This window comes from Muntiacus reevesi, chromosome 1 (assembly GCF_963930625.1).
Source record: "Muntiacus reevesi chromosome 1, mMunRee1.1, whole genome shotgun sequence".
In the NCBI taxonomy this organism is placed as follows: domain Eukaryota; kingdom Metazoa; phylum Chordata; class Mammalia; order Artiodactyla; family Cervidae; genus Muntiacus; species Muntiacus reevesi.
In genome coordinates, this window is record NC_089249.1 from 180,283,766 (window position 1) to 180,492,483 (window position 208,718).

Below are 208,718 nucleotides of genomic sequence, written 5' to 3' on the forward strand. Positions count from 1 at the left end.
AGCAGATTTTTTACCATCAAACCACCAGAAAAGCCCCATTTCATTGTGTGTATAGATAGATAGATAGATACTGCATTTTGTTCATCCATCCATTGATGGATATTGTGAGTTGTTTCCACATTTTGTCTTTTATGAATGGTTCTATGAATATGTGTACTCAAATTTTCATGTGAATGTATCTTTAATTCTCTTGGATATATCCCTAGGAGTAGAATTGCTGTAGTATATGTTAACTCTAAGTTTAACTTGTTGAAAAACAACCAGACGGATCTCCAGGCAGCTGCACAATTTCACTTTCCTGCCAGCGATGTACAGGTGTTGAGGTTTCTCTGCATCCTCACCAATGCATATTTTTTGTTTTTGTAAAAAATTTTGCCATGTCTAGTGGGTTTGAAGTGGCACCTCATTGTGACTTTGATTTGCATTTTTCTCCCTGGCAAGAATACTGGAGAGTCCCATGGACAGAGGAGCCTAGCGGGCTGCAGCCCGTAGGGTCTCAAAGAGTCGGAGACTGCTGAGCATGCACACATGAAAAATTCTAAGGACATTGAACATCTCTCATGTGCCTGTTGTCTACTTGAATACCTTCTTTGGAGAAATGTCTATTCAAGTCCTTTGCCCATTTTTAATTGAATTATTTGTCTTTTTGTCATCGTGTTCTCTGAGTTCTTTATAAAATCCAGATCGTAGGCCCTTATCAGGCTTCCCTTGTGGCTGAGATGGTAAAGAATCCACCTGCCATGTGGGAGACCTGGGTTCAATCCCTGGTTTGGTAAGATCCGCTGGAGGAGGGCATGGCAACCCACTCCAGTATTCTTACCTGGAGAAGCCCCATGGACAGAGGAGCCTGGTGGGCTATAGTCCACGGTGTTGCAAAGAGTCGGACACAACTGGCTGACTAAGCACAGGCCCTTATCAAATATATGATTTGCAGATAGTTTTCTCCTGTAAGTTCTCTATTCACTTTCTTGATAGTATCTTTTGAAGTACAAGTTTTTTTGTTTTGGGGGCTTCTGTGGGGGACTCCAATCAGTCTATTTTTTGTTTGGTTTGTGTTTTTGGGAGTCACATCTAAGAAACTATTGCCTAATTCAAGGTCACAGAGACTTCCAAAAGTGTTAGAGTTTTAGCTCTTATATTTAGTTCTCTCATCCTTTTTGAGTTAATATATATATATGATGTGAGGTAGAGGTCCAACTTCTTTTTTTTTTTTTTTTTTTTGCATGTTGGATATTTATTGTCCCAGTACCATTTGTTGAAGAGATTATTCTTTTTTCCCAGGTGAATGGTCTAGGCACTCTTGTCAGAAGTCAGTTAAGCATAATATATGAATTTATTTCTGGACTCTGAGTCCTATTTTATTGGTCCCTGTGTCTGTCCTTGTGCCAGGATCACATGGTATTGATTATTGTTACTTTGTAGTAAGTTAGAAATTGGGAAGTGTGAGTCCTCCAACTTGGTTTTCTTTTTTTTTTTTCCCCCCAAGATTGTTTTTGCTGGTCAGAACATTGCATTTCCTTGAATTTTCATATGAATTTACAACAGTTTTTAATATCTGCCAAAAAAAAAGAAACTACCTGGGATGTTGATAGGGATTACCTTGAATCTGCAAGTCATTTTCAGGTAGTAGAGTCATCTTAGCAACCTTTATCCTTGCAACCTTGCTAAACTCATTTTACCAGCACTAATAGTTTTTCAGTGGATGCCTTAGAATTTTCTAAGATGATACAAGATTGTATCATCTGCAAAGAGAGATCGTTTTACTTCTTCATTTCCAATCAGACTGCCTTTTATTTCATTTTCTTGTTTAATTGCTCCTGGCTAGAGCCTTCATTAGTGGAATGTTGAGGAGAAGTAGTACAAGCAGACATCCATGTTTTGTTCCTGATCTTAAGGGAATAGCTTTCACCCTGTCACCATTGAGTATGATGTAAGCTGTGGGATTTTTGTTGATGTCCCTTTATCAGGTTGAAAAGTTCCCTGTTGCTTCTAGCTTGTTGAATGTTTTTATCATAAACAAGTTTACTTTTTCTATGCCTGTTATGATGATTGTGTGGTTTTTGTCTTTTATTCTATTAATATGGCATATTATATTAATTGAGTTTCATATGTTGAGCCAACCTTACATTCCTGAGATAAATCCCAGTTGGTCGTAATGGGATTATGTTTTTATAGGTTTCAGGATTCAAGTTGCTAGTATTTTGCTGAGCATTTTGTGTCTACATTCAATGAGGGATATTGGTCTGTAATTGTCTCGTGATGTCTTTCTCTGACTTGGTATCAGTGTGATGCTAGCCTTAATTATGAAGTGTTTCTTCTCTCTTGTTTTTTGAAAGCGTTTGAAAAGAATTGGTGTTAATTCTTAACTGGTAGAATTCACTGGTAAAGCCATCTGGTCATGGTCTTCCCTTTGTGGGAAGTTTTTTTGTTACTGATATACTCTCTGCTTTTAGGCCTATTCAGGTGTTCTGTTTCTCATTAAGTCAGTTTCATAATTTGTGTGAAATGGAATTTGTCCATTTCATCTAGGTTATCTGATTACCTGGCATATAGTTGTCCATAAGATTCCCTTATAATCATTTTTATTTCTTCAGTGTTGATAGTAATGTTTCCTGTTTCATTTCTGATTTTAGTAACTCAGGTTCTTTTTTGCCTGGTCAAAAGCATACGCAATTAACATTTATGCATGGTTTAGCTAGTTATGCCTAGCTAAAGGTTTGTAAATTTTGATTTTTTCAAGGAACCAACTTTTGGTTTTATTGCTTTGTCTATTTTTCTTCTCTATTTTATTAATTTTCATTCACATATTTATTATTTTCTCCTTTCTGCTTACTTTGGGTTTAATTTTTTCTTCTCTTAAAGTGAAGATTATGTTATTGATTTAAGATCTTTCTTTTTTAATATAAAAACTTTAGCTGTAAATTTCTCTGAAGCACAGTTTCACCCATCCATAAGTTTTGGTATGTTTTGGTTTGTATATCGTTCATCTTAAGAAAATTTTCTGGTTTCCATTATGATTTTTCTTTTGACCCATTGGCTATCTAGGAGTATGTTGTTTAAATCCCACATATTTAGTAATTTCCCAAATTTCCTTCTGTTGTAGAGTTCTAACTTTTTTCCATTGTGGTTGGAGAACATATTTTGTATGATTTCAATCATTTTAAGTATATTGAGGCTTGTTTTATAACCTAACATATGATCTGTTCATATGCATATGTTCCATATGCACTTGAGAAGAATGTGTATTTTGCTGTTCCTGGGTGGAAGGCTCTAGGTCTAGTTGGTAAATGCTGCTGCTAAGTCGCTTCAGTCGTGTCCGACTCTGTGCAACCCCATAGATGGCAGCCCACCAGGCTCCCCGGTCCCTGGGATTCTCCAGGCAAGAACACTGGAGTGGGTTGCCATTTCCTTCTCCAATGCGTGAAAGTGAAAAGTGAAAGTGAAGTCGCTCAGTCGTGTCCGACTCTTAGTGACCCCATGGACTGCCGCCTACCAGGCTCCTCCGTCCATGTGATTTTCCAGGCAAGAGTACTGGAATGGGTGCCATTGCCTTCTCCCAGTTGGTAAACAGTTTTATTCAGATCTTCTGTTTCCTTCTTCATCTTCTGCCTAGTTGTTCTGTCAGTTATTGAAAGTAAGGTATTAAAGTCCCCAGTGACTACTGTTGAATTATTTATTTCTCCCTTTGATCATGTCTGGTTTTGCTTCACGTGTTTGAGGGCTCTGATGTTAATTGCATGTGGAGTTAAAAGATTTTTAAAAGCTGCATGGATTATTCAGTACATCTTTTTTGTTCACTGAGATTCACTGGTTCAGTGGTCCTCCTGATATTTCTAGCTAACTCTAAATACTAGAGTGTGTTTGTTGAGTGTGTTTCACCTTACCCTCTAGAATGGCCTCTGTTGCCTTGACGTTTTCCTCAATACCTACAAAATGGTTTTCACTTAGTAGTATTTTCATAAATCAATAGTATAGCTTATCCCCACCTGCCTTTATCTAGTGGACATCAAATGAATTGTTCCCTCTCCTCTATTTCCCAGTTATGGTGAACTATTTTCCTTCATCAACAGTTGGAAGATGTAGAACTGTTTAATGCCAGTGTTACTGTTTTATTACTGTACTTTTACCCTTTTCACATTATTTCAATCTCTAGCAGAGAGTAGGACTAAAAAAAGTAGTGCTAGCTCAGCCAAATATAAAATTTTTACAAAAGCTAAGAAATAAAATGAGTGAATTACTAGGATGTGGCTGTCCATTAATCTTAGAGAAGATTTGTCATCATCCATTGAAATTTAAACCTGTATTGTGGCTTTGAGATTTAACTGACATCATCAAGTTTTTACGTCTCAATTATTCATGGTCTCAGTGCCTTTTTTTTAAAGCATGGGATCTATTCCTTAGAACCAGGGTTAAAATTAGCATCAAAATACAATTCTTCATGGGCATGGTGCTATCAACTAAGAAATCAACTTTTTGAATTAAAACAGTGTATGAAATTGAATCATTTCTTGTTTACTGTTTTAAAAATTATTGAGTGATAGGAGATTCAGTTCAGTTCAGTTCAGTTGCTCAGTCGTGTCAAACTCTTCGTGACCCCATGAATCGTAGCACGCCAGGCCTCCCAGTCCATCACCAACTCCTGGAGTTTACTCAAGCTCATGCCCATTGAGTCGGTGATGCCATCCAGTCATCTCATCCTCTGTCATCCCCTTCTCCTCCTGCCCCCAATCCCTCCCAGTGTCAGGGTCTTCTCCAATGAGTCAACTCTTCGCATGAGGTGGCCAAAGTACTGGAGTTTCAGCTTCAGCATCAGTCCTTCCGATGAACACCCAGGACTGATCTCCTTGCAGTCCAAGGGACTCTCAAGAGTCTTCTCCAACACCACAGTTTAGAAGCATCAATTTTTCGGCGTTCAGCTTTCCTCAGCATTAGTCTGGAATAAATCTGGCATTTCAGAGTTTCTAAACTGTTCTTGGACAAACTTTTGTAATGTGTGAGGCATGGGTGGTTTTTTTTTATACACACACATAGTATTTTTCAGGAGTATTTTATTTCAAGGAAGCCTCAGTGTTTACAATAGATCCAAAGTTGGTAAGAATTTAGTCCAAAGAGCCTCCAACAGGAATGCAGCTCACTTGATCCTACCCAACAACTTCAGTCCTAAAGAAATTAAATCTGATTTCTCTTTGGCCAGACTGGGTTGTAACTTTAAACTTTTTTAGTAGTTGAGAGAAAAAATCCTGAGGGTTCCTTGACTTTTTATCTACCAAATTATTTGGTTATTCTAAATTCCTTATCAAGACAGTTTAAGAATAAAACTTAATGGCAACAAATCATACAGAGGATCCAGTTGAAATAGAAACTGTCATTCTAGATCTCTGCTGTGAACCCGGACAGGAGAAAACTTAACAATAGCTAGCAGTTCAGATCACAGGACGTGCCGAATACCATGCTGAATGGTTTAGATGTATTATAATTTTCATCTTGGCAGCATCCCAATGAAAGAATTTGTAGCTCTTTTTTCTCTTAGAAATTTTTCTCTTTAAGAAACTGCAGCATAGAGGTCAAGTGGCCAAGATCGCTCACCTACCTAGTGGCAAAGTCAGAAATGCGACCCTGGCAACCCCGGTCATTGTTCCTAGCTGCTGACCGCCCCCCCCCCCCCCAATCCATAATAACAGTATCAATGGCCAACCTATAGTGCTCACTATGTGACAGGCACTCGTCTAAATATTTTGCTTATGTTAACTTATTTAACCCTTACAACAATCCTATTGTTAACCCCATTTTACAGGTGAGGAAACAAGCTTAGAGAAATCCAATAACTTGCCAAGGTTAAAATGTTAGCATGCAGTTGCAGCTAGACCAGTGCAGACAGCCTGACTCTGGCATCTGTGGGCTAACCCCTTCTCTGTTTTCGTCGCTTAGAGAAGCTTGCCAAGTGGAAGGCAGACTACAGGGCATGCTGACCACTGGACCCATGTGTGCAAAGTAGGGAAGGCTGGAAAGTGTGATGGGCTTGGATTTGAGACACAAGCAGAATTGGTGAGAGAGGCTTCCTCAACCTAGATGGTGATGCTCTGCACGGAGTGTGGGCTTTTCAATGGGGAGAGCATGAAAAGTTTTGTGCATTTTATAAGCTGTGAATTAGATGCAACCTGGCTCCTGAAATTAAAATAATAAGGTCACTAAAGAAAGTAGCTGAAGTTGCCGATTTAGAACATTACCAGCTTAGAAATAGCTAGCCAATAAGAAATGGGATGAAAACCGTTGAACCAGTGATGTGGGGAAGATTCTAGAAGCCCCATAAGTAAGGAGACCTTTAGGAAGAATTCACTCAGTACAGCAGAGCTTTATCAGTGTATTTATGCCCCCTTTATCAGTGTATCCAGCCTCTCTTGCCTAGAGAATCCCATGGACGGAGGAGCCTGTTGGGCTGCCGTCCATGGATTCGCACAGAGTCAGACACAACTGACCCAACTTAGCAGCAGCAGCAGCAAGAGTACTGCTCAAAGAGAAGTTTTGAAATTGTCTTGGGGAAGTACTTTCTTTACTGAGGAGTCTAAAAGCAGGTAGGACTTACCTGTACCTCAAACGGTAAAGAATCTGCCTGCAATGAGGAGACCAAGGTTCGATCCCTGGGTCGGGAAGATCCTCTGGAGAAGGGAATGGCAGTCCACTCCAGTATTCTTGCCTGGAGACTTCCACGGACAGGGAAGCCCGGCAGGCTACAGTCCATGGGGTCGCAAAGAGTCAGACACGACTGAGCGACTAACACACACACACACTATAAGCAGATGTAAGTGTCAGGAGCCAGGGCAGCAGCCGAACCTGAGTTTGGCCTGAGTGTAGGTAGGGTAGAGCAAACCCACGTGAGGAAAAGATGCCCAGGACAGTGTGCTGCATTGGCGGCAACAGCCTGGCCATTCTTTAATGAGGCTTCAGAAGACGGAAGAAATCTAGTAAATCTGTTAAAATTATTCAACTCCTTTACTCTTGTTTTCACTTTTTTAAAATAACACTTAAAAGTTGTTCATGAAGTTCCTTTTGGGGAAAATGTCAGGTGGAGGGGAAGCTAAGGCACCACTGCCCTCTGCCTCCAGGGGGCGCCTGCCCCTTCAGGCTGCCGCCAGCGCTCAGGGGGCAGTTGGGTGCTTGGCCAGAGGGGGCCCACCCTGACCCTTCCTCCAGAAGGCTTCTCTCCTCGTGACCTGCACGCGAGCACACTGCCACACGCGACTGAAACAAGAGCAGCTTACACACGGACAGTGAAGGATCATTCAGAGATCAGGCGCAGGTGATTTCATCTTTTTAACCTTCTATTTTGTACTGAGGTATAGCTGGTTAACAAACAGTGTTGTGGTAGCTTCAGGTAACAGCAGAGGGACTCAGCCGTACATACACCTGTGTCCATTCTCCCCCAGACTCCCCGCCCCACCCAGCCTGGCATGTAGCATTGTCCTATGCAGTAGGTCCTTTCTGGTCATCCATTTTAAATATAGCAGTGTGCACATTTCCATCTGAAACTCTGTAACTGTCCCTTCCCCCCACCCTTCCCCCAGCAACCATAAACTCCCCAAAGTCTGTGAGTCTGTTTTGTAAGTTCATTTGTATCATGTCTTTTTAGATTCCACATAAAACAGATATGATGTTTCTCCTTCTCTGACTTCTTCACTCAGTGTGACACTCTTGGCCCATCCATGTTGCTGCAAATGGCATTATTTAATGTCCAAGTGATACTCCATTGTATGTATGTACCACATCTCTTTATCCATTCTTCTATTGATGGACATCTGGTTGCTTCCATGTCTTGGCCACTTTAAACAGTGCTGCAGTGAACAGTGGGGTGCCTCTATCTTTTTGGATCATGTTTTTCTCTGGATGTGTGCCCAGGAGGGCCATATGGTAGCTCTATTTTTAGTTTTTTAAGGAACCTCTATACTGTTCTCCATAGAGACTGTACCAATTTACATTCCCACCACCAGTGTAGGCGGGTTCCCTTCTTTCAACACCCTCTCCAGCATTTATTATTTGTGGATTTACAAATGATTTCATTTTTCTTATGTCCCAGAAAAGAGAGTTTTCTAGGATTTTGCTTCTGGTCACACACATATCATAACTATAATATAGGGAAGTTGTGTCTTAGAGGGTAGGGGTAGTTTATAAAGGCAAAAAAAGTGTCGCTCAAATTAAATTTGGAAAAACCTCTCAAACCCCAGTGACATGCTGAAAAGGGATACAGAAGATTGCAGCTTACTGAAGAAGCATCAGAGTCCTAGACTCTGTCACTCTCCCAGCAGGCAGACACTCCTGGTGTGGGGTGACAGGCTGACTCATCGCCACTATTTAAGGGTTCTCTCTTTCCCCCTCCTCTTCCCCCTTTCTCTTCTGGCATTTTTTTGTTGAGTGAGTATAAATGCAAGTTGAAACTCAGGCTCCCACTCTCTAAGCCAGGCTGGAATACTCTTCAACAGAAGTATTCAGGTGCATTCTAGGACAGACCAAAAAGGTCACAGCAGCAGAAAATAGTATTTAGGTTCCTGTCCAAGAACACTGATAAGCTTTGGTTGAAACAGCTTGAATTTTATTGACCTTCTGAGTACTTGCCCTTCACAACCAGCTAAGTTAACTGAACACCCAGAGTGCATCTCCTCGGTGCTGTGGACTGGTGGAACCCACACGTTCGAATATGTAGTCAGTCAACTGAGGTGTGAATCCCAGGCCAGCCCCTTCCTGCCTGGGTCAGGCACTTAGCCTCTCACAGCCTCAGTTTCTCAGCAGGGGAATGGAGGTTACAGAAGCCACACAGGGATGTGAGAAATAAATTTGTGAAGGAGCCTGGCATATAGTATCACCCAATAATGTGTGTTTCTTCCTTGTATGGAAAGATGGACTGATCCATGAAAGTCCTTCCTAGTATTGATGATAGGAAGGCCTTGCTCAGGCATCCTTCAGACCAGGAAAGGCCCCACACTCCCGCGGCTTTAGGACTGGTCTTCTGTTCCATGCTTGGGTCCATCAGGTGCCACTGTTTCTGCCTCATGTCCACCCATGGTCATCTTCATCAAGGAACAGGGGTCCCAGGTCCAGGTAGTAACTCATGCAGCCCTCAGAAAGGTCTCTGGGAAAAGCTGTCTCACTTCCAGCAGTGATCCCTGTTTTACACGAGGAAAGCTTTATGTGAAAATTCTGATCATTTGTCATTTTTCAACAGGTACAGCCACCATTAAACCTGGGGCTTTGCTGCTTATGAGCAAATGTTTGCATCTGATCTAGAAATGGGGCCCACTGTTAGGCTGGAAATGATACAGATAAGATAGGAGAGAAGGGAACTGGGAAGGCGATTGTAGGAGCCCTCATCCACAGAGCACTGTGGATGTACTATAAGCAATTGCACTGTAAGCAATTAACCTCGCTGGGAGTGAGCTCTTGATGCCTCTCAGCGAGGAAGACTTGAACACTGACTAATTTCTTTAAGAAGACACAAGATGAAGTTCGTAGATTACATTGTTCCATTATAGGAATAGAGGTTTCCACAGTGAAAGGGATTCTTTAAACTTGCCAGGCCCTCTAGTTACTTTGTGGTCTGACTGTTACAGCACTGAGTGCTGAAAACTTGTACCTTCACTATGTTCTTGTTTTAATTTCTTGAAAGAGAAGTAGTAGGAATGTTGTATTTTTTAAATCCAAGTTGTTACCCGGACCTTTGTAAGGGCCTTGGGAAGTTTTTGAAGTTTAATTTCAAAATTTTTATAGCCTCAGAAAAACTATACCTTCTCATTTTCTATTGCCATTTCTTATGCAGCATAAGAAACAAATCAGTTGATGGTGTTACAACTAGGGATCTTTAAATTTCTGTTAAATATTTTTTGCAGTTTGATCATAATTATATTCTAAGTTATGTTTTAAGAGTACAAAACTGAAAGAAATTTCATTTTGGATTCAGATTTACCTGTATTCAACTTCTAGCTTTATGATTCTGAACAGGTTTTTTAATCTCTCTGAGCCGTAGTTTCCCTCTCTATGAAATAAGAATAACTTATCTATCTTGTTGGCTTGTTATGAAATTGTATATAAATGTTATTTTTCCTTTTACCCCCTTTCTCTTGTACTTAGAAATCGTCTTAAATTATTTTTCTAAGTAAATATGTACTTGGCTTTTAAAAAGCCGAAATAGTACAGAAGGGTATAAGGTGAAAAGTGCATCTCCCTGCCACCTTGACCCAGTGCCCTGGCCTCATCCAGAGGTTTCTGTTGCCTCCATGTATAGTTCCAGAGAGGCTTCATGCATGTAGAAGCATATTCCTTCACATGTACCTTTTTGATACAGTTATTAGCATCATATTTGCATTGTCCATCCCCCGAAAAATCTCTCCTACACATAGTTTTAAATATATTATCTATTGGTCACTGGTCTGTTAATTTACGTTTAGCCCTGTGCTAGGTCACTTCAGTCATGTCTGACTCTTTGCAACCCTATGGACTGTAGCTCCTCTGTTCATGGGATTATCCAGCCAAGGATACTGGAGTGGGTTGCCATGCCTTCCCCAGGGGATCTTCCCACCTTTAGCCCTAAAGCGGGAAAAAAATACATTTCTAGGGCTTTCTGTCAAACAAAAGAATTCCTACCTTACTTATATCCACAAAAGAGAGTTACATAACAAATTAGCATAGGATGTTTCAAAAATTAAATGTTAACATCCCCAAAGAAAACTTTGTACCTTTGAAGTCCAGAAGTCTCAGAAAGGGACTCGCAAATACTTTCCCAAGACGCTCTCCTGGTTTCATTTGTAAGCAAGTAGGACTTACACTTTTGTGAATGTTTCCTGTCTTCATTTTAACACTTGTAGTGACCCCTAAATGACTCTTCAGGATACTGTTTTATTTTTGCATCTGCATCAACTATTCCTTAACTATCCAAATTCATTTTTACGAAAGCTGGCAATGTCAAGGCTGTTTGCTAGAACTGAATCAGAAAACTTATACTTAAAATTTGAGACCAAGAATATAGGAAACAATAGATTATCCAGAAAAGATACACAGACCATAATACTCTTCTCCCCCAATATTTGGAGATTATCCCACATCAGTGCAAATAAATCTGACTGCTTTATTTTCTTTAATATGAAAAAGTGCATTGTGTATTGAATCAGTTCTCAATTGATGAATATTTCAGTTACTTAAAATCTTCATAATCTTTATGAGTGTCATACAACTCCCCAAAATCAATGATAAACAGAAACAGCAAGTGGTTTAATTTCTGACTTTTTCATTATTTATTAGTGTGAAGGCCCTCTTTATTTCATGCTGAAATAGTTCCAAGTTAAAATTAGTTAAACACTAGTCTGAAGCACAATCTCAAAAATGACAGAATGATCTCTGTTCATTTCCAAGGCAAACCATTCAATGTCACAGTAATCCAAATCTATGCCCCACACTAATGCCGAAGAAGCTGAACAATTCTATGAAGACTTACAAGACCTTCTAGAACTTAACACCAAAAGAAGATGTCCTTAAAAAAAAAATGTCCTTTTTAGAATAGGGGACTGGAATACATAGTAGGAAGTAAGGAGATACCTGGAGTAACAGGCAAGTTTGGCCTTGGAGTACAAAATGAAGCAGGGCAAAGGCTAACAGAGTTTTGCCAAGAGAAGACACTGGTCATAGCAAACACCCTCTTCCAACAACACAAGAGATGACTTTACACATGGTCTATAATGAAATCAGATGGATTATGTTCTTTGCAGCCAAAGATGGAGAAGCTTTATACAGTTGATAAAAACTAGAAAGGAGCTGGTTGTGGCTCAGATCATGAACTCCTTATTGCAAAAATAAGACTTACAATGAATAAAATAGGGGAAACCACTAGGCCCTTCAGGCATGACCTAAATCAGATCTCTTAAGATTATACAGTGGAAGTGACAAATAGATTCAAGGGATTAGATCTGATGGACAGAGTGCCAAAAGAACTATGGATGGAGGTTCGTGACATCATACAATGTATGGCATTGACAATGGCAATGATCAAAAGCACCCCCAAGAAAAAGAAATACAAAAGGGCAAAATGGTTGTCTGAGGCCTTACAAATAACTGAGAAAAAAAAAAGAGAAGCTAAAAGCAAAGGAGAAAATAAAAGATACACCCATCTGAATGCAGAATTCCAAAGAAGAGCAAAGAGATAAGACAACCTTCCTAAGTGATCAGTGCAAAGCTATAGAGGAAAACAATAGAAAGACTAGAGATCTCTTCAAGAAAATTAGAGATACCAAGGGAACGTTTCATGGAAAGATGGGCACAATAAATGATAGAAACAATATGGACCTAACAGACCCAGAAGATACTAAGAGGTGGCAAGAATACACAGAAGAACTATACAAAAGAGATCTTAATGACCCAGATAACTACAATGGTGTGACTCACCTAGAGCCAGACATCCTTGAATGTGAAGTCAAGTGGATCTCGGAAGCATCCTAAGAACAAAGCTAGTGGAGGTGATGGAATTCCAGCTGAGCTATTTCACATCCTAAAAGATGATGCTGTTTAAGTGCTGAACTCAATATGCCAGCAAATTTGGAAAACTCAGCAGTGGCCACAGGACTGGAAAAGGTCAGTTTTCACTACAATCCCAAAGGCAATGCTGAAGAATGTTCAAACTACCGCACAATTGCATTCATCTCACATGCTAGCAAAGTAATGTTCAAAATTCCCCAAACGAGGCTTCAACAGTACGTGAATGGAGAACTCCCAGATGTTCAAGCTGGATTTAGAAAAGGCAGAGGAACCAGAGATTAAATTGCCAACATCCATTGGATCATTGAAAAAGCAAGAGAATTCCAGAAAAAATCTACTTCTGCTTCATTGACTGTGCTAAAGCCTTTGTGTGGATCGCAACAAACTGTGGACAATTCTTAAAGAGGTGGGAATACCAGACCGCTGACCTACCTCCTGAGAAATCTGTATGCAGGTCAGGAAGCAACAGTTAGAAATGGACATGGAACAACGGACTGGTTCCAAAGGGGGAAAGGAGTATGCCAAGGCTATATATTGTTACCCTGCTTATTTAACTTATATGCATAGTACATCATGAGAAATGCTGGACTGGATGAAGCACAAGCTGGAATCAAGATTGCCAGGAGAGATATCAATAACCTCAGATATGCAGATGACCCCATTCTAACAGCAGAAAGCAAAGAGAAACTAAAGAAACTCTTGATGAGGGTGAAAGAGGAGAATGAAAAAGCTGGCTTCAAACTCAACATTGAAAAAACTAATATCATGGCATCCCGTCCCATCACTTCATGGCAAAGAGATGGGGAAACAATGGAAACAATGGCTGATTTTATTTTGGGGGGCTCCAAAATCACTGCAGATGGTGACTGCAGCCATGAAATTAAAAGACACTTGCTCCTTGGAAGAAAAGCTATGACAAACCTAGACAGTGTGTTAAAAAGCAGAGACAATACTTTGCCAACAAAGGTTCATATAGTCAAAGCTATGGTTTTTCCAGTAGTCATGGACGGATGTGAGAGTTGGACCATAAAGAAAGCTGAGTGCCAAAGACTTGATGCTTTTGAACTGTGGTGTTGGAGAAGACTCTTGAGAGTCCCTTGGACTGCAAGGAGATCCAACCAGTCCATCCTAAAGGAGATCAGTCCTGGGTGTTCATTGGAAGGACTGATGCTGAGGCTGAAACTCCAATACTCTGGCCACCTGAGGCGAAGAACTGACTCATTAGAAAAGACCCTGATGCTGGGAAAGATTGAAGGCGGGAGGAGAAGGGGATGACAGAGGATGAGATGGTTGGCCAGCATCACCGACTCAATGGACATGAGTTTGAGCAAGCTCCAGGAGTTGGTGATGGACAGGGAAGCCTGGCATGCTACAGTCTGTGCAGTTGCAAAGAATCAGACACGACTGAGCGACTTAACTGAACTGAAACCCCTGCAGGCCATGCCTCAGCGACTCAGGCCTATGCCCCTGTACTAGCCCCTACTTTTCCCTGAAGAACATCCTGGAAACTGAGCTCGCCAGCTGGAAATGGAAAGGCCAGCCAAACCACTCTGTTGAAAAGAAACCACAGCCTCAGTACCATAGACAAGCATAAGCAGTGCACAGCTCAGACCCCAAGCTTAAGTTTAAAAAAAAAATTTATTTTGAAATTATTTTTCTTACCAAAACAGTTGCAAAAATAGCACACATTTCCTATCACCCAGCTTCCTCTAATGTTAAAATCTTATATAATTATAATTCAATTATGTAAACTCAGAAATTAACATTGATACAATACTATCAGCCATTTACAAATCTTATTCAAGTTTCACCCAGTGTCCCACTAAAATATTAATAGTACAAAGACCTCTAAAACGTTATGCAAAATTGTGGCAGACTCAAAACACACATTTGATTCTCTTTATATGAAATGTCTAGAAAAGGGAAACCCATGGAAACAGAAAGCAGATCACTGAGGACCTAGGGCTGGGAGCATTACTGGGATGGTGGTGTCCAGTCTCTAAGCTCTGACTCTTGGCGACCCCATGGGCTGCAGCATGTCAGGCTTCCCTGTCCTTCACTATCTCCTGGATAGTCCACTGAGTCAGTGATGCTATGTAACCATATCATCCTCTGCCGCCCTCTTCAGCTTTTGTCCTCAATCTTTCCCAGCATCAGGGTCTTTTCCAGTAAGTCAGCTCTTTGCATCAGATGGGCAAAGTATTGGAGCTTCAGCATCAGTCCTTTAGGATAGACTGGTTTGAATTCCGTGGAGTCCAAGAGACTCTCAAGAGTCTTCTCCAGCACTACAGTTCAAAAGCATCAGTTCATCAGTGCTCAACCTTCTTTATAGTCCAACACTTACATTTGTACATGACTACTGGCAAAACCATAGCTTTGACTAGACAGACCTTTGTCAGCAAAGTGATGCCTCTGTTTTTGAATCCGCTGTCTAGGTTTATCATAGCTCTTTTTCAAGGAGCGAGTCTCTTTTAACTTCATGGCTGCAGTCACCATCTACAGAGATTTTGGAGCCCTCAAAAAGAAAATCTGTCACTGCATCTATTTTTTCCCTTTCTAATTTCCATGAAGTTATAGGACCAGATGCTATGATCTTAGTTTTTTGTTTTTTGGGTGTTTGGGTTTTTTTTTTGAATGTTGAGCTTAAGCCAGCTTTTTCTCTCTCCTCTTTTACCCTCATCAAGAGCTCTTGAGTTCCTCTTTGCTTTCTGCCATTAGAGTGGTATCACCTACATATATGAAGTTGTTGATTATTTTCCTAACAATCTTAATTCCAGCTTGTGATTCATTCAGTCCGGCATTTTGCACAATGTAATCTGGATAGAAGTTACATAAGCAGGTTAACAATATACACCTGTGTCGTACTCCTTTCCCACTCTTGAACCAGTCAATTGTTCCATGTAAGGCTCTAACAGCTGCTTCTTGACCCACAGGAGACAGCTAAGGTGGTCTGGTATTCTCATCTCTTTAAGAGTTTTCCACAGTTTGTTGTGATCCATACAGATGATGAAAATGTTCTAAAACTGAATTGTGGTGAAGTTTGAACAAGTCAGTAAATTTACCAAAAATCATTGAATTTCACACTTAAGATAGGTGAATGTTATAGTATGTAAATTATACCTCAATAAAATTGCTTTTAAAAAACAGTGCAAAGAGAGGAGCTTCCCAGGTGGGCCAGTGGCTTAGACGCCACTCTTCCACCACAGGGGGTGCAGGTTCCATCCCTGGTGAGGGAACTTATACCCCACATGGTGTGCAGCTTGGCCAAAGCATCAAAAAAAAAAAATAGTACAAAGAATACTTCTATACCCTTCCCCTCACTTCTTCAAAAGTTAGCACGTTACATAACAACATAGACTAACATTGATCCAAGACTGACATCATCCAAATTTCAGCATGTCGTTCCATAACATCCTTCTTCTGGACCAGGATCTTGTGTCCTCCAGTCCGAGCCATCAGGATGGGTCTCAGATCTTTCATCAGGTCAGCACTGTTGTAGAATGTGAGTTCTTTTGTAGATGACCCTCAGTTTGGATTTTCTGATGTCTTTACATGATTACACTGAGGTTATTCATTTGGGCAAGAATGCCACAGAAGTGATGTGTGTCCACAATTCTCAGCAGAACCCTAAGCTTTACACACAAAGAAATAACATTCAGGATGATGTCACATCTTGCTCTTGACTTAACCCACTTGTTCCCAGCTCGTGCTCTACACTTAGATTCACGGCTCACAGTTCATGGCTCTGAACTTGGCCCTCCTCAGCGTGATTCTGTTTGGGCACCTGGGGTCCCTTACGCACCCGCAGGGTCTCTGAGCACCCTCCCCTGGCAACTTTGTCCCTCTCTGTTTTCCTTGTTGGATTTCTGTCTCCCTGCCCTTCCAGGAGAACCTGGGAGGAGATGACTGTCCTCTGCCTGGTCCCCAAGCCCTGCCCACGTGTTGTAGATGCTCAAAGAAACACAACTAACTATGAATGAGCAAGTGAGTGACTACCCAGTTGGCCTGGCTGCCTTCCCTCTATTCTCCCCCTGGAAGCCATGAAACTTTCCACCATCTCTACAGTTTTATCTTTTCCACGCCATGTGATTGGAATCATACTGTATGTAGCCTTTTCAGAGGGGCTTCTCTCACTTAGTAATATGCATTGAAAGCTCCTCCATGTCTTTTCATGACTTAATAGCTCACTTATTTTCAGTGCTGAATTATATTCCACTGTCTGGGTGTACCACAGTTTATTTATCCATTCACTACTGAAGGACATCTTGGTCATGTTCAAGTTTCAGCAATTATGAATAAAACTGCTGTAAACATCTATTCTATGTGCAGGTTTTTGCATAGATGTAAGTTCTCAGCTCATGCTGGTAAATACCAAAGACTGTGATTGCTGGATTGTATTTATTTAGTCTGTTTAGTTTAACAAATAGTCTATTTATTTATTTATTAGTTTAGTAAATAAATTAGTCTGTTTAGTTTAATAAGAAACGAGCCAGCTGTTTTCCAAAGCGGCTGTACCATTCTGCATACCCACCAGCAATGGATGAGAGTTCCTGTTGTTCCACATTTTTGCCAGCATTTAGTGGTGTCAGCATTCTGGATTTTGGTCATTCCAGAGGATGTGCAGTGGTATCTTGTCATTTTAATTTGCATTTCCTTGATGACATATGATGTGGAACATCTTTTCATATGCTTATTTGCCATCTGTATGTCCTCTGGTGAGGTGTGTGTTAAGGTCTTTTGACTTTTTTTTTAATTGAAGTGTTTTCTTATTGTTGCATTTTAAGTTCTTGGTATACTTTGGGTAATACTCCTTTATCAGATGTATCAGATGACTAGCCTTTTCTACAAATGCTGCTGGCACACAAGGACATACAGGGGTGCAGAAACAAACTTGCATTCATATCTCACACATATCTGAGAAGCTGATCAAAATGGATCATATTCTTAATTGTAAAGCTTAAAGCAATAAAAGTTTCTTGAAGAAAACACAGGAGAAAGACTTTGAGACCTTGGCTTAGGCGAATATCTCTTAGAATAAACACCAGTGATCCATAAGGGGAAAAGAATGAATTAAACTTCATCAAAATTTAAATTTTTTGCTCAAACATACTACTAGAATTAAAAGGCAATCCATAGACTCAGGGAAAATTTGCAAACATATGTTTGATGAAGGACCTGTAACCAGAATATATAAAGAACTCTCGTGGGATCACATGTAATGTTTAAAGATACTGAATCACTATGTTAGACTGCCAAAACTAATATAATATTTTGAGTCAATTATATTAGAAAAAAAAACTTTCCTATCTTGATAGCAAGAACATTTACCTGGGTAAATTGGGCAGATACCTTTCGGGCTTCCCTCATAGCTAAGTTGGTAGAGAATATGCCTGCAATGTGGGAGACCCCAGTTCGATTCCTGGGTTGGGAAGACCCCCTGGAGAAGGGATAGGCTACTCACTCCAGTATTCTTGGGCTTCCCTTGTGGCTCAGCTGGTAAAGAATCTACCTGCAATGTGGGAAATCTGGCTTCGATCCCTGGGTTGGGAAGATCCCTGGAGAAGGCAAAGGTTACCCAATCCAGTATATGGCCTGGAGAATTTCATGGAGTGTATAGTCCATGGGGTTGCAAAGAATCAGACACGACTGAGTGACTTTCACTTTCAGGAAGGCTGGAGGAAACCCTGGCCATGCATTGCAGCTTTCACGAGGGGACTGGCCTTGACTTCAGTCAGTAGGTCCTGGGTCTGAGAACTAACTAAGGTCTGGAAATGGGATAAGGGATTATGAATTGTCCTGGGGCAGCTAACCTGGCTTTCTGCTTGTCCATCTTTCTTGGCTGCAGCTGTCAAGCGGCCCATCTCTCCTGTCACATTGTTCTGTGAGCTGCTCCTCCAGATCCCAGCATCCTGATCTTGCTGAGCATCATGGTCATCAGTGACACTTGGTTTCTGACAGTTCTGTGCTGCCATCTAACCTCTTCATTTCTTTTTTTCAATTAAGATTTTATTTTAAAATTTCTGAATTTCTAGCCTCTGTTATTTCTGACTCTTACCGTTTCCTTCTTTCCCATGAAGTAAAGTGAAGTCGCTCAGTCGTGTCTGACTCTTTGCAACCCCATGGACTGTAGCCTGTCAGGTTCCTCCATCCGTGGGATTTTTCCAGACAAGAATACTGGAGTGGATTGCCATTCCTTCTCCAGGGGATCTTGACCCAGGGATCAAACCTGGGTCTCCATCGCTGCAGGCAGACTCTTTACCGTCTGAGCTAACACCCAGTTCTATAATGCCACTTCCTGTCCCCCATCGCAGACTGCAGAAGATGGCCACTATGGGCTTTTGAGCAATGCTTGTGCCCCCATCACTAGTGCATCCATTGTTGCCTTAGTAGATGGCATGCTCTAAGGAAAGAGGGGTACATAGTCTTGGGTCTTTGAGAACAGTGGGATACAGAACTGATTTAACACTGACATCCAGGGACCTGAAGCACCATCACTGACTTCCTTCTTGGAGCAGGGGGGCAGCCTAGGAGTCAGGTGACAATCCAAGCATACTCTGACTTCCCAAATAGAGTCCCAGCCCGGGTCTATTTCACATGAACCACTGGGTCCAAGACTCCTGAGTCATTTCCCTGGTTCCTGCATGCTTCATTAGCGTGGTCACATGAGGTGGTTGGCAGTGAATGAGACACAGCTAACAGTCCTGAGACTGATGTCCTTGCAACCTGCTTACAAAGCTGGCCCTTGATTGGCATCTGGGAACTTGGATTTGGGGAGGGTTCCCACCACTAACTAATAAAAATGGCTCACAGTGTCAAAATTGTTTGGGTTTATGCTGAACCCCTGCTCTCTTTTTGGGAGCCTGAGATTATGGTACATGCCTGCGTGACCTGCCGCCAACAAAAACTTTGTGCTGAGTCTCTTATGAGTTTCCCCAGCTGGCAACTTTCCACATGCATTTATCATCATTGCTGGGAAAATTAAGCAAATCCTGTGTGTCTCCACTGACAAGAGACTTGGCAGCTTGAGTCGTGAGTCCTGTTGATGACATGGTGTGACTTGACCTGGTGAGCAGGAGGCGTTGAGCACATCAAGGCTCTGGTCAGACGCAGGCACTCCGGAGGTGGGGGCTTGTCCCCTTGGCGAGGTCGCCAGGCGGTGGGCTCTCAGACATCCCCTCAGAGCTAAGACAGGCTAGTGCACTGTGCGCCTGTATCATGATGAAAGGAGGAGAAAACCTGGGTTGTGGAGGCGGCGTGTTCCGTACTTGGGAACCCTGCAGACACACACACACACACCAGGTGACACAGAGGCTCAGCCGTGAGCGGGGCCCAGGGAGGAGACGCCTTGGCAGCAGGGCAAGGAGACCGCTGCTTGGTCCACAAGATTAGGCAGGTCCCCGGGACTACAGGACCTGAATGAAGCAGACACAGAGATGTGAAGTGTTTCTGGGAGTCCCAGAAGGAGTCCTAGTGCACACCCTCAGGCTGTTTACTCACTAAGCCATGTCCGACTCATTTGTGTCTCCATGGACTGGGGCCTGCCATGTTCCCCTATCCGTGGGATTTTCCAGGCAAGAATACTGGAGTGGGTTGCCATTTCTTTCTCCAGGGTATCTTCCCAGCCCAGGGATTGAACCCATGTCTCCTGCATCGGCAGGAGGATTCTTGACCACTAAGCCACCAGGGAAGCCCATTCTCCTACCTTACCTTATTGTCCAAGTTTGACAACTTTCACACTGACATCTTTAATCCACTTGGAATTACTTTGCTTTTTATGTCAGATGGGGGTTGCATTGTTGCCCCAAGACTTTTTTTAACATAATTTTATACTTAAAGCTTGCAAAGAAGAATATAAAGAATTTCAATATAGTCTTAACCCAGGTTTCTATTGTTTTACTATATTTATCTGTCTCTGATCTCTCTCTCTCCATATCCACAGGCACACGCAGAGACATACACACACTCACATATTATCTTTCTGAGCCATTTGAGGATAATTTGCATACAAAATAGCCGTTTATTCATCAATACTTCTGTGTGTATCAATATTCTCTTATATGGCTAGAGTACAATGAACAATCTGTATGTAGGTCAAGAAGCAACAGTTAGAACCAGACATGAAACAATGGACTGGTTCTAAATTGGGAAAGGAGTACGTAAAGGCTATATATTGTCACCCTGCTTATTTAATGAGCCTGGCATGAGAAATGCCAGGCTGGATGAAGCACAAGCTGGAATCAAGATTGCCAGGAGAAATATCGATAACTTCAGATATGCAGATGACCACCCTATGGCAGAAAGCAAAGAGGAACTAAAGAGCCTCTAGATGAGAGTGAAAGAGGAGAGTGAAAAAGCTGGCATAAAGCTCAACATTGAAAAAACTAAGATCATGGCATCCAGTCCATCACTTTGTGGCAAAGAGATGGGGAAACAATGGAAACAGTGAGAGACTTTACTTTCTTGGGCTGCAAAATCACTGCAGATGGTGACTGCAACCATGAAATTAAAAGACACTTGCTCCTTGGAAGAAAAGCTATGACAAACCTAGACAGTGTATTAAAAAGTAGAGATGTTACTTTGTCAAAAAAGGTTCATATAGTCAAAGCTATGGTTTTTCTAGTAGTCATGTATATATATGAGGGTTGGACCATAAAGAAAGCTGAGCGCCAAAGACTTGGTGCTTTTGAACTGTGGTGTTGGAGAAGACTCTTGAGAGTCCCTTGGACTGCAAGGAGATCCAACCAGTCCATCCTAAAGGAAATCAGTCCTGAATATTCATTGGAAGGACTGAGGCTGAGGCTGAAGCTCCAATACTCAGGCCACTTGATGTGAAGAGCCAACTCATTAGAAAAGACTCTGATGCTGGGAAAGATTGAAGTCAGGAGGAGAAGGGTACGACAGAGGATGAGATGGTTGGATGGCATCACCGACTCAATGGACACAAGTTTGAGCAAGCTCTGGGAGATGGTGATGGACAGGGAAGCCTGGCGTGCTGCAGTCCCTGGGGTCGCAAAGAGTTGGATATGACCGAGCAACTGAAAAACAACAACAATTAGTGGTTGCTCATTGGAATGGTATACCTCCCTATCAACTCAATTTTATAGAGTATTTAGTGACACAATTTGGAGAAGGCAGTGGCAATCCACTGCAGTACTCTTGCCTGGAAAATCCCAAGGATGGAGGCGCCTGGTAGGCTGCAGTCCATGGGGTCGCAAAGCATTGGACACGACTGAGCAACTTCACTTTCTCTTTTCACTTTCATGCATTGGAGAAGGAAATGGCAGCCCACTCCAGTGCTTCTCAAAAATTGGAGCCCAGCTCTGGATTTGCTTATTTTCTATTTGGATAGAAGTGATATACCGTTACCCTAAAAGTGATGTTCCCGCTTCCAAGGCAATAGGAAATACTCTGGATCAAGGTACTGTCAGCAGCAGCAGCAGAGTATTGCAATACTTTTCATATATGATCTCTAGCAATCCATCAGAAATAGCAGGTATACCAGAAGACCAAATGACCAAAAAAAGAGAGAGAGAAAAATCCCAGGGATGGGGTCACACAGAGTCGGACATGACTGAAGTGACTTAGCAGTGGCAGCAGCAGCAGTGACACAATTTGAAGAAACTGAAATAAGATATATCTAATTTATATCCATAAGTAGTTTTATGGTCTAATTGGGGAAGAAAGACAAAAAACAGCAAGTAGGATAACACACATAATCAGGCACTTATATTTTACAGAGAACTGCAAAACCTTCTCTTGTTTTAAATTGCATTCATCAATGTCAGGACTCAAAGGTCTAGAAAGGACTTTAACCCACACTAAGAAAACTTTAGGCCATTGACAATAAATTGATCAGGTTTCCACCTCTGGTAATGTCATACTAGCTTTTTGCATCCCAACCATCGAACCAAGCACAACCAGAAAATATGGAAAAAACATTTTTAAAACATTTCCTTTTAAGACACTGAGGAGCCACCAGTGCAGTGAGGACTTTGGGAACCACAAGCCCAGAGAAAAGGAAGGCTCAGTGCTGGGCATTTGAGACATTTGCTAATTCACAAACAATAGCTGTGAACTGGCCCAAGTGTGGTGACTGATAGACTGAGATGAGGACTCAAGCAGTCCTACTGAGTCTGTAGACAAAACTTGGAGTTCAAGACCCACCAAGGAGAATGAGCCATGATAAACACCCTCGGCTTTTCATTTGAATCCCTAAAGCGCTACACCATACAACTAGAGGATGAACCAGAATTTGACTAGCCTTCTCAAAAATTGGAGCTCTGAATTTGCTTATTTTCTATTTGGATAGAAGTGATATACCATTACCCTAAAAGTGATGTTCCCCGCTTCCAGGCAATAGGAAATACTCTGGATCAAGGTACTGTCAGCAGCAGCAGCAGAGTATCGCAATACTTTTCATATATGATCTCTAGCAATCCATCAGAAATAGCAGGTATACCAGAAGACCAAATGACCAAAAAGAGAAAGAGAGGAAAAAAAGAAAGAAATAGATCAATAAGGTATATAATTATTGGAAATATAATACATAGATTTTAAAATAACTTTAAGTATTTTTAAGAAACCAATGAAAAGATGGATAATTTCAGTAACTAAATTGAAACAACATAGCATTACATGGAATGTGAAGACTGAAAACTATAATAGTTGAAAGTAATAACTCAATAGAAGGTTTAATTGAGCTTCAGTTCATTCACTCAGTCATGTCCAACTCTGTAACCCCATAGACTGCAGCACGCCAGGCTTCCCTGTCCCATCACCAACTCCCAGAGTTTACTCAAACTCATGTCCATTGAGTTGGTGATGCCATCCAACCATCTCATCCTCTGTCGTTCCCTTCTCCTCCCGCCTTCAATCTTTCTCAGCATCAGGGTCTTTTCAAATGAGTCAGTTCTTCACATCAGGTGACCTAAGTATTGGAGTTTCAGCATCAGCATCAGTCCTTCCAATGAATATTCAGGACTGATTTCCTTTAGGATGGACTGGTTGGAAATCCTTGCAGTCCAAGGAATTCTCAAGTCTTCTCCAATACTACAGTTCAAAAGCATTAATTCTTCAGTGCTCAGCTTTCTTTATAGTCCAACTCTCACATCTGTACATGACTACTGGAAAAACCATGGCCTTGAAAAGACAGACCTTTGTTGGCAAAGTAATGCTTTTTAATGTGCTGTCTAGGTTGGTCATAGCTTTTCTTCCAAGGAGCAAGTGTCTTTTAATTTCATGGCTGCAGTCACCATCTGCAATGATTTTGGAGCCCCAAAAAATAAAGCCTGCCACTGTTTCCACTGTTTTCCCATCTATTTCCCATGAAGTGATGGGACTGAATGCCATCTTAGTTTTCTGAATGTTGAGCTTTAAGCCAACTTTTTCACTCTCCTTTTTCCCTTTCATCAAGAGTCTCTTTAGTTCTTCACTTTCTTCCATAAGGGTGGTATCATCTGTGTATCTGAGGTTATTGATATTTCTCCTGGCAGTCTTGATTCCAGCTTGTGCTTCATCCAGTCCAGCATTTCTCATGATCTACTCTGCATATAAGTTAAATAAGCAGGGTGACAATATACAGCCTTGACGTACTCCTTTCCCTGTTTGGAACCAATCTGTTGTTCCATGTTCAGTTCTAACTGTTGCTTCCCGACCTGCATACAGATTTCTCAAGAGGCAGGTCAGGTGGTCTGGAACTCTCTTGCTTTTTCAATGATCCAGTGGATGTTGGCAATTTGATCTCTGGTTCCTCTGCCTTTTCTAAATTCAGCTTGAACATCTGGAAGTTCACGGTTCACGTATTGCTGAAGCCTGGCTTGGAGAATTTTGAGCATTACTTTACTAGCATGTGAGATGAGTGCAATTGTGCGGTAGTTTGAGCATTCTTTGGCATTGCCTTTCTTTGGGATCAGAATGAAAACTGACCTTTTCCAGTCCCATGGCCACTACTGAGTTTTCTAAATTTGCTGGCATATTGAGTGCATCATCTTTCAGGATTAGAATAGCTCAACTGGAATTCCATCATCACATCCACTAGCTTTGTTCATAGTGATGCTTCCTAAGGCCCACTTGACTTCACATTCCAGGATGTCTGGTTCTAGGTGAGTGATCATACCATCATGACTAACTTAGACATCACTGAAGAAAGTTCAGTTCACTGTATTTATGAACTGAAATACAGGTCAGGATAAAATATTTCAGGCTGCTGCTAACCTGAAACACAAAAAGGCAAAAGAAAAATACAGAAAAAGGCATAAAAGAGTTTAGATCATGATGAAAAAGTCTAATTTACATGTAATTCAAGTCATAGAAGGAAAGGATCTAGACTGAGGCAGAGCACTATTTAGGGAGATAATGACTGGGAATTTTCCAAAACTAATCAAAGACACCAAACCGCTGATTCAAGAAAACCACACTAACAGTAAAAGTGAGGGGGGTAAGGCAAAAAGAAAATTTAAAAGCAGTTAGAGGAATAAAAGTTATCAATACTTCCTTATTGAGCAGAAATTCACGTAACATAAAATTAACGATTTTAAAGTGGACAGTGGCATTTAGAATATTCACAGTGTTGTGTAACCTCCATTTCTATCTAGTTTTTCAAAGTTTTAACCATCCCAAAAGGAAACCCCCTACCCATTAAGTTCTTGCTCCCTATTCCACTCTCCCTTCAGCCCCTGGTAACCACCTCATCTGTGTTCTATCTCCATGGGTATACCTGTTCTGCACATTCATATAAATTGAATCATATGGAACATGTGGCCTTTTGTGTCTAGTTTCTTTTCCTTAGCATGTTTCAAGGTCATCCACACCACAGTATGCATGTATCAATACTTCATGCCCTTTTATGGTTGAATAATAGTATAATAGTCTGTTATATGTATGTATATGTATATATATATATATATATATATATATATATATATATATATCTCACAATTTGTTCATCCATTCATCTGTTGTTGAACATTTGGGCTACTTCTACCTTTTGGCTGTTGTAAATAATACTGCTGTGAATTGGTATACAAGAATCTGTTTGCAGACTCCCCTGACTGCACAGTGGATAAGAATCTGCCTGCCAATGCAGGGGACACGGTTTCAATCCCTAGTCCTGGAAGACTCCACGTGTCACGAAGCAACCAAGCCCATGCGCCAGTCACTGAGCCCAGGCTCTAGAGCCTGCCAGCCGCAGCTACCGAAACTGCGCGGTGCCAGGACTGAAGCCCGCACGCCCTAGCACTCGCATGCTGCGATACGGAGCCTGCGTGCTGCAGCTACTGAAGCGCATGCCCCTGAGCCTGTATGCAGAACCTGTTTGCAACAAGAGGAGTTACCGCAATGAGAAGCCAGTGCACTTCAAGGAGGAGTAACCCCCACTCAGTGCAACTAGTGAAAGCTCAAGCGAAGTAACGAAGACCCAGCACAGCCAAAAATAATAAAGAAAAAAGACCCTGTTTGCATCCCTCTTTTTTAGCGTATTTTAAAAACTGTATTTATTTTTGGCTGTGCTGGTTCTTTGTTGTTGCAGGGGCTTTCCTCCAGTTGCAGAAGGCAAGGGCTCCTCTCCTTGTGGTGCCCCAGGTTTTCACTGCAGTGGCTCCTCTCGAGGAGTGCAGGCTCTCTGGCACGCAGGCTTCCACAGTTGTGGCACATGGGCTCAGTAGTTGCTACACCCCAGCTGTTAGCACAGGCTCAATAGCTGTGGCATACAGACATAGTTGCTCGGAGGCATGTGGGATCTTCCTAGATCAGGGAAGCCCTGCACCCCTCCTTTTAATTATTTTAGGTATATACCTAGGAGTGGAATAGATGAGTCATATGGTAATTCTATGTTTAATTTTTTGTGGTGAAGCTGCTCAGTCATGTCCCACTCTTTGTGACCCCGTAGACTGTGGCCCACCAGGCTCCTCTGTCCATGGAATTTACCGAGCAAGAATACTGGAGTGGGTTGCCAAAACTTTTTGAGGAAACTCCAAACTGTTTTATACAGTGGCTGAAGCATTTTATATTCCCACCAGTTTCTCCACACCTTGATCAGGACTTGTTATTTTCCTTTTTAAAAAAAGTATAGCCAGTTCTGGTGTTGTGTGAAGTAGCACCTGATTGTGGTTTTGATTTGTATTTCCCTAGTGACGAATGACCGGAGAAGGCAATGGCACCCACTCCAGTACTCTCACCTGGAGAATCCCAGGGACGGGGGAGCCTGGTGGGCTGCAGTCCATGAGGTCACTAGGAGTCGGACACGACTGAACGACGTCACTTTCACTTTTCACTTTCACGCATTGGAGAAGGAAATGGCAACCCACTCCAGTGTTCTTGCCTGGAGAATCCCAGGGACGGGGGAGCCTGGTGGGCTGCCGTCCATGGGGTCACTAAGAGTCGGACACAACTGAGCGACGTCACTTTCACTTTTCACCTTCATGCATTGGAGAAGGAAATGGCAACCCACTCCAGTGTTCTTGCCTGGAGAATCCCAGGGACGGGGGAGCCTGGTGGGCTGCCGTCTATGGGGTCGCACAGAGTCGGCCACGACTGAAGCGACTTAGCCACAGCAGCAGCAGCAGTGACTAATGACATTGAGCATCTTTTCATGTGCTTGCAGGCCACTTGTATATGTTTTTTAGAGAAATGTCTCTGAGTCCTTTGCCCATTTTTTAAATTGGATTGTCTTTTTGTTGAGTTGTTAGAGTTCTTTATATCTTTCAGATGCCACAACCTTATCAGATATGTTATCTGCAAAGGTTTTCTTTTTTTTCTTACCCTTTTTTAAATTGGAGGATAATTTCTTTACAATGTAGCATTGGCTTCTGCTATTCAGCATCATAAATCAATTCTGAGTATACATGTATCCCCCCATCTCGAGCCTCCCTCCCACTGCCCCCACCTCGTCCCTCTAGGTCATCAAACAGCACCACGCCGAGCCCCATGTGCTATGCAGCAGCCTCTCACTAGTTATCTGTGTTACACGTGGTGGTGCGTGCATGTCAGTGCCACTCTCAATTCACTCCACCCTCCCCTTCCTCCCACTGCGTCCACAAGTCCGTTCTCTACATCAAGATTTTCTTTCAGCCTTTCAAGCACAAGTTTTTATCTTGATGGAGTCCAATTTGTCTTTTTTTTTATTTCAGTGTGTTTTTATATGTCATATCTAAGAGACCATTGTCTAATTCAAAGTCACAAAACTTCCAAGAGTTTTACAGTTTTAGCTCTTATATTTAGATCTTCATCCATTTTGAGTTAACATATGCATATCATGTGAGAGTTGGACTATAAAGAAAGCTGAGCACCAAAGAATTGATGCTTTTGAACTACGATATTGGAGAAGACTCTTGAGATTCCCTTGGACTGCAAGGAGATCCAACCAGTCCATCTTAAAGGAAAAGAAAGTTTAGTCGCTCAGTTGTGTCAGACTCTTTGCTACCCCAAGGACTGTAGCCTACCAGGCTCCTCCGTCCATGTGATTTTCCAGCCAAGAGTACTGGAGTGGGTTGCCATTTCCTTCTCCAGATAGGAAATCAGTCCTGAATATTCATTGGAAGGACTGATGCTGAAGCTGAAACTCCAATACTTCAGCTACCTGATGCGAAGAACTGACTCATTTGAAAAGACCCTGACACTGGGAAAGATTGAGGGCAGGAGGAGAAGGGGACGACAGAGGATAAGATGGTTGGCTGGCACCACCAACTCAATGGACATGAGTTTGAGTAGACTCCAGGAGTTGGTGATGGACAGGGAGGCCTGGCGTGCTGCAGTTCATGGGGTCACAAAGAGTCGGACATGACTGAGCAACTGAAGTAAACTGAACTTCTTTAAAAATGCAAAGAAGAAATTGCAGTTGTAATTATGAAATATTGAATAAAATAATAACATTCCAAAACTTGTGTAATGCAGCTAAAGCCATTTTAGAGAGAAATCTGTGGCTTTCAGTGCAAATATTAGAACAGAAGAAAGGTTAGAAATCAGTGTTGTAAACATTCCTCTCAAAGAATAAAAACAATCAAATAAAGGGAATACTAAAGATCATAAATCAACAGAAAACAAATATGCAAGAGGAAAAAAAAAATCAACCAAGTAAAAGTTGTTTCTTTGAAAAGACTGATGAAATTGACAACATCTAATGATCAAGAAAAGGACCCAAATGACCCATAATAAGAGGGGCAAAAAAAGAGGACATCACTATGGAGCTTACATATTAATACATTAAAAATACAAGTAATAAATTTCATAAAGACAGAAAGTAAAATGAGGGTTATTAGGGGTTAGAGGGAGGGGGGAAAGGGAAGTTGTTGTTTAATGGATATATATTTCAGATTTGCAATATGAAAAAGTTCTACATATGCTTCTCAACAATGAACATAGTTAACAGTACTCAACCATACACTTGAAAAGAAAGGGCTTGCCTGGTGGCGCTATTGGTGAAGAATCTGCCTGCCAGTGCAGGTAGACATGAGAGACACAGGTTTGATCCCTGGGTTGGGAAGATCCCCTGGAGGAGGGCATAGCAACCCACTTTAGTATTCTTGCCTGGAGAATCCCCATGGACAGAGGAGCCTGGTGGGCCACAGTCCAGGGGGCCACAAAGAGTCGGACACAACGGAAGCGACTTAGCACAAGCACAACACACTTAAAAATGGCCAAGATGGTAAATTTTATGTTATGTTTTTTACTATAATTAAAAAAATTAGTAATAAAAGAGTATCATGGCAACTTTGTGGTACTAATCTCTGAAATTTAAATGAAATGAACAAGTTCCTTGAAAAATACTAAGTACCAAAGCTGACACAGAAGAAACAGGAAATCTGAAATCTGAAACAGGAAATCTAAATTCTCGGAATTTATTACTGCTGCTGCTGCTAAGTCGCTTCAGTCGTGTCCGACTCTGTGCGACCCCATAGACGGCAGCCCACCAGGCTCCTCTGTCCACAGGATTCTCCAGGCAAGAATACTGGAGTGGGTTGCCATTTGCTTCTCCAGAATTTATTACTAAACCTAAGTAATAAATAAAAGTCATATTTTAAACTCTTCCCTCAGAGAAACACTCCAGGGGTAAGAGATTAAGAGATACAAACTACTATGTATAAAATAAGATACAAGGATATATAGTATGTAACACAAGGAATATAGCCAGCATTTTATAATAACCTTAAATGGAGTATAATCTATAAAAATATTGAATCACCATGTAGTATACCTGAAACTAATATATTATTATATATATATTATATTATGAACGTTATAATATCAAACTATACTTTAATTTTTTTAATAATTTTTTTAAATTTGAACTCTAGACCTAGATGGTTTCACTGGTGAATTGCTTATAATAAATATCTCAGGAAGAAGTAAAACAATCTTACACAAATTTGTCCAGAGAATAGGAAAAGAGGAACAAACCAAGTTCCTCATTGCAGGGCTCAAGTCCTGCAATGGGACCAGCATAACATCAACACCAGATCATGACAAAGACATTACAAAAAGGAAAACTACAAGTTAATTTATTTTATTAATATAGATACAAATATTCCAAATAAAATATTAGCTAAATGAATTGACAATATACAAGTAGGAAAAATTACAGTCAAGTTAAATTCATTAAAAAATGCAAGATTGAAAATCAGTGGGATTCAACACATTTACAGAATGAAAGTGAAAAGACATATTTTTATCTTAATAAATATAAAAAAGACATTTGCTGAAATTCGATACCCATTCTTCCTTATCTAATAGAGTATTCTTCACTGATACAAAACTAGATGGTAAGACTTTTTATAAAGGTACGGTAATTAAGATTGTGAGGTACTGATGCAAGGATGGACATATAGCTTAATAGTGCAGAATATGGTCCCCAAACAACCATATATTTATGGACACTTGATCATATGAAGGTAGCACGGTACAGTAGTGAGCATGAGAATGGTCTTTTCAATCAGTGGTTGTATATCAGCTGAATATAAAGAAAAGTAAAGTCACTCAGTCATGTCTGACTCTTTGAGACCCCATGGACGGTATAGTCCATGGCCAGAATTCTCCAGGTCAGAATACTGGAGTGGGTAGCCATTCCCTTTTCCAGGGGCTTTTCCCAACCCAGGTCTTCCACATTGCAGACAGATTCTTTACCAGCTGAGCCATGGGGAAGCCCAGGAATACTGGAGTGGGTAGCCTATCCTTTTTCCAGCAGATCTTCCTGACCCAGGAATTGAACCAGGGTCTCATGCATTGCAGGTGGATTCTTTACCAGCTGAGCTACCAGGGAAGCCCTATAATGAGAAAGTGAATCTTAATTCCTACTTTACACCATACTCAAAAATGAATTGGAAGTGCAACATAGATCTAAATGTGAAATGTAAAACAATGAAGCTTCTGAAAGATAAAACAGAATATCTTCAAAACCTTGGGATAGGCTGTTTCTTACATGGGAATCAAAAGAGCACTAATCATAAAATAAAAGACAGATAAATGGGTTCACACTAAAATTAAGACATTCTGTATGCCATAATACACTATTTTAGAAGAAAACCTATAACATTTATAGCAAAGTAATAAGTAATAACTACATCAGTTCAGTTCAGTCCCTCAGTTGTGTCCGACTCTTTGCGACCCCATGAATCGAATTGCAGCACTCCAGGCCTCCCTGTCCATCACAAACTCCCAGTTTACTCAAACTCATGCCCATCGAGTTGGTGATGCCATCCAGCCATCTCATCCTCTATCATCCCCCTCTCCTCGTGCCCCCAATCCCTCCCAGCATCATTTCCAATGAGTCAACTCTTCGCATGAGGTGGCCAAAGTACTGGAGTTTCAGCTTCAGCATCAGTCCTTCCAATGAACACCCAGGACTGATCTCCTTGAGGATGGACTGGTGGATCTCCTTGCAGTCCAAGGGACCCTCAAGAGTCTTCTCCAACACCACAGTTCAAAAGCATCAATTTTTCAGTGCTCAGCTTTCTTCACAGTCCAACTCTCACATCCATACATGACCTCTGGAAAAACCATAGCCTTGACTAGATGGACCTTTGTTGGCAAAGCAATGTCTCTGCTTTTTAATATGCTATCTAGGTTGGTCATAACTTTCCTTCCAAGAAGTAAGCATCTTTTAATTTCATGGCTGCAGTCACCATCTGCAATGATTTTGGAGCCCAAAAAATAAAGTCTGACACTGTTTCCACTGTCTCCCCATCTATTTCTCATGAAGTGATGGGACCAGATGCCATGATCTTAGTTTTCTGAAGGTTAAGCTTTAAGCCAATTTTTTCACTCTCCTCTTTCACTTTCATCAAGAGCTTTTTTAGTTCTTCTTCACTTTCTGCCGTAAGGGTGGTGTCATCTGTGTATCTGAGGTTATTGATATTTCTCCCGGCAATCTTAATTCCAGCTTGTGCTTCTTCCAGCCCAGCGCTTCTCATGATGTACTCTACATATAAGTTAAATAAGCAGGGTGACAATATACAACCTTGACATACTCCTTTTCCTATTTGGAACCAGTCTGTTGTTCCATGTCCAGTTCTAACTGTTGCTTCCTGACCTGCATATAGGTTTCTCAAGAGGCAGGTCAGGTGGTCTGGTATTTCCATCTCTTTCAGAATTTTCCACAATTTATTGTGATCCACACAGTCGAAGGCTTTGGCATAGTCAATAAAGCAGAAATAGATGTTTTTCTGGAACTCTTTTGCTTTTTTGATGATCCAGTGGATGTTGGCAATTTGATCTCTGGTTCCTCTGCCTTTTCTAAAACCAGCCTGAACATCTGGAAGTTCTCGGTTCACGTATTGCTGAAGCCTGGCTTGGAGAATTTTGAGCATTACTTTACTAGCGTGTGAGATGAGTGCAATTGTGTGGTTAGCTTGAGCATTCTTTGGGATTGCCTTTCTTAGGAATTGGAATGAAAACTGACCTTTTCCCGTCCTGTGGCCACTGCTGAGTTTTCTAAATTTGCTGGCATATTGAGTGCAGCACTTTCACAGCATCATCTTTCAGGATTTGAAATAACTCAACTGGAATTCCATCACATCCACTAGCTTTGTTCATAGTGATGCTTTCTAAGGCTCACTTGACTTCACATTCCAAAATGTCTGGCTCTAGGTGAGGGATCACACCATTATGATTATCTGGGTTGTAAAGATCTTTTTTGTACAGTTCTTCTGTGTATTCTTGCCACCTCTTCTTAATATCTTCTGCTTCTGTTATGTCCATACCATTTCTGTCCTTTATTGAACCTATCTTTGCCTGAAATTAGTGTAGATATAGAACAACTGGAATTCTTAGCCACCGCTGGGGGTAAAAATTGGTGCAGCCACTTTGGAAAACTGTCAGTATATACATCTACCTAAGACCCAGCAATTTCACCCCTGGGTTAAACTGAAGAGAACTGGATGCACAGGTGTGCAAGAGATACATAAAAATATGTGTGTATGTGTGCTGGGTCACTCCAGTCATGTCCAGCTCTTTGCAAGCGTATGGACTGTAGCCCATCAGGCTTCTCTGTTCATAGGATTCTCCAGGCAAGAATACTGGAACGGGTTGCCATGCCCTTCTCCAGGGGATCTTCCTAACCCATGAAAGTCTTTTACATCTCCTGCATTGGCAGGCAGGTTCTTTACCACTAGTGTCACCTGGGAAGCCCCCACACAAAAATATTCCTAACAGCAATATTCATAATAGCTCCCAATGGAAACAAAGCTAATGTCCATTAATAGAAGATGGGGGACTGCCCTAGTGATCTAATGCCTAAGACTCCAAGTCACCAGTGCAGGGGCCCAGGTTCAATCCCTGATCAGAGAACTGGATCCCACATGTCACAAATAAAAGATCTCCCGCCACAGCTAAAATCCCACATGCCACAATTCAGACGCAGTGCAGATTAAAAAATAAAAATCTTCTATTTTTATTTTTTAAAAATAGAAAATTGGATAATTAAATTGTGGGGCAGTCATACCGTGGAGTATTACACAGCAATGAAAGTGAACAAACTACTGCTGTATTCAATGACATAGATGAATATCACAACATAATATTGTCTGAAAGAATCCAGGCATAAAAGAATATATGCTCTGTTTCCATTGATGTAAAATTAAAAACAGGAAAAACTAAACCACGGCCTAAAAGCCTGAATTGTGGTTTCTTTCGAAGGAAGAGAGAAGGCCTGGTGACTGGGATCAATAGAGGTCCGTGTAGAGTGCTGGTAGGGTTCTAGTTCTCAACCCAGTGATTTCACAAGTATCTCCTCTGTAAAAACTCCCCTAGCTGTAAACTTCTACATTGTGCATGTCTGTATACAGGTTATACCTCCATTAACAGTTTACTTAATGACATTATGTAGCCAATAAGAATCAGTTAATCAGTAAACAGGTCATTTCCAGGTGTTGAAAACTTAACCATGCTTTCTTGGCAAAGCCAGCATCATGCCTTTCTTTGAAACTCAGCTGCTTGTGTGTTCCACTCTCGATATTTTACTTTTTCTCAAGCAAACTGGCTAATAGCTGGGTAAATTACTAAGTAAATTCTGACCCATGGTTTATACCAAAGATTTGGTGTCAGCTGATCAACACACTAACACAAAAAACTCGGGTCATTTCCACTTCTGGAGGCTTTAGTTCTTCCTGTAGAGCAGAAAACCTCCTCTCTTCTTGGTTTCTTTTGTTTTTTAAATCTTTAAGCTTTAAGCCCCGTTGGACTGTGCAGATTCTTCTGAGCGCTGAGACTCTGATCAGAGATCAAACATCCCGTCTCTTAATTGGGACTCCTCTACGCTGTCTGCTTATACAGAGGGCAAGCATCTTTTAATTCATTCCGGTTTTTTAAATGCAGAAGTTTTTAATAAGGAAAGTTAAACAAGAAGTGATCATGAAATGGTTTCATTTAAAACTTGTCTATACTCTATATAATATCTTTCTTCTCCTCCCTGTCCATCATATCATTTGAAAAATAAGAACAAAGTTTCAGAAATTATAATACCTTATTTCAAGACTCAAAAAGCTGTAGTAATCAGGACAGTGTTGTATTAGTGTGAAGATAGCCAAATGAAGACTTCCCTGGTGGTCCAGTGGTTAAGAATCCACCTTCCAATGCAGGGCGCATGGGTTCAATCCCTAGTCAGGGAACTAAGATCCCACATGCTGCAGAGCAACTAAGTCTGTGTGCCACAGCTAGAGAGCCCACACACCCCGAGGCTGGGCTCGGGAGCCATGGAGCCACGTGCAGCCAGTGGAGAAAGCCTGTGTGGCAGCGAGAGCTTGTGTTGCCAAGCGGGGGCTGCAGCAAACCCCCACCACCGAGGCCCGCCACAACCAACCAAACAATAAACTGCCCGGAAAAGACCACACCAACTGATTGGTGGATTTTCTTTCTTTTTTTCTCACCTTTTAAACAAAATCGGAATATAGTTGCTTTACAAAGTTGTGTTAGTTTCTGCTCTACAATATTATGAATCAGCTGTATGTATACATATTATTTAGAGACATGGATCAGCTCACAGTGGCTGTCTGAGAAAGGACTGGAAATTACTGGTCTTAACGTGTGTAGAGTTAATCATGTAAAGGAACTCTGATGTAGATGGAAATTTTTAATATGCATTCTGACCTATCAGTCTGCCCAACTGATGAAAAGACTGTGCCCACTCTTACCTCCACCATCCTGCTTGGCTCAGAACAGAAGTCTTCAAATGTATGAGTGGAGTCGTTTTAAGAGCAGCAGGCAGCTTTTGCTTGAAGAGCTCCAGTGGTTAATCTCTTGGGGATCCAAGCATTGACATTTATATATTTAAAGCGTCCTTACACTGAGGAACACCTGTATTCTTTTCATGAGAGCCCAAAATGGACATATTTGAGAAAATGTGATGCTTTGAAGATAACCCACATTTTTTTCCTTCGAGCCAGGGGGGGAGTGTAGACCTGACGACCTATTAAGTCCATCTTTCTTGCTCCTTTTGCAGGTGGTCACTTCTTTCATCGGAACTCTCTGTCCCCTCGAAGCCTGGTGTACGAAAGTGAATTCTCCACACTCGAACCATCTTTGGACATGTATGATGAGAACAAAACCTGATTTTTTAAGTGGACTGCCACTTCCTTTTGATTTATGATCACTTTTCTTGTTTTGTATTCTTCTGTCAGTGTCCATTTTGGGAGAATGGCAGTGCTTTCCAGGCACAGGTTGGGGCTCAGGGTCACAAAGTCCCCCAGGGTGAGGCTTTGAGGGCAGCTTCATTGCCTGGGCGGCCTCACGGCACGGAAAACCTCCCCAAAGCTGGCCATTGAACGTGGCCCCAAGAAGCCTGGCTGTTTCCAGAGAAGAGGCAGGGCCCAGGGGTTAGGATTGCTTTGCCGATGGGCTCTGAATAATCACATGCTGTTCTGTGTTGGGGTGATGCTGGGGTTTTTTAAGTAACTTTTGTGCTCCCCACTTATAAAGCATACTAAAGCCTACAGGCGCTGCTTCTTACTAAGCTGCAGGGCGCAAGTTGCTGCTTCATGGACTGCTCTGCATTTTCCTGTCTCTGACTTTGCTTCCTGTTAAAGGACCTCCTCCTAAAGTTTCCTAATAGAAAGCCTTGTCTTTTGTTCCTCCTCTGAAACTGACCCTGAGCGCTGCAGTGGAGTGGCAGGCTGAGCTGGGTGGGGAGCTGTTCGTGTTGTTGCTGGCCTCCCGAGTAGAGCATGGCGTGAGGTGGCCAGTGCTTCTGTGACCGCTGAGACATGGAAGGCCCTGTCCCTGAGGCCGGTGGACCTGTCTTCTTGGCAACTGCTGAGGTGTATGGGGAGGTGGTGCTCAGGAGGCCAGCTGGGCATGGTGCCCTCTGGGTGATGGCCAGTGGTTGTCAAAATCAAAAAGCTCAGAGTGCTTTCTTGAGAAAAATCAACCACCTCCTTGTTGTCAGATACCACATAAGCACGCCTCTTAAGTCTCTACCCACCAGCCCAGTCCCCTCCCGTCAGCCTCAGCTGAAGCACGAAGCAAGCCCAGGAGCTCACGGCATTGCGGACATCAGAGACACGTGTTCCTCCCACGTTCAAGTTAACATCTCAAGAAACACGTATCTCCAGAGTGCTCCCAACTCAGAACCACAGTGAGCTAACTGATAAAACTGACTGCACATGCTTTTTGCTCAAGAACACACCATAGTTCAGCCTGTTTCTCCTATGGATGTGAGCTACATAGAGATGGACATGTAAACCCTCAGCTCCTTGTGTGAGACTGGTAACTTCAGCTCCATGTGCCTGGGATTTGATCTGGCAGCACGCCACGCAGACCTGCCCTGTTATTCGTATTGACTCTGTAGGACAGAGTTTGAGGGGAACACTTGCCATCTCTCCTGTGAAGCTGGCTTCTCCTGCTGTGATGTGTTGCTCCGATGCCTCAGACACAGTGGTGTCTGGGACGAAACCCCTCAGAGAACCAGGGTGTGATGTCACCTCCAAGTGACCAGCAGCATTTGAGGATGGAGCAGTGCAGAGTTAACAGCTTTTTCTTTTTACCTTTAACCAAGGGCTTTTATTTGGTTTTACTTTGTACTCTAGTCTTTGCACTATAAAAATATTTTTGATAAACAGCTCCAAGAGAGCACTGTTTAGCAAGACAGGCTTGCCTCACTGGCTTTATAGTGAGAGAATGTATCTCAAGGACAGTAGAACTTGGTCTATCAGAGGTTCCAGACATGCACCGGCGTTAGTGTTTGGTTTGGCCATCTTCCAGAGAAGGTGACTCAGTTCGGACCGTGCTGTCATTACCATTGCCTTGTTTTCCTGAACCAAAACTTAGATCCCAGTGGAGCGTCTGCTTCTGATTTGTGCATTATGAAAGCATATATGTTAAATTTCACTCCAGCATTCCTTTACTGAAAAGAAATGAAATTACTTGAGAAGAAACTAAAAATTTAGACACCTAAAAGTCTGCCTATTCATATAACATTTGAATTTCTGGTAAATCTAGGGCACACATTCACTGTCAAATAACCAAAGAGGCACTTCTTACAAGGAAATTCTCTCAGAATAGTGCTTCAGATCCCAACTCAACATCCTTTCCCAAAACCCGGGGCCACTTTTACTAAGCTACAGAATGCCCTGCTTTTGTCCGGAGAGACAGTAACTTCTCCGGGAAGGTCACATCTTCCAGGAATAGTGAGGGTGGCCCTTTTAGTCCCAAACAACACGGTGCCTCCTTGCTGGCAGCTGTGCCAAGGGGAAATCCTCTGCCCAGCCCCCACCCCCCCACCAGGGATCCTGGCAGAGGGACCCCTGGCTGCTTACAGAGAATGCACTTCTCACTGTAGGCAGTCCTGCCGCTGAGAAGCTTGAGGTTCAGGGAGCAGAGTGTCCTGGAAAGCTGGGGTGTAGAGAGGTGCTTCTGCCCATATGAGTACCTCAGTGGTTATTAGCCAGGAATGATATGACAGTCTGATTGTTTTTCGTGGGTTTGGGGGGAAGGGGGCGGAGAGTGCTATTTGAAGAGTGGCAGGGGTAGAGGAGTGAGCTTCTTACACCAGAAAGCCTCTGACCCTTCAGCAGACTGCTCGGAGCTGAGCCTGGCTCCCCGGCTCCCCCTGGGCACGGCCTCCACCCTGTCTCCAGGTCCAGCTGGGTGAAGCAGCAGCAGGCTCCAAGGACAAGTGTGGAGCTGGCCCTGGAGCAGCCAGCTCCGCTAGCTGATCTGTGAGGAACTGGGTTGCAAACGCTTACAGTTTGGTGGTTTTTAACTCCCCAAGGCGAGAACTGCCCATTGCCCTGCTTTCTTTTCAGGAAGGGGGCGGGAGAGAGCTGAGGCGGCTGGCCCAGTGGCAGCCAAGCTGCCCACAGTACAGGGCTGCCTGCCTCTGCCCCTCAGGCGGAGACAGGCTTTACCGCCCGGAGCTCGTCTTCACAAAGTCTGCTGAGTCCCACTTTTGAAGAAAGGCCTGGCCCAGGGGACTGTCATGGCACACTTCCCGGAACACCCTGATGTAGACTGATGCACCAATCGGAAGCTGACAGCCCAACTTCTGAAAGGTGGGGCTGCAAAGAGTTTAAGCAAAATAGAATAACTAAATTTGACTAACTTGATATTTACTGTGGACTTTATAAGCTCTTCTCATATTTTAATACCCCTCACATCCAGTTCTTTTCTTGACTTACGTGTTATATGAAACTGGTTTTAATTGAAAAAAATCAAAATGTTATCTTACTCACTGTTCACCTTTATCATCTGAGCAGTGATTCTGCGGCAGGAAAACAAGGAGATGGTTTGACAATGGTTGGCGCTCATAAACTTCATGAAACAAAAGCACCATTTCCAGGAAGCGGCATTGACAGGGAAAAGGTAGGAAGTTCTCACTAGGTGCCAAACACATATATAGGGAGTTAAGGTGAATCCAGTGATCATTAGGCTGTTAAGAAAACTGGCACATTATCAGCCAGCTGAGATGTGAGCCCAAATGAAATGGTGGTGAATGATGAAGAGGTTTCAGGGCGTAGATGGAAGGGTGTGGTGCAGCTCAGGAACCCCACCAGCAGCAGTGTGGTTGCTGAGGATGCCATGCAGGCCCAGAGGCGCTGAGACCAGCAAGGCCTTGGGGTTCACCTCCTGGGAAGCGAGAGCTTTGCTGTGGGGAGGGCCCACACCTCAGCTTTGCAAAGAGGAGGAGCTGGGGTGGGGGTGAGCTGGGTAGGCCTGGAGTGCCTGGGTGCTGGGGTCTTGCTGAGAGTGGAGACGAGGGAGTCCTCAGATTGAAGCGGAAGCCTAGCGCTGGTCTCAGTGACCCAGTGGGGTTGGTGGGACACAGCGGGGAGATGCATGGGGACAGCTTAGATCTGAGGGCTGACAGGACCTTTAGGGGAGGCACAAATACAGCCCTGGACCTCAGACAGAGGTGTGGGGAGGCAAGGGTGGTCAGTGTGTGGCTCCACTGCACATCAGAATACTGGAAAGCTGTGTTAAGTGGACACATTACCGAGAGCTACCAAAGTAGTCATCATGTCATCCAGTCCTCGGGTGCCCCAAACCTCCCCCTCCCCTCATTCCCACACACACTCACTGGGGTTAGAGTCTCCGAAAGTGAGTATAGACAGGCCTGAGGGCCCTAAGCTAAGCTCAGATGATGATGGAAGCCAGTATCGGGCGAAAATTGCCCACTGACTTGAGAAGCAAGACAATGACATTTGAGGACAGAAGGGGCTGCAGACAGCAACTGCCTTCGGAAAACCACTGAGCATAACTTCCCTATTCAAGAAAAGTGGAATTCACTTACCTGCCGTGCCAGAAGCCTCACTAATGCCCAGAGATGGGGTTTGGGGTTATTAAACTCAGAATTCACTCCCAACTCCATATATGGGGCACCTGCTATGACATCCACAGCTTAAAATAAGTGTCTTCCCTGTTAAAGGCAGTTGTTAAAAGTGAGATGCGTCGACTTTTGCCTTTTCTTTTGGCCTTGTTGGTAAATCACTCCAAAGTCCATTTGGAAAAGGATGAAATGTATGTCATGTTCATGGAACATCCATGGATGTGGTTAAGATTCTTTCAGCAGGACTGGAGCACGCCTTAAACATTTTAAGGTTTGTTACAGAGAAAATTCAGAAAAAAAGGCTACAGAGGTAAGGTGCCTGTGTTTCCTTCATGAAATTGTGCTTTTTTTTTTTTTTTTTTTTTTTTACTGTCCTACAAAGCAGCAGGAAAAACAAAGCATGCCAGTTCCCACAGCCAGAGGAGAAGGGTTTCTCCCACAAGAGGCCACGTCCGCAGCTGGCCAGCCCCATCACTCCTCCGGGGGTCGTCAGGAGGTGTGCCCTCTTTCTTAGGGGTGCCCTGAAATATCCCCAAAGGTTGAACCTTGAAGAAGAGTCTAGTGGGTCTCCAGTGAACATGGGGTAAAAGCAGTCACCTGAATTCTCCTGAGCTGCATCCCACCAGCCTTCAGTGATCACGGAGGAGAGGCGATGCCATCAGTCTCGAGTGCTAAAAGAACAATATATTTGCCCAAGACTTGACTCTCATGGTCCCACAGGGCACTGGGAGGCTCCCAGTTTATAACTGGGGGCTTAACTGGGGTTTTGCCCCTTGCAGTTCATAATAGCTCAAGCCATTTTTTTCTTCACTTTGACTTGTGGGAGAGAAGGATACTTTATGACAAACAGAAAACAAAGAAACCGAACTTCGTGCAGACTTGAGTATTAATGTTTCAGAAGGATTCGGTGCTGTTGGACTCACTCAGACCTCTGTCCCAGGTTTCCTAGTTCCTCCCACTGAATCACCCACATGCATGTCCACAAAAAGACAGAGGTTTGAGGTGACACAGACCCGGTTCAGCAGCCTGAGAAAAATAACTTTCTCAGAAACAGCAGGCCTGGGGAAGCACTGCCGGTGGCTCAGAGGCAGCAGCCAGAGCATGCCTACTCAGGCCGAGGGTGGTGTCCAGCTCAGCTATAAGCACCTTTACAAACCACACACATTCTTCTTCTGTGGAAGGGCCAAGAGCTGGAGGATGTCATCAGCATCCTTTTATCAGCTGAAGTGGGGTCTTGATCCGCCGGGACACAGCTCCTAGGATCACCCAATCATTTAATGCTGGCCTGAAATGACTTCTCACCAGTCTGCTATAGTCCACTTGGGCAGGACTGTGTGCAGGCAAGGGGCGTGCTGGTCATCTGAGAAGTCTGACTAGCTTTCATGAGCTCCTTACCCCTCAGGTGATTATCACTCTCTCCAGCTCCTAGCAACTTAGAGCTATTAGCATCTGTGGAGAGTTACAGATGATTGTTTTGAGCTATTTTTACAAATTTAACCCAACACAAAGTGAATTCTAATTTGCTATAGGAATTATCCTTCATCCATAATTATGTCCAGGTATATTTATACTTGGAGAAGCAACCCATTCTAGTAGTCTTGCCTGCAGAATTCAATGAACAGAGAGGCCTGGCAGGCTACAGCCCATGGGGTAGCAAAGAATTGGATATGACTGAGCATGCACACACATACACACATTTACACTATTTACACTATGTGATATTAAAGGATTTTTCTAGTGACTGGGCAGTACTGAGCCACGATGTCTATGGAAACAGAAGCGGTGGAGTAGGTAGACTGTCACATCTCAGGCCATTTCTTTCCCAGAGGAGTAAGCTGTTCCTAAGCAGAAAGACTCACTGCCTACTGCCTACCAGCTGCCACGGGACCAGGCCAGTGGGGGTGACCAGGGCCAGAGTCCCAACTCCTCTGCCAGGTACCCAGCCTGAGATGACACATGCCATCCTAGAGAGAAGTGGAGGGTATCATGTCCATTCATTCCCTGGCAGCCCAGGCCTGTCTTGCTGAGCCAGTTGGAAGAAGGGTACCCGTGGCCCAATCTCAGGGCCAGAAGCTGGTGTCTTAGGCTGAGAATGGTCTACTTCTGAGGGGCCGTGACTCTAGCTAAGGAAACTTGACCCAGTGATTATAAAAACAGGAAAAGACTCCAGGCTAGAAGACGCTATTTGGAATATGGGGAACCCCATCATCAAATAGAGCAATCCTGTTCCTAAACAAGAAAAGACGTTAGTCCAAGTCCTAGACCACATACGTCACAATTGTTTTTTTACCTTCAGTAGCTTTTATACTCATATTAAAGTTAGCGCTTTCATATTTCGGCCATTCAAAGAGCTCAGCATCTTTTCCTCTGAGTTTCTGCAAACTATGCACAACATCTCAGAGGGTGGCATGCAAAACTATTTTTCTAACTATAGCACAGGTAGTTTGGGGTGGGGGAGGCTGGGGATATACCTACATGTAGCCAATGACTTATTTTCCACCTCAAGGGATGAAAGGGAAACTGTACCTGAATTTAATTCACCACTGGATAGCTTGTACCAGAAAAAAACACATATCAAATATCCAAGAAGTAAAACTGATCATTAGCTTAATCTGGGGACTCCCTATAAGGAAGGGTCACTTTGTCTGGAACACAGATTCCTACAAATACAATGTGAGCTGATTTCTTGGCAACCTTTAAAATGTTCTGGGCAGCACAACTCCTAGGTCTGTATGGTTGATGTAAGTATAATTAAGTAGTGAAACTGTATGGTATATACCTATATGCCAATAGTGCATACCTGTATGTGCAGGATTTGCTAATATAACCATTTCAATAAAAACTTATTGAAAAAGATTCACTGGCCACATGGAGTACTACTGTTGGTGGAAACCTGTACCAGTGAGGACTCTTTTGGTTGCAAATGACTGAAACCCCAACCCAAACTGGCATAAGTAAAAAAATAAGTGTGGTGTTTCTCAAAAGCTAAGTCAAAAAAGTGTAGTGTTTCCCAAAAGCTAAAATGCCATGAGTATGCGTATATCACTTATGGAATGTTTTGGCCCTCAAATACTGACACCAGGACACATTTGCTAGTCATAGCCTCATTAGCAAAAGAGCTGGTCTGCCTCCACAGGAGACCAGAATGGTATCTCCTTGACCCTGACCGGTTTGGTTGGAAGCACATGGCCATCACCGAACTAGCCACTGTGGTCACAGAGGTAAAATGTGCCATTTTACAGAGCCAAGGGCTCTTCTTTTGCAGCCCACTAGTGCATTCAGCTTCACCCGAAAGATGGGAGCTGAGAGCTGAAAGACGTGGTTGCTATAGCAAAATCATGATGCTCTGCAGGAAGAAATGGATGTTGAGGCAAAAACAGCAAATGTCCAATACATGTAGAAAGAAGCTGGAACCAGGAAGGCATGGGCATTAATACTACTTCTGCACTTATTAGTATGAAATTGGCAAATCACCTGTCTGGATTTCAGTTTTATCTCTTTAATACCGACCTCAAAATACCTATCTTATAGGGTAAATGAGTAGGGGAATGGATTTAAAATAATGAAAGAAGTAGGCTTAAGATCATATATCCAGTTACAGCTCAACAATTAAAAAGACAACGTTATATTAAAACAGGCAAAGACTCTGAATAGGCATTTCTCTAAAGAAGACAGACAAGTGACCATCAAGTACATGAAAAGATGCTCTCTCACGGTATCTCACTGCACACTGCCGCTGAACCCATGGTAAGCAAGGCACGAACTAGGAGGCTGAAAGAAAATGCGGGGAGCTGTAGGATCTGCAGATGCATTTATTCTCTGCTGGCTGGCGCAGCAGCCGGAGCAGCAGACATGACGTGACACGACCGCACACAACCACAAGGGCTTTCCAGCTGGAGCTTACACGTCCCTACAGAACAGAAGTAGCCTGTGGCCAAGCGAGTACCGTGTGACACGCCAGAGCAGCGCCATAAGTGATCTCAGCGGTTACATAATAATCATTGTTACAAAACATGGGGCAAGAGTGATGGCGGGGCTGAGGGAACCTGACCACAGCCATCTTGGCTAATTTGCTCTTTCCCTACAGATGCTTGATATCAAAAATCACTAGGGAAATGCAAGTCCAAACCACATGAGATGCTACTTTTATCTACTTGCTGGCTATAATAAAAAACACAGTAACAAGTATTGACTAGATATGGAGAAACTCTAACCCTCACACATTACTGGTGGGAATGTGAAATGGTGCATCTGCTTTGGAGAACAGTTTACAGTTCCTCAAACGCATAGCTTCATCATATGGTCCAACAATTCCACTCTTATGGGTCCACCCAAGAGAACTGAAAGCATGGTCACCTGCACACAGATGTTCCTAACAGTGTTACCCATAACAGCCCCAAAGGAGAAATAACCCACATGTCCATCAACTGACAAGTGACTAAATAAAACATGGTATATATAAGCAGTGGGATATTATTCAGCCATAAAAAAGAATGCTAAAATACAGATGGACATTAAATACATTATGGTAAATGAAAGAGACAAAACACAAAAGGCCGTATGACTTCCTTTATATGTTTCTTGCCACTCACACGGGTCACTGAACCGAGGGTAGATAAGGTGCGACAGGGGAAGCTGGAAGAAGACTCGAGGAACTGTGGGGACTGCAGACAGGTTTATTCTTTCCGGGCAGCAGCAGCTGGGAGTCTTCAAAGACTACTGATATACTAAGACAGACAAAAGTGGCGCACGGCCAAGTGGGCCTGCAGGCCCAGAGCTACCAAGGTCAGCATCATCGTTGTTTACAGAACGTAAGGTATGAGGCTGTGACAGAGTGGGGCAGAAGAGCCTGGCTGACATCGTGTTGTCAGTCACCCTCTCCAAAATATGAAGTGTCCAGAATAAGAAAAATTATAAGGATACAGATAGACTGATTTCTGGGGTGATGGGGGTGGTGGTGGAAGGGGTTGGGGTATAAGAATGAGTGCGAAGAGCTAAGAGGTTTCTTTTCGAAATGATGAAAATATCCTGGAATTCTGCTGCTACCTCCCAGCTGAGTGTGCTATGCTCTCTGCCTGTCCCATCAGGGCTTTGTCTTCCTCCTGGTGTCGGATTCCCTCCTTCACAGACAGTGTTTACAGTCACACAACTTTGAGAATATACTAACCACTGTCTTGTGAATTTTACACCAGTGAGGTTTACAGAAATGCAAATTCCACCTCTGAAATTAAGGGAGGAAAATGAAGTAGGCTTAGCACATTCTAAGTGCTCAATAAAATTTGTTTTTCCTTCTCATAAAGAATAGTTCTCCAAAGGTGATCTCCAGATGAGCAGCATCAATATCACCTAGGAGCTTATTAGAAATGCAAATACTCTGAGGTGGGGCCCAGCAATCTGCTTTAATGACTCCTTGAGTGTGGTGCACACTCAAGCAGCTGCACCATTTCGCATTCCCACTGGTAATGTGTAAAGAATGAAGGCACAAAATAACCCTTTACCTCCCCTCAGGGGGTTAAAAAGTATAGCTGACCCTGGAACAACACGGGTTGGGCACCTACCCTTTGAGAAGCTGAAAAATCTGAGCCTAACTTAATGGCTCTCTGAATCCAAGGTTCCCCTCTATCTACAGTTTTGCATCTGAGGATTCAACCAACCACCAGTCATGCAGTACTGGTAGTGTTTAATATTATTTTGTTTTAATGAGAATACAAGTTCAAACCCTAGTTGTTCAAAGGTCAACTGTACTACCAAATTCTTAAGGGTAGAATACGTCCCAGAAAGTACACCACAGATCAACAGATCAGTTTAAGCTTCCAAGGTCTTAAAACCAGCCTCTGCATTCTGGAAGTTGGTTAAGAGTCTCAAGCAACATCTCAGAAGACTTAATCACTCTGGCTGTTAACCATAAAACTGCCTATTCATACCTATATCTATTCATATTAATATTAGATTCTTAAATGCCAGTGACAGAAACCCAATTCGAAACCACCTTAAGCCTCTATGAATGACTCTAAAGTGCCCCCTTCCCTCTGGCTTCCGGCAGGATTCTGGCGGCCTAGTCCAGGAGACAGATCCTGCATCCCATTTAGCTCTGGTGGCTCAGTGATAAAGATCCCCCTGCCAAAGAAGGAAAGGCAGGTTTGATCCCTGGGTCAGGAAGATCCCTGGAGAAGGGAATTGCTACCCACTCAAGTATTCTTTCCCAATCTTCCCAACCCAGGGATCGAACCCAGGTCTACTCGCATTGTGGGCGGATTCTTTACCAGCTGAGCCACGAGGGAAGCCCAAAACTACCTGAGTGGGTAGCCTATCCCTTCTCCAGCGGATCTTCCCGACCCGGGAATACAACCGGGGTCTTCCGCCTTGCAGGCAGATTCTCCTTCCTTAAAGGCAGGAGACCTACAGAATCCGCCTGCAAGGCAGGAGACCGCGGGACTGATCGCTCCTCGACTAGACGTCAGCGCGGAGGCCTGAGGCCAGAAGGCCAAGAGGGAAGCGGAGAAGGCCGGGCTCGGCCGTCCTGGGCCCGGAGGCCGGGGCAGGTGGGCGGGGAGAGCGGAACATGCAGCGAGTCCCGAGGCCCCGCTGTCCCGGCGGCCGCCAGGGGGCGCCGCCGGCCCGCGCGCCCCGCCCCGCCCGCTCGGCTCCGCGAGCCGGCGGCGGCGGCGCTTCCGCCAGGCCCGCCTCGGCCGGGTGAGCGCGGCGCCGCGATGTGGCTGGGCCCGGAGGAGGTGCTGGTGGCCAACGCGCTGTGGGTGACGGAGCGCGCCAACCCCTTCTTCGTGCTGCAGCGGCGCCGCGGCCACGGCAAGGGCGGCGGCCTCACGGGTGAGAGGTGCGCGGCGGCCGGGCCTGTGGGCGCCGCCGCGGGGCGGGCGAGGAAGGAGCGCCGGGAAGCGAGGGCCGGGCGGCCGGCGCCGGACAGGCCGGGCGGCGGAGCGTCGCTGCGGACGCGCACGTCGGCGCGCGGCGGGGCCGGGACGGGAGCGGGGTGGGAGCGGGGCGGGAGCGGGGCGGGAGGCAGGAAAGCCGGCCGCGGGCGGGCGGTGGGGGCCGGCCGGGGTGGCGCCAGATGAGAACCGGGCTGGGGCCTCGAGGAAGACATCTGCGCTGGCGTCAGGGGGCGGCCGGGGAGACTGCGGCCCCCGGGGAGACTGCGGCCCCCCGGGGAGGCCCGAAGAAGGCCGGCGGCGGCCCCTGCCGGATTCGGTGCCCGGGAGCTTCCCGGGGCTCCGCGGAGGCTTGTGCAACTTCCCGGAACGGATCTCACGGCTGAGAGTCCGCGGGATCTCCTGGGCCTCTGCTTCCCCCAGGGCCTCCCAGGAGGGGCCGAGGGACACAAGCATTCCTTTCCTTCTGCCTCCTTCATTCCCCGCTCACCGAAGAATTACGTTTTTAGTGAGATCAGAGTTCTCCCAGCTGCTGCCTGCCTCAGCTCCCATCCCTCCGGCTTCTCCTCATCCGTCTTTCCCTTTTCTTGGTGCACTGGAGCTGCAGTACGAGGCTTGGCCGGATCACCGATACATGTGTTCTGATGACCTAGGCAGGGTGCCTCTTTGCCCGTCTGGGCACTACACAGGACTGCATCTCCTGGGGTGTGTGGCATGTGGGTTCCCGGGGATGTCTCCTGGGCACTCCTCTACAGGTGTTGTCCAAAGTCCAGGCACTGCCCAAGTCGACCTGGATCAGTCTTAGGCCAGACCAGCGCCTGTGCTCCTCTGGCGGCCCGTCGTTGCCATTGAGGGCCTCGGGCCCAGTGTTGCCAGGTGTAATTATCAAGAGAATTTTCTGTGCACTGTCCTAATTTTAAACATTAGCAGCTAATATAGCCCTGTCAGGTGCCGACAGAGGCTTCCCATGGGAGAACTCTTCCTTCAGCCTCTCCTGGGCCACCTCCTGATGTGGAAGTGTGTAGGGTTACCGGGAAAACTGTTGTCTTCAGTGCCTTGAGCTCCCTCCCAAAGGCCTCTAGAATCGCAGGAGCCAGTGCCGGCCCTGCGTCCTGGGCTAGACTGTTCAGTGGAGGTTGGACAGCAGCCCCTCTGGAAAGACCGACCGGTGGTCCACCTGGAAGCCTATGTAGGAATTAAATGCGTGGGTGCGCGGTACCTTCAGGTAGGCCGCACACCCACATTTCCTTCTCAGTGCCTGTTCCCTGCTCTGCATTCCCACAGGTCATCTCAGTGGATGCCTGGGTCCCTCTGTGCTCTGCCTTCCTGTGCAGAGAAGGCCCTTTCTACCACACTCATCTCTCCAGTTCTCCCCCTGGGAGCCATGCCTTGAACTCTCTGCCTTAGCTAGCTTTAGTCAGTTCTGGCATGGCCTGTGCTGTGGCCTTCTCTGTGCAATGATGGACATTATGGTTTCCTGAACACTCTCTCCTTGCGGGAGGAACAGTTTGTAATGTGGTTTTATTTGATCTGTCTTTTAAAGACAGATGCCAACCTAGATCATCACACTGATGAGTGTGATGACATGGCCTGCCATTAAAAATCTTTCAAGTCTTGCAATATGGATATGCCAACGATATAGGAATTAAAATTTCTGAGACCAGAAGAGAAACCTCAACATGAACAGTTTAAAAAAGTTTATTCCAAACACTGAAAAGGCTTTAATATGCCACTTTAACTGCAATTTACAGAAGCATTTTAGAACATTTCAGTAAAACAAAGAAAGATTACAGACTCCTGACTTGGATGTATGTGAAAATTACCTTCTTTTGTAACTGATTATTTTATTTGTTAGACTGGAGGGTGAAAAAGCAGATTAAAATGGAATATGAAACAAGTGTTAAAGTCAAGCAATAAAATCAACAGTAATTATTCTGCTCTCAGTAGGAAAATGGTAACAAAATATTTTCAGATCATACCAAACGTAGCATTTTTTTAAAGGAAAAAGTAGGGACTTCCTTGGTAGTTCAGAGGTTAAGAATCCACCTGCTGGGGCTTCCCTGGTGACTCAATGGTAAAGAATCTGCCTGCCAATGCAGGAGACTCAGGTTTAATCCCTGATCCAGGAAGATCCTACATGCTACAGAGCAACTGTTGAGCCGGTGCCCTAGAGCCTGCAGCTAGCAGCTACTGAGCCTGTATGTCATAACTGCTGAAGCCCATGCGCCCTAGAGCCTGTGCTCTAAAAAGAGAGGCTACTGCTGCAAGAAGTTGTTGCCCCACCACTGGAGAGCAGCCCCCACTCAGCACAGCTAGAGAAAAACCCACCCAGCAACCAAGACCCAGCACAGCCAGAAATAAATAAAACTTGTTTTTAAAAAAGGAAAACTATAGGTTCAATATTCCTTATGAGCAACAAAAAAGAATCAGCCTGCAAATGCAGGGGACACATGTTCTGTCCCTCCCTGCTCCAGAAAGATTCCACGTGCCGTGGAGCAACTGAGCCCATATTCTAGCCCATGCTCTAGCCACGCTCTGCAACGGGAGAAATCACACTGAGATGCAGCTGGAGAGTAGCCCACACAGAGCAATGAAGACCCAGCGCAGTCAAAAATAAAAAATAATAAGCAAACCTCAAATATGAACAGTGGACAGGCTTTTATTTAGCTGAAACATTCTATTAATGAAGAGGAATAAATCAAATAGTTCCAAAATGTAAACATTTCCTCTGGTTTATTGGGGAAATAGTGATGTTGACAAATGTTGATGACATTGTGATGAGAAGGAAAACTTGAAATGTCCTGAAATGCTTCAGAGATTGGCGGGGGGAAATGGGACAGTTTGGATGATACTAAAAATTTGCCTGTTATTTTCCATCATGACTTTTAAGGCTACATTATCTTCCTGTTGTTGATGTGGAAAATGATGTTAAAAATCATTGTCTTATGAAAAAGGCATCAGAGTATACAGCCAGAAATGTCAGAGACATGTCATAAGAAATGTGTCTGGCAGTTAATAAAACAAATCACACTGTTTTTCTGGATTTTGTGATATTTGTGATATTGTTTTGTTTAATATTTATTTGTTTGGTTGTGCTGAGTCTTAGTTGCAACACGAGGGATCTTTAGTTGCAACATGTGGAGTCTGGTTTCCTGACCAGGCCTCAAACCCGGGCCCCTGCGTTGGGAACATAAAGTCTTAGCCACTGGACCACCAGGGAAGTCCTTGTTTTGTTTTGCTGTACTTCCTCATTCTGAACAAATGCTAGTTTTCAAATCTGATTTTGTGTTTTTCTTGAAGAGGGCCTAGCGGATCATGTGAGCTTTGAACCCTGTAAAACTTGAATCAGTCCCTGCCTGCAGGTGTTTCTGAGTCAGGAGGATAAACAGGAATAAGTAGGAGGGGATTTTTTTGATAGGGATCAGAAACTGGCTGAAGGCCTTTGAGGAAAAAGAAGTAATTTAATGGACTTGGATGACGCACAATGTTTCTCGCTCTGGGCTGGGGCTGTGGGGCGGTGTTCCCCTCGCAGCTGCCTCCAGCCGGGCTCAGCTTGCAGCGCAGCCCTCCCTCACCCTCCCTCTCTCTGCCCTGTTGCCAGGTCTTCTTGTGGGCACCCTGGATGTGGTGCTGGACTCCAGCGCCCGCGTGGCCCCGTACCGCATCCTGCACCAGACCCAGGATTCACAGGTCTATTGGACAGTGGCGTGCGGTAGGTGCCTTGAGTCACCAGGGGCGCTGGGGGCGGCCTGACCCGGAGGGGGCGGGACTCAGCCTGCATTCCTGCGCGGCCCGTGGCCTGCTGCGAGTCTGCTGCTGCCCTTTACTCGGCACAGGCCAGGCCAACATCCACCTCAGCAAGGCAGTGTATCCGTGCAGGGCAGGTGGGGCTGAGTGTCACGAAGCCCTGTGCCTTGCCAAGGGCTTGGCCTTGGGCAGTCTCCATGTTCTGCTAACTTTTTCTCAAGATGATGCCGTTGATCATTTTTCATGCACTACATAATTTTTTAATTCACCTGCTCACTAAAAGTCATCTGTAAACCCCCATATCAATACTTGTGGTGATTTTGGACATCTGTGAGCGTGTGTGTGTGCAGAGCAGTGAAGAATTTGTCACCAGACACACAGGTTCCCTGCTGAGGTGGAACAAGCCACCTTTCTGCCTTATTGTTTCAGCTGTCAGACCATGAAGACGTCTCCTTTTAAAAATCTAAGCGCCGTGCTTTTCATGTTTTTGTGTTACCTGTTGATGACTTTGCTGTTTAAAATGGCCCCAAGTATAATGCTAAAGCGCTGCATGGCATGTGGTGCTTTTAAAGGCAAGAAGCTGCGATGTGCCTTACAGAGAAAATATGAGTTAGAGGAGCTTCCTTCATGCGTTAGTTACAGTGCTCCTGGCTATGAGTTCCATGCTAGGGTGTTAAAATTATGTATTAAATAAGATGGCTCTAAGCAGAAAGACATAAGACAAAGTAGTATATGGATCAGTTGATGCAAATGGTGTGACTGGAGGCTCATAGGAACTTGGCCCTATAGCTCCCCTGGAAGCAGTATTGGCAAATTCAGTGTTCCAGGAAACTTTGTAGAACACAACCACCGTGAATAACGAGAATCAGCTACAGTTGTCCTAAGAGGAGACATCCACTCTCCTGAGAATCCAGGAGGAAGTCCCCTTTCAGCGGGACCAGACTGGCTGAGATGGAACAGCAGACAGCAGTCATAGCTGGCTCTCAGACAGCACTTCCTGCCTGCCAGGCATGTGAGCCTCCCAGCAACTCCAGAAGGGAGAACGTTGGTTTTCCCTGTTTTAAAGACGAGGAAACTGTGGCCCAGAGGGGTTAATAAACTTGCCCAAAGGCCCAAAGAACTCTAAATCAGACCCAGGGCACTCATGTCCACTGTGCTGAATTCCTCCCTGTGCGAGCAGCCACGGTGTCACTGTACCCCAAGCTAGTGTTTTTCCTTGGAGACCTGAGAAGAGATGATGAGAGTGGTCACAGCTGGACTCCAGCTACGGGGGCTGGGATAGGTGCCAGGGCCCCCTGAGGAGGGCACTTGCAGGAGCCAGAGGCTTCCTGTGTCGGGGGCAGTTGACGTGTGCCTGGGCCAAGATGAGCTGTTTCGTGCTGAAACGGGTCCTCGAGGTGTTGATTTGTGTCTTGGGGTCTTCCTTCTCAGAGAGTGGAAGGAGAGGGGGCAGTGGCAGTGTGAGCAGCCTCTCTGCAGGAAGAGAGGCGTGCAGTTGCTCGGGGGGCCTTGTGGGAGGCCCCCAGGGGAGGGGTGCGCTGTACTGGGGAGCCTCTGCCGGTCCGGCCCCTGCTCATCTGCCTGTGCCGCTCTGTTTTGCCCAAAATCAGACCCCTACTGACACCTGCCACTGAATCTTGACGCCTTAGCTTGCCATTGAAGGACTTTTCCCCTTTAAATTTTAAGTACTATTTCTGTTTTTCCAGAACTTTTTATGAATTATCTTTTTGATTCTTAGAGCACCTTGGAGACAGTTATTTTCATTTTACAGGATGAAGCTGAGGCACAGTTAGGTTGAGCATGTTGCCCAGGGTCACCTCACTGGAAAGTGACCAAACCATAATGCTAATCCAGGCTGCTCATACCCTCAAGGAGTTGCTGGTCTGGTGGGAGAGCTACAAGGGGATTCCCTGGAGAAGGAAATGGCACCCCAGTCCAGTATTCTTGCCTGTAGAATCCCATGGACAGAGGAGCCTGGCAGACTACAATGCATGGGGTTGCAAGAGTCGGACAGAACTTAGAAACTAAACTACCACCAAAGGACTTTCAGGGTCTGCCTGCCTCCATTTCTGTCTTCCTCCCCCAGCTCACACCTGGCCTTCAGCCAGACAAGACACTTGCAGGCCCTGAAGTCCTTCACTGCATCTGTCCTGGCTGATGTGCCTACAGTGTCCACCCGCATCCACATTACCTCCCCCTGCTCTGTCAAGTACCTGCCTAGATGTCACATTCTATGGAAACTTTCCCAGATTCCCCAGAACCACATCCCACATACCGCTCCTCCCTCCCTTGGACTTGCCATGTCCCCACCAGCACTTTTGCACTGAAGATTTGCTGCTCTCCCACCAGACTAGCAACTCCGTGAGAGTGCAGGCAGCCTGGATTAGCATTATGGTTTGGTCACTTGCCATCGAGGTGACTCTGGGCAACATCCTCAACCTAACTGTGCCTCAGCTTCATCCTATAAAATGAAAATAACTCTACCTGTTTCTGAGGTGCTCTAAGAATCAAATAAGATAATTTATAAAAAGTTCTGGAAAAATAGAAATAGCACTTAAAATTTAATTAGCTATTATATTTTTTATTACCAGTACCCGGCATAGAGATAGAGTAGTCTCAGTATTTACTTGGTACTAAATGATTTCCTAAAGAAAATCAGTCCTGAATATTCATTGGAAATACTTTGGCCACGTAATGCTAAGAACTGACTTGCTGGAAAAGACCCTGATGCTGAGAAAGATTGAAGGCAGGAAGAGAAGGGGACGACAGAGGTTGAGATGGTTGGATGGCAAAACCGACTCAATGGAATTGAGTTTGAGCAAACTTCAGGAGTTGGCAATGGAGAGGAAAGCCTGGTGTGCTGCAGTCCATAGGGTCTCAGTCAGATACGACTGAGCGACTGAACTGAACTGAGATGAAGATCAAGTTGCTCTTAACTAATAATTCTTTTATGTGAATATATGTAAATATTTATAATTAAAGTGCAGACAGATCCACACAGGTATAGTGAACAAGATTCCTTTGTTTTAGGTTGCCAGCAATGTGTGTGAGAGTTACATCACATGTAAATTCAACTTTCACATTCAAATATGGGTTCTTAGCAAAAAAAAGCAAGAAAGAAAGAACTCCCTTCTCCTAACAACTAGGAGAAGTTGGCCTCTATGCACTAGGGAAAGGAGGCCATAATAGATAATGCAAAGAAAAATGAAAAAAATAATAATTCACGGATGATTTAGGAATTTCTGTTTATGGTTATCTCTTGTTATAATCATCTGTTGTTATGCTTATCATCATGATTATCACTGTTAGTGTGTGATTCTGGGTTTAATCGTCTTCACATGAACATTCTCCCACTGACCCGTGGGAAAGGATCTTTCTATGTAGTTGCTTGTTAGGGTGGTGAACTGCTTGGGTAAATGTAAAGAAACAAAAGAAATCAACCCTAACCAAGACAGGCTGGACTGTGACTCTGGAAGACAGACATTGAGCAGGTACCTGGGCCAGAGGAGGTGACAGGGACCAACTCGGCCTGGCAGGAATGGAGCCAGGACGGGGTCTTCAGCTGGTAGAAGAGCTGTAGCCAGGCAGGAAAGGATGGGGTGAGCAGGGATCAGGCACCCAGCGAAAAGTGTCTGTCGTGACAGTCACGCGGAACTCGCGTCTCTGCTACAGCCCCCTCCATCCGAGTGTGTGGGCCTCCCCGCAGCCACAGAGACAGCGGGGCCTTCCGGGTGCCTAGAGTCAGCAGACTGTCCCAGGACACTGAAAAGGAAGCAGAGCCTTCACTCCTTTCCTTATTCTTGTGTGAATTCATTTAGAAAAGAGTTCCTAAGTGCAAACCCCATGCCAGACACATGATAAACCCCAAAACTGGGGTACCAGAGGGGTGGGGAAGAGACTTGCCTCATCCTTTTACTTCTCCTCCTGAGGTCCCTTTTCCCAGTTCCCTGGTGGAGGCAGAGAAAGCAGCTGCCTGCCTTTAGGAACGGCACTGGGCCGCCTCTGAGTATTTCCATCTCCACGGGCCTGTGGTGCCCTCGAGGGGCCCTCTTCCTAAGGAGAACGAGGACCTCCCTCCTAGGTGAGGCAGACCCTGGGGGCCAGCTAGCATCTGAAAGAATCAAACGGGTGAAACAAAAAAAATAAAAATAAAAGGGTTCCTGGAAGAGACAGAATCCGGTTGGGGTGTGAACTCGGGGGAGGAGGAAGAGCAGTCAGAGGCCTGGATGGGGCATCTGGCCCCATCCTCCTGGCAGGAGACCAGCCAGCCAGGGACCTGGCCTCCTGCAGGAAGCTCCCGCTGCCATCTGTGGAGGCCTAAATTCTCAGGAGAACTGCAGTCACCTATACCAAGTCTGACTGTGTCTGGCTAATCACCTACACTTGGAAGACCACATTAAGTCCTTTTGTTTCAAGGAAAAGTAAGTAAGCAAATCTGCACATGTACAAACTATTTCTGGGAGGACACAAGAAACAAGCAGTCACTCTTGCTCGTGGTGTTAGAGGGAAATGGAGGCTTTACTTTTTCCGTGACTCTGTAATTCTATGTGATTTTTTTTATTTTGTGTTTTTATCAGGACCATTTATGACTTTTATTTTATACACACACACACACACACACACACACACACATATGGAAAGAGTAAACAGGTGAAAGATAGTAATCTTTTTTGTATAGCAAATTAGATCACCCATTTTAAACTCTCTCTCAGTTTATGTTTAAGGCCTGGTGATTTTGTGATTTTCCTTTTCTTTATTCCACCAAACCACCCCTAGGTTCTTCCCGAAAAGAGATCACAAAACACTGGGAATGGCTGGAAAATAACTTACTCCAGACGCTGTCCATCTTTGACAATGAGGAAGATATCACCACCTTCGTCAAGGGCAAGATACACGTAAGACTCACTCTCCATACTGGTTCTGACTCCCTTCTTTGGACTAGCAGTATTCACCTATGTCACCCTTTGAAACCTTCAGACAACATGATATAGTTCTTTCCTCCACTAAACAGAGGTGGAACGAACTGTCCGATCCTGTTCTCTTGGTACTGAAAGGGGCGGTTGAACTCATTGTATGCAGGCCTCATCTTCTGGCCAGCCGCCAGAGTCTGACTAAGTGTAGCTGGGAGTCCCTATTCCCTTAGAGAGTGTCAGAGCAAATATGCAGATATCCAACTCTGTGCCTAGTTCCTTGGCCAACAGAGGAAGAAGTTGGAAATGACAGGGTAATATGAAGTATATTTCTATCATAAAGCTAACATAGCTTCAAAAGGCACAGATATTTTGACCCAGCAATTCCGTTCCCTGGCATTTACCCTAGAGTGGATTCGTACGTGCAGACGGCATATGTATCAGGATGTTTCCTGCAGCGCTGTGCCTCCCGGTCCCATGGTAAGAGGGGAAGCAGCTGTTCTTTCCTTTGCTAATCAAGAGCGATCATACTTGGTAACATAGCACTTACTATTTTCTATATGAATACCGTGCTGAGCATCTTATATTCAGGGGACTTGATCAGTCATACGTGATAGTCTTAGTGGAATATTTTACAGGTAACAAAATAATTATGAATGTGTAAAAACTTATCACAGCGATGTTTAGATTGTTTCCCCTTTAGGGAGTAATTAGCATAATGAGCATTTATCTGAGAATGTGTGTGTGTGTGTCTGCCTTTTTTTTCTTTCTGGTGGTTTATTGCCTTGGGTTAGATTCCTCAGAGGGCCCTTACTAGGTCAGAGTTTATGATACAAACTTGCTTTGGGCAAGCCCTTGTGACTTCATAATGCCAGCACTTCCTAGATCTGGGCAGACCTCGGGGTGAGTTAGGATAGGACCTGTGTTGCCTTCTAGCTCCAGGAAACCAGGCAAAGAGAGCAGAGGCCAGTCTTCACTCTCCTAATGAACCAGCTGGGCAATAATAATAATAACAGCAACATTATGGAATGTCTCCCTTATGCCAAGCCCAAACAAACTAATCAACAAAATAGACCAAAGTTCTCGATGAGTCAAATTAAAACTGGAAATTAGAAAGTGTGGAGGTGAGGGGGCTTCCCTGGTGACTCAGTGGTGTGGGGTCCAATGCAGGAGACATGGGTTTGATCCCTGGGCCAGGAGGAGCCCGTGCGCCACAGCTACGAGTCTGTGCTCCAGAGCCCGCACGTGCACCGCGGAGCCTGCGAGCTGCAGCTGCTGAAGCCCGACCCCCCTAGAGTCTATGCTCCCCAACAAGAGGAGCCCCTGCAATGAGCAGTCCTCACAGCGTGACTGAGGAGCTGCCCCTACTCACTGCAACTAGGGAAAAGCCCACACAGCAACGAAAACCCAGGACAGCCAAAAATAAATTAATTAATTAAAATTATTTTTTAAAAGAGAAAAAATGTTGAGGGAATTCCCTGGCAAGCCAGTGGTTAGGACTCAGCACTTTTACTGCTGGGACCCTGGTTGATCCTCTGGTTGGAGAACTAAGATCCTGCAAGATGCACGATGCCACCAAAAGAAAGAGAGAACTGGACAGTTACAGAAACACTACTGAATATCAGAATTTGTGAGATGTAAAAGCAGCACACAGAAGGAAATGTAAAGTCTTAAGTTTTATGTTTTATAATGATGTGATAAAAAAGAAAGGTGGGAATTAGTGAGCCAAGTGCCCAATTCAGTAAATTAGAAGCATTCCAGAGAAACCAGGAAATTAGAAAGATGGAAATACAGTTATCACAGAAAGATTTACTATTCACCAAAGACTCTATTATTCACCAGATTATAGTTGTCATTTTTTAGCAGTAAAGTATTTTTTAATTAAGATAGGTACCTTGTTTTTCTAGACATAATACTATTACATATTTAATAGACATAACTTCTATATGCACTGTGAAACCAAAAAAATTGTATGACTTGCTTATGTGTGCTTTATTGCCATGGTTCAGACAGAACCACACCAGCAATATCTCCAGGGTATGCCTATAACAAACGGAAAAAGTTAATTTCTTGGAAAATAAAGAAATGATACAGAAGAAGAACAGATCAAAAAACAGATCTAAAATATAAACAAACCTGTGGCAAAAGTGATACAGGACGAGAGAGAAAAACCTCAAGCCATGTTGGGAATGAAATATTAAAAAAAAAAAAGAGTTTAAAAAAAAATGCCATGAACAGCTTTATACCCATAAATTATAAGAATTAAGACAAGATGGACACTATTAAAATAATGCTTTAGTTTCCAGTTGCTATTGTAATAAGTTACCATAAAGTTAAAAGTGAAAGTGAAGTTGCTCAGTCATGCCTGACTCTGCCATCCTGTGGGCTGTAGCCCACCAGGCTCCTCTGTCCATGGGATTTTCCAGGCAAGAGGGCTGGAGTGGGTTGCTATTTCCCTCTCCAGGGGATCATCCCGACCCAGGGATAGAACCCAGGTTTCCCCCATTGCAGGCAGACGCTTTACCACCTGGGCCACTGTGAGACAGCAGTTCTTACGGCTTCCCTGGAGGCTCAGTGGTAAAGAACCCACCTGCCGAAGGATGCACGGGTTGGGCCCCTGATCTGGGATTGAGTGCCGCAACTGTTGAGCCTGTACTCTCGACCTGGGAAGCCACAACTACTGACGCCCGTGCACTCTAGAGCCTGTGCTTGCAGCAAAAGGAGCCGCTGCAGTGGGAGGCTCGAGCAGCACCGCCAGAGAGTGGCTCCCACTCCCTGCAGCTCGAGGAGAGCCTGGCAGCAGGAAGACCCACGACAGCCAAACGTTTAAAACACTAATTTTAAGTAAGCACATGTTTTTCATCTTGCAGTTCTGCATGTCAGAAGTCTGAAATGAAATCTCACAGGCTAAAATCAAGGAATTGACAGGACTGATTCTTGGAAGCTCTGAGGGGAGAATCCACTTCCTTGCCTTTTCCAGCTTTTAGGAACCGTGTAGGGCTTCCCTTTACTGACTCAGCAGTAAAGAACCCACCTGCCAATGCAGGAGACACAGGTTCAACCCCTGGGTCAGGAAGATCCCCTGGAGAAGGAAATGGCAACCCACTCCCAGTATTCCCTGGGAAACCCCACGGACAGAGGAGCCTGGCAAGCTACAGTCCAAGGGGTTGCGAAGAGTCGAACACAACTGAGCGACTAAACAGGAGCCATGGATTTCGTAGCTCTGGGTCCTTACCTTTCTTTTAATGCCAGCAGCACTGACGTCTTGATTGACTTGTTTAATCTATTGGTACCTCTCCCTCAACTCTCCTGGGAAATGGATGTAGCATCTTCAGTGTGTTAGTCTCTCAGTCATGTCCGATTCTGCAACCGCATGGACTGTAGCCCCTAGGCTCCTCTGTCCATGGAGACTGTCCAGGCAAGAGTACTGGAGTGGGTTCCCACTCTCTTCTCCAGGGAACATCTTTAGGGGGGCTGTCATCTGATCTGCCACATAATAGAACTGAAACTGAGACAAAGAAACAGAACACTTGAATCTGCCTAAAACTGTTAAAGAAATTAAATTAGTCATTTAAAGTCTACCCAGTGGTTCTTTTTTTTTTTTTTTTTTTTTTTTTTCAGTGGGTTTTGTCATACATTGATATGAATCAGCCATAGAGTTACATGTATTTCCCATCCCGATCCCCCCTCCCACCTCCCTCTCCACCCGATTCCTCTGGGTCTTCCCAGTGCACCAGGCCTGAGCACTTGTCTCATGCATCCCACCTGGGCTGGTGATCTGTTTCACTATAGATAATATACATGCTATTCTTTCGAAACATCCCACCCTCACCTTCTCCCACAGAGTTCAAAAGTCTGTTCTGTACTTCTGTGTCTCTTTTTCTGTTTTGCATATAGGGTTATCATTACCATCTTTCTAAATTCCATATATATATGTGTTAGTATACTGTATTGGTCTTTATCTTTCTGGCTTACTTCACTCTGTATAATGGACTCCAGTTTCATCCATCTCATTAGAACTGATTCAAATGAATTCTTTTTAATGGCTGAGTAATATTCCATGGTGTATATGTACCACAGCTTCCTTATCCATTCGTCTGCTGATGGGCATCTAGGTTGCTTCCATGTCCTGGCTATTATAAACAGTGCTGCGATGAACATTGGGGTGCACATGTCTCTTTCAGATCTGGTTTCTTCAGTGTGTATGCCCAGAAGTGGTATTGTTGGGTCATATGGCAGTTCTATTTCCAGTTTTTTAAGAAATCTCCACACTGTTTTCCATAGTGGCTGTACTAGTTTGCATTCCCACCAACAGTGTAAGAGGGTTCCCTTTTCTCCACACCCTCTCCAGCATTTATTGCTTGTAGACTTTTGGATAGCAGCCATCCTGACTGGCGTGTAATGGTACCTCATTGTGGTTTTGATTTGCATTTCTCTGATAATGAGTGATGTTGAGCATCTTTTCATGTGTTTGTTAGCCATCTGTACGTCTTCTTTGGAGAAATGTCTATTTAGTTCTTTGGCCCATTTTTTGATTGGGTCATTTATTTTTCTGGAATTGAGCTTCAGGAGTTGCTTGTATATTTTTGAGATTAATCCTTTGTCTGTTTCCTCATTTGCTATTATTTTCTCCCAATCTGTGGACTCTCTTTTCACCTTACTTATAGTTTCCTTTGTTGTGCAAAAGCTTTTAAGTTTCATTAGGTCCCATTTGTTTATTTTTGCTTTTATTTCCAATATTCTGGGAGGTGGGTCATAGAAGATCTTGCTGTGATTTATGTCGGAGAGTGTTTTGCCTATGTTCTCCTCTAGGAGTTTTATAGTTCTGGTCTTACATTTAGATCTTTAATCCATTTTGAGTTTATTTTTGTGTATGTTGTTAGAAAGTGTTCTAGTTTCATTCTTTTACAAGTGGTTGACCAGTTTTCCTAGCACCACTTGTTAAAGAGGTTGTCTTTTTTCCATTGTATATCCTTGCCTCCTTTGTCGAAGATAAGGTGTCCATAGGTTTGTGGATTTATCTCTGGGCTTTCTATTCTGTTCCATTGATCTATATTTCTGTCTTTGTGCCAGTACCATACTGTCTTGATGACTGTGGCTTTGTAGTAGAGTCTGAAGTCAGGCAGGTTGATTCCTCCAGTTCCATTCTTCTTTCTCAAGATTACTTTGGCTATTCGAGGTTTTTTGTATTTCCATACAAATTGTGAAATGGGGTTAGCAGAAGGAAAGAAATCTTAAAAATTAGGACAGAAATAAATGCAAAAGAAACTAAAGAGACCATAGCAAAAATAAACAAAGCTAAGAGCTGGTTTTTTGAAAAAATAAACAAAATTGACAAAACCATTAGCAAGACTCATTAAGAAACAAATAGAGAAGAACCAAATTAACAAAATCAGAAGTGAAAATGGAGAGATCACAACAGACAACACTGAAATACAAAGGATCATAAGAGACTACTACCAGCAGCTCTATGCCAAAAAAATGGACAACTTAGATGAAATGGACAAATTCTTAGAAAAGTATAACTTTCCAAAACTGAACCAGGAAGAAATAGAAGCTCTTAACAGAACCATCACAAGCAAAGAAATTGAAACTGTAATCAAAAATCTTCCAGCAAACAAAAGCCCAGGACCAGATGGCTTCACAGCTGAATTCTACCAAAAATTTAGAGAAGAGCTAACACCTATCTTACTCAAACTCTTCCAGAAAATTGCAGATGAAGGTAAACTTCCAAACTCATTCTATGAGGCCACCATCACCCTAATTCCAAAACCAGACAAAGATGCCACAAAAAAGAAAACTACAGGCCAATATCACTGATGAACATAGATGCAAAAATCCTTAACAAAATTCTAGCAAACAGAATCCAACAACATATTAAAAAAAATCATACACCATGACCAAGTGGGCTTTATCCCAGAAATGCAAGGATGCTTTAATATCCGCAAATCAATCAATGTAATACACCACATTAACAAATTGGAAGATAAAAACCGTATGATTATCTCAATAGATTCAGAGAAAGCCTTTGACAAAATTCAACACTCATTTATGATTAAAACTCTCCAGAAAGCAGGAATAGAAGGAACATACCTCAACATAATAAAAGCTATATATGACAAACCCACAGCAAGCATCACCCTCAATGGTGAAAAATTGAAAGCATTTCCTCTGAAATCAGGAACAAGACAAGGATGCCCACTCTCACCACTGCTATTCAACATAGTGTTGGAAGTTTTGGCCACAGCAATCAGAGCAGAAAAAGAAGTAAAAGGAATCCAGATAGGAAAAGAAGAAGTGAAACTCCCTCTGTTTGCAGATGACATGATCCTCTACATAGAAAACCCTAAAGACTCTTCCAGAAAATTACTAGAGCTAATCAATGAATATAGTAAAGTTGCAGGATATAAAATTAACACACAGAAATCCCTTGCATTCCTATATAGTAACAATGAAAAAACAGAAAGAGAAATTAAGGAAACAATACCATTCACGATGGCAACAAAAAGAATAAAATACTTAGGAGTATATCTACCTAAAGAAACAAAAGACCTATACATGGAAAACTATAAAACACTGATGAAAGAAATCAAAGAGGACACAAACAGATGGAGAAACATACCGTGTTCATGGATTGGAAGAATCAATATTGTCAAAATGGCTATTCTACCCAAAGCAATCTATAGATTCAATGCAATCCCTATCAAGCTACCAACGGTATTTTTCACAGAACTACCCAGGGGTTCTTACAGTGCATTTCTATCAGCTAGCAAACAGAACCGTAGTCCTATAAGCCAGGTGGTTCGTGCCCATCTGTGGGGACCATTGCTCGAGCAGAGCCCAGTGGGAATGCAGAGAAAAGTGCAAAGCAGCATGTCAGCCCATCTGCTTCCTGTTTGGGGACCTCCCAGGTGCTGCTGAAGGAGTGGGAGCCACCCGCCGAGACCCAGGAAGGGGGCCTGAAGGCCAAGGGGCCAGTGGCGGTCCATAGGCTGTCTGGCGCTCACCATCCCGCCGGTGGGGCCCCTTCTCCAGCCTCCCAGTAGGCACACTGGAGGGCAGCAGAAGACAAAGGTGGGGCCTTAGTAGTGAGGAGGGTGCTCAGATGTAGAGCTCGCTTCTGCAGCAGTGCTGTGGGGAGGTGGAGAGGCAGCTTGAGAGAGAGAGAGATGTTGGGGTTGCAGTTAGAGTGGTGCTGTCTGTACGGAAATGGAGGTGCTCCTCTTGGGTCCTCACCCCAGCTCCTGGCTGTTTCTCCTACTTGTGGATGCAGGGACGTGAGGCTGCCAGGAGGCTCAGTGGAAGCGGCAGTCTGGGCCACACCACTTGCCTTGAATTCCTTTAGCTTATCTCGTAGTCACACCCCGTGGAAGATCTACGTGTACATTTTGAGCCAGATATACCCATATGTACCTGTTGTACCCCCAGGAGGTTTGGCTCTGTGGCCCAGGGTGATACTTCTGGGCACCCTGAGCCCAGGAAAGATGCTGGCGGGACACAGCACTGAGGCCCTGAGCTGGGTGGGCCCTGCAGCTGACCCTAGGGCCTTGAGCAAGGGCCAGAGGCCGTAGGCACCTGGTATGGGGAGAAGGGGGAGTGTCAGATACAGAGCAGCCTTCAGGACACTGGCGTGAGAAATGCCCTTCATAGAACAGTGCCACAGCAAGATCCCATCTGGGCAAAGAAAGAAGGGAAAGAGCAGGTTGTGTGTATTTGCTTAAAGGTGCATCAGTGCCAGCCTGTTTGGGAAAAAATCAGCAAAGTGGCTACAATAGCAGAGGAGATGGAGACTCCCTTCTCACTGAACTCCCTTTTCTACTATTTGCAATTTATTTTGCCATGTTTATGTATTATATTTTTCAGTCATTTACATTAAAATAACTAAAATGTAAATCTGAAAGTCTTTGCTCTGAGCTAGTAGAGAAAAACAGCTCGGGGAGTTAGGGCAAGTTGCCTGTTCTGTGTGGCCAGAGCAGCTGTCAGGTCTCCCTGCTTGTGGCCCTGGGTCAGTGTCCAGGAGCCCTGAGCGCCCCTGGCTGATTCCCCGTGTCCTCCTCCAGGGCATCATCGCAGAAGAGAACAAGAACGTGCAGCCCCAGGGAGATGAAGACCCTGGCAAGTTCAAGGAGGCCGAGCTGAAAATGAGGAAGCAGTTCGGGATGCCCGAGGGGGAGAAGCTGGTCAACTACTACTCCTGCAGCTACTGGAAGGGCCGAGTGCCGCGGCAGGGCTGGCTCTACCTGACCGTCAACCACCTTTGCTTCTACTCCTTTCTGCTGGGCAAGGAGGGTGAGTGCAAGCAGCGGGGCTCCCTGCATCACCCCAGCCCCTGCCCCAGCCTCCAGCTGTTGCGGGCATCCTCCTCTGCACTCATCCTCCACCTCGCCTCTACAAAGTGCACCCCCTCCCCAGTCCTCCAGACTTCCTGAGGGCTCGGCCTCCTCGGCCCCCCGATATTCTGTCCCCACACAACCACCAGAGTCTCCCCAGAACACAGTGACCCATGAGCAGAACACCCAGACTCGAGCCAAACATCACCTGGCTTTTGGGGGCTTCTGTCATGTCTGCGTCAACCAGCACAGCTCTTCAACATGGTGACTTTCTGCACAGGGCCTCCCCTCTTTCACGTAGAACATACCAGAGCCCCCTTCATCCCTGAGTGGCTCCAGGTTCCATGGGGCCTTGGGTGTGCGCCTCTGCACCCACCTACTGCAGGGCCTCCACCCAGGAAGCCCTGGCCTCAGGACAGAGGGCAGACACCCAGCCCACGCCCTCTGCTGACACGTCACCCCGGAAAGCAGCCCCAAGGCTTCAGCGGCTCTCAGTGTCCCCTTCCCGGGCCCAGCAAGGCCAGCGCCCAGCCTTGCAGACACGTGTCCCAACCTCACCCACCTCTGTCCCGCCTTCACATCTGCACACGAGGCAGGGCCAGTGTCCTGTCTGTGCCAGTCACACCATGTAGTGACCTGTTCCCATGCAGCACATTCCCCCCAGCTGGGGCTTTTCAGGTCCCGGGGCTCAGCTCGCTCGCCTCTGCTTGTTCATTCATGTCATCCTTCAGCCATTCTGTGGGCAAGCCCAGGAGGTTCTTGGGACTGGGAGCTGGGTGAGCCCTGCACAGCCGGGCTCCGGCCTGGGGGTCCTGCTCGCGGCAGCGGCTGCTGGGTACAGCGGGGATGCAGGAGCCGGCCCACCGGCCCTGCAGTGAGTTTGCCGTCATGCTGTGTCTGTCCCCCCCGGCGTCCAGTGAGCCTGGTGGTGCAGTGGGTGGACGTCACGCGGCTGGAGAAGAACGCCACACTGCTCTTCCCCGAGAGCATCCGCGTGGACACGCGGGACCAGGAGCTCTTCTTCTCCATGTTCCTCAACATCGGGGAGACCTTCAAGCTCATGGAGCAGCTGGCCAACCTGGCCGTGCGGCAGCTGCTGGACAGCGAGGGCTTCCTGGAAGAGAGGGCGCCGCCCAGGCCGCCGAGGCCGCACAGGAACATCTCTGCGCTGAAGCGGTGCGTCGGCCCGCCCGGGCGGGGACCCGCCCTCCTCACCCGGCCCAGGCACCATGTGTGGGAGGGGGCCGGTGAAGGGTGGTTTCCGTAGTGCACGAAGGGCAGGGGGTTCACAGAGGCATAATCCTAAACCCTGCTGCTGGCCCGGAGGGAGTGCCTCCGGTATCGCTTCTCCAGCGCCGGGGCGGGGCGCGCTCGCCATCTCCAGAGTCTGAAATAGGAAGCCGGGGCCCCTGTGGACAGAGTAACTCGCCCAGGCCCCGGCCCTTGGCCGTGAGCGAGCGCGCAGCGGAGCCCAGGACTGCCGCCCACCGCGGGAGCCGGGGCGCCCGGAGGCCGCGTCGGGAAGGCCTCAGTGCACAGGCCCCAGGAGCGCGCCCTGCGCGGGTTTGAGGCCCTGCCACTCTGTGTGGGAACCAGCAGACCGAGGAACACGTCGCGGGGCCGGCCCCTCCAGAGCAGCTCTGTCCTTGCTCCTCCGTGGCAGCGTCACGGGACGCTCGCAGGCCAGGGGGAGCGCAGAGATGGCCTGAGTGAGAATCTCGCCCCAGGGCTCAGAGACCACAGTCCAGGCCCAGACTCTGCACCGTCTGGCAGAGCTCTGTCCAAGGACAGCACTTGGCTCACGCGAGTGACCGAGTGGCTCTCAGAACCTATGGGAAGGAAAAACGGCAGCACTCGGCAGGCTCTGGCGCTGTCCGTCGAGGGTGTTTGTCGGGGGTGCCGCCAGGCCCCGCTCGGGGGAGATTGGCTGCTCCCCTGGGCCTGGGGAGGAGATATTCACAAGGATTGGTCCCTGCAGGGCCCTGACTCACACTGTCATAGGCCCAGCGAGGCTATGTTTCTCTTAAACAACAGCACCCTGTGTTATGTTTTTTGAGGTTTTTTTGGTCCAAGCCACTCAGCACTTGGGATCTTAGTTCCCCAACCAGGGGTGTAACTTGCCCCCGCTGCAGTGGAAGCTCAGAAGCATAACCACTGCACTTCTGGGGAAGTCCTAGCGCCCTGCGTTTTCGTCCTAACTCCACACCTGCCTGTCGGGAGGCCCTGTCTGGGTTCCCAGGTGGGGCCGGTCTTCCCAGGAAGAAGCAGCAGGGTGGGCACAGGCATCTTCTGGGCTCACGAGGCATGCTGTCTGTTCACCGCTCCTCTGCTGACCCGACGGATGTCCGCATTTCCCTACTGAATTGTTCAGTGTGCGTGTTTTATTGAACTCTGAGGTCCCTAGGCACCACTTGCTCACAGGAGGACCCCCACGAGCCTGAGTCCAGTGAGGAGGCCGAGGACATGAGGCCCCTTCGGGAGTGTATCAGCCCTAACGCTTATCCCCTTTCCCACCACCAGAGACCTGGATGCTCGAGCCAAGAACGAGTGCTACCGTGCCACGTTTCGGCTGCCCCGGGACGAGCGCCTGGACGGCCACACGAGCTGTACACTGTGGACCCCATTCAACAAGCTGCACATCCCCGGCCAGATGTTTATCTCCAGCAACTACATCTGCTTCGCCAGCAAGGAGGAGGATGCTTGCCACCTTATCATACCCCTGCGGGAGGTGAGCCCGACACCCTCGCCAGCTCTCCCCTCGCCTGCCAGGGCCCCCGGCCAGGTCCCCGGCCTGGGAAGCCCCTCAGGGTTTGGAGACCTGAGCGCTGAGGGCACACGGCTCAGCCCCTCCCTGAGCACCTGTCCTCCACCAGGCCCCGTGGGGTGTGGGGTGCCCCGGGTGCCCGCTCAAGGGTCAGCCTCACCCAGTGGGAAGAAGGGGCAGGCTTTGGCCTGCCAGCTGCGCTCACACTGGTACTGGGTCATAGCCCAGCGGCCTTCTGCAGGTGCGTGTCCCTTAGGCCTGCCTTCTCAGGTCTTCCAGTTGGACTTTGGCATATCCCTGCTTTGGCTGGGCCTGGAGGACACTGACCATGCCCACCTCCATCATGTCACTCAGAGGCCCCCTCACTGATACCTGCCTTGGCTGGGGCTCAGGCTCTGGCAGAGTCATCAGAAGTTAGCCACCTTTCAGGAGGAGGATCAACTCTCACCTGTAAGCTAGCTCTTATCTGTCACAGGGATTTTTTTCTCTAGTTTCTTGGGCTTCCACAGTGACTCTCGTGGAAACAAAGCCATTTGTCCTGTGCTGCAGTGAAGGATGTATAGTGAGGGGGAGCAGCCACCCCACCACCACCCAGACAGAAGGCCCAGACCCTGAGGTCAAGGATAGATCCCAACAAGGCATACTTGCTGTTTAATTACTGAAGCACAGTGAAGTTCTAAAGTTAGAACCTAAATCACAGTAGTCTGATTCTGTTTAAAACAGAACAAGGGGACCTCCCTGACCTTTGTACAAAGCCCTGAAGTTGTGGGTATAGTCATGAATAGGTGTGAGGGACTGTGCTGCCTCAGTTTCCCCAAGGGAAGTCAGAGCAAAGACTTAAAGGAGCCACAGCTCCAGGCCGAGGGGCCCCACACTCCATTTGGCACTAGCCCTGTGGGTTTGTCCTGGCTGCTATCCCAACCTGACCCTCAGGTCTGGGGGTTGGCTACAGACTCATCTTAAGCCCAACTCCGCTTCTCCTGAGGGGTCCTGACATCCTGACATCGGAGAGCTCTGGCTAACCCAGGAAGCTCTTGGAATGTGGCCACAGCTGATCAGGATGGAGGCCCCTACCTAGCCCTGACCTCAGCATCCCATCCAGGGGGCTTCCCAGGGGCTCCTCACTCAGAGCCAGTCACACTTATGTGTCCACTGTGCTAAGTCACTTCAGTCGTGTCCGACTCTGTGGGGCCCCATGGACTGTAGCCTCCCAGGCTCCTCTGTCCATGGCATTCTCCAGGCAAGAATTCTGGAGTGGGTTGCCATGCCCTCCTCCAGGGGATCTTCCCCACCCAGGAATCAAACCCAAATCTCCTAGTCTCCTGCAGTGGCAGGTGGGGTCTTTACCACTAGCGCCACCTAGGGCCGGTGATCCAAAACTACTGAGCCTGCGTGCGAGAGAAGCGACCACAGCGAAAAGCCCCCACTCTGCAGCAAGTAGCCCCTGCTCACCACAGCTAGAGGAAGTCTGGGCAACAGCAAAGACCCAGCACAGCCAAAGCTTAGCTAATTTTTTAAAAAAGAACTGGGCCCGTGACATGCATCAGGAGGTGTTGAGGGAGTGAGTGCTGAGGAGGGGAATGACTGCTCGTTTGGCTTTAGGATGGGGGCAGGACCGTCAGCCTTGAGGGAGCTGATCAGCGAGCAGCTGGGCTCAGACTCTGTGTTCCACCTCATCCCCCTCAGGACGGTTTTCCAAGGCTGATAGCCTCACACGTAGCAGCAGTGGTGGAAACAGGGCTCAGACGTGCACAGGACCCACGCAGCAGCGAGAGGCAGGGTCAGGATATGAAGCACCCAGGCCTGCAGAGCCCTGCCTCCCCGCCCCGCCCCGCGCCCAGAAGGCAGCCTGAGTCCACTGCGCTCTCGCCTTCACAAAACCACGTGACTCTGTGTCCCAAGATAAAGACCCCCAGATGCTGTTTCTGGCTTCTCAGGTGACCATTGTGGAAAAAGCTGACTGCTCCAGCGTCCTGCCCAGCCCTCTGTCTATTAGCACTAAGAGCAAAATGACCTTTCTGTTCGCCAACCTGAAAGACCGTGAGTTCTTGGTTGAGAGGATCTCTGACTTCCTCCAGAAGATGCCATCCAAGCCGTCAGGAGGCAGCCGAGCAGAGAGGAAAGCCAGCATCATGGATGCAGCCCCAGAGGTGAGCAGGCCCCCCAGAGCAACGGGGCGGGGGTCAGGGGCAGAAGGAGAGCCCAGGTAGCTCTGCGGTGCCTGCCTGGGGCTTGGGTGGACAGGGCCCCCACTTGGCGCTGCTGGAAAACCTCACCCAACCCCAGTCTCGGGTCCTGGCCACGCACACGGGGCTTGGGGTCTCAGACCTCTCTGTACCCCAAGATTCCCTCAAATCGGCCTGCCTGCCTCGAGTCTTACTCCACGTGAGAAGCCGTCTCTGCCTGGACCAGCCCCCTTCATCGCTGTCCCTCACGCACGTCTCCGGCACTGGGAGCCACACTGATGAGTCCTGCCAGTTTGGGTTTTTTACCTGGCATCTCTCCCTTCAGCCTCTGTTTCAGGGTCACCTGTCACTGCAGTCTCCTTACTGTACCAACAGCATTAATAATTCTTTAACATCAAATACTTGTGTTTACGGGCTTCCCTGGTGGCTCGCCTGCAATATGGGAGACATGGGTTCGAATCCTGCATTGGGAAGATCCCCTGGAGAAGGGAAAGGCTGCCCACTCCAGTATTCTGGCCTCGAGAATTCCATGGACTGTATAGTCCATGGGGTCATAAGAGTCGGACACGACTGAGCGACTTTCACACTCGTGTTTACATTTCCCCAGATGCACTTGTACTTTTTGCAGTTTGATCAGACTTGAACTGAGGTGCACATAGATCATTTATTTGTTGCAGTTGATTGCTGTAATCTCTTTACAGGTTTCTGCTCCCGTCTCTTTCTCCCTCTCCCTCTCTCTCTTTCCTCGCAGTATTTTATTGAAGGAGTTGGTCGTTTGTGCTGTAGAGCATCTCACAGCCTGGTGTTTGCCGATTGCTTCCCCTGCAAGCATTTAACAGGTTCTTTAGTGCCCTATTTCATGTAAGTTGGTCGTTGGGTGGTAAGATCCAGCTCAACTTTTGATTTGTTTATGTTTGTGTGAGGCGGGGAGCAGGCACTTGTAGGCAGGATTGAGGCGCTGTGTGCTTCCACCAAGAGGAGTACAATACCTGGTTATGTGCTGTTACCTGGTTATGTGCTGGTCATTGACAAGTATTGCCTAAGTAATGCCTCAGGTAACTCATTAGGATTGCAATGGGAGCATTCTTAATTCTATCATTTCTTCTGATACTTTTTCTGATATCATTTCTTCTGATATGATTTCTTCTGGAATACTTTTGTATAGAGAAACTTAGCCTCATCAGCTATTTGGTCACCCTGAGGCACAGTTCATATAGAAAAGGCAGAATAAATCCTTTATTTTTTTTATTCACCAGTTGTTAAAATGACAGGTTGGTTTTCTAGTATCCTCCAAATGTGACCAATTCAGTTTTTGTGTTTACTTTTTAGTATAATTATGAACTTACATATTTAAGCAACTTGATTCATTTCAGCTCAGGACAGTTTTTATCCTCATTCTGTCTATGGCCAGGGGATGATTATTCAGGTGGCATGAGTCCTTTTGACATTACCGTAGCCTTGTTTGATCACTTCCTTCCTTCTTGGTGTAACAAGATGTTACAATGCTATTAGCAATCTAGATTTGTGAAAACACTAGAATAGTCCATATAAAAATCCACCTGTCTGGCTGCTCCAGGAAAATCAGGAGCTCTGGCATTGCAGGGCCTACATTCCCACTAGGTAGCATTGGAGCCATAAATTTCCCACCCATTAATCAACGCTCAGTAAACTATTAAGTAGATAAAGAATGGGTGGGTGGGGAGGGAACAGGCAGAATCAGTGGCTGTTGGAGACTTTAAGAAAGTTTCTTAGAGGAGGTTGGGCTTGATCTGTGACTTCAAAAAAATAGTGAGGTTGATCTGGTGAAAAGGGATGTGAGCAGGAATGTTGAACTGCCTTTTCAAGACCCAGTGCCGCAGATGACAGGACCTGACCAGCCAGACCAAGCTTGGCCCCAGGCCCCTTCTGAGCACCTGCCCTTCTTCATACAGCACATTTTACTGCATTCTTGATAGGCATCCGACACTCCTCTAGGCACTAGAAATAGAGCTGATTAGACAAAATTCATGCCCTTTTAGAACTTATATTCCAGTGAGAAAGACAAGTCAATAGGGAAATAAACATTAAATACGTTAGGTGGCAGTAAGGGCCATGGGAAAAATAAAACAGGATAAAAGGATGAGGATTGCCAGGGGACAGGAGGACTCTGATCAAGTGGTACTTGAAAGAAGTAAGGGACCAGCCCGGAAGTATCGGGAAAGGGCCGCTGAGAGGAGTGCAGACATGGCTCAGGTGGTGAGATGGGAGAGGGAGTGGGAAGCCAGAGCATATAGAGCCCGTAGGCCTTTGTAAGCACTCAGCCATGACTCTGAGCCAGTGGAGAGTCTGGTCTGGAGAATGGTCGTGGTCTGTTTATGTTGTAGCAGAGCTGCTCTGGCTGCATGTTGAGAATGGAATCCAGGTGCAGCCGTCAGTACAGTAGCCCCAGATGGCTGTTGAGCACTTGAACGGCAACCAGCCCATACTGGACTGTGCTCTAAGCATAAACTGCCCACCAGAGGTAGAAGATTCAGAGAAAAAAGAGGAGAGTGCAATAGAGAGAGAGAAAACAGTCAACAGACGTGAGAAACAACTGGAGCAAAGAAGATCCAATGTCTGTGTGACGCAGCTCCCTAAAAAAGAAAAAGAAAGCCACGGAATGACAGCTAAGAGAAACTGCGATTCACGACAAGCTTTCTGAATATAAAAGAAAACTTAAACCTGCCTGGTAGAAAAACGTCTTGTACATCTGGAAAATCAATATGCAATAGTATGTAATATGTACACACTGAGATAAAATCTAGTAAAACTATGGAACTCTAAAGATTAAAAAATTCCTCTGGACAACCAGTCAAGAAACACCAAGTCATTTATGAAGGAGTGAAAATCAGAGACATCAGACATTTTCATAGCAACATTTTGTATAAATAGAGCAACATTTTAAAAATATACAGTAAAAAATGCTGTGGTCCCAGGATTTTCTATCTGGGAAGCTGACACTCAGGTATCAAGACCACAAGCCATCAGGAACACGCAGGAAGTCAGGGAAGCCATCAGGTTTTGATGAGTCTACTAGTGAACAACCTCAGACAACCAAGAAGCAACCAGAGAGGCTTTGGCAGGCGGCCTGGTGGGAGCATTGAGTGTATATATGAGGCGTAGATACAAAACAAGGAACTGGTAACAAACGTGTGTGATTTTATATGCTCTGACAGCATGGAGCATGAGGAAAACGCGACATCACGAAGTGTGGAAAGCAGAATAAGCTCACTGACTGCCTTTTTAAGAACAGAAGTCTGTCACTCTAAATTATATGTCGGCAGGGAAAAGGATGGGGAGGGCAGAAACAGAGCTACTGGCCAATTTCATATTGTCCCTAGGAGGCAGCCCAGTGTCTAAAAAGAGGGGATCCAGGGTATTAGATAAAGGCATCATTAAGATGAAGGTAGTTGTTAGAACATAAACGTACACTTTCTGACACTTTAAGTTGACAAAGAGGGAAAGGTACAGTGAATTTAGGCAACTCTTTCCAGAAACTTTGTAGAAAGGCCAGCTGAGACTCACATGGGTGCCTTCAGGGACTGACCTTGCAATCAGAGTGTGATGTATATGCTCTAAAGTACATGGATCCCAAAGGCACAGCTTGGTACACTTTCACAGAGTGGACACAACATGTGAGCGCCATCCAGATGAAGGATGAAGAGGGCTTGTAGGGACACCAGCATGACTTCTGTACTGATGGTAATGAATCCAGTGGAGAGGGGTTATCTTCTACACATGCTGGAAGACGCTCCTAGAGGCAAGAGCGCTGGGGTCTTGGGCTCAAGCGGAGGGAGAGTTGGGCCTGGCATGCACAGCCTCCAATGTGGGAGGGTGGGCGAGCGGGAGTGACTCTGGATGGCTGTCAAATTGCTCATGCTTCTGCGTGCTCAGATAAATAGTTGGCTATAGAAGCGAGGAAGACAGGTGGTTTGCAAGGTTGGCGAGGAAGGCAGGTGGTTTGCAAGGTTGGCTCTGGAAGAACGGGTAAGACAGGTACTGAGGGGAAGGAGAGAGAGACTGGGTTAGGAAAACACAGGATTCCCAGGCGTGGGCTTGGGCTCACCATCACCCCGGGAACCTGTCTGTCATGAGGGGTGGTTATCGCTGAGCTCACATCCTTGAGTCAGTCTCCTTTCCAGCACTGAGGTTTCTGATTCTCTGCAGTGTTCTGTGGCCTTAAAGTTCGTCTGTGTCCTTGTCTCTGCTGGGATCCTCAGGCCAGAAGCAGAAATCTCTGCATCAGGATGCTTTCAGTCTAGGGTCTTGCCCCTGGATTCAGACAGTTTGTCTTGAAAATGTGTTTGTAGTTGATCTAAAATCCACTTTGAAAATACCAGCCATGGGCAGAAGGACAGACCATGGGTGTGAAAGAAAGAAGAAAGTGAAAGCCGCTCAGTCGCGTCCGACTCCTTGGGACCCCATGGGCACAGTCCATGGGATTCTCTAGACCAGAATACTGGAGTGAGCAGCGTTTCCCTTCCCTAGGGGATCTTCCCATGGATATGAACCTAGCAGAATTTTCTCTCCTTTCTTCCTTTTTGTTAAAAACAATTCTACTGAGGTAAGCTTGACGTGCGTATTGAAAGAGTACAATTTAATGAGTTTAGAATATGTTCCCTGCGAAGCAGTCACTGCTGTGGTTCTTGTGTGGGGAACATCCCGTACCCCTGCTGCATACCAGATGGACCACGGCCGGGGGGTCCCCTGCGAAGCAGTCACTGCTGTGGTTCTTGTGTGGGGAACATCCCGTACCCCTGCTGCATACCAGATGGACCATGGCCGGGGGGTCAGAGCCGATGAGCACAAGGGCAGAAACCCAACTCCGACCAAAGCATGCGGAGCTCCCTGGCCGCACGCTCAGCGGCCTGTCAGCAGAGCTGGACTCTCTCTACTAGACGCAGCTTTCAGCCAGGAGGTTGTTATCCCCGGTTGTATGTGACCCCAGGATGGCAGCCCCGCCCTCTGCATCCTTCTTGGCTTGTCCTGACTTTCCCCACAAAGTGACTGACATAGAACCCCGAGCCCCCAACCCCGGGGGGCGGGAAACACTAATTAGCTTGTGGCCATCACCCCAGGCTTCAGTGGATTCCACAAAGTGTGGGGCCAAGAGTAGAGAGAGATGTGCTGTGTCCCCCAACCGTGGGGAGCCTCTGCGGCAGCAGAAGTGGATTCAGGGGAGCCAGTGGCTGGTGTCCATCCTATAGTGGTGTTCCTGCTGGTGGGCACCCGGGGAGGGGGCTGAGGGGAGCAGAAAGTGCAGGCTCTGGCTCCGGCCTACCCGACCCTGGGCCCTGGAGCAAACTCCCTACAAAGACCATCGCCTGTGACCGTGCGCTCACCTTGCAGTCAGGGGCCTGCAGGTGGAACCCAGGCCACAAGCAGGGGACAGAAGTCTGTTGTCATCTACGCTGTGCTTGAAGGGTCTTAAGAACTTACTCTCTAGTCCTGCTGGGTGGGGCCTGGGGGCCGAAATTCCAGAAAGCCAGGGAAGAACCCTGAATATCGGGGCTTCCTTCTGGACTGTTGTCCCTGGTGCCCCTCTTTTTTTCTCCCAGCCCCAAATGCCCCCCAGGATATTCCCAGAACTCCCCAGGATCCGTTTCTCTTGCTGTTGGCTGGATTCCCCCTGGGGAAGGGCCTACAGCCCTACCAGGGACCTATTGCCAGTTAGAGATGGCCCATGGGCAGGGACTCGCCACACACACCTGGTTCTAGGTCTGTGTCTTTCATCTCCACCTCCCGGAGCTCCAGCAGCCTTGTCAGAAACGTGGCAGACTGCTAAGGAGGGCCTGGTGTCCCAGAGGGGGCCTTGGGGCTCTCTCCCAACACTTCCCCCCCAAGCCAGTCACTGTGGCCAGGGGCCTCATGGGGCTTGAGGCCCAAGGACAGCCCTCTCTCCAGGGGTCTGCAAGGTCTGCACCCCGAGGCTGGAGCAGGAGCAGGTGTTGCGCATCAAGCCCTTGTCGGGGACACAGTTCAGCAGAACTCTCCTGGGGTCGTCTTCTCTCCTGGCCCTGAGCTCATGGAGAGAGGATCTGATGGGCCAGGCCCAGGAGCCTGGCCCTGGTGCCGGAGGGCAGTGAGGGGGCAGAGCTGGGCGGCCTTGTGACCTCCTGCTCTTCCAAGCATGCCTCCCCACTCAGTGCCTGCCCTCCTGTGTTCTGTTTCCCAGCCTTCCCCAGCACCCCAGGAGCTGTCAGAACAGCCTGCCAGCCCGACCTCACCCCTCGGTGGCCTCCAAGGGGGCCGTGTGCAGGAGGCGCCAACCGCCTCCCAGGGGCTGCTCAAACTCTTCCAGAGAAATACGCCCATGGAGGACCTGGGCGCCAAGGGGGTAAGCCCAGACGGGGAGCCCCACCGCTGTGCAGGCCCGGGCGTGGGGTGAGAGAGGGTTGTCTGCGGCCCTCGGGTGGCCCTGCGCAGTGCCCGGGGACATCCTGCCTGACCGGTGCCGCAGCGCTGACCGTGGGCTTCCATCCGCCCACGGGGTCCCAGGGATGCCGAGGGCAGTGCCGTGCGTAGCACCACCCCAGCCTTCGGAGGAGGGGCGGAGGTGGCACAGCAGACCCCCTGTTTGCTGCTCCCCCAGGCCAAGGAGAAGATGAAAGAGGAGTCGTGGAACATCCACTTCTTCGAGTTCGGGCGTGGCATGTGCATGTACCGCACAGCAAGAACGCGGGAGCTGGTGCTGAAGGGCATCCCCGAGCGCCTCCGCGGGGAGCTCTGGCTCCTCTTCTCCGGTGAGCCGCCGTGCCTCACAGCCCCACACCCCGCCTCCTCGCAGGAGCGCCGCCCACCCCAGCCGGCCTTTGAGTGGGCAGGCAGGGACTGCCTCCTTTAGAGGGCAGGAGTGGAGCCCTCGGCCGTGATGTGTGCCAGGAAGGGCATGCCTTCCCACCGGCCGTGGGAGGGGATCCGGCCTCCTGACGCCTCCTCTCCAGGGGCAGGCTCCGACAGCATTCACAGTCTTGGCCGCCTGAATGCTTTCAGGAGCGCGAGTCAGCCATTTGAAACGTAGTTGGGTGACTCTTCTAGGGGCAGTCATGGGGGAAGCTCTGCCTGGCACCCAAGGGCCCCCGCCCTTCTGCAGTTCACTGACGTCTCCACCCTGCCCTGTCCCTGCCCTCAAAGTCCCAGGCGGGGAGGAGGCGGCCCGCTGTCAGCTGTGTCTCCACAGGGGCCTGGAATGAGATGGTGACTCACCCCGGCTACTATGCCGAGCTGGTGGAGAAGTCCATGGGCAGGTACAGCCTGGCCACAGAGGAGATCGAGCGAGACCTCCACCGCTCGATGCCCGAGCACCCTGCCTTCCAGAATGAGCTCGGGATCGCGGCCCTCCGCCGGGTGCTGACCGCCTACGCTTTCCGAAACCCCACCATCGGCTACTGCCAGGTACGGGGCTTAGCAGGGGCCAGCTGCATGTGGTCCTGGCCTGAGTGATGGCCTCAGACCCTTGCAGCTGTGCCTTGGCCCCCCAGGAAATCCTGATCCCAGAAAAAGATGAAATTAGAGTGTTTATCTCTCCCCGCATCCTCATGCTGTCTGTTAGGCTGTCTTCTGTGTGCTTCTGGTCTGGGTCCTGAAGGCGTTGGATTGTTTCCTGTGTGTGTGTGTGTTATACAGTAACATAAAGCTTACCATCTTAATCATCTGAAGTGTACAGTTCAGTGGCCCTAGGTATATCGTTGTACAACTGTCACCTCTCTCCATCTCCAAAATTCTTTTTCATCTTGCAGACTGGAACTTGTACCCATTAAATAACTCCCCTGGTTATCCCTGGAAGCCACCATTATCCTTTCTGACTCTTGATTTTAAATGTTTAAGTACCTCATATAAGCATCATACAATATTGTCTTTTTGTGACTGGATTATGTTCTTGAGTTTCATCTATGTTCCAGCATGTGTCAAAATCTCCTTCCTTTTTAAGGCTAGAGAATTCCACTGTATGTGCAGGCTGTGCTTCTCCGTTCATCCTGTGTGGCCACTTGGAGTGCTTCCACCTTTTGGCTGTTTAGTGAATAGCACTACTGTAAGCATAGGTGTGTGAGATCTGTCCCCAACCCTGCTTTCAGGTCTTTGGAGCATATACCCAGAAGTGGAATTGCTAGCTTGTGTGTTTAATTTTGTGAGGGTTTGTCATAGCATTTTCCATAGGAGCTGCACCGTCTTTCTCACCCACAATGCACAAGAGTCCTGGTTGTTCCCCACCTTCACCACACCTGTTATTTTTTTTTTTTTTACTAGCCATCCTGATGGCATGAAGTGGCATCTCAGTGCAGTTTTTTTTAGTTGAAGGATAATTGGTTTACAATGTTGTGTTGCTTTCTGCCACACAACATAAATCAGTCATAATCACATGTATGTTTTCCCTCCCTCTTGAGCCTCCCTGCCCCCTCCCATCCCATCCCCTAGACCATCACAGAGCACCAACCTGAGCTCCCTGTGTCATATAGCAGCTTCTCACTGGTCATGTTTTACACACATACACACGAAGGAATGTGTATATGTCAGTGCTACTTGCTCAGTTCTTCCTCCCCGTTCCTTCCCCCACAGTGTCCACAAGTCCATTTTGTATATCTTCATTGCAGTTTTGATTTGGGTTTCCAGGGGGATTTGATTTCAGATCTAGTGGGCATTTTCCTGACCAGGTCAGATGGCTTTCTGTTTCCCTGAAACAGTGGTTTCAGAGAAACTACCTGCTGTAGGACCAGCGTCCTGCAGGACATACTGCCAGTGCATGGAAACTGAGTGTGGTGGCTCTAAATCATTTTTAAGATAATTGGCCACCACTGAAGCTTCTTCTTACAAGCCGGGCTAGCAGCTCAGGCTGAGTATGGTCACTGCTGCAGTCACGGCCTCCCTGCAGCTGTGTTGCCATGGCACGCAGCTCATTCACATGTCCTCCCGGCCCTGTGCTGACAAACACCTCTGCAGAGAAGACCCTCACCTTCACAGGGGTCCAGATGCCTGCTGGCCCAGTGAGGAGCTTGGCTGACCATTTGGTCACACTGATTTCCTGCAAATTGCCTTTTGGCAAGTGGCCTAGAGTTGGGCGGGACAGTTTGCTCCTTTCAGGCTTGCTGGTTGGGAAGGGGGAGCTCTGCAAGCCCCCCTAACTCCCTGTGCCCACAGGCCATGAACATCGTCACCTCGGTGCTCCTGCTCTATGGCAGCGAGGAGGAGGCCTTCTGGCTGCTGGTGGCCCTCTGCGAGCGCATGCTGCCTGACTACTACAACACCAGGGTGGTGGGTGAGTGCCCACGGCTGGCAGCTCCCTGTGCGGGCGGCTCTCAGCCCACAGCTGGGCTCCTGGAGGCCTCGTGGCCTCGCCACAGGCAGTCGTGCTCCTGCTCCCTAGGTTAGAAAGCTGCAGAATCTTCACACAGCTAGAAGGTGGAAAGCCAAACTCAGGCCCCAGCCGCCCCTCCCAGACTTTGTGCAGATTCCCGAGGAGTTGCTGAAAGTGAGAGAAGGAGTTAGCTTGGGGCCTACATTCACATCCAGCTAATGCTCATTAAACGTTTTTATTGCAGAAAATTTCCAAAATCATAGCTAGAGCATACAGTATATACCCCCATGTTGACTGTTATGAAGGGTAGAATCTGTGAACTTGTCAATATATTTAATTACATGTGTAATTAAATCTTATTCTAAAATGTCCTTCCTGTACTGTTTTAGTGGGTTTCCACTCTTGGGGTCCTTCAGAATTGCCTCTGTTCACCAGGACACACAGAAGCTACTCAGGTCACTGTTTACTTCTGACATCCTAGAGAGAAATTAGTATTTCCCAAAAAGAAAATCCAAGTAAAGTGGAAGAAATCTTTTCTTTTCACACAATGGTTTGGAAACAGTAGAAAGGAAACGTACAGGATTTTTTCCCTTCTTCCTTTCTCTACCCCACCTGCCCCCTTCCAGCCCTCAGTTGTGAGCAGAGCTGGCCAGGGACCAGGGGGACTTCCTGGACCTCAGACCCCAGGGTCCCACATGAGGGCCTGCCTGAGCCAGGAACATGAGGTCACTATTCAGACTCCTTTGTCCTCTCCCTAGGGGCCCTGGTGGACCAAGGCATCTTCGAAGAGCTCACAAGAGACTTCCTGCCCCAGCTTTCCAAAAAGATGCAGGACCTGGGGGTGATCTCCAGCATCTCTCTCTCCTGGTTCCTGACCCTCTTCCTCAGTGTCATGCCCTTTGAGAGCGCGGTGGTCATCGTGGACTGCTTCTTCTATGAGGGCATCAAGGTGATCCTGCAGGTGGCCTTGGCCATCCTGGATGCCAACATGGAGCAGCTGCTGGGCTGTGGTGACGAAGGCGAGGCCATGACCGTCCTGGGCAGGTGACTGTGCCAGCCTCCCTCCTGTCGGGGAGCCCGCCAGTGCACCCCTGGACCACAGGACCAGCCCCTCCGCAGCCCTGGGGACACTCCAGAGGCAGGAGGGGGGCTCCTTTCTGGAGAAGACAGAACCGCACTGGAGCAGTCATTCCTTGGGAGAAGCAGTAGTTAGAGGGTAAAACAGTAGCGGGCCAGAGCTCACTGCACTGGAGGGCTTGCTGGGCGGGAGGCAGGTGGAACTAGGCCGAGCCTCCCATCTCCAGCAAAGGCTGGGTGTCTGCTATTCCCACAGAGCAGTCCTGGTGTGCCTTCCCTGGCTCAGGAGCATCAGTCTCTCCAGGTCACCTAGACAGGGAGCCCGTGCCGGGCCTGCTGTAGCTGCTGACGGGCCGATCTCCCGCTAGGCACACCTGGGGCCCAGGTCATCCTGACTGCAGCCTCCTCCCTCGGTGCCCACGTCCCATCCTCACAGACTCTCTCGGGGATCCTGCCCCTTCCCTCAGTCCCCACAGCCTCAGGGCTGGCCCCTGACAGCCCTGCCCGGGCCCCTGTGCCCACATCGTAACAGTTGACTCTGCACCAGTTTCACTCACCAGCATCCCAACAGGGCTCTTCCTGATCAGAATCTGACTCTGTTCCTCTCCTGGGACGTGCAGATTCCCTGTGCCCCGGGGGATTTCTGGGCAAAGGATCCAAGTCCCTGGCCAACCTTCAAGCCCTTCACACGCAGGTGCTCTTCTGGGGCCTCCCTCAGGCCCAGGCCCTAGGCTCCCGAATGCATGTATCTGCTCAGCCTGGAGCACTCCCAGCCCCCCGGCACTGCTGGGGGCCCCGTCAGCTGCATGCTGAGCCGGCCCAGGTGTGACTGGGAGCCTGCAAGGGTCCCAGGCTGGCAGAGCGGTGGCTGCCCTGCTGTGGGCCATGCCAGCTCTCTGTTCTGAGCCCGGAAGACAGGCAGCCCGTGGGCAGAGTCGGCAAGTGGTCTCCATGCCTCTCGCCCACACCAGACAGAGACTGGGCCCTTCCCCCAGGTAGGGCCTGAGCAGGATCAGGGCTGGGGTCAGTGGGTGTGGGGGACCACCACTTTCTCCCAGCTGAGTGTCAGGCCCAGCCAGAGGGTCTGGAAGGGTGTGAGGTCCCAGCCGGGCTGGGATCTCTGGAGTCAGGCCCAGTCCCGAGGCTGTACTCCTCGACAGGGCTCCTCCCTCACCCTCTTCCTGGAGCACTCCTTTGGTCTCTGATTCTTCCTGGCCAGGGCAGGGAGTCCTCACATCCCCAGGGACCCACCAGACGGAGGGAGGGTGTCATCCCTCCAAACTGGGACACAGTTTTCTTCTGCTGTAGTAGGGTCTGGAGTCATAAAGGGTCCCCACTCGTGGGACCCTGGCGGCCAGCCTAGCTTTCTCAGAATTAAGTGCTCCAGCCTTTTAGGGGGAGGCCTTCTCCCATTGCCTCCAGGGGGTATCCCTGATTTGCCAGGGCACCCACCAGGGCCTGCGTCTCTCTGCAGTGACTCATCTCGCCCTGCTGGGGGGTGCCCGGCCCTCAGCATGCTCGCTCGTTGAGAGTCTAGGCAGATTAAGTCTCCACCTCATTCAGCTGTGGGTGAGACATCCTGTCACCTGTGTGGGATCCAGACTTCTGTCCTTCAACCCTTACAGATACCTGGATAATGTGGTCAATAAGCAGAGTGTCTCTCCTCCTATCCCACACCTCCATGCCCTGCTGACCAGTGGAGATGACCCTCCTGAAGAGGTGGACATCTTTGACCTCCTGAAGGTGTCATATGAGGTCAGCACTCATCAGGGCTGTTTGGCCAGACCGCTTCACTGGGCTGTGGGTGCAGCTGGCCATGGCGGGTGGCTCTTCTCTGCTCTGTGCTTCCACCTGATCTCACTGAATCACCTCTGACTGGTAGAAATTCAGCAGCCTGAGGGCGGAGGACATTGAACAGATGCGGTTTAAACAGAGGCTTAAAGTGATCCAGTCCTTGGAGGATACAGCCAAGAGGAGCGTGGTATGGATGGACCTGGGCTCTCGTGGCCCTGGGGTGCCAGCTGGAGCTGGGGTTGGGACGGGGACTTAGGGGACTGCACCTGCAGAGCCACCCCAGGCTGCCCTGAGAAGGGGGGTGCAGGGCCCCCCAGCACTGTCCTGTGTGGGACTAGGATGCAGAAGGGAAGGTGCAGATTTGGGGATGTGGGGAGAGGGCTGGTCACTGTTTTCTGTTGCAGACTGGTCACAGGGAAGCCTCTCTTTGGCCTTGATGCCCAAAGGCCAAGCACAAGCCCATTCTGGACCGAGCCCTCCAGCTTGGCTTTACACCCTGCCCCTGGGTACTGACAGCCCCTCAGCCCCAGTCCACTCAGCCTGCTGACCTTGCTGTCAGATGTTGTCCTCTTGTCCCTGTAGGACGAAATCACTGGGAAGTTCTAAGTTATGTTCTATAGAGCTTTGCCAGGGCCTTTCTAGGAATCCAGAGGCAGTTTCTAGACCAGCACCCCTCGCCCTGCGTCCCTGACTGGGTGTTCAGAACAAAAAGGCCCCCCAGCTGGCAGCACCGGAAGGGCAGTTGGTGCCACGTGGGGATTCCCTCAAAGAGCAAGACCTCAAGAATTCATTATTACATCTTGTGTCTCTTTCCTTCTAGGTCCGAGCTATACCTGGGGACATTGGTTTCTCAATTGAAGAACTGGAGGACCTTTACATGGTGTTTAAGGTGACAGCCAAGAGCAAGGGAGGACCAGTACCCCATCCTAGTCCCCTAAATTCATCCTCTGTGCAGCAGCCTCCTGCCAGAAGAGATGTAAAACATTTAAAAACATCCTCAGGTGCAGTTATTACCAAGTTCACATGGTAGAATTTAATCCTTTCTAGAGTTTAGGCAAGGTACTCTTTTAAGTGACTGAAAATTTGCTGAAGTCAGCTTATACAAGAGGGAATGCCTTGGTTCATGAAACTGAAAAGTCTAGGAATGTACAGCTTCAGACATGGCCGGGTCTAGGTGTTCCAACATCTTGTCAAGCTCCGATATCTCAGATATCATGTGGACTGCTCTTCTTACAGAGCGTAGGACTGTAGTCGGCAGCTCCAGGGTCATCCTTGCCATAACCCCATGAAAAGAGAATTTTTCCTTCCAGGTGGTTTTAACAAAAAGCCTAGGGTTAATTGCTGGAGTGACTCAAGTTAGGTGCTGTGGCTACAGGACACTGCTTGCTGCTGACCCCAGGCTGGGCTGCATGCACACCCCATGGCCTGGGTTGGGACCAGATGGGCTCTCCAGGAAAAGTTCAGGTGCTGGTAACAGCAGAACGGGAAAGGGTGTGAAGAACAAGCAGAAACAGCCGTGTCTGCACTGCCTGCCTGCTCTCATTGTCAGGTCCCATCTGCCCTTCCAGCTACCCAGGGTTCAGCCCCCTGGGGAACCGCCCTGGGTCAGCCTCCGGGTCAGAGTGGTCCAGCCAGTGTCCCGCTGTGCCTGGGGGTCCTTGGGCCCTGTCTCGGCGCCTGTGGCCCTAAATAAGGGGGTGGCGGTGCCAGTGCCGGAGGCTCCGTGAGATGCTGTGTCTAGCCCAGCGCTCACTGCACGGGAGGCTGCAGACTTGGATGGGAGGGTGAACGACCAGTCAGCCTGGTGACCCTAAGCAGGGCCCAGGAGGCCAGGCTGTCTCACCGGGCGCTGCCCCCTGCAGGCCAAGCACCTAGCAAGTCAGTACTGGGGGAGCAGCCACCCCTCCGCTGTGCGTCGGGACCCCAGCCTGCCCTACCTGGAGCAGTACCGCATTGACGCCCAGCAGTTCCGGGAACTCTTCGCCAGCCTGACACCCTGGGCCTGTGGCGCCCACACAGCTGTGCTGGCGGGGCGGATGTTTCGGCTCCTGGATGAAAATAAGGACTCACTGATCAACTTCAAGGAGTTTGTGACGGGGATGAGTGAGTGGCTCTAGGGCCTGCAGGGACTCTTCCCTACCCTTGCCCTTTCTGAGGAAACCCAGGTCCCAGTCCCAGCCAGCCTCGCCACCATAGCGAGCCTAGGGCAGCCTGGAGCCCTTAACCCTTGATGAAGGAGGGCAGTTTTCCCACGGAAACATGTGATGGCAGCCCCCCCCCCCCCACCTCCTTCAGTTTGCTGCTGAAGGCTGGGTCCGCAGGCCCCCGAGAAGGAGAAGGCCTGAGGCTGGGTGCTCACCCCTGGGGCCTCTCCAGGGAGAGAGTCGGGCCGCGAGGAGGGGCCCGCTGGAACCACCTGGAGGAGGAGGATGCGAATGTGGCCTGGCTGCGGGACTCTTGTGCCCTCCTGCCAGCCTGCGTCCTTGCTGGCCTTTCCCCACAGGTGGGATGTACCACAGGGACCTGACGGAGAAGCTCAAGTTTCTCTACAAGCTGCACTTGCCTCCAGGTGAGCGCCGCCTCTCCCACTTCCCACAAGGGCTCTCCAGAGTGCAGAGCCGGAGCTGCGGCCTTCCCAGGCACAGGCCTCTGTGGGCTGCTGGGCCTCGTGGCAGCTGGGCTTCTCATCCTGGCAGCGCAGAGCAGCCAGCAGATGGGACTGAGGCCAGGTCAGTCTCCATCTGAGAGCAGGGCCGGGCCCTGTGTGGCCTACAGGGGATGTGTGGGTGTCTCAGGGCTCCATGCATGGGCAGAGGCCCAGAAGCAGCACCAGGCCCCTCCATGGACCCCTGTGGGGGTGGCCATGGCAGTGGAAACTCAGGCTTGAGTCTTAGTTCATTGGCTGGTCCTTAAATCTGTCAAGGGCTCCTGTCTGTCACCAGAGGGGCAGCCTGGGGGCGCCACCAAGGCCCAGGGAAGGCTGAGGAGCCTGTGTGGCTTTGCTCTGCCTTCTCTCACAGTGTGGGGCCCGCTGGGACATGGACAGTGGGTGGTCTGCAGCTGCTGGTCCCAAAGCAGGGGGTCTTGCTGTGTCAGCTTAGCTCACTCTGCTCAGCAGAGATGCCCACTCAGAATGCTCCTAGGGCTGGGGGTGGGCTTCCGTATTTTCGCAGAGGGAGCTGACACTGGGGCAGGCGGAAGTTCTGGCCCCAGGGGTCCTGCCCTGGGGTAGAGCTGTCCTGGGTTCCTGCTGTTGCTCATGACCCTGCCCTCCCAGGGAGTCAGTAGCTGCCTCAGAGTTGGCCGGAGTAATTTTTCATCCCAGAGACCTGACTGACCGGGGGCGGGGCCCAGACTGTAGTTCTAAAGCTCCCTCCAGGGCTTTCTGCACCCAGAGTTGGCGAGCCCTGCTCCTGACACGTAACACAGGGCTTCTTACCTGTGGCTGGTCTTTCCCTGTTGCAACAGGCCACAGTGGTCTTGGGTACACCTCCTTGGGAAGGTTGGTAGAAGCACTTCTCTTTCTGCTGAGAGAGGCTTGAGCTGGGCAGACCCCACTGGGCCAAGAGCCTATGGATGAGGGCGCGTGGGGCTGGCCCTGCCACTCCCAAACCACCTCTGCCCACCTTGCTTCACCTGGGCCCTAGTGACGGCCTATACCTGCCACCTCCTCACAGGCCATGCACTGTTAAATCTCCCACTCCCTCCCCTCCACACAGTGGGGAAAAACGAACCAGGAACAGAGACTGTTGCAGAATGAGACAAGCCAGCATGTAGTGGGGTGGGACAGTGCCCCAGAGTCTGACGTGAGAACAGGTTGTCTGTGCCTGCCTGGCCCCTTGCACATGCCTGCAGGAGCTCGGGGCATCCTGAAAGGATCCTCTGGGCCACAGCCTCATGGAGTGGGGACAAGGATGGCCGTTCAGCCGACTCCTCTGGCTGGATGTATACTACGTTTTCAAACACAGTGTACAAGTTAACCGGAAGCAGTCACCAGCTGATAACCACTGTGACTGCAGGTGGGGACGCTTGGTAGGGGGCCGGGGAGGGACTTTGTCTGGGGCTCGGGGAGGTTTCCTCTGGTGAGAGTCAGGTTGTCCCCTCCTGCCCTCACTCTCCTCTCTCTCCAAACATAGCCCTGAGCCCCGAGGAGGCTGAGTCGGCCCTGGAAGCAGCCCATTACTTCACCGAGGACAGCTCCTCGGAAGGTGAGCGCTCCCCACCCATGGCCTCAGGGCCTGTGCCCGGCATCCTTGCTGGGGGCTGTGCGGGCGGCCTGCAGCCCTCCCCGGGCGTAGGGGGTGTGCCACCCGGGGGAGCTGCAGAACAAGGGCCAGGGCCCCAGTGGTATTCTCACTCCTGTTTCTCTTGTCTCTGCCTTCCTGGACCCTGGCTCCTCCTTCCCTCTGCCTCTGCTCCTCCTCGCTGTCCCTTCCAGCATCTCCTCTGGCCTCCGATCTGGATCTTTTCCTGCCCTGGAAGGTTCAAGGTCAGTGCCTGGGGGGCAAGGGTGCCCCCTTTGCACTCGGCTTCCTCAGGGCCTTGGGTTTCATGTTCTGAACACTCCCCTGCATGGTCAAGAGACCTGGAAGCTCTTGGTCCCCGAGATGCCTCCTGTGTGGCTAAGCTCTGAGTAGCCAGCCACAGACCTGGGTGGAGAGCGGCAGCTGCCGTTCTTGTCGTAGGGGCAGAAAGTGGTGACCCATGGCATCATGATGTACAGGTACCAGGGTATCACCTCCTGGCCTCGTGGGAAAATCTATTCTGTCATCGTGGTCATAGGAAAAACACAAAATACCATTGTTGCAAAATGTCATTGTGATGGCACAGATGAGTGGAAGTAGAAGAGAGTGGTGGAGGCTTTCCTTGGAAACAGTTTTATGTTCCATACAACTTTTTAGTTGAGGAAAACTGTGTATGTTGGGTGCCTATTAGAAGTCAGCCCTGTGCTGCATTTGAAGCCCGCAGGAGGCACTGGGCCCAGAGTGGTGGGGTGTTCTGGGCCTGGGGTCTAGCAGTCAAGCTGGCAGTGTGTAATGCACCCAGAAAACCGACCAAACACCACCCTGTCATCGCTCTTGGGGGATAGGTAATAATACACCGGGGACGGCACACACTCAAAAAGACACTAAAAGATGCTGTCACGGTGCCCAGAGCAGCCCTGCTGACAATGTCAAAGGCTTACTTGACTGTGAAGCTTGACGACCTTGATTTCAATTATACAAACTAAAAAACAGATGTATCTTCTGTCATACTTGGAACGTAAGCAAATAGACTTGTCCCAGGCACCTGAGGAGAGACCACGGACTGGGGGTACAGAGCCCTGTTCTCGGCGCTCACCTAACCTCCAGGCAGCGGTCCACTCCCTGATGAAAACCTTGAGCCCAGAGGGCTGCACCCTTCCCTGCCACCACAGAGCTGCCAAGGGCCGTTTGGAGCTGGCACCTGCCTTTCCACCTGAAGTTCCTCCCAGCCACACTCCCTCAGGGAACAGGTCTGGGAGAGCTGGGCAGGCTGTTCTCCCCAAGTTCGTGCTGTGTACATATATGTCACTTTAAGAAATACAGCGCTGAGCACAGGATTTAGGAACATAAAATTCTTCATCAGCTGGCGTGGCAGTTACAGGTTGAGTTGATAACTCAGACTCCGCTGAGTTTGACCTTTATCAGCAGAAAGTATAGAAATTGTTGGTCTCAGAATTTTTGCCTGTAACATGCATCATCGTTCATTTAAGAGCTGTGTGGTGTGACTCATATTCTTTGGAAAGAGAAGATGTGAGGGTTCAGTGGCTCTCCGGTTTAATGTAACCAGGTGGAGAGAGCCGGACCTGTGTGGGGCAGAGAAGAAGCAGCCTGCGGGAGCTGCCGGGCCAGGGCCCAGGACCAGGTCCACTTCCACAGGAAAGCACAGACGAGACCTTAGTGGTTTGGAGTCGTAACAGAAGAACCTTCTTGTTCTTTTTGTTGTCCAGAAGTATCACAGCAAGAGGAGCGAGAGGAAGCTGGAAACGACGCCCAAGATAAAAGAAGAGGTATGTATACAACTACATATAGGGCGACATCTGCTGATGCTGGCGGAGGTCCTGGGGGGTGGGCCTGGTCGCCCTGTCACTGCAGAATAGCCCCCGTGCTTCATGGCAGATGCATGCCTGACAGCAGAGCTCTCCCTGAGGTAAAGGCCCAACCCATCAGCCTCCCAGCTCTCACTCACCAGTCCCAGGCCTGAGTTTCCTGTGGCCACGAGCACCCCCAGCCATCACCACCTCCCTCTGGGGGTGCCCTGGCTCCCCATGCCACCCTCTCTCCAGCCTCCACGTGGTCCCATCACCATCTTGGGGAGGACATAGCAAGGCCATCGTCATCAGCTTAGCTCAAACCTACTTTAGCATAGCTCAGGGGGGACCCTTGAGTGCTCTTGCAGGGGTCCCCAGCCTCCAGCATCTAATGCCTAATGATCTGAGCTGCAACTGATGTAATAATAATAGAAATAAAGTGCACAGTGAATGTAATGCACTTGAATCATCCTGAAACCATCCCACCCCCACACCCCCAGTCTCTTGAAAAATTGTTTTCCATGAACCTGGGGCCTGGTGCTGTGTGTTTTTCCCATCACTACCTCCCCAAATACCAGGGTGTTTTGTAATAAGGTCCAGGTAACTTAATGCCAGATAATCCTTAAACCTGCTTATCCCCTGCTACCAGCCCCCAGCCCTCTTTCTCTCATTTGACAGATAGAGATTAATCTTTTTCTTCCAACTCACAGAGGAGAAGGGAACTAGCCCTCCTGACTACCGGCACTACCTTCGAATGTGGGCCAAGGAGAAAGAGGTTCAAAAGGAGACGATCAAGGATCTTCCCAAGATGAACCAGGTAGGCCCGATCAGAACACCCAAGAGGTGTTTCTGGAAAATTCTGACCAAGTCTGGGTCCTCCCACCCCCCCTGGAATGGAGGAATTCTCCTGCCTCCCTTTAGACCCACCAGTCAGTAGCAGTCAAGGACGGCCTAGGAGGACAGGGGCTGGTTGTTCCAGGGCCTTGTCCAGAACACTCCCTTGGTGCTGACTTGCTTTGATCAGCATCCGTGAACCAGAAGCGCTGGGCAAGGTCAGCCTCAACAGGCAGAAACTCAGACTGCCGTTCATGAGCTGGCGTCACGGCACTTGTCCCTCCGGCCTGGCTCCGAGCCGTGCACACACAAGCCCACTTGCCCCACCGCCCAATAGTCACGTGCGGGTCTCCAAGTCAGGACTGCAGCCTGCAGGGTCTTAACAGGCAGGACCACAGACATCTAACCAAAGGCCGCTGCCAAACTGCAGCCTGATCACGGCCTGCTCTGCCCAGAGGGGCCCCTTGCCATCTGGGTGCTCCTTCATCCACAGGCCTGCAGAATGGGATGCCCTGTGGGAGGTTTCATCCCAGTCTCAGGCCAAAAGGCCTAAATGTGGTTTCAGGATCTGAACTTGACCTCTTCATCCCTCTCAACTAACCCAGGCTGCCTTACCTTGTCATCACTCTCTAAGGAGCTTTGTTAAGGAGAGTTGAAGTGGCTTCTAATTAAAGATCTAAAACGCTCAAACTGATTCTAAAACACAGGGAGGTCCTTGTAGTCAGTAGCTTTGAAAACTTATGATAGACATAGGTCTGTCTCTGCTAACAGAACAGAGACTCCAAATGTCTCTATGTGTGCTGAAAGAAAGACAGCTAGAAAAGAAAGGCCTTTCCTCTGCACCTGGGTCCTAATCTGTGAAATGCATGTGTCAAGGCACGGGTATATAAAGATAACTAACAAGACAACACCAGTCAGAATGGCTAGCATTGTGAGTCTGACTGATCGGAGGTAGTCTGACCCATCTTTTATCATCTCCCTGTCCCTTTTGTTTTTCCCCTCAAAAGGAGCAATTCATTGAGTTGTGCAAGACACTTTACAACATGTTCAGCGAAGACCCCATGGAGCAGGACTTGTACCATGCTATCGCCACGGTGGCCAGCCTGTTACTCCGCATCGGGGAGGTGGGGAAGAGGTTTTCTGCATGGCCAGGCAGAAAGTCCAGAGACAGTGCCCCCGATGAGGATGAGCCACCAGCCCCAGACCCCCCTCAAGACCCCGCCTGGGAACTTCAGCCACCAGCTGCAGGGGACCCCCAAGCCAAAGCAGGTGGAGACACCTACCTTGGGAAAACACCACAGGAGAGCCAGGTGGGGGGCGAAGGGGGCGGCGGTGAAGGGCGGGGCTCTCCCCCCCAGCCTCTGTCTGATGACGAAGCCAAAGACGACATGTCCATGTCCTCCTACTCCGTGGTCAGCACCGGCTCCCTGCAGTGTGAGGACCTGGCTGACGACACAGTGCTGGTGGGTGGGGAGGCTCGCAGCCCCGTGGCCACCACCCATGGTGGGGGTGCTGTTGACACAGACTGGTGCATCTCATTCGAGCAGATCCTGGCCTCCATCCTGACAGAGTCTGTGCTGGTGAACTTCTTTGAGAAGAGGGTAGACATTGGACTCAAAATCAAGGACCACAGGAAGGTAGAGAGACAGTTCAGCACCTCCAGCGACCATGAGCAGTCTGTGGTTTCAGGCTGAGGGCTCCAAGGCCGCTCTTCCCTCCTTCCCTTTGTTTTCTCCTTAAAGACACATCCCTCCAGTTCTCCCCAGAAGAATTGAGTTGTAAATGGAAAGAAGGCTGAACAGTCACAGTTGGGGCCAAGGCAGGAGGTGCCCAGCCCTTCATTCTGCCTTGGGCCTCCTGGCCCCTGCACAGTGTCGGGGGCTCTGTGATCTGCCCTTGCTTGCCCTGCACTGTGGCCAGGCCACACCCTGTCCTCCTTCTCCTCCTCCCCTGCAGCTCTGGGGGCTTTCCTGCCACTGGGCACCAGGTAGGAAGGTGGTGTGCCTATTGGGCACCAACGTGGTGAGAGCTTCGAGATGCCTTCCAGGAGCCCCAAGCCTGCGTCTGGTTGAGGACACAGGCAGAAAGCATCTACTGCATCAGGGTGGGTTATCTCCTGCAGATGTTCCTCTCAATTCTCTTTCAGCTCGTCATCCTCACCATTAACCTTAAAAACATATCCCTCGGGTCCTGATATGTCTCCTTGTATTCATTTCAGTTGGCTAAAAAGAATCACACTATGCTCAATGCCTTAATAAATCCCTGAAAGAATGAAAAACCACACTGTGTAGACAATTAATGCGACCCTCAACCACTGCTTCGACCTCCTGGCTGCTCCCCAGGCAGGTGCTGGGCCAAGGCCGCACTCCTGAAGTTCCCAACACTTAGTCCCTCACAGGAAGTGAGGTTTCACGACCCCAGGCAGGAGGGGGACGCGGAAGCTGCTGAGGCAGACTGGGCAGGGCCTGTGCAGCGCTGCACCCACAGAGAAAACCTGCTCTGCAGGGGTCAATAGCCTGGGTCTAGGGGTAGGAGACGAGTGCTCAGGCCTGGCTGCAGTAAGCCTTTGGGTTCAGGAAGCAGAGTGTAGGGACATGCGCAACAGGCTAAGCCATGAAGACGCCCTAGCTTTGCAGCAGGAGCTGATTATCATGTCCAGCATTTGCCCCCAACACAGAGTCACCCCTCATTTTTACGAAAAGATAACGTCTCTGTGGCTCTTGTTTGTTTTTTTAATTAAATAACCTTATTGAGGCAAAACTTACATACCATAAAATTCAGTTGTTTTAAGCTACAATTCAGTGATTTTTAGTAAACAGAGTTGTGCAGCCATCGCCACAATTCAACTTTAGGATATTTCCATCACCCCAGAAAGACCCCTTCTGCCCATGTGCTGCCAACCCCTGTACCCCCACCTCCCTCCACAGCTCCAGGTTCTAATCTGTTTTATAGCTCTTTAGATTTTATGGATGTTTTTTAAAATAAAAGCCTCCATGATTTTACCTTGTGCACAACTGTTGAGTCACTTTTCAATAAATACAGCAAAACAACATCAAGGAAACATGACAACTTTCCTTTCCTAACAAGTCAGTAATGTAATTTCCTTTCTAGTATTTACACAAGCTGACTACATGCATTGTCATAAATTAATTTCAAAGGATTACTGCCAGAAAGACTATAATGAAATTATAGTTCTTGGCCATAAGGAAACTTAACGATATACATAAGAATTCCATGAAATTGGCAGTTTAAAATCAAATTGAGTATAATCAATTAGATTTAAATAATTTGGAATGTAAATAAATGTTTTATATGCCATGTAGAAGTATAAATCGGAGAGTGTACGAAAGAAAGTAGGCAATATAAAAGAGGACATTAGACTTTTTATGTGATAAGTGTATAAAAATATATAATATACTTTCATCTGTTAATCATTAAACCTGGCATGATAGTCAAAATGTTTAATAACAAGAACATTTCCTGCATTAGTGGTGGATTCTTCACCAACTGAGCTATGAGGGAGGTCCAATAACAAGAACAGTAACACTAAACAATATGTGGATAACAAAGTTTTAAATACATTTGGATTCTGTAAATAAACTATATTTTAAAACTCCTTACCAAGTGATCTGTTGTACCAAACTATTCATCAAGTCATTCTTAACAATTTCCAAAAAAAAATATGCATATGAATTTTAAAGGATTACATGTTTGTTGCAGAAAAAGGGAAATATACAGAACAGTAGAAAAACAATTTTTCCTAGTATTTAAGACTACTATTCATTACTTTGGTGTTTTTCCCCCTGTATGTATCGTTTTCAAAGTTGAACTCACATCATTTATGAAATTTTTATTCTGCCGCTTTCATTAACTACAAAACATTCTTTGTAGCTGCCAGAAACTCTCATCCACAATGATGAGACTTGAAGATAAAAAAAAACCACCCAAATGAGAACAGGAACCATTTATCAAGAGCTTGCAATAGAAGATGAGTCAGCCACCATTACCTGTGTTTGGCAGAGACTAAAAGGTAGTCAGAAGAGTGGGAAGGCCTTATGGTGAAAGCAAGGGAGGGCTTCAGGTATGCTCTGATCAGAGGCTGCTGGTGGGGAAGCAGGATGTCTTATGTGTTTGGTCTGGGGAGCATAATCGGCTTCCTCTTAGCTGGTGGGGAAGTCTAAAAAGGTGGGCAACTGGTCGTCATTGACCAAGTCCTGATGCTGTAGAAGTTGTGGTTGGCTGGGGGGTGGAAGGGGGTCCAGTTGACGCACAGGTGGTCACAGGTGGCTCTGGTCACTGTATAGTCAGTCTCAAACATAATTTTTTAAGTTATTTGTTTTTTTCTAATATTGTGCAAAATTTGGAAAGTATTAAAAATTTTAAATCACTTACGAAAAGTCATTTATAACCCTTGCCCATACACATTATATGTAAACAAATAATGCTTGGTTTTACTTAACTGCTATTGTGTATACTTAGTAACTTCCTTGCTTCCCAACAATACACATGCTAGCATTTTCATTTCAAACTCTGTAATGGACCTGCATAATGGTCCATTCTTTAGAATACGTATTTCCACTTTTTTCCTGTTATACTTTGGTTAACATTCGTGCATAAATAATACATCTGGGTGATTCAGATTATTCTTAGGATAGAGATAAACGCCAGATTATTTTCCCCTTTTACCAGCATCCTATAAGAAAGAGTCCTCTCTGACCACATTCTTGTCACAATTGGGCGTTTTAAATTTTAACAAGATGATTTATATTGTCAGGCACGTGGGAATGTCTTGGGGGGATGCCGTTAGGGTCCCGGTGAGGTTGGGACATGAGGGATGCAATCTTTCCTCTCTGCTCTGAACGGGACTTCAGAGCGGAGCTTTCCTGGGACTGCAGGAAGGACTGATTTCGTTTTCAACCGCCGGGCGTTTCCGTTTCCCTCTCGGAGAAGCGTAGGGCTGGTGAACTGCCTATTTCCGTAGGATTCTCGGTGCTCCGGCTCAAAGGTTAACTCACCGCCTCTGATCAGAGGTCCTGCAAATTCCAACCGTGGGCCCAGGGAGTCGGCCGGAGCAGGGAGGAGAGCTCCGGCTCGCTCTTCCCCTACTTGAAGAAGCAGAAGAAATGGGACCAGCAAAGGCCGGACCCCAAGAGCCGGCTGGAGACCCCGCCCCACCAACTTGAACCTTCGCAGGGAGTCCGGCGCAAACCGGCTTGGGCTCAGACAGAGAACCCCAAACAGTGCCTAACTCGCAGCATAGATACCCGACTCCTGAGGGCGCCCAGGATCCCAGCTGACTGCTGACAAACGCTGGACATGCCACCGGCCCAGTTGCGCAGGCGGGCCGGAGCGCCAGCGGCCGCAGCCCAAGGCGCACGCGCGTAGGAGGCGGGGCCGAGGCGGGAGCGGACGCAGCGCGTGAAGGGGCGGGGCCGGGGCGGACCCGGAAGCCGGCGAAAACGCGGAGGCGAGGGGGGCGCAATGGCGCCTCCTCAGCAGTCGCGGGTCCTTCGATGCTGCTGCTGCAGGCTTTTCCAGGCTCACCAGGTGGGGCCTCCCCTCCCCCGAGCGCGGGGATGGCGGGCGGGACGAGGTGGATCCTTGAGAGGCTCGACCTCTTCCCCACGCGCTGCCCGCAGACTCTGCTGAGTGCGCTTGAGGCCTGGACAAGTGATGGTATCAGTTGTGAGAACTAGGTTTTATTGAGGTCACTTCTCCATACCCGTTGTTGTAGTCTTTGGGTGCATTTTGCTTTTTGGTTGTAAGATTTGTAGAAACCAGGACTTACCTGGTGGTACAATGGGTCAGAACCCGCCTGCCAATGCAGGGGACAGGGGTTTGATTCCTAGTTGGGGAGGATTCTACACGCCTCCAGGCACTTAAGCCCATGTGCAGAAACTTCTGGGCCCCATGAGCTACAGCTGTGAACCCAGGAGCCCTAGAGCCGATGCTGTGCAACAAGAGAAGCTACCGCTATGAAAAACTGCGGCCCCACAGCTAGAGAGTAGCTCCCGCTAGCGGAAACCAGACGAAGAAGACCCGGTGCACGCGTGCCCAGTGGCTTCCGACTCTGCGGCCCCGTGGGCTGTAGCCGGCCAAGCTCCTCTGCTAGGCCTGTCCAATCGCAAAGATCCGTTTATACCATGTTCTCTAGCTCTCTCTAGCCCCAGAGAGCTAGTCAGTTACTGCTTGTTCTACCAGAGCTTTTATTATTTTTTAATTCATTTCTTGCATATGTAGCTGTAGAAAGTACACAATATTTTTATGGTGTTTGAAAGTAGATGCTGAGAAGTAGAATCTTAGGGTATACCCACTTAAATTTGTAATAGATGTTGTTTGTCCTCCCTAGAATCGTTTTAGGGTTTTAGGTACTTCTCCAAAAGACCGGATGATTTTTGTTTCAATTGTATTTATTTTTATGAATCAACCTAGACATCTTCATGATGTTAAGCATGCTATCTCATTCCATCTCTTTTTTAAAGAGTTTTTATTATTATTATTCATTAATTTGCTTTTGGCTGCACTGGGTCTTCATTGCCTTGGCTTCTCTTGTTGCAGAGTAGGGGCTATAGTTGGGCAGGCTTCAGTAGTTGCAGAGCACAGGTCTAGTTGTGCAGAGGCCTAGTTGCTCTGAGGCTTGTGGAATCTTCCCAAACCAGGGGTCAAACCGGTCTCCCCTGCATTGGCAGGCGGATTCTAAACTGCTGGACCACCAGGGAAGTCCTCATTCCACCTGTTAAAGCAGCTTTGGTGCCACTTGGTAACATTTTCTTTGTTGCCATTATAAATGGACTTTTCTTTCGTTATTCTTCTAACTAATGTTTGCTTATAAACTATATTAATTTTTGAAGATATATTAATTTTCTACCGAGAGCCTATGATATATATGTTACTGGTTTTAGTAGTTTTTCATTTGATTATCTTGGGTTTTAAAGAAATAAATCATAATATTCATAAATAAGGTTAGTTTTTTTTCCTCCATTTTCATACCTCTTAATTACTTTCTCTTTTCCAAATCTATTGGCTAGCACATCCAAAACGACAGTAAATAATAATACAGATCCTTGACTTGTTCTTGACTTTCATGGGAATGCTCATGGTGATTCTGCATTGGTGAGCTGGAAGTAAGCCATTTTATTATGTTAAGAGAGACCCCATCTAGTCAGATTTATCAAGACTTGAAATGTTATGGAATTTTTTGAGAATCACAGATAGTAGAGACATAATTTGATTTTGTTTCTTAATATGTGGATATGCAGTTTCCCAGAACTACTTATTAAATAGGCTCTTCTTTCTTCACCTTTATAATATACTAAATTTTCATACATGTGTTGGTTTGTTTCTAGACTCTATTCTTTTCCATTGATCTCTTTAAATTACTATTTCTGATCCAGTTCCAACTGTTTTAAATAATTACCGTAGCTATATTTCTGAAATTTCATTATAGGTGAAAAAGAGTCTCAAGTGGACATGCAAAGCTTGTGGAAAGAAGCAGTCGTTTTTGCAGGTGAGTCCCAAGAAGCAAGGTGTCTGATACCCGTACTGGAAAGCAGGTAGGACCCAGCCATGCAGAAGTGTGTTTCTCATAGAACCCAGTGTTCCATTTATGACTCAGGTTCGTTAGTTGCAGAGCTCCTGCTCCCTAAGATCATCTTCTTTCAGGAAGTAAAGTGGATGGAGCGGGGCCTGGAAGGTGACCTTCCTTTGTTTATTTAGTCATTCGGTATTTACTGAGTACCTTCTATGTGTAGGCATGGGAAACAGTGAAAGGTAAGAAGGTGTCCTTATTGCCTGTACAGATCTGCCCCTGTGAAAGGGGAAGAGAAACTAAAACACACACATATAATTTAAAATTAAACTGAGCACAATGAGAGGAGAGTGCAGGGTCTGTAAGAGTAATCAGCCCTAAGTGGGGATGGACAGACAGCTGTTAGAGATCTGAGGGTGTGAGAAGAGGCGGGCAGGGTGTGAAGGTAGTCAGGCGGTGGAAGAACCCGAGGACTGAAGGGAGCATGTTGTAAATGCTCTTGTTAGCCCGATTGTTTCACCCGCATTACAGTTTTTTCCGAAGTCCATACTTACTGACCCACCTGATTTCTAATACCACAGTCTTCTCACTGAGCCTTTTGTTCACCTGCTCCAACCCTTGATTCTACCTCTGCAGCCTCATCGCGTCATTCTCCTCCTTCAGTTGCAGGGGCTTTTCCTTCTGACCTTGAAACAATCCAGACCTGCTTCCCTCTGTGTGCTTGTTGTTGAGGCATCCCCTAGTTAATCTCACTTCCCTGTCAGAAATATATTCAGGTGTGTTTATGTGAGTATTGTCCATCTCAGACTGTAAGTTCCTTGAGAGTAAACGCTTTGCCTCTTTTATTTATATACACTTTTTTAAAAAATTGAGGTATAGTTGATTTGCAATATTATGTTAGTTATAGGTATATAGCAAAGTGATTCAGTTATACATATTTTTTCTGTTCTTTTCCATTACAAATTATTACAAGAAATTGAATGTAGTTCCCTATGCTATATAATAAATCCTTGTTTATTTTATATGTAGTGGTGTATATCTGTTAATCCCATATTCCTAATTTATTCCTCTCCCCATCTTTCCCTTTTGGTAACCATAAGTTTGTTTTCTATGTCTGTGAGTCTGTTTCTGTTTTGTAAGTTCATTTGTATTATTTTTAGATTCGGCATATAAATCTTATAATATTTGTCTTTGGCTTGCTTCATTCAATATGCTACATTCTGGGTCTTTCCATGTTGTTGCAAATGGCAATATTTCATTCTTTTTTATGACTGAGCAATATTCCATTATACACACACACACACACACAGACATACACACACACTTCACATCTTCTGTATACATTCATCTGTTGATGGACACATATATACCCTTTTTTCTACATTTTACTCTATACTTTTGGTACCTAGCACAGTGCCTGTGAGATAGTGCTTGTTCAAGGAATGTCTGTTGAATGAATAAATGACCAGCCCCACATTGATGGGCACTTAGGTTGATTTTAGTTTTTATTGTTATGAATAACTCTGTAGTAAAAGAAAGAAAGAAAGTGTAGTTGTTCAGTTGTGTCCAACTCTTTGTGACCCCATGGACTGTAGCTCACCACGCTCCTCTGTCCGTGGGATTCTCCAGGCAAGAATACTGGAGTGGATTGCCATTTCCTTCTCCAGAGGATCTTCCTGATCCAGGGATTGAACCCAGGTCTCCTACATTGCAGGCAGATTTTTTACAGTCTTAGCCACCAGGGAACTCTGTAGTAGTGAAGCTTCTTACCTCTTTCTTTACTGGACCAATTATTTCCTTAGGACAAATTCCTACAAGTTAAATCAGAGGAATTCTTTCAACCAAGGTTCTCTTAGTTGCAGATTATAGGAAAAAACACTTCAGCAAAATTAAAATGCACTGGTAAGGTAATGGGATATCTTGTGGGAATCCAGGGGAAGAGCTTTGCCCTTGGCCCTTTGAAGAACCAACCCCAAGAACTGAAAAGCTGCCAGCAACACAAGCATCTTCTTTTCCCTCCGTCCTCCTCCCTTCACTGAGTTTCTCGCTGTGCCTTCCTCCTTCTCTCCCTACCCCTTTCCTTTCTCTCTCTCTCCAGTTCACAGTAACATACTCCGCTCACAGACCACAGAATCTCATTTCAAACCAACTGAAAGAGCTGAGTCCCGGTTATAAACTCCTGGGAGAAATAATCTGGTTGATGTGGTTGACTCAGATGTCCACCTCTGGTCTTGTCAGTTGGGATGGGTAGGAGAGGGGACGGTTAGGTCATCTGTCGGTAAGTATGGCAGCTGAGACCTGCCCTGAGATTGGGCCTCAGGTCAGGAGGCCGGCTGATGACCGTACATGTTTTAGATGTCAGCCTGTACTTCTGAATTCTTGAGGAAGGTCTGCCTTCCTCTCAGCCCCTCCCATGCTTATGCAGTGGTGTATGGCTTAGGACTGACTGGCCACATTAACACACACACACCACAATTGTGGCTTAACACCATAGAAGTTGTTTCTCTCGCTGTTTTTAACAGTCCTGGGAGAGTTTGAGATTGGCAGGGCAGCTGTACTTGGTGTGATCATTCGGGGACCCTGGCACCTGTCATCTTGAGGTTCTGCTATTCCCTGAGGCTTGTCTCCTGTTGCCTCAAGCCCCTGAAGGTGCAAGATCAGGAAGAAGCTACCCAGGAAGAATCTAGAAGTGGTTCACATTCCAGTGGGAAGAGCCTAGTCTCATGGCCACACCTGACTGCCAGAAAGACTGGAAAGTGTAGCCTAGTCTGCTCTCAGATGAGGAGAGAATGCGTTTCAGTGTTCAGAGAGCAGCTTCCGTCGTGCAAGAGAGCATACACTCTCCCAGTTATGCCGTACATAAGTTCTCAGTCTTTGGGGAATTTATTTAATTTTTCAATTTATTTCATTAAAGTATAGTGCAGGAATTGTATGTGTACACACACACACACACACACACACACACACACACACACACACACACACACACACACACACACACACACACACACACACACACACACACACACACACACACTTTTCCTGTTTTCCCTTACGGTTTATCACAGGACATTGACAGCAGAGCACTGTTGTCGGTTCATTCTATGTGTAAGAGTGTTCACCTGCTCACCCCAGACTCCCAGTCCGTCTCTTCCCCACCTACTCCCTCTTGGCAATCATAAGTCAGTTATCAGTCTTTTTAAATTTTGCCTTTACTCTCTCTAGTTCGTCTCCTCCCATTCTCACTTGAACTTGCCCCAAAGTGGATTTCACTCCCCACCAGTCTACTAAAACTGCTCATGTCAGAGTCAGCAGTGGTCCCTGTGTTGCTGAAAATAGCGGCTGGTTCTCAGTCCTCAAGTGACGTGACTTACTGGTGGCATTTGTCAGTTTGTCACCCCCTCCTTCTTGAAGTCTTCGCTTGGGCTTCCAGCCACCCTGCCCCTGGTTTTCCTCCTGTCTTCCTGGCTTGCACTCCAATCCTCTTTGCTAGTTGTTTCCCATCTCCTCATCTTCTACAGTTTAGAGTGCTCTGGAACTCGGTTTATTGTTTTGTTTTTCATCTCTTCTCTGGCTACAGTCATTCCCTTAGTGGTCTGAGATAAAATAGTCTTACAGTTCTCAAGTGTCTGTGTCAGACCCCAGGCCTGCCAGCGAACTTGTGTATGCTTCTAGCCACCTACCTCTCCGCTGGATATCTGACAAGCATCCCAAACCTGTATTCCAAAATGGGAGCCCTCCCCTTTCACCTACCTACTTTTCCCACACTCATCCCCATCTCTTAACTGCCAAGTCTCTCTTTCTAGTTTGGGCTAAAAACCTCGAACTCATCCCTGACTCTTCTTTTTCTTTTATACTCTTCATATGATCCATCGGCAAATTTAGTCACAACGTACCCACATTGTTTGCCCACTTGTTATCACAGTGAACTGAGTTGCCACAGTATTTGCAGCCCCCTCCTGACTGGTCACCTGTTTCAGCCGTACAGTCTCAGCAGCACAGCCGAAGGGTCCGATATGTGCAGGATCATGTCAGCCTTCCAGGTTGGAGCAACGTATATGTGCCTTCAGACCTCCTGCCTTCAGGACAGGGCAGGAGACGATGTGAAATGGGAGTGTGGGGCCCCTTTTCAAAAGCAGAAAAAAACCGCTATTAAAGGTTCTAAAATATTAAGCTCTTCTTTCATGATCTCCTGACTTTTACTAATGTTTTTATTTACTAATGGTTTAAATATTAATTTCTATTTATTAATTTATTTGACTGCTCCAGGTCTTAGTTGCAGCATGCAGGATCTTTTCGTTGAAGCATGTGGGATCCAGTTCCCCCACCAGGGATAGAACTCAGGCCCCTACATTGGAAGCTCGGAGCCTTAGCCTCTGGACCACTCGGAAAGTCCCTATTTACTGTTTTTTTAATTTACTATATAATTTATTCCTGTGTAAAGAAAAACTAACTGTTAGTTTTAACCAACATTTTAACATGTTAAAAGCTAACATTTAAATAGTGCAACACCATTTAGACTGTGCAACACTGGTTTTAAATGCTAAGAACATGTAGTACATATGTGGAACATACACAGAATAATATAAGAGCATTAGTACACATGTAGAATGATCAAAATTGCACACTTTTTATTTTGTAGCTCATATATGCCTACATATTTTATTCTTAAGAGTGGAGATGTTGCACAAAATTAACTAAACTATGTTTACTTCACTGCTTGACACCCACACATCCTACCTACACTCTCAGCCTTCCGCTCGCTGATGCATAAGGGAGTACCGAGAAGAAAAGGAGCTGTGGGTTGTGCTTCTGTCCCTGTTTTCTGTGGTTTTCAGCACAGGCTGTTCCAGGGAGGTAATAGGAGTAAGAAGAGATACGATAGGTTTACTTGGTTGGTGATGCTTTTGGTAGAATACCCTTGCCTTCTTTCTGCAACTGAAGCAGGTTCTGGTTCCTCTGGAAGCCCTGGCCCCTCAGGCCACGGGCGCCCCTCACGTACTTAGGCACAGACAGCGCACGCTGCCTGAACCTGGAGTCTCACTGGACTTTCACACCCTGTGAGTTCACTGGAACTTTGTGCTTCTGGGGCATCGGGCAATCTCTGTGCAAACAGAGTGGCAAGGAACAGTGGACACATTTGCTAGTCACGACTTAAAAACATGTTTCATTATCTCATCAGACTTCACTTACACAACACAGGTTCAAAGATGAGATTATTAAGAATTTCAATAAAGAGAGCAGAGCAGATCTCATGCCCATAGGCTGACTTTTCCTGTAACAGGGCCTGCACTCTCAAACTTCATCTCCTACCCTCTCTGCCCTAGATCACTCAACTCCAGCCACTTGGCCTCTTTGCTATTTCTCCAAAATGCCAGGCTCAAAGGTGTTTGCACTCCTTTCCGTTTCATTGCTTCTGCTATCTACATGGTTTGTTCCCGCTTGTCTTCCTGTTTTGTGCTCAGGTGTTACCCTCCCAGTGATCCACCCCTTGACCTCTTGAACACCTCGTATAAAATTACCTACTGTTTCTCCTCTCTGCCCCACCCCCACTGCATTGCCTTGCTTTCCTATGTAGCACTTCTCACCATCTGATGGCCGTATAGGTGTCTCATGTGCTTATTATCAGTCTCTTACACTACAGAGCTCTGTGATGGCAGTGATGTTTATGCACTCTTGTATTGTCCTTCCCTAGTTCAGGTCCTGGCACATAATAGGTGCTTAATAAATATTTATTGAACAAATGAGTGAGTACTAAGTGAAAAATAAGTATCACATCTGTTTTATATTGTTTTGATTATGAGTGAGGGTTAAGTATCATTTCATGTTTATTGGCAATTTGCATTACTTCTCTTCTGAATTCCTTATGTTTATTAACCAATTTGTTTGGGGTTTGGGTTGAGTTTGACTTTGATACGTAAAATTAAGGGTGAGAGTGGGCAGCCAGATTGACTGAAATTAGTCCCTGAGACTGTTAGTTTGTAAATCACCGCAGGAATGGCAATCATTGTTTGAGTTCCTGCGTGGTGCTTTAGGCCTTGCAGAGTACATTTTTAGCCTCCCTGAGCTGTGTCTCTAATGGCTCTATTGCTCAGCATTCTGTCAGTACTTTTTAAACTTCATACCTGTGTTTGTTTTTCAGGCTTACGGTGAGGGCTCTGGTGCTGACTGTAGACGCCATGTCCAAAAATTAAACCTGCTGCAGGGACAGGTTTCAGAGCTGTCACTCAGGTATGATAGTTTGAGAGAGGCCTGGTTATCTTGCCCTGTTTTCATCTTGAGTGGATGGTGATGGAGATATGATGGAGATATGATGGAGAAATCCCTTAGATTTCCATGTCTAACAACGTGGCGATTAGATACTGAATAACCTTCCCACTGAAGTTAATTTTAAAATGCCAGCCAGGATATTTTAAAGGCACTGACAAGATGAAAAGAAGGTAAGTAGCCATCAGAGATCAAACGAAGCAAAAGCCAAAATCCAGGGAATAAGCTGCGCTGCTGGGCGTTGGACACCTGTTGCCCTGCAGCTTCCACGTAGCTGGGAAGGAGGCAAGAGACAAAGACAGTCTGTTCAATGTGGGAAGGTCAGTCGGGGACCACCACATAAAGCTGAGTCCCCAAAGGACTGCACTCTTGGTGTACAAATGAGCTAGAAATGCACCCCTCCGAGGTAGGTTGACCCATCCTGTCTTGCCCTTGGCACTGGCTAAAGAGGGGAGATGCTGCTCCAGGATCTTGTAACCACAAGGAAGCTCTCACATGACTTTTCAACCTTTTATACATGCTGTGTGAAAAGTCTCAAGCTGAGGACTTATTTTATTTTATTGTTTGTGCAGGGTCTCCGTTGCTGCACAGGCTTTTCTCTAGCTGCAGCGAGCCAGGGGCTGCTCTCTATAATGGTAGTGTGTGGGCTGGTCGTTGTGGCTGGCGCTCCTGTTGCAGAGCGAGGGATCCAGGGTGCCTCGGCCTTAGTAGTTTCAAGCTCCGGAACACAGACTCAGTGTGGCAGACAGGCTTAGTTGCTCCGTGACACAGGGGATCTTCCCCGACCAGGGCTCAAACCCATGTCTCCTGCATTGACAGGCAGACTCTTTATCACTGAGCCACCAGGGAAGCCCTTCAAACTTATTTTTAAATTGTCCCAGGAAGCAGAGATAAATGTTGCTCCTTTTTGGAGCAATACATCTTCAACCCAGGCATCAAAGGATATATAAAATTCCAAGTGACATATACCCAGAGTTAAAGATCATTTAACTTACTTAAGGAAGCATGTCACCATGAGCAAAAGACAGCAGAAATGACAGAGAAGTCAGATCCAAAAAGAGTTCAGAATACATAATAATTGTATGTTTAATATATTTAATGAAATTAAGTGAGGATGGTTGATACAGGAAGAGCAAGAGACTTAAAAAAAACAACAACAGTTTTTTTAAAAACAACCCAAACGTTTGTAGAGATGAGAAGTTTAGTCATTGAAATTGAAAGTGTAGTGGCTTCCCTGTTGGTGCAGTGGTTAAGACTTGGCCTTGCAGCGCCAGGGACACTCGTTTAACCCCTGGCACTGGAAGACCCCACGTGTCATGGAGCAGTTAGGCCTGTGCTCTGGAGCCCGCAGGTGGCAGCACAGGATGCCTACGCGCTTGGGGCCTGTGCTCTGCAACAGGAGAGGCCGCCAGAGCGCGAAGCCCGGCCCCCGCGATGAAAGAGCCCCGCTCACCACAAGCGGAGAAAGCCCAAGCGAGTAGCAGCAAAGACCCAGCACAGCCGAGATAGGAGTAAATAAATAAATCTTTTTCAAAAAATGTTTAGTGGACTGTTAAGCAGATTAAGTGCAACTAAAGACAGAATTGGTGAAATGGAACATAAATCTGAAGAAATTATTCACATTGTCAATGTGAATAAGACAAAAAGGTGGAAAATATAAAAGTTCAGAGACATGAAAGATACAGAGATGAGTTCCAGCAGGAGATAATAAAAAGAATGGGAAAAGGCAATACTTGCAGAGAAATGAACAGAACTTTTTCCAGAATCAAAGGGCTTACAATCTTAGATTCAGGAAATGTGTCTAATCCCAAACTGTATAAAAACATTGTCTCTGTAGCAGATCCTAGTGCACCTATCCAAAAGCTACTAGAACTAATAATTTAGCAAAATCACAAGGATAGATGGTCAACATACAAAACAAAAATATAAATTTTATTTTCATATAAATGCAGTGAATAGTTGGAAAACAGTTTTAAAAATCAAATACCCATTTATGATACCATGAAAAAATAGGATACTTAGGGATAAATATAACCCAAAAGTGTGCAAAATATTTTCAGTAAAAATTGCACAACTTTGCTGAGAGAAATTTTAAAAAGATCTAAACAATGAAATATGTTCATGGATTAGAACACTCAGTATTGTCATGATGTCAGTTCATCCTAAATTGATCTGTAGTGTCATCTTAATCCCAGTCAAAATTCCTGCAGTTTTTTTTTATGAAATTGACAAACTGATGCTAAAATTTATATAGAAATGCAATTGCCAAATCGATTTTGATAAAGAACAAAACTGGAGGACTACTATAGCCTGATATCAAGATTTACTGTAACACTACAGCAATGAAGACAGTGTGATTTTGAATATACATTTTGTGGTATTTTCATACAGTAGAATACTACTCAGCAACAAAAATGACATGGGCAAACCTCAGAAACATTGCTAAGTGAAAGATGTCAGACAAAAAGACCAGGTACTGTAAGGATGAGTAGTTTTCACCTACAGAGGCAGATAAGGGAATTTTAAGGTGATGAAAATTGTCTAAATCTTGCTAATTATATATTTTCTATATCTTGATTGGAGTAATAGTTTCAAAAATATAACACCAAGCTCATCTAATGTACCAACACTTTGGTACATTTTAGGGTAGGTTAATTATAAATTACACCTCAGTAAGTTAATTTTAAAAGATAAAATCCACCCTTTGACACCACAGCATAATGAAATTACAGAACATGGAAAACAAAGGGAAGAACTAAAATGTAGCTGGAGAAAAGAGAGATCATCTACTGAGAAATAGTAGATGCCCAGTTCTCAGGGTAACATTAGAAGTGAGAAGACAGACCATACCTTCATATTGCAGAGAAAGGTTCAGTTGTTGATGGAGTTGAGTTCCCAAATCATAGTATGGTGGGCAGAGTTCTGGTCAGTAGCAGGCAGGGCACTGCTCAGCTGGACACTGGGGTATCCAGTGTAGGCATTTCACATGCGTGATCTCATTTCATCTTCGTCATCCCATGAGGATCATTGGCTTTGGTTTACAAATGAAGAAACTGACATGGAGGTGCCCACATTTGGTGGACTTGGGTTTCCATTGTAGGTCAGTAGAGAGAGTTCCAGTGTAATCGTGTGATGTAGCAAGCTGCCAGACATGGGTGGTTGTGGCTTCAGTGCTAGCCTTCAGCCCTTGAACAATGCGTGTTTTAATTGGCCATCCGGCTCCACTCGAGGCTGCAGAAGCTCCGGCTCCTCACTGTGCTCTCTGTGTGATGAAAAACCCCTGCTATCCATGGGAGGCTGGGTGAAGACACATCTAACTGAGGAAAATGCCTTATCTCGTAGCGGTTGAGATATAGCACTCCTATGACCCTGTGCAATGGGAACATCGCCACTGCTGATGGGAGGGACTGTCAGAGTTCAGCTGAATTAGTCTCTGTATTCAGGCCCTGAGCAGGGCAGGTGCACATGTGTTGTCTCATTTATCTTCACAGTCCCCTTGCATTATTATCCCCATTTGTAAATTAGGAAACTGGGATATAGTGATGTACCCAGAGCCACACAGTCTATGACAGCCAGTCTTTGGCAAAGCCATGATGCCAACTCTGGTCTCTGAGTGAAGAGCACCCCTTCTGCCCTGTGTCACTTTTCCTGTTGCTCCAAGGGACAGATGGTCACTCTGCCTTTTGAACTGCTGGAAGATGTCCAAACATTGAAACAACAGAGAAAAGTTCAATCAATAAGTTCCCCTAAGCAGGCTTTGATAGCCATTGTTAAGTCTGTGCAGCCTACTGTTCCCATCTTCACTGTCCTTCATCTTCCTGGTCATTTTACAAAGAACAGTTGTACAATCTTTCCCTAAGGTCTCTGGGAGAATCCGTAAGTGCCAATGAGGAGGAAAACGTGGATCCTTGGCAGGCTGCCCGTGCAAGTCCACAGGTAAACCAACAGCACCATCGCAGCCCAGCTACCGGAGCCAGCTGTCACGAAGAGGTTCTGTTTGTTCATTCATTCATCATTTGTTCCGTCAACAGATGTTGATGTCACTAACTGATAAAAACTTGACTTAAAGCTGCAGGGAATACAAAAATGAATAAACCTTTCCCTTTTAAAAGTGTGTAGACAGCCATGTAAACAAATATTTGCAATACTATGAAAAGGGCTTTTTCTTCTGGCTGCTTGGCAAATTCTTCTGAACTTAACTTGAACTTCACCTCTTTGTCCTCTTCCCCCTGTTCCGAAGCACCCTAGGTGGGGAAGGGATGCTGTTGTAAAGTGCCTGGGTTTCCATGTTCCCTTTCTCTGGATGAAGGCATGCAACAGGCTCACGTTCTGTTGTTCTGTCCCGAGGCCTCAAAGTAGGTGCTCAGTGTTAGGTGGGCTGTGTGTCAGAGCTCCAGTGACTGAGCAGATGACACCATTGGGACATCCAAGATGCCATGGGTACGAGAACACGGTCCTGCCAGGGACAGGGGAGACAACTGTTTGACAGGCTCCCTGGAGGAGCTCCACCTTTGATCACAGAATCATGCTGACAGCATCTGCACTCCAGGTTCTCTTCATATTTTTATTATAAATAGGGGAGGTACTCTTCAGCACACCACTTTAACACATCAGCTCTTGCATGTTTTTGAGTCTATACTTTCAGTTTCTTTACTTACAGACTTAATCTTTCATCATTGCTTCCATAAGAAATACTTGTTTGCACCATCCTGGAATTTTCACTTGTATCTTTTATGTTGCTATATAGCTTTCAACTATTTACATTTTTAAAAAGTATCTACAGAATATAGTGGATTTGCCAATATTTATTCCCTTCTTATTGGGCATTTACCAAACTTCTGCTATTATAAATATTTGCTTCTATTGGTAACACTTTAATGAGCATCTTTATGCCTTCATCCTCATTTGAAACTATTGGACCAGGGAGTGTGGACATTCGCAAAGGTCTTGGTAAGTTGTGGCTTGAAGCTTTCCCCAGGTGTGTGCCAGTGTGCTCTGTTCAGGACCTCTCTCTCCCATTACCTGCCAGTCAAATTCCTTTCCTGGTGGTGGTGTAGGCATGGGTCCTGAGCCCCTTGGGCCTCAGCGTTGCACTGGGGGATTTTCAGTAAAGGTGCCTACTTTTGAGAATAAATTTACTTCCCAATTCTGTAGGAAAAACTCCAGCCCTCAAAGAACCGCTGGCTGAAGTATCTGGAAAGGGACTCCAAAGAACTGGGGCTGAAAGAAGGAGGAGTGTGTTTCAACAGACAGCCATCTGAGAGAGAAAAGCCAGACCCTCTGTCCAGCACAGGCCTGCCTCGGAAAAGGTGCCAAGCCCATCACCATGTAGCCTCATCCACCCCCACCTAACTGCCCCGTGGTTTGGGGCAGACAGGCAGCTGCCATGGTTGGCAGGGAGTCTGAGGGCTGTGAGCCAGCAGACACCGTCAGCACAGGCCCCTGGCCAGGCACCAGACTCAAAGGTGGGGGCAGAGCAAGATGCCAGCGGAGGCGCCTCTTAGGATTTCACTGAATTCAGAACATCTAGACTGCGCTGACCTCAGGGAGGAACTCAAGGGCAAGGTTGACAAAGTGAAGTGTGGCCAGGGAAGCCAATGGGCCTGGGAGATTTTAGCTGAGAGCAGGAAAGACCTGACGGTCACAGGTCTCTCTCAGCTTCACCTGCATTTCAGTGAGTTTGCTGAGAGACTGCCTCATCTAGGTGTAGGTTGGCTCTTCCAGGGCGGATGCTTTGGGAAGGTAGATTCCAGTTCAAAATAAGAACTTTCTAGCAACTACAAGCTATGGAGCAGAGAAATGGACTGACTTGGATGTCATTGGGCAACCTGTTGTTGGCAGTAGGGCAGAAGCTGAGCAGCCATCTGGGAAGCTGTAAGGGATGGCAAGGTGCTAGGTGTCAGAGCAGGTGACCACCAAGTCAGGGTCAGACCACTGCTCAGTGGTAGGGCTAGGTTGTGTTTTGTGAAAACTTTATTGAAGTATAGATGCTTTATAATGTTGCATTAGTTTCAGGTTTACAAAGTGATTTGGTTATATATGTAATAGTAGTAATACATATGTGTGTGCATATATATATTCTTTTTGAAATTCTTTTCCATTATAGATTATTACAAGGAGGACTGGATCATTTTTTTACATTGTTAAGATTTTTTTTTTAATATGGACCATTTAAAAAATCTTTGTTGAATTTGTTACAACATTGCTTCTGATTTTTATGTTTTGGTTTTTTGGCCAGGAGGCATGTGTGATCTCCTTGACCAGGGATTGAACCCCACACCCCTTGCATTGGAATGCAAAACCTTTACCACTGGACCAGGACTAGTTTTCCCAGGACTAGATTCTTGACAGCACTTTCTCCGCCAGGAAATGGAACCAGAGCACAGTCCAGCCTCCATGCGACCCTGATGTCCAGGACTCCAGAAACTGTGAGGTCACCTTGAAGTCCTTGAAGGTCAGTGTCCCATGGCCATTGAGCACACGCTGGATTTTTTAATTGTTTTTTGGACTATTGAAAGACTTATACCCTCCCCCCCCCCAGTCCCCAAAGTCCAACTCCCATGTGTCTTGTTATGTCTTAAGCCAACTCCTTTCTCTGGCCTGCACTGTTTCCCTGCTGTTACTCATGTTAACTGGGTCAAAAGGGCAACTTCATGCCTTGGAGACAAGTGAGGTTGACCAGTAGGACTTTTCTGCATAAGGACCATTCTCTTCATTCTACATGGAGTGCCAGGTCTTCGCCAGACTGTTCAACTTGGGACCTGCCCTGGATTTCTGAGGAACTGTCACCTTCATTTACCCAGGTGGGTTCTTGTGAATTTGGGGCACTCTCTTCACCTAGGACCTGCTCTCGTTATTGATGCTTCAAACCTAGCAGACCCCACCATACTTCCCAGGCCACAGAATGAGGGTTATGCTTTATGCTGTCATAGGAGCCACAGGCATCCAGACAGAGCAACTCTGCCAGGCATACGTCACTGCTGCACCAACATAGGCCAGGGTTGACCTGATCAGCTTCAGAGAGTAGGGGAGAGCACCCATTCAAAGCCAAAAGGCAGAGATCAAACTTGGTGTTCCTACTAACTAGCTCTGTGACCCCCAGGTAAGGGTATAGCCCCGAATCTCCAAATTATACAATACTGAGTGTGACAGTTACTGATGTACCAGTTCCTGGGCTAAACGTTTTAACTGCATTGTCTAATGCTCACAAGCCTGTTTTGTTTTGAAGGTGACGAATCAAGGCTAGCACAGGTCCAAAGAGGTCACAGCAAGTCAGCCCCAGAGCTGGCAGTCTCTGATTGCTACCAGTTACCTCTTCCATGCTGCCTGGGGGTGGTGCTGCAGGGTCCCTCCTATCATTGCTTTCACATTCCTTTGTAGGTAGTGACACTCAATTTTCAGTGAACCCTTATTCCTGAGGGAGAAGGGAGAAGCCAGGCCCCAGCAACACTGTCACATCCTGTACCTACAGCTTTAAAACCTTGACATGGCTATAGAGAGACCTTTCCCCCTGTCTGGCGATGAGCACGTGGTGTTTCTGGACGGTTTTAGGGTCCTTCCTGCTGGCACCCCAGGCACTCCCTCATCTGATTCTAAGGTCCCATGAGACAGATCCACTGATCACGTGAGAACATCTTGCTCTTTTGGAAAGCCTGGTCATAGAATTTGGAGTGAGAGAGGGCATTTATTTCCTGTGCTTTGCTTAATCTCAAAATCAAGGCATATCCCTAGCCTGCCAGCCTACAGGATAGTAGACAACACGGAGCAGAAATTGTCAGTGGCCAGAGGTACCGTCCAAGATTAGCGCAGGCCCAGGACCCACTCCTCCCTGTCCCTTGAGTCTGCTAGACACTTGTTCCTCTGAAGGGAGAACATGCCATTGCCTTGTGTTCCTACTGCAGGACCATGCTGGCCTGGCAGGGAAGGGCAGAGGGAGCAGTCCTGAGGACCGGGACGCCATGGAGCTTGTTCCCCAGGGGGAACCACCGTGCCCTGCCCAGCAGGTCAGGACCGTGTCTAAGTGGGAACAATGTCTTAGGCCACTTGGAAACAGCTCACATTTGGACACAGAGCCCCTTACCCCTCTCCAGAGAGGCCTCCGGCCAATCCAGGCAGCACAGGCTGAGCAGGGGACCCCCAGGGCCCAGACTCCCAGGGAAGAAGGCCTCTGCAGGATCCCCGGTGCACTCCAGTCTCCTCAGACCACACACACTCCCATGCCTGGGCCCAAGAGGCTCTGTGGGAGGATCCCTGAGCAGTCACAGGGTGCAGGCCCTTGGGCAGAGGGTGCGCCCTTGGTCAAAGGGGTGCAGGCACGTTCTTCACTCATGCGTCTATATGACCTTTTTAAAACTGGAGAGGACTTCGATGACGATCTGTAAGTTGAAACTAGTATGTTACTCTTGTAGACATATTTGTTACATGAACCCTTCACTTCACGGTGACCTCTGCCACTGTAAACAGGGTTCCCCAAGTTGCTTTCAAATAGTAGGACTAAGGATGACTTATGGGAACTACAAGAAGCGACGATAAATATGACCATCAAACAGATTACGTCTTGTACCATCTTTGATTAAAGTGCTTATACTTTTAATTAAAATTGTTTACAAATATAACAGAATGGCTACAAAGCGATTTTAACTTTAAAAGCAGCCAATACGTTTGGAAATGGTAACTACAGTGGTTATGAAGTAGGCAGTACTCTGAACATCAGTTCCTCTGTCAGCCCTTCTTTATTCTCATTTGTTAGCCACAGTCCTGAGCTGTAATCACTACAGAACAGCCTCTTCCACCCCAACTGAATGCTGGTGATACTTTAGCTAAATTCAGAGTATATCAAATTTCTAGCAGAAAATCAATTACGTATCAGTGTACTATAGTCATTAAAAAAGAAAAAGCAGAAAGCCATTTGGCAACATCTCTTCTGGACTGCTGGTATAATCCTGCAGGGAGAGTGCGGATAGGATGCCAAATTCAGTATGGTCTCCACGTCCTCCCCAGCAAGGAGTCTCGCTCTGCCCCAGGGGGGCTCCCCTCGCTACAAGGAGCCAGACATCCATGTTTCTCAGAATCAGCACTCACACACTTGGCACTCCCCCCTCATGTCACTTATTCTACTGCCCTAAATGGCTTTGTGCATCCCCACCCCCCCAGATTCTGAAAAAAGAATGACGAGAAATTGGCACTTAGAGGCACTGGGGTTCTACACTAACTCAACACAACTATGAGACAGGAAAGGGGACACAGAATGGGTGAGCAGACATCGTCACAAAGGTGGTGGGTGTTTTGAATACTGGATGGTGTCCAAGGCAGCCCCGATGTCGTAATTCTTGGTCTGCAGAAGCCTGGTGAGCCAGCCGCCTTCATCAGAGAACCCCATGGATAGCATCTGGGAGAGGGACTCAATCAGCCGGGGGTCAGCTTCTGCCAGAGAGAGTAACAACAGCCATGAGAAGGAGGCACTGCGCCCCAAATGTGACCTGTACCTGGCCCTTTTACAAGGCCTTAACCCTCACAGGCACCCTTCAAGGCAGGGACTGTCAAGCTTTTTCTGGAAAAAAATCAAGAGTAAATATTTTAAGCTGGTTTGCAGGCTATTCGCTCTCTGTCACAAATATTCAACTCAGCTGTTGAAGTTATAAAAGTAGCCAAACAATATGTAAACAAATGAGCATAGCTATGTTCCAAAAAAACTTACATTTATGAACACAAATTTGAATTTCATCTCATTTTCTCATCTTGACTTTTTTCCAACCATTGGTCCATAGGCCATAGTTTGCCACTCCCTGCTTCAAGGCAGAGAAGGTAAGTACTGGCAGCCCGAGGGCTGCATCTGGCGCATAGATGGGTTTCCACCTGAATGATGTTTTAAACATCTTTGCCATGTGACAGTGATGAACCAGAGCAGGGTGTGAGGGCCTCTTTTATTCAGTGTGTGTTCTCCAGGTTGCCACACTCTCCACCCAGCCCTACTGCCTTCCATACCACCCACTTTACTAGATGGCTTCCTGCCTGGCTCCTACTGGAACCGTGACTGTGACCCCTGCTCTAAGATTAGCACCTTCCATGAGGAAACAGTGGCGATGGACTCTGAGTCCACTTCTAGCAGTGCGTGGCAGTGCCCAAAGCCAGTGCTACTGCCATATCACATCTGCCTTCATAATTCTGGGTCTGTGTGTTAAGTTTTAGAAATTACTAAAACTAGCTGAGCTTACTAAGGCTCAGTATGGACACAGGACAAAACCAACTCCTAGATTTCTCTTACATCAGTAGACAAGCCCTGCAGTAGAGAATGTAATGCCTATCTGTGTTGCTAGAAGCAAGTGATAGGATGCTCTGAATGGAAAAGGGAGTAATATAAAACCACTTGAAATCCCTTGCCTGGTGGCAGATGTGGGTACAATGCAGCTTCCTTCAGTCCTGTGGGTCCTTCCTGGGAAGGATCCAGAGAGCTTGGCCCTTCAGATTCAGGCATCTGTAAAGACTGGAGTTCACCTGTAGACGGGTCCACCTCTTTTGAAGACAGATGAGTCCAGTCATCATCTCCTCCTGAACAGTTATCAGACTCCATCTGTTCCTAAAACAAAACCCCCAGTGAGCACAAGAATGAGAACATGCCACTTGACTACAGCCTCAACTTCTGCGAGAGACAGGGCGAGAGACAGGGCGTGCAGGACTAGCAAGAGTCCTGCTTTACAGAATTCTAGTGGAGGGCTCACAGGACAACTTAAATGCCACCAACAACTCTGCAACAGAAATGGGTTCTGCTGGCTGTGTGAGTGCCAGTGAGGGGCTGTGACTCAGGTGCTGGGAGAAGCTCTGGATATGTTAGGGGGGGCGCTTGCCTCAGGCTGACCCCCTGACTCCAGGGCGATCTTATTCATTTGCTCTGTCAGAGACTGTGCTGTGCCTGCCACGTCCCCATCTGGCTTGCTGGGGTCAGAGCAGCAGCTGCTTGGCTGAGAGCTACACTTCTCCTCTGTGCTGGAACTGCCTGCAGAGGCGGGGGTCAGGCGGCTTCTCTTGCCTCCATGTTCCACATCAATATCAACTTCAATGCCTAGAAGCCAGGGGGAAAACAACAACTTGATTAATAGTAACATCCCAGGTCAGCTGCAGAGCCAGGAAGTCCATAAGCAGACTCTGTTTTCCCCTCACTGTGCAGGACAGCAGCTGCATAGCAGGCATGGCCCAGGCCCTCAGAACAGGGTGAGAGCTTGTACCACACAGCCAGCCAAAGTCCCCTGCACCACAGTGCGGAGGACGTTCTTGTCCTCACTTGAGGCATCCCACTTGCGTGCGGGGGGCCTAATGATGTGAAAACCACACACACTGAACACGCTAACCCTGCTCAGGCAGGCAGACAGCCCATGCAAGCTTTGTGTGAGACCCAGGAGACGGCAGTCTCTCACACGCCGGGGCACATGCTCACTGAAGGGAAGGGAGGGCACACTCTCTGGGTTTATGTTATTAATTCAGTTTACTTTCTCAAAGGACATGTGTCATGTCTTAGAGTGAAGCAATCTCAAAAGAATGAGGCCTTCCTCGGTGGTCCAGTAGTTAAGAATCCTCCTGCCAATGCATGGGCCCTGGTCCAGGAAAACCCCACACGCCATGGAGCAACTAAGCCTGTGTGCCACAACTACTGAGCCTGTGCTCTGGAGCCTGTGGGCTGCAAGTACTGAGCCCAAGTGTCACAACTACTGAAGTCTGCACACTCTAGGGCCTGTGCTCCACAAGAGAGGCCACTGCACCAGAACTAGACCGTAGCCCCCACTTGCCCCAACTCAAGAAAGCCTGCACGCAGCAAGGAAGACCCAGTGCAGTCACATATAAGACTACAGAACGGATAAACATCAAGGCCCTACTATATAACAGAGAACCATATTCAATATCCTATGATAAACCATAATGGAAAATACACATAAGTTATTACTGAATCACTTTGCTATACAGCATAATAAACATAAATCAACTATACTTCAATAAAATTAAAAAAGCAATATAGATTCCCTGCCCCCACCACACAGCCTGGCCCACGCTCCAGAGAGAACTTTTAACTGACAATGTGCTTTCTCTCTCTTTCCTGACTACTTATGTTTACCGTTTATTTCTTACTCTAGATGATCAACACTTTATCTCCCCTTCCCCTATCCTTTCAAAAACTCACATTTTTGTAAAAACAACACTCAGTGTTTATGTTAGTGCCACGATATATATAGTGTTCTTTGCTGGCTAAGGGGTGGGATTATTTCCTCAGAGTTTCCTGTATTTGTAGCAGTAACGATGCTTTCTTTTTCACTTGGGAACTTTCCCCGTATTCTCGCACAGCTTCTCTGTAGTGTATCCAATACCCTGGTTGTCCCCTGTAGACCATGCCAGGCAGCTCTCTGGACCAGAAGCACAGCGCCTGTGCCTTTCCTTCCATCCTGGCAACTACGTTGTCACGCTCGCATCTGTTGGGCGCCACTTTCAAGTACCTCTTTCTGCATTCTGGGCTTGCTTCTTTATTTTGGCCAGAGAGACGGTCCAAGCCCAGCTAAGATGATTAGGACCTTGTCAGTTTCATTCCTGACAACTTTGTTTTGCTTCCACACTTGATCGTTTTAGTTGGGTACAGAATTCGAGGCTGAAAACCCGTTTGAGGTGAGCCTTTTGAAGTCAGTCTTCCAGCTCTTAATGTGCTCCTTAAGTTTGTAAGCTTTTACAGCAGCCTGAGAGTTTCAGGAGTCTCTCCTTGTCCCAGGGGTTCTGACAGGACAATTCTAAGCTTTGGTGTGGGGTCTTTTTCAGTCCTTGTCCAAGGCATCTGGGGTCCTTTTTAATCCAGAGGTTAATGTCCTAGTGCCAAGAGACCGTCTTGTATTTGTTCATTTCCTCCCTTCAGTTTACTCTGTTCTTTTCTGGAATTCTTTCATCTTATATTGGTCCTACAAGATTAATCCTCAAGTTACCCCTTCTTGGCTACTTTCCTCCATCCATTTTCCATCTTCCAAAGTTTGATGAGGTTGTTTTATCTTGTCCTCCATTATTTTTTTCCCTTTTTCTTTATCCATGTTTCTTTACTTATTTTGTTTAACCCCTTCACTATTATTTTAGTAGAGTATGAGGAGCAGGCAGAAAAGATAAAAGCAGGCTTAGCAACTGGTACCCCCATCTGCAATATTTACATTGTTTTTCTTCTTCCATTTCCCCTGCAATTTTTATTATGAAACATTCAAATAATCAGAAAAGATAGAAGAACAGTACAATGAATACCCATATACTTTCTAAAATGGGTGAATGATGTGACTCTTCTGTAATGGATTATTGAGATTACTGAACTAAGAGTTTTTCCAACTTGATGATAATCTGAGACTTCAGGGCTTACAAGGCTGTACCACAGTCTCTGCCCTGCTATCCCCAAAGCCTCTGTGTAGGGGATGTTTGTGGAAGACTCCATGGCCCTGCTATTTTACATCCTAGGTGTCAGTGGCTGTGACCTCCAGCCAGGTACAGCCCTGGGCTCATGCTCTCGCTCAGCTGGCTCTCACAGCACTTATCAAAAAAGGTTTAGTCGCTCACTGTACAGATTGCCCTCTGAGAGGTATTAGTGGTTACATCCCCTCTGGGCCCCTGCTCTAGGCAGTTAGTAGACTGAGTCATTCTGTTAGTTCCTCAAAAGAAAGGAAAATACCAAAAAGACAGTTTAATCCATTCCTCGAATGGCTCTCATCAACAGCTACTCAAACACACATTCCACTGAAACTTGTTTTGTAGGGTTCCAGACTCCTCCCTTGGAGAAGGCAGTGGCACCCCACTCTAGTACTCTTGCCTGGAAAATCCCATGGACGGAGAAGCCTGGTGGACTGCAGTCCATGGGGTCACTAAGAGTTGGACACAACTGAGCGACTTCACTTTCACTTTTCACTTTCATGCATTGGAGAAGGAAATGGCAACCCACTCCAGTGTTCTTGCCTGGAGAATCCCAGGGACGGGGGAGCCTGGTGGGCTGCCATCTATGGTGTCACACAGAGTCGGACACAACTGAAGCAGCTTAGCAGCAGCAGCAGCAGACTCCTCCCTAGTTAGCAGAAAGCACTCCATCCACTTTGAAAGACCAGAGAGGGTCTTAATTCTTGCTGCCAAAGACCTCTGAGCACTTCTAAAATTATTCCCTTGTGTCCTGAGTGGAGACTCCAGGTCATTTTGAAATGCTTCACATGCTCAGATGGGTCTCAGGAATGGAGAGCATGCGTTACAATCTCCTGGGAAAGCTTCAGAACACACAGACCCCTCACCCTACCCAAAACCCACTTAACGAATCAAGGGACCTAGAACTCCTCACTGTTTTAAAGTCTCCTGCCTGAAGGTAGACGTGGTTTTGTGACTTCCCAAATTATCTTGTTCATTCTTTCAAAAGAAAACTTTTTTTTCCGGGATAATTAGTTTTAAGTTTCCATAAACCAAAATATATACCCTTTCACAAAAATAAATAAATAAAAACCAACCCTTCATTGGTGATTCTGATATTCAGCGGACTTCAGAACCACTGTCGATTTACTATCTTCCAAAGAAAAATTTTCCGTGGCCTCAAAGTAACAACCCATTAGTTGGGATTACTTAAAATCCTACTATGTCTTCACTATGTCTTAAGTGAGTGGCAGAATTTAGGAGTAACATATTTCCCAATTATTTGGGAGCCACAGGGCGGGTGGTGGGTGAGGTTGGGCACTGTCCTACAGCGTTCTTTCAGACATTGGACACAACTTTTAGACAGACCGGGTAGATACTTCCTGCCATTGCAGTCACAAAGATGGTATCATGGATCCATCATAAATCATCTTCATCAGCTGAGTCCCATGGCCACAACACAGCAGGTGCTTTCTGAAGTTTTGGAGCTTTTAGCCTTGGGCCGGGTCACACTATGAAGGTGCACAGCTCACCCACCCAGACACCTACCCTGGCCTGCACACTGGGAATCCAGCAGCAGACATGAGAACCTTCCTCCCTCATTCCTTTCTCTCTGGCACTGGCACAAGCCCAGTTCTTAGGAAGCACCAGGAAAGGTGGGGGTTGCAAAAAGGAAGAAAAGCAATATGGCATCTCAACTAACTACTCACTGAAGTCCTTAAAGAAGCCCCAAGGCTCAAGTAAGGAGAAACACAGACTGGTCTCCCAAGGAACAAGCAGAAAGAAGATGAAGGGCAGCCTTAAAACGGAGCCTGGTCACCCTCCCTAGCGGGATTACCCAACCAAATGCTGGCTGATTCTTGGCTGATTCCATTTCACTCTGTGTGGAAAGCTGAAGAATTTGTCAGGGAATTCAACCTCAAGCAGCCTGTGGTGCAGCATTTGGTCAAGACTGATGGATACGAGGCAACAAATCCTTACTGGTCTCAAAGACACATCAGCTGCCCCTCCTTTGCAGTATCCCAACTGAAAGCCGCCTGCACGCTGGTTACCAAACGCTCTGCTGATATCAAAGGAGGGACACTTACCCAGAGGGCTGAGGGCAGCTGCCACACTCTCCCCTACGTTCTTGAGGAAATTCACACTGGGATCTTCTGATGGACCAGAGGCTTTGGTTTCAAAAAACAAAGATACTTTTAATTCAAAGCATCTCAATGACTGAAACCTGTCACAGTCCTGTCTCTCCCAGAAGTCCTACTCCCGGGGCCTTGTCCCAGCAGCCTACACCCTATTGCTTCCCTCTCTCTCTCTCCCTCTCTAGGTCACTTCCTGGGCCCCTTTGTCTTTCACACCACTCCCCCTTCATCTACGTTCCTGGTGCCTAGAAACTTGGTACACACAGTATAATTTACCCCCTCCCCCAAAAAAAGTATTATTTACTCAAACCAAATACCCTCATCTTTGTCCATAAAGACAAGGTGAATCAAAGGACACAGTAATACTAATAAAATCAGAATAAAACTAGAATCTAAAAGTTCAGAATGCAAGCTATGTGTAAATTTTTAACTTAAGAACTGTTTTACAAGACTTGAGCAAATCTGGCTCTGACTTTCCTAACAACTAGCAAGAAGAGAGCAGATGGTGGAGACACAGGTGCTGGAGGGGCCCCCCGTCTGCATGTGAGGGCCACCAGGGCAGGGCAGGTGCACTTGTGGCCTTGAGCACCGAGGCACCTAATTTTCCCAACTGGACAATGGAGATAATGCTTGCACTTTGCAGGATTTTAGGAGGATTAAATGCACAAATGGCCACAAAGTGCCTAGGCCAGCCACAGGCATGCAGGATTTCAGGGCACAGAGAAAGCCCTCCAGCTCTGCTGGCCCTCAGATCTCACCATTCAGAGGCCAGCAGACACAATCCTCACCTGATTCCGTGGCAGGACCAGGGTGGACGTCCCCTGCCTGAGGAGGACGTGGGCTCCAGTTCCCCGGTGGGCCCATCTCCCAGCCAGGCCACCCAAAGTGCCCATGTTTCAGCTTCCGGAGCCAGCGGCTGTGAGAGAAGCCCTAGGAAGGGGCAGGCAGAGGGGCAAGGTGGTGCCAGTCAGGGGGCTCCTGCTACCCGGCACCCACCCACAGGAAGCCCCACTCACCTCAGAGAAGTGCCCGAAGGGGCTGGGGAAGGCGAGCTTGCTGTGCTCCTGGTGCATGCCCTTCCCCTCGCAGACAGAGCACAGGTCATAGTCAGGGCAGACGCTGCACTTGTAGCGGGTCCCCACCACCGGCCCATTACAACCATCACAGATCACGTTGGGGTGTACCATGTTTCGGGGCACCTCCTGAGCACACGGGGGGCGGTGATCCCTTCGGCACTCCTTCTTCTCTGCAAGGAGGGTGGAGAGTCGGAGACTCGGTGAGCCACGAAGAGTCGGCACTAGGGGGCCGTCAGTCAGAAGGCCCACAGTGCCACCCTCCAGACACTGAATCCACCTGGATTCAGCTGCTCAACTGACAGTAACAAAGCAGCTTCAGAACCTGCTAAGAGGTTCCAATCCCTGCACCCGTGACCTGGGCACGTGTGGCCCAGGCAGGAGCAAAGCGCCAGAGAGCTGTGTCCGTATGCCTGTGGTCCTGGCCCGCACTAAAATAAACCCCAAAGCTTCCCTGGCCCATGATCGCAATCCAGAGTGAACCCCCCCTCAAGAAAAGAGTGAACCCAGAGACCCTCCAACCTTATCCCCTGTGGTGGACACAGCCTCCTTTCTCTCGTAATGATGATGGTCCTGTCTTAAAAGAGCCCCCAGTCTCCTCACCCCTTCTTTGGAGAATTCTCATAACCTCAAGCCAGTTTCACTCAGCAGGGAGCACCAGGCTTTAGGCAGCACCCCAGAGCAGCCCCTTACCTTTAATGTAAATACGGAAGATGTCATCCTTCACATATGACATCGCCATCGTCAGTTCCTCGTCACTGGAAAAGGCAACCAAGTCCCCGTCCTCATCTAGATTGTTTAAAAGACAGCACGTGAGCACCCAGGGTGTCTCAGTTGGACACAAGCTGCTGAAAAGGGCTGCTAAAGGGCCCCTGCAAGGCTATGAACTGAAGCCCACCTGTCTGACCCAGAGCAAGGCAGAGCTGAGGGCAAACCACCCACTCACTCTGCCACTGCCTGGAGGGCAAGGGCTCCAGCCTGGGCCCTGGACACCCGCCAGAAGCAGTGTGTGTACGGGGGCAGCAGTGGCAGCGCCTGACCACCACTGCTTTGCCTCTGGGCCAGCTGCCCCGTCAGAAAGCTGCCATCTCCGTGCACATCCAGCCAGACCCAGTCCCACATCAGCTGTAGAGATCCCCATCCATGACCTGCTCCCCTTGGACCGCTTGTGGCTTAGAAGACTAAAGCAGACTACATCTGCCTGCTTCTGCCCCCAACAAAGTTAAAATTATGTATTTGTATGTAGTCTCCAATTTTTAGATGTTGGCGCAAATGGTTTAAAACGCCACCATGTAGGACAAACCACACCATACATCTGCAGGTCTGTGGGTCACCAGATGCAACATCTACCACAAAAACTGCGGCTGGATCAAAAGTCAGAAACAACTCAAACGTCCATTAACTAATGAACAGCTGAACAAAATGTGCTGTATCCATAAAATTGAATGTTACTCAGCCACAAAAAGGAATGAAATACCGATACATACTGAACATATGTGAACCTTAAAAACATTATGCCAAATAAAAGAAGCCAGTTACAACAGACTACATGTTTCTACATGAACGGTCCAGAACAAGGGAATCCATAAAGCAGATTAGTGGTATCTGACGGCTGGAAGCATGGGATGGGAAGATTATTAAAAGGTAGTTTCTTCAGAAGGTGATGAAAAGATTCCCAGATGACTGTGATAACAGCTGCACAAATCTGTGAATACGGTAAAAACTGTACACTTTAAATGGACGAATTCTATGGGATGGTAGCTCAATAAAATCGCTAATTTTTAAACAGGTGGAAAAAAACAGTTGGGAGCCTGGCAGCAGTCCAGAGGAAGGGCCTAGCACCGCCCCACGTACCCGGGCCCGCCTCCCTCCCAGCACAACCACCTCCCCTAACCCCACACCCAGCAGTCAGCTTCTCACCGCGCAGCTGGTAAACTGAGCTGCTTCCTGGGCTCTGTCCCTACACCATGACTGCTCAAGAACGTTTTCATCTTATGCCTCTCATCACTGCCAGTGGGATAACGTCTGGATTCCGCCTAGCCCTGGGTGTTCGTGAGGCCGCCGGACCTCTGCCAGCCACCCGCGGGAAACTCAAGGGGCAGGCCGCACCACCGAGCGCCTCGCCTCCCGGGGCATTTAACGGCGTCACCGCTCTCCCCGCCGGCCCTTCCGCGTCTGCCCGCCCCGGCTCTTCCGGGTTCTCTCCACAACCCCCACCTGGCGCTGGCAGACCCGGCCTCCGGCAGCGGCCAGGAGTCGGTGTAACCCGAGAGGGGAGGCGCTGGGGGAGCAGGTGAGGACGCCCGCGCGCCCTCGCCAAAATCTGCACTATCACCGCGGGGAGAAGGCCTCTCACGCCGCCAGGCCTGAGACTCGCCGGGAGGGCCTGGAGGCGTCAAACACCCCGTCAAGGGCTGGCTGCGGCCACCGCTCCTCGTCACAAGGACCGAGCTAGGGGCCCACGCGGGCCGCCATCCACCCAGAGAGCTGCCAGAGAAAACTCCCGCGGGCGCCGCCAAGGCCGCGGCGAAGGGGCCGTCGCCCCGCCCGGCAGGACAGGACTGCGTCACGTCCCCGCACCGCTGCCGAGGGCGCCGGGCCCGCTCACCGCGGTAGTGCGCCTGAAAGCCGCCGGGTCGGAGAACAGGAAACAGCGCGGCCACCCGGCTCAGCAGCCGCTCACAGGGCCGGGAGCCAGGCGCGGCCTCGGCTTCGGCCTCGGGCTCCGGGCTAAAGCAGAAGCTGAAGCGGCGGATCTCGCGGGCTGCGTCCTCCTTGCCCAGAAGGTAGGCCTTCACGGTGAGCGACGCCATCACCGCCACTCGAGGAGCTGGAGCACAGCTGGGCAACTGCGGGTGGAGGCGCGCGGCTTTTGTAGGGCCGAGAGAAGCCACGCCCCCCGCCGCCTTCTGGGGGCGGGGCCTGAGCGCCCGGCCGGGGCTCGCGAGCCGCCCTCCCGGAGCCCCAGACCCACTACCCTCTCGTGGGCGCCGGGCCCCCTAATTGCCGCCCCCTTTCCTCACTGCCTCTAATGCACCAGAGACCCCAAGAGGCCGGCCCCCTACTCCGACATCAAAGATCCTTCGCCGGCCTCTTCACTTGGGGACCCGTCCCAGGTCTGGTCCTGGCTGTGACTCAGCAAAGCAGAACCCAAGCGGCCTGGAGATGCCCAGTGCAGCAGGAAGGTGGGCGACAGAAGCCCGAAGCCAGGAAGCTGCTAGGCACTCAGCGGGCACCGCCATCTAGAACAAATTGGCTCCAGAGGTGCTGTCCTGACCTTGCCACTCTTGTCAGAAGCCCCTCCCTTTGAAGCCATCAGCTTCTCAGGTGGCAGCCCACTCCACCATCCCCAGCATCCTCCATGACAACCCCTTACTGAGTGGAGGGACAGACCCTCCCAACTGAAGCGCAGGCAGCAGAGGAGCTCCCAGTTTGATAGAGGGTAGGATTCAGAGGTGCCAGGACAGCACAAAATATTCCCATCCCCACCTGACTCGGCGGGGTTGCCAAGGCTTCCTGGAGCCTCAGGAGCCACCAAGTGTTCAATGTTCCCTAAAAGACTCGCCGTTGGTGCCTGGACACTCATGTGTCATCAGATGGTACCCAAGGGCCTCATGGGCAGCCCAATAGGCAGATCAACAGCCTACCTCCTTCTTGTGTTGGGCATCTCCAGCTTTAATGTGACAAAAGTGACCGGTTCAAACAGCCTGGGGGAAGGGGTCGGGATGAGTGTCTGAGAAGAAGGTAGTCGGGAAGGTATGTCACCATGAACCCTCCCAGGTATGGTTCTGTGAGTAGAAAATCAAACCTGCTGAGTCACATTCATGCTTTTTCATGGTGGGGTTTGTGAAAGCAGGTAAAACTTAAAGGAATGGGAAACCTGGAGACGACAGGAAGGTCAGTTGGATTTAGCCAGTCAGAGGCAAGGGGGCCATGCTGTGGAAGCACAACTGTGACCTGTTCACAGGGGTGGCTTGTCCTTCCCAGAGAGCTCCAGAGTAGGCAGGCTTTGAACCGCTGTCCAGAACCCTCTAAAGAGGACAGTCTGTTCTCAGGTTTCTCCCAGCATCCCTACTTTGAGCCTGGGAAAGGACCCTCTCTGCCTACTGCCCTACAGACCGTCAAGGGGCAAAGAGGGAGCAGTGCTGGGTGGAGGCTGTAGTGGCCCACAGGTGCCCCTGTGTGACTCAGCAGCTTGCGAGCCACTCAGCCCTGGGCAAGGCAAGAGCTGGTTTCCTGACCCCCTGCCAGAGCTTCATCGTCCCCAGCCGAGAGTGTGAGGGGTTCACCACCAAAGCCCTGTAGTTCTAGGGACCCTCAGATTTCAGGAAGGACTCCAGGCACGGCCTCTGTGTTTAAACCAGGGTGGGTGAGACAGAGGCTGCCCCTAGGAAGACATCTGCTTTCTTGCCTTTTGGCTGTTTGAGACAGTGGTGGTTTTGCAGGGACGAATGGAAAGCTCAGGGAGAAAGTGGGTGGGAGCCCACTGGGGCCCTGGGAAGCAGGCAGACCCCCCCCCCCCCCCCACGCTGGGGAGCCAGGCTTCTGGCCTTCCCAGCATGCCTCACTCCTGAGCCCTGCCCTCACTCCCCCGGCCCTCCCCCAAGGCTTGCTGGAGGTAAACAAGGCGGCAGCCGGGGAACTCCCTGGCAGGGCCCTCTCCGCCTGCGCTTGAGGTCAGGTGGTCTGGCCGGCAGTGAGTCAGCATCCCATGACCAGCCGTCATAACAAGGGGATCCCCAGCCCCCTTGCTGCCACCCACCTCAATGACATCTTATCAGGCAGGCAATCAAGGTGGGGAACTGTTGCATGGGTCTCTTCAGGCCCCGGGGCCAAAAGAGCAAGTAGATGCCAGGGTGGTAGAGATCTGTCCACAAGATCCGAGGAGGAGGCTCTACTGGGGCCCCTGCTGCAGCAGAGGGGCGGGAAAACAAAGAACAGGTTTCTGGCTAGCTCTCTCCCTGATGGAGTGGGGGACCATGAGTTTGTTCCTTATATGGGGGTGAGGGTATGTGGTGTATCCAGGGGGCCTGACTGAAGGGGTGGCTTGGGTGGTTTGCCCACCCCTTAGGTGGTGTTGAATGCAGGAGAGGGGGCATGTGCAATAACTGCGTTTCTGCTGGCTCTTCAGAAGTGGCAGTTGGGTTTTTTAGCCTTTTTGTACCTTTTTTGTCTATAATTTGCCCCAATTACTGTATGCACATAGCTATTTTAGTCCCTTAAAAATTTCTTTGTGGGCCTCCCTGGTGGTTCAGTGGTAAATAATCTGCCTGCCAAGCAGAAGACCCGGGTTTGATCCCTGGGTTGGAAAGATCTCCTGGAGAAGGAAATGGAAAACTACTCTAGTATTCTTACCTGGGAATCCCATGGACAGAGGCGCCTGGTGGAGTCCATGCAGTGGCAGAGTCAAACGTGACTTAGCAACTAAACAATGATAGTTTCTTTGTATTTTGTTGCTTGAGAAGTGTGTCCAGGTGCAAACTTGCAGCACTGCAGCAGAAGTTCCCAGGTCCCACCCAACCTGTCTCAATCCCATCCCTTGACAATCGTTTCCTTAAGTTTCCTTTATTTCCTTTGCCAGGTGGAGCCAAGCTTAGACGTGTGTGGTGGGGCAGCCAGAAACAAACCCACTGCAAGACTCAGACTGAGCTGCTCTGGGCCATCGTTTATATGGAAGATTACAGGAAATCAAGCTTTTCCCACCCCAACATTAGGCCCAAGGTTTGAGTTCGTTTCTCCATGAGAAAACGGTGTGATGAGTAGGGTGCCTCCAGGCCACAGGGCCCTAGGACCTGTCTGCTGTTCTCTGCCTCTCCCTAACAAGGAAGGGACACACCCTCTCCCAACCAAATCATTCCACCTGGTGACTTTTTCCTGGCTCCTCCCCTTTCCTAGATCGCTTTCCCCACTGCCTCCCACTGTAATCTCCCACTCTCAATGTCCCCTCAGTAGGGCCTTCCCTGACCACACCCTCGGGAAAATTCCCAGGCATTGGGTATCACCTCCTTTTTAGCCCTCTGGCAAAAGTGCACAGCTCAGCCCGCAGGGAATCATGGGTGCAGGAGGGTGGCTTCTGAAAGAAAAGGAGCTCAAAAAGTCAGTGGCCCTGGGGGAAGGAGATGAAGCTACGGAGGAGGCCTGATTGGAGAGTTAGGTGATGCCAAGCTGTGGGCCTTGGGAGCCCCCGGGGCCCTCCTGCCTAGCTGTTGGCTCCCTTCTGGCTGGGCTGCTCGCACTAGACGGGAGCTGGCGGCCGTCAGGCCCTGTGAGGGCCGTGGGGGTCGTGGGGGCGGCGCGCGCGGAGTGGGACGTTGCGCAGGGGCCGTGGAGACAGCGCTCACCTACGCAGAAGCCGGGGAGGCCGGGGGGCGGCGCCAGGGGCCTTTCCCGCAGAGACCCAGGCCCAGCGCGCCTGCCGGGAACAGGCAGCCCGGAAGGGGTGCGGCCGGAACTCGGGCTGCGGGGTCACTAGAGGGGGACAGCGGGCCCCTGGGGGCTGGAGCCGACCCCAAGCGGCATCCACCAGCCAGACCCTTCTCCAGTCCGTGTCCTTGGACTGCCGGTGCCGGGCGGGGTCACTGCCGGCCTGAAAAGCCGACAGGGGCTTCGGTTTTCCTGCAGTGACAGGGAGCGAACACCTCGCTCTATGCGGCAGACCCGCGTGTCAGAAGTGGTGTAGTCGGCCGCAGGGTCGCAGGTGCCCTAAAACGCTGGACGAAGTGACGTGGATCCTGCCCCAGGCCGGAGGGTGGGCGGGGCGCTCGGAGGAGGGTCGCGGTTGGGATCCGAGGGCCCCGCCCCTCGCGGGCCTTTCCAGCCCCCACTGGAGACATCCCCCTGGGCGCCCCTCGGAAGGAAAGGACTAGCTCGACTGCCGAAGGCGGGGAGAATCAAGGCAGGAGTCATGAGGTGTGGGGGAGCGGAACCTGAAATGGTGGGGCGACCCTTGACGGGATCTGGTGTCCCAGGCGGAGACCCACGGAGGTGCCTAGGCCTTCCGGGCTGGGGGACAGCCGCTCAAGGCAGAGGGGGAGGAGGAGCAGGTGGTGCCGGGGGTCCCAGCTGGACTGGGGGCCGCAGTCTCTCAGGAGCGCCTCTCCGGCCGAGCCGCGGGAGGGGCGGGTGCGGGGAGAAGCGCTTTCCTGACCGGGTTGGGAGTTTAGGATCACGTGGAACGGACGGCCGCTGCTTGTCAGGGTCCAGTCAGTGTCCCTCCTCTTCCCGGCTCCCTTCGAAAACCTTCTGGAAAAAGTATGTGGCGTTCTCTTGTGCTCTGAAGTCCCGCCCTCCTGCCAGGCTCCCCACCAGCCGCTGCCTCTTGGTAGCAGCTAGCTACCCTCAAGGCCTTGGGGGCCCTCTGCTCCTGGCGCAGGGCACCCCTTTTGCTCAGCCTGGGTCCCAGCGCCTGCACTTTGGGGGAGCTCGGGTAGCATTTTTGGGGTCGAGTGTTGGACGTAGCGCGTGCCTTTTATCGTGTAACCCTGTCTCTGGAGCTGGGATGGCGCTGCACCTCCTTCGACCTTTGGTAAAAACGGTGTCTCGGACGCCCCCTTCCGGTGAGGGCCGCATCGCGCAGCAGCCGCCAGACCAGCCCTTGAAAAGGTGCCGCGAGCCGAGGTGGGCAGCGGTGTTCCAGCCGCTCTGCCTCGGGGGCGGGGGGAGTGTGTGCCTGGGCTTCACGCAAGCGACTGGACAAGAGAAGGGCGTGCGGTGGCCTTGGCGGGCCCTGATGCTGGGTGTTCAGTATCCCGTTCTGCCTGGCCCCCAGGAGATATTGTGTGGCAGGCCCTGAGCTAAGGAGAGAGGGGAGGACAGGAGAGGCACAAAGCCTGATTTCCCTGGAGGTCATGCCAAAGTTGGCAGGATGGCAGCCACTGCGCCCTGGCTAAAAGCGTGTCAGGTGGTGAGAAATCACAGCGCATGGGTCACAGCGCCAGAGAAGGGCGCCTCCCTCTCCGCCACCACCTCCCCCGCCCACGCAGTTCTGGAGAAGGGGCTATTTGCCTTAGAAGAGACTTCTGGCAAGAAAAGGGGGCTAAATCCCCTCTCCACCCGCGGATTTTGCATTCCCCAGTCCCTGTGTTAACACCTGGGCTTGTGGACTCTTTAATCAATAGAAATTGGTAAAAGACCCACCAAGAAGGCCTTCGGAACTGGTTTCTTATGTCAGGTAGCTAGAATAGCAGGAAAAAATAAGAGTCCAAAATGGTGGAACCAGGCAGAGGGAGAAGGAAAAAAAAAAAAGGCCCATGAAGGGGGCAGTCCAGGACCTGAGTGAGAACCTCTGGTCTTGGGCGTAAGCAATCAGGCAAATGCTGGTACCATCCCCTATTTGCATAGGGTGTAATGAATCAGGTTCCAGGGGAAGGAGACAGAAAGTATAAAAACGCAAGTGAGTGCAATAGGGGCAGCTTATGGGTGACTTCAGGTTTTCTTTTTGGTTCAGTGTTGAAAAATCTACCTGCCAAGCAGGAGCCACAGGTTCAATCCCTGGGTCAGGAAGATGCGCTAGAGGAGGAAATGGCAACCCACTCCAGTATTCTTGCCTGAAATCCCATGGACAGGAGCCTGGTGGGCTATAGTCCTTGGGGTCACAAAGAGTTGGGCACATCTTAGTGACTAAATGACATTGGGTTGACCTGCCCTTGCTCCTTGGGAGTCTGCTGCCTGCTTCCAGCTTGAGTTGTAACTAGTTTGTCCTTACAAATGCTGCCAGCTTAATGCTGTTTCAGCTACACATGGCCCACCATTCCAAATCTCTGATAGAAGAAGACAAGAGCCAAAGGAGAGTACACCCACCCAACACTTAACATGGAATGAGGGTGGAGAGGGTTGGTGGATCCACCCTGGAAGGGTGGCTTAGCTGTCTGCCTACTCTGCTGCTCCCATTTGCAGGGATCATGTGATACCCAACTTTTGCTCCAGGCACCTTAGAAGCAACAGCTGGGTTTTGGCTTTTTTTGTATGCTATTGCTCATAATTGGCCCCAATTGTGCATGCATGCAGTTACTTCCAGTCCCTTATAGTTTCTTTGTAGTCTGTTGCTGGAGGAGATGTTTGCGTGCAGGCACTGCTGGAAAGGGTCCCAGGTCTCAGCCTGTCTCATCCTCACCTGTTCAATTTCTGTCCCTTTTCTGGATGGAAATTTTCCTTTGAGGATTCATTTCTCCCCTATCATTGTGGATAGGGTGGAATATGCATATGACCCAAGCTTAGCCAGACAGCATCTATAGCCCCCTGGATCAGGGATGGGCATGGAAATGCCCACTGGAGTCATCTGAAAGCAGGAGCCTGCCTGAAAGCCTCTGGGTCCCTGGAGGCCTAGTGCTGGCTCATGAGATGGCTTACACCAGTTGACGTTGGTCTTTTTTCTTCTCTTTAAATTTATTTTTGTCTGTGCTGGGACTTCCTTGCTTTCCGCAAGCTTTCTCTGGTTGCGGTGCTCAGGCTTCTCATTGTGGTGGCTTCTCTTGTCTCGGAGCACAGGCTCTAGGCAGGCGAACTAGTTGTTGCAGTAGTTGCAGCACATAGGTTCAGTAGTTGTGGCTCAGTAGCTGTGTGTGGGCTCAGTCACTCCTCGGCATTTGACACCTTCCTGGGATTGAACCCATGTCCCCTGCATTAGAGGGCAGATTCTTATCCACGGCACCACCAGCTAAGTCCTGACTTTGGTCTTGGTCAGTGTATCCAAAAGTACAGAACCACCACCTCCCACTCTGTGCCTGTCACAGGGTTCCCAATGGCAGTGATGGTCACCGCAGAGCAGACCAGAGATGTGGAGGGTCGGCTATGGCCATGATGGCGTGGCCACATCCTATTGACTGTGCTCCCGGAAAATAAAAGTAACAACACTCTCATAGTGCTCCTCTCATGCTGGGAAGTATTCTGGAATTTTTTTTTTTTTTTGCCAGTTCTTCACTTTCATGCTTTATTGAAAGTAAAATGAATCAAAGACTGGTTTGGGTAAGCAGATTATGTCTCTGAAAGAATTACCTTTAGTTCAGAGCAGAATGTTGTCCCATCCACTGTGATACAAATCCTTTATGGACCAATGCATTCAATATAAAACCCAGGCAAGGAGATAGAACTTTATTCTCTCCATGACTATAAATCTCATATGAAAACATGATTTACTGATAGTGCTACTAAACTTTTTCAGTCTTTACTTGCCCTTTCCCTCCCACCACCCCCCTTAAATATAGAATTTGAAACATTTCCTTCAAGTTTGATGGACTTCAGTACAATCTGCTGTATTTGACATCGGAATCATCTTGGGTCACTTTTGAATGGTTTTCTGCTTTTTGGAAGAGTCACGTAATGGTTTAGTTCTTAAATCCACCTTTTTTTAACATCCTAACATGTCAAACTCCTCTTCCCTTCTGGCCATTTCTTAGCAAGTGTTCAAAAAGATTAATGTCCACATAGACCAATACCTTTAAACCCTTCTTCTGGCATACACACTTGCATGACATCATCCCTTGCAGCATAATCTACAATTGATCATCAGCCTTTCACAAAATGACAGCTGAATGTTTTATATACATTAATTCACCTGCTCCCTTGAGGTCAGACCATGTGATTAGCTCTGGCCAAGGACCCGAGACAGAAGAGCCATGTTCCTTACAGGCCAGAGCATTTCTTTATTTGCCAAAGCCAGAGCTTCTAAAACCCTTTCCCTTTTCCGGAAAGCCTGCAATGTTCAGGTGGTTATTCTTTTTCTTTTTTTTTTCATTTATTTTTATTAGTTGGAGGCTAATTACTTTACAATATTGTAGTGGATTTTGCCATACATTGACATGAATCAGCCATGGATTTACATGTGTTCCCCATCCCGATCCCCCTCCCGCCTCCCTCCCCATCCGATCCCTCTGAGTCTTCCCAGTGCACCAGCCCTGAGCACTTGTCTCATGCATCCAACCTGGGCTGGTGATCTGTTTCACCCTCTATAGTATACTTGTTTCAATGCTGTTCTCTCAGAACATCCCACCCTCGCCTTCTCCCACAGAGTCCTCAGGCTTCTTGAAGAAGTCCTCAGGCTTCTTTTCTCCGAGTCCTTCTTGAAGCCTGGTCAAGAACTACCACAAGCAGGTCAGACCCTCAGGCTTTGAAAAATATACCATTATTAAATCATAGAGTCTTGCAGTTATTGCACAACATAGTGCACAGAAAGGATAAAGTAACTAGCCCAAGGTAAGACAGTTTGAGCCACGGGAGTAGAGCCAAGATGATGAACCCAGGCACGCTGTCTCTCTAGTTTACGTTCTTGACCTCAGTGATTAAAAATCTTCTAAATAATGTTCTGAGCCCATTTTACTTTTAATTTCCAGACAGTCTCTCTCCTAGCTGCCTATGTCAGGGCAGAAAACCTTTTTCTCTACCGTCTTAGATTCAGTACTTAAGGGGGGGTGGTGGGAGGGAAAGGGCAAGTAAAGACTGAAAAAGTTTAGTAGCACTATCAGTAAATCATGTTTTCATATGAGATTTATAGTCATGGAGAGAATAAAGTTCTATTTCCTTGCCTGAGTTTTATATTGAATGCATTGGTCCATAAAGGATTTGTATCACAGTGAATGGGACAACATTCTGCTCTGAACTAAAGGTAATTCTTTTAGAGACATAATCTGCTTACCAAAACCAGTCTTCAGTACTTTACCAAACCAAGTACTGCTTACCAAAACCAGATTCAGTACTTTAAATTAGTACTACTAATTTAAAACCAAATTAAACCACAGAGGCCTGAACCAACAAGAGATAGATTAGCAAGAAAATGTTTTTATTCATGTATTAGAACTGGGGGCTTCTATATCAATTTAATGGGGGAGCAAAGGAGAGAGGGGGAGAAAGGTACTTACATGGAAAACACATGACTTTTAAGAAAGATAAATGGATCTGATCTCAGAGGGGGAGCAGTGAACAGTCCTAAAGAGAGATCTTAAGTTTCCTGTCCAGGAATTAAACTTAAGTAGCCTGGATATTCATTGGAAGCACTGATGCTGAAGCTGAAGGTCTAATACTTTGGCCATCTGATGTAAAGAGCTGACTCATTGAAAAAGACCCTGATGCTGGGGAAAATTGAGAGCAGGAGGAGAAGGGGATGACAGAGGATGAGATGGTTGGATGGCATCACCGACTCAATGGACATGAGTTTGGGCAAACTCTGAGAGATGGTGAAGGACAGGGAAGCCTGGTGTGCTGCAGTCCCTGCAGTCACAAAGAGTTGGACACGACTGAGTGACTGAACAACAAAGCCTGGATGAAAACTTGGAATCTTAGTCATTAGACCACCAGGGGATAAGAGGCTAGAAGCAAAGTTCCCTGGCTCTTCCCTCTCATCTAAAAGCAAGAATGTTTCAAGGAGGCAAAAACTGTAAAAACAGATTCAAAGTTTATTATTAGGGACACAGCACAATGTATGGGAGAGCACACAGACAGACAATGTGGTTAAGAGAAGCAAGGCAGAAATAGGCACTCAGAGACAGGATATGGGCGTCCTCTCTAATGGGGAGGACCCCAGTGTCAGAAGCTAGGCCGAGATGTATAGCCAGTGGAGGGTGTGGGGGTCCTAAGTAAGGAGCACAGTAAAAAGGGGATTTAAATCCCTTAAACACAGGACAGTCCTTTCGGGTCTTTGTTTACCTTTGACCTTTATCATTTCTTCCTTCACACTTGACTGCCCTAGGACCTTCCCCAAGATACGCGCCCAACTTGTTTCCAAGATGGATCCTGCCACAGAGGCCAATGGGTGCATGCATGTCCACAGTTACTGTGGAGTGAGCCCCCTCCCTTTTCGGCCCTCAAGAAGCCTTCCCGAGTGCATGCAGACAGGGAGGTCTTCCTTGACCTCAGGACTTGGTACCTCACCTCTTCACTTTAGCAGAGCTCAGCTTTCGCCACTAGCTTTGTCCTTGGAGTGTGTGAGTGAGAAAAAGCTTCAGTTTTACTCCACTTGACAGACACCACCTGTCTAGCCCAGGGACCCATCTGTCTCCTTCCTCAGGTCCTTAGGAGACTACTTAGAAGTTTGAGGCAATGTCTCTTTGGGTTATCAGGTGAAAAGAGTCAATCTGTTACTGAAGAGCAAGTTTGTGTGCCTGATACAGTGAGGCCACACAAGCCAAAACATCGGAGTTTGAAGCCAAGAAAGGTTTATTGCAGTGACACATAAGGATAAAGGGTGGCTCGTGCCCCTCAAACCTGGAACTCCCCAAAGGGTTTGAGCAAAGCATTTTTAAAGGCAAGATGAGGGAGGGGCATGGTTGGTTGTTGCAAACTTCTTGGTCCACATAAGTCAGATCACAGTGTTCCTGTAAAGCTCCAACAAGACAAATGTTACTCTCTGTTTGCGACTTTTTATATGAATGGAAAAGTGTTATATCCTTAAAGGTCAGAGCCTTGATAATGGGCTAGCCTGTATACAGGCTGTATTCAGGCTATCTGCAATATTTTAAACTCAAATAGAATACAAAGGTATCCTATTTGAGTTATTAATAAAAAGATATTCTAAAAGTATTCTAAAGGTAAAAGAAACAGATATAATATGAAGTCACATATGTTCTTCCCTATTACAAATCTTTCTCTCATTACTCCTAGTGAGGGGATTTAGGACACTGGAATTCTTTTGGGAGGCTCTACTTTTAGACAGGTAAGGGAATTCTGGGGGGCGGGGGGCGGCTTATATTCTCCAATGTCTTCAGTTCAAAATAACTTGTATGTCACAGTGGCACCTTCTGGACCCCTTTCCCTACCCCAGGCCCTGGCTGGTCTTCCTGCTTCCTAAGTCTTCAGTTCCTTCTCCATGCCTGCCACAGTGATCATTTCAAAATGCAAATAAGACTGTCACTCCCACCACAGCCCCCGTTCCTTTTCCTGCTTTGGACAGATCCCACAGTTTCAAGGGTACAAACACAAATCCCTGACAGACTGTGCTATATCCTAGCACTGTGCCCTGCCCCCATCGATCCCAGACCTCGCTCACTGAGCTGCACTGGACTGGCATTGATCGCTTACGCTGATCAATCCTTTCCTGAGAACTGCTCCTCTCCCCTGGGTCATACGGCTAATCCCACTTTCCCAGGGAGGCCCTCTCTCCTTCTGTGGTCATTCCCCACATTATAAGCTCTCTGAGCACCACAGACCTTCCCTCCCCAGCAGTGGGCGCAGCGGCCACAGACAGGACTGTGACCGGGCGGGACTAGCTCGAAATTGGTGCACAGTGTGTCTGTGTCTCCAGAAACTCGAGCAAGATCTGGCACGGGGTAGACGCTTAGGACATTTGCTGTGAATGAATAAGGAAATGAGGTTGAGACAGGCTGGGGCCTGAAACCAGGGACCGTTTGCTTCAGTGCTTGCCCCTGGACAGAGCAACAAGATACAGAGGGAACCATAAGAGACTGAAAACAACCCGGCGTGCATAGATAATTGGGCACATCATGAACAAGACACAAAAAGACCAAAAACCCAACTGCCTCTTCTAAGGAGGCAGGAGTAGAAGCAGGGTACTCCACATGCACCCTGCACATGGCACCATCAAGACGGTGGGCAGACCACCTAAGCCACCCTTCAGGCCTGAACCCTCACCCACCCCTACCCCCAGCCCACAGAAGGAACCAGCTTACCCCTCTCCATCAGGGACCCAGCAAGGGAACCTCTTACTTGTTTTTGCACCCTCCTGCTGCAACAGGAGTCCCAGTAAAGCCTTACCAAAATTTCTTGTCTTGCCTCTTACCAATTTCTATTAATTAAGGAGCCCAGGAACCTTTATCAGTAACATACTCTGCAAAGGGACGCTCTCCCCTTCCCGGGAGAGGATCTGGGCACCTCCAGGGCCACCGAATGCAGCATCCTTTGCGTGCAGCAGCCCCCTGAACCTCCCGTTGCAGCATCACCACACTAGATGAGTCTGCCTTCCTGGCCCCTGAGGGCCTCAGCACCCACATTCCAGCAATGCTGTCTTCTGCCTCTTTACCCTTTCACTCTCACTGCTTTCCCCTCCCCCTTTGCCCCCTTTCTCCCCTGCTATCTCTCTGCTTCTCCTCTCTCCATTCTCTCTGCCTTCTCCTGCTTCTGTCCTGTCCTTCTAAGGGAGTGGACATCACACAGATACATTGTCACTCCTCTCAGTTTGTAAGACCTGCTCCTTCTGGCCATCAATGGCTCACCTTGATGGTAGACAGAGATGGGAGAGGCTTGCCTCACACCTTGCAGATCTTCGTCTAGCAGGCTGTAGTTGACTGGAGATTTACGAGAGCAACAGAGGTTCAAACCTCATATCCTGTAGTGGCCAGAAGTCTGATCATCCTAATATTCTCACCTTTATTTTCCTGCTGCCAAGAAATCTGGTTGGGACGGAATAGGCTAAATCATCAGATTTCTCCTTTGTGACCCCATGGACTGCAGCACACCAGGCTTCCCTGTCCATTACCAACTCCTGGGGCTTACTCAAACTCATGTCCATCAAGTTGGTGATGTCATCCAACCATCTGATCCTCTGTCATCCCCTTCTTCTCCTGCCCTCAATCTTTCCCAGAATCAGGGTCTTTCTAATGAGTCAGTTCTTCGCATTATGTGGCCAAAGTATTGGAGTTTTAGTTTCAGCATCAGTCATTCCAATGAACACCCAGGACTGATCTCCTTTAGGATGGACTGGTTGGATCTCCTTACAGTCCAAGGGACTCTCAAGAGTCTTCTCCCAACACCACAGTTCAAAAGCATCAGTTCTTCCATGCTCAGCTTTCTTTATAAGTTCAACTCTCACATCCATACATGACCACTAGAAAAACCACAGCTTTGACTAGACAGACCTTTGTTGGCAAAGTAATGTCTCTGCTCTTTAATATGCTGCCTAGGTTAGTCATAACTTTTCTACCAAGGAGTAAGCGTCTTTTAATTTCATGGCTGCAATCACCATCTGCAGTGATTTTGGAGCCCAAAAAAATAAAGTCTGTCACTGTTTCCATTGTTTCCCCATCTATTTGCCATGAAGGGATGGGACCGGATGCTAGTTCAGTTCAGTTCAGTCACTCAATCGTGTCTGACTCTTTGCGACCCCATGAACCGCAGCACTCGAGGCCTCTCTGTCCATCACCAACTCCTGGAGTCCACCCAAACCCATGTCCATTGAGTTGGTGATGCCATCCAACCATCTCTTCCTCTGTCATCCCCTTCTCCTCCTGCCCTCAATCTTTCTCAGCATCAGGGTCTTTTCAAATGAGTCAGCTCTTTGCATCAGGTGGCCAAAGTACTGGAGTTTCAGCTTCAGCATCAGTCCTTCCAATGAACACCCAGGACTGATCTCCTTTAGGATAGACTGGTTGGGTCTCCTTGCAGTCCAAGGGACTCTCAAGAGTCTTCTCCAACACCACAGTTCAAAAGCATCAATAATTCTGCGCTCCGCTTTCTTTATAGTCCGACTCTCACATCCATACATGACTACTGGAAAAACCATAGCCTTGACCAGATGGACCTTTGTTGACAAAGTAATTTCTCGGCTTTTTAATATGCTGTCTAGGTTGGTCATAACTTTTCTTCCAAGGAGCAAGCGTCTTTTAATTTCATGGCTGCAATCACCATCTGCAGTGATTTTGGAGCCCAGAAAAATAAAGTCTGCCACTGTTTCCACTCTTTCCCCATCTATTTGCCATGAAGTGATGGGACTAGATGCCATGATCTTAGTTTTCTGAATGTTGAGCTTTAAGCCAACTTTTTCATTCTCCTCTTTCACTTCCATCAAGAAGCTCTTTAGTTCCTCTTCACTTTCCGCCATAAGGGTGGTGTCATCTGCATATCTGACATTATTGATATTTCTCCCAGCAGTCTTGATTCCAGCTTGTGCTTCTTCCAGCCTAGCATTTCTCATGATGTACTCTGCATATAAGTTAAATAAGCAGGGTGACAATATACAGCCTTGATATACTCCTTTTCCTATTTGGAACCAGCCTGTTGTTCCATGTCCAGTTCTACCTGTTGCTTCCTGACCTGCATACATATTTCTCAAGAGGCAGGCCAGGTGGTCTGATATTCCCACCTCTTTCAGAATTTTCCACAGTTTATTGTGATCTACACAGTCAAAGGCTTTGGCATAGTCAATAAAGCAGAAATAGATGTTTTTCTGGAACTCTCTTGCTTTTTCGATAATCCAGTGGATGTTGGCAATTTGATCTCTGATTCCTCTGCCTTTTCTAAATCCAGCTTGAACATCTGGAAGTTCACAGTTCACGTATTGCTGAAGCCTGGCTTGGAGAATTTTGAGCATTACTTTGCTAGCGTGTGAGATGAGTGCAATTGTGCCGTAGTTTGAGCATTCTTTGGCATTGCCTTTCTTTGGGATTGTAATAAAACCTGACCTTTTCCAGTCCTGTGGCCACTGCTGAGTTTTCCAAATTTGCTGGCATATTGAGTGTAGCATTTTCACAGCATCATCTTTCAGGATTTGAAATAGCTCAACTGGAATTCCATCACCTTCACTAGCTTTGTTTGTAGTGATGCTTCCTAAGGCCCGTTTGACTTAACATTCCAGGATATCTGGCTCAAGGTGAGTGACCACACCATCATGATTATCTGGGTAATGAAGGTCTTTTTGGTACAGTTCTTCTGTGTATTCTTGCCACCTCTTCTTAGTATCTTCTGCTTCTGTTAGGTCCATACCATTTCTGTCCTTTATTGAGCTCATCTTTGCATGAAATGTTCACTTGGTATCTCTAATGTTCTTGAAGAGATCTCTAGTCTTTCCCATTCTATTATTTTCCTCTATTTCTTTGCACTGATCACTGAGGAAAGGCTATTCTTTGGAACTCTGCATTCAAATGAGTGTATCTTTCCTTTTCTCCTTCGCCTTTCATGTCTTTTCTTTTCTCGGCTATTTGTAAGGCCTCATCGGACAGCATTTTTGCATTTCTTTTTCTTGGGGATGGTCTTGATCACTGCCTCCTATACAATGTCACGAACCTCCGTCCATAGTTCTTCAGGCACTCTGTTTATCAGATGTAATCCCTTGAATCTATTTGTCACTTCCACTGTATAATCATAAGGGATTTTATTTCTACATACTGATATATGTGCAGCTGAGGGTCCCACCTGTGGGTTGGAGTCCCACAGATGACTTACAGTTGGCTGGTTTCAGGCCTGATGACCTGGTGGGCAGTGGACAGGGTGTTACCTCCTTCACTGGCCCATTCTGGAAGCACAAAGTTTGGTGCCTGAACAGACATCCACAGAAGGTGGGTAAGATGGGCAATCTCTTTCTCTTTTTCAGTCTTTTCAGTCCTGCCTCCCTTTACCTCTCCCTTGGTTCTCTTACCTACACGCCCATCCTTTTCACCTTGGAGACTCCTTGTTGCTCACCTGTTTTCATGAACCCCACAGTTTTCTGTTTTGTGGTCCAGCTGGCAGAAGGGCTAGTTGAGAAAGGAGTTGGACTGGGCAAAGTCCTCCAGAGGCCACCTTGCAGTAATACCATGTCTTCGTTTCTTGTTTGTGTCTTTAGGTTTCTGTCATTGATACATGCTGACTCTTAGTCAGTGAATATATCAGGATCTTTGTTTTATGTGGTTTTGTCTGTCCAACCACTCCCGCAAGTCTCCACCTCATTGTGCCTATGGGTTGAGCACTTAAGCCTTAAAATACAAACACAGCCCACATTGCCTGAGACTCCAGCCTTAGGTTACTTAGTAGGACTTTAAAGAACAGGGAGCAGGGGGAAGGAGCTTGCATTTCTCTGCCCAGTCTTTAAAATGTAACTGTTATGCCTGGGCTTTCAGGAACTATCTGATCCAAAATCTGTAGCCCCCCTGGACTGAGGAGGAAAAGAAAAGAAGCCTTTTAAAGCTCAAGCCAGAAAACTGTATGGCCTTCAGTGCTGTGTCTCATTATGTAAAAATTAACTTGTAAATGTAAACACTAACTTGTAAATTTTTAAGTTAGAAATTAACTTGTAACTTTAACAAGTTAACTTGTAAAAAATTAACTTGTAAATTTAACATGTTAAATAATTAACATGTAAATGAGTAGTTAGTTAAAATTAACTTGTAAATTTAACATGTTAAATAATTAACATGTAAATGAGTAGTTAGTTAGCTTAAAGTAAATTAAGCATTTATATAAATTCTAAGCAATACAAAGGAAATTCATCAGACTACATTTCAGGTTCATGTGACCTGGGAAACGGTCAATATTGAATTAATATCTAGAATAAAGTTGGTTTAAGCTTGTAGGTTTAATTAATACAAACCTGTCTTTAGAGTCATCAACATTAAGTAAAATACTTTTATTGTTCCTAGGGTTACTGAAAGTCAATAAAGTTATAAAATTTGTCAATAAGGAAAATAACCTGATATAATTAAACTTTTAAGTAAATGTAACTGAGATAACAGCTTTTTGGTAAACTCTATAGGAATAATTGGGGCTTCCTAGGTGGCGCTAGTGGTAAAAAACCCGCCTGCCAATACAGGAGATGCAAGAGACACAAGTTTGATCCCTGGGTCAGGAAGATCCCCTGGAAAAGGAAATGACAACCCACTCTAGTATTCTTGCCTGGAGAATGGACAGCGGAGCCTGGCAGGCTACAGTCCATGGGGTCACAAAGAGTCAGATGTGACTAAGCACAAACACACACATAGGAATAATAAATTTTGAAAATGTCCATCTAAAATAGTTTCTCTAAATCTTGGTAACTTGACACTGAATTAAGTTAAATGATAGGAACTCATTGAGTATTCATGGCATTTCAAATAAGATAAAATATTGGAACATTAATTGCTAAACAGGTCTAAATTTACCTATTTTTCTCTTACAAGAGGGAAAGTACAGATGTTGGGTTTATTAGACACATATCTTGTACCATGTTGAGGAAAGAAAGAATGCTTTGGGAAGATGCATGTTTCTAGAGGTTATGGGATATTCCTATCATAAAGTGCTGATATGACAGTTTATAATTACTTGCTTCTTAGTTTTTGCTAGAGATTAATGCTCTAAGATTAGAATTATGAGGAAAACATTTCAGTATGCAAGGTAAATAGGAAACATGTTTTCAGTAAATGAAGGTATAAGCATTTTGTTAAAAGATAAAAAAGTGGTTTTGTCCTAAAGCTGGTTGTTTCTAAATGACAAAAAAAAAAATGAGGGACAGAATAATATAGGATACAGAAAGTTGGAGAAGTTTCTAGAAAAGGAACATTGGGAAAAGAGTTTTGCACGTGGTCAGGATTTTTTTAAGATTGGATTCAATTTTAATTAAGTAAGTGGATTAAGAGTAGACTGGCATAGGACTGGATTTTGTTTCTTTCTCTTAAGAGAACAAAGTTTTCTTGGAATGCTGCTTTTACTAACAGATTGTGCAGATTTCCTTGCTTTTACATTTTAAGCTGTTACTTATTTGCCCTTTGAAATCTTTTATTGTCACTTTGGTTAAATGAATAAGTATTGTTTCACAGGGACCTGTGGGCCTATATGACCAAGTGTGTTAAAACTTTTTAGTATTTTTTGACACCTTTCAAATATCAAATGCTAATTTAAATTATTTTGACCTCCAGCTGAAGCATCCCAAAGAGAGATCCTAAACCAACTGGGTTCATCTGGTATATTAAATTACATGGGTAACATTGTCAAATGAGTACTAAATATTCTTAGGTTGCATAATATGGGTAAATGATATTGATATAGACACACTAGAAATTATATGAAATTCTTAAAAATCTGGTATGTCCAGATCTGAAAGAGACATGTGCACCCCAATGTTCATCGCAGCACTGTTTATAATAGCCAGGACATGGAAGCAACCTAGATGCCCATCAGCAGACGAATGGATAAGGAAGCTGTGGTACATATACACCATGGAATATTACTCAGCCGTTACAAAGAATTCATTTGAATCAGTTCTAATGAGATGGATGAAACTGGAGCCCATTATACAGAGTGAAGCCAGAAAGATAAAGATCATTACAGCATACTAACACATATATATGGAATTTAGAAAGATGGTAATGATAACCCTATATGCAAAACAGAAAAAGAGACACAGATGTACAGAACAGACTTTTGGACTCTGTGGGAGAAGGCAAGGGTGGGATGTTTCGAGAGAACAGCATGTATATTATCTATAGTGAAACAGATCACCAGCCCAGGTGGGATGCATGAGACAAGTGCTCGGGCCTGGTGCACTGGGAAGACCCAGAGGAATCGGGTGGAGAGGGAGGTGGGAGGGGGGATCGGGATGGGGAATACATGTAACTCCATGGCTGATTCATGTCAATGTATGACAAAACCCACTGCAATGTTGTGAAGTAATTAGCCTCCAACTAATAAAAATAATTGGAAAAAAATCTGGTATGTCCTGATAAAAATATTATCAGTCATAATTTCTAGTTACTATAACCAAGTTTGTTTGTCAACTACATTGTTATCAGATGTTCAACTGTGCTTTTTAAGTCTTTTGTCATTCATAGACAGTTAAGCTGATGCTTTGCAAAAATGCTTCATCTTCAAGAAGATTCACAGAAACAGCATTTGGACAAGTACAGGTTTCTCATAACTTTCATATCATACCACTAAATTGGGTAAACTTGATGACCTTATAAAACTGCCAAATAAGTGAACTGAAGGATATGGTTATAATTTTTCAGTTTTGTCTGAGATATTACTGGCTTTTATTCTGTGTTTTCCAGATATAAGGAAACCCTTCCTGTCATGTTAATTATAATTCACAGCGATTTGGTAAGTTACACCCGAGTAGATCTGAAACGTTTGCCTTTCCCTCCACCTGATCCCTCCAGAAACTGGAAACTAAGAGGTTCCCAGCAGCTTTATCAGGTAAATAAGGAAGGCCACTTCCTAACAGGTTAGGAATCTTTTGAGGAGACTTCAAAAAGGGAGGGATCCACCCAAATCTATACAGCAAAATCTGTGATAAGCCCTTGTCACCATTTTCCATAAGAGGGTACAGAAAAACCAAACAAACTTTTTGGCCAACCCAATAAAATAACCTATATAACCATACATAAGTAACCAAGTCAATTTCTTGAAATCAGACTTAATTTGCAATCAAATAAATTATAATTTGGCTATATTTAGTAAAAACGAGGGTAATTTTAGAGAGAAAAAGATTGTTTCAGTATACATCAAATTCTGATTCTGTTTTAAGGTCTGTACTTACTAAGACTACTTCCCAGATAGTTCTTTATTGTAAAGTTTAATTGAGTTATTAATAAGAAACTCTAAGCTCATTTCTGAAGCTTATCACTGCCATCTATCTTTAGGTGAAGATCAAATGTCACATGACCCATGACCAGGCTCTATCAAAAACTGGGAGTTGCTGTGTTAACTGTACAGTGGCCCTAGTACTTAGGAAAGCTAGAGAAATGTTAACTGCTGGAAATTCTTTTATAAACCATAAAGATTTGATTCTGACTCTTGCAGTAATCCACTGTAGGAGCCGTCAGAGGGATGGACCTTTTGTGAGCCACGGGAACAGCAAAGCTGACAGAACTGCAAAACGGGCAGCTTGACGGTAAGAGCCTGAGCAAGTTATGCCCCTAGTGTCTCTGCCCCCGAACTCCCTAGCCTTCCCTAGTATTCTTCACAGGAACAAGAAAAAGCTGAGAAATGGAGTTGGGAGAAAGTAAGCATAGAAGGGGGGACAATGTTCTAATCTCTGAAGCCCAACAGTAGAAACTTGATAAGAGTTTACATGATGCCACCCGCTATGGGAGGGATGCACTACAGGACTTGACTGAAAGAGTTTTTCAGGGAAGGGACTCAAAAAAAACAGTGAAACAAGTAACCCTTGCCTATGATCTGTGTGCCTATAATAACCCGCAGGCCCATTCAATTCCCCTTCATTATTCAGGCCAGTTCAACATACCTAGGGGAAGACTGGCAGTTAGGTATCACCCAAATGCCCCCACGGTCAGGATATAAATATTTTCTTATGTTCATTGATACTTTCACAGGATGGGTTGATGCCTCCCCTACCCAATCTGAAAAGGCTGCTGCTGCTGCTAAGTTGCTTCAGTTGTGTCCGACTCTGTACGACCCCATAGACAGCAGCCCACCAGGTTCCGCCGTCCCTGGGATTCTCTAGGCAAGAACACGAGTGGGTTGCCATTTCCTTCTCCAATGCATGAAAGTGAAAAGTGAAAGTGAAGTCACTCGGTCATGTCCGACTCTCTGCGACCCCATGGATTGCAGCCTACCAGGCTCCTCCATTCATGGGATTTTCCAGGCAAGAGTAATGGAGTGGGTTGCCATTGCCTTCTCCGCTGAAAAGGCTACTGAACTCTAAATCCCTTTTAAAATAAATAATTCCTGGGAATTTCCTGACTGTCCAGTGGTTAGAACTCTCTACTTCCACTGCATGGGGCATGGGTTCGATCCCTGTTCAGGGAACTAAGATTCCTCAAGTTGCATGGCATGGCAAAAATAAAAGACATCATTCCTCAATGTGGACTTCCAAAGTCCCCGTGAGTGATTGTTATCCCTCTTTTATAGCCAAAATCACACAGGGGCTCACAATAGCCCTAGGGATAAACTACAAGTTACACTTATTGGCACCCCCAAGCTCTGGGAGATGGTGAAGGACAGGAAAGCCTGGTGTGCTGCAGTCCTTGGGGTTGCAAAGAGTCAGACACGACTGAGCAGCTGAACAACAGTCTTCAGGGAAGGTAGAGAAAATGAACCATACTTTAAAGAAAACCTTAGGAAAAAACTGCCAAGAGACTCACATTGTACTCCTTAGGGTTCATGTACCCTCAGGAGTAATTTGAAATGACCCATGGGAAGGCTTTTCTTACTACTGAGATTCTGCTAGATGAGGAAGTGAACAAAGCCTGAAATATTATGAATCTAGGACAAATTCAGAAGGCAATCCAGGACTATGACAACAAGGCACTGCCACCTCCACTAGAAATACAGCAGAAGGGGTTGTTCCTTCACAAGGAAACCCTGGGGACCATGTTCTTCTTAAAATCTGGAAAGAGGGGTCCCCTGAAGACCAACTATTACCAAAGTAGAAAGGCCCCTATAACGTAATTTTCACCCCCCACTGCTGTCAAATTGTAAGGGATTGGGTACATTTGTCCAGACTAAAGCTTTTACCTCCAAAAATCTCACAGGTCACAACAGAAGAACAATACGCCTGTGAGCCAGTGGAAAACCTGAGATACCTATTCAGAAGACAGGCACCATCAACAGATAAGTAAAATGATGTGGTGAATTGGACCCCTACTTGCCATTGTAACTCTTGCTTGCATTCTACCAGTTGGCTTAGCCACCCCCACCAGGGAAGTGGCTCTTTTGTCTGTGTTGGGTTTAAGGGAAACACTCCACCACAGAAATGCTTCCCCTATTGACTCTGTCTGCTTTACTAGTCCCTGTAACTAGAGGATAATGGCAAGAAAACTCACTTATCAACATTTCCAGAATCATATCCAAAGGAGAACATTTAAAAGATGCTGGATGTGCCATCAACACCCCCAGCTAGCTACTGGCCCTCCTCTTGCATCCTCCTGAAACTGCCAATTCCAATGGTAATTAACAATCTAAATCAGGGACAATTACCACCCCCCACCTCCAGACTTCTGCTGGTTACATGTGCACCTTCCAGGAGGCTATTCCAATTCTTTAACCTGAATCCCCCATGTGGTCACACTATGTTAGATTGCACAAATGGCATTTGTTTCACATGCCTCAAGAACCCTCCAAGATATAAATGCACCAGATATCCTGCCTCTTTTTTTTTTTTTTTTTTTAAATTTTTGGCTGGATCTTCGTTGCTGTGTGGACTTTTCTTTGGTTGCATCGAGCAGGGGTTATTCTGTAGTTATGGTGTGCAGGCTTCTAATTGCTGTGGCTTCTCTTGTTGCAGAGCACAGGCTCGGGGGCACATAGGCTTCAGCAGTTGTGGCCCAAGTGCTCAATAGTTGCAGTTCTTGGGCTCTAAAGCACATGCTCAGTAGTTGTGGTGCATGGGAATTGCTTTGCAGCATGTGGGACCTTCTTGGACCATGGATCAAACTGTGTCTCCTGCTTTGGCGGGTGGCTTCTTTTTTCTTTAAATTATTTTAATTGGAAGCTAATTACTTTACAGTATTGTGGTGGGTTTTGCCATACATCAACATGAATCAGCCATGGGTGTACATGTGATGTGTCCCTCCATCCTGAACCCCCTCCCTCTTCCCTCCCAACCCCATCCCTCTGGGTTGTCCCAGAGCACCAGCTTTGAGTGCCCTGTTTCATGTATCAACCTGCACTGGCCATCTATTTTACATATGGTAATATACATGTTTCAGCACTATTCTCTCAAATCATCCCACCCTTGCCTTCTCCCACAGAGTCCAAAATCTGTTCTTTACATCTGTGTCTTTTTTGCTGTCTCGCCTATAGGGTCATCGTTACCATCTTTCTAAACTCCATATATATGCGTTAGTATACTGTATTGGTGTTTTTCTTTCTGACTTACTTCACTCTATATAATAGGCTCCAGTTTCACCCACCTCGTTGACTCAAATGTGTTCTTTTTTTATAACTGAGGAATATTCCACTATGTACACGTACCACAGCTTTCTTATCCATTCATCTGCCGATGGACATGTAGGTTGCTTCCATGTCCTGGCTATTGTAAACAGCGCTGTGATGAACACTGGGGTACATGTGTCTCTTTCAATTCTGGTTTCCTCGGTGTGTATGCCCACCAGTGGGATTTCCAGTTTTTTAGGGAATCTCCACACTGTTATCCATACTGGCTATCCTAGTTTGCATTCCTACCAACAGTGTAAGAGGGTTCCCTTTTCTCCACACCCTCTCCAGCATTTATTGCTTGTAGACTTTTGGATAGCAGCCATCCTGACTGGCTTGAGATGGTACCTCATTGTGGTTTTGATTTGCATTTCTCTGATAATGAGTGATGTTAAGCATCTTTTCATGTGTTTGTTAGCCATCTGTATGTCTTCTTTGGAGAAATGCCTGTTTAGTTCTTTGGCCCACTTTTTGATTGGGTCGTTCATTTTTCTGGTATTGAGCTGCTTGTATATTTTGGAGATTAATTCTATATCAGTTGTTTCATTTGCTATTATTTTCTTCTATTCTAAAGGCTGCCTTTCCACCTTGCTTATAGTTTCCTTTGTTGTGCAAAAGCTTTTAAGTTTAATTAGATCCCATTTGTTTATTTTTGTTTTTATTTCCATTACTCTGGGAGATGGGTCATAGAGAATCTTGCTGTGATTTATGTCAGACAGTGTTCTGCCCATGTTTTCCTCTAAGAGTTTTATAGTTTCTGGTCTTACATTTATATCTTTAATCCATTTTAGTTTATTTTTGTGTATGATATTAGACAGTGTTCTAATTTCATTCTTTTATAGGTGGTTGACCAGGTTTCCCAGCACCACTTGTTAAAGAGATCGTCTTTTCTCCAGTATATATTTTTGTCTACTTTGTCAAAGATAAGGTGTCCATAAGGTGTGTGAATTTATCTCTGGGCTTTCTATTTTGTTCCATTGATCTATATTTCTGTCTTTGTGCCAGTACCATACTGTCTTGATGACTGTGGCTTTGTAGTATAGTCTGAAGTCAGAAAGGTTGATTCCTCCAGTTCCAGTCTTCTTTCTCAAGATTGTTTTGGCTATTTGAGATTTTTTGTGTTTCCATACAAATTTTGAAATAATTTGTTCTAGTTCTGCGAAAATTACTCTTGGTAGCTTGATAGGGATTACACTGAATCTACAGATTGCTTTGGTTAGTATACTCATTTTCACTATATTGATTCTTCTGATCCACGAACATGGTATATTTCTCCATCTATTTTTGTCATCTTTGATTTCTTTCACCAGTGTTTTATAGTTTTCTATATATAGGTCTTTTGTTTCTTTAGGTAAATTTATTCCTAAGTATTTTATTCTTTGTGTTGCAATGGTGAATGGGATTGTTTCCCTAATTTCTCTTTCTGTTTTTTCATTGTTACTGTATAGGAATTCAAGGGATTTCTGTATGTTAATTTTATATCCTTCAACTTTACTATATTCATTGATTAGCTCTAGTAATTTTCTGGTCGTATCTTTAGGGTTTTCTATATAGAGGATCTAATAGAGGATCATATCATCTGCAAACAGTGAGAGCATTACTTCTTTTCCAATCTGGATTCCTTTTATTTCTTTTTCTTCCCTGATTGCTGTGGCCAAAACTTCCAAAACTATTTTGAATAGTAGTGGTGAGAGTGGGCACCCTTGTCTTGTTCCTGACTTTACGGGAAATGCTTTCAGTTTTTCGCCATTGAGGATAATATTTGCTGTGGGTCTGTCATATATGGCTTTTATTATGTTGAGGTATGTTTCTTCTATGCCTGTTTTCTGGAGAGTTTTTATCATAAATGGGTGTTGAATGTTGTCAAAGGCTTTCTCTGCATCTGTTGAGGTAATCATATGGTTTTTATCTTTCAATTTGTTAATGTTGTGTATCACACCGATTGATTTGTAAATATTGAAGAATCCTTGCATTCCTGGGATAAAGCCCACTTGATCATGATGTATGATCTTTTTAATATGTTGTTGGATTCTGTTTGCTAGAATTCTGTTGAGGATTTTTGCATCTATGTTCATCAGTGATACTGGCTTGTAGTTTTCTTTTTTTGTGGCATCTTTGTCTGGTTTTGGAATTAGGGTGATGATGGCCTCTTAGAATCAGTTTGGGAGTTTACTTTCCTCTGCAATTTTCTGGAAGAGTTTGAGTAGGATATATGTTAAATCTTTTCTAAATTTTTGGTAGAATCCACCTTTGAAGTCATCTGGTCCTGGGCTTTTGTTTTTTGAAAGATTTTTTATTACAGTTTTGATTTCCATGCTTGTGATGGGTCTGTTATGATTTTCTATTCCTTCCTGGTTCCGTCTTGGAAGGTAATATTTTTCTAAGAATTTGTCCATTTCTTCCAAGTTGTCCATTTTATTGGCATATAGTTGCTCACAGTCTCTTATAATCCTATTTCTATGTTGTCTGTTGTGATTTCTCCATTTTCATTTCTAATTTTACTGATTTGATTCTTCTTCCTTTTTTTCTTGATGAATCTAACGGTTTGTCTATTTTATCTTCATGAAGAACTAGCTTTTAGTTTTGCTGATTTTTGCTATAGTCTTCAATTCTTTTTCACTTTTCTGCTCTGATTTTTACTTCTTTCTTACTTTCTACTAACTTTGTGGTTCTTCTGTTCTTATTTTTCTAGTTGCTTTACGTGTAAAGTTAGGTTGTTTGTGTGATGTTTCTCTTGTTTCTTGAGGTAGGCTTGTATTATTATGAACCTCCCCCTTAGCACTGCTTTCACTGAGTCCCATAGGTTTGGGGTTGTCATGTTTTAATTTGTTTCCATGAATATTTTTATTTCCTTTTGGATTTCTTCCATGATCTGTTAGTTATTTAGAAGCATGTTGTTTAGCCTTCATATGTTTGTGTTTTTAATAGTTTTTTCCCCCGGTAGTTGACATCTAATCTTACTGCATTGTCATCAGAAAAGATGCTTGAAATGATTTCAAATTTTTTTTTTTTAATTTACCAAGGCTAGATTTATGGCCCAGGATATGATCTATCCTGGATAATGTTGCTTGTGCACTTGAGAAAAAGGTGAAATTCATTGTTTTGGGGTGAAATGCTCTGTAGATTTCAATTAGGTCTAACTGGTCTATTGTATCATTTAAAACTTGTGTTTCCTTGCTAATTTTCTGTTTGGTTGATCTATCCATAGGTGTGAGTGGGATATTAAAGTCCCCCAGTATTATTGTGTTACTGTTAATTTCCCCTTTCATACTTGTTAGCATTTGCCTTACATATTGCAGTGCTCCCATGTTGGATGCATATATATTTATAATTGTTGTATCTTCTAGGATTGATCCTTTGATCATTATGTAGTGTCCTTTGTCTCTTATCATGGTCTTTATTTCAAAGTCTATTTTATCTGATATGAGTATTGCATATTGCTACTCCTGCTTTCTTTTGGTCTCCATTTGCATGAAGTATCTTTTTCCAGCCCCTCACTTTCAGTCTGTATGTGTTCCTAGGTTTGAGGTGGGTCTCTTGTAGACAGCATATAGAGGGGTCTTATTTTTGTATCCATTTGGCCAGTCTTTGTCTTTTGGTTGGAGCATTTAACCCACTTACATTTAAGGTAATTATTGATAAGTATGATATGTTACTATTTACTTTGTTGCTTTGGGTTCATTTTTATAAACCTTTTCTGTGTTTCCTGTCTAAAGAAGATCCTTTAGCATTTGTTGAAGAGCTGGTTTGGTGGTGCTTAATTTTCTCAGCTTTTGCTTGTTTGTGAAGCTTTTGATTTTTCCTTCATATCTAAATGAAATCCTTGCTTGGTAAAGTAATCACGGTTGTAGATTTTTCTCTTTCATCACTTTATGTCCTGCCATTCTCTTCTGGCCTGAAGAGTTTCTATTGAAAGATCAGCTGTGGTCCTAATAGGGATCCCCTTGTGTGTTATTTGTTGCTTTTCCCTTGCTGCTTTTAATACTTGCTCTTTGTGTTTAATTTTTGTTACCTTGATTAATATGTGTGTTTGGGTGTTTCACCTTGGGTTTATCCTGTTTTGGACTCTCTGGGTTTCTTGGACTTGGGTGGCTATTTCCTTCCCCATTTTAGGGAAGTTTTCAACTGTTATCTCCTCAAGTATTTTCTCATGCCCTTTCTTTTCATCGTCTTCTTCTGGGATTCCTATGATTCAAATGTTGGGGAGTTTAACATTGTCCCAGAGGTCTCTGAGGTTGTTCTCATTTCTTTTAATTCTTTTTTCCTCTCTGCTTCATTTATACCACCATTCTATCTTCCACTTCACTTATCCTCTCTTCTGGCAGGTGGATTCTTTACCACTGAGCCACAGGAAAGCCCAGCCTCTTCTATAGGGATAAACTGAATCTACAACCTTACTCACTGGGGCCCCGTTTCAAACTATGGCTCCACACCCCTAAACAAAGCAGAAGGGGAATATAAGTGGTGTGAAGAAAATGTTCCATCCACCTGGTCAATCCAGTTCAACCCACCTGTGCAATTCTGGCCTATCAAGTGCCACCCTCTGATGGTATCAGCAGGATCATACATGAACATCTTGTTTAAAATATCACAGAGCTTTATATGCTTAATTATCAACATAATGGTCCACTGTCCCCTAACTGTTCAAGTACTAACAACAGTTATGTCCTTTAAGATTGTCCAGTCTTAACAGTCATGAGACAGAAATTCAAGTTTGCATCCTTGGAGGGTTTGTTTTCCTCTGTGGACACTCAAGCCATCATATTTTACAGAATTATGGCCAGAACCTGTCCTTTTTCAACCAAGCCATGACCTATATATGCATTGATATGTCCATTTCAAAGGAGAGTGCGCCATAGGGACTACAGGGGTAAAAGATTCTTTAAAATCTGTAACAGGACACTCTGGCTCACCACCAAACCCAGAGAGCACTAGGAATGATCTTAGCAAGGGCAGGGCTGACCACAGGACTGGTAGTTCTACGGGGAGGCTTTCCCCATCATAAAGCAACACTGAGAAATCTCACCAGACAACTTGATCATATGATGAAACAGACAGGACAAGCCTTAACACGACTTAAAACCTATCTTATTTCTTTGGCTAACTGTCTCTTTTTCTTTCCCTCTCTCTTTTTTGCCTAACTCTTGATTACTTTCTGGCAGAACACGGTGGATGGAGCTTGTATGATAACGAATACTTTCTGCTGCACCAGGATCAATGCAACAGGACAGGTAGAAGTTAATATTAAGGAAGTATACACTCAAGCAGAATGGCTTCACAATTTTGTCAGGAGCAATATTGCCTCCAATGTCTGGTCAACAGTTAAGGAAGCTCTCCTAAATTTAACCTGGTTCCTTCCCTTTCAAGGCCCTTTAATGGCTATTGGTGTTCTTTTCCTTTTTGGACCCAGTTGTATATCTTTTTGGTTAAGTTTTGTCTTCTGTGCTGTGCTAAGCCACTTCAGTCATGTCCAACTCTATGTGACACTATAGACTGTAGCCCGCCAGGCTCCTCTGTCCATGGGATTCTCCAAGCAAGAATACTGAAGTGGGTTGCCATTTCTTTCTCCAGGGGATTTTCCCGACCCAGGGATTGAACTGGCATCTCTTACATCTAACTTGCATTAGCAGGCTGGTTCTTTCACTAGCACCACCTGGAAAGCCCATTTTTGTCTTCTAGTCTTCAACAATTTCAAGTAAAGCTCATGACAGCTCAAGGAATTCAACCCATTCCAGCAGAGGGCAGCCCAGATCCTAACAGGTCCTTGGAGAAGAGTCAGTGAGGGACTTATGCACTGCTAGGCTAGGCTAGGGTCTGTGGCTCCTGTTCAGTAGGAAGAAGTTTTACAAGAGATCTTTGCCCTTTAAAGTAAGAAGTAGATGGGTCCCAGGCCAAGCAGCTGGTGCTTGTCAGGCTGAGCAAATAAGAGCATGTCTCTTCCTGACAGATCAAGAAAAAGTTAACAGCAAGAGCAGAGAGAAACTAAGCTCTGCTGGAGTAAAAAAATAAAGATGACCGCATCATTCATTCTTGAAGCCAAGGAGCCCTCCCCACCTGCACACGCAGAAAAGCTCAGAGAAGAAAAGAGTTCCTCAGGAGTCAAAAAGGGAAGAGGGCACTACCCTGGGACATGTTTCACCAGCCTTCCATAGGCCCTGGTGCTGGGACCCATCTTGGTTAAAGGTGTCCGTGCACACTGGGGAGGGCCTCAAGGAGACCAGTTATGGGCAGTGAGCCAGGCGGCTGGCCACAGGGAGCAAAGAAAACTGGCCCCATATAAATGATCAAACCACCCCTTTGGTGCACTCCTCACTAGCAAGGACATCCACACTTTTCTCTGAGTATGTAGCTCTGCTTTGTTCTGTCCTAAAGAAACTGCTTCTTGTATGCTCTCTCATGCGTATGAGGTTCTAATAAACTCAGTGCTTGTTTTACAACCTCAGTCTCTTTGTAAAATTCTTTTTTCAAAGGAGACAAGAACCAGGGCTCTACTTCTACCCATTAGTCCCTGGTGTTCTAGCAGTTAGGAGTCCTGGTTTTCACCCAGGTGGCCCCAGGACTGAGTCTCAGATAGAGAACTATCTCACCTCAAGTCACTCCTATCACCTTAACCCTTATACATAAAGGGTAAAGAATCCCTCGGGTGGGGGGGAATGACATAGGCTGCTACTTGAAACCTGAGACCTTTTGCTCCGGTGTTTGCACCTGGACAAACCTCCTGAACAATAAAATACAAAGAAACTATAAGGGACTAAAAATAATTGCGTGTGCATGCACAGTTGGAACAAATTATAAACAAGAACGGAACTGCCAATCCTGAGGAGCCAGGAGCAAACACAATACTGCACACGCACCCTGCACATGGCACCACCAGGAGTGGGCAGATGACCCAAGTCACCTCCACTCTCACCCCTTATAAGGAACCAGCTCCCTCACCTCAGGCAAGGGAAATGAACTGTTACTTGTTTTTGCTCCCTCCTGCTGCAGCAGCATTCCCAATAAAGCCTCCCTGAATTTCTTGTCTGGCCTCTACTCAATTTTTGTTGATTAAGGGGTCCAAGAACCCTGCTTACTAACAAAGTGTCTAAGGAAAGGACTGGTGGAGTAGTGAGGTGAGCCTTTCAGGACTGCTAAACTCTCACTGTGTCAGACACACCCTTAAGCATCTGGAGAAGGACTCCTGCTTAAAGCCATGTTTTAAAATGCACAAAATAAAGTGTACTGTATTATAAAAAGACTACTCATGGAAACACAAATATCAAAATATAAAGACATACAAATTTGTGATATAGGAATACCTGGATTCTTTATTAAACTCATTAAGTTATAAGACAGGCATTATAAATAATGCCTCTGGATTAATAAATACCAGAAACATAAGGTAGTAGTATGAAACTGCTATTTCGAAGTGTCTAACACCTTTAGTGAGTATGAAAATCCCTGTGATTTCTCTGTGACAGTCACAAACACTACTAATTCTGCTGGACTTTGCTGCCTCCATTCACAATCGAAGGAAATTCCAAGTTTCAGTTATATATTAGTGAAAATGAAGGATTTTTTCCCCCTCATCTCAGCTCTTGGACCTCCCCAACTCTAGACCACAGGTTAAGAAGCTCCACTGAAGAAGGAAGGAAGGACTGTCCACCTCCAAGGGCTATCCCAGCAACTCTCTTGGAAGGCAAAATGAGCTGAAAGCTGGCATGTATTCCCCATGCAAAATGGCATTTTCATGCTGTAGGAAGCAAGAACAGTGGAGGAAGGGCCCACAGCCTGGGGTCCAGAGAGAAAGCAGCTCTTTTCTGGTCTGTTGGGCTCCATCCTCCTTCCTAGGTAGGGGCCAGCGCTGCTGTCTCCAGGCATGAGCCGCTGAACCATTCACAGGGTGACAAGCAGAATTCACCTGCTTGAAAGTGCCCAGAGGGAGTCTGAGTTGCAAGCAGGCAAGTAGAATTCCTAGCTCTCTGTGCAGGGCACAGAGGGGAGTGGAAGACTGGCCCAGAGCCAGGCAGCCACCAGTTTCCAAGGGAAAACTTAGGAATCCAGAGGCTACAAATGAGGGACAAGTTAAAGGCCTGCCAGGGACACCAGGGCCTAGGTTTACCACCCCACCCCAGTAGTGGATAGAATGAATGCATGCATGTAAGACAATGAATCGAGGAACAGCAGACTTTCCTTCACTGTGATGTCACCCCCTTAGGCTTCTTTCTTTCCATGACTATTGTCACCTTTAGCCCCTTCTAATGGTAGTATCAGCACTAAAAAATGGATGCTTTTGAACTGTGGTGTTGGAGAAGACTCTTGAGAGTCCCTTGGACTGCAAGGAGATCCAACCAGTTCATCATAAATGAAATCAGTCCTGGGTGTTCATTGGAAGGACTGATGCTGAAGCTGAAACTCCAATACTTTGGCCACCTCATGCAAAGAACTGACTCACTGGAAAAGACCCTGATGCTGGGAGGGATTGGGGGCAGGAGGAGAAGGGGACGACAGAGGACGAGATGGCTGGATGGCATCACCGACTCGATGGACATGAGTTTGAGAAGACTCCAGGAGTTGGTGATGGACAGGGAGGCCTTGCATGACTGAGCAACTGAACTGCACTGACTGAATGGTAGTTATCAGCTTTTTACTTGGGATGCCCCTTCTCCCACTCAGCATACAATCTTAGCAAGACAGTCAGGCATGGTGCTGACCCATTCTCAGCCCAGAGGTGGGTGTGTGTCCCTGAGTGGATGTGTGACACAGAGGACTCTCTCCTGGAATTCTGAAGGGGTGCTCAGGAGAGGGTACAGACAGGCAGCCCAGTCGGGGGGTGAGAGGAGGTCTGGAAAGACTACCCTCAACCTCCACTGCCTGCACCCCTATAGCTGCCCAACCCCAGCCATCAGTTGCAGTGTGTGGCCCCCCAAAGCTTGCTCACCCTTGTCCCTTCCCCCCTCTGCATCACTTCAGACCTCACATTCCCAAGGTCAATCACCATACTTCTCCCCAACCCTACCCTGGACATTCTCATTTCTGACAGAGGCCCTATATCTACCAGATGTTAGGACAGAATTCTGTCTCCTTCCAAGCCCCCTACTCCTGCTACTCCTCACCAAAGGCAGAGAGGAAGGGCACCCAGATAAACTTCCCAAATTTACAACAGCACTGACAGACCATCTCCTTAACTTTTTAATAATTTTCCTTAAACCAATTCACTTTTACACTTATACATTTAGAAAAAAATTTTAAACCCTTCATGCCATAGTCCAAGTAAAAAACTGTTACCCCTGCCATAAATAAAAAATGCCTGTGAAAACCCGAGAACACAAAACAAGACAGTTTACTCCAGAAAGCTCGGACACGCCCAGTCTCAGTTTACAAAGTTCATTAGCAAGTAGAGAGCAGTGCCACTGCATCAGCGTTGGAATCTAGTCTGCAGGAAAACAGAGGTCAGTCATTTAATCAGGATCAAGCCCTGTCTCAGTCCCTGGCCCTCCTCACCGCTCCTCACAAAAATACCTCTGCAGAGGGGAATGCCCAGAAACTAGAACACTCTAAGCCTTCTATCCTGCTGCCTGGGATGGATGAGGAAGACAAACGCCCAACATCTCCCAATCTGAACTCACCCTCCCCCAAGAGGCCTCTCCCACCAGCTCCTCCACCCCCAAAAGCCCTGACAGGCAATGTTGGGTGCTGGGGACCAGGACCTAGAAATGGTGCCCAAGCAGAGAAATGGCAAGGGCCCTCCTCCAATACTTGCCCAGAGCCTGAGGACAAATCCCTTTCTTGCCTGTAACCCCACCTGATTCCACAAAGGGGTGGGAAAGCCTGCAATTAGTACAAGTATGAATGTGCAAGCGCCCTATGGTCAGGGAGGCGAGGTGCTGGGCCCATCCCCCATTACTTGGCAGTTCCTCGTGTCTCCTGCCCACCTGCTCATGGCACCTGGGAAGCCAGCCCCACTCTGGACTAATGACCGAGCTCAACACCCTTTCCCACCCATATACATTGGCACTGTTACTCTTGAAAACAGCCCACTTGCCTTTCACAGAGCAGGAGCGGCTCCTGGTCCTCAGCAAGTGTTTATCCAGTAGACTAGAGAAAATAATCCTCAAGGGGAGGGGGCATTGGTGCAGGCAGCCGATACTGCACATTATCCCAGCTGGAGGCAAAGCGAGGTCCAGCCACATTGCTCCCCATCCTGGGAAAGGAGACAGATACTTCAAAATAAAGACAATGGCAGGAGCAAGGAGGAGCTGAGTCCTGCCTGGATTAAAAAAGAGACCACATATTTCTCATTCTTGAGGTCAAGAAGACCTCCCAAACTACACATGTGCACAACGGTTCCTCAGGTATCAGAGAAGGGAGATGGCACCAGATCATAATATGTTCTGTCAACTTCCCAAAGACCCTTGTGCTAGAATCTATCATGGTTGAAAGATGAATGCACACACAGGGGAGGGCCCGGAATCAGATCAAATATGGATTCAGGCAAAGCGAAATGACTGGCCAGAGGAAACCCAGAACTGCCCCCATATAAGTAATTTAAACTACCCCAAAAATGCATGACTCCTTCCCTGAGCCCGTGTGTCTATTCACATGTACTTTTTCCTCCTAATAAACGCTTTACTTGTTTCACTACTTTCCATCTCTTTGCTGAATTCCTTCTTCAAGGCAGAAAAAGAGCCAGGGTCCTACCTCTAGCAACTAATCCCTGGTGGTCTTAGATAGGACTTAGCTCTTTCATCAACATGGCCCAGGGTCAATCCATACGCTGGGGAACTGATATCCTATTTCAAGCCACTGCTGGCCACAGCCACCCCAGAGCCACCTGAGATCATTCCCATTGTTACTGATCAGGGTTCTTGGTCTTCCTTAATCAACAGAAATTGACAAGAGGCCAGACAAGAAATTCAGGCAAGGCTTTATTGCTACAGCAGGGTATTAGCAAAAATAAGTAACAGATTCCCTTGCTTGCTCCCCAACAGGGGGCAAGCTGGTTGCTTTCATGGGGTGAGCCTTAGGGGTATGTCCAGAGCTTGGGCAGGAGGGGTGGCTTAGGTGGTCTGCCCACCCTATTCATTGGGTTGACTGCAGGAGGCATTCACAGTATCCTGCTTTTGCTTCTGAAACCTTGGTTTTGCTCCCTGTTTTGCTCCTGGCTCTTCAGAAGCTGCAGTTGGGTTTTTTATCTTATCGTATCTTGTCTATAATTTGCCCCAAATGTGCATATATGCAGTTATTTTTAGTCCTTTCTAATTTCTCTGTATTTTGTCGCTGAGGAAGATGTTTGTCCAGGTGCAAACACTGCAGCAATGGGTCCCAGGTCCCAGAGACTCTACACCCTTATTCCTAAGGTAAGGGGATGAAACTTCTTCCTGATGAACAGGGCCACAGACCGCAGCCTACCTGAGAGGTGTGTGAGTCCCTCACTGACTGTTCCAAGGGCCTGAGGACCTGGGCCACTTTCCACTGCTATGGTTTAAATTCCTTGAACCATCATGAGCCTTACTTGAAATTGTTGGAGCCTAGAAGACACAAACTTAACCAAAAGCTTAAGTAACAAGGGCGAAAAGGAGAACAAAGGGCCTAGAAAGGGAAGAAATCAGTTAACATTGGGAGGGCTTCCTTAACTGCTGACTAGACAGGGGAGGCAATAGCATCCTTGTCAAAATTACAATGCTATTCTGCTTGGGTTTATATTTTTGTTAATCTCAGGGTTAAAGGTTGACATGTTTTTATTTTTAGAATGGAATGCCTGAAACTATTGGTCCAGGTCTCCTTCTTGGACCAAAAAGTCTTAGTCACAGATTTACAACAGTAGGGAAGACAACAAAGCATTAGACAAAGTATAGCATAAAACAGTGTGACTGAGAAGAGAAGGCTTATGAGAAAATAAAAGCTTCCCTCCATGAAGTTTTTTTTTAATTTTTTAAACTGGAGGACAATTGCTTTACAATGTTGTGTTAAGTTTCTACTCTACAACAGTGTTTATCAGCTACAAGTATACATACATCCCTTCCCGCTTAAGTCTCCCTCCTACTCCACTCCCCCCACCCAGAAAGTCTTCCAAGAGAACAAACCAGAGTTTTCTATTTCCCTTCCCACACCAAATACAAGGATTGTTGGTTAACTGTATTTGCTTTGGGCTTTGAACTGCTTCTATGAGACGTACAATCTCAGCCCCATATTTTACAGGGGAACTTTCTGCATTTAAAAAAATGCATTTTCCCCCCAGATAGCTGCGTAAACATATAAAACAATAAAACCTGTGTATATATTTATAATTTTTCCTTTCCCTAAACTTAAGGTTCAGTTAGGGCTATCAGTTCAGTCCTCTGGGCCAAAGTGTTGGATAGCAAAGGTTTGCTTCTATAACACTAGGAGCATTCACAATAGCATCCTCTGCTCTTCTGGCTCCATCTTTAATAAAACTGATGCCATCAACAAACCATTCTTCCTCAGACTTTTCCATGGCCTGCTCTGTTAGAGCAGACCTACAGCCATAAACTTGGTCAAGGGTTTTGAGGGAGGAATATGTTAGTTTGGGGTTTTCAGCAGGTATCTGTGTAGCTGGGTTGAAGGTGTGGCCAGTTTTGAGGGTTACCTCTGGGGAGTCAAGGCTGGTATTTAGTAAGGCAGCCTCCAGTTAGCCAATGGTGGCCTTTAATCATCAGGACTCCTTGTATTGACAGGGGGCCTGGACTTCCAGTGTCTGTCCAAAGGTAAGCATGTCAGCTTCTCCCACAATAAAGCAGTGGCAGCTACTACCCAGAGGGAGCCAGGCCAACCTCAGGCCATGGAATCAAGTTGCTTGGAAAAACAGCCTATAGGCTAAGGAACTGCTCCCAGCTTCTGTATAAGGACCCCAAAAGCTTTCCCTTGCTTTTCAGCCATGTACAAGATGAATGTCTTTTTTAAATGGGGAGGTGCACTCACCCCTTCTTACGAGAACACAAGGATCACAACTAACTGCTGAATAACCACTGACCAAAAAAACCCACCAGAACATACCAAAAAAGATGCCCTACCTCCAAAGATAAAGAAAAAGCCACAATGAAACTGCAGGAGAGGCATAATCACAATAAAATCAAATCTCATACCCACCAGGAGGACAGCCCACAATCTGGAAAACAATTGTACCACGAAGTTCTCCCACTGGAATGAAAGTTTTGAGCACCACATCAGGCTTTTCAGCCGGGGGTTGGGGCGGGGGGTGGTCTATCAATGGGAGGAGGAGTCCCCAGAGAATCTAGCTTTGAAACCCAGTGGGATTTGATTGCAGGGCTTCCACAGGACTGGAGAAAACAGGAACTTCACTCTTGGAAGGCACACATAAAGTCTCAGCACATCAGGGTCTAAGGGAAAAAAGCAGTGACCACAGAGGAGAATGGGCCGGTCCCACCTGCTAGTATTGGAGAGTCTCTTGAAGAGGCAAGGGGTAGCTGTGGCTCGCTGTGGGGACAGACGCACTGGCAGCAGCAGTTCTGGGAAGTACTCTTGGCATGAGCCCTCCGGGCAGCCACACATGTGCCCCACAAAACAGCCTGAGGCCTTCAGTACTGCACTGCCTCGGGCCACACAACCAACAGGAAGGGAACACAGCCCCACCCATCAGCAGACAAAGAGATGAAAGTTTTATGGAGCACAGCCCTGCCAGCCAGTGTGATAAGACATAGCCCCCTCAGTCCACCCCATCAGGAAGCTTGCACAAACCTCTTTCATAGACTCATCCATCAGAGATCAGACAGCAAAAGGAAGAACTTCAGCTTTGCAGTCTGCAACACCAAAACCACAATCAGAGAAAGTTAGACAAAATGAAATGGCAGAGGAATATGTCCCAGATGAAGGAAAAAGAAAACCCCAGAAAAACAACTGAGTGAAGTGGAGTTAAGCAATCTTCCAGAAAAAGAATTCAGAATAATGATAGTGAAAAAGACTCAAGATCTCAGAAAAAGGACAGAGACAAGAATTGAGAACATGTAAGAAATGTTTAACAAAGACCTAGAAGAACTAAAGAACAAACAAAGACAAACAATATAATAACTGAAATGAAAAACATACTAGAAGGAATTAATAGCAAAATAACTGAGGCAGAAGAACAGATAAGTAACCTGGAAGATAGTGTGGTAGAAGTCACAGCCACAGAACAGAATAAAGAAAAAAGAATGAAAAGAAATGAAGACAGTCTAAGAGACCTCTGGGGCAACATTAAACACACCAAAATTTGCATTATAGGAATCCCAGAAAGAGAAGAGAGAGAGAAGAGACCTGAGAAATTATTTGAAGAAATAATAGTTGAAAACTTCCCTAACATGGGAAAGGAAACAGTCAGTCAAGTCCAGGAAGTGCAGAAAGTCACAGGCAGGATAAACCCAAGGAGGAACATGCTGAGACACGTAGCTATCAAATAGAAAAAAAAAAATTAAAGAAAAGAAAAAAATATTAAAAGCAATAAGAGAAAAATTAACAAATAACATACAAGGGAACTCCCATAAGGTTATCATCTGGTTTTTCAGCAGAAATTTTGTAGGCCAGAAAGGATTGGCATGATATATTTAAAATGATGAAAGTGAAGAACCTACAACTAAGAATACTCCACCCAGCAAGGCCCTCATTCAGATTTGACAGGGAAATTCAATTTTTACAGCCAAAAGCTAAGAGAATTCAGCACCACCAGAGCAGCTTTGCAATAAAAGCTAAAGAAAATTCTCTAGGTGGGAAAGGGACCAGCAACTTAAAATAACCTTGTACATATAAGGACTGCTATATCAAACCATCATGGGAACAGCTAATCTCAAAACTACAATAGATACACATACAAAAAAGAAAAACCCAAACATAACATTAAAGATGATCATCAAACCACAAGAGAACAAAAGAGGAAAGGACTAAAAAAGACCTATAAAAAAACACAAAATAATTAAGGAAATGGCAATAGAAACATACATATCAATAATTACCTTAAATGTAAATGGATTAAATGCATTAGACAAAAGACACAGACTGGCTGAATAGATACAAAAACAACACACATATATATGCTGTCTACAAGAGACCAATTTCAGACTTAGGGACACATACAGACTAAAAGTGATGAGATGGAAGAAGGTATTCCATACAAATGGAAAGAGACACGTGCACCCCAATGTTCATTGCAGCACTGTTTATAATAGCCAGGACATGGAAGCAACCTAGATGCCCATCAGCAGATGAATGGATAAGGAAGCTGTGGTACATATACACCATGGAATATTACTCAGCCGTTAAAAAGAATTCATTTGAATCAGTTCTAATGAGATGGATGAAACTGGAGCCCATTATACAGAGTGAAGTAAGCCAGAAAGATAAAGAACATTACAGTATACTAACACATATATACGGAATTTAGAAAGATGATAACGATGACCCTATATGCAGGGCAGAAGAAGAGACGCAGAAGTACAGAACAGACTTTTGAACTCTGTGGGAGAAGGTGAGGGTGGGATGTTTCGAAAGAACAGCATGTATATTATCTGTGGTGAAACAGACCACCAGCCCAGGTGGGAGGCATGAGTCAAGTGCTCGGGCCTGGTGGGCTGGGAAGACCCAGAGGGGTCGGGTGGAGAGGGAGGTGGGATGGGGGACCGGGATGGGGAATACGTGTAACTCTATGGCTGATTCATATCAATGTATGACAAAACCCACTGAAAAATTTAAAAAAATTAAAAAAAAAAAAAACTCGGTGAAAAAAAAGGAAGAAAAGAAAAAAAAATAGAAAAGCAAAGTTAAATAGAAGTATGTAAAAAAGATTTATGTATATTAAAGAATAACTACAGCAGGAAAAGAACAATAAGAAAAACATACAAAATAAATTAAAAATAAATTTTAAAAAAATTTTAAAAAGAAAAAAGAAAACAAAAAAACCCACAGACCTGCAAAAGGCAAATGTAGAAGTATATAAAGGAAATAAAAAGTGTGACTTTAAAAAAAAAATTCTCAAAAGCTTAAATAGAGTTAATAGTAACAATAAAATCAACAACCACAGTAACAGAGGGGGTTAAAAAAAAAGGGAAGGAAAAAAAAAGTCCAGAACCAATCACAGAACAAATAAAAATCTGAGTAATAATAAATGTTGTTCTCAGATCTCAGCTGTCAGCGTCCTCCTCCTTGCTGTGAGTCACAGTCCGCCTCCACCTCCCGGGGATACTCTCCAACACCAGGCTGGTCTCTGGACCTGCTGGGGGATAGCTCAACTCTAATCTGGTGCCACTCCTGTGTATTCTTTTCTCCAGTGCCCACAGTTGCCAGAGCTACTGCGTTTACTTTTATGGGAACTCTTATTGTTCATTTATATATTCCATAGATACAGAGTCTGCCTAGTTGACCATATGGGTTTAATCTGCAGCTTGTACAGCTGGTAGGAAGATTTTCCATCCTCTTCCTTAGTCACACGGCCCCTGGGGTTCAATTGTGATCTTATCTTCACCTCTGTATGTGGGTTGTCCACAAGAGTTTGCTCCAGAGGCTTCCCTGGAGGACTTGGGTGTGTCCCAGTGAGGACCAGATACAGAGGTGGCACAGTTGCTTGGATTGCAGGGACCCTGGCAGTGCCAGGGACGCAAGAGAGCTGGCAGTCAGCGGGAAATATAGGCTCTTAGGGCTTTCTCTAGCCTCTGGCAGCTCTTCCCCAGTAAGAATCAAGCATGAAGGTGGTGCAGCTGCTTGAATCATGGGTTTGTCCCTTATTCTTTCTCCAGTCAGAAATAACAAGCTTGGAGAAAGAAATGGCAACCAATTCCAGTATTCTTGCTTGGAAAAGCCCATGAACAGAGGAACCTTTCGGACTACAGTCCATGGGGTCGCAAAGAGTCAGACACAACTTAGCGACTGAACAACAACCACCTCAGATCATCCAGCATCAGATCCTAGAGGTTCGGTTTCCCTGCTATAGAGCACTGTTTTTGTGAAATCTCTGACTGCTTGCCTCTATCAAAATACTTAATAGGCATTACTATTTATAAAACAGATAATCAGTAAGGACCTACTGTACAGCACAAGGAACTCTAAACTCAATACTCTAATGGCCTATATGGGAAAAAAATCTGAGAGTGGACACATGTATGTGTATAACTGATTCACTTTGCTGCACACCAGGAACTAACATAACATTGTAAATCAACTATATTCCAATAAAATTAATTTAAAAAAGAAGAAATAACAAGCTCTAGGACAAAATAAATTTCCATTCCTCATAACTTCTTTTACTGACAGCACACATCCTACTTTGCTTAAGCAACCATGACCTATCTTTTACATTAGCATTCCCTGATTGGAATATTCCATAACCTCTAGAAACATGCATCTTCCTAAAGTACAATTTCTTTCCTTAATGTAGTCTGTGGTAAAAGATATGTGTCTGAGGGCACTCAGGGCCAGTGCACTGGGACGACCCTGAGGGATGGGATGGGGAGGGAGGTGGGAGGGGATTCAGGATGGGGGACACATGTACACCCATGGCTGATTCATGTCAATGTATGGCAGAACCACTGCAATACTGCAAAGTAATTAGCCTCCAATTAAAATAAATAAATTAAAAAAAATATATGTGTCTGATATACTCAAACATCTTTAGTTTCCCTCTCATAAGAAGACAAAAGTAGCAAAGGCGTAAATTTGGATCTGCTTAGCAATTAATGTTCCAATATTTCATCTTATTTGAAATGGCCTGGATCCTCAATGAATTCCTACTAATTAACTTAATTTTGTTTCAAGTTAACAAAATGTGGAGAGCCTATTTTAGATGGATATTTCCAAAACATGTAGCTCAGCTGGTAAAGAATTATTCCTATAGAGTTTACCAAAAAGCTCTTACCTCAGTAACATTTACTTAAAAATGTAATCATATCAGGTTATTTTCCCTGCTGACAGATTTTATAACAGAAACAATATGCACTTATTGACTTCCAGTAATAAGTGGAAAATAAAAAAACCCTAGGTACAATAAAAGTATTATATTTAATGTTCATGATTCTAAAGACAGGTCTGTATTAATTAAGCCCACAAGTTTAAACCAAGCTCTAATACCAAATATTAATTTAATATTGATTATCTCCCAGATCATATGAATCTGGAACATGTTCTGATGAGTTTTATATTTCTGAGTACGTATATAAGCGCTCAGTTTCCTTTAAGCCAACTAAATACAGTTCACTTACAAGTTAATTTTTACATAAAGACAGACAACAGAATCAGAGATCTTTTAGTTTTCCTGCTTGAATTTTAACAGGTCTTTTTTAACACTAAAATACTTATTCAAAAAGATAAATGCACCCCTGTGTTCATTACAGCATTATTTACAATCGTCAAGATATGGAAGTAACCTAAGTATGCATCAGTGGATAAATGGATAAAGAGATGTTATCTCCTTCTCAGAAGATAAAAAAGAATGAAATCTTGCAATTTGTAACAACATGGATGGAACCTGAGGGTCTTACCTTAAGTGAAATAAGTAAGGAGAAAGACACATACTCTATGATTTTAATCATGTGGAATAAAAACAAAAACAACAAACAAATAATATAACAGCAACAAACTCATAGATTCGTAACAAACTCAGCAGAGAACTCAGCAGTGGTTACCAGAGGGCAAGGGGCTGGGTGAGTGGGGAGTTAATATGGTGATGGATTGCCGAGGTCCAGCCCCGGCAGGACAAGGAATACTCAAGGGATGAGAGGCGTCAGCGAGGAAGAAGACAGACACACACAGAAGGATGCGTAGAAGAGGTAGCTTTTTTTTTTTATTTTTAGGATAGCTCAGTTTTTATAGACTGAACGTTACCTCCCCCTTAAGTCACCACATATTACATCAGATACTGGTTTGTGTTTCCGTCAATAATTTTCTTTCCCATGTTTTTCCCCTATGCATTCATCTAGAACGTTTCCGATTACAGGGTTTTTTCTTAAATGTCCCGTACATAGTATTCTTTCCTCAATGGTCTAACATTTTCATTCTAACAAAACAAGGTTGTACAAATCTCAGGTATAGTGTATATTCTTTGGACAATAAAACAATACATGGGAAGGGTCACAGTAACATGTTTGAAATTTCTGAGAATAGTACCATGAGAAAAACCTTGATATTTTTCTTTACCTGAAACCACAAAATCTCAATTTACAATGATTAACTATTAAACAGCAAAAACGCCTCTAAAGCAGCAAAACACCTCTAATAATAGTGAGATAATGGCAGTGAAGCTGGTTAATATAAATCTTCTACTGAAATCCTATGTACCCCATTTTCTAATTCTAAATACCCATAATATCTCATGTTGTTTAAAGAAAGGGAAACAATGAACAAATAGCAGCATAGAAATAGCAATAGTGAAAACCCTCTCAACCAAGGAGCAAGTAAACTGAAGCAGTACATCTACTTCTAAATCTAAATGCCTCTACTCTTTTCTATTCTAGAACGTTATAATCTTTTAAGCAAGCAGCCGAACTATACCTGTGGCCTTTTCTTTTTTATTTTTATTTTTTATTTTTATTTTTTTTTTTTTGGCCTTTTCTTTTTTGACTTGATGTTTGTGGTTGTGTCCTGAGCCAGAGCAATCTTGAGCATTTCCAAAAAGGCTTGGACTTTTCCAGCGAGGCCTTATTACTATATATTATCATTTCTAAAAATTAATGGAAAGCCCAACAACAGTAAGACAGAAGGAAGAAAGGGACATACCAGCCCCCGGGACAACCTCGAGGGGAAGAGCTGCCTTGCAGGCTCCTCTCTCCTCCCGTGTCACGGCCCAGGTACGTCCTGGTGGCTCCCGACAATGGATGCTAACTAAACTTACAGTGGTGATCGCTCTGTAGTATATACAGATGCTGTTTTACAACGCTGTACACTTGCAGCTTACATCATCATGATCATCTTCACCATCATTGTAAATAAAAAAGATGTGCAATTCCCAAAAAATAAAATGTCTCTTTTTCTTTTCCTCAGTCTGGGGGACTACAAATGGATCAGAAAGTTCCTGAGAGCCCAGGCAAAACAGTTACATTGCAAAGGCAGAGGAGGGGAAAATGCAAGTTCATCTCCCACCTTTTTTTTCTCTTTAATATCTAAGTAACCCAAGCCTGGAGTCTCAGACAATGTGGGCTGTGTTTGAATTTCAAGGCTTAAGTGTTCCACCATGCCCACAATTTTAGCAGAGACTTGCAGGAACAGTTGGACAGACAAAACTGCATAAGATGAAGATCCTTATTTAACATGTACCAATGACAGAGCTTGACACAAACAAGTTTTCAGGATAACAGGGATGCGACCGCAGATATAAGGATCAAGGGAGAGGTACAGGGAAGAAGCACAGAAAGGCTGAAGGGAAAAAAAAGCAGGAAAATAAAGGTGAGAATACTGGGAGGATAGGGCTTCCAGCCCCTATATGATGTGTTTAAACCTCACTCGCTATCCTAAATCTCCCGTTAGGGAGAGCCCACTGGACCGAGGCTTGCACGGTGTGAGGCCAGCCTCTCCCACCTGTTTGTCACCTGTCAAGGTGAGCTGTTGCCAGTCACAGGCTGAGAGCAGTGATTAGCTGCAGGAGGTCCGCTCTCTGAGAAGGATACAACAGAGGAGTAGAAAAGGAGAAAGAAGTAGAGAGATAACAAGAGGGGAAAGAGACAAAGAGGTAGGGTTAAGCTTTGCCTTAATGAGGCCCCCAGGTGGGACAAAGTGAGGTTCAGGTGATCACTTGTCACCAGTGGTGGTCCCCCAGGCGCCCAGGTCTTCTCCCGGGAAGCGGACAACTGTCCCAAGCTGGGTGCCAAAAACCTGCTACTGATCTGGGTTCTTGGCCTTCCTTAATCAACAGAAGTTGACTTTAGAGGGGAGACAAGAAATTCAGACAAGGCTTTATTGGGGTCCTTCCTGCTGCAGCAGTGAGGGAGAGTAAGCGGGTCCCTTGCTGGCTACTGAGGTGGGTGGGAGGGGCAACCTGGTTCCTTAAATGGGGTGAGGGAAGGGGTGTATCTAGGAGTTAGTCAGGAGGGGTGGCTTAGATGGTTTGCCCATCCTTCAGGCCAAGTGCAAGGGACACGCACAGTACCCTGTTTCTGCTCGTGGCTCTTCAGAAGTGGCAGTTGGGGTTTCTGGTCTTTTTGTATCTTGTTCATAATTTGCCCCAACTGCCCACGCACACAGTAACTTTTAGTCCCTTGTAGTTTCTTTGCGTTTTGTAGCTGCATAAGACCTTTGTCCAGGTGCAGCACCCCAGCTAAGGGTTCCAGATCCCAGCCTGTCTCACTTCCGCCTAAACCCCTCAAACCTGGGACAGGGGCCTGAGGGGCCTCAGTTAACCCGACCGAGGTCCAAACATGGGTTGGGGAAGCTCATAAGGAAAACGTTATTGAGAAGGGGTCGGAGGGCTAACGCAAGCCGCCACTACAGCGGACCGCACAGTCTGGAAGGCCCCTGCTTCGACCTACCTGAGGCCAGAGCCCAGGGCGCCTGACCCGCACCCCGCGAAGTCCAGGACGTTTGAGGCCGCACGCGGGGCCGCCGCCGCGAGGCGGACGGGCGCGATCCCGGGCGTTCGTCCCCCACCCCGCCCCTCGCGTACCGGTGTCGGCAGCGGGTGATGCGGCCCCTTTAAGTCCCGGCCGCCCCGCCCTTCGCAGCCAACTCCGCGGCGGCCCGGGATCCAGGCCGGGCCGCGGCTCTCGCCGCCAAGCCTAACCCAGCCCGGCCCGGCCCGGCCCGAGCGCCGAGCCTAGGCCGTCCGCTTCCCACAGCCTGGAGGAGCCGGCGGTGCGGCGCCCGGCCCGGTCCGCAGCCGGGCAGGCCGGCCCGCACCTCCGCCCGGCCCCGGGCTCGCAGCCCGTCCCCGCCCCGGGGCCGGGGCCCCTGCAGCCTCCCGGTCCCGGCGCTCCGGCCCCGGCCCCCCGGGCCATGCGGCCTCGGCCCCGCCGGCGCCCACCGCGTACCTGAGGAGATGAGGCTCCGCAATGGCGCCTTCCTGACGCTGCTGCTCTTCTGCCTGTGCGCCTTCTTCTCGCTCTCCTGGTACGCGGCGCTCAGCGGCCAGAAAGGTGAGCCCCTCCCCCGCCGGCCCTGCCCCGCTCCCCTCCCGCCCCGGCGCCGGCCTCGGGAGCCGGGCTCGGGCGTCCGCCGCGGACGGCGGCCGGAAGCCGGCGCCGGCGCCCCTTCCCCGCCCGGCCGGCGCGGGAGGACGCCCCTCCCTCCGCGCCCCCACTTGTTTGCTGCCGGAGTAACGAAATTCTCCTCGGGCCGGGGCTGGGCCTCGAGGCGGGGGCCGGGCGGGCGCTCGGCACTGGCCTCCGCGAGTTTTGCCCGCGCTGGGGCGGGTCGCCCCCTCTGGCGAGCGGGGGACCTCAGAGTTCTCAGAGAGGGAAGGGAGCCCCAGGGGCAGAGGCGGCTCCGCCGGCCCGGGCACATGGACGCCCCGTTTCCGAGAGCCGCGTGAAGTGGCAGCCGGACGTCCAGGCGGCACTGTCACCTGCCGCCACCGCTCCACCCCGGCCCGCTCCGCGTGCGGCTCCCCGGGCCTCAGCATTCCTCCTCCGGAACGTCTGGCCCCAGGACTCCTCCGCGGGGATGCAGGCGCCGCGGGAGCCTTCCTCAGGCTGCTGGCCTGCGGGGTGCCTTGGGGGCCTCAGGAACAGCCCACCTGGCTACCGCTTCACTTACTTTATGTGGCCTCCCGTGAAGTTTGATAAAGCTAGCCAGTCCACCGCCATGGCCCTCCGAGTCTGCTAGCACACTTCGGGGTGAGGGGGCAGACCCCAGCACTGGCTGGAGTTGCTCCATATTGGTTGGGATGGATGGGGCTGAGTGGAGCCTTTGCTGAGGGCACAAGGCTGAGGAGGCCCTCGCAGGCCTCTGTCAACCCAGCCTGCAGCACCAGAGGCAGCAGGAAAAGCTGCTTCCTTCCTGCCTCTGGCTTTCCCTGCAGGAGGCCTAGGCAGGATCGTGCTGAGGCTGCTGACCTCAGCCTCCCTTGCACCCCCTGCTTCCCTGTCCCCAGCAGAGGCTGCAGGAGGAGCGGGAGCCTTTCTGACCCTCGAAGTCCCCGTGTCCCCACCTGGCTCCTGCCTGCCCAGCTCAGCCCAGCCCTGTTTGGGTGGAGGCTTGGGCTGTCCTTGGGGCACCAGAAGCCTGGAAGGAGAACTCTAGGACTTGGTACATGGAGGCCACGGCTGGAGCAGAGTTCTCTGTAGATCTATGTATGTGGAGTGTATGACCCAGGCAAGGGCATGGCTGGGGCAGAGTGCTGTGTGGGTGAGGTGTGTCACATAGGGGAGGACATTTGGGACCCTTGGGAGAGTAGCCAGGTAGGCAGACTGACTTGGAGGCCAAGGTGGGGCCATACCTGATGGGCTGGGGCACATTTGTGCAGTTGTGAATGAAGTAATGAACCCTTGCACCTTGTCCTGGGCTAGGCCACAGTTCCTGGTGCCTCTTGCAGCAGCCACATGCTCTCAGCTGGATGTCAGGAATTGCAGTGTCAGACCCCCACCTGTGCCAGACACCAGACTGTGAGTCTGACTAGCCACAGTGTCCAGGAGCATGGGAGTGAGGGTGATACCCATGGCTCCATTTAGGCCTACTCTCCCTAGGGCCTTCCCAGGTGGCCCTAGTGGTAAAGAACCTGCCTGCCAATGCAGGAGACTTAAGAGATTCGGGTTCGATCCCTGGGTTGGGAAGATCTCTTGGAGAAGGGCATGGCAATCCACTACAGTATTCTTGCCTGGAGAATCCCATGGACAGAGGAGCCTGGCGGACTACAGCCCATGGGGTTGCAAAGACTGAAGCTTCTTAGCAGCAGCAGTAGCAGCTCCGTAAGGGAAGAAGCATCCAGGAGCCTGGTCAAAGAAGTTGGGTTCAGATGCAGGGTCCTTGTCCCTGGGGCCTGAAAGCCCAGAAGCCTGTGACATGTGACAAGAGGGTCACCTGGGCCTTCCCTACTGAGGGCTGCTATTCTTTGGGGGGCCCAGTAAGATCTGGTCTTTGAAGGCCTGAAGAGAAGCCCGAGTCTGGGCTGTTATATGAACCTTTCTCATTTTTACATTCAGATGACTGTATTAAGCCTGCAGGGAAGCCAGACTAAATCTGAGACCAGACTGGACCTTGGCTTCCAGTTTGCAGTGAATAGGGAACTCAGGAGAGGGCGCACCCTGGCATGGATGCTTAGAGGAAAAGCACAGGAACCCAGATCTGTAGGGAAAGGAAGAGGTGGGCAGGGAGCCAGAGAGAAAGGAAAGTAGGAGCAGGTGGCATCCTGGAAGCCAAGGGCCAGGAAGGACAGATAGGCCTTGGCAAGACAGACCCTGGATGCAGGTTTCAGGCTCACTTTCACCTCCAGCCTTGACAAAATTTGTGCATCAGCTCCACTAATGCTCCAGTTACAGCCCTGCTAAAGGTGCCCAGGGAAGGCAGCAGCTCTCCAGGGGGTTAGCCTCAGCCACACTGCCCTCCCCTATGTCTAGGCTGTCCCCTCTCTTAGACTTCAGCAATGATGGATGCCCATCTTGACCCCTGGGAGGGTGGATGCAAATCTTGTAGAGGAGGAGGACACCTGCCCCCGTCTCCATGCTTCTGCCCCACTGCAGGCCGACAGCAGCCCTTCACTGGGCCTGGCACCTGTCTGTGCCTCTCTGAGCCTATTTTTCCATCCCTCAGTACAGGGCACAAGGTCTGTGCCCCAGCTTCAACCTTGAAATCTGTTTCTTTAATGAGGAGGGAACCAAAGGGAAGCTTGTGGTCTGTAGGCCTCAGATATCTTGATTATTTTGCCTTCTGGTAGAGGGAGCGGCAGGAAAGCCTCCAATAGTGTGACCACAGCTGCCCCCAGGACTTGGAAAGAGGAAAGCTTCTGGCAAGAGGACCAGGGTAGGAAGCAGGCTGTGCCCAGGCCTCAGTGGTCAGGGTGATTCAGGTCAGCAGGGCCCACCTCTGGGTCCACCTAGGATAGGCTAAGGTTGGACAGAGCTCAGCCTACTTAAAAATTAGAGAAGGCCATGTGTGGGGGGAGCAGGGGCAGCAGGCAGAGAGACTGAGGCCTCCTTACATTCCCTCCACCTCACAGAGGGCCCCGCTGCAGGGGGCTTCCTTGGGTAGAGCCAGTAGCATTGGGGTGGATATCAGGGACAGTAGGTAGGTAGGTGGAGACTGCAGGACGGAGGCCACCTCCCTGCTCAGGCGGCTCTGAACCACGCCCTGCTGGGCCTCAGCACTCCTCAGTGACCCTTCCTGTTGGCCGCTGGGCGTGGCCAGCTCCCTGTTTAAAGGGTCTGGTTTCTGGGGTAACCTGGCCTCAGAACCCAGTGCAGAGCCTCAAAGATCTGGTAGCCTGACTCCTAACTCGCGCCACAGTGGGGCTGCTCCTGAACACACAAGCTCTACGTGGCCTGGCCTTTGGCCCCAGGGGCGGCATGTGGGGAGGGAAGACTGGGGCACGCATCTGACTTTGGAGTGCCTTATCAAGGATCTGCTTGGCTCCCCTGCTCTTTTCTCCACCCACCGCCCCCCCCCCCCATCCTCTCTGTCCTTCCTAGGGGCTACTCCTTTCTCTTTTTCCGGAACTTAGCACTTAGACCTCTGCCCTAGCTACAGAAAGGGGGTGTCCTGGGATGACCAAATTTTGCCTTGGTCATGACCTTTGGAGTATCTGGTTGTGGCAAAGTGACACCGTCCCAGGGCATTCTGGGGTTTGTGATCCCCCCTGAGGGATCAAGGAATATAAAAGCTGCCTAAGGATGAGAGGGGAGACATCTAGAAGGCTTCCTAGACTTGGAGATTTTGCACCAAGGCCTTGAAGGCTCCATGGGCTTTCATTAGGCACAAAGAAGAAAAGGGAATCCCAGGCAGATGAAACAAGCATGTGTGAAAGCATAAATGTCAAACGAGGAAAAGGCAGTGTGTGTGATAGCAAATAAAGAGGGCAAATGCCAGGTCCGAAAAGGCCTTGAGAGTGAACAGCCTGGCAGGACCTGGCTGCCTCAGCAGCAGCAGCAGATGGCACTGTTGTTTCTATCTCATTCTTGATTGCTTGGCCCTGCCAGACCAGTGGAGCCAGGTACTGGCACCCTGGGGCTCCCTGTCCACCATCAGGCAGTCCCACCTCTGGGCTGCTTCAGGTCCATGTCATCAGAGCCTGCAGATGGGACCCAGCTGGAGGGTCTGATACAGGTTCCTCTGGGTGGCATGACATAGGCCTGGGACAGCTCTTCAGAGAAGCAGGCCACAGGGCATTGAGAGCTTGTGTTCCCTCTCTGCTGTTGCCTTGCTGAGGGACCTGTGACTCGTTTTTCAACTTCATTTGCTCCTCTGAGCACTGGGGGCTGTAACTGCAGCAGTCCCCCCACCCCCCCACTGTGTGAGATTATGAATCCAGAGCTGGTGTCTAGTGTACAATGTCCGGGGCTCGGTCCTACTTGGAGGATAGGAGGGGATGTTCAGGGAGGTTTTCTGTCCCCAAGGAGCTTTGGGGATGGGGCTACCTGTGATCTCTGTGAAGTGGGATGGGAAGCCAACTGCAGAGGCTGAAAGAAAGAACAGGGGAAGGCTGGCCTCAACATCAGAACTGCTTGAGGAAGGTGGGTCTTGGATGGCACCTTGGATGTCCTACCTCCTGGAAGGAGGAGATGCTGCACGAAGCAGGAAGGGGCTGTGAGAGCTACTGGGAGGAGAGAATTCAGTCCTAGGCTTTTCCACCTTTAGTTTAGTTTGTCCCACCTGGGCCTGGAAGGGATCCTGCAGCCTTCCCACTTCAGACATCTCCTCTGGAGAAAATAAAGGGAGAGCCCTGGAGAGGGCTAATTCCCCCTGTGGAGGCTTTTCTTCTGCAGGTGTGAGTGTCACTGTGACTTCAGAGTGACTCTTATGTAACTACATGTGACTACATGTGACTCACATGTAGCAGGCATGTGAACAGAAGTGAACAGATAGGTGTGCTGGCACACTCAAGGGGCAGCAGGTCGGCTCTAGGCTGCCCCCTGGTGACAGCATGCATACCACTCACAGGTGATGTGGTGGACGTCTACCAGCGGGAGTTCCTGGCCCTGCGTGACCGCTTGCATGCAGCCGAGCAGGAGAGCCTCAAGCGCTCCAAGGAGCTCAACCTGGTGCTGGATGAGATCAAGAGGGCCATGTCCGAGAGACAGGCACTGCGAGATGGAGACAGCAATCGCACCTGGGGCCGCCTAACTGGTGAGGTGCGGGAATGCGGCGCAGTGGGGACACGAAGCTGATGGTTAAGCTTGTTGTCTGACCTGCCCCTTCCCGACCCACCCAGAGGATCCACGCCTGAAGCCGTGGAACGTGTCGCACAAGCACGTGCTGCACCTGCCCACTGTCTTCCACCACCTGCCACACCTGCTGGCCAAGGAAAGCAGCCTGCAGCCGGCCGTGCGCGTGGGCCAGGGCCGCACCGGAGGTAGGGGGGCCCAGGAGAGGCCAGAGGCGGGCGGTGGGGTGATCCCCACGTGTACCCAGGGCCGACTCTCCGAGTCCCCGCAGTGTCGGTGGTGATGGGCATCCCCAGCGTGCGACGCGAGGTGCACTCCTACCTGACGGACACGCTGCACTCACTCATCTCGGAGCTGAGCCCACAGGAGAAGGAGGACTCGGTCATCGTGGTGCTGATTGCTGAGGCGAGTGGGTGGGGTCAGGCGGGGGTAAGGGGGGCGCGCCGTGCAGGGCACGCGGCAGAAAGGGGCAGGGAGAGGAAAACTGCAGGGTTTCAGAGGAAGAGACTCACAAGTTCAGTTGTTGGTTTCATTCACAAACTTGCCACGGTAAAAAATTAAAAGGAAAGAGACAGTTTACTTTCCCCTCCTGAGGATGTGAAGTTACATAGTCCGCCCCACCCCTTGGCCCCAGGTATCTAGAAGGGCTTTTTCTGAGGCACCTATGGTCCCTAGGCCCAGCCTTACTTAGCCTTTAGGACGGTGGGAGAAACAGCTGTGTCCTTCCCCCAGCCTTTTCTTCCAGGCCATTTGGGGTGACAGCCTGACTCAGGGAGGGCACTTGGTCTTCCCACAGACTGACCCGCAGTATACCTCGCTGGTGACAGAGAATATCAAGGCCTTGTGAGTACTGACAGCCCAGCATGGCTGGTGAAGGGAGGATTCTTTGTGAGGTGTTGGGTAGGCAGGTGCCTTCCATCTATGGGGAGGGTGCTTCCCGTCTTGGCTGTGGGGGTGGGTGTGTAGAGATGGCCCAACCCCTCTGAAGCCTCTCTGTGTCAGTAGGGTGCGTGTGGTGTTGGGGGGTGTCTGCCTGGTGGGCTTTAAGTAAAGGACGGGGTCTAGCTAGCTCAGCTGGAGTCTGCACACTCACTGGGCCTTCCTGTCCCCAGGTTCCCTACGGAGATCCATTCTGGGCTCCTGGAAGTCATCTCCCCTTCTCCCCACTTCTACCCTGACTTCTCCCGCCTCCGAGAGTCCTTTGGGGACCCCAAGGAGAGAGTCAGGTACTAGTCCTATCCCTCTCCCTGTGCCCCCAGCAACCTGCCCACCTGTGCTAAGGAACCGAGCCTGTGGGTGTCTTGAGTCCCAAGTCCTTTTCTGCAGTGCCTCTGTTGTTCCACTGGAGGACCCCTGCGTGGGGGAGGGGGGCCTGCTACCCACTCAGTCGCCTATGTGGTGGCCACACTGGAGGTGGGGGGGTCTGAGCTCTTGAGGCCCCTGCCCCTGGTCCACAGGTGGAGGACCAAACAGAACCTTGATTACTGCTTCCTCATGATGTATGCACAGTCCAAAGGCATCTACTACGTGCAGGTGAGCACTGATAGCCTGCTGTGTCCCGCGTCCCCCTGCACGGGCCTGGGCGGCGAGCCCTGCCCTCGCTGTGCCCATCCTGAGTCCAGGCCCCCTTCTCCCTACCCACCACTGTGCAGCTGGAAGATGACATCATAGCCAAGCCCAACTACCTGAGCACCATGAAGAACTTTGCACTCCAACAGCCCTCGGAAGACTGGATGATCCTGGAGTTCTCCCAGCTGGGCTTCATTGGTGTGCCAGTCCCCTCCCTGCCCACCTGGCCTCTGTCTGCCCACTTCTGCCTCTGTCATCAGCTCTCAGCCCCCTGCCCTGTTCCCAAGCCCAGGTCAGGCTCTGAGCCTTTTCCTAGAGTGCCCGCTGTAGCCCCACCTGGCCTATTCCTGCCTGCCCCTCTGCATCAAGATGTTTGGGCTCCCCAGCCCATCCACCCTCTTCTTACCCACACCTGCCTGCAGCCAGCCAAGAGGTTTTGCTGTGGAACCCTCCCCGGAGTCCCCCCACAGCGATTAAGAGGAAGTAGGTCAGGGCAGAGCTGCCTTCTCAGCACCCTTTTCCCCTGCTCCTGCCTTCAGGGAAGATGTTCAAGTCGCTGGACCTGAGCGTCATTGTGGAGTTCATCCTTATGTTCTACCGGGACAAGCCTATTGACTGGCTCCTGGACCACATTCTGTGGGTGAAGGTCTGCAACCCTGAGAAGGATGCGGTGAGCAGGGCCTGCACAGAGACGGGCAGGGGCGGTGGAGCAAGCAGCCTCCGTCAGGGACTGTGTTGGAGAGCGTGCCCCCGACAGGAGGAGACTGCGTGTTGCTGGCTGGAGGAGTTTCTGTCTTCAGAGGTGGAGTTAAGTTAAGCCCCAGTGTGTCACCCTCCCCCCACAGAAGCATTGTGACCGGCAGAAGGCCAACCTGCGGATCCGCTTCAAGCCGTCCCTCTTCCAGCATGTGGGTACTCACTCCTCACTGGCGGGCAAGATCCAGAAACTGAAGGTGGGCAGTGCCGCACTGGAGCCTGGTCGAGCACAGCAGAGCCTGGGCTGAGGCTGGGCCGGAGGGGGCAGGGCAGGTCCAGGCCCGTCTGAGCACTCTGTCCCTCCGCCGCTGCAGGACAAGGACTTTGGGAAGCACGCGCTGCGCATGGAGCACGTGAACCCGCCGGCAGAAGTGAGCACGAGCCTCAAGACGTACCAGCACTTCACCCTGGAGAAGGCCTACTTGCACGAGGATTTCTTCTGGGCCTTCACGCCTTCTGCAGGGGACTTCATCCGCTTCCGCTTCTTCCAGCCGCTGCGACTGGAGCGGTCAGTGCCAGTGCCCACAGATCCTCTTTGGGGGAGGGGGAGGGTGGCTACTGCAGTTCAAGCCTCACCACAAATTTCTGACCCTACAGATTCCCCTCTGTGATCCCCCAGCAGATTATTTAATATTGTTAGGTTTTCTTATCTGAAAAGTGTAACTCAGAGCAGTAGCTACAGAATTCCCTGGTGGTCCAGTGGAAAGACTCAGGCTTTCACTGCTGTGGACCCGGGTTCAGTCCCTGGTTGGCGAAATAAGATCCATAAGCTGTGTGTGGTGAGGACAAAAAGGAAAGGAACAGTAGCTCCTTCGTAAAGGCAAGTCCAGCATCGCCCACAGGAGCTTGGGGACACAGCCCACCACCATCAGCCTTATGAGTTAGTTGCCTTGTACAGTCCAGCGACTGCTTTGGGTGGTGCCCAACTTGGCCCAGTACCACAGGGCCCACTGAGAGGCTGTTGCTGAGCCCTGAAAGATGCTGGGATTCTTGGCCTCTGGAGGAGAGGAGTTCAATCCCGAGCTAGTGACCAGGCTTGATCACTCAGAGCTTTTGTGTGATAAAGTTTTATTAAAGTATAAGAGATAGAGAAAGCTTCTGACATAGACATCAGAAGGGGGCAGAAAGAGTGCCCCTCTGCTAGTCTTTAGCAGTATGTTGTAGACCTACCAGCAGGCTGCTAATTAGAGAAAGGAGATGTCTCAAAACTCAGAGTGGCACCAGGCCCCTCATTCACAACGTGCATTTTGAGATAACATTGGCACAAGGTGAGTCATCCCAGGCCATAAATCGATTGACATGAATCTTGAAGAAAGGCAGGTTTCCGAGTACATATATAGTTTCATAACATAGAAGAGGAGAACAATGTATGAGGAAAACACACTGGTTTGTGAGCCCTTGTCGGTTCTGAGTCTTAAGCAGAGCCAACTTGAAGAAAGACAAGAGTCTAGGATAAATGCATAGTTCATTAACATAGCTTAAGAAAACCATTTCCATAAAAACATTGGTTAGCTCATGGTTTGAGAAAAGTTCAGGTGGAACCAGGTGTCATCATGGCAACAGATTTTACCTCCTTTTAATTTCATAGAGAAGGATAAAACTGTCTAACCCTCGCACCCCGTTTCCTCCGTTTGGAGATCCCTGGCCTTCCTTCCTGTTACCCCCTCACCACTGACTGCTCTCCCGGCCCAGGCCCGGCCTGTTCTCTACTGGCTGTCATGCCTAGGCGGTGCCCCACCCCTACACAAGCTCACAGGCCTGTCTGGCCGCAGGTTCTTCTTCCGTAGTGGCAACATCGAGCACCCAGAGGACAAGCTGTTCAACACGTCTGTGGAGGTGTTGCCCTTTGATGTGAGTGTGGTGGGGGGTGGATGTGCACGGAGGCCAGCCCCTCCCACAGCCACTGGCTTCAGCCCCTGGATTTTGCCCCCAGAACCCCCAGTCAGACAAGGAGGCCCTGCAGGAGGGCCATGCGGTCACTCTGCAGTATCCCCGGAGCCCTGACGGCTACCTCCAGATAGGTGAGTGCAGGGCACCAAGCGGAGGCGGGCGAGGCTCAATGAGCAGGGCTCTCGGCCGCCTCTCACTGCTGCGCTCCCCCAGGCTCCTTCTACAAGGGCGTGGCACAAGGTGAAGTGGATCCTGCTTTTGGCCCCCTGGAAGCACTGCGCCTCTCCATCCAGACAGACTCACCTGTGTGGGTCATTCTGAGCGAGGTGACATGGGGCAGGGGATGGGGAGCTGTACCCAGCAGCTAAATCCTAGCTCTCTCTCAAACCCCAGCTGACACTGAGCCTGGTTCTTGCAGATTTTCCTGAAAAAGGCTGACTAAGCTGAGACTTATGAAGGTGCATTTCAGCTGGTCCTGAAGCCCAGGAGACCTGAGATGTCGCCGCAGCCCCCGAGAGCCAGGCACGGCCTCCCCAGTCTGCGGGGTTCTGCCTGGAACTGTGCTCCGCCGGCCTGGGGTGGCCGCTGGCCCGGAGGCCCCAGGAACTGGTGCTGCCCCGCCCGCCGGCCGCGGGGAAGAGGCAGGCGGCGCCTACACTGTGCCTGTGGCCGGCCGCGCCGCCCAGAGCCGCTCCCTCCTGGCCCCCACGGGCCAGGCCATTTTAGAAGAGCTTTCTCCTGGGCACCACTGTCTCTGGCGCGAACACTGGAATGCATATACTACTTTATGTGCTGTGTTTTTTATTCTTGGATACATTTGATTTTTTCACGTTAAGTCCACATATACTTCTATAAGAGCATTCCTTGTAATAAAGGGTTAATGACGTGTTCGCCTCTAATCCAGCTATATCATCCAGAGCCCCTGCCTTGGCAGCGGGGCTCAGCTTGACCTAGCTTTCATTTCCTGGGAGTGGTGGCTTGATGACTAGGTAACTGATGGAGCTAGTGTGGAATCTGGGTTCCCCCCCCCACTTCCAAGATGAATTTCATCAGATCACTCCCCCTAGCACCCATTATAGCTCTCAAAGTGCCTGCAGCCGCCTCTCACCAAAGGCACGCCCCCATCTCCGCACCCCAGGCATTTGTGGGTCTCACCCTGCTGACCCCCATTTCCAAGGCCCTGCTCCAGTCCCTGGTCTCTGACCCATTTTAGGGCTCTCAGCTGGCTCAGCGCCTTTGCTGTTACCCAGTTCCTCTCCTCTCCAATCTCAGCTAAAAGCCACCTTTTTAGGGACTATTCCCGGCGGGCATTCCTTCCAGATCTGGGCCCCAAGACACCCAGATGTTTACTGGAGAGCGCCTGTGTGTGCGCGCTAAGCCGCTTCAGTCGTGCCCGAGTTTTTGCAACCCCATGGACTGTAGACCGCCAGACTCTTCTGTCCATGGAATTCTCCAGGCAACAATATTGGAGCACGCCAATCAACCAAATTGACATCCATCGTCTTTCCCAGCTCTGCCGGCTGCAACAGGTCCGGAACACCTGTGCTCACCAGCGTCCGACTCTGGTGACCACATCCCACCCTGCTCCTCTGTCCATGTTCAAGGCAAGAATAGTGGAGTGGATTGCCATTTCCTCCTCCAGCGGATCTTCCTTACCCAGGGATCCAACCCATGTTTCCTGTGTCTCCTGCATCAGCAAGTGAATTCTTTACCACTGTGCCACCTAGGCATCTGGATGCCAGTAACCCAGTACGGATCCAAAAAGTCCCTTGTGTCGGCTGTGAAGGCCAAGGTACACGGAACGGGGCGGCTGAGGGTCAGCGGAGAGGCAGGATTCATAGAAGAGGGACAGGCGAGGAAAACACTGACCGCAGGGAGAAGCCCTGGGTGAGCATTGGCGAGAAAGGGCGCCTGCGCCCCGGGCGTGTGCCTCCCGGGTTTGGGAACAGGACAGGACCCGGGACCCGATCGAGCTCCCGTGGGGCGGCGGGGTGGGGAGGAGCGGCCTCTTGCCTTCCGCAGCCCTGCCTCGCCCGGTAGCCCACTCAACTGCTACGGGCCGAAGTTAGGCCCCTGCAGGCTCTACAACCCGCACTGCGCGACCCATTTCGACCGAAAGAGTGCACTCGGGGTCCTGTCATGGACGCTTTAATGAGAAACTGGAGGAGGCTCCGGCTCAACCGCCGCTCGGTCGTCCCGGCGTCCTCCGTCTCAGGTCCTCAGCAGCAGTTTCTGGAGTTGTCCAAGGAGCGTGGTGCGCAGCACGGCCGGGAGGAAGTGGGCGAGCAGGCCAAGGGCCGCCAGGGCCACGAGAAGCCAGAGCGCGCGCGCGCTCGCGTACAGCGGGGCCAGCCTGCGAGTGGGGCTCAGCGGCGGCGGGGCAGGACGCCGAACCCAGCCAGACCCCATGGCCCGCCTCCACCGGGAACCCGCCCACTGGACCCCCAAAGGGACCCGCCTCCAACCAGCCACCCGGTCCCGCCCGCGCTCCGCCAGCGGCCTCGGCCGTCACCGCCCTGCCCCGGCGGACCTCCGGCGAGCCACCCAGCCCTGCTTCTCACCTTTGCTGCGCAGAGCGCGCGTAGCCCTGGAAGTAGCGGAGGCGCGCGAACAGGTAGACCAGACCACACAGCGCCGCCGCACCTGGGGCAGGGGAGGGGACGGCGAGGCCGGCTGAGCTGAGCCCGCCGCTGCGGGGACCCCCAGGCTCCAATGCGTGCGCCCCTAGCCCACGTCCAAACCTTCGTGAAAGAAGATGCCGGCCACCCAGAGTGTGGCGAGGAACAGCGGGAAGTACTCGCTGCAGTTCACCCTGCGGTGCGGGCGGGGCAGCATGAAGGCGCAGGTCTGCTCCCTCAGAGCCTGCCCGCCCGGGGGCTGCCTCGCTGCCCACCCCGCGCCCTCCCACGCGGCTCACTGGGCTCGGTAGATGCGCTCGAACTCCGGCGGGCCGGTGGTGAGCGGCGGCGACACGCGGAAGGCCCTGCGCGCCGAGATCACCTGCAGAGAGAAGTAGGCTGGGGACAGAGGGGTTGCAGGAGTCAGACTCGGCACCCTGACTCCTGGCCTGGCTGCTCATCTTCTCTGATCCCTGCTCCACGCCCTGCTCGTGGAGACTCCCCTTTAAAGCCCAACATAGAGGACAGCCGGACCCCGCTCTTCTCCGGTGTCCATGACACTCAATAGGGAGGGCTGGGTGTGGGCCTGGGGCTCTGAGAGGTCCTGTCCAGCCCAGTAAGTGTAGGAGGAAGGGATGACACGTCACAGGACACCTGCCATCAAAAGGACTTTGCTCCTGAATTAGTTTGACTTGGAAAACACAAGCAGATACCCAATTCCCACCCTCTAGGCATGGACTGTGGCCCATGTCCTTGGACTGGGAGTCCCACTTGAAGGCAGTGAAAGTGAAAGTGTTCATCACTCTGTCCTGTCTGACTCTTTGAGACCCCATGGACTGTAGCCCACCAAACTCCTTTGTCCAAGGGATTTTCCAGGCAAGAATACTGGAGTGGGTTGCCATTTTCTTCTCCAGGGGATCTTCCCGACCCAGGTCTCCTGTATAGCAGGCAGGTTCTTTACCAACTGAGCCACCGTTGGGTGCATCCTTCCAGATTCAAGGGAGTACACACCTTGTGGCCATCGTCCCTGCTCCCTACCCGCATAGTTCACCAGGAGGGACCTCCTGGATTGCTGTGCCTGCAAACTGTGGTTCCGGTCCTGCCTCAGTTTCTCTGTTCAGGCTCTCTGGACCCTGCCTCAGTCGGGGTCTAGATACCCTGTCCTCTGCCCCCAGGTGGTTAACAGCTGGGACTCCTCTAGTCCAACTCCGAACCACTGGCCTCTGCCCCTCTGCCTTCTGACACTGATGGGTACAGAGAGAGTGGGGGCCGACTCTTGAGAGCCTGAGTGCACAGGAACCCTTCTACTTGGTCTCAGGCCAGATGCCCACCACATACACAGTTGCAGTACTGGGTGTCTCCAACTTCCTGCAAGTTCTGTGGCTCTGATGCTCTTGGTGCCAGGCTTTCTGTAGGGCCCAACCTGAGTGCACTGTAAATACCAGGGTGGCCTTGCCAGCACCATGTAGGGCCTGGAGGGCGGCCCCGTGTCTACATGAGCAGGGCCTGAGGGGTGAGCTCACTGGCATGGCTGGAGATCAACTCTGTCTGTCTGTTCAGCCCCTCCAGGGCCCCTGCCTCAGGCTGTGTCTTCTCCTGGGGCATGTCGGTCCCAGGAATGTGTGATCTAGGGCCAATCTGAAAAGAGCACTCAGCAGGCACCTCTGGGGGGTTTCAACCCTGTCCAGCTTCACACGGTTCCAGGATAAAGAGAGTGCCTTTGAAGGCAGGGCCAGGAGATGGGGTCCTCCCACTGGGACACCCAGCGAAGAGACACTTGGAGAGGGCAGGGGTCATCTGGAGTAGGGCTGCCTCAGGCCCATGGCTGTCCCACTTCTATACCCACCATCAGAACATCCATTCATGCTGACAGCCTGCCCTCCTGCTCAGGTCCAACAGGGCTGGATGCCCCACTTTCTCACTGAAAGCCCTGCCCTCCTCCAGAGCTCTTTATGCTGGTCAAGGGACCACCCCCAACACCAAGGCAGGCATCCCTAGGGAGACTTTTTCCATTTCCTTGCCCATCCCCTAGGTCAGGCACCTCTGCCCAGGGTTTCAGTTTGCCCTGCAAACACCCCTCCAGGGCCTCTCCCCTTCCCACTTAGGGAAAGTGCCAGGCCTTCAGCCCTGGAGCATCCCTTCCTCTGGGGTCAGGAAAGCTGGAGTACCAGGAGTCTGGGCTGTCCCTCACCTTGGCCTGGCCTTCCCAGCACTCCCCCAACCCTGCGCAGAGCCTGGTGGCAGGAAGGCAGACCGCAGGGTCCGAGGCCCACCCACCTCCCAAGCAGGAGCCAGCCCACCTTGTAGCAGGACGCCCAGGAGGGTGACGGTGGCCAGAAGAGCTACCTCGTCCTTCATGGTGACGGCGGCTCTGGCGGCCAGACTGGCCTGTGAGCGGGTTATCTGCGGGGCCTGATCACCCTCGTCTGCTGCTCGGAGGCTGGCCCCGGAGAGGAAGAGTGGCCGGCTCTCCCCGCCCTCCTCAGTGGCCGGGGGTGGGGAGGGGGCGTGGCCAAGCCTGGGAGAGCCAAAGCAGCGAGCAGGCGGAAACAGGACCACATGGAGCCTGGGCTGGAGAGAGCGGTTACCTGGGGACAGCCCAGCCTCCTCCTCCCAGTCCTTGTGGGCCTTCTTGGTCTAGCCTTGCGCTGGCAGGACTCAAATTGTCCACCTTAGGCTTGCTTCAGCTGCCAGGTCACCCGAGTGTCCCCAAAGGCCCTCCAGACCTTCTCTTGTCCAGGATCTGATCTCAGGAATCGAGACGCTCCTACTTGAACCACCCATTGCCACCACTTCCCAAGTCCTAATCATTCTCAAATCCACCCCCAGTGCCGTCTTCCAAAGCCCACTTGCCCCTCACAGACTCCTGGCCCTGACCCCCCATCAACCCACTCCTCTATCTCCCACTACCCAGCTGGGGTTGTTTTATATCATGCAACTGTGACTACAGGGTACTCCAAGCACCCAGCCCACACCGGGCACAGCCAAGTCCTTGCTCCCTTCCAGAAAACCCAATGTCCACCAGTTCTACAGCTGCCTGAGCTCTATGCACGTGGGCCATCCCAAGGGCCACTGGACTGGCCTGGTCAGCCCCCTTGGGATGGCTGAACTTGTGCTCTCTGCGCCTCTGGCCCTGGTACACACAGTCACCTGGCATTTCTGCCTGCCCAGCATCCCTCTTCGTGAAGTCTCAGCCCTGCCCACACTCAGCTTCTGTGCCCTGGACAGAGCCGCCTCCCACCCCCAGGCCTGCGGGGCGGACATGCAGGCCAAAACTGCCTGTGGGAGCCAAGGCTGGCCCAAGATAGTGAGCTGGAGTCCTGGCAACTTCCTTAGCACTTTGGGGAAGGGAACTCGGAATGGGAGGGAGACTCCTGAGGGCAACTTCCAGCCGCTCGCCATCCTGAGGAAGACGGAGCCAGCACGGGGCTAGGCTGTAAGAAGAGAGGCGGCTTATGTCCTGAAGCCCTGGGGCCACCTTGCCTGAAACAACCCCCTGACTGTTCAGCTTTTCCATTTTGTAAAACGGTCACTTCTCCTTTTGGCTCAGGTTGGTCTGAAGTGGGTTTTGGTCAGTGGCGACAGAGTCCAGACTGGTACAAGCCATTCTGTGGGATCTGGGGTGGCCACCGCTGCACCGGCTGGTGGGCTGCCAGGACGCCCTGCACCCCTTGGCCTGGTCACGCTGGGGAGTCTCTGTGCGTCGCGGTGCTGTGACCTGGGGAGCTCCGCCCTCGCTGCCCACCTGGCCTCTTTCCTTGCTGCCCAAGCCTGGGTTCCAGCCTGAGGGCTTTGTTGCCTGTTAGGCTCCCCAAGAGCCAAGAATTCCCTTTAGCCTCTCATCACCTGCTCAACACCCAGCGAATGCCCCTTGTCTATCACTGTCCCCCCAGAACAAACTGCACCCAGCTGGGGTTGCTGGGAGCTCCTCAGGAGCAGAGGTGGGTCTGCAAGCCTGTGCTCTGCTTTGGACAAGTCTTCCCATAGCAGTGGTAGGTGCTCTGTGACGTGGAAATGACTGAAACAGAGACAGGAGCACCAGGGAGCAGAAACCAGATGCTCCTCCAGGTCTCTCCACCAGTTCAGCCCCTACTAGGATCCCTGTTCCCGTCTCTCCTCCAGCCCCAGCCAGGCTCCCTGAAGGGTGGGACACATGTGCCATGGGTGGGCTGTGTGCCAGTGTTTGCATGAACCTGTGTGTCTCCATGCTGTGATCCCATCGGTCAAGGTGTTTACGATTATTTTGAAGCTCTTTCATGGGCCTCTGTGTGTCCATGTGTCTCTGCACATGTTCAGGCTGTCTTCTTTGACAAGCTCTCATTTCCTCTGAGGCCGAGACAGACTCTGTTCTGAGCTGGCAGCAGGAAGCTGAGGCCTAATATCAGCAGCTTCTGAGGAAGTCCCTGGGCAGATGTCCAGGCAACAGCTGGGGGCTCAACCCCTGAAACCCTCTCCAGATCTCTTGATCTGCACCTCCCTCTCTTTGAGCTTCCCCAGTCTCTCAGGGCTGGACCTTGCTCAGGCTGACAGAGGTTGAGCTTAAGGCCTTCCATGCAGAAGCCACCCACTCACCCTCCTTAGCAGCCAGCCCTGGAAGTGCCAACATTGAAGGGAAATGAAAAAGTTCATCCCTAAACCCCTGCAGAAACCCTAAGATTGGGGAGGAGCCAAGATGGCAGAGGAGTAGGACGGGGAGACCACTTTCTCCCCTACAAATTCATCAAAAGAATAACTGAACGCAGAGCAAACTTCACAAAACAACTTCTGATTGCTAGCTGAGATCATCAGGCGCCCAGAAAAGCAACCCTTTGTCTTCGAAAGGAGGTAGGACAAAATATAAAAGATAAAAAGAGAGACAAAAGAGCTAAGGACGGAGATCCATCCCGGGAAGGGAGTCTTAATAGAGGATGTTTCCAGACACCAGGAAACCCTCGCACTGGCGGGTCTGGGGGAAGTATTTGAATCTTGGAGGGCAACCTGACTGGGAGGGGAACAATAAATAAAACCCACAGATTACGAGCCTAAAAGCAACTCCCAGCAGAAAAGTACCCCAGACACCCGCATCCGCCACCAGCAAGTGAGGGCAAAACGGAGAGGAGCGGGCGGCATTGCTTAGGGTAAGGACTGGGCCTGAGTGCCCTGAGGACAATCAGAGGGAGCTTATGTGAGTTACCAACTTAAACTGTGGGATAACAAAAGAGAGAGAGAGAAAATTAACCGGCCTGAACACACTGCCGGCTGTTCGCAGAACAAAGGGACCGAGAAAGTCCAGAGAAGAGCTTGCAGGCTGCGGGCTGGCCCAGCCCCGCCGGAGGCAGGAGGCAGGGGGGAGGGGAAGGGGCAGACTCGGCCCCAAGGACCTGATCCCCTACCGCACTGCAAACAGGCCTCCAGTTTCTAACCAAAGACTTCCTGAGATTCTGGATGGTCGACATCCACCGGGAGGGTGGCGGCGAGACACAGGGCACAGGCACCCGACCGGCGCGGGTAGGGACTGGGGCTGGGGACGCGGAGGGCAGAAGACGAGCCGTACCCGGGGAGAGAGCGCCCGTCAAGCGCCTGGCTGCCTGAGCCACTCGGGCGGCGTAGGGACAAAACGCAGGCGCAGCTGAGTCCGCGCTTTTGTGGATCACCTGAAGGCTGGAACCGCGCGCAGCGTGGGGTGCGCTCCATACAGAGTAGCTGGGAGCCTGAGCAGCGCAGACGGAGAAAGCAGTGCCAGCCCCTCCCCGCAGCGCGATGGAACTAGCAACCTGAATAAGAGTCCACCTCCGCCCGCCTGTGTCAGGGCGGAAATGAGGCACTGAAGAGACCAGCAAACAGAAGCCAAATAAACAAAGGGAACTGTTTCAGAAGCGACCGGTGCAACAGATTAAAATCCCTGTAGAAAACACCGACTACACCGGAAGGGGCCTATAGATATCGAGAAGTGTAAGCTGGAACGAGGAGCTATCTGAAACTGAGCCAAACCCACACTGACTGCAACAGCTCCAGAGAAATTCCTAGATGTATTTTTACTTTTTTCTTTTTTTTTTTAAGTAAGAAAAAAAATTTTTTTTCTTTTTTCTTTTTTCTCTTTTATTTTCTTTTAAAATTCCCTGTTACTCCCCCATTACTCCTTAACTTTCATTTTCATAGATTTTTATGATTTTTTTAATTAGGAAAAAAATTTTTTTCTTTCTATTTTTCTCTTCTTTTTTCCCCCTTTTTCTCTTCTATTTTCTATTTTTCTTTTTCTCTTATTTCTTTTTAAAGTCCTCTATTACTCCTCTACTACTCCTTAATTTTCATTTTCATTACACTGTAACCTTACCAAAAAAAAAAAGAAGAGAAGCCCTATTTTTAAACTGAACTTCATATATATTTCTAAAATTTTTTTGTGTGTTTTGGTTTTTGTTTTTATATAGTATTTTTAAGAGTCTAACCTCTACCCTAGATTTTTAATTTTTGTTTTTCAGTATATGATATAAATTGTGAACATTTAAGAATCCAATATTCAGTTCCCATTTTTATTCAGGAGTGTGTTGATTATTCTCTCCCAATCTTGACTCTCCGTTTTCTACCTCAGAACACCTCTATTTCCTCCTTTCCCCTTCTCCTCCCAATCCAATTCTGTGAATCTTTGTGGGTGTCTGGGCTACGGAGAACACTCTGGGAACAGACAACTGTGTAGGTCTGTTTCTCTCCTCTTGAGTCCCCCTTTTTCTCCTCCTGCTCATCTCTATCTCCCTCCTCCCTCTCCTCTTCTTCATGTAACTCTGTGAACCTTTCTGGGTGTCCCTAACAGGGGAGAATCTTTTCGCCATTAACCTAGAAGTTTTATTATCAGTGCTGTATAGCTGGAGAAGTCCTGAGACTACTGGAAGAATAAAACTGAAATCCAGAGGCAGGAGACTTAAGCCCAAAACCCAAGAACACCAGAAAACTCCTGACTACATGGAACTTTAAGTAATAAGAGACCATCCAAAAGCCTCCATACCTACACTGAAACCAACCACCACCCAAGAGTCAATAAGTTTTAGAGCAAGACACATCATGCAAATTCTCCAGCAACGCAGGAACATAGCCCTGAACGTCAACATACAGGCTGCCCAAGGTCACACCTAACACATAGACCCATCTCAAAACTCATTACTGGGCACTCCATTTCTCTCCAGAGAGAAGAAATCAAGTTCCACGCACCAGAACACCAACGCAAGCTTCCCTAACCAGGAAACCTTGACAAGTCAATCGTCCAACCCCACCCACTGGGTAAAACCTCCACAATAAAAAGGAACCACAGACCTCCAGAATACAGAAAGCCCACTCCAGACACAGCAATCTAAACAAGATGAAAAGGCAGAGAAATACCCAACAGGTAAAGGAACATGAAAAGTGCCCACCAAGTCAAACAAAAGAGGAGGAGATAGGGAATCTACCTGAAAAAGAATTTAGAATAATAATAATATAAATGATCCAAAATCTTGAAAACAAATTGGAGTTACAGATAAATAGCCTGGAGATTGAAAAGATGCAAGAAATGTTTAATAAAGACCTAGAAGAAATAAAAAAGAGTCAATTAAAAATGAATAATGCAATGAATGAGATTAAAAACACTCTGGAGGGAACCAAGAGTAGAATAACGGAGACAGAAGATGGGATAAGTGAGGTAGAAGATAAAATGGTAGAAATAAATGAAGCAGAGAGGAAAAAAGAAAAAAGAATCAAAAGAAATGAGGACAACCTCAGGGACCTCTGGGACAATGTGAAATGCCCCAACATTCGAATCATAGGAATCCCAGAAGAAGAAGACAAAAAGAAAGGCCATGAGAAAACACTCGAGGAGATAATAGCTGAAAACTTCCCTAAAATGGGGAAGGAAATAGCCACCCAAGTCCAAGAAACCCAGAGAGTCCCAAACAGGATAAACCCAAGGTGAAACACCCCAAGACACATATTAATCAAATTAACAAAGATCAAACACAAAGAACAAATATTAAAGCAGCAAGGGAGAAACAACAAATAACACACAAAGGGATTCCCATAAGGATAACAGCTGATCTATCAATAGAAACCCTCCAGGCCAGAAGGGAATGGCACGACATACTTAAAGTAATGAAAGAGAATAACCTACAACCTAGATTACTGTACCCAGCAAGGATCTCATTCAGATATGAAGGAGAATTCAAAAGCTTTACAGACAAGCAAAAGCTGAGAGAATTCAGCACCACCAAACCAGCTCTTCAACAAATTCTAAAGGATCTTCTCTAGACAGGAAATGCAGAAAGGTTGTATAAACGTGAACCCAAAACAACAAAGTAAATGGCAACGGGACCACACCTATCAATAATTACCTTAAATGTGAATGGATTGAATGCCCCAACCAAAAGACAAAGATTGGCTGAATGAATACAAAAACAAGACCCCTATATATGCTGTCTACAAGAGACCCACCTCAAAACACAAGACACATACAGACTAAAAGTGAAGGGCTGGAAAAAAATATTTCACGCAAACAGAGACCAAAAGAAAGCAGGAGTTGCAATACTCATATCAGATAAAATAGACTTTCAAATAAAGGATGTGAAAAGAGACAAAGAAGGACACTACATGATGATCAAAGGATCAATCCAAGAAGAAAATATAACAATTATACATATATATGCACCCAACATAGGAGCACCACAATATGTACAGCAAACACTAACAAGTATGAAAGAGGAAATTAATAGTAACACAGTAATAGTGGGAGACTTTAATACCCCACTCACAACTATGGATAGATCAACTAAACAGAAAATTAACAAGGAAACACAAACCTTAAATGACACAATGGACCAGCTAGACCTAATTGATATCTATAGGACATTTCACCCCAAAACAATCAACTTCACCTTTTCCTCAAGTGCACACAGAACCTTCTCCAGAATAGATCACATCCTGGGCCATAAATCTGGTCTTGGAAAATTCAAAAAAATTGAAATCATTCCAGTCATCTTTTCTCACCACATTGCAGTAAGATTAGATCTCAATTACAGGAAAAAAATTGTTAAAAATTCAAACATATGGAGGCTAAATAACACGCTTCTGAATAACCAACAAATCATAGAAGAAATCAGAAAAGAAATCAAAATATGTATAGAAATGAATGAAAATGAAAACACAATAACCCAAAACCTATGGGACACTGTAAAAGCAGTCCTAAGGGGACGGTTCATAGCATTACAGGCTTACATCAAGAAACAAGAAAGAAGCCAAATAAATAACCTAACTCTACACCTAAAGCAATTAGAGAAGGAAGAAATGAAGAACCCCAGGGTTAGTAGAAGGAAAGAAATCTTAAAAATTAGGGCAGAAATAAATGTAAAAGAAACTAAAGAGACCATAGCAAAAATCAACAAAGCTAAAAGCTGGTTTTTTGAAAAAATAAAATTGATAAACCATTAGCAAGACTCATTAAGAAACAAAGAGAGAAGAACCAAATTAACAAAATTAGAAATGAAAATGGAGAGATCACAACAGACAACACTGAAATACAAAGGATCATAAGAGACTACTACCAGCAGCTCTATGCCAATAAAATGGACAACTTGGATGAAATGGACAAATTCTTAGAAAAGTATAACTTTCCAAAACTGAACCAGGAAGAAATAGAAGATCTTAACAGACCCATCACAAGCAAGGAAATCGAAACTGTAATCAAAAATCTTCCAGCAAACAAAAGCCCAGGACCAGATGGCTTCACAGCTGAATTCTACCAAAAATTTAGAGAAGAGCTAACACCTATCTTACTCAAATTCTCCCAGAAAATTGCAGAACGTAAACGTCCAAACTCATTCTATGAGGCCACCATCACCCTAATTCCAAAACCAGACAAAGATGCCACAAAAAAAGAAAACTATAGGCCAATATCACTGATGAACATAGATGCAAAAATCCTTAACAAAATTCAAGCAAACAGAATCCAACAACATATTAAAAAAATCATACACCATGACCAAGTGGGCATATCCCAGGAATGCAAGGATTCTTTAATATCCGCAAATCAATCAATGTAATACACCACATTAACAAACTGGAAGATAAAAACCATATGATTATCTCAATAGATGCAGAGAAAGCCTTTGACAAAATTCAATACTCATTTATGATTAAAACTCTCCAGAAAGCAGGAATAGAAGGAACATACCTCAACATAATAAAAGCTATATATGACAAACCCACAGCAAGCATCACCCTCAATGGTGAAAAATTGAAAGCATTTCCCCTGAAATCAGGAACAAGACAAGGGTGCCCACTCTCACCACTACTATTCAACATAGTGTTGGAAGTTTTGGCCACAGCAATCAGAGCAGAAAAAGAAGTAAAAGGAATCCAGATAGGAAAAGAAGAAGTGAAACTCTCGCTGTTTGCAGATGACATGATCCTCTATATAGAAAACCCTAAAGACTCTTCCAGAAAATTACTAGAGCTAATCAATGAATATAGTAAAGTTGCAGGATATAAAATTGACACACAGAAATCCCTTGCATTCCTATACACTAACAATCAGAAAACAGAAAGAGAAATTAAGGAAACAATACCATTCACCATTGGAACAAAAAGAATAAAATACTTAGGAGTATATCTACCTAAAGAAACAAAAGACCTATACATGGAAAACTATAAAACACTGATGAAAGAAATCAAAGAGGACACAAACAGATGGAGAAACATACCGTGTTCATGGATTGGAAGAATCAATATTGTCAAAATGGCTATTCTACCCAAAGCAATCTATAGATTCAATGCAATCCCTATCAAGCTACCAACGGTATTTTTCACAGAACTAGAACAAATAATTTCACAATTTGTATGGAAATACAAAAAACCTCGAATAGCCAAAGTAATCTTGAGAAAGAAGAATGGAACTGGAGGAATCAACCTGCCTGACTTCAGACTCTACTACAAAGCCACGGTCATCAAGACAGTATGGTACTGGCAGAAAGACAGAAGTATAGATCAATGGAACAGAATAGAAAGCCCAGAGATAAATCCACGAACCTATGGACACCTTATCTTTGACAAAGGAGGCAAGGATATACAATGGAGAAAAGACAACCTTTTTAACAAGTGGTGCTGGGAAAACTGGTCAACCACTTGTAAAAGAATGAAACTAGAACACTTTCTAACACCATACACAAAAATAAACTCAAAATGGATTAAAGATCTAAATGTAAGACCAGAAACTATAAAACTCCTAGAGGAGAACATAGGCAAAACACTCTCCGACATAAATCACAGCAAGATCCTCTATGACCTACCTCCCAGAATATTGGAAATAAAAGCAAAAATAAACAAATGGGACCTAATGAAATTTAAAAGCTTTTGCACAACAAAGGAAACTATAAGTAAGGTGAAAAGAGAGCCCACAGATTGGGAGAAAATAATAGCAAATGAAGAAACAGACAAAGGATTAATCTCAAAAATATACAAGCAACTCCTGAAGCTCAATTCCAGAAAAATAAATGACCCAACCAAAAAATGGGCCAAAGAACTAGACATTTCTCCAAAGAAGACATACAGATGGTTAACAAACACATGAAAAGATGCTCCACATCACTCATTATCAGAGAAATGCAAATCAAAACCACAATGAGGTACCATTACATGCCAGTCAGGATGGCTGCTATCCAAAAGTCTACGAGCAATAAATGCTGGAGAGGGTGTGGAGAAAAGGGAACCCTCTTACGCTGTTGGTGGGAATGCAAACTAATACAGCCACTATGGAAAACAGTGTGGAGATTTCTTAAAAAACTGGAAATAGAACTGCCATATGACCCAGCAATCCCACTTCTGGGCATACACACTGAGGAAACCAGATCTGAAAGAGACACGTGCACCCCAATGTTCATCACAGTACTGTTTATAATAGCCAGGACATGGAAGCAGCCTAGATGCCCATCAGCAGATGAATGGATAAGGAAGCTCTGGTACATATACACCATGGAATATTACTCAGCTGTTAAAAAGAATTCATTTGAATCAGTTCTAATGAGATGGATGAAACTGGAGTCCATTATACAGAGTGAAGTAAGCCAGAAAGATAAAGAACATTACAGTATACTAACACATATAAACAAAATTTAGAAAGATGGTAACGATGGCCCTATATGCAGGGCAGAAGAAGAGATGCAGAAGTACAGAACAGACTTTTGAACTCTGTGGGAGAAGGCGAGGGTGTGATGTTTTGAGAGAACAGCATGTATATTATCTGTGGTGAAACAGATCACCAGCCCAGGTTGGATGCATGAGACAAGTGCTCGGGCCTGGTGGGCTGGGAAGACCCAGAGGAATCGGGTGGAGAGGGAGGTGGGAGGGGGGACCGGGATGGGGAATACCTGTAACCCCATGGCTCATTCATGTATGACAAAACCCACTGAAATGTTGTGAAGTAATTAGCCTCCAACTAATAAAAAAATAAATAAATAAAATATTTTAAAAAATTAAATTAAAAAAAGAAAGAAACCCTAAGATCATGGCATCTGGTCCCATCACTTCATTACAAATAGATGGGAAACAATGGAAACAGTGACAGACTTTTCTTGGGCTCCAAAATCACTGCAGGTGGTAACTGCAGCCATGAAATGAAAAAACGCTTGCTCCATGGAAGAAAAGCTGTGACCAACCTAGAAAGCATATTAAAAAGCAGAGACATTACTTTGCTGACAAAGGTCCATCTAGTCAAAGCTATGATTTTTCCAGTAGTATGTATGGATGTGACAGTTGGACCATAAAGAAAGCTGAGTGTTGAAAAACTGATGGTTTTGAACTGTGGTGTTGGAGAAGACTCATAAGAGTCTCTTGGACTGCAAGGAGATCGAACCAGTCCATTCTAAAGGAGATCAGTCCTGAATATTTGTTGGAAGGACTGATGCTGAGGCTGAAACTCCAATACTCTGGCCACCTGAGGCGAAGAACTGACTCACTAGAAAAGACCCTGAGGCTGGGAAAGATTGAAGGCGGGAGGAGACGGGGACGACAGAGGATAAGATGGTTGGCCGGCATCACCGACTCAATGGACATGAGTTTGAGCAAGCTCCAGGAGTTGGTAATGGACAGGGAAGCCTGGCATGCTGCAGTCTGTGCAGTTGCAAAGACTCAGACACGACTGAGCGACTTAACTGAACTGAAACCCCTGCAGGCCATGCCTCAGTGACTCAGGCCTATGCCCCTGTACTAGCCCCTACTTTTCCCTGAAGAACATCCTGGAAACTGAGCTCACCAGCTGGAAATGGAAAGGCCAGCCAAACCACTCTGTTGGAAAGAAACCACAGTCTCAGTACCATAGACAAGCATAAGCAGTGCACGACTCAGACCCCAAGCTTAAGTTTAAAAAAAAATTTTATTTTGAAATTATTTTACTTACCAAAACAGTTGCAAAAATAGCACACATTTCCTATCACACAGCTTCCTCTAATGTTAAAATCTTATATAATTATAATTCAATTATGTAAACTCAGAAATTAACATTGATACAATACTATCAGCCATTTACAAATCTTATTCAAGTTTCACCCAGTGTCCCACTAAAATATTAATAGTACAAAGACCTCTAAAACGTTATGCATAATTGTGGCAGAGTCAAAACACATACTTGATTCTCTTTATATGAAATGTCCAGAAAAGGGAAACCCATGGAAACAGAAAGCAGATCACTGAGGACCTAGGGCTGGGAGCATTACTGGGATGGTGGTGTCCAGTCTCTAATCTCTAACTCTTGGTGACCCCATGGGCTGCAGCATGTCAGGCTTCCCTGTCCTTCACTATCTCCTGGATAGTCCATTGAGTCAGTGATGCTATCTAACCATATCATCCTCTGCCACCCTCTTCAGCTTTTGTCCTCAATCTTTCCCAGCATCAGGGTCTTTTCCAATGAGTCAGCTCTTTGAATCACATGGCCAAAGTATTGGGGCTTCAGCATCAGTCCTTCCAATGAATATTCAAGGTTGATTTCCTTTAGGATAGACTGGTTTGATTTCCTTGGAGTCCAAGGGACTCTCAAGAGTCTTCTCCAGCACCACAATTTGAAAGCATCAGTTCTTCAGTGCTCAACCTTCTTTATGGTCCAACACTTACATTTGTACGTGACTACTGGCAAAACCATAGCTTTGACTAGACGGAACTTTGTCAGCAAAGTGATGTCTATGCTTTTGAATATGTCTAGGTTTGACATAGCTCTTTTTCCAAGGAGCGAGCATCTTTTAACTTCATGGCTGTAGTCACCATCTACAGTGCTTTTGGAGCCCAAGAAAAGAAAAATCTGTCACTGCTTCTACTTTTCCCTTTCTATTTGCCATGAAGTGTTGGGACCAGATGCCATGATCTTACTTTTTGTTTGTTTTTTTTTAATGTTGAACTTTAAGCTAGCTTTTTGCCTTTCCTCTTTCACCCTCATCAAGAGGCTCTTGAGCTCCTCTTTGCTTTCTGCCATTGGAGTGGTATTACCTACATATATGAAGCTGTTGATATTTCTTATAGCAATACTGATTCCAGCTTGTGATTCATCCAATCCAGCATTTTGCACAATATAATCTGGATAGAAGTTACATAAGCAGGTTAACAATATACACCTGTGTCATACTCCTTTCCCACTCTTGAACCAGTCGGTTGTTCCATGTGAGGTTCTAACAGCTGCTTCTTGGCCCACACACAGGAGACAGCTAAGGTGGTCTGGTATTCTCATCTCTTTAAGAATTTTCCACAGTTTGTTGTGATCCACACAGATGACGAAAATGTTCTAAAACTGAATTGTGCTGAAGTTTGAACAAGTCAGTAAATTTACCAAAAATATTGAATTTCACACTTAAGACGGGTGAATGTTATGGTATATAAATTATATCTCAGTAAAATTGCTTTTAAAAAACAGTGCAAAGAGAGGAGCTTCCCAGGTGGGCCAGTGGCTTAGACGCCACTCTTCCACCACAGGGGGTGCAGGTTCCATCCCTGGTGAGGGAACTAATACCCCACATGGTGTGCAGCTTGGCCAAAGCATCAAAAAAAAAAAAAAAAATAGTACAAAGAATAGGTCTATACCCTTCCCCTCACTTCTTCAAAAGTTAGCACGTTACGTAACAGCATAGACTAACATTGATCCAAGACTGACGTCATCCACATTTCAGCATGTCATTCCATAATATCCTTCTTCTGGACCAGGATCGTATGTCCTCCAGTCCGAGCCATCAGGATGGGTCCTCAGATCTTTCATCAGGTCAGCACTGTTGTAGAATGTGAGTTCTTTTGTAGATGACCCTCAGTTTGGATTTTCTGATGTCTTTACATGATTAGACTGAGGTTATTCATTTGGGCAAGAATGCCACAGAAGTGATGTATGTTCACAATTCTCATCAGAACCCTAAGCTTTACACACAAAGAAATAACATTCAGGATGATGTCACATCTTGCTCTTGACTTAACCCACTTGTTCCCAGCTCGTGCTCTACACTTAGATTCATGGCTCACAGTTCATGGCTCTGAACTTAGCCCTTCTCAGCGTGATTCTGTTTGGGCACCTGGGGTCCCTTACGCACCCGCAGGGTCTCTGAGCACCCTCCCCTGGCAACTTTGTCCCTCTCTGTTTTCCTTGTTGGATTTCTGTCTCTCTGCCATTCCAGGAGAACCTGGGAGGAGATGACTGTCCTCTGCCTGGTCCCCAAGCCCTGCCCACGTGTTGTAGATGCTCAAAGAAACACAACTAACTATGAATGAGCAAGTGAGTGACTACCCAGTTGGCCTGGCTGCCTTCCCTCTATTCTCCCCCGGGAAATCATGGAACTTTCCACCATCTGTACAGTTTTATCTTTTCCACGCCATGTGATTGGAATCATACTGTATGTAGCCTTTTCAAAGGGGCTTCTGTCACTTAGTAATATGCATTGAAAGCTCCTCCATGTCTTTTCATGACTTAATAGCTCAGTTATTTTCAGTGCTGAATTATATTCCATTGTCTGGGTGTACCACAGTTTATTTATCCATTCACTACTGAAGGGCATCTTGGTCGTGTTCAAGTTTCAGCGGTTATGAATAAAACTGCTGTAAACATCTATTCTATGTGCAGGTTTTTGCATAGATGTAAGTTCTCAGCTCATGTTGGTAAATACCAAAGACTGTGATTGCTGGATTGTATGGTAAGAGTCTATTTAGTTTAATAAGAAACGAGCCAGCTGTTTTCCAAAGCGGCTGTACCATTCTGCATACCCACCAGCAATGGATGAGAGTTCCTGTTGTTCCACATCTTTGCCAGCATTTAGCGGTGTCAGCATTCTGGATTTTGGCCATTCCAGAGGATATGCAGTGGTATCTTGTCATTTTAATTTGCATTTCCTTGATGACATATGATGTGGAACATCTTTTCATATGCTTATTTGCCATCTGTGTGTCCTCTGATGAGGTGTGTGTTAAGGTCTCTTGACCTTTTTTTAAAAATTGAATTGTTTTCTTATTGTTGCATTTTAAGTTCTTGGTATACTTTGGGTAATAGTCCTTTATCAGATGTATCAGATGACTAGCCTTTTCTACAAGTGCTGCTGGGACACAAGGACATACAGAGGTGCATAAACAAACTTGCATTCATATCTCACACATATCTGAGAAATTGATCAAAATAGATCATATTCTTAATTGTAAAGCCTAAAGCAATAAAAGTTTCTTGAAGAAAACACAGGAGAAAGACTATGAGACCTCGGCTTAGGCAAAAGTTTCTTAGAACAAACACCAGTGATCCATAAGGGGAAAAGAATGAATTAAACTTCATCAAAATTTAAATATTTTGCTCAAACATACTACTAGAATTAAAAGGCAATCCATAGACTCAGGGAAAATATTTGCAAACATATGTTTGATGAAGGACCTGTAACCAGAATATATAAAGAACTTTCATGGGATCACATGTAATGTTTAATGATACTGGATCACTATTGAATCACTATTAGTTATAGAGACCCAAAACCAATATAATATTTTAAGTCAATTATATTAAAAAAGAAAACTTTCTCATCTTGATAGCAAGAACATTTTTCTGGGTAAATTGGGTGGACCCCTTCCGGGAAGGCTGGAGGAAACCCTGGCCATGCATTGCAGTTTTCACAAGGGGACTGGCCTTGACTTCAATCAGTAGGTTCTGGGTCTGAGAACTAACTAAGGTCTGGAAATGGGTTAAGGGATTATGAATTGTCCTGGGGCAGCTAACCTGGCTTTCTGCTTGTCCATCTTTCTTGGCTGCAGCTGTCAAGCGGTCCATCTCTCCTGTCACATTGTTCTGTGAGCTGCTTCGCCAGATCCCAGCATCCTGATCTTGCTGAGCATCATGGTCATCAGTGACACTTGGTCTCTGAGAGTTCTGTGCTGCCATCTAACCTCTTTCATTTCTTTTTTTCAATTAAGCATTTATTTTAAAATTTCTGAATTTCTAGCCTTTGGTATTTCTGACTCTTATCATTTCTGTCTTTCCCATGGAACCCAGTTCTATAATGTCACTTCCTGTCCCCCATTGCAGACTGCAGAAGATGGCCACCATGGACTTTTGAGCAATGCTTGTGCCCCCATCACTAGAGCATCATTGTTGCCTTGGTAAATGTCATGCCCTAAGCAAAGAGGGATACATAGTCTTGGGTCTGAGAGAAGAGTAGGATACAGAACTGATTTAACACTGACATCCAGGGACCCAAAGCACCATCACTGACTTCCTTCTTGGAGCATGGGGGCAACCTAGGAGTCAGGTGACAATCCAAGCATACTCTGGCTTCCCAAATAGAGTCCCAGCCCAGGTCTATTTCACATGAACCACTGGGTCCAAGACCCCTGAGTCACTTCCCTGGTTCCTGCATGCTTCATTAGCGTGGTTACATGAAGTGGTTGGCAGTGAATGAGAAACAGCTAACAGTCCTGAGACTGATGTTCTTGCAACCTGCTTGGACTGGCATCTGGGAACTTGGATTTGGGGAGGGTTCCCACCACTAACTAATAAAAATGGCTCACAGTGTCAAAATTGTTTGGGTTTATGCTGAACACCTGCTTTCTTTTTGGGAGCCTGGGGTTATGGTACATACCTGCGTGACCTGCCGCCAACAAAAACCTTGGTGCTGAATCTCATGAGTTTCCCCAGCTGGCAACTTTCCACATGCGTTTGTCATCATTGCTGGGAAAACTAAGCAAATCCTGTGTGTCTCCACTGACAAGGGACTCTTGGCAGCTTGAGTCGTGAGTCCTGTTGATGACATGGTGTGACTTGACCTGGTGAGCAGGAGGCGTTGAGCACATCAAGGCTCTGGTCAGACGCAGGCACTCTGGAGGTGGGGGCTTGTCCCCTTGGCGAGGTCGCCAGGCGGTGGGCTCTCAGACATCCCCTCGGAGCTAAGACAGGCTAGTGCACTGTGCGCCTGTATCATGATGAAAGGAGGAGAAAACCTGGGTTGTGGAGGCAGCGTGTTCCGTACCTGGGGACCCTGCAGACACACACACACACCAGGTGACACAGAGGCTCAGCCGTGAGCGGGGCCCCGGGGAGGAGAGGCTCGGCCGCGAGCGGGGCCATAGGGAGGAGAGGCTCGGCCGTGAGTGGGGCTCCGGGAGGAGAGGCTCGGCCGTGAGCGGGGCCCCGGGGAGGAGAGGCTCTGCCGTGAGCGGGCCCCGGGGAGGAGAGGCTCGGCCGTGAGCGGGGGCCATAGGGAGGAGAGGCTCGGCCGTGAGCGGGGCTCCGGGAGGAGAGGCTCGGCCGTGAGCGGGGCCCCGGGGAGGAGAGGCTCGGCCGTGAGCGGGCCCCGGGGAGGAGAGGCTCGGCCGTGAGCGGGGCCATAGGGAGGAGAGGCTCGGCCGTGAGCGGGCCCCCGGGAGGAGAGGCTCGACCGCGAGCGGGCCCCCGGGAGGAGAGGCTCGGCCGCGAGCGGGGCCCCGGGGAGGAGAGGCTCGGCCGCGAGCGGGGCTGTAGGGAGGAGAGGCTCGGCCGCGAGCGGGGCCCCGGGGAGGAGAGGCTCGGCCGCGAGCGGGGCCCCGGGGAGGAGAGGCTCGGCCGTGAGCCCGGCCCCGGGGAGGAGAGGCTCGGCCGCGAGCGGGGCTGTAGGGAGGAGAGGCTCGGCCGCGAGCGGGGCCCCGGGGAGGAGAGGCTCGGCCGTGAGCGGGCCCCGGGGAGGAGAGGCTCGGCCGTGAGCGGGGCTGTAGGGAGGAGAGGCTCGGCCGCGAGCGGGGCCCCGGGGAGGAGAGGCTCGGCCGCGAGCGGGGCCCCGGGGAGGAGAGGCTCGGTTGTGAGCGGGGCTGTAGGGAGGAGAGGCTCGGCCGCGAGCGGGGCCCCGGGGAGGAGAGGCTCGGCCGTGAGCGGGACTGTAGGGAGGAGAGGCTCGGCCGCGAGCGGGGCCCCGGGGAGGAGAGGCTCGACCGTGAGCGGGCCCCCGGGAGGAGAGGCTCGGCCGCGAGCGGGGCCCCGGGGAGGAGAGGCTCGGCCGCGAGCGGGGCCCCGGGGAGGAGAGGCTCGGTTGTGAGCGGGGCTGTAGGGAGGAGAGGCTTGGCCGTGAGCGGGCCCCGGGGATGAGAGGCTCGGCCGTGAGCGGGCCCCGGGGATGAGAGGCTCGGCCGTGAGCGGGCCCCGGGGAGGAGACGCCTTGGCAGCAGGGCAAGGAGACCGCTGCTTGGTCCACAAGATTAGGCAGGTCCCCGGGACTACAGGACCTGAAGCAGACACAGAGCTGTGAAGTGTTTCTGGGAGTCCCAGAAGGAATCCTAGTGCACACCCTTAGGCTGTTTACTCACTAAGTCATGTCCGACTCCTTTTTGTCTCCATGGACTGGGGCCTGCCATGCTCCCCTATCCGTGGGATCTTCCAGGCAAGAATACTGGAGTGGGTTGCCATTTCTTTCTCCAGGGTATCTTCCCAACCCAGGGATTGAACCCATGTCTCCTGCCTCGGCAGGAGGATTCTTTCCCACTGAGCCACCAGGGAAACCTAGTCTCCTACCTTACCTTATTGTCCAAGTTTGGTAACTTTCACACTGACATATTTAATCCACTTGGAATTACTTTGCTTTTTATGTCAGATGGGGGTTGCATTTTTGCCCCAAAACTTTTTTTAACATAATTTTATACTTAAAGCTTGCAAAGAAGGATACAAAGAATTTCAATATAGCCTTAACCCAGGTTTCTATTTTTTTACTGTATTTATCTGTCTCTGGTCTCTCTGTCCCCATACCCACAGGCACACACAGAGACATACACACACACATATTATCTTTCTGAGCCATTTGAGGATAATTTGCATACAAAATAGCCCTTTGTTCATCAATACTTCTGTGTGTATGAATATTCTCTTATACGGCTAGAGTACAATGAGCAAAATGAGGAAACTAACATTAGGGCAATTAGCTTCCCTGGTGGCTCAGGGGTAAAGAATCCACCTGTCAATGCGGGAGATGCAGATTTGATACCCAGTCCAGGAAGACCCCCTGGAGAGGAAATGGCAACCCACTTTAATATTCTTACCTGGAAAACCCCATGTGCAGAGGAGCCTGGCAGGCTATAGTCCAGGAGGTCACAAAAAGTTGGACACAATTTAGTGACAACAGCAACAGTTGTCAGTATACACAAATATCGAATCATTATGCTGTTACACTTGAAACTAATATAATGTTATGTCAATTATATCTCAATTTTTAAAAGGTCAGTATCATTATCTAATCAATAACACCTTAATCAAATGTTGCCAATTGTCCCAATAGTGTTTTGTTATTTCTTATTTATTTGGCTGCGTCAGTCTCAGTTGAGGCAACTGGAATATCTTTGAACTTTATTGGAGTGTGTGGGATCTAGTTTCTTGACCAAGGATTGAACCCAGGCCCCCAACATTGGGAGCATGGAATCTTAGCCACTGGACTCCAAGGGAAGTCCCCCAATACTGTTTTTATGGACTCCAAGATTATATGTTGGGTTCAGCTGTCCAAAGTCCTCAGTCTCTTTTAGTATGGAACAGTTTATGCGTCCATGTCTCCTTCTTGGTCTTGCATGATCACAGGTCACTTATTTTGCAGAAATCCACCTATTTGGGTTTATCTGAGGATTATAACTGATGGCGCACTTTGGGAAGGAATGTCAGAGAAGGGGTGTCCTCAGCACCTCAGTGATGTCAGTCTGGTGATGTTTACCTGTACTGTTAGCATGGTGTCTGCTTGTTTCTCTATGAGAACAGGAAGAACTCTCAGTCCACACACCCGGGAGAAAACCCTCACCCTAAAGGACCTTGCCCAAACTCAGCTTGAGGCTGTGCCCATCCTGGGATGACCCAGTCCCCTTGAGTGCCAGGAAAAGCTCTAGGCTGACACAAGAATTTATCATTTGTTCCAGCCAACACCTAAAGTTAGACTCCTGATTTCCCTGTTCTTAGAGTATTTATTTTAAAAAATCTACAATTGTAAGAACTTCCTCTTTCCGTTTAAGATGTGTTTGTATCTCTTACATCCCAGGAGTATCTTTTTCAAGGAGTGTCATCCACTTGAAATTTCATAATCAGGAAGACAGGGGCCTCTTCTACCAGTCTTTGGGAGACAGAGAAAATCTAACTTCAATAGTACCAGTTAGCAGACATGAATGGCCTGATCAGTTTGACACTGGCCGATTTTCTCACCTGCTTTTTGTAATTTTTCACTTCCTGGATGCTGCTGAAGTCCTCGCTCTGTTACCTTCCCTTCTTGTTGTCTGACTTTGTTTATCTTTTTCTTTAACATTTTTCCCCCATTGAGGTAAGTATTTTTGTAGAGCCAGGTTTTGAGAATATGTAAAAACTCCTGTTTCTTCTCCAACTTTCACCTCCCTATTTTAACAAGTATTAGTGATTCTTGCCTGAAGATGGTGGTCAAATATGATTTTCTAATTCCATCATTCTTTTTACCTTTATTACTAAGAAAGAACTTTCCCTTCTTCTCTATTTATTTATTTATCTGAATCACTGTGAACTCAAATTCTTAAATTAAAAATAAACTTTTATTTTACTTAATGGGTTATAGTATTTTATTGCCATTATTTATTTTGATGTACACATTGTCCAAGATTTGGCCAGTGGGTATGCCTTCAAAGCGGCTTTCCAGGTGGCACTAGGAGTAAAGAACCTGCCTGCCAAAGCAGGAGACTTAAGAAACCTGGATTTGATGCCTGGGTCAGGAAGATCCCCTGGAGAAGGAAATGCAGCCCACTCCAGTGTTCTTGCCTGGACAATCCCATGAAAAGAGGAGCCTGAAGGTCTACAGTTCACAGCATCACAAAGAGCCGGACATGACTGAAGCAACTTAGCATGCACAGATGGCACGTATGCCTCCAAACTGGCTTCTGTATCCTTTTGACTTGTTCACGTCTTCCTTTGAGCATGTCCTTGTTTTCTATCACAGTAAGATTCTCAGAATGCATCTAAGTACTTTCCTCATCCCAGCACTGGAATCAGCCATTCCTCCAAGGACAAGAAAACCTAGTCTTCTTAGTGGACAATGGTATTTAGAAACCAAACTCTGGACCCAGGCGTGCTCACTGCTACTGTGGCATCATTGTGTCTAGGCCTTCTTGGCGGAAAAGACTGGGAAAGAGATGTATGTATAGACATACACATATATACAGGGCGTGTGAGTGTATATAAATATATATAATGTGTATATGCATATTTGTGTGTGTGTGTATATATGTAAACACATACACACAGAGTGATGCATATATTTACCTATATCTCTATGTTAAAAACCGTGAGTTCACACTGAGTTTTAAATCTAAAACCACAGGGTTCATTCTATCCTTCCTCCTTTCCATAACTCCAGATTTCACTAACAGTAAAATATCTAGCTCCCATGACCCAAAATGTTATTTACATACTTGCACTGGCAAGAGTTCCAGAACTGCTAACTGTTGCCTCCAGAAACCTACAAGCTGGAGCTGCATATTTGTCTAGTTTTCTCTTTGTCTTCAGCCTGAGGGCTTGTGTTCCAAATGATAAATGTTTGAAATACTATTTGGCCCATGTGTTTCTCATCCTTATTGACTTTATTTATTCTCTCTCTTTCTTTTTGATTTTTGAGAATATAAAAACGTTCACAAATTTCCAGAAGTCTGCTCAGAGAAGGGTCTCTGCTTCCTTCCCGTTCCTGCAGTCCTTCCATGCCATCACTTCCATGCCACACTCCCCTTCAGTTTCTGCTTTGTCTGCCCTGTGGTTTTCTCTCTTTCTTTCTTTGCTTTTTTGCATATATGAGTATGCAAATTTTCTTATTTCCTCTTTTTTCTTACACAAAAGGTAACATACTAGATATACTCTTCTGCACTTTGCCTTCTTTCCTAATGAAATACAGTGAAACATCCTGGATAGCATGCTGAACCAGTTCATAGAGCTCTTCCTCATTCTTTCTTGCTGCTGTTGGTGACCCCATTGTGAGTGTCAGAGTTTATCCAATGATCCTGCTGCATGGGCAGGTAGGGTCACTCCAATATTTTGCATTTACCGCTGAAGCTTCAGTGAATAAGTGTTTTCAATATAATGATTTTATAAAATTTAATTTTTATGAATACCCAATACATTCACCTGATTGAAATGTAAAAGCCAGCTACCTTTATAATATATCGATACTGATTTCAGCATTAGCACTAATAAGACTTTTTGATGACATTCACCAAAATTCCCCACCTGGCAGTCTTAAAAGAGAGCTTAAAATCACTTAGAAGGAAAAATCCCACGACAATGAATATGTTACTTTCCCAGAAGCCGCATGCATGTGTTGAGAGGCTACAGTGATGGGAAATGACTGTTATTCCAGTGGGTTCTTCTAGAGATGGAAGGAGACCTGTTTTGGGCCACAGAAGCCTTTGAAATGCTTAAACCTTCCCTCACTCCATACCATCCCATGCGTACAGAGTGAGTTCCTCAGAAACAGAGGATTTGGGTGCTAGGGCTTTCCTGGGGATTGGGCCTGGAAGCATCAGTTGTAAACACAGGAGAGCTGGGCAGGTCACAGGGCATCTTGAGCTGTGATGCGGTTGCGGCCAAGGCTCTGATCGCCCCAGAGAGGGCCCTGGGACTGGAAAGGCCTTCAAAGTGGTCCCAAACTGAGGCAAGCTGGGTGGGCCTTTGCATGCCCGACATGGACCAGGCGCAGTGCACGGGCGGCCCTGAGGCCGGACAGCTCCCTTACCAAGGTGATTCCGGAGGAAGGGATGATGCCAACATATGCCCATGGCAGCACTGCTGAGGGGCCCCTGGTCCAAAGTGACGTGAAATGCATTCTGCAGTGACAGGGCACACACTTGGCCCCACTCACCTGCAGGACTGGCAGAGCCATACCTGGACTCTGTGTCCATTCTAGGAGTTCACAGCTGGTGCCAAGGATATAAACAACAAAGACACAGAAGCTGTCACAGACCAGACAGACTCAAGAGACCTGACGACTCACTGCAGTGTGACTCTGCGTGGGGTCCTGGAACAGGGCATACCCATTTACTGAAATGTGAATGAATCTGTCCATTAGCTAACAGTCTTTGTTTCAATATAAATTTCTTTGTTTTAATAATTGTACTGTTGTTATAAAATATATTAACATATGGGGCAACTGGGTGAAGGAAGGGCATGTAAGCATTCTTTGCACTATTTAAAACAGGTCTTAGCTGAGGCACACAGGGTCTTAACTGCGTCATAAGGGTTCACACCACAGCGCACTAGAGAGTGTGGTGTGCAGGCTCAGCTGCTTGGTGGCGTGTGGGATCTTAGTTCCCCAACAAGGGATTGAACCTGCATCTCTGGCATTGTAAGGCAGATTTTTTTTTTTTAAGATTGATTTATTTATTTTGGCAGCGATGGTCTTTGTTGCTGTTCATGGGCTTTTCTCTAGCTGTGGCAAGCAGGGACCACCCTTTGCTGCGGTGCTCAGGCTGCTCACTGCAGGGGCCTCTAGCACAGGCTCGAGGAGTGCCGCTGTAAGTAGTGTGGCGCATGGGCTCAGTAGCTGGGGCCTGGGCTTAGTTCCTCTGAGACATGTGGGGTCTTCCTGGACCAGGGATTGAAGCCTCGGCCTCTGCATTGGCAGGCAGATTCTTTACCATTTGACCACCAGGGAAGTCCCCTTTGCATTGTTTTTTAAAAAGAAAATCTTTATTGAGGTATATAATTTATATACCAGAATATTCATCCATTTAAAATGAACAATTCAATGATTTTTAGTAAATTTACCCATTTGTACAAGCATCATAATGTGATTTAAGAACATTTTTATCTCCCCATAAAGATCCCAGCCCCAGGCCACCACTGATCTGTTTTCTGGACATTTCATATAAAGGGAACCATACAATATGTGGTTTTTCGGGTCTGCCACAGCTTCACAAAATGTTTTTAGGTCTTTGTATTGTTTCTCAGTTCTTTTTGTAAGTTTGAAATGATTTAAAAATGAAAAGCAAGGAGGGCAAGGTGGGGGAGGAAGGAAAGAAAAGAAGAGGTGACTGTCTGCCGCTCTCCAGCATGGAAGGGGCCAACATGCCACCAAGTGGCTGGCTGCTCTCCTCGAGGGATGCGTTGACTCACAGGCTTGGCATTGGTCTCTGTCACTGGCAGGGTGTCATTCAGCAGTGACAGAGCTAAAGAAGCCTTGGTGAGTTGGGGCAATGCTGCTAGGATCATGCAGAGCCCCCCACTGGTCACGATAGCTTGTTTATTCATAAGCCCCTTTTCACAGCACCGGGGTGGCAGACAGCAGAAGCCGGTGGATGTTTGTTGCTGCTGAAGTTTGAACTCAACTTGGCCGAGTTCGCAGTCGTCCAAGTCTTCTGCCAGCGACTATCTGCTGTTTGTAGGGACCGCTGGATTAAATCAGCATATGTGAGGGAGATCAGCACCCCTGCATACAGCCCAAGGAATTCTCCAGTCAGAATACTGGAGTGGGTAGCCTTTCCCTCCTCCAGGGGATCTTCCCAACTCAGGGATCGAACCCAGGTCTCCCACACTGCAGGCGGATTCTTTACCAGCTGAGACACCAGGGAAGCCATAAGGCTTTTAGGGTGGTGCTAATCTCAACTTTTCCCTCCAGAATGCAACATTACTTTTTATGCTCTCTTTGCTGGGAGAAGCAATTTCCAAGGCTTTCACTTGGCCAATGGGAGGGTTCTGTAAAGATCAGATGTGTCCATTCTGATTGAATATCGGAGCTAGGCAAGCAGAGAGGTGGGTCTGTGGCCCCAGTGGTTCCATTGTGAGTTAGACCTGGGCTCGGACTCTGCTTCCTGTCTCACTCTTACGCTCCTAACCTAATGAGGGTCATGAAGACACTCAGCATCCACAGATGTCACTGTCAGCTTAGACCTCGTATCCAAGTGAACTAAAAAATTTAGGTATTCTTCTTCCCTGGGGTATGGTTCTCTGAGTAAATGGCTATAACTCCCATTGGGAAGGACAGGGAGAATCACTGTATCACTCACAGCAACCGCTGCCTGTCTGGAAACTGGGCAACGTCTTGTGACTTTTGGGACAGCTTCCCTCAGCCACCCAATCAATGGCCCATTGTTGAGTCCTTCTGCTTGTATAGAGGAAGCCAACCCCTTGCCAGCTGCTTAGCTAATCATCCCTGGGTACACTGTGATCCATTAACAGCTCCGTGGCTCTCTGCAGGTTGGGTCCTCCAACCTGGCTGCTCATTCACTAGCTGTTCACATCTGGCTTCTGCAGGTCCGTGCTGCCAGCTGGCCCTATTGCTTTGGGACCCCCATGATGCCATTACTATCAGGGAGCCTGGTTCTATTACATCTTCTGCTCAGTCTCGGCCTCGGAGGAATGACTGTCCACCATCCCTTCTCTTAAGGGCTTCTCGTAAGCGCCACCCGGTTCCTCTCTTCTTGGTAAATGGGATGTCCTCTGGATCCTCTTGCAGAACGTAACTAGCTGCTAGATTTTGAGGCCCATCCCAAATACAGCCTGTCCACTCGAGCACACCCTTGACGGAGGACGTGGACCCTACTCTGCTGCTTGCTGCAGCCGCTACTGCATTTCTATTTCCCTGAGCACGGGCCATGGCTTTCTCAAGGCCCCCAAGAGCCATTCCAGGGGCCTGTTAGCATGTTTCCTGGGAGTGCAGCACCCAGTGTAAGTCATCTTCGTTACAGCAGGACAGTCCTACATGGATGAAGCCCTCCCTAGACTGACTTGCTGTTAGCACCACCTTGCCCACACCCCACTCGTTTTGGTCCCACATACCCCGCTCCTGCTCATCCACCTTGGCGAGGTCCCTGAGTGCCTCTGGAATATGGTCCCTTTCCTCTCTTGGCAGGCCCAGCTTCCCCAGCCAGGTTATTACATAACCCTCATCATTGGTCCAGTGGCCAGGAGGGAAGTAGAAAGAGGCTTGCGCATGATTTTTAAGCAAGAGAAAGTACCAACCCTTAAGAGGGAGGAGTAGGCTGTGTTTGTGGGCCTCAAGGTTGCAGGGGGACCTGGACTTCCAAGACTGTCTAGGGCATCAATCAGATGTTCCCCTCCCAAGTGTCAGGGTCCCTCTCCTTCCTAACAATGACAGTAACCTTTGTGTAGCAGATTTGGTGGGCTGAAAGTTCAACCTGCACTTTTAACCCCCAAGTCCTGGCCTGACCTCCTCAGCCTGTCTGCCCTTCTCAGAGCCTGCCACGCAGGCCCTTTGATTTCTTAAGTTGGTGCTTAGTCATCCTTAGCTGGTCAGTCTTTCTTCAATGCACTGGTGATGGCCCCTGGGAATAATCCCCTGACACCATAGTCCTTTTAAAATTTTTATTTTGATTAAGAAGACTTAACATGCCCTCTTAAAATTTTAAGTGTATAATACAGTGTTCTTGATTGTTGTTACAGAAATCTCTAGAGCTTCTTCATCTTGCTTCGTTGAAACATTTCGCCCATTGGTTAGCATTTCCCCTTCTCCAGCCCCTGGCACCACCATTCAGCTCTGATTCTGTGAATCTGACTATTTAAATGCCTCATATAAGTGTCATCTTTTTTATATCTTGGGTTTCCCAGGTGGCACTAGAGGTCAAGAACCCGCCGGACAGTGCAGGAAACATAAGAGATGTGGGTTCAATCCCTGGGTCAGGAAGATCCCCTGGGGGGGGGGGGACATGGCAACCCACTCCAGGGGCATTTGTACCCCCATGAGGGCCAGGTTCCAGATGGGGGCTGCCCCTGAGTAGGGGGTAGAGCCACAGGCAAGGAAGGCAGCTCCCTTCCACTGAGGGTAGTTCCCAGACAGACACAGCTGAGAGCCGGCAGCAGCCAGCATTCCTGGCATTTAGTGAAAGGAGCCCCTCAGTCCTAAAGAGGTGGCTGGGCTCACATTGTCTGTGGTAGCAGAACTGGGCTCGGACAGTCTTGCTCTCTTGTTCTAATATTCCTGTAACACCATGGCAGGGCTAAAACGATGGATGGATGGAGAGGGGAGCCAAAGAGGAGGTTGGACAGGTTCAACAGAAGGAATGAGAGGCCGCGGAGTTTAAGACAAGTCATCTTTTACTGCACAAGCAAGGGTCCAGAAGAAGAAATGGCACAGGGGGAGATATGGCTAATAGCGGAGATTTGGACTTTCTTACTACTTGGGGGCAAGGACCCCCTGGTCTCTAACTCCCATGGTAACATGACAGAGTAGGAAGGACAGTAACATATACAGCTCTTGACTTTGAAGATGACTGTATGTGGTTGGGCTTCACCCCATGTTATACAAAACGAATACCTAAGAAAGTATACAACCAGTGTAGAGTCTTAAGACTCAAGATGGTGGTGGTCAGCAGTGATAAATTCAAAGGTAGACCAGTAAGCACGCACCTCAGCTGCACCAAGTGGAGCTAGCTCCTTCACAATTTAAGGACACGGAATCGCAGCTTTCCTTTCCGTAACCTGGAGAAGTTTTGCTTTCCAGATACGAACGGAGCCTTCTGCTTGGACTTCTGGTGCGGACGTGACAGCCCCGTGTGCGGCACACCTGTCGGCCAGGACCCTCAGTGTCAGCTGCAGCAGGGGCTCTCCCTGCCCAGCCCCACCAGGCAGAAGAGGACTCCTCACCACCTCATCACGGAGCAGCTGCTGTATTTGCTGCCATGTCTGTTTTTGCAGCAGATGGCCTCTCCTTTTCCTCTCACGGTTACCTGAGTTTGCATCCCAGGATACTGATATCAAGGTGGATCCCTGTGTCCTGTCCTTGTCATGATGGATTCCACTTTGAGTGAGGGTCTGAAGCTATTTTTTTTTCCAAGTTTCATGAAATAGTCTGCATGTGCCAACTAGGGTCTGCAGCCCTGCTTATTGCAACCATTTAGAGGGAAAATTATCTGAAAAGTGGCAGATGCATCATCAGCTTGAAGACCAAAAGGGAAATGTCCAGTAAGGCAAATTGATCCCACATGCAGATCTGTTTCTAAAACATCAGCCACCATTCCGTGTCAGTCCTGGAGTGCCTGGAGCTTTTAGTTGGTGAGTCTTGGAGCAAGTTCACAGGCAGCCATCATTTATGCATCTTGTAACAGAGGTACAGTTACATTGCCACTTCCATGCCCTGATCAGCTGACTGGCCTTAAGGCTGACTGATAAAGACGTGAATGATGGCAGAAGTCTAACCCAGGAAAAAGCACAGTACCCTACGGGAACTTCAGCATCTCCTTAGGCTGGACTGGCAAAGACCCCGGGGTAGCACAGGCCTCCGGATGCTGCAGTGCTGGGGGCACCTGTAGAGGAATGGTTTTTAAGTGAACATTTTTTAGGCACCTGTTGAGTTTGCTCTCTCTGCACTCCTTTCCTGTTACCAGCACCCTCTTCCTTTGGGGAGGGGCTTCCCAAGTGGCACTGGAGGTAAAGAACCCACCCGCCAAAGCAGGAGACATAAGACATAGGTCGATCCCTGGGTGGGGAAGACCCCCGGAGGAGGGCATGGCAACCCACTTCAGGATTCTCGCTGGAGAATCCCGTGGACAGGGGAGCCATGGGGTTGCAGAACTGGGCACGACTGAAGCGCCGCAGCACAGCGCCTCTGGGGAACTTCGTCGCCCGTTCCACGGGCCACGACGTGCACTTCCCCAGCTCTCACTGGCTCCTGTTGGCACCCACCTCAGTCAGTAACCCCCGTCGAGGGGCCTACCCTGACCACACATCTCAAGTCTCTCAGGCCTCCCTCAAGTCTCCCCCTCCCTCCTGGGAGCCCCAGCACGATCTTATCACTGCTTTAGTCCCTTCCTGACACTTTATCATTTTGAAACCAGTCACCCGTTTATGACCCCACTTCCACCTGCTGCGAGAAGTCCCCACACAGGGCCCTGCCCTGCACTGCCTGCTCCTGACAGAGCCCGGCCAGGCCCAGCGCGTGCTCACAGCAGCTGAGCGAGCCTGCCTCCGCACTCCCAGCATGCGTGGGAAGGCGGCTAAGCCACAGAGGCCAGAACTGCCTGACCCTTGGCACTCCTGAGGCCTAGCTTGTTCAACAGCTCCTTTGATTCTGGGAGTTACCTAGGAACCTAAAAAGCAGGGTGGGGACAGGGAATTTTCAGGGTTTTATTAGCCAGTTTTTCTGTCTGCACCCAACAGAAGCTTGATAAAACTGCACTCGAAGTTACTGTGTTCAAAGCCTTCCCCAATAGCGGGGGGCAGCTGTTCGGGACAGGAAGTCATCTTGGCACTCTGCGACGACTCGGCGGGGCGGGGGAGGGTGGCATGAGAGGGTGGTAGGGAGGCGCAAGAGAGGGGGAGTATGTGTATAGTTAGAGCTGGTTCGGGGCGTCCCAGGGGGCTCAGTGGGTAAGAATCTGCCTGCCAAGCAGCAGACATGGCTTCAATCCCTGGTCTGGAAAGATCCCCCGGAGAAGGAAATGCCAACTGCAGTATTCTTGCTTGGGAAACCCCATAGACTGGTGGGCTACAGTCCATGGGTTGCAAAGAGTCAGAGGCAACTTAAGTGTCTAAACAGCGGCAGCAGCATAGCTCATTCACGTGTTTTACAGCAGAAACCAACACTGTAAACCAGTTATCCTCCAATTAAAAGTTTTTAAAAACCTTCTGAATATTTAAAATAACTAACAAATAAATATATATATTGTATCTCATCAAGTGGAAGTATGGCAACTTCCTAAAGTAATCTTTGTCAGATTCTCCTAGTTTTCTGTGGTTACAA

The 208,718-nt window shown here is 47.5% G+C and overlaps 5 protein-coding genes across 10 annotated transcripts; 3 read left to right on the top strand and 2 right to left on the bottom strand.

Moving 5' to 3' along the window:
* The first annotated feature begins 46,390 nt into the window (after positions 1-46,390).
* TBC1D9B (TBC1 domain family member 9B) lies at positions 46,391-89,929 on the top strand. Of its 2 annotated transcripts, XM_065917250.1 has the most exons (22): positions 46,391-46,582; positions 50,246-50,356; positions 55,168-55,286; positions 63,362-63,590; positions 64,549-64,807; positions 66,152-66,359; positions 68,333-68,545; positions 74,775-74,936; positions 75,192-75,342; positions 75,780-75,994; positions 77,735-77,852; positions 78,650-78,935; positions 80,594-80,723; positions 80,851-80,949; positions 81,583-81,651; positions 82,625-82,865; positions 83,266-83,331; positions 84,899-84,970; positions 85,201-85,251; positions 86,734-86,793; positions 87,525-87,631; positions 88,656-89,929. In XM_065917250.1, the coding sequence occupies exons 1-22, from the start codon at positions 46,465-46,467 to the stop codon at positions 89,340-89,342; spliced, it is 3,771 nt and encodes a 1,256-aa protein (XP_065773322.1). In that variant the 5' UTR covers positions 46,391-46,464; the 3' UTR covers positions 89,343-89,929. The 2 variants fall into 2 exon arrangements, with proteins under 2 accessions (XP_065773322.1, XP_065773323.1); XM_065917251.1 differs by lacking the exon at positions 85,201-85,251 and having other exon boundaries at positions 46,392-46,582.
* Positions 89,930-93,053: 3,124 nt separating this feature from the next.
* MRNIP (MRN complex interacting protein) lies at positions 93,054-110,063 on the top strand. The gene is made up of 8 exons (XM_065917258.1): positions 93,054-93,195; positions 95,096-95,155; positions 101,319-101,407; positions 105,304-105,379; positions 106,598-106,752; positions 107,810-107,897; positions 108,145-108,246; positions 109,345-110,063. The coding sequence occupies exons 1-8, from the start codon at positions 93,130-93,132 to the stop codon at positions 109,822-109,824; spliced, it is 1,116 nt and encodes a 371-aa protein (XP_065773330.1). The 5' UTR covers positions 93,054-93,129; the 3' UTR covers positions 109,825-110,063.
* On the bottom strand, positions 110,011-165,533 carry SQSTM1 (sequestosome 1). 2 transcript variants are annotated; one of them, XM_065917256.1, is made up of 8 exons: positions 165,482-165,533; positions 118,737-118,832; positions 117,987-118,216; positions 117,759-117,900; positions 116,923-117,003; positions 112,288-112,502; positions 111,824-112,019; positions 110,011-110,866 (listed from the first exon to the last, which is right to left on the bottom strand). In XM_065917256.1, exons 2-8 carry the CDS (start codon positions 118,783-118,785, stop codon positions 110,709-110,711), a joined length of 1,071 nt encoding a protein of 356 aa, XP_065773328.1. In that variant the 5' UTR covers positions 118,786-118,832; positions 165,482-165,533; the 3' UTR covers positions 110,011-110,708. The 2 variants fall into 2 exon arrangements, with proteins under 2 accessions (XP_065773328.1, XP_065773327.1); XM_065917255.1 differs by lacking the exon at positions 165,482-165,533 and adding an exon at positions 120,652-120,892.
* On the top strand, positions 165,166-175,865 carry MGAT4B (alpha-1,3-mannosyl-glycoprotein 4-beta-N-acetylglucosaminyltransferase B). 3 transcript variants are annotated; one of them, XM_065917253.1, is made up of 15 exons: positions 165,166-165,586; positions 170,541-170,726; positions 170,812-170,952; positions 171,036-171,169; positions 171,561-171,607; positions 171,877-171,990; positions 172,222-172,297; positions 172,417-172,531; positions 172,873-173,003; positions 173,179-173,241; positions 173,404-173,597; positions 174,862-174,940; positions 175,023-175,110; positions 175,193-175,305; positions 175,398-175,865. In XM_065917253.1, exons 1-15 carry the CDS (start codon positions 165,490-165,492, stop codon positions 175,419-175,421), a joined length of 1,602 nt encoding a protein of 533 aa, XP_065773325.1. In that variant the 5' UTR covers positions 165,166-165,489; the 3' UTR covers positions 175,422-175,865. The 3 variants fall into 3 exon arrangements, with proteins under 3 accessions (XP_065773325.1, XP_065773324.1, XP_065773326.1); XM_065917252.1 differs by having other exon boundaries at positions 165,167-165,586; positions 173,179-173,286; XM_065917254.1 differs by lacking the exon at positions 165,166-165,586 and adding an exon at positions 166,687-166,741 and having other exon boundaries at positions 173,179-173,286.
* A 1,256-nt stretch (positions 175,866-177,121) lies between these two features.
* On the bottom strand, positions 177,122-180,035 carry LTC4S (leukotriene C4 synthase). Of its 2 annotated transcripts, none has more exons than XM_065931289.1 (5): positions 179,898-180,035; positions 177,897-177,996; positions 177,721-177,791; positions 177,541-177,622; positions 177,122-177,332 (listed from the first exon to the last, which is right to left on the bottom strand). In XM_065931289.1, exons 1-5 carry the CDS (start codon positions 179,953-179,955, stop codon positions 177,191-177,193), a joined length of 453 nt encoding a protein of 150 aa, XP_065787361.1. In that variant the 5' UTR covers positions 179,956-180,035; the 3' UTR covers positions 177,122-177,190. The 2 variants fall into 2 exon arrangements, with proteins under 2 accessions (XP_065787361.1, XP_065787366.1); XM_065931294.1 differs by having other exon boundaries at positions 177,897-177,979; positions 179,944-179,995.
* Between the last annotated feature and the right edge of the window lie 28,683 nt (positions 180,036-208,718).

What these genes read in the sequence shown, in the direction of transcription:
- MRNIP (XM_065917258.1), top strand. Translation starts at nt 93,130, where the DNA reads ATGGCGCCTCCTCAGCAGTCGCGGGTCCTTCGATGCTGCTGCTGCAGG. An exon ending in GTTTCAGAGCTGTCACTCAG is followed by an intron (nt 101,408 to 105,303) that starts GTATGATAGTTT and finishes TCTTTCCCTAAG; the next exon opens with GTCTCTGGGAGAATCCGTAA. An exon ending in ACAGGCCTGCCTCGGAAAAG is followed by an intron (nt 106,753 to 107,809) that starts GTGCCAAGCCCA and finishes TTTCTCCGCCAG; the next exon opens with GAAATGGAACCAGAGCACAG.
- MGAT4B (XM_065917252.1), top strand. Translation starts at nt 165,490, where the DNA reads ATGAGGCTCCGCAATGGCGCCTTCCTGACGCTGCTGCTCTTCTGCCTG. An exon ending in ACAGAGAATATCAAGGCCTT is followed by an intron (nt 171,608 to 171,876) that starts GTGAGTACTGAC and finishes TCCTGTCCCCAG; the next exon opens with GTTCCCTACGGAGATCCATT. An exon ending in GCAACCCTGAGAAGGATGCG is followed by an intron (nt 173,004 to 173,178) that starts GTGAGCAGGGCC and finishes CTCCCCCCACAG; the next exon opens with AAGCATTGTGACCGGCAGAA.
- LTC4S (XM_065931289.1), bottom strand. Translation starts at nt 179,955, where the DNA reads ATGAAGGACGAGGTAGCTCTTCTGGCCACCGTCACCCTCCTGGGCGTC. An exon ending in CCTGGGCGTCCTGCTACAAG is followed by an intron (nt 177,997 to 179,897) that starts GTGGGCTGGCTC and finishes CTCTGTCCCCAG; the next exon opens with CCTACTTCTCTCTGCAGGTG. An exon ending in GAGCGCATCTACCGAGCCCA is followed by an intron (nt 177,792 to 177,896) that starts GTGAGCCGCGTG and finishes CCCGCACCGCAG; the next exon opens with GGTGAACTGCAGCGAGTACT.
- SQSTM1 (XM_065917255.1), bottom strand. Translation starts at nt 120,856, where the DNA reads ATGGCGTCGCTCACCGTGAAGGCCTACCTTCTGGGCAAGGAGGACGCA. An exon ending in TGGTCCTGCCACGGAATCAG is followed by an intron (nt 117,004 to 117,758) that starts GTGAGGATTGTG and finishes TTGAAACCAAAG; the next exon opens with CCTCTGGTCCATCAGAAGAT. An exon ending in GTACCCACATCTGCCACCAG is followed by an intron (nt 110,867 to 111,823) that starts GCAAGGGATTTC and finishes TCTCTCTGGCAG; the next exon opens with AAGCTGACCCCCGGCTGATT.
- TBC1D9B (XM_065917250.1), top strand. Translation starts at nt 46,465, where the DNA reads ATGTGGCTGGGCCCGGAGGAGGTGCTGGTGGCCAACGCGCTGTGGGTG. An exon ending in AGGACCTGGGCGCCAAGGGG is followed by an intron (nt 74,937 to 75,191) that starts GTAAGCCCAGAC and finishes CTGCTCCCCCAG; the next exon opens with GCCAAGGAGAAGATGAAAGA. An exon ending in GCCATGACCGTCCTGGGCAG is followed by an intron (nt 78,936 to 80,593) that starts GTGACTGTGCCA and finishes CAACCCTTACAG; the next exon opens with ATACCTGGATAATGTGGTCA.